Source organism: Anopheles stephensi, chromosome 2 (assembly GCF_013141755.1).
Source record: "Anopheles stephensi strain Indian chromosome 2, UCI_ANSTEP_V1.0, whole genome shotgun sequence".
NCBI lineage: Eukaryota > Metazoa > Arthropoda > Insecta > Diptera > Culicidae > Anopheles > Anopheles stephensi.
Window position 1 is genome coordinate 66,460,691 of NC_050202.1, and position 243,151 is coordinate 66,703,841.

The following is a 243,151-nucleotide window of genomic DNA, read 5'->3' on the forward strand; positions in this document are numbered from 1 at the left end:
ACAGTGCCGGCGTCATCGTCGGCAGTGTAGTCACCCGCAGAGCGCAAAACCACGCCAATCTCTGTAGGGAAATTGTGTTGCGCCGAATGGTGGTGGAGGTTTACAGAGGTGCACCAGCTCGAATGGAAGTCGGTCAGTTCGTTATGCTCTTTGGTGTGTGTGAATGTGTCTGTAGTTGCGTGTATGCGGTGTGAATTTAGTTGAGAAAGCGTTTTCCCCAACCGACACCATTAACGTGCGGTGCAAAACGAGGAGCGAATCACGATCACATCGTTCCGGGATTCGGTGCTTGAAGGTGGCAATGGTCCGGTCTGCTTTCCATGTTGCCCGGTCCCAGGGGTTTCGGACGTGAGAATTTCTTTGATCGCCATTGTGTAAACTACAGCATTCCGATGGCTAAAGGCAGCATAGAAACATGTGCAAATGACCGTCGGAAACTGGTGACCCTCGTTCGTGAAGAGAAGGACGATTTGTTGCCGGCTTCTTTTCGCAGTTTGTTTTGCAATTTCTTTTCTCTGGTTCATAGATATCATCCCGGAGGGTTTGTGGTGAGCCGGAAGTGGTGCTTGAGAAACCATACCTGATCGTAGGTATGATTCGGTGAGCAGTTTTGAATGGAGCTATGGTTTGATGGTTCACTGTCCTGGACGTCAATTGTGGTTAAAGTGGATGGGTAAAGCTTTAAGCGAGCGTAAAAATCCTCTCTCGCAATACATTATTTGAAGGTTGTAATAACATAATCACGTCGTAGGATCGATTTATATCGAACAACAAACAATCAATGAAACATAATTGTTTATTGTTAAATCATTTATACGTACAAAATCAGTGTGCGGTAGTAGATGCGACAGCGGCGCCGGTCTTGACACGGCAGGACCGGGGTTCATATGGAGCTGCTCCCCCAAAGTGAGGACATGACTATCCAACTATGCGGTATCAATAAGTCTAGTAAGCCAGAAATGGCAGGCATGACCTAAGAGGTCATTAGGCCAAGAAACAATGCATACAAAATGGCTCATGACAAACCAAAATAAAAAATTTCTTTCTACAATTTTTATTTTTTATTTATTTTTTTTTATTCATAAAGAACGGCCTGGCCGTATTGCTATCTACAATTTTTATAACTCTTAAACTTTTCTGTACCAAAGCATTGAAATAAAATTATGATAAAATGAGATGCTTTTTTTAAATATTTAATTCATTTTTTGTTGCCTCTCATGCATGCTGTTCTTCTTGGTTTCTCTATTTTGTTCGTTTTTGTTTCTGGACCTTAATATAACGCAATGAGAAGCTCAACCCTCATATGCAATTTAATGTAAACAGTGAATCAAATAAACCTATGAACCATTGTACACGAGCATACGTTTATTTAGCACACCTGCATTGTTGACATTTAACATGACTTTTTGATGTTACTCCAGCTACCCGAAAGTTTACCCTGGATCAAAACAAACATCACTCACAAATAATTATTATCCTCGGTTGGAGCTGCCTGTATTGGGTACGCTGGACACTGGATAAACACACACACACACACACTTACACTTTGCACACAAAATTATAATTGATTTTATTTCGAATGATGGAGAGTGAAGGTTTGCTAACCTTCCGGAAAACTGACTCTTATAATCGGAGGTGTATCCACAAGGGATACAATTTGCAGAAGTTAAATGAAACGAAATGCTCATAACTTGTGCTGTTTTGCTGTCCCGTTCCCAAAGCACCGATTTTAAATCACCTGCATTAGACAAGGGTCTATTGTTACGTTTTGATCACTGGATCAGACGTTCGGATGTGGGTTTCGAGCAGGTGGGGCGAAAATTTGCTTTCATTTTTGGGCCATTCACGGGCATTCATCGTATAAAGTTTTTTTATTTGGTAAAGCGTAAAGTGTTGAAAGCAAAGAAGCTTCTCAGTACTACTACATTTTTGGAAAAGCATCGATTCAAGGTACGGACTTTATAGCGATCAGGCAATCAAAATAATTCAATGGTTAACATAAAGTTACCATTCCGATAAAATTTCACCACTCATACCACTGTTCTACGACAGATCAGGGGAACGACAGAGTCAGGTTTAAGGAGTAAATATTCCGTGGTATTCTTCACAACAATTTTGATTGAAATTTTTATTCAAACCAAACTCTCGGTACGCTATTATTGTTGTTTCGATGGGCCAAAAACCTTGTATTCATTGCGCCTGACAAGTCATTTTCTTCTTGGAAAAAGCTTTACCCTGGTTGATGAAGGTGTGGTTTTATTCATTTGATCGGTTCCCATTTCGATTTAAAGTATCGAGCATACCTCGAAGTATCGAAGATCGATTGGGAGTGTTAAAATACGATGTAACGGATCGAACATTTGCATACGAAGAAAACTTTTATTTAACTGGTTCTGTTGATTATTTGTTTTTAACCCATTGAACAAATTGTGCTGCGTTTTTGATTAAAAATAAATTAATATTCCGTCTGACTTTCCTGAGTGGCTGATATGAATTTGGATACAGAAAATATATTTGTTATGAAAAGCTTAAAAGCTTTGAAAGTGAATAAATAAGAAGGAAATTGTTGATGTATGAAGTAATTTCATTTAGATTAATCAACTAAAATTGTCAGTCTTGAAACTGAAGTAAATGCATCTATTTAAAATTAGGAAAACACAGAGGACAAATCAAATTGTACTGTAAGAAATTGAGATTTGAAAATATTGTTTTCACACTTTTGGTAGCTATTCGAAATGATACACCAAGAGAATCAAAATGTGGTTTTAGCAACTACTTACATACGCCACAGGCAAGTCATATTATGCCCTATTCACGTAAATGCGATCGCTTCTTTTCTCCAACAATGCGACAATTGCGCTCCATTTCTTGTTTGCCCTTCTTACATTACCGTTAGTGAGGGGCGGTCCATGACAGTAGTGTGCTATTATGTGACGTGATTGAATTTGTACACGGTGCACTCTGACACGGTGCAGCGAAAATTGTAGTGTAAAGAGACACAATTAGGTGAAACATGCCTTCCAACAGAAGTCTCACAAATGTACGGTGAGGCGGACAGGAAGCGGTCAAAGGATATGTATCTTCGATTTCGTCCATACGCCGCTGTGATGGGCTTCCACGCGAAAACGCTACCGATAACCCTTCCAAACGGCTCACAGTCCGACCCGAGCACTGGTGGCACTCAGCATCGTGCCCTTGTGCCACCTTTGTTCCTGCCAATGGGAGTGTAAAATTGTTCAATATCGTCGAAAACGAAAACGACCATGGGTGAAAAATTGAGTAGCTGACAAAAATCGAGTTAGTGCGACACATACATACACATGCTTACGTACACACCTGATCCCAGTGCTTTAGCACCGCTCGCTAAAACTACAACAAAGGATGCCCTTTTTTGGGGGTTGGCTGCAGAAGACACTTTCGATTGTCGCATGGACACACGGTTTAACCCGAGCATGCTTTCGGTATCTTTCAACAAGCATACCTTCGCCCCGCTCTAGGCAGCCGGAGGTCCAGCTAGCCGCTTGCTAGCGAGCTTCACAAAGCAAACGATAACGAGGATTCCAGATCTCTGGTCAGTGTGCTCCCAACACGTATTCTGTGCATGCGACCGGTGTGAGCATTTGAGAAAACACCCAAGATCAGGTCAGGAGTCTTGAGCATTACTCGTGCAGTAGCCATCCTCCGTAACGAAAGGCATGAATCGAGTGCACCCGGAATCCGCCAGGCATCTGAACAGATCCGGCGCCAAAGCTGGGCGATCCCGGGACGGACACTTGAGATTTTCTTCGTACCGATTTCTATCATTGCCTTTGCCCACAGACCGGTCTGCAGGAGGTGTGCCGGACGTGCGAGCGAGCTGGTGAGAAAAGATTTCCAGATCCCTGTAGCGTTTCGCCGAAGGCAGCCTTTTTTCATCGGACGATTTTTTTTAAAGAAAATATCCATCGCATGCCGATAGTCACTTCGATTGAGGGTTTCACTCTATTAAAGAGCAGGGAGTTTGACAGAACACCGGGGAGGGTAAAGTGGAAGTGCAGGCAGCGCGAGAAAAAGCACAATTGAAGCATCTAGTGGAGCTAAGCTAACGGAAAGCTCACGCGAGACGAGAGGATAAATATTTATTCACCTCACGTAAAGTGGATATATATTGTTGCCAACTTTATATATGAGCCGAGTGCTGGCTTGAGTGAAAAGAAGTGGCCAACGTTCCCCTTGTCCCGCACTGATCTGACCCGTCTCAAGAAACAGTGATAGAAACCGATGACTGAGAGGCATCCGTGGAGAAACTACTGGGAACCGGCGTAACTACTAACTGAAAGTGGCGAATTGGGAAATCGGGTTCTTTCGGGATTGAACTACTAAGTATGGAAGGGAAATCTAGTCATTGGCCAAGCTTTTTGCTGGCGTTCGGAGTTGCACATTTCGCACACTGGCGTAACCGACGGGAAATGGCAATGTGTTGGGAATGGGTGAAAAGCAGCGCCACACGACGTAGTAAGTGCAAGTGCCTCCGGGACAATCGTCATCTATCGTGCGGCGAATGGTCAATGTGTTTGGGGTGTTCTGTGCTGCTTGTCAGAAAATTCTAATATGAGCAGTTCGCACGTGCCAGAGAGTATTACTATAGCCGGAAGCGAATTTCAATCCAGGATCGTGCATGAGGCGTGCACGGTGTAGCTATTTTCGTCAACATGTGACGATTAATCCCCTTTTACCGATGATCGGTGACGTTGGTGGTGGTTAAGTAAACGGTAACCGAGACTGCCCGTGGTGTTTAAGATTTTAAAATCATGTCTGAAAAGCTTTTAGCCATCGTCCTGGTAGAATGGAAAATTTTTTGTTCTTATTTTGTTTTTTTTTTTCTAGACGCAGAAGACTACTTTACTAAACGGTAAGTAAAGGAACATGTAGTAAAAAAAAATACTTGTTAATTGCCATTTTATGATGTGGCGGTCTGATGGACGAACGGTGACGGCACCTAACTTTCACAAGACCAAACCATGTTTTGAACGCCTCCCAGGCAGACTTTCCGCATGCAGGACTTACTCTTGGGCTTTTGATGAAATCTTGGAAATTGACACGGAACTTATTAATGAATGATTAGGTTTCCTTTTCACTTGGTCTACCTCTGTTTTTTATTTAAAAAAGCCCTTATTTTTTTTAATTTCTATTCCAAATACCGTTAACAGCCTGGAACAGAGGACAATTTTATGCTGCAGAATATCCATCTGGGAGTAAACTGTGCCACCTGATGATGCATAATACTTGCTAGTCTACATTAAAAGACTTCCTCATCACCTAGATGGCAACACATGAACATGTAACTACGTAATTGTAACTTAATGAAACAATTAAACAATTGATAATTAAAATGGATGAACTGATCGGAAACAACCGTAGAGCGCACAAGCAGCGAGAAACAGTTTTAAACAATATTTTCCAGGAATAAATATCAGACCCGTACTTGTTGCCATTTAGGAAATTATGTATCCACATAATATTTTAATAACATACCCTACCTTTGTTTGTTTCGCAAGCACAATGTTATGTAGCTTCGGTAATGAGAGCACTGAGCAATTCTTCGAATCACCAGCCAACGCGTAGCGTAAAACCTTCTTCCACCACACAAAACGAACGAAGCCGGAGCAAATTGATAATCTCTTTGAGCCAGTGAAACCACCAACCTCATACGAGGTTTCCCGAGGGAAAGTTGGAAAGGGAAGGTGGGTGGGTGGTGGTGAACGATCACACGAACCAAACACCAACTAACGGGACGGATGAGTAAATCCTTTCCACCACGCAGCAAAAGAAGTTACGCCAGTTTTCGGGGCAAAAGTTTCCACCGATTGCCGGATTCAATTGGAAAAGTTTTTCTCCCATAGACAAAGCTAAGGGGAGTTAGGGTGTAAGTATTTTTCGAGGGGCGCGTTTCTGTTCTGGAAGCAGTGCGGTAAAGCAATAGGGAACTGTGATCAATGCTAGTGTTCGGGTTGTTACAGATAACGATTGTTGTCGTGTCTTGGAGCGTCGGGCGTATCCCTGGCACCGGGCACTTAGCTCGCGGGTTTGCGGAATTGCAACACAGTAGCGAACAACGGATTTTACTATTTTTGATAGCGTTCGCCCTAACACCGATAAGAGCCGCCTTCTCAGCTAATGGCGATATGTAGCACCCATACACCGGTGCTGCCCGGTAATCGGTAGCTCCCTGATTTTCTTATCTCTTGCTCCCCGTACACAGTGCCGTGATCGTTCGCCAGTGGTTACCATAGGGTTGCCAACGGAATGTGTGAGTAGCTACGATTTTCCGAACATAACCATCGCTCGGATGCCGGAGCGTAAGTTTTGCGAGGGGGAAAGTTTTCCGCAGCACTTCGGAGTTCTCGTGTTAGCATGGCAATGGTTATGTGCTTTTGGCCGTGGTTCACGATGCTGTATGGTAGCGCAGGGCAATTGAATTCAACAATTCATATCGGAGCGTTACACGCTACATGGTTACATTTCATGCTGTGCATAACTGGTTGCGGTGGTGGAATATGTACGCTTGTTACCATTCCGGCGAAGACAAGCAGTACCAATCGCTCGTTCAACTTGACATTCGGTGAGATAAAAATACATTCGGCTGTTGAGTAGTGCAACGGTATACTTGCTAGCTGCGTCGCGCTGGAGTGTATCCGACTTAGCTGTAGGGTGGAGAATGTTCAGCGTAGCAGCGCCAGCATCGACACGAATTCGAAGCGAACATCGCTGCAATCATATATTCTGCCACGTATGCAAAATGGGGCAAAATCCGCCGCGTTCTGCCAATTTCCAGTAATTCACCATTGTTGATTTTAGCAATAAATGGAAATAAGTTACCCCCGGTCCCGATGGTGTGCTGCGAGCAAGGGGTGCTATCTCGTGGAAACTAGGAAAATCTGGCCTGTCGATTTCGTACCGTCGCGCGTAGAATATTACTAATTGAAATGGCAAATTTTTCGACATCATCGTTAGCGAATCTGTGCGGATCGTTTGGGGTGCGTTCTTCCTGCCGGTGGTACCAGCCTTGGCAACGGTGCCCTACTACGCGGTATGCGCTGCATGTACATGATGATAGAAGAGCGTGGAGGGACATGCATGCATTCTCCATGTACCGCATGTGAAGGTGGAAAAATGTACAATGTTTTAATAGATTTTCTTATGTGAATTAATTTAAATTATTAAGAGACCTGAAATAAACGTTTGTGTGTAGGATTTTTTTCAACTTAATTTTCTTATCGTAAGCTTCTGAAGAACTCTTAGGGTTGTTATAATTCTACCAATGGGAAAAACCATCAGTTTAACTGATGAGGTGATTCCATCAGCACAAATCCTATTATTTGTTTCTACAATCTTGTTCCTTTGTGTCCATCAGCCACATTAGCGGACAACTAGAGCTGGTTCCATAGTTCCAAACCGTACGAGAGCTCGAAGGACGTTTGCAAGGATGTTAGCGACAGAGCCCTGTGTTTTTTTCCTTCCTCCAAATTTCTCGCTAATTTTCCTACATTTTCCGCGGAGAGATTGTAACGATGCGAGTGTAAAATGGAGTTGTTTACTCGTGCCGCTCGACTGACGCAGATGAAATCCGTCAAAGATTCATTCCCACCCAGCGGAAAGCGCTGGAAAATGGTTAAGGGTTGAAGCGCTTCCAACGGACTCAACGGAGCTCGAATGAAGAAAAGCTCATTAACACGAATTTGTTGCCAATGGAAGAGGGTGGCACATGTAGGGTAGTGGGAGACGCATCTCGTGTGCAAAACAAATACATCACTAGTGCAATGTTGATCACGCAAAGCGAGTCAAGACGGGTGGAGTTTTAGAAGCAGAAACACGTATTTACACATGGTTCCGGTTCGTCTCCTTTCGAAACAATAAGGGACAAGGTATCGTTTGTTGGTACGCCGTCGAACGACACAAGCAGGTATGGAAAAAAGAAGCAATGTTGGGTGTTGAAGAAATTTAGAAAGAAGTGGGTGCAGAAAACGACATAAAGAAAGAAGTCATCCATAAACTCGTTTGTGCGGGTCTTTTTTAAAGGAGAAAATACCCGAGAAGTGATAATTTCCGTGTGTATTTATGTGTTTCGTGCATGGTTGAAAACCAGTAAGGCTGTATAAGGTAAAATTACTTTCACGCGTAGCTAAAGGTTGAAGTTTGAATCGAACAGCGGCGCCTTGTCTATTGCTGTTAATAGTATAAATTCCAAAAATTGAGTGCGAAGCCTGATTCGTCGTGTTCAAATATCATACGCATTTCTTGGTATCATTACGGACTGTTGTTTGTAGGTTTTGGAAAAAGGATATTTCGTTTTCAATCAACACATTTCGAAGAAAACCCATAATGTGGAGTGTAAACCGGAGTGAAAGTTCGGAGCGATCAAATTATGTTATTCTGAGGTATGCTGGTATTATCTAGAATCATTAGAGAGGTAAAAAGGGTATGGTTCATTTGATGAACGTTTGTAGAATGCTTAACACTTTGCCATTTATTTGCTGCCGTGTATTAATACTTCGTTTTAACGCTAGTCTGTTAGCCAAAATATGTCAAACATTGTGTATGCAATATTTCAACAATAATTCAATAGCTGGGGCGGTCCGTGATCGAGGCGACAGCGAAGCCGGTCTTCGCACGGCAGGACCGGGGTTCAAATCTCATCCAGACCGCCTCCCCGTACGTAAGGCTGACTACTTTACTACGGGTAAAATTAAGTCACAGAAAGCCAGAAATGGTTGGCCGAAACCTCTCTCGAGGTTGTAGTGCCAAGGAAGAAGAAGAAAATTCAATAGCTAATCGTTTGCTACAAAAATTTGTATGTTTGTTTGAAGTTAAATATATGCAACTAATCGCTTATGTTACAATGGTGAAACACACTGAAACGAAGCTTATGAATATTGCTATATAATATAAAACAAAAGGAAGATACACCCTTCTTACCATGGCACAGTGTGCGTTACCAGCAGCACGGAACAAAAGGCACGAATCATATTTAACCGTTTCCTGTTTCGCGTTCGGGCGGCCACGAAAACAGTGAAACTTCTAAACCATCAGCTACTAGCCAGCATCTGAATTTCAGGAAACATTCTGCTTTCCTTTATTTGGGAGTGAGTATTTCAACACCGGATTTTCGTTTGCCGTTTGCGGTTTCGCCCGGCACTCTCACTCGGGCTAGCAAAGGAAAATCTACCCCGACAAGGTTAACATCGAGCACCATCAGCGGGAAAGCGCAAAGGCAAGGTTAAGGAATAGCCAACTGATATGGTACGAGTACAAACGGAAGCTCACAGGACGTCCGAACCATGTGGACCATACAGGAAAAGAAGAGTGTGGAAGGGCGGGCAGTGCAGAAGTCCTAGAGGGCTTGGTTCGAGGAGGGGTACATGTCGACAGTATTGTATTCTCATTGTTTATTCATTATTGTTCAAATAATCAAATATGTTTTGCTCGAAATTGTTTTGTACGGGGCAAAAGTTATATCCCTTCACGCTCGTACGTCCTCCCGGTGTGCCAGACTCCGCGGATGCTTATGTTGACAAATTGTGAAGCGCAATGGGGGAAGGGGTGCTGAGGCTAGATGTGAAGGAGGAGGGGGGGGGGAGGGGCGGTGATAAAAAGAAAAACCTAAGCAGTGTACATACAACTCGACAAATTCTACCAGCTCGGACTGGAAAAGTATCCCAGGGAAGTGTGCAGTTTAGGTGGTAGGAGCCTTAGCCCTGAACGAATAGGATCGCCGATTCCGACAAGAATTGTAAACCGACACCGGAAACGGCATTTGCGAGGACTGGAAAAATTAAAATAAAAAATAATAAGATAACAACAATCCAACAACTCCCGGACGCAGTTGTTTATGGGCTGTAGTAAACGATTTGGAGTTTTCTTCATTTGGTGCCTTTTGTTCTTGTTTTTGTTTTCATCTTTAGCTCATTTCTACGGATGCTGAAGATGCTCAAAATCTAACTTTGAAGTTAGAAAGCATGCGAAACGACAAAACACAAATGAAAGCAAAACAGCAATCGAAATGAACCGAAAAATACGTCGGCTGCTCCGGGAAACTTCCTTTTTCCCGTACTCCCGTACTCCCATGCGTACCACTTGCACACGCTAGAAAGTCAAACAAATGTTGAGGACTGTATGCTTCTAAATTACTTTTCGGCTTGCTGATTTCGGTGCGTGTACAGTGCCGTGTGTCAAGTACGGCAACCACCGGGATGCTCACCAAACAGTCTGTATATGGTGCTCAAATGTTTAACGAAGCATTGCGTTGCATTGAATCAAGTGTTTGACAAATGTTTAAAGCTGGTGTTGTATGTGTCTGCTGTGTGTATTTGGCTACTGTTTTGTTCCGATTATTGTCATTAAGAGTAGAACATGAGATTTTTTTATAATGAATATTGTTCGGTCCAGTTATTCATTCTGAGATGAGACGATTCAGTGTGATGTTTTTTTTCATCTTAGTAAAAGGCAATGAGAAGTATGTGATGTCTATTTTTGTTGTGGTGTCACATCAAAGTGAGGATTTTACTCTTTAAACAGTATTTTTAAACATTTGTGATAAGGGACAGTTGAGATTTTTTTTATGGAAAAATATAAGTCATTCTGGAAAACAATTGAAAAGCTGGGAACCTGTTGAAAGCCTTTCACATAGGCAAAAGAAGGGAGTAGCCTCTATACAGGTTTTCACGCGGTCAATTCTTTGCTTAGAATTACGAGGTTGTAGCCCATGGTTATGGGCATCCTTAACCTCCGTTACAATCCTTTACCTCAATCCAAGTGATTTTAGTGATTTGTTTAAGGTTAACATGAAATTTTATTTCAAGTGTGGATCGGAATCTGACGATGAAAATTTGCTTTAAACCAATTAAAAAAAAAGTGGTGGGTCGATAAAAATTTATAACAAGATTGATTGATAAAAATGGTGGGTTGGTAAAAGTTAATCCTTTTATTTATAATTTAAATAAAACGGCTTGCACCGCATTGTGGAAAATTAAACCATAATGCTATTAAAAAATTTAATAATAATGCTATTAGTGTAAAAGTGTAATAAACCTACTCTTTTGAGGTTGTCGTTGAACAAATTTTGTCTATAAATGATGACTGGATCTTTCAGAACAAGACCGAAATATTGCGCTTAAATAGTTTTCAAAGCTGCTTATAAGTTATAAATAAAACTTCACATAAAACTTTGTAAATTTAGCAAAGTTTATATAAAGACTCGTACGATATCTCGGAGTTTTTCTTTCTGCCTGACACACTCATACAAAACCTCACTTCCAGTTTTTCGTAACGCTCCATTTAAGCAACACTACAAACACAAAAAAAGAAATTCCAATTCTGGATATACTTCATATAGATGTACCCCTTTTCTCACCCCCAGTTTAGCGAAATAGCAATGAAAATTCTTCATAGATCATCCAGGATGCAGCCGTATTGCCATTGGTTCTCCTTACAGCCTTCGCCTCCACTGTCTCAGTGCCCATTTTTCACTCATAATTTATGATTACACGCTTGAAATTGTAGTGCAGCGAGCAGTGTGTGTGTGTGTGCTTCACCATGCAGGAAATATGAGCGTCGGTGTTTATAAACACGTTTCTTCATTTTCTTTTGCAGCTTTTTTTTGTTCTTCTTCTCTGCAAATATTGCTTGTGTTATATGAGTGTTAGGTTTTTATTTTTTATCATTTTGAAAGCTACTTTTCGCAAGAAAACTTATTATCCGTGCTTAGACAGAGGAATGGCCAAACACATGAACGGAAGTGGAAGACAAAATACCAAAATCAAGATGAAACAAACCCAATTTCATGCGGGACAAAAAGCCGATTCCAACGCTTTCAAGCATAAAATAGTCTAAAGTGAGAAACGAGCTGTTCATATCTGCACGTATCGTTGCCATGGTGCCACACCGGTGCAATGTATGCGGATGGTGCATCAAAATAAAACCCACGTCTCGGCTTTGCTCCACCCCGGAAAGCGTTGCCACGAAGCGCCTGAATGTATGCAACCGACAGACAACTTATAGTTGTGTGGAGTTTCCGCCGCGCTTCTGAATTTAGTTTTTGTAACGCAAATCCTTTCAGCAGCCTCAGCATCACACGATCTTTGCAGGGTGCAATGTTTTATATACGGTGAATGCTGCATATACGGAAAAACCGGCCACAATTTTACATTACGATACCGTAGGCAATTCATTCGCCATTGCACTTCTCTCGCTGTGCACGAATAAACGATCATCGAGCTGTATTGATTGCGTTTCAGATCGTGCCCATGGCACACTGCTAAGCCTACGATAAATGGTTTCCCATTGCACCAACGGCCGGATAAAACCGCGTTTTTTTCCTCTCGATACACCAGCATAGAGCAGAAGTGCGACCGTTTACATTCGATTGAACGATTTATCAAGAATATGAAGGATTATGTTGCTTTGCAGGTTGGGTCGGTGTTCCGCGGCCCAGCACACAACTGCACACATACACAAATTGCATTATATTGAAGACATAATACAACATGCAAACGGACACGATGGCTCACGTAACACAGTGAGCAGTGTACGGAAACGACAGTGTTATTTAGTTTCTTGGGATTGTTTTTTATTTACTTTCATTCTTCCGGTACACGCTATTTCGCGTTACATCGTGACATTGAACTTGAAATTTTGTTTCGAAACAAAGCAAAACTTTAAATTCTTCCTTTGGCCGGCTGTTTCCGATGTCTCGCAGGTTTTCGTCATTGATTCGTGCTTGTGAGAATTGAAGCAGCTGACGTCAGCAGTGAAACAAACATTGAACATAATATTTTGTTTGCCCATACATAAGCTTATAAATATTAATGCTTATGTTGCGAACCGGACTTACTATCTCGGGCAACGTGGCGATCAAAGAATGTACATCAAACAGAAGAAATGCAATAGGATTTGAAAAGGAATAATAGCACTAAAATAATACTTCAACTATGGTTGTGTGTTCGTCGCATAAAAAAACATATTGATACTGGGAACTGGGAAAAAGAGTCCAGTACTGGAAAATGGTTGCCAATAGTATTTGTACTTCTAATTACGTTAACAATTATGGCGCTCAATAAACTAACTAAATTCAAACCCGCAAAAAAACCATGCAATAAACAAAATTCTAAAACCTTCCACCCAAATCCTTACCGAAAATTATTCCAACTATGATGCACCTTGTTATCTTTGTATTGTGCCCCGGAAAGGAGAAATACTTCTGCAAACTTTGTTGATGCTTGATTTGGAGCGAGGGATTGGACCGCTGGATTATTATTGTTATCATTATTATTATTATTGTAGCTCACCGCTTCTGGCACTGACTTTCACATTTCGATGAATAATTCATGCTCAACCAGACGAGACCACTGAGACTCCAGCACGGTGGTCATGACGCTCTTTAAGGAAGCAGTGGACAGTTGGTGGCAGTGTGGCATTATTAGGAAGGAAATGTGGTTATCGTTTGGGACTGTGACGTTGTCCTGTTGGGGAAAAAGAAGTGAACGGTAAGATAAGACAGTAGACTAGGAAAATTGGCGGTTGAAATAGATGCAAGTAGTAACAAGCATGAAACTTTCAACAGATGACCATTTTAGAATCTGTTTCCCGGAATGCTGCCTGTCCAGAATGATAAGTTTTAAGAATTGATTAGGAGTTTGTACAATTTCCAAGATTTTCAGCAAATGAATATTAATTGAAAAGAATTAAGAGGAATTAAAGAAAACCAACCCCGAGGTTGAAACAAACCCCTTTTCTCCGTGCTGTAATTGTTTTAATGAAAATCCGTAGGATCAGTGGTTTGAAAATTGATAAACAAAAAGTTCACAGCACAGGGCTTCACACTTTTGCCACGAGTGCCTTTATCGATTGTGAAAGAAACCGCCGGTTAAAAAGAAACCAGAAACCCCTCGAAGATGCGCACAAAGAAGCAACGCCGACGCTTCTCCGGCACTGTCAAATTAAACGTTATCTGCAGCAGCTCTGTAAACTTTTTACCGAGACCGTATCTTCCTGTGGCGCACATTTCGCTGCCACTTTTCGGTGCATGCCATGCCACGTTGCATTATGCATCGCGCCTTTGTTAAGCTATCGTTCGTAGCCATCGTTACTCCTTCTTCTCGCTGTAGAAAGAGCGAGAGAAGGGGCGAGCGTTTTGTGTCGCGTGTGCGTGTGTTCAGGGGTAGGGTTTGCGGGTAGATCCTTCAGATAAATAGTGGCAATCTTCGGTTAGTGTACGGTTTCGCTACCCTGCTGGCGAACCCTTGCTGTACATGTTTGTCTACGAAGCACGACGAGCTTTCCCCGAAGCGGATATGCAAATATGTGCGTTTTAGTTGTTTACCGACGAAATACTGTAGCGGGAACGATCGTCGGTTGCCACTACTGTCGCTGCCACCGTACTGTAATGTCCATCCTGTCTCCGCCAATACCATTTCACACAGGCATAGGGCACATACACAAATACAGGAAGCGAATGGGAAAGCTTTTCCCCGGGTAACGGTTCTCATCGGCGAGGGTGCATTTGTTTACAGCGACGTGACTCTGATGACAGTTAGTTAGGAAAATGCGGAAAAGGAAATGTATAAATTTGGGTGTTCCATTCTTTTCCTTACTCCGAAAGTGTGGTATGTGTGTGTGTGTGTGTGTGTGTGTGTGTGTGTGTGTGTATGTGTGCACGAAAAATTAAACATGTTAAAATATCTTCACACCATAACGTGGGTTGCACGGTTCAACACACGGAAGCGTCGTTTCGGGCGGTGCATTTTCTGGAACATTTTGTGATGCTATGCAAGGTGGCTGCATCGGCTTCATGCTAGTAGTTTCGTTTGGTTGCAAAAATCGTAACGCTCTATGGGGCTGGACCTTATCATTGTAATCATCGTACCGTACCAGGTAACGATGCAAGCGTTGTTGGGATCAAGACACGTACAGCGTGGCGTTAACCTTTGCATTTTCTTCCGTGCTTCGTTTGGGGAAATTTAGTAAAATGCACCCTTGTAGTTGTAAGCTGAAATTGTAACCTTTGAATACCTTACAGGGCCACGAAACCTTGAAGCAGGCGTTTCGGTGATATGTGCAACTGGTGTAGTTTACAGAAAGCTCTAATTCTTTAATTTGATTTTTTCTTCGATGCATCAAATCTTTGATCCATTCAGTCCATGAGTTGTAAAATACACTTGTGGTCTCTTCACACACTGAACAGAATTTAAAACATGTTGATACAAATTAGGAGACTGGTTGCTCGAGACCAATGTTAAGAATCTGGAACGAATAAAACCCTATATAAAGTTCGTGTTCTGTATTTTTGTCGATTGTCCTGATGAATTTTAATTATTTTTTAGGATCTCGCCAGTTTGATCTCACGGTTGATTTTTGAAGTACAAATTTCGAGCTTATTTGCAATCCATTCTTGCAATCAGTAATCGATCGATACTTTGTCTTTAATATGGTTTGGTTGTTTAGAATTTCTAAGATTAGGAGTATCCAAACTACAGCTACGAAATATCCAACAACGAAGCTGAAAGCAACTTCTTAAGTACAAAAGTACGGAACTTTAATTTTAGTACTTTGTAGTGTAAATATAAAGATGACAAACCAATTTAAAAAAAATCATAACTGCAGGATACTGCAACATTTCAGAACGGTTTACACCCAGCCCGAACGTGGTCGGCAAGGACGAGTCTTTATGCTTGATTTGGTTGAAATATTTGTGTCAATTATGAATCGCACCGGATTTGGTTTTTATCTGTCATATCTTGCATTCGTCAATAAATGTGCTACCAATAAAACCATCTAAAAATATCCATGAGTGTGATTTTTTCCTCACCTAGCGTAATGGTTCTGAAGCATAATTGCACTGCATTTTTAATATTGGATTGACCAGGAAAAAAGACTTTATTGCAACGCACTGCGCAGCGAAACGTAAAGGAATTTTTCCGAAGCGAAACGTAAAGGAAGCGTTTTTTTATTCGAGAACGTAAATGTTGAAAATAAAACCATAAAACAACTTGAAGAAGTGTAATTATATACAGCGGCAAAAATAAATTTTGATTGTATAGGAAACTGCACATCCTGGAATGTTGTCGCAGTTGTACGATAAAATGAGCCCTCGGTAAAAATATGCATTTATGAGCCTGTACGGACCATTTAAATTGCTTTCTCACACCGATTTTCACGTTCATTAGAATGCAACTCACATTAAACCGTGTGCGTGAGGTGAAATTGGGGAATGTGATGTGGAAGATTAATGTAGAAAAATAAAACAAAAAAGCCTCCTCACTATTAATGCACGTCGACCAGTCGAGCAAAACAAAACACACACAACGACGAGTGTGTACGAAAAGTGGAACGAAATTGCATTTGAATTGTGCCAATCATTAGAGCCACATAATCAGGATTCTTTTATGTGCATTGCGTGGCCCGTGCTTTGGATTAAAATGGGGTTGTTTTTACTTTTCTGTCCCTTGCTTTGCTTCGCGTTTATGTTCGTCCGATTTCGAATGGATGACCGTTTTTGCACTGTGTTGCATTTAAACAGAAGGTTTGGTTCCATTTTTTATTGCTGTTGCTTTTAACTGTTAGCACTAGCGAATCGTGGTGGTGATACGCATTTTCCGACGCATACACCGCAGCAGCCGAAGAGTACGAGATGCGAGCGCTAATCGGCGCTGGTGCTTGATTGATCAATGGGGTGCTTTTTTTCCTTGTTCCACTTTTCCCTGAAGGATCATTTGAATTCGTACTGATAATGAAATGGCGTGCGAACATTGCTGCACATTTTGCAGCTAGTGGCAAGTGGCTCATCATTACCCAGTACTTGAGGTGGTTTAATTGGTGCGCTACGATGCAGTGCTAAAATGCTGTAAACCATTATGAAATTATTCATTCCCCTTTGTTCCGTGCAGTGTGCAGAGATTGGCATGGTTTACTGTTGTAGTTCTGGAGAGGACGCTGGACATTGCTTCGTTTGAGTATGGGAAATATATGTTTTGTGTGTGCCATTCGTTCATCTAGCTTGATTGAATAAATTTGGCGTGTAGTGTTGCAGTGCTGTAAAACTTGGTCGTTAAATAGATACGTATCCGTTTTATTGCGTTGCAGTTATAGTGTTATACTAAATTCCCTAAAGATAAAGACGTATTATAAAGACGAGTGAATTTCTGGAACACTGGGAATGATTTAACTGAACTGCGTGTTTACTGCTGGTTTAGTTATTTGATTCCAGTATGAAGTAAAACATAATTTTTCTTCTTCTACTTTGACTCTGCAAGCTCAAGAAATTTAGATCTGCCATTGCTGATTTCTTCGACTTAGTGTGACTCCTAGCTGGTGGTCCAACAATCGGTACGGGGAGGTGGTCCGAACGGAATTCGATACCCGGTCCTACCGTTGTAGACTGGTGCTGCTATCATGATTATCACTATTTTAATCTTTACTGTCGCCCCTTGTCATGATTTTAAAATTTCTCGATTTAAAGTATACAATGGACAGCGAGCTTGATATTGCATACATTTAGGCGGATCGATCTCAAGTGGTAATCCAGTAACGTATCTTCCAAAAAAAAAAAAGACTGAAATGATTTGAAAATTTCACAATGTTTTAAAAATCAATATGACTACTACAAAAAAAAAACCAACAATCAACGGTTTACACAATAGGTTAAAAACGACCTACGAATCTTAAAAGACAATCGATCTTGCTTTGGCAAATCAGAGATGAATAAATTATCTGGCTTCCCATCTTGCATAATCCTTTGCCATCTTTCTGCCACCGAACATCCAATTAAATGTTGCATAATTTGTTTTGAGTGGTTTCCCCGTTTCCACGAGCTGAAAGTTAAATCAACCGAACCCATATGATGAAGTTGATTGATGAGCTAATGGATTCGTAAGCAATTGTGGGTACATCTAATAGAGATTTCAAAGCCGAACGATATGACAAATCAGGAAAGGCTTGGTTTCAAAGATGATGTCATCATTGAAGTACGATGGAGTCTACCCCTTTTTTGGGTGGACCAAAAGACACCAGTTATGCAAAACGCGTAACAATCCCTTAACGGCCAATAAGCATATTCATGATAACTTCCACCGGTACAGTAAAGCCTTTTCGGCACAGAAACTGCTGTACACCGGTAATCCCCGCGTCTCATAAATCCTTATTTTGTCGCTCAATAGTTTGTCGCTCTGACAAAATGTCACCGCAAAATGGCTGACTGTACACAGCGCTCCTGGCGTTGGATTGTTCCCCGAGGAGAGGCCATAGTTCGGTGTACTAATTAATCATTTTGCGAAAATGGTTGTTAAGTCAAGAATAAATGGTACGACGGCCTCGAGGTGCCGTGTCGATTTTTCGCATCTGTGGCGGGAAGGCATGGTAGGCAAATTTTGCGGCAAACATTCACGCTCCGTATGGTGTAAGTTAATCGAAACGACGAGGTGGTGGCGTTACGAGCTGGTCTCCCCGTAGGCGCTACATTCTTCCGCTGCATGTTTACAATTCTTTGAAACTAGTGGAATAAATTAAAATCTTTGTATGCCATCTGGTATCGTTGGAGCATTACTACGATTTGCCGTACCGTGCGGGTCTCACGGGCCGCCCGGGTGTTAGAATAGCTCACATCAAGCAAACTGCCGGTCGGAGCCCGGACCACATCATTGAATGTGGGTAGCTATTAGCGCGTGTTTGAATTGAGGGATTTGTCGATGGGTTGGGTGCATGATACCGTCATCACCTTCACGGCAAGTCTGCTGCTTATGATTCGAATCCTGATGTGCTTCTGCTGGCTTTGGTTGGGCTCATACATCAAGCCGCGTTGGGGGAAGGAGTGCGTTTCCTTATGTTACTGACTAGTTTTGGAAACCTTTTCGGGATCGGAAAAGTTTGCGGTTTTCTTCGGATCGCAGTATATGGTGTTCTTTAATGGTTTCGGTTGTGCTTACGTGAATTAATCGCTTACCATCGTAAGCGGATATAGTTTTGGCGAGTTAGTGGTGGAACCCATCGTAATCCTGATTCGAGCTTCCACACAATTCTTCTCTCATGCTATTGAAGGGAGCAACCGCATACCGTCTTGTTGGAGCGTTATAATAATTTTCTGAGTCAGGTTTTCATTCGGTTGAATTTCGTTGAGCTTTAAATTGCTGCTAGCACAGACAATAGTGGCCGTAACAGCACCGGGCTCTACACAGCAGAAAGATTCTTCGTCAAAGAATTAAAATGGGTGGGGATAGTAGAAAAGAACTATATGAGTCCTAATATTGTTATTGTAGAAGTATGTCATGTCTTTTGGTATTTTGGACTCTATTTCATCACAACTGTTTCTACGCATGCAAAAAAAAACTCACTAACCAGCTGTGGGTCACAGAGAAAACACAGATTCAAATAAATTCTCTTTCTGGGATTCTCTTTCAAAATAAGGTTATCTTTTTTCCAAGCATCAAGTATGGACTGATCAACATGTGACTCCATGATTTAGCCTCGTTCCGAGTTCAAATTTAGTTTCATAGGTTTCTTCTTCTTCTTCCTTGGCATTACAACCTCGAGAGGTCTCGGCCTACCATTTCTGGCTTTTTTGTGACTTAATTTTACCCGCAGCAAAGTAGTCAGGCCTGCGTAAGGGGGAGGCGGTATGGATGGGATTAGAACCCCGGTCCTGCCGTGTGAAGACCGGCGTCGTTATCGCCTAGGCCACTGGACCGCCCCATAGGTTTCTTAATATAAGAAAAAAGCAATCCTGTTAAACTCAGTAATAGAGAAAAATTGAATGGAAAATATATTTACAGCTGCTTTCAGCACGAGCATACTAGTTTTTCTGCGAAATTTTGTTTTCAATGCACTGTAATAACGAGCCCTGCAATTTTATAAACGTTTGAAAAATGTAAACAAAACAGCTTTCACTACGTTTCAAGTCAATCCAATTCACAGTGGCTTGACAATGCCCGTAAGGTACGGTCCAATCCGTTCATTCTTCGAGAACAACTCAGTTTCAAGTATTGCACATGGAAGTCTAAACAGATAGATACTCTGTTGAATTGTTCCATGAAGCAGTGGTTACACGACGATCAACAACTGTTGCTGTGCAAATGAAATAGAGTATAAAATTATATTTTATTGAAAAATGTGTTCAAAAACTGCAGTAAAAGTTTGATAAAAATTAAATGCTTATTATTTTGTTTAGCATTCACGGGATTTTTTCAATTTCTGAGTAATGCTTTGATGTTTTAAATTTATTTATTCCACATTCCCACTGAATGCATACGTCTAGCCTCTCCTTAGCATCGATGCCGGGTATTTTACGCAAAACGTCATCCTGCAACTTTGTAGGTTATCCACGGGAACTCCACTGCGCGTGCAATAGGAACCTGCATCGAGTGAAGAAAAGTCTGGCTGACGAAATCCGAGCACGGTGTGTTGGCAGCCGTAGTGCAATTGTGCAAGTGCAGCATATCTGAGCGGTAGTTGCAAGTTCATCGATTTCCAGCTACGCCCAAGCTCGCGAGCACGTTGTTTTTGTTGTACACACTTCAGGCGAGCACCATTTATTGCTCGACATTGCAACAATGAACAACATTACCACCGACGAGATGACGCGGCTGCCGGAGACGATAAATTTTCCGGCGGAAGAGGAAAAGGTGCTTGCGTACTGGCAGACTGAGAAGGTGTTTGAGAACTGTCTGAAGCAATCGAAGGGAAAACCCAGGTAAAGTTGTTGCTGTGCGGTGTGGTGTCGTGTTGTTAGCTAACATTGGTTTTCCATCTACCAGATACACGTTCTACGATGGGCCTCCGTTTGCGACGGGTCTACCGCACTACGGGCACATTCTGGCCGGTACGGTAAAGGACATAGTGACGCGCTATGCGCACCAGCAGGGTTACCACGTGGAACGTCGGTTCGGCTGGGATTGTCATGGACTGCCGGTGGAGTACGAGATTGACAAGACGCTGAACATCCGCGGACCGGACGACGTGGCAAAGATGGGCATCAAGGCGTACAACAACGAGTGCCGGAAGATTGTGATGCGGTACGCGAACGAGTGGGAGCAAATCGTGGGCCGGATGGGACGGTGGATCGATTTTAAGAACGACTACAAGACACTTTACCCGTGGTACATGGAGTCCATCTGGTGGGTATTTAAGCAGCTGTACGCGAAGGGCTTCGTCTACCAGGGTGTGAAAGTGATGCCATACTCGACCGCCTGTACGACGGCCCTGTCGAACTTTGAATCGGGCCAAAACTACAAGGAGGTAACGGATCCGGCCGTGTTTGTGTCGTTCCCGCTCGTCGATGATAAGGATGGAGCGGCACTGGTCGGATGGACGACCACACCGTGGACGTTGCCCTCTAATCTTGCTTGCTGCGTACATCCGGAGCTGGTGTATGCGAAGGTCCGCGAGACGAAGACAGGCAAGGTTTACGTCATGATGGAGTGCCGCATCGAGTCGCTGTTGAAGGGGCCGGAAAATTACACTATTCTCGAAAGTTTCCCTGGCTCAAAGCTGGCGGGTTTACGGTATGAGCCACTGTTTGATTACTTCCGGAAGTACGAGAGTGTTGGATTCCGTGTGCTTACGGACACGTACGTAACGGAGGAATCTGGTACGGGAGTGGTCCACCAGGCGCCATACTTCGGTGAGGACGATTACCGCGTGTGTCTGGCGAATGGAGTGATCAAGCGTGATCAGGAGATTGTCTGCCCGGTGGATGCAAGCGGCAAGTTTGTCGAGCCTGTTGCCGATTTTGCTGGACTGTATGTGAAGGATGCGGATAAGGCCATCATCAAGCTGCTGAAGGAGCGTGGCCGACTTGTGCTGGCATCGCAGGTTAAGCACAACTATCCGTTCTGCTGGCGATCGGATACACCGCTCATCTATAAGGCCGTCCCGTCATGGTTCGTACGAGTGGAACACATGAACAAACAGCTGTTAAACTGTAGCTCCCAGACCTATTGGGTGCCGGAGTACGTGAAGGAAAAGCGTTTCGGCAATTGGCTTCGGGATGCGCGTGATTGGGCCATCAGCCGTAACCGGTACTGGGGCACGCCGATCCCGCTGTGGATTTCGCCCGATGGAAAGGAGATCGTGTGCGTTGGCAGTATCGATGAGCTGGAACGGTACTCGGGAGTGCGTGTAACCGATCTGCATCGGGAGAGCATCGATCACATTGAAATCCCGTCGGCTGTTCCTGGAAACCCACCTTTGCGCCGAGTGCCGGAGGTGTTTGACTGCTGGTTTGAATCGGGCTCGATGCCCTTCGCCCAAAGCCACTATCCGTTCGAAAATCCGGCTGAATTTATGAACAACTTCCCGGCCGACTTTATTGCGGAAGGTATCGATCAGACTCGCGGTTGGTTCTACACGCTGCTCGTTATTTCGACCGCACTGTTTAACAAAGCGCCGTTTAAGAATCTGAACGTTACCGGGCTGGTGCTGGCGGCCGATGGGCAGAAAATGTCCAAGCGTAAGAAGAACTATCCGGATCCGATGGAGGTGGTCAACAAGTATGGTGCGGATGCGCTGCGTCTGTATCTGATCAACTCGCCGGTTGTGCGTGCGGAGAACCTCCGGTTCAAGGAGGAAGGAGTGCGGGACATCATTAAGGACGTGTTTCTACCGTGGTTCAATGCGTTCCGCTTCCTTTTCCAGAACGTGGATCGGTTCCAAAAGGAGGAAGGTATACGGTACCGGTACGATGCGGTGCGACACGCCGAAAAACGCTCCACCAACGTGATGGACGTGTGGATTATCTCGTTCAAGGAATCGCTGCTGAAGTTCGTCACGGAAGAGATGAAGGCGTACCGGTTGTACACCGTGGTACCGCGGCTGACCAAGTTCATCGATCAGCTCACGAACTGGTACGTGCGCATGAACCGGAAGCGTATTAAGGGCGAATACGGAGTGGAGGATTGTTACCACGCGCTGGACACGCTGTACGACGTCCTGTTGGCGATGGTTAAAATGATGGCTCCCTTCACGCCCTATCTGACCGAGTTTATGTACCAGCGGCTGCGATTGCTCTCGAGCGAACCGATGGATGGTAGCGTCCACTACCAGATGATGCCGTCCTCGAATGGACGGTACATTAATGTGCCAATCGAACGAGCTGTGGCCCGGATGCAGGCGGTCGTCGAGTTGGGTCGAGTGATGCGCGATCGACGCACGATGCCGATCAAGTACCCGCTGACGGAGGTGATCGTGGTGCACCAGAGTGAGCAGTATTTGGCCGACATCCGTTCCCTGGAAGCGTTCATTCTTGATGAACTGAACGTGCGCCGCATTACACTAAGCTCCGAGCGGCAACGGTATGGAGTTACGATGCGAGCTGAAGCCGACCACAAGACGCTCGGTGTGCGGCTAAAGAACGACTTTAAGCAGGTGCTCGGTGCGATCAAGCAGTTGTCCGATGCGGATATTACGCGTCAGCTGGCCCAAGGCCACTTCGAGATCGCTGGCCATCGGGTAGAGCTTGAGGAGATCCGGTTAATCTATCAGTTTAGCGGCGGTAACGACTCGTTCGAAGCGCACAGTGACAATGACGTGCTCGTCCTGCTCGATATGACCCCGAACGAGGAGCTGATGCGCGAGGGTACGGCGCGCGAGATCATCAACCGCATTCAGAAGCTAAAGAAGAAGGCTAAACTTATCCCGACCGATCCAGTGCTGATCTACTACACTGTGAGCGGTGGTGACAGTGAGGTACGCAGTGTTGCCGAAAGTCACCACAATTTCATCGTCGGTACGGTAAAGTCTCCATTCGTACCGTATGGTCCCGAAGCTGCCACGAAGCCGGTGCTGATCGAGGAGTCGCAGGAGCTCAAGGGTATCACGCTCACCATTACCATCTGCTCACCGCAGGATCGTGAAGTCCCGGCCGTACCTTGGGTGAATTTACAGCTTGATGAGACTCTTGTTCCCCGTTACCAGTCGTCCACTTCAACGCCGTCTCGCAAAGCTTCGCTGCTGCTAACGGGCCGCACAACCGGCAAGCCACTAACGTACGGTCAGCTGCGCCAGGAGGTGGAAACTCTTTTTGGGCTGAAGGATATGGCGTTCAATGTGCTCGTCGGATCCGATGGTCGGCGACTGGAGGCAGGCAATTGTGATCCGAAGTTACTTCATCAGCAGACACTGTACGTGACGCTGGGTGAAAGTTTACCAGCGACGGGCTGGACACCGTCTCGCATGCCCTACGTCCCCTTTCGAAACGTACAAACGGCGGACGGACGTAAAACGACCGTGTTCGAAGAGAATCCGGTTGGCGTGAGAGTACCGGTACCAGCACTTTAAGTGATGTCGATGCTAGTTTCATCGTTGCCTATTAGAACCAACTGGACTTGGATTGCAATGACATTTTGTTACGCGAAGAAAGTAAGAACTCGTTGTTTTTTTACCCTTTCTTTCCCATCTGCTCTGAATTGAAATGCTTAATATGAATTTAAGAATGAATTATATTAATAAAGAACTACCACCCGATCCTGATGCAATGCAAGTTGGTCGTGTTACTTTGTTTAGCATTTTTTGTATGGTTTAGCCACGCGAAAGAAATGGAAAAAAATAGTACGAAGGAAAAACAAAAAACGGAGGTGATGTGAATGTGCCACCTCTGATCTCTGCGACGATCTGGTCGGATTGAGAGATAGGATGCGCCCGATAAGGATTGGAGCAAGCGATTAGCTTAATCACCGCCCGGTACTAATGAGAATCAATCATCGCGTCATTAGCGTGAGATAGTCGCAAACGTGCTTCGCATGGTTGGAATTGATGCGGGCTTGCAGATTAATTGCATGTCAAGCAAGGTGGGGTGGCTGAGTGGCCGATCTGGGCGAGATAATGCAATTACTGGGTGGTACTGCGTGCAGGGGAATTCCTCCACCATGGCTCAAGGTATGAAGGGGCTGGAATGCGTGTGCTGTTTGAATACCATTCGATGCAGCTATTAAATTGTTCTAATTGACAACAAGTTTGAATTTAAAATTGGTTCAATCGAAGTGTAGGTAAGTGTTAACATTACAGCTTATTTCGGAAAGCTTCGGGGCAGGGCAACACAATTTACATTGATACACGGTTCGCATTTGAATGGTACATTGTATTTATGAGTGGTATGAATCATAAACTGGTTTTGTTAGAATCAATGAAATTCTATCCGAACTGAACTTGGACGCAGAGGACAGGGCAAACAAGTTTCAATTAACTATTGCTACTCCAGATGTGAATCGAATCGAATGAGAACTGACTTTTTTTTTCGTGGTTCTGAGGTGAACACTTGGTGATTACCACTGCAACTTTTCTAGTGCCGATTGGGTCAGACGACCCCTCTAACAACATTGTTGAGTTGAGACGCATGCAAATATGCTGCTTGCTGACCGATTATACTGCAACCTAACGAAACTGGAAAAAATATAGTCTCGATGCTCAGCTCACCTCTGAAACGATAGTCTCGCATATGCCAAGCCCGTGAGCAGTAAAACGTCCGTTTTAAAAACAGAAGCAGAAGTTGCACTGCATTATTGATAGTTAAATTTTATATTTTATATCTTAACATAAAAAAGTATCTATTCTTCTTTGGCACTAAAAGATTCTCATCAAGAGATCCTCCTTTCCAGCTTGCTTGATTTTACTGTACCCATATTTAGATAGTTCTTCTTCCTTGGCACTACAACAACATCGAAAGGTCTCGGCCTACCACCATTTCTGGCTTTCTGTGACTTGATTTTACCCGTAGTAAAGTATTCAGCCTTACGTACAAGGAGGCGGTCTGGATGGGATTTGAACCCCGGCCCTACCACCGTGTGAAGACCGGTTCCGCTGTCGCCTCGCCTATCGGATCACCACTAAAGGTGCGTATTTGGCGACGATACGAACCTGGGATGACAATGGATGATACGCAGTGGTGCGTGGGAAAACCAGCAACAAGGCTTATCCAGCAATGTGACGAAGTGCTAAGTAAGTCAATTTATTGTTCGTATCGTTTACAATAATAATTGAAGCAGAGAATGGAAGGCATACTGGTAGGATGAGACTTAATTAATTAAGAATGGTTGCAGAAACGTTAAGACCTATGTAGATCAGATTACAAACGTAAAATAAAACGCATCAGACTTTATATTTCACAGTTTTTGTACTGCCCAATTGCTTCTGCCATCGGTTACTGATGAGCGTTATTTAAATCTGTTTGCAAATATTTGTTTGCACTGCATAAAGTAATGATGGATATATCTGGTTCATTATCTCCTCTACCCAAAATGATATGACCCAATTTTAGACTTGTCAACTACTTTTCATCCCATGCCCTGGTGTTGGTATGAAATGAACAGCAGCTATTCGCTCGTACAGCCTTAATTAATCATCCGCGCTGACTGGACACTATTTCGTACGCAAACGGGTGACAGCGATCGCAACGTTTGCGGGTGCTGATGAAATAAATATGCCCGCCCGTTGCATTAAACGCACGCATTTACCAGCGTGTCGGTCGAGCCACAGAGTATAAGGCCAGTGTTGAGTTTCACTTCCTGTAGGTCATTTCCTTTTTCGCATCGGGAGTCACGTTTCCTTCTGGCGCGGTACGGAATGTTTCGATGAAAGTACGCTCTCGACAACATTTTATCCGATGACCTTGTCGAAACGCGATACAGCCTCCGCTAATAAGGCAAACGGGTTAACAAACAAGCAACATACACTGTACTGCCTCAGAATAAATATGTTGCACGCTACGCTGTCGTGTTACACGTGGGCACAAAACCTGCGGCTTCCGGTGAAAAGTCAAGCGGCTTAAGCGCATCCGGACGAGAAGGTAAGCGATGATAGGGTAGACGGCATAGAAGTTGAATTTAATTTCAACTCAATTTGTACCCACACATCACCCCGATCAGGACAAGCGTTTAGCGTGTGTGTGTGAGTTTGTGTAGGTCAACAGGAGTAATCTATCGCTGACCGAGTGACCGGCTGCGTATCAATAAAATAAACAGATCGTTCAATTAATCTCAACCGAACCGCGTCAATGTCGTACAAAGAGGGGCATTTTTCAACCTCAATCGCGTACAGCTTGCCCGTCGATGCGGTTAACGAGAGCGCATGAATAGGAATTGATGATGTTAGTAAGCCACTGGTAAACAGAATCGATCAACCCACCGCCCTTTCGGGAAACACGGGACAATGTATTTGAACAGCTGGATGGGCGGCGCCACGTCGGTGGTGGGTGGCAAAAACTAAACAAAGCGCACGCGAAATGCATTCCATTGTTGGGCAGTTGTGGTGCATTTGAGGTTTCAAAATTCCGTTAAACGTTAATGCATGCAAATGAGATTGCTTGTGTTTGTAATGGGTAACGCGGATTAGACACCCGTTTGTGGTGCCTTTGCACACGAAAAGGGGAGAAAGCGCGCACTGCTGTTTAGCAATGATTATTCTTCGTGGTAAACAGTTTTCCAAATGGGTTACAATTGTAAATATGCCTCTAAACGGTCATATAAAAGCAGGGTGCGTACCGGTAAGGATCAGCATTTTGCTGTAACAAAATGTATGTAATAGGTATTTTAGCTCTGTTACTGGCTGTAGGCCACACCAGCCAAGCAGTGGATCCGAGACCTCCGCCAAAAGGTCCTCCTCCCAAGGCGGCCAAGTTTGATTGGTGGGAACGTGGCAATTTCTATCAGATCTATCCACGATCGTTTAAGGACTCGGATGGTGATGGAATTGGTGATCTGAAGGGTAAGTTGGTGTTTGAATTTTCTCTACCATTGCACCTATCATCGTGTTGATCGTCCATTAGGTATTACGCAAATGATCGACTATCTGAAAGTGATCGGGATCGATGGCGTTTGGCTGTCACCCATCTTCAAGTCTCCGATGAACGATTTCGGGTACGACATCTCCGATTTTTACGCCATCCAGGAAGAGTACGGTACGATGGAGGACTTTGAGGAGCTGGCGGCCAAATGCGCTTCGATAGGACTGAAGCTAATTTTGGACTTTGTGCCGAATCATTCGAGTGACGAGCACGAACACTTCCGCCTGTCGGAGGAAAGCGTTGAACCGTACCGGGACTACTACATCTGGCATTCGGGTGTGCTGGATGCGAACGGTACACGGCATCCACCGTCCAACTGGATCAGTGTGTTCCGGGGCAGTGCCTGGCAGTGGAGCGACAAGCGCCAGCAGTACTATCTGCACCAGTTCCAGAAGAAGCAGCCGGACCTGAACTATCGCAATCCAGCGCTGGTGGAAGAGATGAAGAATGTGATGCGTTTCTGGCTGAACAAGGGTATCGCTGGGTTCCGTATCGATGCGTTACCGTATCTGTACGAAAGTGAGGAAGTGGATGGCCGTTACCGGGACGAACCGCTGTCGGGACTGGTTTCGGACGATCCGAACAATCCGGCCTATCTGACGCACACGGAAACGAAGGATCAGCCGGAAACGTACGATATGGTGCATCAGTGGCGTGCGGTGGTGGATGAGTATACGGCACGGGACAACGTTACGCGCATCATTCTGACTGAAGCATATACGGCACTGGAGAACACGACCCGTTTCTACGGAACACCGGCAGCGCCTGGTGCTCAGATACCGTTCAACTTCCAGCTCATTACGCAGCTGACAGTGAACAGTACGGGCAGCGATTTCGTTAATGCGGTCCAGAGTTGGGTCCGAGCAATGCCGCCCGGTGCCATCGCGAACTGGGTGCTGGGAAATCATGACAACAGTCGTATTGCGACCCGACTCGGTGTCGAACGGGCTGATCTGTACAATATCGCACTTCAGACTCTGCCGGGCATAGCGGTGACGTACTACGGTGAGGAGATAGCTATGAAGGATCGTTGGATCTCGTGGGAAGACACGATCGACCCGGCGGGTTGTAATGCGGATCCGGACACCTACACGCTGTACTCGCGCGATCCGGTTCGCACTCCGTTCCAGTGGAACAATAGTACGAACGCTGGTTTTTCCAATGCATCACGCACCTGGCTACCGGTGGCGGAAGGGTACGAAGAGTTGAATGTGGCCGCCCAGCTGGTGGCACCGCGCAGCCATCTCCGCACGTTCATGGAGCTGACCGACTACCGGAAGCGACGACTGCTGGCGGAGGGTGACTTTAATTTGCAGCTCGTTGGTACGAACTTGGTGCTGTACAAGCGGTCCGTACCGAGGGTGGGCTATGCGGTGGTGGCGTTGAACTTCGGAGCTGAGCCGGTGGAGCTTCCGCTGGATAAGGTGTTTCCGGGCACGGGAGAGCGTTGGCTGAAGGTGGTCGCTAGTTCGCTGCAGGTGAAGCCGACTTCCGGGACGTGGATCAATGTGCGGTTGTTTAAGCTGGCGCCCAACGCTGGAATTGTGCTGGAGCGACGTACGGGACGCAACGATGTTGTGGCTTAACGGGAATCCTCTGTATCATTTAAAGGTGATGGGTAGAACGGGTAGAATAGAACAGTAGCTAGACAAGCAAAAGTGTGTTGACGAGACGTTTTTGTTCGCGAAGTAATGTTGCTGCTACATGTGCTGTTAGCACGGTTTGTTGCAAACCATGAAGGAAAATGAGTGACCAGCGAACTTTAAGGCGTGAGTGCCGCTTCGATAACTCACTGGAAGCGTGAGCTGTGCATCGGGGCACAAGGATGCTGTGAGATCCATGGGGCTCACTTTTTCACTATTTTCATCATCATCTGTTCCGTTTTCTTCTCGGAGGACCTTCTGTATGGTAGAAAACATGTTTTTCATGAGCAATCCTAATTTTGTTTATTTTCCAAAATCAACAACCGAGTGAGAGATAGCCGTCACATCCGTTGTTCACTACTCACTCGCGACGCCACATCGCGTGAGAAGAGCTGCTCTGCTCGCAATCGCATCATTTGCTCAGCCTCCCATATTGAGATTGATAGCGCTTATTGTTCCCAACGGTTTCTGGTGCGATTGTCGCCATGCCGCTCGTACGAGCTCGGTTCCGTTCGGTTCGTCAGTGAGAGTTTGTCCGCAATACCGACAGGATCGTCGTTTTAGTTCGAATGAAAAAATCGCTACCAATCCGCGTGTACGGACAGTGCGACAGTGCGTACCAGTGTGTGTCCGGTTGCGGGGGGAACGTCCCATACCCGCCGCGGTCACGTTCAGCCGTTTGTCCGGGTTCGTGAAAACCGTCCTGCTCGTGGTGCGGGCTTTTGGTGACACGCGTTTCGCTACCAAACAATCAGGCTGGCCATGCACGAGCGGCGACCGATTGATTAGTAGCGACCGTTTTCTGTGACAGTTATTGGTCGGTAGTCTTGATTCGCTGCCGCCAAGCATGACATGTTACCGGCCAGTGGTCCTAGAGGCCTGGTGATCGAATATACCGGGTTAATCGTACCGGAGTGTGTGATGGAAGCCTACCGAAGGCAAGATTGATTGTAGAATTCGTTCTGAAGCGGATGTTGGTGCTGGTGTTGTGTCTGTTCTGGCCGGAATCAGTACGGCGCAGTTGCAATATGCGGTGTGCTTTAACGCGTTTGTGAGAGGCAAGATGAATTGAAACGAGGAAGTGAATATAAACGCACGTATCGACCGTACGTGACAGTTGAGTTGGATTTATTGATCGTGCGTGAAATTGCTCACACCGGTGATATCTGGCTACGGAGTCGTAGAGGAAAACAGAGAGAGAGAGAGAGAGAGAGAGAGAGAGAGAGGAAGAGAGAGTATATCTCCACCTAACAACCTCACCAATACCGAAACCACCCAACACACCCACCCGGATTGATCTTGCGTGGGATGTCTATCACGTGGCACCACGGACACCAGGCACAACATCAGGGAAGGGGATGCTGTCTCTGTGCGCGTTCACAACTGCTAATGGACGATTGTCCATTGTCCGGTGTCCATTAATCGCCTCAAGTAGTTCCATCGGGCACGAGTGGGTCGACGGTTGAGCGGCTGATGCTTATCTGTGTGGGGAGCAGTATGGTTTTCCAGTGAAGCCCAAGCGGACCCGTACCACCCTCCTGGCTGACTTTCGGAATACGTTGAATGATTTTCGATTTTCCGAGTCTTCTTTGATTGGATTTTCTACCATCGGCCTACCGTTCGTCGGTTAGCGGGAAAGACGGGCTCGGGCTCCGTGGCTGTGTAGGTGAGACGGTGTGGGTGATAAATTAATTAATTTCCACCAGCAACGGCCGCCCGACCCGGTTCGCTGGTTCGATCATTTCGATTCTCCTAGCAAGAACACCACCGTCAGGTTCCGAATCGTCTCAGGGAAGCCCTCGTCTTGGAAGTTGGTCGAATCATTACGTACACTGTCCGCTTCAAGGAAACGAAACCTTTTGGTGGTCCAGTTTCTACAAGTCGAAACAGGGGACAGAATAAAGGAAAATTCACCCTAGTCGCTCCCTTACTTTGGTAAATCCACCACGCTTAAGTCTGTAGCACGTGGTGCCACCCGGTAGTTAGTGTACGCGCGAGGGTAGAAAACTTTGTTGCCACCCACTTTGATCCGTCCATCGGCAGTTCCGAGCGCGCGCTAAATAGTAGTGAAACACGCGCGAAAGAAGTTAGCAAGTGGCAGGGCCCGAAACCTAAAATTCACCAGGTGTTATTTACACGTCAACGCACGTTTCCGTGTTCGGTTCATGGTGCGTGAAGGACGTTAACGCCATTGGTCCCGAAAATCCTGCTCCTGTATGTCTGTGTGTGTGTATGTGTAAGGGGAGGACCGTGAATTGAGCCTTTCGAGTTGCTCACTCGTGACCGAGTGACGTAAACCCCAGCCGTTCCGTATTTCGCGCCATGCTTTCGTGAGCATCTTCCGCGGACACACAAAAATGGTTGCTTTTCGAGTGTGTGCCGAAGTATGCGATGTGTGCCCAAAACGTGAAACAAGTGCTGCTGCTGTGAGTCGAGCATATGTGTGATGTGTTGCCCGTAGTGCTCTAGTGCAATCAGTGCGAGTTCTTTATCGTGTTTCAACCATTTTTTTTTCTTTAGCGTTACCTGCATCTCAACGATGTACCACGTTGGTGGTGGTGCTTTCCCTGAATGGTGCCCTTATGGCAGAGTAGCGAGCAGAAAAGTTCTTCAATCATCGCAACAAAATTGTGTTACAGGGTAGAGGTGTTCGGTGTGGGCGAAAGGCAAGCAGGGAGAAGAAAAATAAAAAAGAAAAGCAATTAGCCATTGGTGGAAAAGTGGATAAAGCGAAAGATAGTAATTATGTGCATTAAACTGTGCCCCGGTACGGTGGGCATCGGAAGGCCAGTGTGGAAGGTGGGAAGGCGGAAGCGTTCGTCGTTGGCGTTTCTGGTGCTGGTGGTCCTGTGCGGATTGTCAGCGTCCACGTTTGTTGGAGGCACGAGCAGCGCTAAGGATGGCGAATATGAAAACAGTAAGCGAGAGTTTCATGAAACTGTTTGATTTTCTTTCAAGTTTTTGTGTTGATTGTAATGGTTAAATTGGTATGTTATAAGGTGGCACCAGTTTTCTTCACTTGAACTGTGTAATGATAAAGGATCGTTTAATGGTGGATGTCGAACATTGTAGAATAATTGCCAGAAAAGTATAATTTGTTCTATTGGAGCTCCTAAAAGTATGCAATCAGAATTTTGTTCACATAACTCACCACGGGACTCTATGTGATTCTTTATTATACACCTCGAGGGATTTACATTCACAAAACAATACGTTTTCAGAGGCATTGAGACTTGAATAAAAATTCTTTATTAATTTTACAATAATTATAGAAGATTAATAAAAAATCAGGATGTATAAAAATGGAGACTTTGCTATACTTAAATCACATTTTAATGTTGACATCTTAATGGTTTGTGTAGGTTGACATGATGGGATTCATGTAGGTTTCTTTTAAATGGGATTTTAGGACAATTATTTTTGGCTAAGGGTAACCGGATAAAGATTATCGGATTAGTTACTAAATCGGGTCAGAAAGTATGAAATTACTAGAATTACACGAAAGTATAATATTAGTTGCACCTTACTCGTTGCACGCTCGACTAACGAGCTGTACAGTAATAAAGGTACAAAAATCCTGAGGGATCTGATCTGAGGTTTGGTTTTATGATTTAAAACTGATTGTCGTTAACCAGCTACATGCAATCTTTGGTGTACCGTATTTGGTAAAATTTACATTGAGATATGTGGAAAACGCCGAAAAGTATGAACAGCAATTTATTATTCACATCCGTGTGGTAAAGTTGATTTGCTGCATGAATTATTAAGGGATTTCTGAAACGATTCCCATCTATAATACCGTACTTAGGCAAATTATTATTCCTCAAGTTCTTGGCCATGCGTTAAGCGGTGCAAGAGTAGGACAGGAGAAAGGGTCGAAGGAATTTTTGGAGTAAAATTTATAATCTTGTTCAATGCACTATTTCACCCCACTTCGAGACGTGGTTTCCTCTGTTCCCGTTTCCCTACTTTCCACGGACAGCTTTGTCTCACTAACTGATACTTTGAAAGTCAAAAAAGAAGGTCCTCTGGCAGAAAAAAAAGAAAACAAAATAACTGACCTGAACGGGTCGTTTGCGTACGTAATGTAATAATGCAAAGTGGCTTGCTTCACAGCAGTCGAGTGCGCTCAACAATACGTGCCCTTTGCTGTGCCAAGCGAATCGTCCGAAATGGTTCGTAGGGATATTCCCTTATTTCATGCCACTACCGTCCAGTGAGCTTGCGTGTGTGTGTGTCTGTGAGGGAGCTGCTTTTTGAAGCTAACCACGTTGCTTCAACCACGTGGTGAACATCGAGCGACATAACTTTCAGTATCAGTGCCATGCGGAACATGCCCCCTTGAGAGTGTCTCTATTCTGCAGTGCAGTCCCACCACCACCACCCGGACCGGACTGGAACGGGAGTTAGTGTTGTGGGTTTATTTCAATTTTTACAACCCACTGGCAGACTCCACCCAACCGTCCCGCTTCATCCCTTTTCTGTCAAAGGTCAACTCTTTTTCGGCCACCAGCGTTTGGGTTATGGGTCTGGGTCTGTACGCGTTGCGTGCGTACGATTAAGTGGATTGTTGGTGCGGAGCTTGCTTGCTTGGGCAACGGTTTAGGAGAATGTAAATTTGTAGTCTATTTCATTTTGTCCCATCGAAACGGTTCTTCACACGCCCTGGGGCTAGGGCAAACATTGGCGCCTTCTGTGCTGTGCGGTGGAACCCGTAGACCCCAGCTGTACGGGGACGGAAGCAATCAACGGAAGAAGTTGGTGCGTAATACGGTATGCAAACATGGAGCAAAACATGGAAGTACGAAGCCATAAAATGGTGATTCTAGTTCTACGGATGCTGTACCCTTCGTTCGCCGCTTTTCCTACGGGCCTTACCAATTGAAATGAATCTCGTGAGCGTGATTCTGGGAGCTTCTGGTGGGCACGTAATGGGGTGTTCCTGGCCAACCTCTAGGTACCACCCCAAGGGTACGGTGAAGCTTTCGCTCCATACTCCCCTTGTTCGTCGAGCACTGAACAGCAAAATGGAAAATAGAGTTCTGGGAAAGAAAACTACCCGGACGAAAAATGAAAGCTCGGCCAGCCTCGAAACCGTAACAAGTCAGCGCAGCATGGAACACGCTTTACAGGATTAAAGTGGCACAGACAGTAGGCGCACGAACGCATGTAACAGGGTACGGAACTCAAAAAAAAAAAAAAAAAAAGCACATCACCCTCGGTATGCCATTATGCATGCACTACATTCATAGGAAGAGACTTCTTTTCGGATCTTCTTCCTATGTGTGTGCTGTCTTCACCCGCTACAATGGGGATAAGCGGTCGGCAAGATTTTGGGTAGCGCTAGTTGGCTTGTTGAAAGTATCGGGCCGGTGAGCATGCAAATACAGCAGTACCGGAAGGTGTAGGAAACAATGGAAAAAGTTAGCTGCCGGCCCTCTTGCCGGTCATCTTGCAGCACGGTCTGGCAAACGAGAACTCGATCGTAGGCTACTGATTAAAACAATTGGATTATTCGTTTTCGGGGGCAGGCAGCGATGGGAGTGTGCTTCGTGTAGACACAATGCGGAAGTTGTTAGGATTCACTTGTACAGTGTGTGCTCCCCGAGTATCTCCGAGACTCCGGTGCTGCAGACGGCAAGGGGCGAATTCATCCGGCGAATGCCCCTGTGGTGGCGTCTGTGTACGTAGGTGTCAAGCAGTGGGGAATATTTTTATTCACATCCCGCCGCCCTTGAGGGAAGCTCTGGATGATTCTCCCGCAGAGCAAGTTTATTGCCAACGGCTAACCGAGCTGGGTGGCCCCGTTCCAAACCTCGTACATGATGAACATTTGGAGTGGGGAGTATTTTTTTTCTTCCAGAGAACCAAATTTAATGCTTCATGTAGAAGAATGAATAGGCAATGCGCTACTGCGGTGCTGTGTCTGACCGAGTGGGAATGGGCATAGTCTGGAATACTTGTACCAGCAGACATTATGTCCCTTCCTTTTGCGTTCATGGTTTTTGCATGTGTGCAGGCATTAGAGTGCACTATTTTGGGTGATCGAAATTGTGCATGCATAGGCACCGCTCGCTGCTAGTGCTTTGAGGGCAGAGCATTTCCGAGTAGGCTTCGGTAATGAGTTGTAATAATGATGGTAACGAGCTTTCCCACTTCCTCCGGCTCATGTCTGGCGAATGCTGGCCGTGACCGCACGCCGAATCGACAAATCTCTGCTCACCCGGAAAGATATGGCGATTGCTTATCGGTCTGGCGTTTGCCCGCAGAAGGGCTAGCGTGGAAGGGAGCTCGCCGGCCTTACCTCTACCAAATCCGTATCGGTGAGACATTGTTGCTGGACCCGTTGTTGGCGAGGGGACGAATGGATGGAGCATGTACCAGTTTAGAGGTTGATTTAACTTTTGCATTCAAACCAGAACATGCTGTGGCGTACTGCTGCAAAAACGATTTTCCATAGCTCTTGTTGGAAAATTGCATGTCCGGGCCTGTATTTAGGTCAGTCGAATATCGAAAGTTTACCCAATGGTTTGCTTCGTACGGCTTCATCTGTGCAAATATTGACGGAAGCTTTATCAAAATAGACGTTATTGCAAAAAATTTGCTGAACCGATAAATAATTTTGCTTATCGTTTTAGAACGTACTTGAAAAGTTTTATACAGCGATTTACTTATTCTAGTCTTGCGCTTAAGCACAAGGGATAAGAGCGTTCCCATAAAAAATATTTTCCTGAGATGAGAAAGGCTCAAGCACCAAGTGAATCGTTGCGAAAAAGGTATCGATTTGCACGAGAAAATAGCGGTCCACTTGAAATGTTACGGCCCACTAGCGCTGTAAACGTGTTCACATTAAGTTTTACGTCTTACATCTTACGTCTTACGTCTTTTGCGGCTTACACAACACAACCCAGCCCGTAAGGATGGATGCGTTCTCGGAGTTCGTTCGCACGCTTAGAATGAAGCATCTCCGAGAGAAAGAGAGCGAAAGTGGAAAACCGTCCCCGGTTGTGGTCGATAAATACACCTTTAAAAATTCATAATACTTTGCGAGCTCGGCGAGCGTGTTGATTGATGGATTTTCTAGCCCTTGGAATCCATAGACTTGCGTGCGTGATGCAAAACGGTTAGGTGGATTCTCTTGCGCTGCTCGTGTTCCATTTTACCGGTCGGCAAATAGCAATCCCACCCGGAACTTCTAGGTTATGCTGAACGAATGTCTGGGCATCAATCAAAAAACAGGAAAATATTTCGCTTACCATACCATCATCAACATTTTTTGGTTGGTTGTTGCCGCCGATGAAAAATGTAAAAACGAGTAGCTTATCCAACTTTTCGGTTTCCCCGTAGGGGAGCGGGGGCCTAATTTTTGGGGCCAAATGCGTTGCAAAGGGCACGGGACAAGAACTTTCCGCTTGCTATGCTAAACGAGAAAAGTTTCATTGCTGTTTTGTTTCATTGCTTAGTCCAGCTTGATGGAACGGAATTGACGCTGGAAGCAGAGGGCAGACCAAGGTTTTGGATAAAATAATAATGATTACTTATTCCACTCGGCAGCTAGTTTGTGTCTTGTCGTTTTTTTCACTTTGTTGCCTGTATTGGGTCAGCAGTTTTTTCTTTCCATTTTGTTGTTTAATTCCGGCTCATACACTCGTCAAGCAATCCAAATTTGCCGCACTACGTAGCACTAGCTTGCCCTCAAATGTTTGGCCTGACCGGTTGTCCTAGATATTTTACCGGACGGTTGAACGTATTTTTTTGTGTGTGGTCATTCTAGTATCTTTGGTGCTGCACGTTAGGATGTATTTATGTCTACTTTTTTTTGCTGGCAGAGATTCTTGACGAGTGTTCTTCTCTATCCCCGACATAGCAAAGTAGCTCGTCCAACAAATGGCACGAACAAATTTGAATATTTTTTCCCTTCGTTCCTGGGCGAAAGCTTCGGGCGTACATTTGCTTGTTAATATTTTCGGCTTCCTCCGAATTCCCTTCCGCTTCGTGTCCACGTGTCCCGAGTGTTACGAAAGTTTAAAGAGTGAATAAAGCGTTAAGCTTATGGATGGCACGTGGATGGTGAAGGTCAAGCAGCTCTCGTCCTCGGTATTTCGTCGGGAGCAGCAAAAAAAAGGTGAAAAATCGAGCAGCAGCAATTCTATAGTCGCTTTTTCGGTTGCCTTACGGTCAATTGATGATAATTTCTGTTTTGAGCGAATTATTCTTGCTGTTGACTGTTGCGCAATATTTATCCGGTGCGCTATGGTGCGCTGTGTGTTCCAAAAGCAAAATACGGTGGAATCACGAATTTTTCTGCTCTGGTTCTGCCTGTAGACCGGGTCCGAATGGAATCATTTTTGATGACGGGCGGCCAGCATGTGTCTGCGTGTAGCAGCAGCTATTATAAAATCGAAGTCCTGCGAATGATGCTAGCAGGTTCGTTATGGTTAGAATGTAAAATTAATGAGATTTTTCTATGGAATATGTTAACAAAAGCAAAAGTACTATTATGGCCCACGAACGTTGCACGAACGGTTCTTCGCGGCCTGCGGGTAGTGTAATTTGCTTTGATATGCTAATAGGTTTCTGGAGGAGGCTGGTTGCAAAACTCTTTAAAATTGAAGCGAAAATAAATTTCTTTCCGATCAAACGAATATTTATTTTACATTTAAGGCTAGCAACAGCAGCGTATTTATCACTGCTACTGTAAAAGACGAGAGTATGCTTTCGATTTACAAATGCTTGTTGTAATGTGTAATTTATTGTTAGCTTATGCGTGAAGTACAAAAGTAGAATTTTTTGGATAAATGCAATTATTCCGGTAAAGTTTTGTGAAATTCAGAAAATGTATGGCAACCTGATCTGCACATGAATGGTTTCATAGTTTTTACTTCAAACTAATCCAATGCATGTTGTTATCTTCTTTCACGTGAAAATTCTGAGACTTTCATTGCGAAATACAATATGATTACATTTAATGTGGTTTTTCATACACAATTACAATTGTAAAAAAAGGTAAAAAAATTAATGGCAAATAATAAACATGTTGAAGGGTATTGCGAGGAAAAACAAAACAGACATATAAAGCTAATTGTATAACGGTTAATAAAAAATAATTGTATTGCTTGCCCGGGTAGATAAAAGGAAAAGTGAAGCCCTGATTTAGCATTACTACACAAAAATGGAATGTAAACATGGTGAACCTTGCGAAGCGGCATTGTAGAAAGACATAACAAGCATTTAGCAATTCATTAACTGGAAAATCTAAATGAGTGGTTTAGATCAAATAAAACATTGCTCTTGTTGGTTCGAAACACGTATGATAAACGCACATTATATATTGTTTCGCAGAGGGCTCAAATTATCAACACAAAGTGTAGTGCATATTGAACAAGTCTCTTATAACATGCGTCAATTTGTTTAGTATGATAATATTAAATTACTTATTACTCTGACAGGATACCTAAAAAAATACACTACTTTTAAACTATATTGGACAGTTTTACTTCAGCATAACCATAATTGAAAACTTAGTCACTAATTATGTCGAAATACGTTTAACGCATCGCGCTCCAACTTGGAAATAGCTACGATACCTAGAGGCATGTGTGGCTAATCAGTTATATGCAATGGCACTTCACGCTGGTGAGCTGGCTTGTTGGGTTGATGTTTAGCAGTTTTGCCAGGACTATTTATCATTCACTATCCCTTTTCCGCACATTCACCGTAAAAATGTGCAAAAAAAATTACGCAATAATGCAGGCATGATGAATCTTTCCGCACCGGGACGGGTGAACGACACGTTGATTTTTTTTGCCTGAGTTTTTGTTGAATGCACGGGCTGCGGTGAGCGTGAAATTTGTATCATGCTCCTCCCAACGCAAGCTGTACGTGGCAGCACTATGAGAAGTATATTAATTTAATTTTATCCTCAGAGGTTAAGAAGCGAAAGCTTAACAGAGCTCATTAGTGTTGCGTTGCGGGTAGTTGAGCGGTTTGAGGTGCGTGGGCTAAACTTTGTATTCATATCATAATTGGGAATGCTTATAGTTTTTACGTTGAAACAAAACGGAATGTAGAAAAATGTTCCACGAAGGAAGAAACTTTCTATTCCTTTTTACTCCTTTTTAACTAAAGGAATTATAATAAAAATATTATGGGAATGATTTAAAGGAAAATGAATAGATGACATTCAGTAAAATATTCCCATTCCATCATTTGTTTGTGTGAAAGGTTGTATTGAAGAATGAGTTTCGAGCCGTTCTTCGCAGAAGTATATTTAACATTTTATCTTATAGTAAATGATGTTTAATGAAGAAGCATCCGCACAACTTTTGTGATCTCGTACGCTGTTTTACCTTGAGACATTGGTGTTGCTTCTTTTACTGTTTTTAATTGCATACTCCCGTATTCTTAATCTTTGCCTGTTAACCTCTCCAATTACACCACAGGCTGGATAAAAGCGAAAGCCACCCATTAGAATAATTATCTGTCGTCTGTGATTGTAGAAGAAAAAGCGGCGGCTTGCTTCCAAACCGTTAGCTTTAATCAACGCCGGGTCTGACGCCATCTGAGTTACTGCTGTCGTCTATCGACCGGTTAGCCGTCTTCACTGTCATGCGTCGGGTGCGTTCGAGCTAGTATAATGATGCTGGCTCGCACATCCACCGCATGACGCAATGAAACGAGCCATAAAATATAACCTTTCTACATTCCCTTTTTTTTCGCGGTATCCGGGATTAACACAGCTCCGAATGGTGCTGCAGTATCATGCGGTAGTGAAAATGTCTATTGAGAGAAAAAAAAAAACACACACACAACAAAACGGAACTCCACAACATCAACACAACCGTCGAATTTTCCGCAGTCCATAACGAGCGCGTTCAAGTGCTTGACACTCGGAAACAGTGAGACAGAAAAGTTGACACTGTTGTTGCTGTTATTGTTGTTAGGGTTGTTTTACCGCAACCCGGCTGCTTGAGGAAATTGACCCAATCTAACGAGTTCAGTCCCATCGAACGGTGTTTTAGGGGCAACTTAACTAACCTTTAAACTTTTTGTACGGGCTTGTTACGTTAAGCTTGCCGTTCAAGAAGGGTGGATGCTGGGAGGGTGATGGGGGAGCAGAGGAAGGTTACCTATAGGAAAAGGTCATAAAAACCGCACACCGTACAGGGGAGGGTGTTTCAGATTCAGAGCGTCTGGTGGTTTTATGCGAAGAAGCAAGGAGATGATTGTGAGGGTTTGGGGCAAAGGATTAATGCGATGTGATGAAGGTACAGATATCGTCGGTATGGGACGCTCAACAGAAGCATATGTGAAGCAGCAGGCTTAAGTTGATGCTGTAAAAGCCGAAGAGATGCTAATGTACATAATAATTATGTCGCTCATTATTGCTCTTTGTTAGAGAGGGAGATACAGACAGAGAGAAGTCATTTCTAATAAGGTATTTATATATAAATGGTTAAATTACTTTATTATTTGTACCTGTATCATAATTTTAGATGTAGTTTTATCGCAAAATAATGTAAACTAATAAGAAAGATAGTCACATTTTACAACTAAAATTTCTTGTTCATGAACATGTCTCTTCGAAAAAACTAAAATGGTGAAGCCATTTTCAATCTGAATACAACAAGCAAGCTGAACTAATGCTTACTTCATTTGTCCGTGCTGGAAGAGTGTGTGTCTCGCTGCTTTTCAGTGTATTTCGAGTCCTTTTTTTTCCTGGCCTTCTTCGCCACCACCTTACTCATCCATTCTGTGGATGTCGGTGCCGGAGGTTATCTGACAAGTGAAATGATTATGACGATTGTAAAACTTTCCCCACCGGGTTAATGCCGCTCGGGGACCGAAGCGCCCGGAGAGCTGGGCCAGCAGCCCGAATGTTGAACCGTTGGGCCATTGAACCATTGACACGTTTCGCGCGTCACGGTGCCTAGCGGTCGTACTGGGTGCGATTTTCCGGTGACTGACAGAGCGAAGGCGAGAAACCGGGGTGATAGCCGTAGCCAGCGGTGTTAGGAATTTTCATTGGCCCAGCGTTGCCCACCCTGGCGGTGAGGTGAGTTAGGTGCGGTTGATTCTTTGCTTGGCTGAACGCATCGAAGGTTCGACAGGGTGTGATTGTTAATCCGGCAGGATTTGTCGTCCAAGAGAGCAGCAAACCGGCTGGCGTGCGCCATCTCGTTCGGTGTCGTGTATTTGACTTTTGCCGGTGGCTTTTGGACGGGCTTCGTGGTGTGATCTGTGACACGGTACAAGGGCTTAGGATTGATGGTTCAACTACACTACTGGAAACATTGGCACGGCTTTGTTTCGGAGGCCGTTGGGTGGAGTTTGGTTTGATTTGATGGCAGTTAAAGCAGTAATGAAGCTTTCTGTTGAACGCTTTTGAACGGTGCCTTACGCTGTGTGCGCTGGAATTGGTTGGTTGTCAATCATTTGCATTTTAAATGAAGCTCGATCATGCATAAAGTTTAGCGCGGTAGGGTGTTGAGCAAGCCAAAATTATGAACATTTTAAGCTTCCGACACAAACTAACGCGTCTCAAGCCGTTTCTAACACGCTTATACACACGGGTTCAATTCTGACCGAGAAGACGCCCGTTTTTTGTTGTAGAACGATTTCGCTATAGCTTTTGCATAATCATTTCGTTTCACATATACGTGCCATTTTAACGGCAGCAGTGTTCGTTTATGCAAATATTCCACTGCATTGGCGCACGGGTTTTCCTTTTTGGGTGCTTGCGGAGATCGTACGGGGAGTTTCCAGCAGCTGGCAGTCAAATCGTACGTTGCATTAAACGTGGTGAAAAATTTCGATTCACAAGAGAGCGCCAAGCGAACGGGTGCCAATTTCATGTGTCTTTGTTGGAACCGCAGAATAAATGAGCTGAGATGAACGTGCAGTGGTTGCGGTTTTTGGTACGTTTGCTGCTACGGTCGATGGCTCGTACGTTTGCTCGGCGTGAGGTTGTGTCGATATTTCGTGTGTCATTCAGTGTGCCGTACTATGCTTGTTCTTCGTCTCGAGAACTGGAGAAAGTCAATAACGAAAGCAATGATTCGTTAGTGCTCCGGAAAGGACCAGAAAGATCGATAGCTTCATTTGAATTTTCATCAATATTAGCAGGATGGAACGAAGGTCAACAAAGGCAGAGGTTTTACCTGTTTTGCGCAGCTAAAGGCTTTTTGTGGGAATTTTTAGATTACATAAAATAGCAGTTTTCTTGTTTGTTTTGCTTATGCTGATGGGTTGAAGTATTGGTTACCGTATTGTACCGTTGTACGAAATGAAAAGCAAACTTCTAACGAACGGTTTGCAAATATGATTGGCTAACCGACCAAGGTTTAATTAAGCTGAGTTTGCCAGAAATGATCATCTTACACCTCTAAAGGTCAAACTACCATGAAAAAAGGATATATATGTTCTTGGTACAATGTTGTTTCAATGAAATTCTTTGTTAAAATAAGCTTGTTTGAACATTAGCTATGCTTTTTAATGAAGGATTGGGTTTGTGCATATAAAGTTCATTTTGATTTGATTTAAGCTGATATTTGAATATAATGATGATGATGATCCTTATGATTTTGTGTAACTGAACAAATTGGAAACTATTTTGAACTCAATACAAATCAACCAAATTTCCCAAACTAAAGCACGCTTGCTCCGCAAGTGTGCACCCTGCACGTGCAGCTAGTTATCGCAATCTCTGATCAGGACTGTTGTTTCCTCTTTAGTACCACAACTGCGTGACACAATTTTAACCGAAAGTAGAAAAGTTGTTGCGCTTCCGTCGCGTACCGCACGAAATGCGGGGCAGTAAAGCCGAACTCCCTGGTACTCGTGATTCGTGATTGCACGTTTCCACCGGGGCAGCAGCTGCAACAGCAACGTGCTACATGATTATTGCATGCTGTGTTATTTCTGTCGCGTGGGGGAGTAAATTTGTGGCTTTAGGGACATAACTTCGAACTGACTTTCGCCATTCGTCTGGTTCCTTTTTTTGTATAGATGATCGTTTGGGAGGTAAGAATGTTTTATCCTGCTACGTGTGTATGGTTCAACAGGAGGAGTTTGATTACCGACGAAGTCATAATGTGCATGGATAGGTGCCCCCAAATTGACACTAAATATAATTCAAATCTTCTCGCTGATTGAGTTGTTATTAAATTATTTTCCCCATCTACTCATTCCCAATCATTGCTCTTATACACATATATATGTACACACAGCCTGATTCGCTGAATTGTAATATTTATACCGATACGATGTTTAGATATCTCCCATTTGCCCATCTCAAAACAATGAGGGGGGTTGGTGTGGGGGTAAGGGTCACATATTCCCACCGTTACCTGCACGTCAAATGATTGCTTAATTAATTAATAAATTAAATCATGCCAGCCAAAACAGTCGCCGTCCCAGTCCATTACCACAAAAGCTGTCAGTTTGTGCAAACGTTTTATTTTGCCGTCCTTTTTCGTTCTTACAAACAACACCGTAGAACTGGGTTCAGAATCAGGGGTTCAGTTTGGGGTTTGAGATGGGTTACCGACACGCTATACACGCCAGCAACATATGCGCTCGACAAAACGGAACGAACGGTACGCGCACGGTGCTGACTGACCCCATCGATGAGCAGTGCGGTTAGGTTTGCGGGAAACGAACCACAAATTGACTGCACCGGGCCACACGTCAGTAAATTATAAGCAAAACTTTGTGGAATGTGGAAAACTGTTTGACTGTTTTCGGTCCAAACAATTATCCCTGCAGATGAGTGTCCGGAATAGTTGAGCTAGGACTAGGTGGAAGGAATTTCTCGAACGGGAATGTTTAGAACGATGAGAGCTCCGTTTTGCTAATATGTGGTTTTGTACTTTTGAAATACGAATTTGAATAAACTGTTAGGCTGGTATTGCATTTGGGACAAGATTTTTGAATACGGTACAACTATATGAAGAAAATTTGGCTAAATGTAGTCTGATGGACAAAAGAATGCACACCAAAGAATGAAAAGAAAATAATTGAATTATAAAAACATACAGAAATAAAAGAAAATAGCAAAGTATGCAGCAACAAAAAAGCAACAATAAAAGAAAAGCATAAAAAATATTAATCCACAAAGTTTGGCAAGGAAAAACTGGCAAGGACGAGTGTCTTCTACCTTTCACCATGGCACACGATGGTATTGAGGGAGAAAAAAGCAAAGTGTATAATAAATGTGAAAAAAAAACACACACACATTACGCGCCAAGCTGCGGTACCATTGTCGGGTGCAATGAAGTTGACAGCTTCTTACTCGAGTTGCCTCTTGTGCCGGACTTAAAAGGCATCGACGTTGTGATATATACATTTTTTGCACCATCTCGGCTTGCAGTGTAGTTTCTTGTGCAGGGCCAAGAACTTCTTAAACTCAAAGTTTGTTGTTTCCGCCCAGGCGAACTGTTTTTTTTCTTCGGTTGTTGTTTCTGTCTCTTTTCGGGTTTTGGTTTTTTTTCGGTTGCACCGAGTTGTCAGTACCATCGAAACGGACGGAGCTGGGGTTGGGCGTCCGTTAGCAACTGGACGGGAATAATGACAGGAAGGTGAAAATACGTTTCCGACGCAAGAATGAAGAAGTACACGACGCAAGGAAAGCAAAAAAAAAGGAAAATCTCTGTCCAAAGTGCTGAAAGCAGGCAGCGTAACGGCGGATAAAGATTCGGTACGAGATTAAGCACAACACTGGGTACACTGGGTCCTTTGAAACCATGGACCGTGGGATATTGAATGAATGTATGTGTGCTGGAGTGAACGTTGGTCGGAGAATAAAATTGCATGCTTTAGGAGCGGTTTTTTTCTTTTGCTCTCGTCCCGCATCGGGTTTGGATTCGTTTGACAGTAAGATGAAGGTAGTGGGCCGTGTCCATTTCTTACCCATCGGTTCGCCTTGCGTGCGACCGTGTATCGATGGACGATCAAGTATGGTTACACTCGCATGGTCGGCTCAGCACACTCGAGCGCGGTACTTATAAAGGGACAACTTTATTCACCTTTTCAACTCCCAGCCCGGATAATTATAATGGGATCGGGTGGGCGTTTTGGGACTGAAGCTCGTGTGAGTGTGTTTGTTTTTTGTTGATGATTTTGTTATTTTTATCTTCTACTTGCTGTACTTCCGAACTTAAATATACTCATGCGGTTTGTGGCAAGGTACGGAACAGAACACCGAACGTGCTCGCCTAATGGCTCTAGCTGGTTGTAACCAATGTGTGCTGTGGAAGGAAAACTTTAGCGAGCTTTGGGAAAATTCTCGGGGGCCTCATTTGCTCGTCTGTGATTGTTCGTCTCGTATTTTGTTTAGGAATTGGAGGATTGATGAATGGAGCCAAGTGTATGTAGTGCTCGGTGCTTACGGCACAAGTAGTTTGTTCATTTTCTACAAAGTTTTAAGGGAAATTACAGAAGGAAAATTTGATTACAGGGGAGCTTGCGGGAAGTATTAATTCTAATTCGCTTTTAAATTATTTTGAAGTATTTTATTCAGGCTTGTCACAAGAAAAGATTGATGAAATGAAAAGAATCTCACACTACTCTCAATAGGTATCTTGCTGTCTTTTTGTCTCCCTCAACATTTATCTGCACTATCTCAAGCTCTTTATCTTTCTCAAGCGCATCTTATTTAGCTTGTTTTTTGTATGTTTACCTTTTGTTAGTGCTAACCTTGTTTTGGGGTATTTTTTTTTGCTATGCCTCACAGTCAGATTGAAAACTCCACTCGAAAAGTTGAAAACTTTCAACACTCCCAATGCTCGCTTTATGGTTTCGGGTGAAACGATGTTTTCATCCTCAGGGTTTGTCGTAAATAAATGGAAAGACTTTCGCACTGTACCTCTAACTTATGGGACGATCGTTTTTGTTTAGGGATGAAATAACACCCACTGTCCAGATGCGGTGGTAAGTGTTGCTCGATTTCGATTGGTAGCTACCGTTTTTTTCCGCATCGAAGAAAAAACAATCCGCCTCAAAAAGGTGGAGTTCAGACTTCAGGGAACTTTTAACCAGAAAAAAGCTTTGATACTAGAAACTTTGAGCGATAAATTTAGAATGCTGGTAGATTCTACCGTTTCGTTTGAGACACTGGGAAAACCCATTGCGGATTAATAGGACGATCGAGTAAATGTGTCAATACTTGTGAAAAACAGCATAAATCAACCCGTAGAAGAAAATGGTTTTGTTAAGTTGACTGTTTTGAGACATTTTCTTTCGATAAAACTACGAAAAACTGGTGAAAGTGGCTTTACAAAAAAAAAAAAAAAATTATCACAGCTAAAAAAATCACTGAGATAAATGAAAGTAAAAACATTACAGGGTAGTTTAATTCATCACCAGTATTAAATGCTGGAAGAAATTATATGGCAATTCTTCGAAACGAAAAACACGATCTTACAGGTGCCATGATGCCATTCTTTTCCAATGGTAGCTGGTTTTATCACAAGTTTATCACATTATTCAACAATAAAAAAATAAACAGCTTCTTCAAAACTAATTATGTTTAGTGGAAATTTACCGACGATTGACAACATCTTTAACATTCTTGTGTTTTTTCTCTGCAGCTTCCAGGAAAGCCTGTAAACTGTGCAGTATGCCCGCTGGAAGCATAACCTACGGGGCAAGCAGAAACAAACTGCTCAATTTTCATTATGCATTATTAACCTTGATTATGTCATAACTCTCTGCCGTTTGGAGCAAATGATGTAAACTTACTTGTCAACAATATTTAGCATCACTCTTCATCAGGGTCATAGATTGAGCCCACAGAAGCTTTAACTTTTACCACACGACGTACCACACGACGTTTAACTTTTACCACACGAAAATGGCAGCCAACAAGAAAGGAGCCAACGAGCAAAGTAAACCAAAAAAAAAAATCCCAAAAACACCGGCACTAACACAAAGTGAGGGCAGGGATAGGAGATGGTGATTTTAATTCGCTTCAGAGACCGGTCGACGTAAAAGCTTGTATCCGACAAATCCGCCCCGCAAGAACGTGGAACGGATCTTTAGCCGCAAACTTCGGATGAATCTCAAAACTGTCCAAAAAGTCGCTGCTAAGTAGTTCAATAAAAATAAACAAACTTTGTCAGCAAGTGTACGTTATCGTTACAAGGCTACTCCTAAGCAGAGGTACCAACACACCGACTTTTCGCGACTGTCATCGTCTTTTATTCTCGTCGCTTCCAGTGCTGCACGTATGGCCTGGCATGGTCGGATGTAAGCGAGTTTCGCTAGGAAATGAAAGAACAATAGAAAAAAAGATACCGAAAAGAAAGAAAGATTTGCTCCCCAGGAAGTACGGTAAAGAGATTCGGCAAACTTTCCGCCATATCAATGATCAGTTCGGTGTGTTGACCATGAAGTTTATACCGTGCGCCAAGCGCTCCCTTGTCTAAGACAATATTTTTCACTAGTGGTGGAAATTTCCAACGTTTACAGGAGTCGTGTCGACCTCCGCTAAGTGACCCTCTCCCTGAGGAATGATTTTTCTTCCTTCATTTTCCGAGATTGGCGGTGGAAATGCTTCTTGTTTACACGGTTTCATAATTCGCTGAAATGTATATGAGCTTTCGGTGCGGTAAAATTTTCATTGCTTCAGCAAGAGAGCTCAGCTAATGGGCTCTGGTAGTCGCTTATCCCAACCATCCGGCCGAGTAGTACGCTCCTCTGTAGGACCATTGCATCTTGAAGAACTTTGCCTATTCGGTTCCCCGGTTTGGGGTGAGCTTTAAGCGGAGTGTTTTGTGTATGTAAGGGGCCGGTTATATGACCCCGGGGGCTTTGATGCAACATGGAAAACGCGTAGCTTTTTGAATTTTCAAAAACTCAAGCTATATTTTGCGAGCAGCAACCATCGTTCCGTTGGTGACGCAAAATCCGGTGGATGGGTGTATCGGTTATTACGCTGCTTGTAAACATGGTACGGCTAACCTTGTTCATGGTTGGTGTCCAAGGTAAAGGGAAACGACCGAGCTTCACGATGCTCCACTCTGAGCGTTCTGTGTGAGGATTGTTTACAGCAAATATTTTCGCGCAGTCAACATTTTCGGGGCCAGTTCGCGTGTTCGCTGTTCGGCTAGGGGTGTACAACTTGCTGGCAGGGCTTCAGTTTGGCTGCCGAATCGTATGCTTAGCAAGAAAAAGAATCTACTGCAGATTCTAGGTTTTTGAACAAATTACGGCCAACAGTGGTGGTGGGTTGTTGGCGGGCAAAATAAACTCCTGTTTTGCGGGCATGTGTGGGTTGTTGGCGGGCAGGCGCGTTCGTATCTGTTTTGCTGTTGATCGACAAGAAGCCATGTTTTATGTTTATTTTCGTGCGTTACTTGGAGTCTGATGTCGGTCATTTTTTTAAGAGCACTTTCACAACTCTGGTGCGCAAAAAGCCCATCTTAAACGAAATTGATTTAATGTTGTAAATAACACTCATAGAAATATAGCCAATTAGCATAAATGAACTTTAAAATCGTAAGAAGAAATACGCTTCACAAAATAGGATATCTGATCATAAAATAGACCTATTTAGAGACATCGTTTGCAAAGTCCAACCAATCGACCGTTTTAGGGACTTCTTATTTGAATAATACTTGTAATAAATCTTGGCTTATAAAAGGCTTATAATCTAGGCTTGGGATTTAAAAGAGCAACTGTCAATGTACAAAAAAATATGATGTGAAAATAGCGGCAAAAGTGGATTCACAATTAAGTTTGGTTAGCAATCCATTGCACGTGTGCTATAATATTATTAAACTTTGCTTTACTCCCGGATAACTTAAATCCAAAGTTATCGAGCGTACTTTGGTGCAAAGTGCCCTCAGGTCATAGAAGTAAAAACGTAGAGCAGATTCAGCCCAGAGGAAAAGAAATGAAGATGTTGAAAAATAATATATTGCACATTAATAACGCCCAACGTTCTGCTCGGTGCACTAGTTTCAATTACCACTCTCTATCGTTACCGCTGACGATGAAAATATGTGACTTTAGTTCGAAAGTTGATGTAAATTACGTACTCCACCGTACCCTTCGAATGGATTTGAAGCAGCAGGATAAAGCAGGGCAGACAGGCAAGGAAAAACTTTTGCCCCGAAGAATAATTCATTTTCCCATACCCCTTTTTTGTGCTTGACTCGAGTGGCGGTGAGCATCGAAAAATAACTTCAAGGTTCTGCTTCCGTACGATTGGTACGAACCCGCGCGAACGTCATAGTTGTGAGCGTGGTTTTACGGTGTAAACCGAGGGATAGAATGTGACCGATTTTTTGTACCCCTATATTCCGCCCACACAAAGAAAGACGCTGACGGTGACAAATAATTTTTCTATTTTCTTCCCGTTAAATGTCTGCCCTTGCTTCTTCCCCCTTTTCTGCTTGACGCTCCAAGCAAACAGCGAGGAAGATGATGGTGGTTAATAAGTTCGTAATAATTATTTTTGCCTCAAAACACCCTCGTTGCATGCTGCATACCGGGTGCGGGATTTGGGCAGGAAGAGGGCTGACTAGCGGAGGGTGTAGTAAAATAAAAGCTTCTTTCCTCAGGATGAAGTCAATTTTAAGAAAGTATGAAAAGCTTGCGGGTGAATTTCATCTATTCATATAACTTTGTAACAAAGACAATGGGATCGGGGACCGTGATGGAAGCGGTTCCGTGAGACGGTGGGTGATTAAATCGTAATGCTCGTTATGGGTGGGCACTATGTGGATGATGCTTATGATCTTTCTCGTTCTGTTCACGACTCAAACATGTTCAATTTTATCATCGTCACGTTACGCTTGTGTCCTGAGAGAAATGGATGCTTGGTGCATGTTGTTCTCAGTAGCATCGAGTAAAAGTGCAAGGATCACGTGCAAACGGCAATACCTTGACTGACTGTTGAATTACGTGGTCGTTGCAAATATATTCTCTGTTGAAATGTTTAACTTTATGTGAGCGAGTGCTTTTTCCTGTTGAACCCATTCTCTTTATCAAACGTTGGCAAGTATAAAAATGCAGCGAGAAGTGCGCCACTTTAAGGTGCACACCGAGGAACCGTTTTGATTTATGTGTCACAAAGCTGACAATTTGTGCATGATGCGGTGCAAGTGCCCTAGCTGAGCGCGGAGTAGGGAATATATTTTATTTATTTCTGGCTCTTCTTCTATTCCATTTTCCAGTAGCACACACAAAAAACCCTCATCCGCACTCGGTTAGACTAACGTTCGTGCTTACCTCAACGATAAATCTGCCTCGCAAAGTTGCGTGAAGCAGGAAGAAAAATGCCACCGTCTCAGCAGTTGCATCGCTTGGTGAAGATAATAATGGCAAAAGTGCAAGATCGTTGTGAAGGTGACAATGGTGGCGCCCGTGTTGAGATATCGCTCCGGTGCGCTACACCACGGATGCACAAATGGGTTGGTGCTGGCAGGCAGGCCATAAAACTGTCACACACGTCTGTGCCATATTTTGACGCAATCATCGTGTTCCTGTGCGTGGTAGCATGTGAGTGGGTGTCTATGTACATCGTTAAGGAAGCGTTCAGGGTGTATGATTGGGTCACATCTTTGCTGCACGTTCATGCGACGTATTGGCCATTCGTTTTTTGGTGATGGCAGTTTTGCTATCCTAGATGAGAGGTTCATTTGAAGACAGATGAGTGAAACTATAACGAAAAAGTTCTAGGGAATAGGAACTAATCGTACAAAAAAAGTCTCGTGAGTACATTTTTCACATAAATGTGAGAAAATCTACCTTCATAATATTTGATGTTTGAATTTAACGGTTTACCTTAGTAAAAAGTAATATTCTTTTACCATAGCTCGGTAAACATTTTCTAATTTGTAAATTTCTAGCAAAACTTCGGTACCCTTTTGCCCTCCAATGTTGTGAATGGTTTATTTAAATAGAGGCAAAGATGGTTGCATGTCACGAAATATCGTGTACATTACTGAACGTTACTTTGGGGACCGGAAAGGCTCTCCTTTCTGTTAATTAAATTAAAAATGAATAAAAAAAACCCCGAACACTCACTTTATTTTTGCAACTTTCCTTTGACATGGAGAACGAAAAGCTCGTATGAAAAAAAGGAAGCAAGGAAAATCTTACCTCAAACATTATGCTAAAAGCATACGGCAAAGTGGAGTGGTCCCTGTTATTTTTTTTGCTACCATCTTTTTGGTTTTTGTGCGTAACTTTCGATTTCCTGCATTTTCTCGAGCCTGCAGGAATTAAAACCGACGATGAATGTGGCAGCTTTTCACCCCATTTGCGCAGCACGGTTTGGCTAGGTTCTTGAACCGCGGTATTCATAATTTCGACGGTTTTATGATGGAAAGAGTGCGGAAATATTTTCCCGATACAGATACAGGGTGTTCTCTCTTCTTCTCTTGGGTGTGTTTTTTTTCTGCTGCGATTGTTGTTGCTGTTGCGTTTACATAGCTTATTTTTTGTTCGTGCTCTTGGAGTTTTGAATAATTCTGGGGTCTGTCCTGAGGGGGGAAAATGTTTTTTGCGATGGTTTTGCACTTGGGTCTGGTAGGGGTTCCCGTGGGATGAAGGGTGTGATTCGTTGGTGATTCGAAATTTGGAACAGACCTTCATGAAAGTGCTTTTGCGCTGTTGTGCGTGTAAGCGCCCCATCGTTGGTGTGAAGTTATGATCACTTCAGAAAATTACTTCACTTGTGCTGCTTCCGCATCAATTTACCCATGAGATCAGTAATCCAAACTTTAACCAGCAATATGTTTGGATTTTGATCGCTCAAATACATTATATCGCAAAATTTGTAAAAAAAAACTAAATTTGTTTGAACTATACTTTATTAAAATTTGTGTATTTGCACTCATTAATTCAACTTTTAATGCAAAATAATATCGCACCATAGTCGAAATTGTTTTGAATAGCTTTTCAACTATAAATTATTTAAATGAAGAAATCACAGTACAATTTCATCATGTGATATGGTGAAGAGTTAACAGTACATTTTAAAAATTCAGTGTTCGATTTGTTAATAAATAGAAGGAAAGTCTTTTCAACCGGTTCAAACCTCAACGTCGAAGAGAAGTTTGTTAGTTTATATTGTCCGAAACTAACAAACAGGAAGCTGTGCATTCTTTAAGAGCTCCCGTAGATAATAATGATAAATTCTCAAAGATACAAATTATTTGACAGCAAAATTTCGCTTCGTGGTAAAAATTTTCACTTAATTTTTCATTACTTTATACAATCGCCATACTACCGGTTGCTGCAGGGGCCACTGCGTACAAAATGCCGCTGGGGCCACTGTGTTGGGTTAAGTGAATTTTTCCTTATGTCTCATTTCGAGAACCATATTGTAGCAACTCTTGCAGTGCACTCTGGCGTAAATAGAAGCAAGGAATGTTGGGTTTCTTTCCCTGAGGAGCGTGTCCCGCCCAAGGGAAAGATGAAGCGGTTATAAATATTTTATGATAAATCCAAAAGCTTTTTACGCCACGTAATGGAAGGGTTTGCACCAGCGGCATGCCTGTGTTTCCGTCCACGCGGGTGTGGAAACATCTTTGATGATCCCCGGTAAGGCGAGGATCGACTAGTTACATTGCGTTTCTTTACATTCATTTTAAGACGCTGCTTCGCTTTACGTCCTCTCGATGAGAATGACCTTGGAATGGAACAGTGTTGAAATTATGGGATGAAAAAATCGTACCCCCTGTTCTTACGCGCGATACGGTAGAAAGTGAAGAGATATTTCCTTATCTCTCTTCATGACGAGAAACTGATGATGATGATGATTTTACCCCTAGTGAGAAAAGGGGCAAAAAAAAGTCTTGTCCAGGAAGATCTTAACCCATTTACCGTGGTGTGCTGTTAGCGATTTTTTATTATACTATCTTAGTTTTGCTTGTCTTCGTTGAAAAAACCCACCCTTAAACCCTGACGCTAGTCGGAGTGAAACGGAGCTGGTCGGGTGGAAAATATGATGGATAAAAATAAGTGTAGAAATTCAAGATGGAAGCCGTCGGTATGGTGTGGGGTTGTGTGTGTGGTACCATCTCGAGTCCGAGTAATCGGACGGAAGATAGACGAAAGTATTTCCTTGTTTCTCCGGCAACCAATTTCGCGTAAAGTGAAATGGATGTGGTTTGGCTGTGGTTGCGCTAATGGAATGAAAAACCGGAAGAGAACCTGCGCTCCCCTAAACAGGAAGAACCAACGTCCCGTCCCTTCTATAACCTGCCGGCAGAATCCGATGGTTGAATGGTGACCGTTTTCAAACATTACCCAACAGTGGCGGGACCAGAGAGAATGTTTGTCCACGGAGATGCAAGATGTGGTTTTGTTTTGGTGCTTTTTTTGGTATTATTTTCCATTTTCTCCCGTGTGGGTAGGTGGATAAGGTAAGTGCTTATCCACCGTGCCTGGGAAAGTCATTTGCGCTAAGAGCTTTCAACCCTGAAGAGCTGAAGAAAATCAGTTACGCAAAGCAGGAAGAAGTCAACCGTGCACTTTTTCCCTTTCGATAGTGTTATAATAGCCGGCGAATGCTTCACTAGTTGAGAGTGGTGGTCTTGGTTGGTGAAGCGCAGTTTTTGCAACGATTTTTCATCGAGCGTGTCGTGAAGGTGTGTAGATGGTGTGCTTCGTTTCGGGTTTCGGGAGCAAACGAGATGAACTGATTTTAAAAAAGACAGTATTTTTTTCTTCCGCATTTGGTTTGGTTTGCGCTCGGTGCATCATGAATCATCAACTGGGTACGTACGACCATTGGTTTGGCTGAGTCGTTTTGGCAGGTTTCCAACTTTCTTGATGATGGGTGATTTTGCTCGGTTTCTCTTGTTCCATTCTTCGGAAGGTTGGCCAGATTTATAGCCAGCATACGGCATGTGGCGATGAAGGAGGTTGAAAAACATTCATCATAGGATGAATCCAGTTAGCGGTACGTGTCGTGTTCGAACAGATGAAGAATTGGTTACTGGTGCTATTGTGGAATGATTATGTGTTTGTACCCTTACGATAAGTTATCGATAATAAGTATCCATTTATCGTTTAGCTTCGATCTTTGATGAGCAAATGAATGTTTTGAGCGAGGAGTATTAGCATAATATTTTTAAATTTTTACGATTTTATGAAGGATGCTCGCCTTTAAGGGTTTAAGGGTTTAAGTATCATCAGTTTAACTGATTCATGGCATAGGATAATTTATTAATAGTATGGTGAGTAAGACTTAGAATAGGTTTGATTGTCAAAATAAGAACTGCTATGATACATTTTTTAAACAAAATTGCTTAGTACATGAATTTTGTTGTTGCTTTTTTCTGCATAACTTAATAAAAAAGCAGTTTTAGCCTCGAAATATAGCATCAAAAGATGATCGTTCTCTTCTTTCAGATGATCTTTTTTTTACATTCAAATAATCACTTCTTATCGTCATCATTATAAATATCAAATTTTCTTATTGATTGACTACAGTTAAAACTTTTCAAAGAGTTTGTAAAGTATAAAGATGTGATTATTAAATAGATTTCATAATGAAAGAATGAGCTCCTCGTTTTGTGTAGCTGTGACATAAATGGATAACCCTCTTTCAATCTCATTTCTTTCAGCTTTGAGTTGAGCTTAAGTTTTCCCTTCAGTTCGTTCCCTGGATGGATACAGCAACTAGGGGAAGTCGGCAGAAGCTGTGGTGCTGTGTCAAATGTTTGCTGATTGACGTCCTTCAAATATCACCGACTGGGGTCGACTAGGTCAAGGGTTTGGCAGCGACAATGTTGGCTTTTCTAATGGGAAAAATCGTTCCCATCGTCCCTGGTTGATGTGCTTCCCGGCCCTTATGTTCTGCCCAACTAACGAAAGGAAAACTTTGCGATTCGTGAATGCTTTGGGACATTTTGTAATTAACCTGGGGCGGTCCTTATAGTGGGTTTGTAGTGCTCCTGGGTTCGTTTGGAAGCTGGAGCATTCACAAATTGGAACGCTGTGTCCTTTTTCCTTTTTTTTTGTTGAACCCGTTGGACCGAAAACCCCATCTGGTTTCGATACGGTCAGAAAGGCAGCAAAGGCGCCGAAGGCAAAAGAAAAAACGATTGGCAACAAAATGGCCACCGAGTGGTCGGTGATGGGTGCGGTGTGATAAAGTGTCCATTTAGGGTAAGAAATAGTGCTAGACAGAAGACGGATGCCGGATCTTGGGTCTGGGTGGTGTGATTCGAGCAGCCGGAAAAAGAGGCCCATAAAACTTGGTTCCACCGCCCAGCGTCCAATTTTCACCACGGTTCGCTCATTAGGAACTGTTTGTGTGTGTGTGAGCGTTGAGTGTGTGTGCTTGTGAATGCCTGCATCCATCGTCCGTGCCGTTGTGTTTTAGGGTGCAAGTAATGATACTTAATGGAGACGCCTGGTGGCGCGTAATGGAGACGCATGGTACCGTTCCGTGCTGTACGGTGGGGGTAATTAAACGACTCTCATTCAACTGCTGGCAATGTCCCAGTAAAGTCAGTTTGTGGCACGACCAAAGGCAACAAAAACAACAACAAAAAAAACGAAGAAGGCAAGCTCCATTTGTCTAGGCCGTTAGTAGGAACTGGTGGCGTGCAAATTGTTCCATCACGTGACTGACAGGTGTCAACATGTGATCTGAATCAGAGGCATTCCTCGACTTCTGTTGCTTTCATGTTGCTTTCAACAGCTACGTAAGCGTGAGCCTGTGTTTTGAAAATGCCATGCAAAAGGGTAGCAACATGTTGAGCAGTGCTCGTGTTTGTGTTGTTTACATTGGCTTCATCAGAGGGTTTCTAACATCCGTCTCGAAACGGCACAGCATCCTTAAGTGAAGTTTCTTTCGGTTTGACTTTCTTCCACGCTTTTAGCACGCAATTCAACCAAACGCTTCAGTTTTGTACCTTGACCTGCCGTCATGGCGTTTAGTGGGCGCCTCCTTTGGACGAGGCACGAAGAAACGCTTGTCTACGTAAAGTAAACATAGTGTGGGAAGGTGTGCCAGCCTCCACGCTAAGTGACTCATCACCATAAACATCACGTTCTGTCTCACCGGAGACAGCTTCTCCCGCTCGAGACGAGGAGTCAGTGTTGGGCTATTTCGTGTAGAGCATGGAACTACGTTCAATGCTTTTCCACTCGGCTATGTACTACCGGTTCAATCGGTAGCAGCAGTTTGCTTTTCTTGATGGTGGTAGTGGTGGTGTTGTGATGAAAAAAGAAAATAAGAAGATTTACCTTTCTTCTCCTAAAGGAGCGTCTTGACAGGTAAAAGAGAGACGTTAGCTATCCGTGTGACCTTCAGCGTAAATTCGTCTCGTTGTGTTTATGTTTGTGGAGCATGCTTCATTGCATCATACCATATTTTGTAAACACACAGGAACACAAAGGTTGCTTTCTTTTCTCGGAGACCTTGCGGCTAACCGAAGGAGAGTATATCGGATTTGGAAGGATCCCTTGCTAGGAGGTAATTGTTAGTGTAGCATGACCTGTTCCTTCAGCTTGTTTTATTTCGTAAGAAGATGGTACGGTGTCAGCTTAAGATTGTTTGGATGATTTAGCACGATGATCTGGGATAAGCCACGGAAGCATAAGCGAACGATACTAGCAGGTGTATGTGATACATTGCATGAAGTGCGTATTATCCTTACCCGAACATTTGCTTGAATGGCTTAGGAAAACAATTAGATTTTTTAAAGAGAATCCGTTTCACATTACTGTATTCAGACAGTTTAAGAGCTTTGGTCCTTCAGGCAATAATTTTCATTTATTGTCGGAATATGCTGTCAAAAACATGTTTACTGACAAAGCTTGTATTATTCAATGGGATAGCGATGAGCAATAAACAATAAATCGTTAGATGTCCGTAAAACAGAATTTCCAAAAATCCTAGCAAAAGAAGTGTTTTTATTCATAAGCATTTCATAGGAAAATTGCTTCATGTTGCTGCCAGTATCTTGCCCTCGCAAATCGGCAGGGACATTCTGCACGGAATCGATAATTGTGTTTGATGTTTCATTGATTTTTTAGTCTTTGTGTGTAACTATAGCATCGTTACTAGGAATTGAATGCCCTTTTCAATCATCATAAACCATCAAAATGTACACTTTTTTTTGCTCCTTTTCATTGCAACCACATTGATCATTCATGCCGTTAATTTTTTCCTGTATCTGTTGCTAAGATCGAAAATGCAAACTGTTTTGCCATGAAATAGACGTGTTTCCGTTTTCTAAATCAGCTTCACAGAAATTTATTTCTGTCCTTGGGATTATTAAGTGGAAATGAATTGTTGTTGATATTTTCTCTAGTTTGTATGTACTACTGGTTTCCTTCAACAGTCGTATCCATCAAACGTTTTTATTATTGTGCTTCCTAACATTCGCACTTAGGTATTTATACTTGCTTGTGAAACTTTTCCATTTTCCAGTTCAGCTGGCGGTGTGTTTTGCATACCAAATCCCAACGTACATTCACCTACACACACACGTGCTCTTTATCTACATACACACAGCCAACTGGAAGATTCCTTAGCGGCACGAAAGGTCTTCCAGTGTCTGCTATACTTTTCGTTGTCGCCTTGCCGAGTCTGGTACGGAATTTTGCCCTAAATTTTCATTTCATTGCGCTGCAATCAATTCAACATTATGCGCGACGAGAATAACAGCCTCCTGCCACTGCTCCCGTTTTTCGTGTTGTCCTTCCCAGCGTCGAGTGGGGAGGGATGGCAATTTTTCTGCAGCGCCAACCACATCGGCACGATATCCGGGTTGTCCCCTGTGGGATGTACCAGGAACCAGGGAGTCAAAAGGTTCGCTCCGTAGCGCTGGAAGTCAAATAAACGTAGCTCATAAAAAATTAATTGCAACCACAGCATAATGATGTCACATTATATTTTTCATTTTATTTCCACCGAGTTTTTGCTGCCGTATTTTTTCGGGAGTTCAGTAGGTTACGGTGAGCTGAAGTACCAGTACCACAAGCGCCGTAAAATGTGCACGGAATGGTTATACTTTTTTATAAAATAAAATCGCTGCATCACATAAAAACATTCCCTCCTCTTCAAGGAGCGCAGTGCGTGTGAGGTTTTGTTTTGCATTGGCTCCAATTATGTGAACGCTCAGAGGATGCGCTGCTTATTGGGTGCTGTGATGAACGCGAACGGATTTCCTTCTTTGTGAAGAACAAAAGTGAGCAAATAATGTTTGCGATATGAGATCAATACAGTCTGAATAAGGATGAGGGCTTGTCGCCGGATGAGTCAGACTAAGAGGCAGGCGGATTGCCGTTTTTTTATGGTGCGCCGATTGTATCATTTGACCTCGTTTTATTTTCATGACGTTTGGAAGCATAAATCGATGGCTTATAAAAGCCGAGAATGATGAGTTGTTTTATTTGCGGCTGAACATTTGCTTGCAAGAGATGGTAGGGATACTGTAAGGAAAGTTTATGGAATCGATAAAAGTATCGAGTGAACGTAACGAATGAGATTAAATATTAATTTTAGTGCTTTGAGATCGGTTCAAATAATGAAAGATAAATAATGCCGTTGCATTAGCATTTTGACTTAATTTGTATACTTTGTAAAATACTGATGAAAAAGATAATAAAGTTACGTAGGTTTCTTCTTCTTAACATACAAGTCTTCAATGTATAAATTGCCTAATTTAAAGAATCTACAGCATCTATATCCGTTTTTATGTCTCTACTAGAATTATCCAAAGTATCGAACCATATAAGCTAAATCATACCGAGCACCGTAAACGTCGTAAGAACCGACACATGAGTTCAATCGAAGGGTTTGTTAGCCAATCGTGATTCCTTTGACGTCGTTTCCATTCGCTGTATGCGCCATCTCCATCTACGTTCCCGAACAAAGTTAAGACATAAATTGAAATTAAATTCAATTCTCCAAACGACATCGCAACCGTATTAGCCGTCCGTTGCCGACAGAGCACTCCACACGACGGCTGTCCCTTAACTTCGTGCGAGCGAGTGCAAGTGGATGGCGAAACTTGTTTCCTGTTTCTTACCTTACCTTACCCTACCATGCGCGACAAGGAGCACTACCGATAAGCTTCATCATCGACCAGTATTGATGCTGTCTTGTGATAATCTTAAGGAACGGACGGTGGAAGCAGCGTTACAGTTCGGCAAGCATTTCCTCTTTTGACGACCATTACACTCACGGCAGTGCTCGCGCTGGCTTACGTGTGCCTGCCGTGTAGACTTACATCGCAGCGTGTCATACGGGGGGTTTATTCACTGGAACCATTTGTCGTCAGGATTTCTTGCGATTTTATTTCTGTGCTTGGTTGAATTTCCCTTGGACCAAGGGTACGATAATTCAGCTCAGGCGGTTGTGTGTGGAAGAAGATGCTAGTGAATTTGCTTTTCCGACCTGATGGGAGTGGCGGTGGTTGCATCGAGCTGAAAATGCAGCTTTCCAGTCGTGTTGGTGGTGGCCGAAGTCGAAATAAAACTTCCAAGTCTCTGATCAGCTTATCGTCGAACATTGGCCACTTTGTTGTATGTTTCGGGGGCCATTTTCGTACTGGGAGTGCTGTTGAGCGAATGGGAAGCGAAACGGAACGAGCTCTTCGAGTAGAATCGATTTCCGTTGATTTTCGAATCGGCAGTTCCTGACCACCCGGGCATTTCCCCAGGTGGATGATAAAATGGACATGTGCTCGGGATTTACGGCGTTGGCAGGCTCTGTATATATATTTAGACTGGTAAGCTTTCATCCAGTGTGTTCGTTGCATGAAAGCGAATATCCTGCTGGTGTGCTTATGTTGTTTGAGAAAAAGTATCGAGCAGAACATATGGGCAGGAAGTAGCGAAGCAAAACGTTACTTTTGCTTGAAATATACTTTACGTTTTAATGATTTTATAAATGCATTATGCTCAGGAACTGCACAAATGTGTACAGAAATAAAGTCGTTTGTAAAATACGCTTATTTTTAATGAGAATGTGTCAGCCCGTTCGGCAAGCTTTTTCGTCCAAGGGCTATGGTCACTGATGGCAATTTATTTTCACAAATCCTACTTGACCGCACAATACTACTTGAGCGAATATTCTTTTCCCACTTGTTGATCATACAATAAACAATACATTCAATAACTGCTCGTGTAATGTTAACTGTACGATATACTTCTTTTGGGTAAAGTGTAGGAAAATATGTCGGTTCGTTCGAATTACATATACGGTAAGCCTTAGACAACAATACCGAGAAAAACGAATGCTCAATTCAATTACGTTCAAATGCCGAACGGTACCTAGAAGCACATTTTGTTTCGAAATTTTGCAACCTAAGTCGGAAACATTCCACAGAAAGCATTCCTCCTGCCTAAACGAGAGAGAGTTTTTTTTAATATCCATACAAGATGAAATCACATGGCCTTGAAGCCCTTCAAGTGCCAGTGTTCCGATGAGGATGAGCTAGTCATTGATTTCCATTCTCCCCCCTACTCTCATGTTTGAAACGTTCGCTTTATACTCGAACCCTCAATTCTCGGTGTTTTTCACTCCTTGGGAGGTAGGAGAGGAGTTTTGATGTGCGGATGTGAGGATAAATATTGGAAATTCAAATCCAAATACCGTGAAGCATAGATGCGGAAGAATAAATACACTGTTCGAGTTGTCGATACTGTGTGCGGCTGTGGGGAAGCGAAAAACTCCCGGCCGAACAAGGACGTACGAGCGAGAGTTGAAATTGAAAGCACTAGAGAAAAGAAGAGCCATAGAACATCAATTCTGTGCAGAGTGTAGAAGCATGATCATGATGGTATCGTTCAATAACAATGTCGCTTTATGACGGCATAAAATGATGCACCGTACGGGGGAAGGGGGACTCTAGCATGTGGCAGGAGAGGTAACGATAAAGAGACGTGAAAAAATGTGAATTCTGCTCCTGTTCGTTACCTCGTACCGCTGGGAGGATGAGTTGCTGGAAGAACGAGGCACAGAATGTTCGGGCGAGCTTAGAAACTCGTCCAGGAGTTGGCATTTTGAGAGCGAGAAAAGAAAAACTGTTCACATTGTGATAGGACAGGAAAGCTGTGCCGTGGAGCTGGATAAATTTGAACTTGTGGTATTGCGCTTGTGTCTTCGATGGGTAGAGAGAAAAAACGCCGCCATTTGGTTGGGACTGAGAAACAAAAAAGAAATCTAGCGGCTACAAAATGATGGAGTCTGTCGAATATAAAATTTCGGCATGCATATACTAAGTCAAGCACAAAACGAAGCAGAGGAACGAACGAGAGCAAGTCGACACGCTGCTGGATGGTGATGGCGCAGTCGTTCCATTACACACCAGCGACGCGTGCTGTCGAGACATCTTTGCATTCGAGCGGAAAACTGGCGGCATGATGTCGCGGCAACGGAATCAAATATCATAGATTCGTTTTTCACACACGCACACATGGGCGTATACAGCTCGTGTGCTGGAAAAGAACAAGACAGATAAAATAAAGGGAAACAAGGCTTCGGTTTTATTCAACATGCACATGTTGAACCGTGTGAGAAAAATCCCTTCAGAGCTTTCGATTACTGGTGAGTTTTGCATAATGGTATCTCAGGTTTTATTTTATTTGTAACGTTTCATATTTTTATGGTGTATTTTTCAGATTAAATCCTTAACTGTGTTCTCTGTATAAGCAATTCTTTAATTTACGAAACTAATTTAGCAGTAACAGCAACTTTGGTTGGTGTGCAACTGTTCCAAGTGAGCTATAAAGCCTTCTCTGCTTAAAAAAATGTGACGTAAATTAATTCTGAAATTCTAGATTGTTGTGGAAACGACCTAAACCATTTGATTTTCCGAGTGGCTGTCACAAAAACCATCCTATTTTACCATGCATCTATGCTCTGTGGCAAAGGCTGTACTGCCTTTCGGATTGAAATTACATTGGTATGTTTAGATTAATCGACTCCGCTAGCCGTTTCCATCCGAGTGCACGTCAAACTGTTCGATATTGATCGAATGGTTTTGACAGTGTGCTTTCAAACGTTGACCAACCACGGTGTGGTGTTTGTAACGATATTGTTGTAATGGTGTAGTGGTCGCTCTGCATTACCGGCATTGTTTTGAAGCCAAATAGGAAAAGTCACACAATATGGATCGATTGTGCAGTGCATTTATTTTGCAGAAAATTAAGACTAAGGGTGAGTTTTGTGCAGGACAAATGAAATTTGCACTGCTTTATTTGACTGAAGGGTTAGAAAATTATTCTTCGAGGATAGCAAGTGAATTTTACGTACCAGATATCAGCGCTTGATTAAGGTCTTATATCTTATAAGACTTTAAATTGATTTTGTACCCTGTCTCTTTTTCAATTCTTTTAAATTCATATCGTACAATCCTACACTAAAAAAACCGTGAAATTTGAATACCCTTTGTGTAGGCACGCAGAAATAGTTCACGTATGGTGCGCGAAGAAGCCCTTTTTTCTAGACTAATATCCAGTGCTTCGTAATGCTCAAAATCATATCACCGCCTGAATCTTTTGAGCCATTTAATTGGGAGGAAAATTGAAAATTTCAACGTGTTACCGTAATTTGTTCTCCATCAAACGTTCTTCGTTCGGGTGCCGATGTTGCCAAGCCAAATTCATGCCTGCGGAACGTATTGACAGGATATTCGTTTGAATTTGTTTTCTTTACATCCATCCGCGCTGGTAGCGATCTCGGTGGTGGATTTGAAAGGACGGAGGCCGGAAAGAAATAAATTTAAAGTATCAGCAGGAATCCCACCCGCTATGGGATGGAAAAAATTCCTATCCATATCGCGTAGCTTACAGGCCACAGAAGCTGAAACTGATCGATGGAGGGTGGGTTGCGTATTACTTTGTCATAGCTGGAGCATTTTCAATCAGTGTGCGCCCGCTAAATTGATAGGGTGTTCTGGGGAAGCGCCAAACAAGTGTGATATAAAAACAATGTGCCCGTTAGAAGATTTGATGCTGAAGCACGTCATGTATCACCTCGACGACAGTTGCCGGCGCCCGTTATGACATTTTAATTTGATTGTAGAAAAATGATAAGCGATACGTTACGTCCTATTTTGATGGTTCGCTGCGCATGATTAAGCTTTGGAAGGTGTCGGTATCGTGACAAAGGAAAGTAGATTGTTGCTGGAATTGATTGTGGTTGAACGATTTCGAATTGGTTACAAAAGGGTACACTTGCCAGTATTGTCGGTGGCAGATAGCTTCTTGGTCTGATAGGAGGTGGAAATGCAAGAAAAAGAGTTGATGAATGTGAATTTGGTATTTGAACAATGTGATGAATGCTTTCACAGGGCGTTACATGAGTCAAACGTGCATAACATATCTTCGATCAATGATAACAGATTTAAAAATAGCATTAAAGCGTTTTATTGGCAAGGCATTGTTTTATTGCAGACAATGGAGGCGCCCAGTGGTTTGTACAAAACTGCTGCCACATTTGAGCATTTGAATCATTTACAAGTAAGAAAACTCTTAACATACCTACGAAACTAACTTTTTTTAACGTGTTCTTTCAAGTGTATCCTTCTGAACCCACATGGATCAAAATCCTCAATGAAACATAAAACGTGGCAAAAGTGTTGCGTATGGAGCTCCTATGACAAAGGGATCCTGTTATCTTTCGACTTACGATGCCTGTTTCTTTTTTTGTTGTAAGAGATTAAAAAAAATTGTTCTATTCATGAAAGTTTTTTTGGTGGAGAAATTTTGTGTGTATTTTATCTTAAATTTTAACAAATACGTACTTACCATCTAAAACTAGTACTCCCACTAAATAATAGATAAAAGAAGTCTTTGTGCATATTACATTTACCAAGCTCCAAATAGCCACTTTAAAAACAAATTAAATGGCTTTCATTTAAAAAGGAATGTTTGTTGAGTAATGCTTACATACTCATCCGACATTATATAGCAAAAAATATAAATACTTATTCAACATTATTAACTCAGCATCCCAACAACTTCAACCAGTTTGAGTGAACTTATGTATCAGTGCACTCAATGTGCTTATCAACACCGCTTACTATTGATTATCTGCATTCACCTTTGGTGTTATGGGGCTGTTACCGATACGTTAATTAAATTTGCCATTTAGCCTGTCGTGTATTGAAGCATCAGGTCGGAGCTCGCTTAATCAGTTCAAGGCTTTCCCAAAGCTCTAACCAAATATGGATTTGGTGTGAAGAGCCACTTATTTTGATGTTTTGCTATTTATATATATGTTTATACATTGTACCAAATTGTCAATAGCTGATTGCTGACATCAGAATGGTTGGAGCACCTTGAATTTGGTGGCGTTCTATTCTGTTAAGCAGTTAATGAAGCGAGCGGAATAGCGGCACTCCTGCCACTTGAGCTTTCATAGCTGTCTACAATATTGCATCAATGTATGCATGAATAGAGATTTACGAAAGCGTTCGGACAAACTGCACTAATAAGGAAACAATGGCCATCGTAGTGATGTGGAAACAAATCGATTACTGTGCCGTTCATTGCACTTTAGCTTCTTGCTGCTCGACTTGTTAAATAAAGCATGTGAATCTTATGTTAAAACGTAAATTTGTAGGGATATAAGCGTGGTGCATGAACTTTCATGATATATTTAGATGTTCAACTAAAAGAAGTGTTTGTTGAGAGCTCCTAGCTGTTGAACCGTATCTTTATAATCTTCCAAAGGGTTGTACAATCCTCTTATATAGAGCTTGTTTGTTCCTATCTGGAAGAAATACGAATTCACGGGAATTTCATAATCATCCTCATGACAACGTTTTTGTTTACGCAATGTGTAGCATACAGCTAGTTCCACTGTTGCGCAACTCCATTACTCCCGCCATACAGTGGCAGCTGGCACAACATGCACCAGAATATGCCTACATTCGTGTAGGTCCATAAATGTAATTCGATCATTCGTATGCGATTTATGGAAGCCGTCAGTGGACCATGTGTGCCGAGATTGCCGGCAGCCATCCTACTACTACTACATGGCACCTGTCATCGAAGCAATGAATCATTACATAATTTCCTGCACTGACGGCAGTGTACCATACTTCGCTATTTGCCACCGGGACCGGGACACACACACATGGATGCCCTGGTTCACATCTTCGTTTGCTGTACATCAAGTGTGCAAGGACTCGAAGTCACTCCAGACGACACTTTGACACGTTCTCAAGGCCCGCTCAAGTGGACGATGTGTGGCAGTGCAGTGGATGCTGATCTAGCAGGAAAATTCGACACGTTCGCTTTGGTGTTTGCGCTTCTCGGTGATGGGTCGTACCGTCGGCAAACGAATCGGTGTGATGAGCAACAACGCGGGCTGTGCGATACGTGGCACACGCTGATGGGGGCAGTGTGCTGGGGGACCGTAGATATGCATCCGCCTTTATCTATGATCGCTACACTTGACGTCGAACAATCGACACAGTGGCTGTGTTGCACAGGAGGATTCGGTGTGACATTTTAATGAACATTTTTTAGCTTAGAGTAGCTTTTAACCCTTTATCGTTTGCTGTTTGTGCATAAACTGAATGAAACATGAAATGAAACACAGACAAAAAACAACAATTTTCCATTTTGTTTTTACACATGATGCTTATGGAGCCCGTGCTGAAACCTGTATTTATGCGCTATCAATCACGAGTGCATATGCTGGACAGACTAACTTGTCTACTATTCCAACTAGCACAGATCTGTCAAAAATAACTTCCAGTGCAAACACGTTGTACATCGTGGTAGAATTGTGTTTTTGCACTTCCTAGTATATCATGTTCATGCTGTTCATACAAAAGAAATTGTAACGTGGAAACGATTTTCCCATGACGACGATATTCAATCCTGTTTTCGGGTCGGTTGAGAACAAGCACCAATTTGTTTGGTAATCTATTGCTTGCGGAAGCTATGGAAAATATAACTCAAAGGTAGAACTACAGCACATCAAAGCGTTAGCTCACGTTCATAAATGATTCAAGATTCGTTGTCCCATTCGTTATTGGATGTGATTGTTGTTGGTGGAAGTTAGTATTATTGGATTGTATCAATAAATGACAACTGATGTTTTTTTTTATTGATTTTCATGATTTTTTGCACTGTACTTGTGCTAACTAAAAGCAAACAGTTGAGCTAAGTAATTAAGCAGCGTTTTAATATTGTTTTATGCTAAATTTTGAAAATATGTGTGCTTTGAAGTACTTTGCAGCTTGGTAATGAATGCATTCAATGTACGTATATAAGACATCTATTTAGCCTTAGATGGAATTTCACTGCGCTACACTATTAAAAACTGCTTAGGTTTTCTTGTAATGCATAATTTATAAAGCTGAGAAATTTAAAACAAAAAAGGGTCGGCTCGCACCACGATGTATGATGCCAGCGTACATGAATTGTTGCCTACGTTCTTCTTTTTTCCACTCACGCAAACATACAGAGTAACGGCTTGGGTAACCGGGGCCAGCAGGATAGCGCTTTGGGCTCACATTTTATTCCGCCGTATAGCACCCAAACCGGGCGTTCGAAAATCGGAGCAATTTCTATGAGCCATTTAACATAATGACGTCATCCTGAAATGGGATACGTAAATGTACATTTATACAAGCCGTGCCGCGTTCGTCCTCCTTCGGTAGGGGCAACTGTTTTGGCGTGGCCACAACAATTTTCTTGGGCAGCAGCACAACGGCCGCGTCCGTGAAGGGAAATAAAACAGAACCAGAAAAACAACAGAATTATCGATTTCTTTGGAGTTGGGAGTTCGGGTCGGTAGAATAGCGAAATATTTGTTCTACATATAGTTTCAGATTATAGTATGAGAAGGGAGAACATCGGTCAGGCGGGGGAAAAAAAGATTCAAGGAAACATAATATGCTAGCCCCATCCAGCTTCCGGCGTTGTGGCGAGCAACGGTGGCAAGCTGAAAATGGTACGGACAGTCAACTGGGGAGAAAATATAACGGGCTCAATAAATCGTTCGTAAACTTCCGCCCGGTCGGAGGCATGCCGGAGGCCTCGTATTCTTCTGCCGTTGCTCTGAATGTGTGCTTGCTACTGATCCTGTGGGTACCCGGTAGTTTTGCAGAATGCGGCACCAGTGGGTCGTTTCCTTTTGCCGCTGAAGCCAACCGGAACTTCAGAACTAGCTCTTTAAGGTAGGGTTAGGTAGCTTCCCCGTTTGTTCTACGCGCTTGCTTCTTCAACGAACCGAGATCGTTCGCTATCGGCTATCAATTTCGGGCCGTAACGATCGTCGCTTCGCTGGGTTTTCCAGAGGCCGCTGCCAAGCCGCACACTAGCCCCCGTTACCATTGTTCCTTGGTACCCGGTCGCTCGGTTTTCCCGTGTCATGTGGGACACGATGTATTTCTCGCTGTGTTCTTGCTACTGATACCGGCGCCGTATCGGTTTCCACTCATCTGGAAGGAAGGAACGGGCGGATCACTTCCGGAGCGGAAAGGTGTTCCTTGTAGTTTCGTTTTTGGGACCTGCGACCGATTTGCACCGGTGTTCGGATTCCGGGTTTTTGGAATGTCATTTCTGTATTCTTTCTTTTTCTTTGGCTGGCGCTCTTGTCTAGTGTGAAGTTTTCCTTGCCATTTTCGATTCTGCAGTCTGCAGTTTGCATTCGGTGCGATGCTTCTAACGGTGTGCAGCAAGTTCAAGGTAGTTTAATTTATTATTCTTCCCCAAGAAGATGTGCACCGCTCAGCAAACCGATAGCTAGACGGCTAGTTTTAGCTCAGCATCAGCGAAAGCGACTTCTTGTGTGCTTTCGGTTATGGTTGCGATTGTCAGATAACGAGAGCTGCGGTACTACCGGCACCAGCCGTTGGTAGATAGATTTCAGCTCCGAACAGAATCCGTCCGACATTGACAGACCACAGAGCAAGGAGGAGCGTTGTAGGGAAAAGGGGTAGGAAAAGACGCTTCATGTTCCTTGTTCGCATCTCATTGCTTCCGATCGGTCGCATCTGTGCCCGCCGGGAAGGTGGCGATCAAAAGCGGAGGAATAAATTCCACTCCACCAGGTGTTGCCAAGGGTTGCCAAAGAAGAGAAGATATTTGCCAAAGAAAGGAGGAGAAAGAGAGAGGAGAAGTCAAATTTCGATCGGGATCGGGAGCGGTGGTGAGGACAGAAGGAAACGTTCACGTGGCCTTTTTTCGGAGACATTTAAATCGGGAGAGACACGAAGCAATCGATAGCAGACAATCGAATGCGATAGGGATGCCAAAAAACACGACTCCAGTCCAGAAACATGCGCCGGATACAATCAATTTCGATTTACGCTCCACTGCTAAAACAGCCATATTGCATGATTTCGATTCGTCTTTATTGATATGCTTTCGCCTATGGCAAATATTTTGTTCGATTGCTTTAAGTGTATTTTAATGGTGGTTGTTACCATAATGTTGAAGTAATATCAGTAGTTAAAAAAAATTAAATTTTTGTAGATAAATTCTCTGTTCACTGTTGGGCTATAATACCACTGATTGAGGAAGTAATATGATAGATATGATCTGTTATCGTAATATGATCTCTAAAAAATGCAGAATGTAAGCAAAATATACAAAAATGGAAAATGTGTAAGTGAGAATGTGAATACCTTATAGATAGATATTTTAAAATTATAAGTACAACATAGCAAACCAAATAAAGTCATATAAAAAAAAATGTTTATCCGTGAAATTGAACTAACAAAACATCTTTTTTCTTTCAGGTATGTATCCAATGTTCTTAACAACTACCAAAGAAGGATGACCTAGCGACTCGAATAGGCATGAGTATATTCCATCGCATATTTAAACTTTTTTTGTCTGAAACATGATACACCGTTTGGCATTAAAAAAATAATTTAACTTTTGCAAAACCATTTTGCCATTAAGTTTATCGCCCACCAGTGTTACCATTTTAATAAGCTTTTCTTTACAACGGAACGAGCTACTTGATGCGAGCCAGCGATATGGCTTATTGATTTGCTTTGTTTTTCTTCAAAAAGCCATCTCATGGCTCAATTTTAAAAGCTTTCAGACGGTGAAATCTTATCCAGCTGACCGCAAACTTGTGTCGTTAAAAAGTCTGTGTACACGGTGACAGTTCATTGTTTTCTAAGCTGCTGCATCTGCTACATGAAACGCGAGAGTGTTTCGTCACTTGGTGTTTTGTTTTGGCATTAAAACTGTTCCAAACTGGTGATGCATTTTTATGCCATTTGTTTTTGGGCACTGGCTCCACACTGGGTACAAGATTTATTTTTAACGATCGAAAAAGTAAACTGCTAGAAACTTTGAAATGGCAATTAGAACACTCCACACACGGGGTGGTACTTGTCGCGGGTGGCAGCTAATAAAGTGACGACGACATTGGAATCGGTGTCGCAAGTACTACTGTTTTATGATCAGAATGGATGAAGCTTCACTTCATTGTGAGACGTGTAGGGTAGGGCGTATTTCGTCCGGTTACCCTGTGGCGCTGCTGATTTAAGCTATTACACACACACACTACTTAGGGCGTGTCGTAAAAGTGACCACAAGTATGTGTTCTGGAATCATTTTTTTCGCAACGGTCTGCATGTTCGTGGAGGATGGGTCGTAAAAAAAAGTTGCCTCGCGGTGACTTGAATTCGAAATATCTGCTGAGAGTGTTCAAGAGAGCAGTGTATCCGAGTGGAAACTTTCCATCTTGGTCAGGAAGATAGGCTGAGACATGGATTGTAATAGTAACGAACGAGGAATCCTTCTACCGTCTTATGTTATGCATCTGAAACCAATCGGAATTGTGGCTGTACTTATTGTTACACATGAATCACTTCGGACTTGGGTTAATCTGCCGGTTTTGTTTTGGGAGATAGAAACAAGTGTCCTTCAGTTTGGTTGAACAAAAATGGGGTGAAGCGAGCCGCATTTGTTCTGTCTTTAGGTTTTATTAGCGATTTCTTGTTGGCCTTCTTACCTAAGAATGTCACAAAAATCTTCTCCACGTCCAGATGGAACCCTTCTTCAAGAGCAACCGATTTCATTTGACAGCATCGGTACTCTTCGAACGACACCTACAGGCAAGCTGCGGTCATGACGAATGAAGGGTCATGTACGGCAAAAGAACGGGTAATTCCTTTTTACGAGCTCCACACACTCCAATCTAGCGCTAGACCCCGAAGGGCAATGTCGCCGATAGCTTGCCCTAGCCTGGGAATTCATTCCCATGGTTCTGGCACCAAAAATACACTCACCATGATGCTCATTGCTTATCGTGGCCCTTCGGGCTCGCGTTCTGCTGAGTGTGCAATAATGATACATCGGTGACCGTCTTCTCGAATGGATCTCACGCACATGGAAGCTTTTGGGGTTGCCGGGGTTGCGAAGGCTAAGAAGAATATATTCAAAAATTTGACCACATAAGAGCAGTGTGGCACGTGAGTCGCATTGGAAGTGGCATAATGTGGAAGAAAATGCGGGATGAAACGATGACAACTGCCAACCGCACGTACCACCAAAGAGGCCACCAAGGTGGACAGAATGGTAGATGCACGCGCTCGCTTAGTCCTCACGAGAGATGAACCCTGTGCTATCTGGTGGACACGGTTGAGGAAACAATTCCAAGGAGCAAAGGATCTGGTGTATGTACCGTTGGTGCCTGCTTTGGTGCTTTACACTAACCATCGGTCCGTTACTCCTAGCGGTTGTCATGCCGGGTAGACGTGCGTTATTATGGCCGCTCTCCTTGGCACGTATTCGTCGTTATGCTGAAGCGTGCAGGTTGCAGTACGAGTGCGTGGAAAATAGCGTTTCGTTGCGTATCGCGTGTTTTGACGATAGTTTCCTGGCGCTGGTAGTAAATATAATACGTTTGTTGCGCTTACCTGATGCTGAAGGAACTGGGTCTTGCTCGGTAGGTAGCAGGGTATTTTTATTTCTTCCTCTGGCCAGTGTCTTACCGGGGCGTGAGGGGTACGCTGCTTAACTGTGATGGGCCAAACGATGATGGTTATGATGGTCATGATTATCATTTTCAATTTACGCCATATGGTTATCATTTTTGGGTACGGTGCTCATCATCATCACACTGGGTATTGCCCGTCTTTCGTTGTGGCGCATTGGTGAGAGCTGTGGAGCTATATCAGGTGTACGTGTCCGTAAACAATGTCCACAGTAAGCTACTTGAAGCGTGTACGAATGATGGCTGGTGAAGAGTATAAGTAAAGGTTTTGTTTTGTCAGCATCATGTGGGTGGTTGTCTTTGTTTCCCGCGGGTGCTGATTAAATCAATCAACCATCGATAACATAAGTCTAGGCTAGGGTTTAGGAAAATTGAATAAGAGGGTATATGTGAGCATCGTCACATGGTAACGCTTTTAATTAGCTGATTAGATAGAAATGAAAAAAAAAAAGGTGTGGAATTTGTATTGTTAAAATAAAATAAACCAGCGGACTTTCTTTCCCAACAGCTCTAGATCTTTTATTATTGTAGGAACTATTGCTTGATATTCCTAGATATTCTAGAAACAAGAGTAATAATGAGAAGAGTACTTAATTGTTAATCCTAGTTATTTTTGGGGGCGATCCAGTGGCAATAGCGGCACCGGTCTTCACACGGCAGGACCGGGGATTAAATCCCTTCCAGACCACCTCTCCGTACGCAAGGCTGACTACTTCGCAATGGGTAAAATCACAGAAATCTAGAAAAGATATTGTTCTATCCTTCAAGTGTGTAGGAAGAAGAAGAAGTGATTTTTGAGATCAAGCTTTAAAAGAATAAATCAATTATTGACTTGCTTTTTTTATCTAGTACATTACCCATATGAACTTAAATTGCATTCAAGGATAAAAAAAATCGAAGTAATTTTGTTTGCTAAATGCTGTAAGGTTCATTGATATTTTTCAGCGACAATTAACATGTTTGACAATAATTTTATTCATGGACCAGTGTAGCATACTCGACGTAGGAATGATTCTTGGCAAACAGCTTCTCTTTTCATTAACCTAAATCTCTATTGGTATGAAATTTAAAATGAGGACTGAAGATTTTCTCAAAACTTTTTTGATTTGCTCTGCTCCGAAACCCTTTGTCTGGTCCTGATCACCCGTTCCCTGACATATGGCACATATTAAACACCTGGTTCTAAAATTCTCAGCATTCTACACCTCTCCATCGCTCAGTACATCATTTTGTTTGTCCTGTTTTTCTCACTGTACTCGGAATCCTATATCCGGTTCAACCTGTTATGAATGAACTAAGCTTAACGGGAAAATAAAGTTCAGAAAATCTGTTAAGCATCAACGTTAAATAATTGCATAACTTAATCACACATTTCCTACCTCAGCTCAGAATCATTCAGCTCGTGCTATAAAATTGAACCTTCGGTATCATAGCAGGACCGAAGTTCCGACATTCAATAGAAACATCCCATCGACACATCTGTCATTTTGCTCAAAAACTAACACACTGCCCGACACCCCGGCGAGAAAACATGAACCAGCATGGAGAGTGTGAGTTTTATTCGCGCTAGCATCGCACATTCAAATCAGCCACAATCTGCACAAACTGCATCATGATGAAGTGACCATCTGCACCAACGGGTGCATCCCCGGATGGTTCATATTTTCGTTTTCATTCACCTCGCGCGCATGTACGGGGCACGATGAAAGCGGCCATCGGGACGTTGATCAGTTTACCATTTCCCACTGGAATGCCGTGCGGAATGGTGCGGAAGGTTTAATATTCTTTCACATCGCATATGAAGCAGTGAGTCGTTTTGTTTCGTGTCTAGAAATTTTAGGAATTCATCCCGCCTGTTTGCTATCGACGCGTTTGCTGGCAATTGCTTTAACACTCAAACGCATGCAAACGTAGAAACGTAGTCTAACGGTTAGCTTTTCGAAACTGGCTTGGTTGAAATTGTTTGTGTGCCAGTGTGTGCTGTCATAAACATAAATTTTAATATGCTACACACGAATCAGTGCAATGCGAATATGATGATCGCGTACGGCGGCCGAACTTGCTGGGCTGGAGAATGCTGTTGATTGTTTGCCGTATCGAATCCGAACCCGTCGCTTGCGTACGTGAATGTTTTCGCGCACAGCTGTGTATACATTTTTAAGCTTAAAGACACACCGTCTGGTATGGTGTGCGCCGTACCACCTACCGGAAGGAAGGAGCGCCGTTGCGCTCGCGCCGGCAGAAGCTTGGGAAATAATGATATGGGCGATTGGCTTAGAGATGGAAGTGAAACTAAAATATTGAACGTGTGTGCCGCCCGCTCAGTTCCACATTTTTGCCGGAAGGTGCAAAAAGAACATTCCCGAACTGATAGAAAGGAGCAGAGGGACCGTGGGGGGTTGCTATGTGCCGGATAAGTATGTGAAACAATCTAACACATACGTTCAAACACACGCACCCGAGCGTGTGTAAAGTTGTGTGACGGGGCGAGCAAACGATTTTCGTTACGTTTGAATGTTTTTGAGCGGTGTGTGAATAAATCATTAGATTACTACGCAGTCTGGTACCGGGCACAGCTGCTTCCTGTCCCGGAACCGGAACCCGAAAACCTGCTTTGCTGAAAAGAGGTCGGAGCTGAAAGCTTCGGAAACATGGGAAGCAGAACGGGGAGCGGCGAATCGTCCTCGTTGGCCCATCTGCAAACGTAACGAAATGGTTCATCGGGGAAATCTGACGAGCAGCGATACCATTTCCTACGGCAGCACATAACCTGCAGTGAACCTGTTTCCTTTCTCCGGTTGGGAAGAATCGGGAAAATAAAAAGGAAACATCAGTCGAATCGAAACGCTTCAATAAGGACGAGTAAGCGTGTGTTCGTGTGTCCGGTACAAATCGATAGACTGTGTCAGGGACTTCAGGGAGGTTCAGATTCTGTGGCCAGACACTGTGGAGGGTGAAGCGTTAAAATGCCAATAAAAACACATGTTCTCCAATCGTCGCCTGTCCGTACCGATAGGGTGTGTATGTGATCCTGCTATCAACTAGAGTGTCGGCAGTATTCGATGGACAACATCCTTCGCCCGGCACCGGTCCGACAGTTGGTATATTTTTATTTTTATATAATTTTCACCACGTTTTCCCTCCTACAGCTCCTACACCCACTCAGCACAAGGGTGCTGGGGAGGACCAATCTAGATGCATGTTGGGCTGGGGCCGAACGGGGTGTTATCCCTTCGGTACGACGAGGGATGAATGTTAAATTTGACGAGCAAATTTCATCGACAACATCGATACATGCCGATCGGAAAAGCGGACGGTGGCAAGGGCGGCAGTTTATTAGGGGTTTATGTTTATGTGAAAAACGGCCCAATCATGCACCCAGCATCCTTGCTCCTGCACTGGTTCCCGCTGGATGTAAACTTGCTGTAACTGATAACAGGACACTCACACATTTCATCAGGCCACCCTCATGTTGCAGCTTTTCCCGTTTGTGATTTTTCACACCCAACTTTCCATCCCAACATCTTTCATCCACAAAGCTTGCGGTTGTGGCAGGTGGAGTGTGTGTATGTGTATGCCTTACATCAATACCGATGGTCTCTCGTCCGGAATTACATCGGTCTGAGGGTGTTTTGGGCATTTGATTGGTTCTGACTCACCGTTGGTGATAAGATTTTATTGCGCCCAGCGCCCAGGGTGGATCAGGTAGGGTATTCATTCCATCGACGTAAGTTTTTTTTTTACGCGCGCCCCGAGAAATGATGTGTGTTTGTGTCAGCGGATTTCCCTGACGGTGTCGTAAAATAGTAGTATCACACCGCAAATGTGTGCAGAATCTGGTGCAAATATCTGGTTTTGATTTCGGGCCTGGCTTTGATTCGATCCCGGGCAGTGCCGGCAGGTGTGGGTGAATGGATGTGTCCCCTATTGCACCATTCCAAAGCACATTTGCTTAATGGGCTCGATGGACACGATCGTCGGATAAGCATCTGTTGAGTGCAGCTTTTAAAGCACACACTGCACTGGTGCGCTATTTATTGGCTGCTCCCGGTTGGTAGGTGCTTTACGATGGCTTATCGTAAATGGTGCTATAGCGGTTTTGATAACAGCCGATTGATTGAATGGATTACGGCACCTAAAGCTTGCGATGATCCATTTTTATGCGCTAAAGTATGTGCTGTCATACTTTACATCATACGCGTTAGCTTAAAGTCGCCGCCGATAATGTGCTTATAAGCGATGTAAGTTTGTCTATTTTCCTGAGGAGAATTCGAGCTTAAAGGGAGCGTCTTTTCTCGAACAGGGAGAATTTTTTTGTTTGTTTTAGAAAGCAGTTTCTGACGCACGTTGTATTGATTAGCATAAAATAAACATTTTTTTTTTTTTTTTTTTATTCATAAGCCTGGCCGTATTGCTTAAAGCTAAATTACAAAAATAAGTACAATTCACGATGGTTTGGAAACATTTCCTTCTCCAAACCGTGAAAGGGCACCTTATCCCGGGTGAGCTCGGTTGATATATATCCGTCATCCAGTAGTCGTGGTAGTGTTGGTTGCGAGGGTCGGTATCGTAGGTGATCATCTCATCCCGTTTGTTTTTTGGGATATGCCATCGTCAGTTTTCTGCGTGTCGAGATCCAGCGTTCTTCCATCCCTCTGGCTTGTCTGCTTTCTTTGACCGTTGCAACACGCCATTGCAACGGTGTAGTTTTGGTCCTGGATCATCCTGGATATTCCGTCTATGCCATACCAAGCCCCTCTAATATCGCACTCATTCATACATTCATTCATTCAATCAGTCATTCATCATCATACACACAAGCGAGATACAACACGTATAACAGACAAACAGTAGGAGTGGAAGGAAAGAAGGTAAGGTACTAAACTACAATACCATTCGCTCGGCAGAACTCAAAAATAGCCCTCAGGTAGGCATCATCCCCGCCACCCAGCAGATCTCGAATTGGAACATTGGGCGTTCTGCCGATGTCCCGAACTGCGTCCAATAGGGAGGGTCGTGCTGCCTCGTACTCCAGACAAGACCATAGAATATGATCTATGTCATGGTATCCGAGGCCGCAGCCACATGTTTTGGAGTCGGCCCGTCCTATACGCTGGAGATGCGCACCCAATGCGAAATGGTTAGACCTAAGCCTAGACATCATTCGAATGAACGCACGATCTCCTGAGATGCCTTGGAACCAGGGCTTCAAGCTAACTTGGGGAGTGATCGAATATAAAAACCTCCCAAGCTCATCTGTGTCCCACATACTCTGCCACCGAGCCATGCAGAGAGATTGTGGGGCACGCATGTGCTCGTGAGGTAGGATAGGCCTATCAAAAAGAGACCCTTCCGAAGCGCCCTTTTTGGCCAATTGATCTGCCTTTTCATTGCCTAGAATACCGCAATGAGCGGGCAACCAAACAAGAGATATTCGGAAAGATTTTTCAAACAAGGAGCTTAAGACCTTTAAAATTTCTTTCACAAAATAGTCAGGGCTCTTAATTGCCTTCACAGACTTTAGTGCTTCGACAGCGCTTAAGCTGTCGGAGAAGATGAAATATTCGTCTGGAGGACAAGCACTTATGATCAATAAGGCGTAAAAGATTGCGGCGAGCTCCGCTATGTAGATTGAGCATGGTCGGCGTAGTTGAAAAAATGCTTCGGAATCGATGTTATATACGCCAAAACCGATGCCCTGCTCTGAGGAGGATCCGTCTGTGTAAAATTGGTTTCGGTTCAAATGGCCATACTTTTCCATAAAAATGCTGGGAATTGTCGTCCTGCGAAGACTATCGGAGATAGACTTTGTATCCTCTTTTAAAGAGGTATCTACTATAAAACGGGAACTGCAGGACCCTGGCAAGCTGGCACGATTTACATTTTCTGGACTGCTAGGGTGTACCTGTAAAGAGGCAAAATCATGATATGTGTTCATGATTTTGCATTTAGATCCTATCTCATGCAGTGTGTTGAAGTTCTCGATTATCAATGGGTTTGAGACAGTAGAGCGTACGAGAAGGCGAAGCGAGAGTAGCTCAAAACGGAGCGCTAGCGGCATCACTCCACACATCACTTCGAGCGACATCGTTTGGGTTGATTTCATACAGCCCAATGCGATTCTCAGACAACGATACTGGATGCGTTCTAGACGGATCAGATGCGTCTTGGCTGCCCAATGGAAGCATATGCTTCCATATTCCAAGACGGACAGTATCGTTGTCTTGTACAGCTTAAGGATGTCTGATGGGTGCGCACCCCACCAGAATCCGGTAATCGTTCTGAGAAAATTGATTCTTCTGGAGCATTTTTTGACAAGATAGTCAATATGTGACCTCCACACATTCTTGCTATCGAACCAAACGCCTAGGTATCGGAAAGTTCTGGCAATGGATATCTTTTTGTTATACAGGACTATATCAAATTTAGGGTTCACCAAATTTTTGCGTCTATTGCTCTCGGTGTCATAAAAAAACGAGAAAATGAGCATTTCCGTTTTCTCGGGTGAAAACTCGATTCCTAGGTTTCTGGCCCACACTTCTAGGTTGTTCAGCGTGGTTTGCAAAGGTCTTTGAAGATCGGCGATGTTGTTGCTGGCGACTGATACAACACCGTCGTCCGCCAATTGACGTAAGCTGCATCCTGGTGCCAGGCAGGTATCAATGTCGTTGACATAAAAATTGTACAACAAGGGGCTCAAGCACGACCCTTGTGGTAGTCCGTAGAAACTGACCCTCCGAATTTTCAGATGGCCGTTGTCGAAATTCATCGCCTTTTCAGAAAGGAGGTTAAAAACGATGTTATTTAATCTTGGGCTTAAGCCCGCGGTTTCTAACTTTTGACACAGCACATGTACTGATACTGAGTCAAAAGCCCCCTTGATGTCAAGAAATAGAGAGGCCATCATTTCCTTTCGAGAATGAGCCAGCTCTATTTCGGATACAAGCAGCGCCAAGCAATCGTTGGTACCCTTACCTTTGCGAAATCCAAATTGGGTACTAGACAAAAGGCCGTTGGATTCGAGCCAGTTGTCCAATCTAAAAAGAATCATTTTCTCAAATAGTTTTCGCAGACACGATAACATCGAGATCGGTCGATACGAGTCGTACTCTGATGCTGGTTTGCCAGGTTTCAACAGGGCGATAACCTTCACCTCCCTCCATTCCAACGGGACGGTGTTAAGCTCCAACATGATGTTGAAAAGCCTCAACAGCCGCTTCTTCGCCAGGTCCGGGAGGTTATGGAGCAACTTGTTCCTGATACGATCCATTCCTGGCGAGGAATTATTGCTGGAGTACAGTGCAAGCGAAAGCTCGACCATTGTGAAGGGTGAATCCATTGAGGAATCACAACCAGGTGCACTTTGTTTAAAAGGAGGTGCTTGAGCGAAGTCTGGGCAGACTTTCTGAGCAAATGGCTCTAGCCATGCCCCGGAAACTCTTTCGCTTTCGTTGGACGCTCTGCTATTTCGCATCCTTCTCGCCATGCTCTGAAGCGAACTGAGCGAAGTGGAAGGACAGAGGTTGGTTACATACCTCCTCCAGTAGCTTCTTTTCTTTGCTTTAAGCAAGTTTTTGCACTTGCGCTCCAGTCCTCTATATTGTTCATATAGATCTGTGGAGGCAGTAGCTCTATACTGGGCAAAGGCCTTCCTCTTCGCTGAGAATGCCGCTTGACAGTCCGCGTCCCACCAAGGAGTGGGGGGTCTCAAAAATTTCCTTGCTTGGGGGGGCGGTCTTGTTTGGGCACCAAGAGCGCACTCGTTTATTGCTTGAACGAGATTTTTATATTCCTCGTCAGGGAAGAAACTGGGTTCTACACGGCGCAGCCAAGCAAACATAAGGTCGCCGTATTTCGTCCAGTCGATGTTCTTCGTCAAGTCACATTCGACGAAGACTGGATCGGCTGTACGATTCCCATTGATAATAGAGATCTCTATTGGCAAGTGGTCACTGCCAAGGGGGTCTTGGATCACCTTCCACTTTGAATCCAGCCCTAAGGATGACGTACATAGAGATAGGTCTATTGCGCTATTACGTGCCATAGGAGATGACACCCTAGTTGCTTCACCAGAGTTTAAGATGGTCAATCTAAAGGTGTCGCAGAAATCCCTAATGATTGGTGCTCGACTATCATCGTGCAAGCAACCCCAATCTTGTCCATGAGCGTTAAAATCGCCTAGGATAAAAAACGGCTTTGGAAGAACCGTAGCTAACGTTTCAAGATCCTTTTTGATCTTCTCAGAGTCAAGATTGGCTCCCGGTGGGATATAAATAGACGCAATCGAAAGGTCAAGATTTCCTAGCTTTGCCTGGATGGCGACGTATTCAATGCCCTCGGGTGTAGGGAGGTGTATTCTGTTGAAGCTGTGACTACTTCGAATACCAATCAAAACTCCCCCACCACGCCTATCACTAGCTTGGTCAAATCGATCTTGACGAATAATATTATATCCCGGGAAGGTTATTTGCTTTTCGGGTGAGAGCCAAGTTTCGCTTAGGGCAAACACATTGCAATTGTGTTCCCTTAATAAAACTTTGAGGGAGTCTATTTTTCCTATAAAACTTCTGCAGTTCCATTGTAGTATGGTGGCCATTGGACTGATTATTCGTCCAAACGGACCATCATACTAAGGCAAGGCCATTGTTCCAGCCATTGTTTGACCATTCCTCTTAGGAAAGGAAACACCAAAGGGATCATTCCCGCAAGTGGTTGTGGGAGGTTAAGAGTCTCGATCAGAGATTGAAGGATCTCTGACAGAGTGGGGATCTGGGAGAAGGATCTGGGTTCACTTGGGAACGCCAGGTTTTTGGGACTCGGATTTTTACGGGGTTTGGTGGAGGAGCCAGCATCACGTGTGGGATTGTCCCGAGGAGGGACTGGTGTTGTTTCCACATGACACCGTGTTGCCTTTTTGGGAAGAGATGATCTCTTTCTAGGTGTCTTTTTGATTGGCAGCCTAGGGAATGACGATCGTTTTACTCCCGTGAGCGGAGCCAGATTGGGCAACGGTTCGTTTTCTGCAAATATCGAAAGCGAGTCGAACGGATTCACGCTTGGAGTCGTCTTCAAAACATCGGCGTACGAACCCCTGGCATTCTGGATGATGGTCCGCTTGTGCTCCGCCTGTCTCCTACGGTAGACAGGACAGGAGGTTACCTCATGCCATTCCTTCTTGCAATGGATGCATGTTTTGGGAGCGGTCTTGCACTCTGCGGTAGAGTGCGCTCCTTTACATTTACTGCACTTTGTAGCGTTTGTGCAGTATGGAGCAGAATGCCCAATCTGGCTACAATTATTACAATTCGCGACTTTTGTCACGAATGGTCGACGGATTGGCACACGAAGTCCCTCAAAAAGGAGAGAATTCGGCAGAACAGTGCCTTCGAAGGTGATCCGGAGCGAGGATGTCTCGCGAAACACCTTCTTTCCGTCAACCATGCTTGAAGCGAACAGTTTTTTCACCTCAAGGACCTTGGCACGAGGAGTTGACTGGTGCAGGAATGCCCCCTCTCCGTACTTTAGGATTTCCTCTAGCGGGTATTCGAAGTCATCGACAACACCAATGACTTCCACCAGTCCACCGGGTATGTATACCCGGTAATCCTCCGTATAGGCCGGATCGGCCGCAATAGCATTGGCTTGCAGCCGGTCTTTTGCGGAGACCCTCAGTTTATTCGGACGCAGCCGAAGAACATCCAGGACCCCCGGGTATTTTTTATAGATCGACGCGGTGATCGATCTAACATCCAGGGGTTTATTCCTGGGCATGAAATAAACATCATGCACTCCTTTGTAGGATGCATGATATGCCCTGCTCCTTTTGTTTAGATCCCCAGAAGGAGGCGAAGGTGAAACCCCCGGAACTATAATTGGTCTTTTTTTTGCTGATTCGCCTGGATCGGAACTTTTGCGCTTCACTGTAGTGAAGCCTGTGTCCGATCCATCGATCGGCTCTACCTCCATGGTAGAGCGGTGCGAATGGTTTAAACGCTTTACACTAGGGAGGGAAAGGGATGACACGACACGCAAGGACTTACCGGACAACACTTAGCGAGAGAGATAGTACACCGCGCGAGAGTACTTACACGTTGCACCGCTCTCTCACCGACACACGTAACACTGGACGAGACGACTACGCACTGAGAGCACAAAACAACTCTAATCGCACGGTTCGCTTCGCACACGTTCTAAAACTTTCACTTTAGCGATAAGCGATTTTGGGGTCAGTGGCTTTGGCACGTATCGTGTTTTTGCCGTTAGCATCAACGTGAAGCGCTCAAAAGAAACACGTCTTGATAGCTTCGTGGTTGGAGACGGAATGAATAAACATTTTTTATAGAGCGTAGAAATGTGTAAATTTGGCTCTGAGTAGAGTTTTACTGTTAAACAACACATGTGGTCTTGAACAACTTCTTACTTTCTCGTTCTTCAACGTATTTCATAATGTTTAAATTAAATTTAATTCAGGAAGGAGGAATGTTGGGATGGATAGTTGACTGTGAAAAATCACAAACGGCAATGGGGAAATGCCTTGTTAATTTTCTTTTATTGATTTTTGTGAATTTATGAATCGCAGTCGTCACATGTGGTGATGACAGTATGGTATCCGTCCGTTGCAATAAAATAAATTAAAAATAATTATTGTTTTGTATATGGCAGTGCGTTGTCAAGCCGTCATAATCAAACTTTAATAAATAAATAAATATTGTTTTGTATTTGATGTCAACGGTTATTTTATGTTAATCTTAGAACATCTGCTGCGTAATAAACTTTCATTTAGCGTTAGTGTTTATTAAAACATGTTTCTATTAAGGATTAAACTCACTGAAATTTTATTGTAGGCACATCCCGACGTATATTTTAAGCTGCACCCTTGAGTAATATGAGAAACGTTTCATAAAGTTGATCTTTTACACCCTCTAGGACCTCTAACTATAAAAAGTTACAATAAAAGTAAAATATCAATTTAGCCACAGAAACTCGCTGTGGTATTAACTGAACCATTCAAATGTTTTAAAGTGGAGCTTGGCATTAGGAAGATCAAGGTCCCACGGGTAGAATGATGTGATCAGCAGAAAAGAAAGAAAGAAGAACATAAATAAAATCCGATCCCCGCTGCATCAGTACATTGAGTAAAATGAAATTGCTTATCGTATACCACATTCGCATGGCTGTGTCGCTTCTTCAAAGATTCGATTTCCTAAACCCCTACAAAGGGAAAAGGAAAATCTCAAAGAAACTGCCATGAGCAGAAGCAGGAAGAAAAAAATAATCTCCCTTACGCAAACACAACGATTCCATTTTCCCATTTTTCGTCCACCATCTGGTGACCGGCAAATAGATATGTTTTGTGTCCATATGTGTCGGGCGTAATTTGACCGGAACGCCGGAACGTCGTTTTTCGTCGCCTTAATCGCATCCGACAGTGTGCGCGGTGCACGTTTCCTACAACGCAACCCAATAACGCATCGTGGCGCACCGTCTTCTGTGGTCCGGTGCTTCGTCCGCACGCCGGTAGCAGGCAAACAGGCGAGTGGTTTTCCCACCACTCACTGCGAATCCTTTTCCCTGCGTTTGTCGTTACGGTACGCGGCGGTAACGAGCGTACTGTGTCACGCAAGCTGGAAAAACATTCCTGTGGAAAGCAGATTGTTTGCGTGGTGAGCCGCTTAATTCTTTCAGACGGTGGCGTTGGACTGACAAAAAAGAAGTGGTTGGCAGTGTGTTCCGGTGTTTAGGTGGCGATTTAGATGCGGTAGGAAAAACGACGAACTACAGTGCAGTTGCAATGTTTGGTGACCGTTTAAGCAATCAAGTAGTAACGAATTGTTAATATTTTTTTGAATGTGTTTAGCGGCTCATTTTGTAAGTAAATCGATGCAACAACTAAATAAAAAATTTAAAAAAATATATCTGCAAATTCCAAGACTCATCATTACCTTCTCACGTCTTGTTCAGCTTTAAAGCGCACTTGGATTCATAATTCACACCGCACTGTACCACGGTCAATACGTCCTTCGGTACGTCGTGTTTTCTTAAGCTTAAGCGTTATTATTTTCATTATCATTATGTCGGTCTGACATACGCCGGTGAAGTGGAAGATGATGCAGTAGTACCGCATGTACTCTTCATCGCACCCCCAGCATCATCGGCAAACCTGCGAAAGGAAAGAAGGTAACCATCATCTTCCATTCGGCGCCAAGGCACTTGGTCGTCCCTTCTATGCGGTAAGAAATTATTAAATATCATCACTTGTCTGTCGCCAACCGAAAGCTGTGGCTGAGCTTAGCTTTCCTCCTCTTTTATCCGTGCTGCTTCATTTTTTCTTCACTACGAGGTAAGGGTTTTTACCCCGGACATGGCGCTGGTATTGCATTATACGAGATGGAATTGAACGTGGAAAGGCATAGGTTTCCCAGCCATAGCCGCTAGTGTATGGTGGACGAACAAAGACGGAAACGGTTTTGTCTTGCTTGAAATGCTCTTTGGACAGGCTCTTTGGATGGGCACGTTTCTGCTGTTTGTGGCTGCAGTATTAGGAAAAAGATACGCACGATTTTCTTTTTTTCCGGCTCTGTCAAAGGTTTTTGCCTAACGTTTTATTCATTACGGGGGTTTCTGTCGTGGTTGTTTTTTCCCTTTCTGTGTGTCCTGTCCAGCGGTTGTATTCATCCCAAAGCAGTTCCTATTCACACTCATACAATTGCTTTAATTGCCGGCCCATGTACTCAGCGGGTAGATGATGCAGGAAAATGTTAGGCGTTTGATCGAAGGAAAGTATACCGAGACAGAGTGGGGTTGGTGTGCGTTCGAGGGTTTGTAAACGTTTGTATGTATTTGTTATTCATTACGGAAATTAATTTTTATTGCCATACACAGCCACGCGTGTGAATATGATTTGAGAGGCGGCGCATATGTGTAAGTATGAGCTCGACTCTCGGAAGGAGGCTTCAGTTTTTCAGCTCTTCCTTTCCATTATCTGCAGCGATGGCTTTTCCTATTCATGGGAGACAGTAGAACGAGTGTGTGGTTTGAATTGCCATCTGGAAGCGTGTATTGTCGTCACTGCTGCTTTGTTTGTCAGCCCGCATGCTTCACATGCCCACTACTCAGGATGCAAGCGAAGAAAGACGAAGCGACACTCGCTCATTCACTTCAACAGAGGCGAGATCGCGTTTTTTTTACACATTGACTGACAGCACTGACAGGATGGCTATGGCTAAGTGTTTCGTTTGTTGTCATTTGTTTTTTCTCCATTGCCAGGCTCCGGGCGATGGGTGTGCCATTTCATAAATGCGCCCTTGAAAGAGATGACGGGCGAGCTTTGCATAGAAATGGGAGGTGGAAATCTCGATCTTGGGTAAGCCTTTTAACGAGCCGTTACCACTTGCTGTGAAACCCATTGTGTTGATTGTTGTCTATTCTGCTGCTTAGAAATGGTGGGTTCTTTAAAAATTGTAGCATCACCGTGAAGTGATTCGTTTTCTTTTTGTACTTAAGTGCAACAGAAGCGCCGAATTGCCATTTGAATGCCTTCGCTTTAATCGTTAAGTTCAGTACGTTTCGTTGATTTTAAATGCTTAAGAGTTGTTGAGCATTAAATACTTCTTGCAAATATATATAAAACATTGGGCATTATTTTTAGCTTTTTAAAATTTGTTGATAGCTACTTAGTAAAATTAAAGTAGGAAAATCGAAATTATTTTCATTCAAACATAAGTAGCTTAAAAGTTTGTTATAAAGGTTTCTAAATTCGTAATTTAGTAATGTAAAATTCCTTTCCTAAAATACGAAAAAAAAAAAATCCTTTTCTCGTACAACTTAATCCTGCCATTTGCAATCAAAACTCGGCGACCCAGTTTCTTGCAAGAGGTATAAAAAAAACTACCAAGCGGATTACTGTAAAACAATTTATCAACATGGCTTAGTATATCGTCGCGCCAGCTAAGAATGATGTATAAGTGTGCGTGTGTATGTGTGTGAATGTTTTGCTTCATTCCCGGCAGCACACTTTATTCCACAAAAGTCACGCATGTGTACGATGGTGACTTCCATTTCAACGATCCATCGTTGCCTTTTCTTTCCATTGAGCTTCGTTTTTGCATCATTTGTTTTCCGCTCCAGCATAAAAGCTTCATACCAAGCCCGCGTGGCAATTGAAGAGCTTTCAACAAAATGAACCCACTTTCAGCGAACAAAAAAAAAAAAACAACGACGACAACAGCAACAAAAACAATAACCAACTCCATTGGCCACATACATTTTTGCTTGCCTCGTCAGTTTTATTTCGCCCTTGCCCGTCGCAGATCCTTGCGCTAACAATGTCGCCGTCCCCGGGAGTGGGAAGAGTAATGATCTGACGCACGGATACGTGATGAAAAATCAAAATCACTTCATTTGATCACAGTATTAGCGTGTGGATTTTTGGAGCTTTTGGTTAAGAGAAAAAAAAACAAGTTCATAATATTCTTGCCATACGATGGGTATCCGTGTCGCACTTGTTAGGGTTATTCCATAATATTTTTTTCAATAATTATCGTAGACCATTCACATGGCAGAACAGGGTTTTAAATCTCATCCTGACCGTTTTCCTGCAGCAAATATAAAAAGGTTGCATGAAATAGCATATTTTGAAAATGTTTAAATTGTACTCAGAAACTTTTAATCCTTTTAGAGTTGTAAAGATTCAGCAAGGTTTCTTTTAGTATGATCATTCAAATAAAGTAATACGGACTGGCCGTTCTTCATGATTAATTTTTTTTAATTCAAATAACATTTCATTTGCTTCCCAAAATGATATAAAACTTGTTTAAAAATGGGAATCATACAACACGAGACATCAGGTATTTTAAACAGCATAATATTCCCTCAAAAATTTAAAAAGGGGCACCTGACGACATTTGCGTTCTATTTCCAACAGTCCCGTCCTCTCTCAATAAGGGTTTACTTGATCCTTGCTTATAATCCTAGATCACCGGATGTCTAGTCAAACAATCGACGATTCTGAAAAGCTTAATTAAACACATTAAAAAGGCCACACCTTCGAACCAGAATACTCCCTTCCAAGTCTAGACAATCAGTAAACAACTCTTCAAACAGATTTACACCATGTGGAAGCAGTTTCGGCAAATGTATACATTCAATTTCCAGTTGGTGTGTTATGCGTAAAAATCTGTTGCCAGTATAAAACACGCTTCCGATGGAACAAATGTAGCACAAGCGAGCCGTCCGTTGGAGGTGGAAGATACGTTAAGAAGAAAACGGTGTCACAAAATGAAAAAGATAGTAGCAGTGTTTTTTATTCTCGCCGGTCTGCTGACATTGGCACAACGGAGTGATGCCCAATCTGGTGTTATAACTACCGGGTGTGGCGTATTGCGTAAGTGTAGGTTGCTGTGGTACGATACTGGCAGCATATTAAGTTCTCAGTTTTTATTTACAGCAACGTGTGGAGCTAATATGGTGGCTGCCTGCTGTGAACCGTGCTACTCCGTGTATTGCTTCTACATCAATCGCAACTGTGGCAAAAATTGTGTGAAAGGTTGCTACTGCCAGCTGGGCTACGTGCAGATGAAGCCCAATGGGCCGTGCGTGAGCAAGTTGTTGTGCAGATCAGGGAAAAAGTGAGCTACAATTTAAAGCGGTGCAGTTGGTTTTTTTTGAAGCGGTAGGGGCGCTTGATTGATTTAAATTAAATTGAAAAGAGTTCTTGATGAGCATGCGTGTGTGTGTGTGTGTTTTTCTCCTGTGCTAAAATTATTTCGAGTGATTTCTGTGAAACAATAATAAAAAGCAACGCGTTTTTCGTTTTGGAAACAATTCACCGCTTCCTCCTGTTTAACTAGTAGAGCAAACAGCCCAATTTTCGTGACACATTCCACCCGGCACGGCTACTACGCTTCCAGCGCTTAGCAATAAAAAAATGAAGCCCTTACCAGGGGTTCAAGTAATGTTTTAATTTGCACACCAACCAGTCGACGCAACCGTACGACTGCTTGTTGAACCGAGCAAATATTAATCTAGCTTCCGTGCTAGCAGTAGTGGGTCGCGTTCGTCAGCACAAATTCATTGTTCGTCAAACAGTGAGCGTTAAGCTAAAGCATCTTCATGCATACGTACATACGCACATTGCTTGCGAGGCCGCAGCCCACACGGTCGAGTGCTATTAACAGCGAAACAAAACCAACAGCAAACAAAAAAAAAAGCAAACCGACTCCCGGTCCCGAAGAGTACGCGTTTTCCCGCTTGAGCACCTTGGGCTAGCTGATCCGATGATTAGTTTGTTTAGCTCGATCGTGTTTATTTGCTTAACAACCCGCACAACCAAACCCCCGTCCAAATGCTGCTCGTGAAAGTGCGTGAACGTTCCCGTCGCTGTTTGTGGGCTGGCATCGGGAGTGGGTACGTTTTTGTTTGCTTAACAATCCCGGTTCTCTAGCAGTTTTGATGGTTTCTAGTTATAGAGCAAAAGCTTTCGCAAGGATTGAAGTATATCGATCGAGTTCTAATCTGTTGTGTGTGCAATGCTTTACTAAAATTGAAGCATTTGAATTTTTGTGTTGCTGCTTTGCTGACCTAAAGATAAATAAAAGGTTTTTTTTTAATTTATAAAATAGTTGTGCCTAACGAAAAAAAGCCGTTGAATAAGCAGTATTGAAACAGGCAAATTGAATATACTTTGGGCCTTCTTAAACCGAGTTTTTTTTATTACGACAAAAAAGACTAGACATTTTTCTAATATTGCTTTAAAACGTTAAATGTAATGCACCTCATAGCATAATTCAAGTAAAACGTTTTTAAAATAGAATGTTCGATTGTGAACTTACAGATGAGAACTCTACCGTCATTGGTTTTCAAAACGCTAAAGTAATCAATGTCGAACAAGTAAGTTTGGCGCCGGTAATGCGAAATATTTTTCATCCGAAAAGGACAATTAATTGAAAAATTTCTTAATACATTGTGTTAACCGACTAGAAGAACTAACATAAGCTCTAACTTATAGAAAACAGTTTTTAAATAATTTTATATTTTATGTTAGGTACATTACGATTAGAATACGTAATAGGTGCGATCCGGTGGCCGAGACAGTATTGGCGCCAGTCATAATATGGCAGGACCAGGGTTCAAATCCCATCACATTCTGCCTCCCCATACGCAGGGCTGACTATGACTATAAAATGAAGGCCCAGAAAGCCAGAAATGGCAGGTGGAAATCCTTTCGAGGTTGTAGTGCCAAGGAAGAATAACAGAATAAGAATAAATAATACAATTTTCTACTTGCTGTTTTCTCCGTATCAGCTACTACAGTATTGGAAAAGAATCTATTCTCTTGAAGATTGGCCGTTTTGCATGTCTTAAAGGAGTCGAAAATTTGGCTCTTTGGTATCTGGTTTCACAAATGCAAAGGTGCAGAACCTTATCAATATGCTTTACGTATCAAATATTTAATGAAATTATATAAATTAAATTTTAAAGCGTTCAACCGTGCCCTGTATCGCTACCTAGCCACTTTAAGCAAAGTTTAAACTGTTTTATTATGAAAGTGCCTAACCGGCACTTTCCAATGTCTCCGGCATGCCGGGAGAGCTGCAAGCATTTCGAATGTATTATGCAAGCATACATTCTACGCCAGCATCACAAACCCGTCCCATTCCCTCTTCCGGCACGCACTATAACCATCGGTCCTTGCTGTGCTTTTCCGAAAGGTTTTCTGCATTAATTCATTCTATCAGTGCCCGAATCCACGGAACCGTACCACGGCAAGGTACCGAAATGCAGCAGATGAGAAATAATTCAGGTATTTGCTGGTCCCGCTTCTCGGTATTTGCCTGTCGGGCTTACCTTTTTGCATTTAATTTCGTGCGCTTTTCCGCACGGCACAAACAACACCGACAAAAACAAAACCTATGCACGCTGGTGGAAAATTCTGTGTCCAGTGACAGAGAGTTTTCTTTTTGCTTTGTTTTACGTAGTTCATTTTTCACTATTCTCCTTTTCCTTGCTCACTACCTTTGTTTGGTGTGCGCGGCAAGGGTTTGGTCAATGTCCTCTCGGTAATGGTGGCACTGTGCCCCGTGTTTGTGTGGTCTTAGGGCAAGATGTGGAAAATAGTGTTGCCGTTCCGTTTCACTGCCGTGACCACCGCACCGTAACAGGCCTAGCAGGTTTAGGTGAGGCCTCGGCAAAAACAAACATAAACTTTTGTTTATTTGCATTTCTAGTGTTATTCTTACCGCTTTGCCATGCGCATAGATCACGGCAGGGCCCACCAACACTGACAGGGCCGACAGTTTGCAGAACACCGGCAATACACCGGGTGGGTTGTAGAAGCGTTTTGGGACCTAACTTTTTCGGCGAACGCTCGGTTCGGGTGTGGAGGTATCGCCAAAATTGGAATCGTGTTTCGCTTACCGTGCCCACGGTCGAGACGAATTTTGCCGCTAGACACTTACTTTTGCTGGTGCTTGTGAAGCTGCTTTATCTTGCGTTTTAAGCTTCCGTGAGCTCCGTTGTTTTTAAAGCCCTTTTTTTTAGCAGTAGCAACTTATGAACGCCGGTAAGAAGGACCTGGCGGAGGAGTGGCATGCAAAAGGGGAGGAAAAGATGGATGGTGCATGCCAATGAAAATAACCGACGGCAAATTGGAAGGAAATGAAAGCAACCACGTAAACGGCTGTCACTGGCGCACATTCACCGACAGTCCGCAGGGCAGCCTGCATACGTGGTAAGGATTTCAAAATATTCATCCCGGGAAAAAAGTGTGCGGAAAACCAACATCGATGACGGTTTCGAGAAAGATGCACGAGTTCCAAAGGGGAAAACAAGAATGTAAGAGCTCAGTATCGATGAGCCACCACGGAGCTAAACTTTAAAACGGCGCTCGTTCCATCTCCCTTCCGTCGTGATGGTATTTTTCGTCGCACACGGTGGTGTTTTATACGCTGTGAGGCATTTTACCGACAGCAACTAGGTTGTGGTACCGGAAGCTTTTAAGGACCCATTGATCGGTTAGACAAAAGCGATTAAACAAGCAAAAATGGCAAAGAAATGCTTTCCATGCTAATGGAGGATCCGTTTCATCCGTGGAAATGATGTGTTTTTCCAACCTGAAAACGCTACTTTTTCACAACCAGTGCAACAAAAAGTAGTTGTGTTTCTTTAGAAAGTAAAACGATTTCGAGCAGTTCAATAGATAAATATCTTACCCTGCGTGCACGATTTCGACCGTTTGAATGGGACCTCTTAAATGGGAGCCGAGTATTTTGGCAAAACCAGGGCAGATGGCAATGGGAGGGTTTGAAGTGGTACTTCATTGAAATTTGCTCCACGGGTTTGCGCTTTTGAAGCGTCCAAGTGAAAAAGGGCCCGGCGATTTAAAAGTCGGCGTACGGTTGGGCGGACCGCAGGAAGTGAAAGAATGTTAATTTCCATCACTTTGAAGCGTGCCGGGATTGGCAAAGGCTTCCCCTAAGAGCCTTAATGACTAAACGACATAAAGCGATTTTGCGACGGTGAGCGCTGTCGGACCCATTCGATTGGTAAGTTTTAAATGCTTTCCCTATTTTCTCAAGAGCTTTCGGTTCGGTTAAGTCCTGTGATGTATTTCCGGGGCTTGGGTGTAAAGAATGGTTCTGCGTCTGGGCAAACACTTCAAGGCTGAAAAGGCAAGTTTTCCTCGGTTTGACTTAAGCCTGTGCAAAGAAACTGTCTTTATTTACGCTAAAGGTGCTTGAGATGAGCTTGGACTGTTGCTCGAGGGAAATAAAGCGAGAGCCTTTTGATAGAACGAACACTGAGCGGGGTTCTTAGAATAGCCCATTTTTGAATGGGTTTCGAGATAAACAACGTTATTGTATTGCGTTAGGATTGTGAAATAGCAAATGTAAATATTTTGTTGGCTTGTTTGGCAGTAAAACAGTGATTTCCATTTTTTGACGGTTGAGATTGCCCAGATTTGTTTTAACTATTTTAATGTTTTTGCTTTAATGCTAGATAAAGGTCCTCTGCGTATTAATTCATTCGGCTGCATTCACGATAAGATTTGTAGCTGATCTTTAGTTAAATCTTGTGTGCAATATTTATTTGTTTGCTCTTGCAAAGGTTCAACGGATTTTCTATAATTTCATCCTATGTTGGCACGCATTTATTCATTGCCATAATTAAAACATCTATTATGGAAACTTGTCTTCCGCTGCACAATTAATCCGAACACGTATCACTGACGCTCGAGCGACCGACTCAACACTCGAGTGGCTCTCTTTAATTCAATCTGTTCAGCAAATTAACTGTATAATCATGAACTAATCTTCTCCGCACACCGTTCCATCCGTTCAACCGGCAAACTGCAATTATAGCGAACCAACTCTTTGCATCCCGGATGGCAAGGATGGTTGCACGAAGGACAAAGAATATCGGTGCACATTCACCAACACATCCTCAACACACTGTTAATCCAGGGGCACGAGAACCACATCCTGCACTTGGCTTAGTGCAGCAGTTTTCAAGTGGCACTATGAAAATACATCGCTTCTCAATCTTGTCCTGTCAAGATGGCGCCTTCCCCCTGGAGGGACGTTCCCACGTGCATTTAACCACAGCCAGTTCTTGCCCATTTTCCCGAACCATCGATCAAAAGTCTGTAAGGCTCGACCGAACTGGAGGAAATTTCCACCCAGAGTTAATCTGCCCATGCTGCTGTACGGCTAGTACGGATACGTGGCCGATCATACGAACTGTTGGAGACTCACGCATGGCGCCTACGCTGACGGGGGCAATTGCTGTTACGGACCATTTTCTCAACAGCCGATCGGATGCCGCGTTGTTGACCTCATTCGTTTACCTTAGCATCCGGAATCGGATTTTCCAACTGCTTTTCTACTTGGAAGTGTTTTTGCAGCAAGCAAACCCCTCGCATTCCGGTGAAACGGTGACGACAAACGTTGGACAAGCGTAATCGGTCGGATCTGGGCATCGGTAAAACATACGCCCGGGGACTGTTAATCCTGGCCCGGTTCGAAAACAAACCACCGGTCGATGGTGCACTTCTGGTGATTGGACCTCTTCACCTGCAGACACACCGACACAAATCAGCACACACACAGACACACGCTGTTTTCGGAAGCAAATCGTGCACGAATAATTGGGATCGTACGTTTGGGATTGGCCATCTTTGCCGAGTACCGAGCGCACACCACATTTTTGTTCGAAAACCAACTCCAGTGTTGAGGAATGGATGCAAATCGTTTGGGGCTCGAGTGGCCAGTTGACAAGCTCAATTAAATGACAAATTTCAATAACTGATAAATGGTTCACCTGGCCCTGGTGAGGGTTGCTGGGTCGTTCGATTTCCGTTACGAAGTGCATCTCGTATCACTGAATTGCGAGGTGCCGACTAGTTACTTTGGGCAATTTCTAGGATTTTCATAGGTGAATTAAGTAATAAAGAAGTAAATATTTTAAAGCTTATTACGTGTTTTATGATCACTTTATTCACTTCACCCGGTTTAGTCCTGGACCTAGTAGCATGTGCTTCCTATTTTATGTGAGCACATTACTCTTTAATGCTTAAATTCTGTCCTCGATTGTTAAGGTGCTACAAGCTTAACGACATGAGGACAGATTTTATTCCTGCACGCATACAACGATGCGAAGGCTTCCAGCATCGATTTCTGGTGTTCGTAATCGTAATGCTAACACGTTGAGCATAATTCCCCTAGGAATGGTTGCTTACATTTGGACCAGCAAAGGGACCTGCTCAGATGCATACAGCTCTATCCGATATGTCGAATGAGCTTCGATTTGAATATGTATATCCTTTCCAACGGTGCAAGGATTAGTTTTGAAGCAAAAGTTATCTTGCTATTGATGGTACTTCCCACGTCCCAGTAATATTCAGATGACAGTTGGCAAGGGTGGCACTTGCACACTTCCAAACGCTACCCAGACTGTGGGCGACAATAAATAATGAACTTTGATAGTAACTTAATTTGCCAACAACCACTGGTACCTCCTGAATAGGTGACATTTTCTAGCCAAAAGCCTCATAATGGAAATGGAAAATAGGTGAGATAATAACCTAGGTGATAAGGTAAAAAAATGATCAGAAATCTGAACAACTATGGTAACAACACTTTCTCAATATGGTTTTCATAAAGAAAAAAAACAGCCCTTAAAAATGAGTTCGTTACCGCAACGCAGAACTTTAGAAATGAAAAATATAGTTTATTTAAAACTAGTTTTGGTAAAAAATATGAATGTTTTTGCCGTATAAAACTAGCGAAACTCCTGGCAACCATGTTTACGATAGCAAACCAATAAATCATGCATAGGAGTAAGGAAAAAAAACTTTTCGTTTGAAAGGATTCGGAAAGAAGTGAGAAATACATTGACCTAAAATTGGGGAAAAAGCTGACTATAAAAATGTGCAGATAGTAAGACAATGGGTGCAAGTGGCATTTAGATGGTGAGAAGAATCGCTGAGTCGTTCTAGTGCAAGGAAGCTGAGTCGCAACCGGTTAGTGGTCAAGTTTAATTGCAAACGACCGACTGCAGCCCCTAGAAAACCGGAAACTGGAAAATGACCGGTCAATTGTCTTCTTGGCAGGCATTGTTAAGGTGGAATGGTGAGAGCGGGTGGACATGGTAAAGAAAGAAAGAAAAAATACAAAGATGAGAAAAGTTTCAGATGAAGCTAGTCAAGCATTATGAAAGATTTTTTTTCCAATCTGAGCTATAGCTGGATTCAATTGTTTCGAGAACGTTCATCTCTACTGAGGACGGTGTGCAGTTGTGTATATAATTGAATTAAATATGTGCAATATTCTTAGCTTTAAAATAGCATCTGATATTAAGAATATAAAACTTAATTAACATATTAAAATGTTTTACTGATATTATGGGGTTGGGTACTAGTGTGGCACAATTTCTTCTTCTTCTGTGGCACTAAAACCTCGAGAGGTTTATTTCTGGCTTTCTGTGACCATTTCTGGCTTTCTGTGACTTAATTTTACCCGTAGAAAAGTAGTCAGCCTTTCGTACGGGGAGGCGGTCTGAATGGGATTTGAACCCCGGCCCTGCCGTGTGAAGACCGGCGCCGCTGTCGCCTCGGCCATCGGACCGCCCCAAGTGTGGCACAATCAGAAGCAGAAAAATAGCGATTTTTTAATTATATGCTAAGTAGTTTTGTATGGTAGAATGATGTCAAAATGAAATAAACTATAAAATAAAAAATATAATATAATTCTTATTTGCTTAAAAACTGCATAGCATAAGGACACTTTAAGGACACTTCACTTTTGCTTTTTTGTTTGCTAACGGGTACCGTCTCGTCTGAACGAGTTGAATTTATTTATAGTGTTTTGTTTCCTTCTTCTGCTGGCAGTGAAAGACCCCAAAAGCCAAATTAAAAAAAACGAACAGAATTTTCGGATGTGTCCTCGTTTCCGGTACTGCAAAACCGGGTGGCAAACGTAATACGGCAAACGAAAAGCGAGAAGAGTATGCGACTAAACTTCACATCAAGAAGCTTCATGCCGGCATACTCGTGCCGGGTGAATTGGTTGAATGGCATTTTTCAATAAGTGCTTGATGAAAAATCGCTCAGTTAACTTGAGTTGGCCGGTACCGTGGGAGCTGGGTAGCTGTGGGGTCAGGGATACCAGGACCATGATATGCACGAATGTTTTTGAATGGAATGTTGTTATTTCTGTGGCTTCGGGCTAGCGTTCGGGGAATGGGAAGTGAAGCAGTGCGTGGCTAGCAGTGGACCTTCGTTAGTTTGTGTCGTGCCCCCGCATTTTAAGGGCAAACGAACTGACGTAATGTATATTTCGTATAGGTTGAGCATGTAGCATGCCCTGGGGTACCATGATCCGATGAAACACGTTTTTTGTGGCACACATTGGCTTTGGCTGAAATTGGAGTTATGGAGGACTTTCTTTTTTTTTTGCTTGTCTACACTGAACTACACTATTCGATTGGCAATCAAATGCAATGTAGATGAGTTCATTCGGCTCTCAGGAGTGCTGAAGCTAGCTCTGCATTCTGCGTATCGAATGCACAGACAAATCTTAAAAGCAGGTTCAAGTGCTGGTCTTAAGAAGCGTGTTGCGTTCGTAACGAGATCAAACGAGATGTTTTTGCTCTCAGCCAAACTTGAGCACACCTTTTCGAAGAGTTTCTTCGGTTGGGGTAAAGAAGAGCAGGGGGCAACTCAAGTACGGGATGAACGGGTTGATGGTTATCAATTTATCATCTTCACGCGCGCACGTCGAACTTTGACTTTGACTTTGACTGAACAAGACCGACCCAGTTTGCTTTCCAAGTGCTACTCCTTGGATGTGGAAAGCTCACTGGGTTAAAGTTTGCTGCTGCTTGGGGTTGGGCAAGAAGGCGGTAGGCTTAAGAGCATGTCTTACCGAGATTTTCGTACGGATTGGGCGCTTCTGGACTTGAATTAGAGTGACTTGAGCAATGTTGCTGTTGGTTTTGTGCCTTCTTTTCATGGAAGTTCGTCAAGGAGACAAAATAATGGTGATAAGAGTTGAAAAAACTGTAGCAATAATTTATTACAAGTATTGGTTTGTCTGTTCGCAGTTGCGTATATTTTGTTTGAATCAGTATCCTATTCTGAACCCAAAACTTTTGTTATTTTTTATGCGTCACGACGACTCTTTGATTCTATTCCCTTCAAATGATTCGTTGAAGATTGCTAGCGTGATAAGCCATTGCGTGGAAATGTCTGCATCCGACTTCTTCTCTCAACGCGTCAAAATCAGGCAAGCGGCATAACGAAGCTTCACAATAGCACCGCGCTTAATGAATGGAGCGTGTGGCAAAAACTGAACAAGTGATTCAAGAAGCTAACAACACCAACACAAAACAGAGAACTGTCCGTCCAATCACCAGAATGTGACGAAAGCGGGAAGAACCAGAAAGTACATAAAAAAAAAGGGACACAAACAAAAAATCCACCGATGCCGCTAACGGAAAACCTCTAAATGAGTAATTGTCCACCGACTGGCAGGACAGCAAACGCACACACCTAAATATTCAAACACACATACAGATGCAATCCTGTTCATGAGGCAAGAACCTTACTAGGCCATTGGAGATCCGCTGGTTGTAGAAAGCTACCGGATACACACTAGTGGCTCTCTCCGTTCTGATGGAAAATGTTTGAAAAAATAAAAGGGAAAACTATGGTTGAATGAGCAACCGACGAATAGCTTGAAAAATGGCGCACTTCACCCGTTGATGGTTGAGTTTCACCAATAACAACAACAGCAGTTCATAGAAACCGCTGCCACTCAGGATAGAAATCGCGGCCGTTTGCATCCCGTAAGGCATGGACATAGCTTTTTGTGTGTGTGTACTGCTCTTTGTCCTCCCCGAAGCTTTAAGAGACTCAAAGGTCTTTTTCTTTTCACTGCACCCAAATGTGTTCGCTGTATGCGCGCGTTAGCTTTTACTATTTCACTGCACACAGCACGGTGGGTAAAAGTATAGGGGTGTAAAAAAGAAAACCCTTTTTCCTAGAGCAGCGATGGCTTCTCAGCACGGGAATCGGACCAAACGGAAACAGAAATAAAGGACTGGCACGTCAAGCAGTCGTAGGTCTTGCGAGTCTCGGTCGAAGTGGCACTGAAGAGCGGATAGCCTTAAGCCAAGCTGTCGCACAACGCGAACCGACCGGCTTGGCGTTTAAGGATGGATTTATAAGAAAAAGTACATACCGCTGCCACCGACCGAGACGCGGTACGGAACGGAACGAGCCGGTTGGCACAAGCGACGAAAAGTTCTGTTCGGTGGTTTTGGCTTGTAGGACGTGTTGAGGGTTTATGCTGATTGTAGCATCCAGTGTAGCGGTATGCTTTCGCTCGCTGCCACTCGTCGGTGACAGTGTATTTTTTATGCTGCCCATCACCGATCCTGTTGTATGCAACCGCCTTTTTTTGTTGTTGTTGTTGTTATATCCGTTTTATCTTATGGAGCAGAACATTCTGCACTGACACGAGAAGTTGACACGTTGTCCCGATTCTCATGCCGAGCGATAGCCGAAGCAAGCAAATGTGGTAGGCTTTCAACGAAATGAACATCGGACAATTTGCGTCATTGGCATAACTGTGCGTAGGAGAGAAATGGTGATCGTAATGGGTTTTATTCAGTCATTTAAGAATTAGTGGAATGAATGCATAAAGTTAAGAAAAATGGTGCATATGAGCCAATGTTTATCACAAGCAAGTTTTCCTCCGAATCAATTGAAGCATGGTTTTAACTGGTTGATCCTTTTCCAGAAAATGGTTGCTGTTTTTCGGTGAATGTCTGACAGTGGACCAGGGAAAAATCATAGTAAGTTCTGAGTATTTGGCGTATTCTGGAAATTCTGAACCTTTGTATAGAGAACTCGTCTTGTGGTAGGTCTTGTAATACCTAGAAGAGACGGATGTTGTGAATAACAACCATCATAAAGAGAATACTTGCCTCGTTAGACGGTCAAATATTTTTACTTGAGAATTTTTCAAAACGTTAATGGTGATATATGCAGACAGCTTGTGTAAGTTACGATAACCTTCCTCAAAGTTTCTTCTTTAAATCATTCTTCTTCAACTTAGTAGTTTCAAATTATACTACTGATGTTTTTTTTTGTATTTAACGGGTATGCACACCTTTGAACATTTAATGTACAATGCGCTTGAAACGAACCTTTAGGCTCACCTAAGGGTGTTTATTGTTTAACTTATCACCAACGGCCCACCAACTGATCAGACGAAAAGCGAACGGTTAACCGGCATCGTGTCGGAGTCACCAAACACGCTACAGGAAGCGCACGATAATATAAAGAACTAACTTCCTGACACGTGTTCGGGGACATCCTGAAAACGCCTAAAGGGTCTTTTTCTTGTCTACTCCAAACAAAATCTCTGGAACGTTTCGGGTTCCGGGAAGACTCTCGCCTCAGTCTCGCTCCATGCAGCAACGGTAGGTTTCAGGGTTCGGGAAGTTTTCACGCTTTACCTTCCGGGCCATGAAGCGTGTGCGGGTACGTGTGTGCGGTTCGTGTTTGCAAACGAGAAGGATATGCATTTGGTCTCTGGTGAAAGGTGACAGTGCAGAAGTATCTTCGTACCACAGCCAGCTCACGCCATTCTCTGCTACCTAAACATTGAACGTTGATGGCGTTGGTGCGTAAAATGCGACCGTCCCCGTCGGTGCGGTTGGAACTCGAGCACGGTAAGTCTTAGCGTGAAAGGCGTGAAGAATCAGCATGTTATCAGTGACGAACAACACGAGCATTCCAAAAGATTTGCCCTCTGCCGAAAAGCTCGCGGATGAGGCGAGAAGGCGACACAAAAGTTTGACGTAGGCTTTTGTTTGGGTGAAGGTTTCACCCCGACGTTTGGAAGCGCAAACACATAACTTTTCGTTACGCAAACATGTTTGTGAATGAGGTATTCAGGCGTGTGCACGTATCTGGGTAAGTGAGCCAGTGCTGCTAAACAGTGGTCGTGACAGAGAACTTCAATTCAAAGATTACAGACACTGTTTGGTAAAACTTCAATTGCAAGAAGTTTATCGCTTCGTTGGATGAGTAGTTATGTTTTGCAGGATGTAGCGTACAAAATGGATGTAGCTCCAAAATGTTTGCAATCAAGTTTACCTTCGTTTCGTGATGATTGAATTGCTTCAAAAACGATCACCGTGCTTGTGCAAAAATCTCAAACCTTTGCCACACGACTTCAACAATTCGCCCAGAGCACAGATCTTTCGATGTCATCAATAATACATATCTCATGCATTGGAAATATGGTCACGATCGATATGAGGTGATGTTCGCCATGTTTATATTGTATGAGCGACCGGCGTGAGAGAAACTCACATCATGAAATAGAATGCACACACACACAAGCAATCCAATCGAAAACTACTGCCGTACCCGAAATCGTCTGTATGCTTCGTTCTAGTAGGGTACCAACTTTATTATTGCTGAATTCGGTTGAATGCAGTCATTTCGTTAGGAAATGTGACACAAACATGTGGAACTCGAAGAAGAAACTTTTCTATCCAAGATTTTTTATTGATCAATTGCCAAAGTAACACAAACATGGATAAACTATTTTTAATCATGAACAAGGAAGGATTTCAAAAATCTCAAATATTTTAATGCTTTGCGAAAGTGTTTGCACGTAAAGATCTCAAACATATTCGAGGTTCGCAGGACTAATGATCGTGAAATAGATTAGAAGTGAGTCGACAAAGCCATAAATTGCAGGCCAACATCTCGCAAGTTTCTTATGTCAAATCAGAAGAGAAAGGTTGAACTCTTCGTTTTCCTGTCTAAGATGAGCAGTAAAGTACGCTAGAATAATTTCAACGACTACGTTACGGTATAAATTAAATTGGGTTGATAAGATATCTACAAGAGCGGTCCGATGATAGTAGCAGTTACGCCACGCGCTTCCACACAAGAGGCCTGGGTATCGAATCTCGTCGGGACTGCTCCCTCGCACGGGACCGTTTATCCAGTGAGGGGCTAATTTAAGTCAAACGCATCCGGAAAAGGCATGCCGAGACCGTAGTCTCAGGTTAGAATGCATATGAAAATTTACTAACTGTGTTGAAGTGCAGCGGTATACCGTAATATTCCTTTTTATACATACATTTGTATAAAATAAAATGTAATAAAAAGGTGTTCTTAGTTTTAACTTCATGTGAATAAAATTTATAACGCTTCCATAAAAATTTGAGCCACACTGCTTTAAAGCTCGAGGCGTCATGCAGCTCACACCTTTTGCTAAAGAGAAATAGATCGCTGATCAATTTCGCCAACGAACGGTGGCAGAAAACATTCAGCCTGATCATAAAATACGGGTACATACCAAAGCGGACGGCAAAAGTGTGTGGTGTTACAATTTTAGATTGTTTTTTACACCTTCTGCGATAGCAATCCTTTCATTCATGCTGCCGAAAGCAGCGCGATTGTGTGGGTCTGTGTGTTTCATTGAGGTTAAAAACACAGGACAACACTCTTATCCATTGTGAGCACGGTCACCGCACAGCGAGTTCGTTCGCTCTCTGGGTACTTTTTTTTTGGCTAGGCACTTTAATTTGCCCAATCAGAACCAGTCAATGGTAAATGGATGCCAATCTCGGTCATCCGTTCGGTAGTTCGTTGGTCACTTTTTAGAGCGTTTGGACCGTGTCTAGTGTTTTTGGTGCTGCATGTTTGACAAAATGTGTTCGCCCAGTGCCCGCACCAAATGGGAAGCTTTTATCTGGCAAAGATTGCTCTTAGTTTTATGAATTGCTAACATTTCCTGTTTTATCCTGCACCGGTTTTTTTTCTTTTGTAACCAATCAAAACGTTTTATCAAACAGAAGGTAACTGTTATAAGGGCACAAAGGAAGTGAGTAAGGGTAAAATGGTGGTGCTATTTGTGATTTGTATCAATTATTCAGCATAGCTGTATGAATAAAAGAGACACTATAATTGGTACGGTTGTTGAATAAATAGAGATTTTATTGTATAAAGTCAAATGGTTTGATATATTACATTGGCTATGGGGATAAATGATTTTTTTACCCATACGTTTACCCATTGCTTTTGTATGCAAAAACTTGATTTCGATGTAAATGATAATACCGGAAATTTGGTTGAAGGAAAAATATTATTATGGTTCGGGAAAAATAGAAAAGTTTGCAAAATTTCGACCTATTTTAAATTTTCGAATTAAACATGAACAGCGCTCACAATTGGCTCAAGCTTTAATAGTTCGTTAGAAAGTCTATGTAGTAGCGGTACAACACAAATAATTATGATTGTGATGAAGAATAAGATTGCAGTATTATCGTTTAAATTCTATGGAAAAGCTTTTTATAAGATAATCACTTGTTTACACGAACCATTATCTGGAAATTACTTTTCTCCAGCGACAAAAAGTCTTACAAAGTCAGCAAGCCTTCGATTTCTAGCAAATGCTTAACTAAGAAGGAAGTCACTTGTTAAACAAAAAATACCCAAAACTCTCCACTAAACCCTTTTCCAAAACCAATCCATGCATAAGAAATCCCATTAGCTCGAAATGGTCAAAGGTCGGTGAAGTTTTCGCGTATTTGGTCGATGACTGTTACATTTAGAGGGATTATTTCCATTTCCGTTCCATTCTGTTCGCATCGGTGACTCTCGGGACCCTCGATACTGTCGGCTTTTCTCGTTTAAGAGCATTACGAACGCATGAGGGCAAGGGATGCCGTTACTATAAATCCCAACTACCCACAACAACCGTTCCGACACAACACTCATGCCGATGGAAATCCGGATCCCCACCGGCAGGGGTGGCTGGTCGGAGGAAAAATTTGTTCTAGCAGGGCTTATACTAGGCCAAAGGAAGGGGCCGAAAGAAAAAGAACGTGGTGTTAGAGGCGGAAAAAAAGACCTTTGACCGCCAATGTCGGATCGAAGCTGTTGAAAGTCGTACCTTTCGGGGTTGGTTGATGTTTTTTTGTTTGCTGCGGCAAAAGTAGACGTGAACGGCAAGTGTCCAACCAAAGAACATACGCTTCAAACGAAACCTCCTTGGTCTTACGGTCGTACGTTTCCTAGCTCTAGCACCACTTTCTCTTTTATGGGTGTCAAATTGAATTTTATTGCTTTACATGACATTTAACATTTTCTACCACTTAGTCGCTCCGACATACGAACCACACGTCGGTGCTGAGCGGCTTAGGCCAGCCTCAGCCATAGACATTCCCCCGTAGTGTGTGACAGTAAACAAACGGCGTCTGAAGGAGGCTCAGCACGGCCGCAGGGGCTTCGGTTTCATTACGTAGGTTAAGTCAACGAGGAAACATTTGTGTGGCATGATAATAATGTAGGCTTTTTTCGTGTCTTGGTGGTTGGCCGATTTCGATAGCTAAACAGAGCAGAAGAATAACTGGGAATACGGTTGTTCAGGAGAATCGAACAACGATTTAATCCAATTTCTGTGCACGCAGAACGTAATAAGGGATTTCGTATTTCGCTTTGCTTGACATTTTGTTTTATTGGCCTTTAGGCGTAGGCTATTGTTATGCTTAACAGATGTTTGGAAGAGAATCTTTCACATGACTGAGATTATTTATTTATTCTTCATAAGGCCTTACCTTGCCTTATTGCTGTACGAGTGAATTTATGATGAAGCAAATGACGATCAAATAAGGAGCATTGTTTTCTTTATTGGATAATAAGTTTAATAATATGCTCAAAAAAGTAAAAACTTTCCTTTTACGTAAGCTTTCGATTTATATTCGTTTCATAAAGTCTCTGTCACTTCAACCTTTCTAAGTTACACAATTAAATAAGGAGTGAATATTTAATAATCAAATATCGCTACCCAATAACCCATGTACCGTGGTTACTTCAAAGGGAAAATGGCAACGTTAGCAAATTGATACCCCAAGGGCATCGTGGTGCTTGCCGTCAAAGGCAAACACCACACGCTCGCAAGCAACGTGCGATTGAAGCGTCAAACGATCGTCAACTGCGTCCATGTCCATGTTTGACCTTGTCGAAGAGAGCGGCCGTTTAAGTGGATGGATGGATATCCGGTTTAACATCAAATCTGTTTGACACCGTTATTGATCCGACACAAGCGATCAAAAGCGATGCCTAGGCCACCCACTATTTGCCTTTTGGTCGTTGTGTTCTCGTGAATAGCAGCCCGCCTCTATTCTTGGTCGGTTCATTCTTCTATGGCTAGAGGATGTAATTGTATCACCGAGCAAGAACAAACGAATTTGGCTCTGATCATCCATTCGTTGGTTCCTTCAAAGCTGCCGGTGCAATGGGCTGCTTGTCACCAGAGCACAGCACACCAACCGAGTGTACAGCACAATCAGGTATCAGCCCACCGACGACAGCATAAGGGAGGATACTAGTCGGTCAGGTCGATTGTTTGCCCACTACTTAGACGACAGTGATATTTAACCGGCGCACATGGACACACTGCTTCTGTTTTCGTGCGCGGATATTGTCGTGTGTGTGAAGATGCACCTGCACTCCACCGAAACAAGACGAACGCAACGGAAAGAAGTTCTGATTCTACTGCTGCCACTGCTGCTGCTGCTGCTGCTCACAGCAACACAGCATGACAATGTTTCCCGAAAACACGCTTTCTCTTATCGGTTGAGCAAGAACGCTTGGTCGAGGCCGCCTTCGCATACGTGCCCGGCTCGGTTGTTTCGGATGTCTTTATCGCATCCACCACCCTTGCACCGTGCAAACCCAGCAATCGTTGCATAATGTGGAATGCAACCGAGCAAAATTTGATCATTGTGGATGCGATTACGATGCTGCTAGCAACCGCATGGAACGGTGGTCGACTGCTGGGATGGGCTGAACGTTGCGATGCCTTGATGGTGCACGCTTGCGATTGGAAAGCGTTGCTCCTTTTACCACCAGGCTGAAGTGTGTGGCTATTGCCTGTGGGTATGGTATGCCCATGTAGCGTGTTTTCCTTCGAGGTCAATCTCTTCGAAACTGCCGTGCGAATTAGGGGGCGCAAGGAAGAGATGAGCCAGATCGTTTTAAAGGTAGGGATTAAGCAATGCAATGAATGCCACACATGTGGTAATGTGATCCTCATGAGCGTGATCGTGTTCTGTGGCCAACGATGAAAACCATTATAATTTGACGGCAATTCGAAAGCCCATTGAATTATTTCGCCTGAAAGGCTGTTGTGCTAGAAGGGGCTGTAACGGATCGTAGTGGAAAACAAGGACGGTACTTGTCGCGAGGCAGCGATGCTTCTCGTTACGCTTCACAATTGCATTCAAATGCGATAGAATTGCTTGAGCGAACCAGTTGGAAGTATTCCAGCTGTGGTTGCATGTGACATGTAGGAAATGTTTGCGAAGGAAGTCCTGTAATAAGCTAAGCTTGCATTGCTGTCTGACATGGATCTTTTACAGCATGTGTCATATTGTGGATAAGTATGGAATGGTTGGTTTGGCAAATTTCACTATAGCATTGACAACGAAGTGAAAATGTATTTCTTTTTTCAGTTGTTTATATTCAAAATACAAATTAATATGTTAGAATACGGCATCGGTCCGTTATAATTAGTAAATGAAAATTACATATTACTATTAATAACGGCCAAAGTGACCGTAAAATAAGTGATTAGGAAAGGGAAGAATGACAAAAAGTTATTGTTTATATTATTTCAATGTTAATTTTTTAGAATCAAATAAATACTCTGCATAACATTTTTCCATTACACGAGTAAATACAAATACAACAGATACAAAATGATTTCCAAATTAATTATTATAAGAATTGTTCATAGTTTGTTTTGCGTACTAGATCCATTAAACTACTTCGTGATGTTTTAGAGATATTTAATAACTTTGAAATAGTCCGAAGTATAATAAATTTTGAACCTTCTGTGAAAAGATACTTTTGAAAGTATAAACTGTTGATTTCTCATTTTTTTATTAAATTATCAGAACGTCGTTTTTTATACTCGTAAAGAAGAAAACATCACCGCATAAATCGATACCAAAGATTCGATCATTCGATTCAATATTCACATAAAAACCAAAATCATTTCAATCCACCTTAATGGAGAGGTTTAAACTGGCACAATCAAACTGGTTTCAATAAATAAATCTTTCCCTCTGATCTTGACTGTTTCACATTTAATCGTACTTTGACCAACAGAGGTAAGAACGTGTTTGCTGTTAAAAATTCCCCAGTGAATTCGTCACCAGGGGAATACGCCCCCTTGAAATGCGCATAAAATCGTTTTTAAATCGTCCGTTTCACAGTACTTCAGTTCGATTTCGTTTAAGCAGCAGCAAAACAAAAAAAAACACATCATTTCATTGGTCTATCCCCAAACACCGGGACCCTCGCCGTCCCATTCACACCTGAGTTGCTACCTGATGCTTACCGGGGACACAGACGTTTCCATTCCCAGTGGAAAAGCTTGAAGCGTAACGGGAAAAAATAAAAGCATTCAACGCTGCCCAAAGCTTGCGACGTGTTATTGAACGAAACGAGCCGTGGATCAACCACCTCTGGTTGGGAAATAAATTCTTTACGACCTAGCCGCCCCATCACCTTGCGCCCTTTTCCTCCATCACACCGAGGCTGGTTGTTGGCAGCCTGTTTAACACGGATACGTGCAAACGCTGTGTTTTTGTTGCTGTTGTTGTTGTTTAAGACTCAATTTTTTCCAATAAACTCAGCAATGGTACAATTTTTATGTACGATTTTCGTCCAAGCCTCTCACGCCGTCCTATACCGAGGCTTTCAAACTTTGCCAGTTTTATCACCGTGCGTCGGCCATTTTTATTGCCGGTCGAACCATTCGGAACCAGAGATCAAAACAACAAAATGACACGCTTAATGGGTGAGCTGGGTGTGATGGGAACGGCAGTGCCGTCATTTTTCCACCTTGTGTCCCGCACACCATAGACCCGTGGTGCCCCATTTTGATGGTTAAACGAGCGCCAACGCGAAGGACAAAAACGCAGTAACGCAGAAATAATATGTTCTGCCGAGCAAAGCCCATAATCTTCTCACCGGCCAGCAATCCATTGGCGTGACGTGCTTAGAAAAAGAAAAGGAACATGAAGATGCCTATAATTGTACGCCGGAGGATATCGAAAGGAGTGTGCTGGTGTGAAAATAGCGTTTCAATGAATGATCCGCAGGCGCCGATTACGAGTTGCGTGGGGTCTTTCGTTTGATCGTAAATAATGCGCTGAACTGGGTGGATTGTGGAAGAAAGTGTGCAGCATTTAGTGGTGGTGAGAAATAAAATCGGTTTGTTTTTATTTTTACTTTGAATGCCACGTTCAAACGAAAGAAAAAGTTTGACATTTATTTTCGTTCACGCATTCAAACCACAGCTCGATCAAGTGCTCGTAAACGTTCTCGCACCAAAAGGATACACCAAACGGTAACGATTTCTGTTTTTTTTGTGACTCTTCGAGTATTCGACATGGTCGAAAATATTTGCACAAACCATCAGCTACCGGCGTCACACATCGGGGTACCATTTCGCTTCAAAATTGTCCCCAGTTCGCTCTTCAACCGATTGGGAAAGAAAAGGACGTTTGCACATTTTTGTGACTGTGTTGCAAAGGCGTGAAGGAGCAGTGTACGAAGATGATAGAAATAAATAAATAAACGGAAGAATTTTCATACCCAGTTTGTGGTTGTTCACGTTGCTCGATCGATCATGTCGACACACTTCAGCGTGTAGGAATCTTCACCGAACTCGCTCACAGGACTGAAAGCTTGCCCGTTCGTCCCGATGTGCCGATGTGTATTTGATGGCAATCGAAAAAGTTATAAAATCGTTTGCAAGCGTACGTAAAGCAGTTGAAAAGCAGTGTTTGTGTTAGTATGTCAAAACAGTTTAGGACTTGCGGCGTTCGGTGCTCGGCTGAAACGCAATATATGTGACATCTGTCATTGAGATGTCTCCCTAGAGAGAAAGAGACACAGCCGGAATGTGGGATATGGCAGCGGTAGGACGTGGTCGTCCCAACTTTCCACGCTCCATTCTCGAACCATAACGAACAGAAGAAACTCGAAGGGTTTTGGTAAGGGTTCGGTGTTGTGTCCTGCGTGGTGAAACAGCCCACTAGAAACCCGAGCCACACGGAGGGTAGGTTTGGGTGTGTATCATAAATTTTCAATCAAACATAAGTGGAAATGATGAATGATGTTGCTTCCGTGGCATCCAGCTGTGCACAGGCTGAGGCGGGATGGAATCGGTCGTCCATCCCATTCAACTGTAGCAACGCATGATCAGATCACACGCGTACCTTTTCGCCTAGGTCACCCTTTACCCGGAACTAGTCAGCAAACGGTTAACACTTTACTTGTCAAACAGCATTTTCGGTCAAATATTTCAAATTCAGCAAGGCGCGTATCGGTGTGATATTTGCATCCATCGCCGTCGGCTGGTCCGTTGAGCAACATACCACCGGCAAATCGAGACACACACACACGCACCAACAACGACAGTCACGATCTCCGAGGACGACCTCGGCACGACTGGCGAGAGTAATAAATCGAAAGTCATCAGTATTTCACTATCAAAAATTCAACAACCGCCCTCTGGGGCAGTGATTTATAATTTGTCACCACCGCCGGTATATTAATGTGAACCCACCACGGTTCACGGGTAGACGGTCGATGGTAGATAGCGCCATGATGATGACGATGATGAGTCGTCTTTTCGGAGGTTTCGGGAACTAACCGGAAACTGCTACTGACATTGCTCACGTAACCAACTTCTTACTGGCAGGGGCAACCACTATTGATAGTGGCGTGAGAGTGTTGAAAGATTTTACCCCGTTTGCGATAATTAATCATCCAAAGATCTGCCACAGACGGTCTGCCGGTGATCTTGATGGAATTGCGTTAAATGATTCAAAGGCAAGGGAATGGGAATGTATGAAAGATACGTTGAGAAGGAAAGCATTTACAGAAGATGATAGAGGATTCGTTTTTTGTATACTTCTTTTTTATCCGTAGGAATTAACTAATTGTGTTTTAACCGTGAACAAAACAGTGCTGGGTAATGTAATCTGTAAAGTTTAGTTGCAGTGGCTGAAGGTTTTCTGTTTTCTATCTTATTTTCTCTCGGTGACAATAATTTGATTGTTTGCGGCAAAGCAACGGAAAGAAGAATGAAGGATTGAACGGGGCAACGCAGCACTTAAGCAGAGACTTTCTGATAAGTGTGTGCGAGCGGCGGATAAGCTATAAATGATGTAGAGACAGACTGTGTAGAAATGTCGTTTCAAATGTTGTGATACAATGTAGATGTGTAGTGCGGTAATATCGTTTTGTTGACAAAGAAAAAATTCACTGGTTTCCTTCACTTTCACGTTAAGATGATAAGTTTTTTTTCTCTCCCTGCGGTACCCATATCAGCTCCATTGGAGTGCGAAAAGGAAATGTGGAATGATGAGGAAAGGGCTGGCGTGTGGGAAGAGTTATAGAAGAGATGTGTAAGAGAGGCAAAGATTTAATCTAAATAAGCGCAAAAGGAAGCTCGAAATGTGTGAAGGTCGGTTTCGAAGCTACCCCTCGCGGGGGGAAGGAAGATCGGGTTGTAAAAGACACTTGTAACGAGCGCATATACGTGGGACGGAAAACTTGAATGCCAAAATGATGGAACTCATTTACTTTCTTTTGCGGTGCATTACACATTAGTACGTTGGTTAGTCTGTATCGATTCTGCAATATACGAGTGCAATATACCAAACCATGAAGAGCATAAGAAGGAAAGTGAACCGCGGAGAACGGTCGTTGCTCTGTCGACTAGTTGTGAGGTAACTGATAGATGAGGTACTTTTGTGTATTAACCTGCTCTACTGGTAGCGAGGACTTCTAGCAATCGATGTTGTCAGAGCGTAGCGGAGTGGCAAATCAAGCGTTTTATCAAAGCACACACATCGTTACTAATCCGTTTAGAACTGATTCCCGGATGATTGAAGCCCAAAGCATCAGCGTTACATATACTTTCGAGCGCAAACAGCCATGTCCCTTTTGAGTAAGGTGCACTTCCGTTTCAACCAAAACAAAAAACGACACACACACACTCAAACCAACCCATTAGATCTTCTATTAGATGCTGAGCAAATGTAACGAATGTATTCCTACTGTAATAGTCATTATCGCGTAAGGTTCCGACAGACACGTATATAATTTACCCTACCCTCTTAATAATCCATCACTAGGTTCAGTGCTGGCAGTAAAAAAAAAACACCCCGATACCCCGACACGGAACAATGTCAGAAACTCTTTTTCGCTCTCTCTCTCATTTTCACATATTAACAATCACGTAGTGATGGAAAAAAGGCTATTATAGACATTGATAAAATATATTATGAAAATATTTAAACATTTAAACGATCGGTGTGTTTCTGTCCAATTTGCTTGATAAGATATCCAAAATTATTCAATAAAAATACGATTTTTTCCCTTCAAACTTGCGGTATTCCACATTTTTAAAGATAATTTTGAAAAAAAAATTGAAATAAATTTTTCGATGGAGGCGCCTAATGCGACGGTTAATTTGAAAATAAACGATTCGATTCGAATCCAGGCTGCCACCAAAAACGGTCAAATTTTCAAATTTTGTTAACAGGAGAACATGAAATCCGGGAGGCAGCATTTATCGGCAGCTGGTACTGGTCGGCGATATAGCCTACCTTTTCTAACGTTAGTAGAATACGGCAGAAGATCCTTCTCGTTTGCGCTACTACCAAAGCCGACTGATACCATGCGATCATGCAACTCGCAGTGTGCTCTTTCTCTTGCATGTGGAATACGTCCAGGATGAATATACCACTCTCGCTATCAGTAAGGGGAAGTTAATTGATAGTGTGGCGTTTGGTTACTAAAGGAAGGAATGCATCAGTTTGCTCTTTCTTATTAGTAGTTTCAATACAGATTGCTTTCTTCCGCAAAGAGAATACTCCGTGGATGATCATCTGCTATTCAATATAAATGAGGAGAAGGTAATCGATAGTACATGTGAGTTGTGATGAGACCGACCAAATCCGATTTATCTTTTCTTTCAACTCTTTCGCTCGCAAATAAAATAAACGAATTAGTAATTTCTAGGGAGGGGAAATGCGATATTTTCAGGGGAATATGATCGATCGCCTGTGATTGGGTGTTCCTGATTGGTAAAAATATTCTTTCCGATTACGACTCCCACTAAATTGGCCAATTTTCAACTCTCGTTCAACAAGAGAACATGAAATTTGGGAGGTAGCATCTATCGGTAGCTGGTACTGGTCCGACATATATCTTTCCTTTTCCCACAAAAAAGAAATTCGGTAGGAGTACCTTCTAGTTTTCGCTCATGATCGCTGATCGCTGGCATGGTTAAGCTAGTGTACCCTTTCTCTCACATGTAGAATACGATGCAGTCAACGATGAACATCTCGCTCTCGCTATCAAAGAGGGGAAGTTTATGTGTGGTAACTCAACGAAAACATGCTTCGGTTGCCTCTTTCTTGTTAGTAGCTTGGGTATCGTTTGCTCTGTTTCCCACAAAGAGAATACTCGTAGGACGATCTTCTCCTGTGCGATATTTATCAGGGGAAGATTGTTGATAGTGTACGTGAGAGTGATAAGAAGGAGTAAATCCGGTTTCTCCTTTCTCACCACTCTATCGCTCTCCAGTAACTAATTGGTTTAGTATTTTCCCGTTCGTGAAGGGGAAAACGGTTGGGAGAGACAGCTGCTGCTTTCTCGTTCCGATTACAGCTCCCGATACCAGATTGTATCGTCCCATCCTCCTAATTTTACCGATTTCAACTCTAGAACAACAAGAGAACATTCAAAACAGGAGGTAGTATTGATCAAAGGTCCTACGCTGGCAGCTTTTCTCTCACTCATCATCGTTTGGACGAAACCGAGCGATATTGTATGTGTGGCTTTCTCTTTCGTCCTTATAGATTGAATGTCAGTAGCTCTTTCTTTCGTTTATACTTACCATCACTACCAATCATGATCAGGATGATCGACGCAAAATTCATTTTGGAAGGCGGATGAAATGGAAGGTTTCGGTTTTCTCTTTCTAACCATTCCCACATCACACAACTTGTACCTCACCGATACCAAGATACCATGCAAAACAGGAGGTAGTATTCATACTGGGAGGAATCTGGAATCGTAGCTAGTGGACCTTGTCTCCCTCTCGAGTAGAATAAGCGATTAAGAATCTTCTCCTCCACTCGATCGGATGATCTATTCTGTCTTGTTATCATTGCACTATGGGACGGCAATAAAAAATAGAATAAAATACGGCTAAAATATTATTTTAAATTTAAAATGTTAAAATATTTATATTCTCAAGGGTACGGGTAGGTTTTGTCAAGGGTATTACAGATAGTGATTAGACTAAATAATCTTACCATTTCAATGTCAGTAAAGTGCCTTAAACGCAAATCGAGGCATTTTAAATTCTATTTTCTCGGCTATTTTAACGAATTAATACGAATGGGCCAAAATTATAATTTTTTCTTCGCACATCCTATCTCCTATCAATTTTTAATCCAGGCTCGATGTTCCGGTGACCGAAATCAGGTCAAGTCAGGTGACGGCCCGAACATTAGTGGTTAAAATTGTATAACTTAAAAAAATGTTGTTATGCCCACAACCCTGTAATTTAAAACAATTTTACAGTGGCCGTACACATACAACAGCATATTGGGAAGCTGCAATTCATAAAACCTCCAACCAGTCGGACTCGGAGTCTGTTATCAGTTAATAGCTTGATTGTAAACAATGCCCACTATCAAGCTACCAGCCTCCCCATCGCTCCCAATCATAAGGCGTCTTACGAGAAACGGCTCAGTCACATCACAGAAACGACACCCAGTTCCAACTGGTCCGTCAACGCTATATTGCTAAGCAACCGTATTCGCTATCTTGCTAAGCAACCGTTCGTTCATACAAGCCCTAAATGTAAAGTGTAAAAGTTGAAGTTCGTTGGAACAATTACTTTAAACTCAATATAGTGATATCTCTTTTATCTGATTGTCTTTAGTTTGTAACTTCCTTATTGAATAATTTCATGAATAATCCGAATATTTTTCAATACTTTGAAAATGGTTGCAATTCTTCTGCCTTAGTACGTTCGAAATAATGAAGTTATTTCTTCCTGAGCTACCACTCTATACTGTTTGCATTTTATTTCGCTTATATTGGATGTTTTCTTCATGTTTTAAGTTGATTGAATTTCAAGAATCTCACGTAAATTTGCTTCTGCACTATCGACACTACAACCGCAAGCGGAATGTTTCGTTTCCTCTTTGCATTGGACCACCGAAAGCTGCTCCAAAATCCAAACACACTGTGCCAGGAGGTTTCCTGTAAAGTGCATGTCAAAACTGATACAAAGTCAGTGGGCGAAGAACGAACACCAAATTCAATTTATTTTCTTTCCATTTTCTACTTTCGATGCCATTCGCAGTTTTGCCTACGTGTTTGCGCTGCCCTCACTAACCATCTCCGTGTTCTTGCTAATCATTTCAGCACCGCTGCATTTGTCGGAGGCCGTGCAGGGTACGGTGGGCCAGCTGGAGTGCAACATCACGTCGCCAATTACCGGTGACCGGGCGATACTGGTGATCTGGTACAAGGGTGCCCAGACGATCCCTTTCTACACGTAAGTACAGTGTTTCCGTTTCACCAACGGCTCCGTGGTTGGCGTGCATTTTTGCGCCTCGAGGAACTCGTTCTGGTAGAGCCGAGAGCGATAAATTGTTTACAGCTTGCCGTTCCTAGTCACGTTAGTGTCTTAATTAAGGTGACAAAAGTACTTCTTATTAGCTGCGAAGAATTGTTTCTGGAAGCTGAGCGTGGTTTTTCTATCGTTATGTACATGGCTAAAAACTGTACGGCATGGTCTCTTGTGTCAGAATAATAAAACGTCCAAATGAAGCTATACTTCGAAACAGTTTACTGTAGCATTGAGATGAACTTTGAGGCAAGTTCTTTCTAATTGTTTCATTTGAATGTATGTTTATCTGTGAAATGCGTTGAAGTGCTTGCAGTGTAAAAGACTTACACATTCTTGAACAAAGCCGCTGTTCTATCGCTTTAATAAGAGTGCTTTTCATAGAATTTTGCTCGTTAGGTACATGGTACGATACAGCAACACTTGCCATGCGATGGTATTGAGAGCATAGCCGTCTTTATTCAATTTAAACTCCAAGCTACCGACAAAGCCAGCCTTTCCACCTTCATGTACCATGCGCCTCCATTTCATGCACGAGAAATGCTACGGGATTTGCAGGGTAAAGTGAATCTAGTAGTAAAGTTCTCATTTTTTCTGATGAATTGTCCTTTGCCACAGCAATATCCCGGTGCTGGAGGACTGTAGTTACTGGCAAATAGCACAACCGGTTCGCTATGATTACATTCTCGTTGCGTTTTTATTTTCCCCGTCGCTTGAACGTTTTCCCTGCCCTCTGAACCGAGCGTCCTGTTCCAGTTCGCGCAAGCTGTACTATCGTTCTCAAATCATGGCGCTTCATTGTTGTTCTCATTTCCGGTATTTTTCCACATCAAGTATCACATCTACACGTGTCGTGGATGAGGTGGGACAGCAGGACAGCAATCCGGATTGTTTTCCAGCAATTTTCTCGACGATCGGATAACAGGCGGCTCCAAACCATTGGTCTGAGGTTGGAAATGCCTTTCCTTTTTTTTCCTGCTGATCGAAGCCATTTCCGTCAACGTACGGCGCTGGACGGTATAACCGCAACATATTCTGAACCCCGTCCGTCCTGTAGGAAGTGGTCCTCGGTTACTCGCCATGGGAGTAAAATCTCTCTCTCGTGGGAAATCGCCACAGTATTTGCCGGTGATGAAGAGGCAAAAAAAAAGAGGTATATATTTTTGTACCGAATGCTCCGGCTTCTGCAGCGAAGCAAAAATAATAAATAAATAACGATAATTTTTTATTTGCTTCCTTCAGTTTATTCATGCTGCATCCGGTTTCCACTTGGGATGGCGCGTATTCACGCTATGTACCAAACGGCCTGTCGCCGACGGGTTAGTTGTGGATAAAGCCCGCATCCGATCCCAACCATTCGTTCTGCGTTGGTTTTATGTGCAGAGCGGCACGGATTTGGGTGAGAAACAAAAGGGCTGAGCAAATTCTGAAGGATGAAATTATATCGGTAGCCTTTGGGCTACTACACTCCAACATAATGGTGATCATGTATGAATGGTTTCGGCGAAGAGGACACTGTTGGGCAACAGTAGGAAATCCGGTGAGAGGTCTCTCGTGCGAGAAGCCGCCCCAAATCAGGCCCAACCCGCAGCTTAACCCCATGGGAAAAATATGAGCATTCCAGCGAATATTCAGAGAAACAGATAAGAGGCCATTCTTGACGTTGCCTCTTTTCTGCCTGGTTTCTATTTTTTTTTTTTGTCTAGGCATGTGTGTGAGCTTTGTCTTTTTTCTTATTGCTTTATTTTGCAGATGTTTTGCCTGATATATGTGTTGATATTTTCAATGTACTTATTTTATGGAGAATTTAATAGAACGTACTTTATTATGATACTTGTAGTTTAAACAAGCTGTTTAGTAAAAGCCTCACGGAAGAATAAATGATTTTGATGCCTTTTTCATGTGTTAAGAAATGAAATCAAATCCGCCAATAGTATGCTTGAACACCACCAAATGGATTCGATGTCATAAAAGCGAGCTTATCTGAGCATTGCTATCTTTTGAGCTGGTTTGCCTCCATTCGTACCATTCAGATTCACCTAGATGCGAAACCTACGTTTGTTGCGTTCACTGCTGAGAGGCGCAGTTGTCGTTGTGAAATTTTAGGATTTTTTTTTACTTCTATTCGTGGTTCAAATATCACGAACAATGCGGGCACCAGTAAGGAAAAGCTGCAAGAGGATTATTTAGAGGGTTACCAGTGATGGGTTTCTTTTCTTCTATTTCGTCCTCTTCATTATTGCTCTTCTTTGTGAAATCTTCCCAATCCATTACATCCCAACATGTAACATTCATCCATGTGGATAGGATTTAAAATCATTTTTATCCGATTTTCTACTCGTTTCAATGGCTTAGGCTTAGCCAGGGAGTAAATAAGAAACGGTGGAGTATGGTATTTTGTTTTTATTGCCATTTTTGGCTAGACATCCATTCTAGTATTGAATAATAGCATGTTGGTTTGCTGTTACATTATTTTTGGAACGTTATTACTTTGGATTGCAAATGGATCGCTATGTGACAGAGTTTTGGATTGAACTATTTATGCTCTGAGCGACTATGAAAAGAATTTAAAACAAAGCATTGAAGCCCAATATTCACGATACAAACGGTATTTACAATCAACAAAATATCGGTGTAACATAATACACTTGCTGATAAGTTCATACAACGGCGAAGGATAGATGAGAGGAGAAAAAACACCAACCTTGCAATCATTTTTTGAAACAAGGTCCTGGAATACCATTAACGTCCAAATTGAGCAAGACAAGACCCATTAAGTGTGCCAGCAAAAGAAAAGGCAAAAGATCAACTTTCCTTTCATTCGCTGTCGTTGCTTCACTGTCGAGTGTACCTTTACATGATAAATGAACGTATGTCGGAAACGTAATCATTGTCATAATTTCTCACCCAAAGCCATTCTTCACGTGGCGACCTGCTCCCGGGCTACTGCCAGCAAGTGTCAAGCAACGGCGAGGCCAAGTGGTTTCGGCTTACCGTCGTTCGGGTACGGAACGATTACCGCGTGCGTAGAAATTTCAGCGTTCCGAAAAAGGACGTCCTTAACGATAAAGCCACGTGATGCTGGATCGGATCGTCACTAGCACGGTGGTGGTGTGAGAGATTTTGGCAGACTTCCCAGAAATATGAGTACCATTACACTTACCCATCCATGGCTCATGCCGCCTGCACGGTACCGCCATGTCCGGGGTCGTCAACACCAGAAGCGTGGTTTTCATTATTTTCAATTTGTGTTTTTGATTAAGTTTTAATGAGAAAGTAATTCACCAAGAAGTGTGGGCTGTGTGAAAGCGGACCGGTCGTGTAGCATTATTAGGCTTTAGTTTTAGCTGTGTGTACACTTGGTGCATGTTTCCACTGATTTCGTTTCGTGCGTTCTAATCAGCGTGTCCCTGGAGCTAGGTGAAACAATTTCTATTTTTATTTTCGGTCTCATTTCTTGCGTTTTGATCATGTTTCCTTTTTCTGTGTTCGTTTTAAACTCCCAGTAAGTGATGGAACGTGTGGTTTCACGTTGATTGCTGTGCCGCTGCCGTACGGTTGCACGAATGCCTGACTTGCCAACAAACAAAAAAAACTTTTACGTAAGCCACACAGCTTCAAAGCAATCGGTTTTACAATTTTGGAGTTTTTGATGCCGGTGGGGCTGTAGTTCATCAGCAGCAGTAGCGGTAGTGATAAAGCTAGGTAGCCAGCTTTTTCCGATTTAAATTTAGCTCTAGCAAGTGCTGTACTCTTTTTTGTACATTCTTCATGTTCACTCCCACTTTCGTTCCCAGGTTTGACGCTCGTGATGTACGGGAAGGATCGCACCGTAGCTCTAATTCATCCTTCGATGGACGGACCAACTTCTACCCAAACCGAACGCCAGCCATGCTGGAGATCCTACAGACGAAACCGACCGACAGCGGGATCTACCGGTGTCGGGTCGATTTTCATAAAAGCCCTACGCGCAATACACGCGTTCAGCTGACTGTTATAGGTGAGTAGCGTTTATGGTCTCTGCTTCGGAAGAATAAATCACATGTGCAACTTTTAAGCTTCATACCTACAAATACACTCGGAAAAAACCCGAAAACTTTCCGAAATAATCCACCAATGACAGCCCCCGAACTAATGCTTGCCAGCCTGCGTTCGCCATTTAACGAAAGCTACCCAATTTGTCAAACTACGTAACGGTGATAATAGATGCTACTTCTGATCCTGAGCAAGAGTTTCCTACGGTTCTCAAAAACCATACCATGAAACAGTTTCACCATTCAAGCAAATACCCATAGAAAACCGTGATGCTTACTGTGCTCTTGTAGTAATTTTACCATCGCGCAGATGCTTTGAGTGCGCTTCATCTGGATTGGAAAAGGAATGACGTGTCTACTGCACCTTCATTGCAAATAAAGCGAGGAACAAAAAATATGGCACTTCGTAGGAGATATTTGCAACCGTTAAAGTATCCAGCCGAGGTAAGGTGACGGAACTGATGGTACTGCGTCACCCGTGCCTGAGCAATTCAAGATGCAACCTTTCAAAGTTCGACCAAAAAGAAGGAAAACGAACTCGCCTTCACAAAACCGGGAAGATGCAACAACATAAATCAAGCTTCCCGGGTTTGCAAAGCGTTCAGTACTCAAAAGAGCAGGAGAAAAAAAACCCAACGATGCTACACGGATGTCGAGCATATTTGGGGACAGCGATCGAGCTTTGTGAGATGCAAAAGTTCTGCAACGGTTTTTGTACTCACTTTCTCCCGAAGCCTTGACCCGGTTTTTGTTGCGTTTGCTGCCGAAAGAACTAACGAAAGGCTGCATCTCAAGTGTGCATCTGTCTGCATCCTTAAAAAGCACAACCATTGCCGTCGTCTGGCATCGTTTTCAACTGCAAGTCTTGAATTTTGTCGAAAAAGCATCAGTGTGCTCAGCGTTCCATCTTGGTGCATTCATTCATCTTACGCCGCTTATTGGTTCTTGTGACTTCTTATTCTCAAAACTAAGAAAAGCAAGCATTGCTCTCCTCAGCCTGGAAGATCCCTTCTGTCAGGACAGAAATATTGTCGATTCGGTACGTTCGTCAAATGGTAAATTCAATTAAGTCAAACGCTAGTGCATAGGGGAGCATCGGAGTGCTTGTGAGCTTCGGTTTTGGGAAAGCGTTGCGAACTTCTACGCCCAACTGGTTTGGTAAGTGATGAGAATGCTTAAAACTGCAACGGTTTCAGTTTTTGTGGTTTAAGTGAAGGGTGAACGTACAAAAGGACGCTATGTGAAGCTGAATTTTCTTACTGGTCGGCATTTTAAAGATGCCAATTGATGCACTTTTAGAACTCTACGCTGACAAAATAGATCGAAAACATTTGTGCTCTTCAGATATCTTTGTGTAGGTTTATTTGAACAAAAACATTGAAAAGAGCACCCTATTGTTTCAAAAGCTTATTAATCGCATATCAATAACTAGAATTTCTAATCGTTCTGTAAAAATCAAACCTGACGTCCAGAAAACCTTTCAGTTTTCAGTTCTTCTTGAGGATAGCTTATTCATCAGTTTCGATTGTAGCTATAATCCGATCGCATACGCATTACGCAACCAATGATGAAGTCGATCCGTGCACGAGGAAAGCTCACTCTGCATATTTCTGTTATTCAATTAGTTCATTGAATTTATCTTTTTACATACACGATAACGCTCACCGTTTGATGCTACTGTTCACGGCTTCGTTTTGTGAGAGTATGCATATGGGTGCATAAAGGTTTACCCGTACGGCAAGCTGATGTGCCAGCCTGCAATGGGGTATCCAAAAGTTTAACCTGCCTGCCTGATAGAATATTGATGGCATTTTCAGCACGACTGCTATGAAAGTTGTGCCATCCTGCTGGACGGTTTGTGACGAAGGTTGCCTTCAAGTGCATTCCTTAAGCTGCACTTTCTTGACGATGTTGAGAGAGAGAGAGAGAGATAGAGCGAAAGAGTTGAAGTTTGTGTAATAGCATCGTTAATATGCTGTCCAGATGATGCACAGCTGCATCGGATTGGATGTCACGAGTTTCGAAGAGACAAGCTCAGCATATAGAAATTCGAGATGAGTCTCATCCATGTATGTACACGTCGTTTATGTGTGCATGAGTGTATGAGTCGTGCACAAGTCAAGAGTGCTTTCAGTATGCGAAAGTTTCCAAAGAACAATAATTCAAACGTTGTTGGAACGTTGAGTAATCAAAAGTTAATAAAACTAAAATTAAAAAAATCAACTCTCCGATATTTTAACTGTAGGAACAATAAACAGCACGTTTTTAAATTGAAATTAGTATAAGCTTAAGTTGTTTTAAATGTAGCTGATGATCATAGAATTTAAATTTTAATTTTATTTTTTTCAAAAGTAACTAATCATATAAAATCTGCTCTTTTGAATAAGCTTACGAAAATTTCAGGGCAGGGCCAGGATTGAAATTCCACCTGGGTTGTACCCGAAAAGTGAGGATTGATTATCTAACTATGCGTTATGAATAAGTCTAGTAAGCCAGTAATGGCAGGTATGACCTATGAAGTCGTTAGGCCAAGAAAAGGAAGAGAACTTAAGGTGCTGCCTTACTTGTTATGGGATGAACCAGTTGAACAAAATTTATTAAAATAAATTTATTTATTTATTTATTTATTTTCGATTATGACGGCTTGACGCCGTATGGTCAGTACCGCATGTACTGACGAAGTACAAAATTCAATGACACTAAAAATTACCAAGGCATTTCCTCCCTGATATTTCGCCTTATCCCGGGCGTGCTCGGTTGTAGATGTGTGGAGGTTGTGGTGAGTTTGTCCAGTTCTATTGTTGGTCCGGGTCTATTGCTGTGTAGAGTGTGTTGGTGGTTGAGATGTGTACACACGGGACTCCATCCTTCCGTGTAACGGATCTGGACTGAAACAAAACAGAAGGAAAACAACAATTGTGACAGCACAAACATTTGCCTGTGAACAGTGGACCTCAATCTGCCCAGCAGTGATAGCCCGAGCTCGATCAAGCCAGCACCGAATTCAGAAGCTATCGGCGAGTTCCATCCCGTAACAGCAGGGTCTCTGCTAATTACGAGGTTGAACCCGCCGACCACCTCCGAACCCAACGCCAGCAAGGCCGCACTCGCTCCATCAAGGCTAGACAGAGATGAAGGACACTGTTACAGAAAAATTCTGCCTCTCTTCTTACGACAGTGACGTCTTTGACCCCGGATGCTGTTGCTTCGTCAGCGGATCACCCGTGGCACTACAACAAAAAAAAACTTAACACTTAAGACAAAGACAACACAACGAATAACAAAAAAGGAGTGGCGGATGTGGATTGGAAGGATAATATTATTAAAATAAATACTGCTGAACTTTGTACACTATCTTATTCATATATTTGATTACTGTGAAATTCAAACAACCCTTCTCTAACATGTACTCTTTATCCTATAGTGTAATGCATTTTCAAATGTGAAATTTTAAACAACAATTTGGTTGCCTACAAATAGTTGAGCATCCAGATGCAAGCAATATTTATTGCTGCAGTACAACATTCTGAAGTGACACCCACCCTAAGGTGCAACAGACTTTTTGAACATTCTGCAGCTAGATGTTAGATTTTTTACGATATTTCCAACCACATCCGCTTGGTTCGCTACAAAAATGTCTAACCAGACTGATCATGCTACGTTTACTCTGCGAATTCTAACCTTCAACTGCTTTGCAGAGGTTTAGAGTTACGGTTTACGTTCCTTTCGAAGAAGTTGACAAACGACCCTTCCTTCTGTTTACCCAAAAGACGCCTCATTTATTTAATTATCCCCATGGTTACTTCCAAAACCGTATCCGGTTTGTTTACTGTGTGACATTATCAAAGTCTTGTCCTGAATTTCAGGCAAGTAAGCAATGTATCTCATCATCGTAAGCTACTGTACATTAAATTACTTCTTCATTTCTGCAAAGCACAAACTGTTGTGGTTGACACTTTGCTGTTCCGGGAGCACACTGGGTGGAGGTGAGCGTGCAGCGGGTTTGCTCAGTGTGGCCTGCAGTGACAGTGGGGTGTAAATTTATTGCAACCAAACGTCACCGAAATGTTCCGCCCAGTAGTATCCCGGTAATAGCTGCGGTCAATACACCCCGCATCTGAAATGCAGGGAAAAATGTGCAACAAACAGCACGGCAAACGGTTGGCCACAGTGTCGTGTGATTCGGATGCGATCTGCTGGTGAATTGCAGAGTTCTTAAAGTTCCAACGATACAATTATTTGGACGGTTCAAGAGCTTGGTTGGTCGTACGACACCGGATTCTTAGAACGAGGATAGACACAAAAAATGGAGCGAAAAGTTTTTCTCATCTTTAAAGCAATACTTCTAGTCGGTGTGTGAATGAAATTTATGGTGAGATGGGTGGTGAATTTAATGGACTTTCACACTATTTAGAAGCCACGCCATAACATAAATGCACTATGGGGTGGCATGTTGTTCCTAATTTTTATTTCCTTTTGTCTAAATTGCATCTAGTCTTGATTTCGTCATCTGAAGTTGAAATGGATTATTTTAATAAAACAGTCTTTTGGAGCTTTTACTTTACCAGTCAAATAAGAACCTTATATTTCATTTTCATTTACTTCGTTGACAGGATATATGCACAATTTAGATAGCCAAACAAATTTTGTTTGAATAGAGTATTAGGCGCCTCCTTAAAATGTATTCCGCACCATCCTGCTCGAATAAAGTACTAGGCGTCTCCATAAATATATTTGTAAAATTAATTATTTACATATTATTAAAGCTTATAATATAAAACATGTAATGGTATTGCCTCCAGAAAATTCAATTATTTCCATTTAAAATAAGGGCTTATCTATATTGTTTTAATAGCTGTTCGAGACAAACCTCGTTAAAATTCTGAGTTGTGTGTTTTCTGTCCTTCACAGACCAATAGTGCGGAGAACTTCTACCATGTTCTTTAGATGAACTTTCTTAGAACAAACATCACAACCACAACCAATTCAATTTTCTAGAGTGTATTTTTGCCCACCTCTAAACACATCGGAAACGTAATTTTGTCACCATTAGCGTCTAACAAACTTTTCATCTGTTTGTGTGCCTTTCAACAGTGCCTCCGGAGAAGCTGCTGATAGTGGACGAGAAAGGATCGCACATTCGGCACTACATTCTGGGCCCGTACAATGAGGGAGCGACGATCAACATTACCTGCATCTCGACGGGTGGTAAGTGGATGGAATCGCAATGTATAGTTGAAATGTAAAATAACTATTAGTTTCCGTTTGAATGGTGCCGATTTGCCTGTAATTGATTGATGCCCAATCAATGTAACATGCGTGAAGCTGTGTTAACATGTGTTTAAGGCACAATCTAATCCAGTTTAATGATTAGCGTTGCATGAATGATTTGAAGCCACTTAAATAGGGTAAGCGTGTGGGTTGTTTAAAACTATCCGTGTCGTGTGGAAATGAACAAGTATTGACTTTCGTTTTGGATTTATTATTTAAAATTTAGAAGTTGTTAGTTCAGTAAAGAGATTTTTACAGCTTAATTTTTGATTCTTTTAAATATAATAAATAATATAACATATTATTGTACTCTACTTCAAATGTTTTAAATACTTGCTATTTCTTAACAGGTCGTCCTCTACCGAAGGTGCAATGGTGGTACGAGAACAAGATCATCAACAATACCTCCGTCGTACTGTCGGACAAGCGAGTCAAAAACACGCTCGTCCTGCATCGACTTGAGCGGAAACATCTGAAATCGGTCTTCACGTGCCAGGCTGCCAACAACAACGTGACGAATCCGATATCGGCCTCGATAACGCTTGACATGAATTGTAAGTAAGGCTTATCTATCCGTTCAGAGTTAGCTCGCACAAACCATTACAAACCTTGTATCGACGAATTAAACACACTATTATTCACATTACACCTTCACACAACGGTTCTAAACGGAAAAGTCAACGGTGCATGTGGTTTCGTTTCGGTGTCTGTTTCGGGTTTACATTTCTGTTCTGCTGCCGTTCCGTTAATCTGGCCCGTGTCCCACTCACCGGCCAAAGCAAACTAACCAAACTGACACCCAGTACAAGAGCACCAGGTGAACCAAAGGTGATTTATCACCGGTCTAACAATCGACCCAAAAGGAAAACCCACCGTCACCACCGTACAAAGCCAAATCGGAGGACAGTTCCATCTCGTTTCCAACGTCGTTCGCTTGGTGCATTCTCACTTTTCTTGCAGCCATTGGAGAGGAAACGAAAAGATTAGAGCAAAAAAATCTTCTCCGCTCCACGACGGCCTGGGTATAGCAGACCGGAAAGAAAAACATGCCATACGAAAAGAAACCACCGTTCCCTGCATTACGAGGAACGGTAAAATGTGGTTCCCTGTCCGATATTCGATGTTTTATGCTCATTCCCGGCAGTACTGGTTGCTACCGCTGCCCGTTGATGCGTTGTCCCAGGGACAATGGAACCGTATCGGTGACTGCCACAGCACAACAGCAACCGTATTGACCAGCCCCAACTGCACAATGGAAGGTTGGGTCGGGGTTGCGCAACAGGAAATGGGATGTGAGTTTTTTGTTTGTTTGTGTGCAGATCTTTGCAGCAACCCGCAGACGAGAAGAGGGAACCGATCGATCCGGGGCTTGTGATTGCTTGCCCAATGAATCACCGTTCGGTGCGCCGTGTCGCTTGCTCCGGCCATTTATCATTGGTTTATTTTACAAAACTTCTCGCTTGACTTGGTCTTAACCTGAACGTTACACGTTGGCACCGGGTCAGCTTCGGTAAGGTGCTTAACGGACGCTTTCTGTACATTCAAAACGGGGACAAATTGGATAGTGAAATTGAAAATGTGAATTTTCATGCATCGTTTTCATGCAATTTGTTTCAGGAACAAGTTTTAGATCGTTAAAATCATATTTAAACGTTCAATTGTCTCTTAGAATTTTTAAAATTTTAATTGACAAAAATCTTTTACTGTTATGATAAACTTTTAACAACAAAAAACATTCACTGGTACGATCATTTTGATTGAGTTTTATAATATTTTAGGAGTTTTCTTCTATAATCAATTAAATTCATTCACGAGTTTGTATCCAAGCAATTTTCTTTTAATTCCTTTAACAAATTGGTTACATGTAATTTCTTTCAAAATTTACATTACTAAACATTTATATTTAGTTCGAAATTTGTCAACCTCAAATAGAGGAAATGATTCGAAGAAAAAAACATGCGAGTATAATCTAATATGTTACTGTTGCGCTATGCAAGTAAAACTGCTACTCTTTTCCAAAGGAAAGAAACAAAATCTGCCCAAGGAAAGCCAAATTCAATCTTGCTCTTCTATCTTACTTCCACTGAAAATCCGATTACCCAGTCGGTTTCCCATTTTTATCCGAACAGGAAAGTGAAGACTAATGGACTATCACTTAAAAATTCATCTCCAATTCGATTGCGCTGCGACTTTTGCAAGTGCCTTGCTATCGGCTGTTCGAGATCTGCATGATTCCCATATCCACAGCAGAAACCAACTCATCCTTCTTCGATGGTCATACGAGTACTCGTTGCACTTGTACCCAGTTCGACCCAAACGGGAGAAAACGGAATCTACGACACATACACAAAAAAATGCACCAGCATTGAATGGCTGCACGAAATGATCCAGGGTATAAGCTTGGCCTAACCACAAACATCCTAAGGAATGCTTAATATATTAAGTATGATTTTTTTTACTACATTTGCTGCATTTTTCTGTTTTCGAGTATGTTTTTTGGAGTTTTGGTTTACTTTTTGATATGCTCTGAAGTTGATGGTTTGACCTGTGTGAGAGTTAAAAACCGGTCGCTTGACCAGCCACCACTCCCACCGCGTTCGAGTGAACAGTCCCTCACACAAACACACTCACATACAAACAAGCAAAGTGCATCGATCGTTGACGACGGTGGCATTCCAGTGGCCCGGGCCACATGCTGTCGAGCGGGTTGAAATTCAATTACAGTTCACTGGGTTGTTTTGCCTCCTGCTGGGAGGAAAATTTGTCATTTCTTCGCCGACAACAAGAAAAATGTACACCCTGCAAACGACAACAGAAGCGGGAGCATTCGGGCGGGACACTGTGGGACACTGAAGGATGCTGTTGTTTTGCTGAAAGCACACAGCTGGTTTTTAGTTTGCATGTTTTGCTGCCGTGCAAACTGTAAAATCTAATCATGTGGGGCTGCGGTACATGTAACTGCTTCGCGAGCAGTGGGAAAAATGCATCAGTAAGCCACAGCCAGTGGTTTTTCATCACCGTGCAGGGTTATCTGTCTGTGGGCTGGCATCATTTTTGCCGTAAGAGAAATTGGAGCTATCTTTTTATTTGATTACTATACTTCTAGTCCGAGCGAATCGGTGTGGAGCAAAAGAGTATTTTAATACTATCATGCAGTGTAAATATGCTGATTCAAAACGTAGGGGAAAAAATTGATTGGAGTTCGGAGAATGTTATTGTGCTGAAAGAAAATATGTTATAGAAAACAGCAACAATCATCTTCACACAGATGGTGTAGAAACAAACGAGCTTGGTGATTCGCTACACTATGCTATGTAGGTTTGATAATATTTTTATTGGTAACTCATGTATCACACTCAATTTGCCAATCCAGACTATACCGACATTCAACAAACAACTTGTTTATGTATTTGGTTATCTCGGTTGATAAAATGGATTGTCTTTTGAGCGCTATTTGTTTGGCCAAAAATATAAGTTAAAGCTGGAGATTAAAATTGTACATGATTAATTTTTGAATGTTTAATCTATTGACATTCATTATAAAATCAGCTATGATAATATGCTCTTCACTGTACCCCTCAAGGCTAGTTTGCAGTCGATTGTTCAAGATACATTCGTGTAACATACAGACATAATTGAATTTCCAGCCTACTCATCAATCCAATTGCTGTAGTTTGATGAAAATCCTGATTTATTGATCCATTCCGAATGAGTTACTCTAAAATTCATTCGAATTTTACTACGCAAGACAAGAACAAATCCAACCTACTACTACCACGACACATTCCATGATATTTCTTTGCAATGGACAAGATGGCTTGAAGAATGATAAACAACAGGGTATCGTCTACTCTTTTGATTCAGCATATATATTCATTTATGTTTCGATAAGGCGTTCAGTAAAAACTGATACTTATAATAAAACTTGTGTAAATAAATTTGCCACAGCATAAAGCACAGCATTCCATCAATAAAAAGCATATTTTGTAGTCGTCATTTTTTCAAACTTCCAATAAACATCATTCACCGACGCTATGTAGCGTGACCGATGCCTACCCGAAAGAAACGCTCCGGCCCACCCTTAATTCCTTTTGGCTACATTAACACCAACATTTCCATTACGACACCATTGTGCCTGCTGGGAGTCGGGGCTGTTCTTCGTAAAGTCGGTGATTAATTGACTGTGAATGACCTGGAGGCAGGCAAGAGGCAGTGAACAGTTGATAAAACAAACTGTACAAAAGAACACGCAGAACATAACCAAAATTCTCCAAACCACTTGGTTTTCAATGTTGTCCTGGAACTCCCCACCGCCGCTTCTCCCAAGTTTCGCCGCAATCATCCCATCTTGAAAGCAAACGAATTTCCGCTCAATTGATAGTGGTGGATGGGCTGAAACAAATGGCGATAAAGCCACCTTCTTCTGTATCGGTCGATAGGTAAGGCTGGGTGTTAATTAATAAGTTGCTGTACACGGACGCTACAGGTAGCCGCAAGTCGATGTTTTTCCCGCTATGCCCAAGCATTACGGTAATGGCGGCAACCGAACGTTGCTTAGGCCAATTTAACTCGCCCAGGTATCGGTAGCAAACTTTCTGCTCCGTTAATCTGCCGCCATGAGCGGATATGGTTGAGAATGTTGGGGCGAAATTTAAATTGAATTAATAAGCCCCTTCTAAAAGCGTCGTCGGATGTGGCTTTCGTTTTAAAAATGCTCTGATTGCATTACCGCAAAATCGATCCTCACTTTCAATCATGGGATGATGACACTAATAAGCGCAGACGCTAACAGTGAATCCGATGAGATGGAAGTAAAACAAAAAATGAAAAAAAATCCTCACACCCCCTTTTCCCTTTCTATACGTGTCTCCTTTTGACTCCTACTTACCGCCCACCGTTCGCCGGAGGTTTCAATCCGTTTGTGCGGAGGCTAATAGCATTAAAAGCGATATCGCGATTCTCCCCGTGACGAGCTTCCACTATCCATTCCAGGCGCCATTGAGCCGCCCCGAAACCAGTTCCCGTTCGGCAGTGCTTTTTATGTCCCATCATCATTTGGCGCCGTCTAGGACGATTTGCCGTGGGATCGGGGAAGGAGAATGTGGAGAGAGGCAAAACGATTGGGGTGGAAAGTTGCCAAACATGGATTAGGCCGGGGTGCAAAGGGTGGCGGTGGTGGTGGTGGTTTTGCAGCTGGTCGATTTCTATCGGCACCCGGTGACCCTCACCCGGGCAGTGTTCGATTCAGCGACATCAGCGCATTTTCCGGCCTCATATTTTCCATCCCTCAAGCGAACACATGGTGGAGTGGGACGGTTGGAAAATTGATAATTTAATTGACTCTGAAAGCGAACTTCCCGCTGAGATTTTACGCTTTTATTAAATAAAATTTTCAGAAGCATCAAAGTTTTCTTTCATCATCATCATCATCATCATCATCCATGTAGTTGCGTCCTGTTGCGATGTGATGGCGCACAGTTTGGACGAACGCAACCCGGGACAGCCCCGAAGGTGCCGGTGGTTCGTGTCGCTTCGATGAGTTGCTTTTTCTCGTCGGATTTCAAGAGGCCGCTTTCGAGCTCGCTGGGCGAAACGCGGGAGGTGGCAAACACAATGTCACCCAAGGGACAATGGCAGGCGGCACACGGCACCACACAATAAAGCACACCATATCCCATTCTGGGTGGACGGTGCTCATGACACAGGAAAAGTTTTGTTTTCGATCAAAGAAAAACCGGACGTCCCATCGTATTTGATGGACGATTGCAGCTTCTATGCGATCCATTTTGGAACTTGTTGTGTGGTTTCGTTTTTTTTCCTCTGCACTTCTTTTTCCTTTGCTCCATTCATCCCCTCATATCGAACAGTTCATAAAGGGCACTAAGTTGGATAACACTTCGCATCAGGCATCCTTTTGTGTGTTAGATTGTCCGTTGGCCGGGACTCGTTTGAAGCACGGCTGGAGATGGGCGATAAATTTTCCATTTTCCACTCCAAATGGACTCTGGCGGTTGCTATGGATTCTTCCAGGGGGTATTTTTATTATTCTTCCTCTATTTTTATTAAGTTTAACATACAATTCCGTTGGCAACGGGTCGCTTGTTGAAGTGCTGCGTAGTGTTTACTGCGCTGTTCCCTCTCTTTTCATTATTTGGACACGCATGAATCTGCTGCTCCATTATATATTCACGTGCCGGCGGAGTACAGTCCAATTTGGCAAAATGGTGGCAAAAGTGTGAAACGATAAATGTCAGCATATTTCGACACGCACACAGTGAATTAATTAAACGCGTGCTAGGCTTTTTTCTCGCTCATTCGTTCTGTTGCACGCAACACTCGACTGAAGAAATTTCACGCTTGCCCATTTCCGTGATGGTCGGCTGGTTAATGTTTAATTGGAGCAATATTGTTTTTATCCTCGAGTAAACGGTGCGCGCGCGCTTGTGTGGGAGAATGATTGTTTTATAAAAATGAAGGATTTTAACGCTTTATTGAAACCGTTTATTTATTTAAAAATGACCCTTTCTCTCCTGAGGTTTGCAAGCAGTGCAATAAAACCACTTTCCGACTTTGAAGCGATTCAGCTTGATTGCCAAATTGATACTCTAGTCATTCAATCGGGTAATCTTCCACCGGACTGCCGTGTCGCATACCGATAATCTCTAAATGCTCACCGCAAACCGTCAGCTATCGTTGCTGAATTAGAACGAACACGAGACCTTCGATATGCCACAGATATTTTGATAACAGTCAAGCCAAGGAAAGCCATACCGGGTCCGGTAATACAATAATACCCTCTAAATTCCCCATGCTCATCTGCGCTAATATTCATATCAATAAACATCGGCACACCCCGTTAGTCCGTTTGGGGAATTCTACCTCCGTATCACAATCAGGTACAGGACAGGGAAGCTTCTTCCCTGGGAACATTCGCCCCCTTCTTCATTGCAAGAGTCCCAATCTTCCCGAGCATTATCTTTTGAGGAATCTCGATTTTCGCACAAACTAGCCTTCTGAATGAAGTTTTCCGCCAATCCGTGTGACCGGCTCATATCCGTAAGATGATCTTTGATCTGCACTGGAATGTTGAGCGCATTGCAGTAGCTTTCGTCTTCAATTCACGGGAAATGGCAGACGGCAGATTAATCGAAATCTTCTGAGGAATCGGGTTCCACCAAGAGCGTTTGAAGTACTTAGGCTTTAACCGCAGCTACCATCGCAGCAGTAGCGTAGCACAATCACATTATATCGGTGCACATTAGGGGTAAAACCATTGTATCTCTTTAAACGGAAATATAAGTCCTCTGTTTTCACATACAATCTCTTTTCTTCTCATTCATTCGGCAGTGCGACCACTTTCGGTACGGTTACAGGGTAAGAACCGACCACTATCGGCTAACCACACGTACGATCTGCAGTGTGAAGTGCTCGGATCACGGCCAGCTCCTACTATCACCTGGTGGAAAGGCAGCACACAGATGCGCGGTCATCATGAAACGGTAAGTGCGGCATCTGAATGAGTTGTTAGTGAGAAACAAGTTGATATACAAAACAATCATTAGTGCCATTAAAACGTTTTCCTGAACTATGCCATGTTTCGTGGTTTCATTTATTGGAAAATCCTATACAAAGCTTCAACTTTAGAATTTTGCTTTACCTTCTGAATGACATAAACAACGAGTCGTTGTATTAAGGTATCATTAAGTACAGAAAACCAGAAATGGCAGGCATGGCATTAAGGGTCTTTAGGCCAAAAAGATAGAGTGAGAGAGAGAGAGAGAGAGAGAGAGAGAGAGAGAGTCTTTGAAATGTTTTTTATTCCTCATTATAAAAAAAGCCTGATCATATTTATGTTATTCATGTTCTTAGTTGCTATGGGAAGCATCCGAGCAAAAACAAGTGATTTTATTTTTATTTTTTGTTGTAATTACGAGCTGTATTTATTAGTTAACATTCTCTGATATGAAGAAATAACAGCATTTTCGTATAAACTCACAGCATAAAAATGGTGTAAATGCGGAAAATTTAATATAATCTTAAATCGGCCATTACGGGCCGAACTGTAAACTCATCCTTTGATGTGGTACTCGGACTGCTCGGACTGCACGCCAAAATGCTATTCGAACCGAGATAAATAAAAAACAGCAGATAACCACCGGTCAACAGTTGCTTGGTCCAATCCAGCCACATCGTTAATCGTGCTTTGCTTTATTACGATTACATTGCACCATGATGAGTTTGTCCCTATTAGTTGCAAACCGATGTCAACTAACTTTACGCTCTTTTGCGCTCTACTGCCCCCTCTCCTGGTTTCCCTTTTCCCATTCGTTTGGTTAACAAATTTGCGGTAGGCAATCCTGCAAACCCACGACAACATCATTAAACATTCGGACGGTAGAGCAAGAGTTGCAACAATACAACGCACTTTATTGTCACACTGTGCATCGGGTTGCCGGGTGTTACAATATGGTCATAGTTTGAGGTTTATGTTTTGTTTTGTTTTGTATCAAACCTTTTCCACCCCACTGTGGTGTCACTGTTAGAGCGTACCGCACCAGGCGGTAATATGCAAACCACATACCACAGACTTTTTTATATGCGTACCTAAAAAATGATAGCGAATAAATAGAAGAACACATTACTCTGACTTCTAATGGGTTTTTTTTCTGCAAAATGATAATAATAATAATGATAACGGTCGCATAAGGTGTGGGATTTATGCCATCAGATAATGGATTTGCATGGTTAAAAAATGATGATTTCATTGCGTCGTCCAAAACAAGCTTTAAAATTTAATAAATCACTTCAATCACTCTTTTTATCTCCATCGTTAAATCGCTGTGACGTTGTCAGTTTGTTAAAGACATTGTTTTTTCCATAAGCTTAAGGTTATTTAAATTAAATAAAGCTAATAATCTAAAGCGAAATTAAGCTAATGATTTCCACAATGCTAAATGTAATATAAGTTTGCACAATGATACAATTTATATTTAACCACTTTTTCTCTGGAATGTCCGAAAATTGGATTGGTCCAGAATGGAAAACAGATTACAGAACGTCGATTAGTCGTAAAAAATAATTAATTTTGGCGAGAAGAAAGCAAATCTTCCAAGCACAACAAAAATTCGACGATTAAGGTTATGCACATGTTGAATGTATCTTTTTTTATAACCTGGTACATTTTGTATTCTCAATGTTATTTTATACAATAAGAACGGCCCGGCCGTATTAAAAAAAATAGCAAATATGAAACATTGTTAAAAACAAGTTTGAGGCGTTGACAATATAGCGTCAAGCCGTCACAATTAAACATAAATAATAAGATTGTAGCGTTGCTGCGATACCATGCTTTTCTTCTTTTCCAACAAGTAATGGTGCAACATTCATCTGGTTAACCAGAAAAAAAGGTGGTGAGAGTTTTTTACCGCTCCTCTTTCACCATACACTTCAAACGTCTATGTTCGTTTGAACCTTTCTGGTCCTTTTCGCGGACGTGAAAAAGGGCCTGGTTGGACATTCGAACCCGGTAAAACCTTTCTAACACCTGGCCGGCTTTTTGTTTAAATTTCATTTTATCTCCTCTCACCGCTCAACGGGAAGTGCAAATGTTCACACCGACCCATCGGTACACTTCGTTGGTTCGCTATGCCGCGGTTGTGGTGAAAATAATGATCAATTTTCAATTTACTTTTGCTACCGTCGGTTTCAACCACAGGTACGATGAAACCGACCAGGTCTATCACGGATGACATAGCGTGGTTTAAAAAATTTGTTTTATTGTTATTTATACACTGGAACCACCGGCCGGGTATATGAACGCTATTGTGTCGGATGTGTGGCGTGCAGAAATCGCTTTGTGAGACTGCTACAATTACCAGCAAGAATCAAGCGGATGATAGCGGATATCAGCATCATGGGGCGTTCGATTTTTCCAGCCGTGAGGACGTATAGTGATGCGTTTGCAGGATGATTTGTTTTTCATTTTCCCGTGAAAAATAAACTTAATGGCCAATGGGTTTCAGAAGAGGAATCCGGCTAGAACAGGGTCCTTTTACAATGGATGTCAACAGTGATTATCTAGCGCTAAGGTTGAAAGTAAACACAATACCCACCAATGTTGAATTGTCTTTAATGGACCGAAACGTATGTTTTTCTTTATATTTCCTCTCTTTTATAGCACTGTGTGCTTCTTCGTGTTTCAAGTTGATTTCTCTATCTATTACCTAAGTTGTTTGTATTCAAGCAAAAAAGCTAATTAAAGAAGTTCAGTAACATCTTTTTTAGGTTTAAAAAATACATAGCTTTAAATACGAGTTTAAGCTAATACTTAAACTATAAACCATTCATACGAAGATTTACTTTATTATCGATTTCAAAATACGTGATTTAAATATAATACTATTACAATACATGAATACAAACAGTTTGATTGGTTCAATACAAGAATGGAGTGCAATTAATTTTTGTTATCAAAATTTAACAAGTGAGTGTCTTAGGCACCCATGACGAGAATTATTCACAAATACAATAATTTTAATAATTTTAGCATAATGGATAGCCTTAACGATGCATACGAAAACATAGAGCTAGTAATGATATTGCTTCATTTTATTTCTACCAAAGCTACATTCCTGTCTTCTCATATGGTAGCTTCCTCAGATTTTCCCATCCCATGTCACATTAATGCTGTATTCTGTTCTTTGCTACTTTTGTGCCGCTGAAACGCTAAGCTCATCAATTTCTTCGCACTCTGCATATTTGCCCTCTCTCTCACACACACACACACGCACCCATGTGTAGGGTAGCTTTTCCATGGGTCACACTTTTTCCGTCCAAACTGTGTCATGTGCTGGAACGCTGAAGCGTTCGGTTGCATCCTAGAGGAAGCGCACATAGTCACCTACGGATCGGTCGGTGAGAAATGAGCATGCATAGCTGGCAGCTCTGCCCAGACAATTCAACCCATTTACACGTCGTTTGCTGGTAGGCAACAGCGCAGGGACGAAGTTTCTTGAGTAGATTTGTCTTGCATGCAGTAGCCAACTGGCTCGCACCGGTAGGGGAAAAAAGCCGGACGAATACCAAAGTCGATGGTAAGATGCGGTATAAAAATCACTGCGGTTTGTGAAATTGTATGCCTCGGTGTGAAACGAACCGAGAAAGCACACGCGAACGGTACGGTTAAACGAAACGTCGGGCGATGGAAAAACATCCTGCCCTTCCCTCTGTGCAGAAGGTTCCATCTTTCCCGAGCAAAGGGACACAGACAAGCAGGGACACCTACCGCGCTCGGTGGGTGTTGATAGAAAATTGCAATTTGTATGCAAATTTCGTCCCCAATAATAACAATAATAATACGAAATTTATTACAATGTGACAGTTTCGCGCGGGAATGCAGGAAAAAGAAACAAAAGTTGAAGGGGTTCTGGGCAGATGGTTGAACGTTGGGTAGGAAAAGCTAGCGCACCGAATCAGGACGCGCGCGTTCGCTCTGCACGGGATGGGATGGCCCTTGTCCGTGCTTCGAGCCACCAACCTACGTTGGAATGTGAAATAATTTGCTGGGCAATGGTGAGAAAAAATAATACTATCACCAAAACTACTAACAGCCCTTCAGCTCGGAGTCAGCTTCCGTGATCGGGAATGTTTTCGTGAATAGCCGCACAATGAGTGTGTGTGCATGACAGGGAAAGGAACAGTCAGCAAGTCAGCAGTCAGCCACCACGAAACATGCAATGTGGTTGTTTACAGCTACTGGTTAAAGGAAGGAGTGAAAGTAACTCGTGTTGAGCATTTAGCGAGATGAGTCCTGCTTTAACTGAGCATGAAAAAAAATCTTCAAACCTGCCTGGAATACCTATAAAATGTTTTATTGATTTGGCATAACGAAAAATTTTGAAAAAATTTCTAACATGTTTGAAACCGGTTTAGCAACAAAACTGTATTCTTAAAGCTTTTTTAATGAGTGAAAAAGTTAAAATGTTCACTCAGCTCTGGCACGGTTCGGATTCTCTCTGATCTGTTATCACTCACATCACATCACTTGACACACTAATTATAAAATGCATATGTAATACTAATCCTTTGCTCCCCTGTATCTCATCTTCTTCAGACGGACCCGGACGGTAACATCACCGTATCGATACTGAGCTTTCGACCCACCATCGATGATAAGGGCAAATATTTGTCCTGCAGGGCAGAGATGGCTGTCATACCGGATGCTGGGAAGGAGGACGGCTGGAAGCTTGACATCTACCGTAAGTATCGCAGTATAGGTCCTGTTGGAATTCTTCTCCATTCCCCTTTCCTCCTCACCCACCTGTTTCAAATACTGTGCCCGCTCGAAGACATTGATGAAAACCGCGTCAATTTACCGCAACTCGCCTCGATCAGCTTGATGGTGGGCGCTCTCATGACAACCTGTCAGAAGATACCCCTTGCGGCTGTCGAAACTGCACGTTCCTTTGTCACTTCCGGCTCCCGTTGACAGTGCGAAGTCATCAACTCCGAGCAGCGAACTTCGAGAGCTTTCCCGCAGCTAGCAGGACAGCCCAACCGGGCCGAAGTTTCTTCCTCTTTGATGCGTTAATATTGCACCCTCGACGATGTCCCTCGACGAATGAAGATGAAGATAATTAAAAATTCATTACAACCGCGTGATGAGGCAAACTCTCCGGGGTGCCTGTGCCTCCGCTATCAGTCCCGCGCTGGCTCCTGGGTGGGAAAATGTCCATCCCATGGGGATCATTTGCGGAACGTTTGAATCTCATCACAGCGCACCATGGACCTGGGAACCGTTGTGCCATCCTGTGTTGGGAAAGCTTGCTTTGCTTGCAAAGGCACCACGGATTATAACGCGCCACACCCTTTTCAGCCAGGCTTGAACAACTCGGCCGACCAACGTCCGGGATACATCTGTTTTCCAATCTCTTGACCTTCGCAGTGCGCTGGAACAAAGAGCCGTCTTAACGCGCCTTTCCGGTGAAGTGTAGCGTACCGGAACCTTAATCAAATTTGCTACCATTTGTAGGTCGATTGTTACCATTTTTTTCGAACCCATCGTTTCAACAGTCCCAACGGCACACGCGGGGGACCGGCAGGGGTAGGGGGATGCGAGCAAAATTTCCCACGGGCTGCTCAACCCTTCGGGACAGATTGGACACTCTCGCAGCAACCGATCTCGCTGTCACTCAGTGCCGATTGCCGCGCGGCGTGGTGTTAGAGGCACGGAGTAGCGGGGGCGATTGTGCCGGTTGGGATACGGGTGTAACTGTCATGTCTGTCATCGCAGTACGCCTCGGTGTCATTAGAGAACGCTTCCACTGGTATGCTGTGGAACGGCGGCGAGAGCCAGAGAGGGAGAAAGCGGATGTATTTTCCGGAGGATTTCATCGTGAGAATTCGGTTTCCTTTTTTCTGTTGTTCAATCGTACCTTAAACATAGAAAATGATTTAAGTTTAATACAAAAATGTTAAAATATTTCTCAAGTGAAAAAATTCACTCACATTAACGATAATAAATTTCGGAATATTGCAATGTTTGCTTCCTAAAGCATATTTGTAACGCTCCGTTATCGTTAAACGACACTTTACACTCCTTTCAAAACGATAATGTAGCTCTAATCCTAGCAACAAACATGCTGTCTGGTGGAAAATGGTTAAACATCGCCCCACATTTTAACACTGTCGCTTTCTCTGTCGCTTCCATCCCTTTTGTACACGCTTTGAATATGTAATGCTGTCTGTCCCAGACGCGCTGGGCGCTAATTATAAAAAGGATGCACACTTTAGCATTTAGAAAGGATAGCTACACCGGGTGAACAAAAACCTCCCCAGAGCATCTTTTTGCCCCCACTCGAAACCCAAGCCTATTTTCTTCCTTTTGCCTAGTTCAAGGATAATACCTAAATCATACACACATTCCACTGTTACGGCAGCTTGTGCAGAGATGGTTGAGCGGCTCAGCACATGCCGTTCCCGCCGAGACCAAATCACCGTCATCGGGGAGTTTGCTATTCGCTATGGCTAACAAACTCCGAATCGCCACCTGGAATGCTTGTTCTGTGAGACCGAAGAAAATCCCGCTTGTTGATTTTCTTCGAAGACAAGCCATCGACATCATGCTTATCACAGAGACCCACTTAAAACCGGATGTAAGTTTTGCGCTTCCGGGCTACAACTTGGTACGGATGGATCGTCGCGGGTCCAATACGCGAGGAGGAGGGGTAGCTATCGCCGTTAGAAGTGGCATACTCTTCACCCCGTTATCGTGCTACAAAACCACAATGTTAGAAGCTGTCGGAACTGAAGTACAGTCAGTCACTGGGGCAATACGGTTCGCAGCTGTTTACTGCTCGCTCCAAGGTCGGCATGACCTTGGTCACGATGCTGCCTTCAAGCGCGACCTCTCCATCATCACCAGAACGAATGCCAAACTTGTTGTGGCAGGTGACCTTAATGCTCGACACCGCATGTGGAACAATATGCGCTCCAACACCAACGGTAGACTTCTCTTCGACCACGCCCAGCAAGGTCACTACACTGTTGAGTACCCAGACTCTCCGACCTACGTAACATCGAGAGGTTCATCCAGCACCTTAGATATTTTCTTAACCAACGTTGGGATAGAGAAGCCAGTGACGCTGGATGAGTTAAATTCCGATCATTTTCCGGTATTAACTGAGGTGACCTTCACAGCTAGCCGTAGTCCAAAACTACAAAGAAAGGACTTCCTCAGTGTTGACTGGGCGCGTTTTGGCCGGTTAGTGGACGGCGAATTACATGAAACTGAATGCAATACGGTTGAGGAAATTGACCTTGCGATTGGTATGCTAGAAAGGGCAATTAAGAAAACAGAACAGGTATGTGTTAGGACCAAGCCCGTTACGAGTGAGTTTGTGAACATAGACCCCTATACATTGGAACTGATACGGATGCGAAACCGATACAGGAGACTCTTTCAAAATACTGGAAATAGACTTTATAAAGGTCAAGCAGCAACTTTGGCGAGGGTGATCTCTTCAAAAATTGCTGATATAAGGAATGCGAATTTTGAACGGGTTGTTTCCCGGATGGATGTTCGATCTCCACCCTTTTGGAAAGTAGCCAAGATCCTTAAGCAGAGATCCAAACCTGTCCCTCCTTTGACAGTCAGTGGAAACATTTTGGTCACTCCCTACGAAAAGTGCAATGCCATTGCTGCGCAATTTGCTAGTGCACACTTGCTAGGTTCTAATTTTGTTAGTCCTTTTGAAAGGAACGTTACTGAAAGCTTAAGATCAGCTCATCAAGCTAGCTTCTCTAGACCAGAACATGACCGTGTGACCGTGGGAAACGTCCGATTTGCACTGAAGCGGATGAAAAACATGAAGGCTCCCGGTATAGATGGATTATTCAACATCCTACTCAAAAACCTACAAGTGAAAGCACTTACCTTGTTGGCTACCATTTTTGATAAGTGTCTTGTGCTGGGATACTTCCCTAGCGCTTGGAAGAGTGCTAAGGTGGTTCCCATTCTCAAGCCCGGTAAGGATCCTACTCGTGCAGAGAGCTACCGACCAATAAGTTTACTCTGTGCTTTGGGTAAACTATTTGAAAGAATAATCCTCGATCGTCTTCAAAACCGGGTGTCTGAGCTGGAACTCATCCCTGCAGAGCAGTTTGGTTTTAGATCAGGTCATTCAACTACACAGCAATTGCTTAGGCTCAAAAATATCATTCAGGCAAATAAAACAGCATCTAGATCCACTGCTGTTGCCTTTTTGGATGTTGAAAAGGCTTTCGACAACGTTTGGCATAGTGGACTAATTCATAAGCTATTAGTGTACGGTCTTCCAATGTTCTTGGTGAAGATCGTCAGCAGCTACTTGGAGGATAGGACATTTCGGGTGGCCTTAAGCTCTGCGATGTCTGATGCCTTACCAATTCCCGCCGGAGTACCACAGGGTAGTTTACTTGGACCTTTATTGTACATTTTGTACACAGCGGATGTACCTGATCTACCCTGTGATGGCAAGTTATTCCTGTTTGCAGACGACACTGCCATTGCCGTAAAGGGCAGAAACGTGGTAGAATTGAGGAGCAGGGCTCAGCGCTGCCTAGATATTTTCCTCAAATATGCTACAAATTGGAAAATCAAAATAAATTCAACAAAAACCCAAGCGGTGCTGTTTCCCCATCGGTATAAGGCCAAACTTTTAACTCCTCCAAATTGTAGCCGTATTCGAGTAGAAGGTAACTTTGTAGAGTGGTCCACGGTCATTAAATACTTAGGACTTATGATTGATCGCAAGATGCTCTTTCGAGAACATATTCAGGGCATTTTGAACAAGGGTCACATGCTCATTAGAAGCCTGTATCCCTTGATTAATCGTAGATCCAAGCTATCACTACAGAATAGGCTCGCATTGTACAAGCAAATATTTTCACCAATGGTTACTTACGCAATTTCGGTGTGGGGGTCCTGTTCACAAACTAACTTAAACAAAGTGCAAATAATGTTAAATAAGGTATTGCGCATGATTTTAAATGCCTCAAGATACACAAGACGAGTGGATCTGTATGAAAGTGCAGGAATTAAACCACTTCATGAATTAGCTATACAAATGAATGCAATGCTCTTCGAGAGATGCATGCATTCAGAATATGAATTAATTCGCAACATAGGAGCCTCACTCCGATTGTAAATCAAACTAGGTAAGATAGGTTAAAGTAAAAATAAGCTAGGGTAAGTTTGTTATTATTTTTATATTTTTAAGGTTTTTAAGTAATTTTTCATTAGTTTAAATTAGGTTATCGTAGGCTACTAGGTAAAAAAAAAAAAAAAAAAAAAAAAATCACTTAATTCAATCAATTCAGTGCATGCCATCGCATTAACACAAAACAAAATCTTAACACAAAACATACAGAATTTAGGTTAGAAAAGCGCATTTGAACGCTGTATATAATCCAATATTATCCTCAACAATGTAATTGTATCAAAACATCAAGAATAAATGTATGTATGTATGTATGTATGGCAGCTTGTGCAAAATCTCATTTGGAGTAAATGCCGCAAGAAAACCGACCGCTCTAGCTCCCTGCCCGTCGTCATTACATCTCGGGTCCCTTGCTACCCGGCTGTCGTTATTTTACATCCACCCGCCGGGCATGTCTTCTGTTGCGTTGCTTAACACACCACCCACTCACTTCCAGTAAGATATTATACGTTAACAAACTTGTTACAGGAACGACCAGAAGGCCGTGGAAAATTGTGGTGGTGATGGTGGTGGGAATGAAAAAGATCAAGTCCGTGGTAAGCTTATTATTCAAGTTTATGGTTTTTGGTAACGGAATCAAACATCCCGAGGAGCTGGTATGCATATCCGACTGCAGAGGCTGCCGCACCAGTTTGGCGACCAGCGGACTAGCCCATTAGCGGAATTTTCTCATGATTTATTCATAGCTAGCTGGCTGCTAGATTTTCGCTCTCGCTAGTGCTAATGCGTGTGACCGCTGTCGATCCTCGGTGGACTGGCAGGAGACGTTCCACTGCTGGGACGGTTTGTCAAACCGGTGGCAAATGTCGTAACGAGTTTATATCAATACATTACGAAACAAAGTCATTGGATGGGTGTCGAAACAAAGCATGGATTAGTTGAACAAAAACTAAAAATTTTTAACACGTGCGCTTGTTTATGTTAATCATGCACTTTGCTGAATATGGCTTTTGATTATTAATTAAAAACTTCGCAATAAACCCCTTTCTATGTGGTGCAGCTTAATGCACGATGAATCTGCTTGTGACTGGCATACATCCAACACCCAACTACTCCCTGTTCATGGCAAACACTGATAACACTCCGTCATCGAACTTTGCGTTATGAAAACTCATAAACTTACACAGCACGACACGTTTAACGGTCTGCCTAAAAGTTGCTCCCATCAGAATGGTTGGAAAGGGACACATCTCGGATCAAATTGTCCACTTTATCTTCGGCCTCATGTGAAGGTTAAGGCTGCAACCGGACGCAGATGTGCAAGGTACAACTTTTCACCGTGCAATAACCATGCGTAGGTACCGGCAACATCGAACGAATATGAGTTTAGGGTTTGGACAAGCAATTTTGGAAAACTTGCTACCTAGCGTCCAACGTTTCTTTGATCTCGATGTCGGGTGGCTAGCATCATGCCAAGGGTCAGTTTGCGATGGTCAAACAGCACCAAACGCATCACAAACCTTCGAAACGTACCGAGGTCTAAATATTGAAGACACTTCCAGCGATGTCACCCCATCTGAAGCTCAATGCAGGAAATAATGAATTTTGAGATTGGTTATACGAAGGACCAATGGAGAAGCATGTAGCATGATAACTTTTCATCTGGCCCGGGCGTGACTTGGAAGAGTGTGGTAATGAATGCAGGGTGAAACAAGCAGCCAGAACCGTTGAAGCGCCAAAAATTATACAACCTTTCTGCTTGTAGCTATATCTCACGCTTTGGCACGTTATATCTGCAAGTCAGCAGATGGTGCTTTACTCAGGGCTAAATTTTTACACGCTGTCTATAAGATGCATTAGTTTTCGGAGTTGCGATCATTCCAAGAATATTTCGTACTGTATGCTCAACTCTGGTTCCGAATCCAGCGCTCACTCTGAATGAAGCCACGGTTAAGAGTCTTATAGATCTACCACTTGTTTTAAGATAGGATTTAAGAGGCTCCATGAATAAAAAATATAGTTACTTAAATGATCAATAAATATCACAATTAATATTATCAAATGAGATATTCAACTTTCGTTACTGAAAACAAACAGCCAGGCCGTTCTTTATGAATAAAAAAAACTTTATCGCAGGCTTACGCCTTCAAGAAAAAAAGCATTACATACTTAAAATATTAGACTCAATCTCTCCTTCTGGGAGCTATTCTGTAGTTTCACAAAACAAAAACAGAACTGAAAAGAACCCAAAACGATCTTCTCTAGATTACGCTAAACAGTACATTGCACATCCTTATGAGCCAATTATCTCTAGAGGCAACCCTTTTTTCATTCAACTCACCTTAAAAAATGTTTCCCCTAAACTCTGTTTACCGTGCAAGCCATCTTCCTTCTTGCAAATGGAGAAGTATTTAAGCAACAGCTCACGGCAGCTTTTAATGCGCCATATAAACATTCTTTTCATCCCTAGAACTCCTCCTAAGCAATCCTTAATTCGGTGCACCTTTTACCGTTTCCTTTTCGTTCGTTCTCAGCCACAGAATTCTTGCGACCTTTTTGTTGAAACTGGAAGACCCTCATCCAAAAAAACAAACCCCAATCTTGAATGGTCACCACGTATTCGTTTGTTAATTAATTTTACAACTATCACGCCCTTGTCCTAAATGTGCAACCCTGGTTGCTTTGTTACTGCTACGCTTCTGCTCATGGTTCTACTATTGTAAAAAAAATGTTTTCATTACAGACGTTCCCGTGGTAACGCTCGAGTACGGCACGAACTACAACTACACCTCCTCCATCCCGGAAGGAGTCGACGTGTACTTCGAGTGCAACATCAAATCCAACCCGTGGGTGTACAAAGTGATCTGGCGTCATTACGTAAGTGTTTCCTGGTGACACATACAAAACATATACACGTACACAAACACACGGCGGTAGTAGTGTCGTTATTTTGTGACCATTTCTCCGTGGATTAGCAACCATAGCAACTTGACCGGCTGGCCGCACTGATTAGAAGAAAAAAAGGCGAAAAAATAATGGAACACAATCCATAAGGCAGACACACCACTATTCAGCATGTGTTTTGTCGCACAGGATGTGAGAGAAAAATTAAATGCTACCTCCCCCGTGGGGCACACATAAAAACAAATTAATCCTTACGTTTTATGATGAAGCAACTATTCGCTCATCCATGCGGCACTTCGGTGCCGGTTTGTCAGACACCGTTTGCCGCACAAAGAACCCTTCCATCGACGTACATGGACCATCGCTGGCTGCCGGCAGGAACGTAACGTGTGTCATCCTAATGTTTTGCATCGGTCGCAAAACGATCCATCGAGCGACGGCGCTCGGACACGGCATTATCTGATGTCGTTTGTTTTATTACGAATTTCCCTTCCAGCAACAGTGCGGTCGCACAACGCATTTGTAACTGGGTGAATTGTGATTCCCAGCAACGGAGACGCAAATGCCTACTCCACGGGGCAAAATAATGGCACCGTGCTTCCTTGGTAATGACCCACCGCTCAATACTAATGCTCTATGAAGGGTGTGTGTGTTTTTTTTTTACTTCGAGTACTAATGGAGGACATTTCAAGTGCGATATCGTTTCATTACGGAGGGGCGATCGAGGGTTTTCCGTACACCATCCATCCCGACATACAACGGCAACAACCCAAAGCTATGAAACAAAGTAAAAAAAACGTGAAGAAGATACAGAAGGAAAGCCCGAATGGTGTAGAGAATGGCGAGGAACGAAAGGGGACCCAAGGCCAAAGTGATGCGTAACACTAATTATCTTCTTTTATTGCCACACTGGTTGTTATTAATTTAGAGAAAGAGAGCTATCTTGGTGTGCTTCGTGGAACGGTCACATTGTCCGTGGGTTGACAAGCTGACAAGCGTCTAGAATTCACCCTGGCCAAACCTTCTATTGGACAGCGAGAGCCAACGCTCCGCTTCTGGATGAGTTATCCCGCACCGGAGTCGAAAGAGCTAATTTATCCGCAGCTTAGATCTTGGGCAAACCTTCACGACCAAACCGTTGGGCGTCTGATAAAACTGCTGTGAAATATAACCCAGCTAAAGAAAATGCGCTTAAACGCCCAACTTTGCAAAAGCGAACGAATAGCGATCGGTCCGAATAAAGCATCCAAGATGTAGATTAAGTGCGTACCAAATTAAACGGCTTCCCAGGAAAAGGTCGTCATAATTATTTCGCTATCCGACCGCTTCTGTGTGTGTGTGTGTGTGTGTGTGTGTGTGTGTGTGTGTGTGTGTATTTGTGAGTGTTTCCATTTTCGCTAAAATTCGTGTTTCGACTTTCTTCTGCGAGCGTTCTATTGAAACACTTCATTTTTTCCACTCTTTGACCTCCGACCGGAATTGCTCCGTGACCGGAAAGAGACAATGGTTTTTTTTTTTTATTCGATGGGTCCATTTTTGTCCGTGTTCCATCTTTAGCAAGGCCGTGTCGGTCATTTGTTCATCCTTTTGGGGGGGCTTCACGTTTCGAAACGTTGCCAAGAAGTAACGGAAAGAAATGGTCACTTGCTCTCTTACAAATCGATTTTACTCCTGTGCTGTGTCTTACGATGTTGCGTTTGTTCGTACACTTAAAGCTAGGGGACCATTTCACCATACATTTATTTTCATTGCACTGTTTGTGTGTGTACGATTTTTTTTTTGCATTCTCTTTCACTCATCTGGTTCTTCTTGCGATGTTTCCCGCAGGGCAAGGAGCTGGTCAACAATCCTTCCGAAGGAGTTACCGTATCGAACCAGAGCCTGGTGCTGCAGAACGTTAGCCGCAGCCGGGCCGGACTGTACACGTGCGTCGGCAGCAACCGGGAGGGGGACGGTGAGAGTAACCCTGTCCATCTGGACATAAAGTGTAAGTATGATGATCGTGTGCCATTTTGGTGCTGGCCCGCTTCCGCTGCTGTGCTGATTATGCTGATTATGCGTATGTCGTTTCTGTGGTGCCGCAGTGATGAAAAATACTGCAGGGTCGTAACATTCCAGAGGCGGACTGGAGGGCATCAAGATTTGTTCGTTTTTTCACACATGCCTGCGGGATCGATATTATTTATTTGCGTGTTTGGAATGACTGCTACTGGCAGAAAACTTCAAAGAGATAAAATATTGAACTTTAATGGCATAGCACAAAAGAGTTAATTGGATGAGAAATAATTGTAATTATTCATATCCTTTGTTAAATGTGGCCTTCAAAATGTCATTGAGCGTAAAAATACTGACGAACAAAGGCAAATGATTTGAATGGCGAATGCTGAGTGGGTATTCAACAAACTTTTGTTTGAAGCTAAGTGTTTAAAAGCTTAGTTAATTCATGCATTTAATGATCGACGATAAAATTAATCGTTTAAGCAGTAAATTTAAGCTGCCTCTTAATTTGTGGCAATTTTTCTTCTTTCTTTTTATATTTAATTTCCCACGAACGGTCGTTTATTATTACCATAAAACCATATATTGAGCTACATATACATTTACTCTCGCTTTTCACTCAGTTCTCAAAAAAACCTTCCAATTCAGAATTTTTATGAAAAGACCGTTTATATTTAACTTTTCATCAATTTATTTATTAAAAAATCCTTAGGATAGATTTTATTCTATGGAACTATCGTAAGGCGCCTCCATTTTTGTTTTATGTTCCTCGTTTTAAGATCACTACACCTAGAACTAGATAAATATAAAAAGAAAAAAAGAACACCATTTTTTACTTTACTGAGTTTCTTTAAACCTGTTTATTATAATGAGAAACACTTTAGATTGAATAAAAACTCAAAGTAAAAATGCCAAATTCCTCAAAACTTATTTTCAAACTTTATTTTTTATAATAATTTGTTATTGATGCTTAAAGGCAAAACGAAATGCGTGATAAGAAAATACTTTACCTAAAGTTACAACATACTAAATGCAAAAAGAAAAGGTCGAATGTCTTTTAAACGAATAAACGAACGCATTCAAGCAACGGTTCGTTCACATTGTTTGAGTAGATTACTGAAATGATGCCTGTGCTCGCTGGAACCTGATCTTCCAGTGAAATGCTGAAGGGTTTCTTTGTTTATTACATTTCATGATTTTTCATCTCTTAAACCATTCGCACGCCGACTGTTCATTTTGGAGAGTTTCGTTTCCTTGCTAATGTCCTTTCTGTCGCATTTCTTCCAAGACGCAGTGCTGCTTGTGCTTGCCGAAACACTGTGACACTTCGTTCAAGATACAATTTTCCCTTTTTGCACACATACTACTTCGAAGCATCGGTCGGTACACGCGCCTGGTGCTGCTGAAGGATAACATTTCTTTCCATTCCGAACACCGGAGCAAAAAACCGAGGGATTGAACAAAAAACGCGCGTTGAAAGCTTCAGTGAGTTTCTTAATTAGATTTGTGGTGTTAAAAAGGATCGTCTATTTGATGCTTACGGCCCTTTTGCTGTGACACAATCTATCTCACTGCTCCACCGCCCCTGTGCTTCTCGCTCTCATTCTTTCTTCCACTGGCTATTTGCTCACTACCACTCTGCCATTTGGTCGGTGCCACTGTCACAACCACCTGGCCATGTTTTCCAAGAGGAAAAGGCTTTGGCGCCCACCGCACGACGACATCACATCAAAACGACCATCGACTTTCGGTCGACCACGAGCGCTGTAAGTGAGGTGGAGCGCAGGAAGGACACACCGAGGGGACGCGTCTTCCGGCCCTGGTGTGAGTTTAACGTGGAATTTTAATTTTGATAGCATCTCGCTTCCGTTCACCGTTCGGTTTTTCGGACCCGGGATGATGGACGACCGGGCGACTCTTGAGATGAATTTATGTTTGCGAGGAGCAGCAACATTCGAGCTTGGTTTTGTCGCCGATCCGGAGGGCAAAAAAGTCATTTCCTGCGTAACGAAGCCACAAAAACCTAGTCCCGGCATTCTGGTGTTGGCTTCCGTTGCCAGTTTTGCCCGTGGACCCGCTGGAGTAAGGTGCCGTCTTACTTTTTTCGCTTCTGGAGGGTTTTTTGTCACTCTCAGTTTTGTCACTATGCCCGGTGTCGCCTGCTTGGTGGAAATGTGTGTAAAGTATCAAGCTTGCCCGCATCATTTGCGTTGTGTGCGAGGTGGGTGTGTGTCGCTTGCTAGTGCGTGCTATGAAACGAAATTATTCTTCCGTTCTCTCACGCTTTTTGTAAACGGTGTGACAAGGTCTGGTGAAGGCAAAGAAAGGTTTCGTTGAGAATGGCAAAAAACGCTCAACGCCACGCAGAAATTAAGACATCTGGAGGTAAATTAACGATTCAAACTCAACCACTAGCTAACACGACGATATTTTGTTGTGCAATGTCCTGTAAAATGGGGGTTTCCGTAGTGATATGAATGCATTAAAGATAAAAATAAAACAGTTTGATTTGTCTTCAACCTTGAGAGAATCATTCGCTTCTGCATTGCATCATTGAAATGGCTTCCTGTCATAATATTATGAGACTTGAACAACTCCGTTGTTTCATCATTCAGTACCCTTTGCTATCATTTTTAAGGCTATCCGGATCGCCTTCCCTTAGGCAGGGCTGACTACCATGCTACGGGTAAAATCATGTCACAGAGAGCCAGAAATAGCAGGCCGAGAGTATGACCGAGGTTGTAGTACCACCGAAGAAGAAGAGGAAGAAGTTCTATCATTTGTGTATATTTTTATCATTTTCAAACATAGATTCCAAAAGAATCAAATTTGCTTTACTTTTCATTTTCCTTTCGCTCGATTATTCCCATCACTTATCATCATGCTTTACTCTCAACGAGCGCTCGTAACATTTTAAAGTTTATTTGAAAGCTAATGTGAAGACGTTTTTTCCATTTAACTTCAATTTGAAATTTGTTATTTCAAGTGGAAAATAAAAATCATAAAATAATGCTTGCGGAGTGAGCGAAGTGAGCGGAGTTTTCCTTTTCTTGCTGCTCCTGCAGAGTTGTCGTTGTGTTTGTGAAAAGAGAGCTATCCCATTTTATCCCAGTTTGGGTTTTGGGTTGCTCTCTATGCTGTTTTGTAGGTTTCCTTTCCTTCCTGAAAATTTGACTTCAGTGTCGATGCTCCACTTGATAACGAACAGCACCATTTCAACAAATTTGTCACACCTCATCATTGAGAGCAAGAGTGAAGGGAAAATTTTTGCACCATATGGTTCATCCCACGCTTCGATCCATCAAATAGTAACACCCGAAGACCACAGCGCTACTGTTACTTTTGATAGTCTGCCTCACTATTGTCCTAGCGGCAACCTTTAGCCAAACTCCGAAGAAAAGGGACCATCTTGCCTCTTATCAACGGCGGGCAAGTGAAATTCCTTTGTGCCACACGTATCCCACGAATGCTCCACCGTCCACGAACCTTGTTAGGGGCGTGAAAAATTTAGCACACGTTCGCTCCTTTTTTCCACCCTATCTCGTGTTTGACGAACTGTGCAACGTGACGACACGCTCGGCGCACAACTGAATCGTCGCACGGGGAGTGGCAACAACCGTGGCAAACCCGACCAGTAGGGTACCACGATGAAAATAATGATTACTAGGGATGCGAAGGAAAACAATCAATTTTATCGCCCAACGGCAGCAGCAGCAGCAGCAACACCACCACTTGCTTGCACAGTAATGCCACAGCGACAATGGATCGATTTCGAAGCAGATTCTATTTGTTCCGGCACGGAGCAAAGAAGGGCTAGTAAAACTGCTCCAGCAGGAAGTCAGCGCAATATCCTCCTGGAAGCCTTTTCCTCCCTTTCTCAACCATTCCACGCACATCTCAACCACCCGTAGCCGTGTATCGTCTTTCAACGCACAAAACCACGCTGCTGGGCGTTTGCTTCGAGACGACGCACCAGGAAGCGCACCCATATCGGGGCACAGTTTGCACCATTCTAGCTTCCGGAATTTGATTGAATTAACGCGGAGCAGTGCTGCCGACCGAGCACTGGGGTACGACTGAGCGTAGGAAATTCTGCACCGAGTGCCACTTGGTGCCACTGTTTTTATGATGTTCGTTCGTAAAGAAGCCGAAAAAACCCTCGCCGCTACATTAAACTAACAGATATGGATTGGATTTCTACTACTTTTGTTCTTCTCATCCCAGCGAATGAACTAGACAATAGCGTACGGTAACAGATGGAGCGACAGAGAGCTTATGGGAGGTCCAGAAGGGATGGTCAAGAGAGTGAAAAACGTTTCCCGTGCAGCTGAAGACAATGCAGAAGGCGTTGTTTTATTAATATAGAGGGAAAGATAGAGAGATATAGATAACAAGATACAGAAAAAACACAATCACGCCCATATACGATAATATAAAAATGAAATGTTAACGAAATGTTTGCTAATTTTTATACTAAAGCTGTTCTTTGATTAATTAACATATGTTCTTTTGTTCAACATTTGGAGGTGCTGTTTTGGTGATAACCTGAATACCGTGCATAATAACAACAACAAAATTAACAAATAACAAAATTAAACATGGCACTCCTTAGGACCTGTCTCCTTGAGATTGTCCTGTCTCCAATGATGTGATATTAGTTTGATAAAATTGTACGGAACGTTTTCTGGCATATGACAATAACTATGCTGTTCTATCGTAAGCCACAAATACTACACAAATGCCTCAAATAATGTCAAAGCAGCAAATCGCCAAGTTCGATGAATAAGTCTCAATCTATAACGGACTATTTCTTGCACAGTCTACGTGTGGATTTAAACAAAGTTATAATATTTTCCAAAATATATTTAAATTAATTAAACTCCCCTTTGCTCTAATCACTCGCCTCTAGCTAATGAAATCAAAACAATGTTACCACTACCATTGTCAATTTAAACTCCCTCGATGAGATAGAGAGAAAAAACATGCCCCTGCTTCGGTTGTTACTACAAACGAGCAGTTCGCCTAACCTTACCCTTTGCAGCTCGAATAAAATCCCATAATCTGAATCTAAACTTTATTAAATTTTCGCTAATACTCATTATAACACGATAAAGCTCGAATAGTGAGTAGCAACGTGTCCCACGTGACGTCGGAAAACTGGCGAAACCATCTAATTGGATCATTAAGATCGACATCATTTCTACATTAAACCCAAATCATTTTCGATTAGAAAAGTCGCTTGAGTGGACGTGGGAGCAGAGAAAGTTTCCTGCGCCATCCTTTTAATGTTCCGGGGAAGTGTTTTTTTTTGTTTTGTTTTCGAGGATACTTTTGAACAGGTTTTTTTCCACGCTGGTTTAATCCGTTTTGCTTATAATCCCCTCCCCCCCCCCCCCCCTACTAGTGCCTAATTGAACTGAAAAGCAAACAATCTCGCTTGCTGGTTGAAAATTTTAGCTACCCAGTAACGAGCGTAGAGTATTACTTTTCAATTAAAACGCCCAATCGCTGGGTGGGGTTTGTGGGTGTGTGCAGGAGGAGCAGACGAAGGCAACGCTTCGATGGCCATTTGGTGGATAAAAATCTCCATCTCCTATCCGGGTTATCGACGACGTGCCAGCACGAATTTGGTCGGTAATTGAAAATCCCACCAAAACGGCCCACCGTTTCCGTTCCACGTTCTTTATCTTCACGTGTATGTTGTCCGTGTACCACGCGGTACTCGGACTGGCACTCGCTAGCCTCACTCCGGAATACGCTCCCAAAAACTTGCCGAGGGGAAAAAATGCCCAAACCCACCGCATCAGTTTCCCATCTCGAAACATCGGAGTAATTGAATAATATCGATGCCTAAGCTGCCAGGCTGCCGTCTTCGGTTCGGATCGTACAGTTTCTAAATTTAATCTCTACTCCTGCCCCAAGCGCCGGCCATTAGTGAGCATCGGGAATAGTGGGCAAAAGCAGCAAAAAGACTGGTACCTCTCGGGCAAAGAATTGGATGGTGTGCGATAAGCTTCCTAACCACTTGCTACTTATCGAGGTCTGCTCGGGCAACTTGCACGTTCAGGTGATTCTGCTACTTCCATCGCTACAAGGGGCATTTGGGAAGCACGGAAACCGTTTACTTTTCGTACCTTCACTTTCTTTCGATTCGATTGAAGCGATAGCGATGTTCCTTCCAACTTGCTGTGCACTTGTCCCACCCTCAAGGTTACGGTAACTGAGAATAAGAAAATCGGTGATATCCGGAAGATCTTCACAGGCGTTGCGCATTTGCTTTACCCTATTTTCCTATGCAAAGTGGCGCTTCCGCACTCGACCGGAGGAATCTAAATACCCAATCACGCAAATGGTGCAAACGTTTCACTTTATCGCACGATTCGTCCCCGTGAGGAGTGTGCAAATGTTTTCCTTTTCTTCTATTACGCTGCTTCTTCATCCCTTCTGTGAGGTCAGCTGGGCTGATCGCATCCGATAATAATTCTAATTTTGTACTTCTGCCCCGGAACCAACCTACTTTAGAATGCACAATTTATGCACTGAGAATTTACTGCGGATTGTGGCGCCTTTTTACCATGTTTTCACTTTCATTTTCTTGCATACATTTCAGTTGCGCCCGTTTGTCGACCGGGGCTGGTGACGACGTACAATGTGGGCCGGAACGAGCTGGCCAAGATTGTGTGTGAGCTGGAGGCAAACCCGAGCAACGTTACGTTCACCTGGAAGTACAACACATCCGTGTCGGAGAGTTTGGATATTCCTGCGTCGGAGGTGTTGAGCGATCGGACCAAGAGTGTGGCTCACTTCAAACCTGTTACGGAAAAGGTAAGCAAATGTATATTTTTTAGAGCTTTAAGAAACAGTGATAGATTTTAATGCACTGATCGCAGGTTGATTATACTAACAAATTTAACTATCACGATAAACGATATAATGTGTTGCAGTTTATGACAATACAGTGTAGCAAACCATTAGCAACGCCCAACAATTTTATTTCAATTTAGTTTGGACCTAAATTTTTCACTTCTCATTGATCATGTTTCACATGGGAACAATACGACCAGGCCGTGACAATTGAATAAGAAAAAAAATCAACTGAAAATATTGTTTATTTTATTTTTTATGTTTGGAAGTTATGCCTTAAGTATTGTTTAAATTCAATTTTTTAATAATGTGATAGATGGGTGATGTGTCAATTTTTAGTAATAAAATGTTTGAAATATCATTATCAATTATATTATATATTATGTACACGCGCGCTAGTCCAATGTGAATGTCCATGTTTGTTTCTATTTGATATTATCAAACAATTAAGGGTGTAGGCTTTTCATCGTTTAGTAATGTTCTTATGTGATACTTACTGTTTAATATTCAATTTTTAAAAGTTCCCATGAACATTTACGTTTCTTCTTTCTCCTTGGCACTACAACCTCGAGAGATCTCGACCTACCATTTCTGGCTTTCTGTGACTTAATTTTACCCGTAGAAAAGTAGACAGCCCTACGTTCGGGGAGGTGGTCTAGATGAGAATTGAACCCCGGTCTTTCCGTGTGAAGACCGGCACCGTTATCGCCCCTTCCATCGAACCACCCCAACATTTACGTTTAGTTAGGGATTATTGAACTGTTTGGAGAAACGCCCATATTTAAATTGATCGTTTGATCCATCGTGCAAAATACTTAAAAGATGCTGTAAAGTGTTCTATTAAGTCGCCTCTTATGAGAAAAAATAAGCTTTGATAATAAATAAATAAATAAATAAATAATTCAATTGAATTTAATTGTTTTACAACTTAAAAACTCTTCCATTAGAACACTTTCACACTTATGTGTTTTAAGAAAAATATCTAATAATAATCTGTTAAAATGATTAGCTAAACGAGTTTTTCCGTCTGAATGACTCTTTTAAGATTTTTTGACGTCGAATTCAGTTATCCTGCCACGAAGACAACCTCTACATTAGACACCACTAACTTATGCCCATCAAGCACTCAATGCTCCCTGTTCTCGCGGAAGCAACAAAACAAACTCTCTCCATTCTACTTCGTTTAAAACTGTTAGCCCGTGCTTCACCGTACCCATTCACCGCATTCAAAAGTATAGACTTATTTTTATTTTCATCGTACTCCCGTGCAAGACGTTAGGCTGAAGAAGAAACAGCACCAGCAAAAAAACGCACCTTGTAAAACACGACATTCTACTTCACGCCAGGTCGTGTCGGGTCGCGCTCTTAAGGGATGGATAAAACAACCCACGACGTTTTCCCGCGTTCAACCCAACAAGCCTACTAGGGAAACATTTCGCTAGATCTCGCACACCCGTTAACCATACCATTTGCTGGTATGGCGCGAGTAAAAAGAAAATCATTATACTCTCTCTCTCACACACACAAATCCCTTTTCGTTGGGGAAGAAAACTGCTTTTTCCTCTTGCTCTTCAAGCAACGGGCCCGCATGGCCTTTTTGAGCACAGTGCGGAAAATAATCATCAACCCATGCTACTACCATCGAGAAAACAACACCAACACCTATTATGTTTTCAATTATCATAATTTCTTGTTTACACCTCGGGTAACCCTTCAAGAAAACTTTCATCCTCGTTCGACGTGGGTGGGTTGTGTTGTGACCGGTTGAGAAAGAAAAGCTGCCCATCCTTCCCAGCACTGCTCAAGCATCGTTAGTAGCCTCGTTCACGCCTTCAGGGATGGTCATGTTTTCCTCTCTTTTTTCACTGTTTTGTTTCTTCCTTTTTTTGTTAACCTACCACAGGACGGTTTCCGGACCCGATTGTCCGGCTATTGCTGATAACCGAAATCCTGTGGAATGTTTAAGCCGTTTTGTTTTGAATCCAGTTTTGGGTGATTTTTTGTTCTTGTTGTTTGCTCTAGCTGGATTAGATCTCGTATACCGTATAATACCGTACGAACAGTCGTCGGTGTAACTCGGCCGAAAAAGGAGATTGAAAACGATTACCAGCGGAATGGAAGATTGACGGCGGCTTTACGGTTTCATCGCCCATCGGTCCCAGTTTGCTTGATAAAGATCCTTCCGGGAAAACAAAACAAAAAAAAACAGTGTTTGCGCCGTCCGTCACGAACGTGTCCAGAGTGTCGCCCATCCCCATAAACTAAATAAGCCGGTGCTGGTAACGGGCGCAAGATTTACACCACACTGGTTGAGCTATTTCTCCTAGCGGAGGTTTAAATTCTTTATCTTCTCGTCGTTCGACCCCACCCAAAACAAAAACGCGGGAAAACGCGGGATTTGTGTGCCTGTTTGTCCCGGGCAAGAAAAATCCCCACCATCATCGGCACCCGAAAAATGAAGTCCTTTGTAATTATGAGGGTGTTCACAAACAGCGGTCCTAGGGCACCTCATTTCCTTACCATTCTTACCCGTCGAATCAACCGCATTTTTTTTCTCCTCGTTTGAAGCGACCCACCACATTCTTCATCCGTTATCACACTGATTACGCTATCTGGAAACTGTCTTTTCTTGTTGATTTTCATTTCCCACTGAAAACGGCTGAACAGACACAAACAGAAACAGCTTCTTCTATCTTTTTCTACCACGATCATGGTTTCGCAAGGAAATGTAGCGAACGATTTTCTCTCTCCGTTGTTAGTGTGTGTATTTTTTTTTGTCTGGAAGTAAAAATACAGATATTTGATAAATTTTAAACCAAGAAAATATCGTCCCTCCATTTATAGCCACACTTTCCCGGACAACGAAGGACACGAAAATTGTACCCAAAATAGATCGGACAAGTGGCACCCAAGGTTTACGCGCTGCTCGTTGAGTGATCATAATTTATTCATTAACTTTTGTTTCTATTTCGTTGGTTGATGAGTTGGGATCGCGCTTGATATCGAACAGAACAGCCCTGCCCTGTGTTATTTGAGGAGCGAGAGGCTGTTTTGCGGTCATGGTTTGGTTTTTTGAAGTTTTAAGCGTAATTTGATGCTGTGTGATTATTTGATAAGGCCTTTTACAATGCTGAAAATTGTAGCATTCACTTTTTTAGTTGGTTGTTATATGTGCTTGTTTAAAGAACACATAGTTATTTTGAGCGTACCCACAGAGAATTTTTCAATCTATTTTTAATTTATTTTGTAACATATTTCTAATTAATAAAAGCTTCTTTTATTCATGACGAAAAGGCCAAGCCACATAGCTTATCGAGATAACGTTCTAAAAAAAGTAAATCAATTATTCAACAAGGAACATCATTTGAATGATGCTGATTATTGTCCCTCCAAATAATCAGCATCATTCAAAATCTGGGATTGATTCATGGACAAACCTACCCAAAGCATTAACCTTTTGAAATAACTCTTTCCTGCACGAACTTTGAGATAAAGCAGTCATTTTATACTCCTTCATGATATTTTTTTTAAATTGAGAGATTTTCTTTGAAAGGCTGTCTATTCATGACTATATTTCAATCCATCCCTGAAGTTCGGGACAAGTGAGATAAGCCTGGCCACATGCATTGGAAACTAATGGAGCGTTTAACATTGACCACAGAACCTTATTTCTTGAACATATTAGCTTCCAGCTATAGTTTACGATGCTGAGGTATAAAAACAATACACTGATGGTGAAGAAATTTGATAAACATTAAGGTTTGAGAGAGTTCAACTTCAACGGCACCTTACTTTAAAAAATATTACAGAATCAAATTTCTATTGAGCGATCATGGGTGACTACGAGTTTCATTATTTACTTAAATACTAATTTATGATAAAATTATATTGAGCCAAGTAAAAGAAGAATAAAAATTGAAAACAATTTGTTGGGTCCATCTTTCGAAGATATCTCTTTTTTTTCTTTTTAATTTCAACTATTTTAATAATTTATATTATCCATTGAGCGTTGATCCTCCCTCTGACGACTTCAAGTGATAAACTTACGTTCCCTTTTTTGATCCTATCGAACTAACCGTACCCGAAGTGTGCCATCGCTTGAGCTGGGTTGATTTCAATCAAATATCAGTGCGCCGCCATCGAATCCATTTTTCATCACAACGCTAAACCCCGAACTTTCAATCACAACAGTCAATAAAACAAATTCCGCCTGTGGCCAGAACACTGCACATCCTTCTCCAGCCTGATCCTATCCTCCTGCTCACCGCCACCACCTTCACATCATACCCCTTTGAAACAGAACGCCGGAAGATAATTTATCAGCCCGCCGAATGACAATTTCGGTCATACGTCTTCATCAGCTCCGAGCAAATTGCAAATGATGCTTTGTCCTATTTTCCTTCGCAAACCCCCTGGCCGTTCCATCATCGCCGAGCACTGCTAACACATATATTTTCCTATCGATGGTACCGCTGCAGTCCCGTGCCCTAGTCGTCAGCTCGATCGGCCCAGCTCTGCCTTCTGTCAATCACGTCAAAGCCCTTCATTTTTCATCATCTTTCGTTGATCTCCAATTTCCATGCCGCACCATGCTTCGGTTTCCCGGGAAAAACGGCTTGCACGGGATGGTTCCAATTTTCACCGTCTGCCCATTATTTCGTTCATCATTTTTACCCAGAGCGCACCAGGGCTTGATATTCGATTTCGGGTTGATGTTGCTGCTGTTTCGAAGAATCATGGGAGTAGTAGCAGCAGCAGCAGCAGCAGAAAGCATAAGGTGAAAGGAGCAAAAACTTTTGATCCTACCCAAGGATAAGGCCGTGGCGTGGGGCGGTCATATTATTTTGCTTCTTTCGGTCTAGTCAGTCCACGATTCATGTTAAGATAGAAATTTTGCACAAAATCGATGCGGACTCGAATTGAATGGATGGATTCGTCAGTGACTCGTCAGTCCGTTTTAACTGGAACGTATATATTTTTTCCCTTCTTCTCTCATTTCCATACTCACAGGACTACGGGACGCTGCTGTGCTGGGGCCGGAACGAAATTGGCGCCCAAACGGAGCCTTGTTTATTCAATCTCATACCAGCAGGTAAGTTTTAAGCCGTGTACGCCTCATGACCCAACCGATGGGACGACTGAGTTGAGTTTTGGGCATATGTTTGGTTTGCGAGCTACAGTTTTATTTATTTTGTGACTTTTGTGGTGAACAGTTTTTGGTTTTAATTTATTTTATTCATGTCTGAAATTAATTAAACTGAACTTGTTTTCGCTAACGTTCATCCCGGTCATAGAAAATCAACATAAATAACTCAACATGCTTCATACCTACTACTGTGGGTTTCTCCATCCCGAGAAAACATACAAACACAGATTGTTAGCACTACGGAGCTTGCAATAAAAAGCCACTTATCCGATGCCAATTTGCCCCGGTTGGCCCTGTTTTTTTATTTTGCATCGTTTCTCTTTCACTCTCTCTCTCTCTCTCTCTCTCTCGTTAGCATTCCTGCACGCAAACACCATTATTAATTTCAATTTGCTTACCACTGCTTCACCTTCCACATTCCACAGGAAAACCGGATCCACTATCGAACTGTACGATCCTGAATCAGACGTTTGACATGCTGCAGATTGAATGTCTGGAGGGCTACGACGGTGGGCTGCCACAGGTCTTCCAGATCGAGCTGTACGTGATCGGAAGCCGGCAGCAAATGACTTCGATTAAATCAACGTGAGTAATGCGAACGAACGGGGGGAGTGGGATGGAGCGAAAAAGGTTTCGAAGCTTACCGGGGTACTTAAAGTAACAATAAGGGCACGTTTCACCAGACATCAAAACATTCTCGAGCCCGGGGCTGGGCAAGCTTAACTACCAGTACGGCATTGCATCGCCATTTAAATGGCACACTTTGAGGCAGTTTTGCATTCAATTGCCACCGACCTTTTCTGCTGGCACTTCTTCACGGAACCGGGTCATCATTAGGCTCCAAATGATGAAAGATGCCTAACCACGGCGGCACCACTAGCTTCGATTGGTCGATATTTTCGATGGTATTTGAGAAGCATTGTGCCGGCGGAGACATCACGGTTTAGCGCCGTGCCACGGTACCGGTGGCACGGACTATTGTGATTTGTAGGGTTGCAGAGTGAACCAATTAAAATTAATTGATGCCACTGGAAAAGTGGCAATGCGCGGAAATGCGGAAAATCATGAACGAAACACAATCCAGAAATGGCACCGCTGGCAAAGGCTTGCCGGCTACAATGAGGCAATTAAAATTTATTAGCATCGATTTGAGATTAGCGTTACTTTGTACTGACTGGAAATAGAGAACCGAGCGAGAGAACATGTTCCTTACCCGTGGCTGAGTTTTGCAGCTTATTAGGGGGATTGTGTAAAATTTATGAATCACTCAGGCTGGGTCTTTATGAAAGTTACAGCAATGTATAGAGATCGTTCAAAGTGCCTGGATGTTTTTTTAGAAAGAGATCAGTTAGTGGCTTGTTACAGATTTTGTAGCAAAGTTAAATACTAAAAAGAAAGCTTCCGCTTTTCCTTGAATAAACTGAAATTATCATTAATTGTATGTTCATTATATTTTGCTGGAAGCTGATCAACTGTACAAATAAGGTGAAGAACAAAATCGAACAGTTGAGAGCCTTTTCCGGCGATGCTGGCCAGTAGCAATGCTTCATAATGATATCGTACAATTGAACTTTCAAATGTTTGCTGCTTTGGCCGTTGCCCGAAGTTCTCCGTACATCCTTGGAAATTCATAAACAAATTGCCTAAAGTGCATTTCCGCGCAACTTTTCTTCTCACACGCTCGCCAGACCAGCAACCTGCATTAAACATTAAACGCCACTCGACCAAATTGAATGCTTACTGTTTTAATCGTTTCCCATCCGGGAAGTGTCGGGAATGTCTGAATTGCGCGAACGTTTGCCCCGCAGCGTCCAGGTCGCAGGGAAGCCAACGCTCGGTATCGCCAACAACTCAACCCAATTGGAGCGTGAATTTTTCATTTCAAATTTGGAAGAATTTTAAAACTTAACCATCCCACGCTTAAATACCCTTCGGCCGAACGGCTCGCGCAAGGAGTTAATTAAAAAGTTCAACATTTGCTACGATGATGAAAATGTGAAGTGCAAATGTACCGCTCTTGCTTGTGTGCAATACTAAAAAAAAAAAACAAAACAAAAACTGGTACCAGTAGCGCGCTCGTGTTGCTTAACTTTTCGCTTCTTCCGCTTGGCACACGGAGACTGACGCACGAGCGTAAATAAGCTTAGAAGGGAGAAAGATGTAAATAATTCTTACACAACATCCTCCCGACCGGCCGGCGTTGGAAGCGGAACGCCTAGCACCGAGCTAAGAAAATGCAGGGCAGCTAATTAACATAGAACTTGGCCATTTCCGGTCCGTTTTCGCGGACCGAGTCGCGTCCGCTGCAGACGCTAATGGATGCACGCATTTTCACTCACTCGAACTAATTAGGGTCGTGCGAACAGACGGGGGTCACCGGACGGACGAAACGACACGCTGGCCGGGTGCAAAAAGACGGAAGTCAATAAAAAGTACACAAAGCGTGGCAGAGATCGTTTTGGAAGGTGAAAAGTGTAAGGAGGAAAAGTGGGAGAAAAATTAACTCCGTCCGATGGGCAGATAAATCGCCAACCGGTCGATACGATAAAGCGGTCCCGCGACGAATCTTCACCTTCCACTAGAAGTGACCGTTCATGTTGAAGTCTGTTAGTTGTCTCTTTCGGTTAAACTTTTGCATCCACGTCTTGAAACGTTTGCTGCCCGTTCGCGTTCGCGCTGGCCAACCGTAAACTGGTCCCCGGCGTGGAAATTGACACGACCCATGAAATCGGTTTCCGGTGCAATTACCCGGAACAATGGCAGCGGTTCGTTCGGTCATGCCAGTTCGCATCGAATGGCGGTAATTATCGGCAGCTGCAGCTAAAGCTGCGCATTTCATTAAGTGAATTCTGCATCCCCGGTAGTGAATGGTTTCGTTTTTATTTTTCCGCGGTAAGAGTTGGGTTGATGGACGACGGGACTTTGTGATGAATGGAATAAGAAGTATTTTTTGTTGAAGTTTTTTATTGAACGGCTAATAGAAACGTTGGCGGATATCAATTTGCCGATTGAATTCAAAAGCATGGAATCAATATTGATACAGTGGAATGTTTGACCTATGGAGGACAATATAAACAAGTATATTCTAGTAAAAGTTTATACCGAAATTTGGTTAACAAGGCTCAGTTTTGATATACAGATTACTTATGAAGATTAATATATCTAGAGTCCACAAATATCCTCAATTTAAGTATCATATCAATTTCTAAAGACTGTTGATAACCTTTAAGCTATAATATATTCAAATGCATTTCTATACTGTTAAACTGTAGAGCTTTTTTCTATAAGGTTAAATTGAACACTGCTGCCGAATGTTACAATCAATCGCATCCAAGTGTTGTTCTCACCAACCATGTACTACTTTATCCCCTAGATTTCAACGGGTTTTTTTTATCTTTCCTTTCTTGTACACTGTAGTTCACCTTCGTTCGACCTGAAAGGACTCGAGCCCGGTGTAGGATATGATATTATACTCACTGCCAAAAACTCCAAAGGTTCCAGCGATCCCACCTATCTGCAAGCGTTCACGTTGAAAAATCCTGAGAAACAAACGGGTAAGTGTGCGCGTGTGTGTTCGCTCACGTTCCTGGCAATTCAAAAAGCGCATTCCACCATTAACTTTCCTGCCGTGCAGATTTGTCTCTCGTTTATTCGCCGGCACTGCTGCAGATTAAGCCGTTCATCGGTACGCTGCTCGGGGTGGTGGCCGCCCTCATATCGATCGCCTCCATCATCGTGTGCGTGACGCGCCTTCGAGGGTCAGCCGGCCGGGATCGCGATTGTGGGAGCAACATGTCAACGAACGATGCTTCCGGCATCAGTCAGTCCATTCCGGATGCGGATCTGGCCAGGGAACAGTGCAACGGAAGCATCGACAGCATCGAGAAAAACCCGGACATCATTCCACAAGGTTCGTTTGCTTGAACGTCCCTTTAAAATGTTTTAAAAAAAGTAGATGGAGCCCTCTCTTTCTACCCACCTGCTTTCCCAACCGCGGCCTCGCACGGGAAATTCCCATTTTTTCGCCATAAGTTTCAGTCTATCTAATTCCACAGCGATTCTAACGCACCGGCTGGAAGAAGACGAGAAAGCGTTCGAGTGGCTCAACAATGCGGCCCATCCCCGGCTTTACGCAACGGCCGCGATGGCGGAACAGCAGTCCGGTGGCTTGCTGCCTCCGAGTGCGGCCGCCGCGACGTACGACACGCGTGCATTCTACGCTCTAGCCAGAGACGTCCAGCAGCAGCAGCAGCAACAGCAGCAGCATCCACAGCAAAACTGTATGCAACAGAACGTGTACCCGGTGGCGTCGTCCGATAGTCAGAGTTACATCCCGATGCACGGTACGATCATTTCGACCCCCATCATCGGTGGATATGGAAGCGATGGTCACAAGGTATGCATTCCGCCTCGTTTCGGCAGTACTGGTTGGCAGAGATTTGGTACCGACTTTGTGTACGATTATTTATCCCTCTTTTTATTATTGATGGCACACTCATTTCAGCACGACTTGACCTACGCCGACCTAACGATGAGCGGCGTGGGTGGAGGTGGACCGGGCAGTGGAGGAGGCGGTATAGGAGGAATGCCAAAGCTCAATCCCGGTCAACCGCAGATGTACGTCAGTGCAACGCTGGGCCGACCACGGCAATCCGACATCAAGCGGTCCGAGCCAACGATCTATGCCCAGGTGAGTCTCCCTCGGGGCGCCGGGAATGGCCAATTTGGCATTACAACCGAGCCATTCGCATGCCTCCTCTGTGGAAAACGATAAAGAGCAAAGTGCTGTGGTTAAAGTACGATTTCGAGCGACGGAGGAACCGAGAACGGAAAAATTACTGGCACAATCAGTATTGTGTAAAGTTAAGTGAAAGTTGGGCGATTCAATCGATTTGCTGATTGGAATTGGTTGTGGGATAGTTGATGAGCAGGGATGAAATCCATTTCACGATATCCGGTTGTCCCATGGAATCTAGTATACCGTTGGCTTGATTTCTTACATCTCTCTTTGGAAATGTGTAACTCTTAATCATTGAAAAGAATGATTTTTTATCCATCTGGATAGTGAGCAATAACCTATAATCTTTATATAGAAATATTCTTGTAAATTTATTGTTTCAGCTTGGAATTGTTAAATTCACATCATAAGAATTGATTACATATTTTCTGTAAATTGCACCTTGAGAAAAAATATGTAATTGCCAGTGAAAGTAAGTTAAAGAGGAAGAGAAATAGGGCAGTCTAGTGGTCGAGACGATAGCGGCGCCGGTCTTCACACCGCAGGACCGACCAAGACAGCCTTCCCGTGTGCAGGACTAATAATCCAGCTATGGTAAAATCATGTCACTGAGAGCCAGAAATGGCAGACCGAGACCTTTTGAGATTGTAGTACCTAGAAAGAAGAATAATAGTTTAAGGGTATTTGTTGCATTGGTACTTCAGTACAGCGAGGAGGCATCTGCATGCCAAACTAATGAAATGATCGGTGGCGACGGTATAAGGCGTCAAGCTCAAAAATACCAACATATCAGTACCAAACAAAAATTATTAGCACTTCAAATGATATTGAACAACCGACAGATTTTCTTAGTAATTCTTAGCTCGAAAACTACTGTCAAACGCACTCGAACCTGTTGTGCATTTACAAGAATTAAATGTTTATTTTTTATGTTTAAAAATATTTTCTGGGTAATTGCAGTCTTCTTCAAAGTCAGAAGGCTTAAATTTAACTTTAACACTGTTACTCTTGATGTTCCTTCAATGGTTTTCCTTCGAAAAGATTTTTTTCTCCTATCTGTTTCCACATAAAGACACGGTCATTAGCATAACTTCGCCTGCCAATATTTAGTCCAGCCAAAACCCTGGGGCGGTCCGGTGGCCGAGGCGACAGCGGCGCCGGTCTTCACACGGCAGGGCCGGGGTTCAAATCCCATCCAGACCGCCTCCCCGTACGAAAGGCTGACTACTTTTCTACGGGTAAAATTAAGTCACAGAAAGCCAGAAATGGCAGGCCGAGACCTCTCGAGGTTGTAGTGCCACAGAAGAAGAAGAAGAAAACCCTGACATTCTGCCATCGACCATCGAATCATTTCACATCTGATTGGACAAATTTCTCATTAGCGAGTAAACAATGACCGTGCCCACGGAAGTAGCACCGTAGTTCGTTGAACATGGCACAACGATCTTGCCGGCTCCCAGCTATCCATTGAACGGGACAGTCCCCAGTCAGCGTCGGGCTGTGAGCGTTCCTTCTCCCCTGGGAAGCGAGAAGCGTAAAGCGAGGGCAAACTGTTGGCCGGAAGAATAGCTCGCAAATTCAAATCATGACTTTCTATCACCGTCCTGTTTCACTTTCCTGAATGGTCCCGCCCAAACGCCTACCCGGCCACATGATGTCCGAGTCGGAAACGAAAGGGAGCCAGTGTAGTAGCTCCCTCGGGAACCTTTGACGATCAGCTTGGACCACCGTGGCCCGCATGACCGTACGCAATCCCGAAACCCTGACGGCCCCCCCGTGGGACCGTGGGGCCGAAAATGTTTCTCATACTTTGCATAGCTTACCTTCGCTGCTTTGGGTTTTCGCGATTCAAGGTATTCGAGGTGCGTTCCGGTCCGTGTGCCGGTCGGGTGGAACCGGATGCGGCCCGAGCATAAATTCAATGCACCTAGCACATTATTATTTTGTCCCACCAGTGTCGACCACGGTTTTCGGTACTTTGTTATACCATTCCGTGGGAACGTTTCGGGCTCCGCTAGGGCTTTCTCCTGAAATTTCTCTTTCGCCGGACCGCACTCACCAGACCCACCTTTGACTTCGTGTTGACCCCTCGGTTGAAATTCAGCTATCGGCTCACATTTTCCACTGGGACCCCGGGTGACCGGGTGACATTCCGGGTGCTTCCGGCCACCGACTACGTTAATGTTGATTATGTACCGGTCGTCGCCGGAAAACTGCGTGTTTGCGCCACTCGAGAATGCTGTCAACTAGCGGCCCAACTGTACGGGTACGTAAGCGAAAAGTTTTTAATGAAATATTTAAAATTTCATCATCAATCCTGTGCAGACCACCCGCGGCAAGCCGTGCTCTTCCCAGCCGTCTCCATTCGGTGGGTAAGTTTGTAACCCGCCTGTCCTGTTAAGGTTGCGGTAGGTATGAACGTTGCGGAGTAATCGGTTAGTATTACTGCAAAAGTAAGGAATATTCATATAAAGCAAACTCACCCCGCCACACTCGAAACTACAAACGTTCCTTAATTGCACATACGATCATAATTTGCAACGAGATGCAAAGTTGTTTCGCACTGCAAAGTCTGCACAGTTGATGCCATGGTGTCGCTAATCGAATCGATCACCGGAAGCACAGAAACTGGTCGCGTGTGAAACTGATGTCCTTTGCTTCCGTTATTAGTTTAACAAAACCTCATGCAGCAACAGCAGTCTGGTGAGCGCAAACGTCGATACATTTTAAATTAATTAGCAACCAGAGTTAGTGTAGAAGGGCAATTTATCAGTCAATATTTAATTTAATTAACAGTTTATATCGAAAGTTTTAAACAAAAGTTAGTGTTCCATTATAAATGTTCATAGCAACTATGCAGTTCATTGCAACTGCATTGCACCTTTAATTGATCAATATATCAAAATACTTCCCAATAATTCACTTCAGGTTTAACTTGTGCAATACTGAGAATGTGAAACCTGTATACAGTGTAGAACAGTTTTTATTCAAGCTCCTCACATTTTCTAAAACTCCTGATAACATTGAATTTGTCGGAGTTATCTGGATTTTATTGACTGCTGGAAAAAAATATTATTCGCTCGAGTAATTATTAAAATTAATTTTTAGCGAAACGTTCTTAACCACATTTATTGCAACATGTATGAGTGGAGTAATTCATCCAAGCTATATGAAACAAGAGCGAGTAAAACACGCAGCTGGTAAACTGAACAAAAGCTCTTTTATTATGTTCATATTTTTAAGTATCTTCAAGAGGCCTTGGGAGTCCCCAATATTTGCATCAAGATGCTGAATAATATCACTACTGTTTTTCGTAATATATCCTGTCTAAGATAGAGTTTCTAATTCAAGATTGTCTTGTTTTCGGTTTGGCCAACCTACCGTCTTCCAGAAGAAAGCCAATTAGTTGAAGAATTCCCTTTCTATAATGGTAGCTTTGTCATGGAAAACCCACTCAATAACATATTTATGATCCATTAGTTTACCATAATTTGGTACTTACCAGTCAAAACATATTATGTTTATAAATCCCCCAATTGGTACACTGCCCCGTCCAGTGCTTGCAAACCACCGGTACAACATCAAACCAAATGCGAACTACATTAAATCCTTCTTTGTTCCGCTCTTCGTTCACTGCACCTTTCCCACGCATTCCTCACCCGAAGCTGGGGGTGTAAATGTTCATTTGCAAATCATTTACAACTGAACGAGCGATAAATCTAATCCTGCTGCAAAATGTTCCACCCGGGGTTTGGTGGCGTTGGTGCGTTGATTCATTCGCATATTTTATGAAATAGGAAATTTGGGTTATTTGGAAAGCAAACCGTGGATAAGTGCCCGTTCCGCCCGTCTCCTGTCGCAGCCGTTGCCTTGGTTTGCTTCTGCATTTCGGCACAAAAACTGCGGACATAGTTAATCTTTGCAAAATGTATTTACGCGCTGCGAAAAACCAGTTACCAGGGGCAAACGAATGCAAATTATGCAACCTTAGTGCAGGTGCAGCAAGGGAAGGGGGAGGATTATGCATTACCGAATGCAGCGATACAATATTTATGGCTTGTGCGTTTTGCTCTGCTCTTAAACTGCAAAAGAGCAATACAATTTTGAGTGCAAAATACGAATAAATTTACTGCTGGTGAAACCATTCACAACTTTTGCTACTTTTGCTTCAATGCAGCTTCAAATTGAATTGTTTAAAATTCTAAATAAGAACTATTTCTCTCGTATGAGCTTTGTGGAGCAATGTGCGTGGTTTTTTATCCTCCATTCTATCAATTCTTTTTACTTCTGTCCACATTCATCGTTCGCAGATCGATTTAGCTCATCATCCCGCCGTACATACGAGCAACCTAGTCTACACGAATGCACCACGTCAATCGATACCGATTTCCCATGCTACCGGACTTCCGGTAAGCGGTGGTCACCTGCTCCAGCAGCATACGGTGTCAGTGCAGTCACCACTTCAAAGGGCACCCGATTCCAGCCAATCGTCGCTGACCGAACGCTATCCACCACCGCCCCTTTTCGGGGGTTCGCTTCCGGTTGGCAATCAGCAGCACTGCTCCAACGAACCGGTAAGTTGATTCGCTTTGTCACACAACGGGGCGCACTATCCGTCGGGGTATAGCGGTGGTGAGAATTTGAATCAGAAGCTGAAGTTGCGTGCTATCGGTGCAGCTAAAGTAGTGGATGCAATAAATGATTTAAAATGGGAAATTGATATCACGCCTTCCAGCGGCAGCTTACGTTTGAACAGGTTTCGTGCATTCATGGCAATGCTTTTTAGTTGATTTAATTTAGTTGATAGATTTGTTGAAGTTAAAGTATAATTTATTAATTACGTATATTGGGGAAATATTTCGTATTTAAAATAATTGGTGTCTCCCAATATGTCTCCATAAACTCAAATATCTCTAATGTTTAATTAACGTTGTTATAAATTTCGTTACTGTTCGTTCATTTGAAAATGAAAAAATAGACAAGAAACATACATTGGTTCATGCATCTTAATACTTCGACCGTACCATTCGATCCACGATAAATGAATGCCAATGCTAAATGGCAAGACGGATGGAAAGGAAAATAAATGACTTTCCAAAGAGGTTTTCGATGCAGTAATGTTTGTGCAATAAGAGATACTGGACAGAAAAAGGCGAAAGTTGCGTTTCTTTGGACTCACGCACATCCTAAGAGAAAAACAACCCTTAATTACATGTATCTGGTCAAAACTTAGAAAGAAGCATTGATTAGCCCGCTAAAAATCGTTGATGATAAAAACAGCAACTCACCCACTTAGCTCAATCTTAAGAGCAATGATAAGTCCGATTTTGTATGATTTATTTTAAAACTCGACCCGCTTTCTTGTAAATGAGATAATCACTAACGTCCGCATTGGCTCGATGATAAGTTACATTTGAGGTCGATTTTTTAATCGCAACGCTTGCCGATCCATCATTCATTTGCTAACGAATTTAGCAAATCATGGAAACACAGAACATCCAATCAAACCAACCAAAAGCCATTAGAGAGTGATAAATCTGACCGCAACTTATCTTGCACAGGTCAGCCATCGAAAAGCTGTGCCTTTCCCGGCAACAGTAACGAAACAGATTCGCTCTCGTGCTTTGCTTTAAAGTAATGGAAGAGAGATTAAAATCTGTATCTGGACAAAGAAGCTAGGGAGAATGCGAGTAATGGATGGATTTCTATAAATTTGCACAATGCAATCCGATTCGAAAGTCGTTCGGTGCATGCCAATAATCAGCGATCAGCGTGTCTGGGCTTTCAGTCACTCTAATCGAGTTCTCCAAAACCAGAAACGGTACGGATGGGATGAGATGAAACATTTTCCACATTTTCCGCACACATACCGATCGACCTTCGGGGTGACCGATAAAAATGAGCTCATTGTCCCGATAATGAACGCTGTCCTTTTTCCACTGTGCTCCTGCCGACACCGACCGAACGCCGGTTAACGAACCTTCCACAGCTTTGCCATGGTGAACGCCATAGATCTACGGATCTCCGTGACGATGAGCCGACTGTTGCTTTAAATTGATTGATCTACGGACTTTGGCTTTCCGTTTCACCTTCGACCTGTTTCGCCAGCGAACGCACAGGCACACGAGTAAAGCAGTAACCCGACCGGAACGATTCAAAGTATGCCAGAAGCGGAAGAGTGTGCGGAGTTCGCTCCAGCCAACCGCCCAGCTCGCAAAGAATGTGCCGCCCAAAACCGCCGCACACTATTATCGCAAATGGATATCTCCGGCGTCGATATTTGGGATTGTGTAACAAAATAGAAGTAAGACCAAGCGAAAAGAAAAAAAACAGACAAATACATCCAACCACACCAAACAAGGCCACATTTAAGTGTTACCGCAGAAAGCAGAAAGTAAATTGACAATCAGCCCCAAAACCCCGACCGGATCGATTGCGACCGGCGTGGCGAATGATTTATGTATGTGTGCGCATGTGAATCCGTTTGTTTGCTTTTTATTTAAGCTGTCTTTCGATGATGGAAGAGCCCTTGGGCTAATGGGATTTCCCCGGAGCATATTACACGTTCACGTGATACGTCTCGCTTCTCGATCGACCAGAGCTGGCGACACCGGATGAACTTGAACCGTCTGTGAATGAACGGCAAACGGCCGGGCACCATGGGACAAGTCGCGCAACAATTTTCCAACCACTCACCTCGGACAGATTTGTGCTTTCTGCTGCTCCTTCCATCATTCGTTCGGAGACATTTTTCGGTTCTTAATTGAACCGTTTTTGTTTTTGCCCAGTCTTTCGCTTGCTTTTCCTTTCTTCTTACTTAAAGAAAGCACATCATTTACTGCTGACCAGTCGAGGCTATTAGTTGCTTTTACGTTGCCTTTTTGATAAGAAGCTTTTGAGTGCCGCTGTAATTGGGAGCGAGTGGGACATTTTGATCTCATTACGTGGCCATTCGTCCACCGGAACACATAAATAAAGCGAGAAAGGGAAGAAAATCCCATTATCAGTGTCATCGCGTCATCGCTTAAGGTTATTTTCGGATGGTTGTTTCATTATCAAAGCATACAAAAATGAAGACTGTCAGAATGAAAGAATATTTTTAAACGAAACATCGTGTTGCAATTAGAAAGATTTTTTTCTTTCAAATAATTTTCTTCATTTCACCTGATTTTAGCTTTTAATATTACTTGCAAGAAGTATTTTATTTATGTTTAATATGATTTCTATTTCGTTGTTTCTTCTCAGCTTTTTAACATTCCTCCTCCACCTCCTTCCCCACCGCCGCCGCCACCACCCATACCACCACCAAAGCCTACCATACGGACTGACTCATACAAAGCTTCGCTCGATAGGATGTGCGATCAGCAATGTACTTTACAATCCTTCTTCGATTCAAATCCCACCATCACGATTGAACGATCTTCTCTTACCACACCTCAATAAACCATTGCTTTGCTTCTACCCTACCACTAACACACTAACCTGCCGGAAACCTTCCCACAGCCAAGCTTACTTCAAACGGTTCCTGAACTACCCCACAACCCGTCGGTTGGAGCGTCCAATGGTGGCGGTTCCATTGCCTCACAAGATCTTTCCACCGGTGGACTGCCGACGATCGGCGAGGGTCGATTGCTGAACCATGCGACCCGTTTCTGATAGGAAGTGAAACAGCTCCACCAAACGACTGCCCTCTAGAGTGGTTGATTGATGTCCGGCTTACTACTACTACTGCAACTTCTTCTACCACTACTACTATTGACCATCAAGGAAATTTTTTCACCGATTTAGCCCTTCGTTCTCACAAATAAAATGCTCTGTTTAGTAATTCGGTTCATATTACTAAGGAAGTTTTATTAAAACTTGCTAAATTTGTAATGTTGCAAGACGGCAGTAGGGTTAATAATCATAAAATGTTAAAACATTTTATCATTTGTTATTTTCTTCTAACGGTTTTCTAATTGGACCTAATGGAAAACTATGTAACAAACAATAAACTAAAAACCGATCCATCCGACACTGTAACGGACAAGGCAGAGCTGAAAACTAACAGAAGAATGTTTAATACTATTTGAACTCTCAACACTCATACAGAAAACACACAGTGAAAACTTACCTGTACATAGGAAACGGTATCCAGCGCATCGGAACGCAGAACGAACCGACGATTTTTACTACTCTCAAAACAAACCGGAACTCTTTCTATGCTGTAAAAAAAAACTAACCTTAAATTATGAAGGTATCCTACAATGAAAAATAAAAACGGTGGCAACAAACGGAACAAAAACTGAGAAACTATGGGATAGTTTGTGTTACGTACCAGTGTAATAAAAATCGAAAATAACTGCATCTTGTTTCTAGATTTATGTTTGTCCTATAACCAATGAAACTAAAATCACACGTAAATCCCACAACACTACTATCTAACTCGATATTTAAATCAAACCCAAGGGATTAAAGGGAAACCGTAAGCTAAATCGTAATCGTAACCTTGCACTATGCGCCACAAACTAAACACAAATCATCTCTTTACTATTACTACTAAAACTGATAAACAAATGGGCGGTGTAGAGTGTTTGTGTAAGGATATGCGTGAACGAAGGTGGAAGTGAGTGTGTATAAAATAGACAAGGTGTACGTATGGAGCCGCACGAGAGTGAGCAAAAGTAGTTAACGATACAGAAAAAATCAAATTAGCTGAACACTTGCCACATCCAGTTCGATGGTGACACGGTGATTTATCGCGAACGGTTGACTTTTTTTAGTAAAATGGAAAATGTTGACAAAAAAGCATTTGCTAACAAAACAAACACATACAAACAGCACACTGGTGTACGATGTGGTGCGATCGATGGAGATTGGTGTAAAATATTGTAATTACAGAGATCTGCAGGTACGTTATCCCACTATCCAGTCAAAAGATGCAGTGGCGTAAAACTCAAGCATAACAATAAACATAGAATCAAGAATAGAAAAATGATAAAAGAAATAGGTAAACACGAGATAATGAAAACGAAAGTATGGAAACGAGTGAAAATGGAAAAGAAACGAAAACCAACTGGTTAAGATTTTAGCTAATTTCAGCACGAACGATTGTTCCGCCCGCTGTGAGCAAGGACAAAGTAAAGTAAGTTTTGCCTAGAATGATGTAGTTTAGCATGAATTGGATTGTTCGTGGTTTGATCGAGTGGTTGACAGTGTATAATAGTGTGCAGTCTCTCGTACAGCGGGAAGTTTTCATAAGTCGGTTTTGTTTGTACATTAGATTTGATTCATTCGCAACTATTAGCATACAACATACAAAACAAACAGCCAAACAACTGACGGAACGACGTTTCTAACAAACTGGAAGAAAACGGAAAGTCCGGTGGTATATTAACAAGCCACTAACCAGAAGAAGGATGTGACAACATGTGTACGTAAAAACAAAGGAAACTGTGTGAAACTGTGGAACAGATTCATAAAGCTAATTGTTACTAACAGATAAACAGATAAGCGTTGTGGAGGGGACACACTGGAAGGGAAACGAGCGTATAGATTGCGGTGTGTTCCACAGTGTTCCTCTTCCGGATGCATCAAGGTGGATGAATCGTTTTGAAATAAATGAAAAAAGCAGGGATTATTTAACTTACCATGTTGGTGGTTTACAATCCTCTATTGTGTACACATCCGAAAATACACGAAAGAAGATTTTATGAGATATCGGAATTGGGACAAAGTAAGTAAGTTTGATAGCTTTTTCATCACATATCACAAGATAAATTTAAAAACGACTTTTAAACTGTGAATTGTCACTTGTCATAGATCCGAATGAAATATCGGTTTTAATCGATCGATCGATCGATCGGATCGGTTTTAAGTTTGATTTCAAACACGGAATCCTCTTCGCTATCTTACTATCATCAACGCTTGAATACTATCGTTTAATTTGATTGTAAAAATTAATTATTTAGTTAAAAAATCCTTCCTGAAGTCAAAACATACGTTGGTTATTTTGTAACACTATTTACATTTTTCTTCTTAAGAGCGTAAAACTAATTAAGCATTCCGTTGGTAAAACTCATCCTAAACTATCCTAACACTGTATCAAATTAAGCCTTAGGATAAGTTGCAATTTATCTTCCGTTTCTTCAAAGTAGCTCTCAAATTAATTCACCATTCTGTAACGACAAGAACCAATTAGCGGTTTTCGGTGGTTGAAGGTACAGTTGTTTCAATGTATTTAACCCGTTTATACATTTTCATTGCATTTAAATCCGACTCGTGATGGGAAGCAACTGTAGAGAACAAATTATTCTATTTCACTCACATTACATGCTTTCAAAAGCTCCGAATGCAAAGTGTCGAACGGAATTGGGTTAGCAAAAAGAAGCCACGAAAAAAAGGGGGGAGGGGGGATTCCATTTTGAAAACCATGGAAGCTGTACTTGGGCAGCGTGAATCAGCCACGAAATGGCGAACAGCAACAGAAACGAGATGAAAGAAACATTTTTCATTTTGCTCATCCCCGATGCAACTACTGATGCCAGAACCAACCCTTCCAGCCTGCCTGCCTGTCTGCCTGGCTGAACGCTTGATGGTCTGTCTGTAAAATAAAGGCACATGTAACTCTCTGAATGTCTCGTTGCACCGGTACGAATAAAATGTCTGAATGCTGCCGACAGAGACAAAAACGAAATACTCAAACGAATTCCGGTCTTTCCATCTGATCCCCGCTCCAACGCTACGGAATAAGCCGGGAAAAAGGGTGGAAAAATGAAGCTCATCTAGACAACTGACAACTCGGCGAAGCATTAAGCCTTCGTCCTCGTGCCCCAAACGGATCGGGAAAATGAAATGCAAAAATGCATCCCTACACACACACACACACCACATTGTCACTTCCCACACACCACCATCATGGCCTGCATCGTCCCACTTCATTTGGCCTTTCGACAGTTATTGCAAATTGGACTGAATGCAGAATTAATGGGACGCTTCATTGGCGCGGACAAATCCAGGCACCGGTTCCCTTTTGAATCCCCCGTTGCAATCCTATTCTGGCACAAACGTCAAATGTACAGGAAAATTAACGATCCCCAACTCAAGGAAGCATTTCAGTCTTGCAGTGTGTCGCGGTGCAGTTGGACCAAGGATTTGGTTTACTTTTTCTTTTTTTTTTCGTTACAAAATGGTCAGCTTAGTAGCATTGACGTATCTAGACGACGCAATCGATGACTCACGAGCGCGGCACCTGTCGGATTGTGACAGACCGACCATCGCCGCCCAAGCTGTAGTTGCAGGATGACAAATTTACATCGATCAGATTAATCCAACCAAAATGGCAGCGGGGTCGTTTTTTTCCTGCTTTCGTTTTATTCCATCACGTTTCGCGACATTTGCTCATTTATAATGGTCGTTCATTATTTGCTAACGAACTCGATTGAGTAAAGTGATTTTTATTTCAATTTCGTCGCGACGCCTTACACTGGGAATGACTCAAACGGATGGGTGAGCATAGCATATCTTGAAATTCGTTTTGAATACGAGCTGTATAGTTGTTAAATGTCATCACAATTTTAGCTCTTAACAGAAAGTTTCAAAAATGTATATTAACATATCATCACAAGTTTAACTTTTAACAGAAAGTTTCAAAAATGTATATTAACATATCATAATGCAGATCTTTTTTTATTGTTAATGGTTGATTCTGAATTTTCCTCTCAATGATCATGTAAATAAGGATCGTTTAGGTTTACAGCCGTCTACTAGACTTTCTTGAAAGAGGTAGTCATAAGTAGAATTCTTTTGAATATGACTACCCTGTAAGGTCCACTATGACAACATGCTGCATTTAATGGATGGAAGACGTAATGCGTAATGCCAGTTTCTGGAAACCTCATTTATTGGTTAAGCCTTACTCAAAATTTCAACCTGCTTGACTTTGAAATATTTAAGCAATTGTTTCTCTTAGACTGATCGTCTATATGAAGTAATAATATCTTAACTATATCATAAAACGCTTCTTTTAAAACAAATGTTTTTGTCTTAGACCATGTGGCTACCCACAGAGCAACGTTCTCTATCTCCATTATGCCCCTGTATATAGCCCTTGTGACATAAACTCTTCTATCAAGCAACTATAAGGGTACAAGCTCCCATTAACAGCCTTTCCACCGACTGCAACATGTATCAAAGTTTAATTCTTCTAGCACGTAAATTACTACACGCTTTTCCATTGAGCCTGCCTTCCCATGCAAGTGTTGCGTATCCTCGTTTCCTTTCTCTTTACGCTATTACACGCATAAACCATTTCTTATCACATCGACACGTGGACGCACATCGTGAACGCATAAATTGTACCATAAATCGAAGTTTCGTCCTAGGAACCCCTCACGTCCGGATAATTGGGTATACGCTTCTCTTACCTTTCTTTACCTCCCTGTTCTTTGATAACGGTCAGCCGGTAGCATTAGAGTGACCAGCTGGCCTAACGGCGAAGTGTGGGCTGTGTGAGGTTGTAAATCTTATACCCTTCGTTAAAGTCGCCCCTGTCCGTGTGAGGATTGTTGAAGGATTTTCCGAACTGATTTTTATGGTACTACGATGGCGTTGAGCTCATACTTTGCGGCTTACGGGGTGAGTTGCTCATCTAGGCTAACGCAAGAAGGTGGGAACTATTCTTTTATTACGCGTGTTTTTGATTCCTTTTGCCGTTTCAAGAAAGGGCTGGAGACAGTAGTATAATACCAATGTGGGCGAATTGTTTGTTGAAGGCCACAGTAGTTATTTAATTTTATTTAAGGAGGAAGTTTAATATTAAGGAAGTTGGTTATTTTGGGACGAACTTTATTTTCACATGTCTATACCCCAGACTCTGTCAAAACCACCTAGGGTTGTTTTGATAATAAATCCAAAATATATACACTTACATTGAACTTTTTTCTCCTATCAAACTAACTACGGTTATAAGCTCGATGCGTTGTCGTCTTGGCTTTATATCCTGAACGATACAGTGCTATCTACAAAATTCATTAATTCATAAAACTATAACAACACGCTTTTCTTCCCGGTTATCAGCAAAAAGCATACATATACCCCAACAAAAATTCTTTTATAAGGACCCATCAACCGGTCAGACAGTGCCGCAACAGAGCTGAAGACTGCGTTGAATTTTTGTTCCCCCTTTTTTCCGGGTGGCAGCACTCCCGAAGGGTGTTAAAAGAGTGAAAAAGCGATTTCTGACACCCTCTTTAAATGTGCTAAAGCAACACCACCCAGATTCAGATTCCCAGTGCCAAAAATCGTGCCGGTCATTCGGCACAACTCTCACAGGCGTGTTAATAAATTTTCACAGTCGATAAATTATTCAGTACGGTTGTGAATTAAAATCTGCCTTCTGCCCCTGTCCTCTTCTTTCACTTCCTATTCTTTTCCTTATCCCCATCGGTGGAAATTCATCCCATCTGTACGCACCACCTTCTGCTTCTTTGGCGTTCCCCATTTTCCTGGCATGCTATGCTTCTCATTCAATGCGTGTATGCTTTCTATCTTGCACCGCTTAAGTTGTGCCCGCCCCGTTTTAAGTTCGGCCCGCACTAAACCAAACACAAAACAAACAAAAAACGTGTGTTCGAGCCAGCAACCGAACGGTAAGTGTGTCCTGGGACGCCGAAAATACACATCAAACAAGCAAACAAAACCTCAGGTACCTCGGCATACTGGCCGATCGCCATGCAGCCAGCCAGTCCATAGGCTGACTGCGTACCGAGCGGTGGTTTCAAACCCACCCGCAAAGGTGATGAAAAAAGATTGCTTTTGTTTTCTTTGTCGGGATAGGGAACAAGGCAGCAAAGGAGAGGCAGGAAGGGGGATGATTGTTTTGCTTTGTAAGAATTTGATTTACAACGGGATGGAACAAATCCCTTTTTTTGGGGGGGGGTGGTAAAAAAGTACCCCTACACACACACAGCCACACAAAGCATGCACCACAACAATTCACATTCGGCTGAAAACAACCAACCTGTAAAAATGGTGTAATGGAAAAACTCGGCCGTGACTTTTTCTTTTCCTTCCTTAGCATCGGCAAAGGGTGGCAAAAGCACGGCATAAACCATTTCCCGATCAACAGGGTAAGGGCTGTGTGGCCTGTACGGAGGTTTTCATTATATCCTTGAAGCATTCCACCGTCCTATTGTTTACCGAAAAAGGTGGGCGCATTTTGTTCCGAAGCGTTAGGCAACGGCAACCGGCCGAGACAAACAAAAATCGTAAATTATCCGCTCTTCGGACCCCGAAACATGCGCCAGGGCCACCAAGAACTGACCGTTTGGGTGCTTTTTTATTTCGCTGCTACCGTGTCGTACCGCATAAAGAATGCAGCCAAAGAAAACCACCCTGGCAGCCGGGCCTGACTTTTGTTGTTCCCTATCCAATTTAAAACGGTGCTTGTGTGTGTGTGTGTGATGTTTTTTTTCTTTTTGTCCCAACTGGGTGCCAAAGATGCAAGGAATTGTTTTTTTTTATGTTTTTTTAGGTTCTTTATTTTAGTTTAACAATCTAGTTTCTGGTCGTAATTAAGTTGTAATTGACTGTGCTTCCTTTAATCAGTGCTTTGTGCCGTGTGTTTATGTTTAAATATTTTATTTATCACCTGTTTTCGATGCACACAAAAGAGAACATGCTAGTGAACTTGTTTTTTTTTTGTAAGTTATGCTGGGAGACAGTTCACCGATTTGTGTTTTATGTCATTTCGAATGAGTGGTAGTTTAAGCCAAACGGAATGTAAGAAAGTCTTTTATTTCAGCTTTATTTATGTTTTGCTAAAGAAGTAACCCATGCAATACTTCTTCTTGAAATTTATTTGAAAGGCTTTTCGCGCTGAAAATTTATCAAGATTCCATCATCTTATGTAGTTAAATATTCATTTATTTTCGAAAGTTTATTTAATTATTCCAAATTGGATTTTATAAATAATTTTATTGATCTACTACTTTGTTAATGACCTATAATTAATAAACAATCAATCAGGATATTTTTCTCAAACACTTAAAAGAATTCATTACATTCTTGTTAAGAAGAATTCTATTTCGCTAAAAAAATACTTAACTTATTAGGAACGTCCTGATGGCATGGCTTTAAATAAAAATCTAGTATTTTTTTACATATAGTCAAATATATAGAGTCAAAATATTAGAAAGCATATAAGAAAGAGAATTGAGGACATTTTCTAAGTGAGAGATTTACTCTTCGATGGTCGATATGTTCGATTAAATATGTGCATTATTAGCAATATTAATGAAAAGTCCATTGATCTTCCGAAATATTTGCTAAGTAATAATCATCAAGAGCTGAAAGTAATCTTTCCATCTATTCAAAACAGATTTGTTTTAGGCAAATTGCCAAACACAAGTACGAACTTGAATTTGCTATTAAAATCCTCATCCGAAATTAGAGTTTCCCGTCCTTCCGTGGATTTATTTCTACTCGCACACATCATTGGCAAACGTTCATACCTCGGAAAAACGGATCAACATTGCACAAGCATAAAATCCCCATTTACAGAAAAGTCTTCCTCTGGCCTTTCATTTGCCCACAAACAAATAGTCCAAAAGCATGGGGAAAGCTTTCCCGTGCCGGCTTGACGTTCCAGAAGGTTCTACACCGCACAGACAGGGAAGGAAGTGGTCGATCGTTTTTATGCTCGGGAAATTGTGTGTTTGCCTTCATAACCATGTGTAATCAGCAGTTGTGCTCGGTGCCCCCGGGCGTCGCCTTGCTTTAGAAAGAGTCACGAGTTTTGGCCCATAGCTGGAAGGAGTAATTTTCCTAACGGGGTCACTTTATGCTGGGCGTACCCACACACCCGCTGTGCAGTTTGTGCAAATACCGTAGCCAAAGACCGATGCACGGGAGCAGTTTTGGTCATTCGGGGAGAGACGAAACAGAGAATCGTGGGAATCAGGGAAGCGAAGGATGAAAAATGGGATGACCAACCAAACCAACCAACGCATCGCGGAAGAAAACGGCCAGACTAACGGAATGACGGGAAGTCGGTTCACAAAATTCGATTGTTTGCCGGAAGTGAAAAGGATGGACGAGTTCGGGAACAAGACTCAAACAAAAAATCACGGCTGGTAGCACACGACTGGTATGTATGTGTATATCTGGACGTGTTTGTGCAGTCGAGAGTTTTTGCTAGCAGCTTTCGGCCAGTGCAATCGGATGACCACTAGACACACCAAACTTTTTGTTCTTCAAAGAGCGTACCCGTGGACACGCTTTCGCTTACCGCATCTTTCCCGGCTGATAACAACTTTGGTGACAAACACATTAAAAGTGCAAATTTACGATCGTATTTTTCCAGCCAGAGCATCCTAGACCCTCTTCTGGAACTGCCTCTTTCTTTCTCACCCTCTGTTCACCCCACACGACACCCACATTTCGCACGGGTAAAATTTCGACGTGTGAACCACACAACCTTTGGTGTTCCGGCGTAGGATTAAGACTTGTTTTCCATCGGCAGCGGCAAAGCGGTGCAAAAACAAAAAACCCCAACTTACGACTAACGGCGCTGAAAGGCGGCGAGATGCGCCAAAGTGATGTATAGCGTTGGTGTGAATAACTTGATTGTGGGGAACAAACATGTTTGCACAAGTGGAAGAAAAAGGGGCGATGAAAATGTCTTTGGCGAAGGGATATCGTATCTTTCATTCATCAATCAACGCTACCGAAACCAGAGTCCAATTTCGTTGATTAGACGAAACGTTACGTTTTTGACGAGAATCCACGAGAATATGTAAACCATTGTGTGTAACGTAAACAAAACTTTGACGGTTAGTAATAAGTATTGTGATGCGTTCTACTCAAAAAATAATTTATTTATTCTGCGCAGCAATAAATAAATCATATTTTGGTTCCTTGAAAACAAGTACATTTTGAAAAAACAAATAGCATCATAAATAGTAACTACGCGGGGCGACCCGGTGATGAGACAACAACGGCACCGGTCTTCATACGTCATGACTGGGGTTCAAATCCCATCCGAACCGTTCCCCCTTAGTGAGAACTGACTATCCAACTACGTGGTATCATTAAGTCCAGTAAACCAGATGTGACAGACATGACCCAAGAGGTCGTTAGGCCAAAGAAGAAGAAGAAGAAATAGTATATAATAGCACCTTTTGTAAGACTAACAGATACCAAACCATATATTTCATAAAAATTACTCACAGATAAGGTGCAATCCTTCCAATTTTCATCGCTTCAAGTCGTTAAAGCATCATTTCCCAACAACTAAGCCGAGTCAACCCATTGGACGAACGACCGGTGAACATGCAATCAGCAAAACCGGCAAATTGATCGCAGTTAAATGCTTTAGGGCAAAGATTGAACATCAATTATTCTTTTAATTGTTCCGAGAAAATCATAACTCTGATGCGTGTTTCCCACGTCAGCTGGACAGAATCGTTTCTGCTGGACTACTGTTAACCAACTAGTTTGAATGGAAGCGGAATTAATTCCCACTAACTGTCCTAAGCCAACTCTTTTGTAGTTAATAAGCTGACTTGAACAAGAACACAACATGAATTCTTGAAAGTAGTCAAACCCATTCATCAAACACCAAAGAAAAACACAAATTTTGCGAAAAGATTTTTTAGTTTATATGAAAAATTGCAAGTAGTTTATTTAAAAGTTATGCTTTTAAAATGCTCTTATTCGTCTAATATTAAATTAACATTTTCTGTGCTCATCATATGCACCTTACTATAGGACGAACGACACCACTTAGCGACAGCTAATTTTACTGTCCTTTTCTAATCGCATTCTTCAGCATAATCATTGCTCTATCCAACCGTGCCCACAATTTTCCAAACCATCGTCAAATTCCTTACATCAGCCCACTCCGGGTTTCATTCCATTACTGTGCCCAACCTTCGTTCGTTCATCATCAAAGGAATCCACCTTCGGGTCCCCTGACGCATCGAGGCACCCTTGGGTGTGATCCTCGCAACATTATCGTAATTCTTCATACACGCGCTCGGCACCGAAAGGGATCTTTGCCGCGGCCCTTTTAAAATATCTCTTAGTGAAACCCTTTCTCACCCCCCCCCCCCCCCCCTCTCATACCACCAACGCTCGAAGGTTTAGCGAATTATGCGCCAGCATAAACGGCTGACACAATCTCACCCACCTGGCGTACCGATTCCAAAGTCAAACGCATCGCGAAATACTTGCACAGTGGGCCCGGTAGTCACAGCGAAACCCCCCCATGTTTGAAAGTTCGCGATTCGCATGAATTACAACGGGTACGTGCTCAAGCCGGTAAGATTATTCGCCAACCCCGTACGGTATCGGGCCAGTCGTTGTAACATTTTAGCTTGAGCCTTCCGTTGGGAGCCCGCCGTGCTCGCAGTCCTCCACGTTGGGTTGGCGTAAATTACTGCGGGGACCACTCGTGACGGCTACCGATGCGGTACGTCTTGACTGCTACGTCCTCGAACTTTGGGAGGGAGGGCTCACGCTTATACGACTTTTGGGAGTGGTCCCGCTTGCGTCTTTGTCCGTAAGGGTTCCTGGTAAAAGCCAAGGGATATGGATAAGCAACTCGAAAGCCCCCGGTAAGGAGAAGTACCACACTGACACAGGAAGGGTTCGGTGCCAGAAAGTTCTAATTTGAAAAGGTGTTTGCCGATGACATAGCGCCAGGGGACTGTCGCATTTGTGAGAAAATTGTAAGAAAATGGGATAAAATTTCAACAACGCACACAGGAATGGTTTCGCCAAACCTGCCGGCAGAATGTGGTCCTTTTGTTGGACGATTGGGATTGGCGAGCGGTGACTTAAGTTTCGTTACTAATTTTCCTTCTGTCCTCGTCGAACAAAGAAAATTTCGTCATCGAGGTAAATGATGACAGGGCTTTAAATTAAACATCGGATAATGGCACACAAACCGTTTACGATTTGTCAGAATATTAAAGATCTCAGATTTATCTAATAAATTAAAGCCTAATGTGACTTAACTGAAATGTCTTCTTAGCTTTATTTAGCATAATAAATACAATCAGATATAAATCAGCTATAAAATTTTATGTCATACTTTAGTTTGACCTAGCTAAACAAATCAGCCAAGATTTTAATTCTAGTAGAATGATCGTACTACCATAATACTCATAAAAACGTAGGGAGATTTAAAAACATCGTGCATGAATCCTATTGGTCTTAAAAACATTGGTAAAACTATAATTTTTTAATGAATTAATTTCCTCATTTTTTATTTAATCGAATTTTGTATTACCACATACCGAACAAGATGAATGATGACGTCTGCTTTCACACACATATCCATATTTAACGAGTCTCAAATCGTACTTACGCATACACTTCCATGATGCAATCCTTTTTCACTTTGTTGCCTTTGATCACAGCAACCCTACATCAAACACTATTGCAATCACGTGTCCGATGGTGGTTCACACGGGAGTCCCTTGTTTTTTTTACCAACAGCATTCCCCAAATCTCCAAATACTGATTGATCCGGGTTCGAGCGCGCATAATCAATTGTCCGCGTTCCTAACGAGCTTTCGGCCAAAGTACAGCAATCAACTTCGTCGATGAAATGTAAATTTCTAATCACCCATTTACCCTTTCGTAGCTACATCCTCAGCAGCGGTACTCCCAACGGAAAAGTCAAATGTGCCGCCGGTGGTCAACATCAAAGAGATGTGAAGAGCGGCATGCGTAGAGCTTTTTTAGTAGGCTTGTGATGGGAAGTGAAGGTTCGCGTGATTACAACCAAACCCATTAGTGATTTTGACTGCCACAGAATAGATTGTCTGTACTGAAACACGGTTAACCGTTGACCATTGGCACCGAGTTGACGGTGCCATTGTATGTTTAATTGCCTAAAAATTACTTTAAAGCACAAACTATCATGCAGCTATTTTTTGTTCATTACAGCCATAACTTTTAATTATGTGCACAACTTCACGTGATATTTAACAACTCCTGAATCTAGTGCAGCTGGCTCATTGAGATAAGTGATCCATATTTAAATTAAATTCATAATAATTTAATTTAACAATCTGCACCTTTTCATTCGTTTCCCAAATGATGTCAATTTATTTAATTTCGCTTCATAATTATCACCCAATACAGTGTCCATCAGGTCACGCATTCAACAAACCACAAACAGCATTGCAATTTATTGATGTGTTTAGAAACAAAACGCTTGCTCACTAACCAAACTGTATACAAGCACTGCCAATCGGCACTCTTACATTCGATAGTCTATCCGCGTTAAATCCAACGCAAACTGTTTCAAATTGGAAGAAACGAGCTATTTGATTATAATTTCCAGAGGCATTTGGATAAAATTTCTCTCCATATGTATTGAACAGTGATGGAATAAATGCTGCATGGTCACCAGTTTATGCTGCAACAAGCTCCCCCAACTGTTTGTGGGTTTGTTTGAATACAAAGGTTCCTCATGTATTTGGGGGTGCCATATGATCGAAAATGGGAAGGCATCAAACGGCTGTCTGGATGTGAGCCAAATTCGATGGAAAAGGAGATATGCAGGAAGCCTATTTCATGTTGTGTGCCATGCAAAGCTTCTATGATGGAAATAACAAATTAAATTTATCAAACCACATTATCAACCAGTTACAATGATTTTGGTTCCTCAGAAATAATACACACCAACACAAACAACTTCAGGAGTAGCTGGCAATATTGGTAATAATTACAATGTTCGGAATACCCACCAATCCAAGAAAGCTTTTGAAATCCAGCTTACGGTACGTAGTATTGCACTTTAATGGAATTCCCAGTTTCCGAGCATTCATTTACTCACTGGAAACCCGACCAGGTGAAGTATTCGTTGAAACTGTTACTGCCATTCTTTGAAAGCGTTCAAGGATCATTATCGCACGACTTCTTACAATTAAATCAAGTGCGCAAATTAGCAAAAATTAAAAGCTTTTTGAGCTTATTGTCAACTGCATTTATTTATTAAATCTCATCTGCAAGAACGATAATTGAACGTTAAGGACGCATTTGTAGCTATGTAAAACAATGATGTTTATTAGCTTTCTCCTGAAAATTATTCGCAACCCTACAAATGAGGAAAAAACCTAGCTATAGAAAAACACAACAATTCGGAGCGAGTCTCACGCAAGTTTGAAGTTTTTGAAACATCGTCAAGGTGCAGGATTAAAGATTTCATGTCCACCATAATATACACACACTCATACTCCCGCCGGCATATCAACACCTCGAGAAGCAGTGGAATCTACCTTACCGTAGCCACCATTTCCCATTTTCTCTTGAACGCATTCGCGTTCACGGAGTAGAACACTGTCGAAACAAAACGGAAATCCCTAACCACCCGTGAGGCACAACCCGAACGCGAATGGGTTAATTGACCATCCGGGCGCGTGTCTACGCGGGTTAACCCGCACCACCCTCTGAATGGTACGACTCATCGAGACCCATTTCCGTTCGTTTGTATGCGCCTTCCAGCCTTGATTATGGCCACGGAAATGGTGCAATAAATCAGCACCTTCCGATCTATCCCGCTGTCATTTCCGTCTACGATGCAGAACAGGATGCGCCACTACTGATGGCAAATTTCAAACCCGTTCACCGTCGCGTCAGTGTCCGGTGCTGTTTGTGTACGGCACGCGAAACGAACCATTCGGGACGGTTAACCCAAAGCTGATGGCTGATGCGCATCGGACCAGGTGAAGCGATGGGGATGAAATAATCATCAAACGAACACCGTTCGGATGCGTATAACAATTTCCTGACGATTTTCTTCCCTCCCGTGGGAGAACTCTCTAGGGGCATGTGGACATCCTTCAGACGTAGCTGAATTGATTTCTTCCGCAGCGTCACTAGACGTATGGAGAAGTTCGCGGGACGCTGGAACGAGAGCAAACACACCTGAAACGCAATTTGGGTTAATGAAGCACCTTCGGTAGAGTGTCGCTTGACAGTTACCCATGATCGATTTATAGAGTTTGTTGAAAGAAGCTCTACAAAATTATAGCGAAAGTCATTCAAATTTATTTGTCCTGAATTTTAACATTCGTATAAATAAAACGATTACGCAGTAATTGGTGCAAATTTTATGTTATTTACATATGCTTAACTCTACCAAATGTGCTTCGAAAACAAGAAATTTATCACATGTAGAGTCTTATTATTCTGTTTTTGTATCAGTAGTAGTAGAAAATGTATTGCAAGTTAACCCTTCTCAGAATATCGAATAAATTTTCGCACTATTTCAAACACATTCAATACATAGGTTTATATTAGTCAGACTATTATCTTACACACACTTTATTCCATTATCTGCAGCATATCATAGCCCGTTCTAAATTTTAAAGACTACTCTTGATTTGTTGCCATTGATTGTAATTTGCCGCGCTGCGTTCCGCGCATAACCGCAAATGCAAACATCATTCCGCTGAAACAACCCACACAACCTCTTTGCAGAACAACGCCTCACGAGCTTGCGAGCCGGGCCCAGACAAGTAGAGAAATAAACACAGATTACATATCATAATTAAATTACACAAGCCACCCAGTGATGACGTGACTGGATCGTAGCACTGCCAGCAACCCGCCCGTCAAGACATCCATCTCATGCGTCCACCGACATTTACACCCGAGTGTCTGACTCGTCCGAAGATAAACAAAATGGAAAACCCGGCGTCAATTTGCCAGCGACAGTTCCCACACGGTCTCGGGCCGAGTCGGGCCAACCCAGGACCTAGTGCTGCTGCTGTTTCTGTCGTCTGGGTCAAGCAATGTTCGCCACGTTTGACATTTTGCCATGACTGCCGGCGCGTCTACATTACAGCCGTGCCCTGCATGGACACACACACACGGACGTGCTGCAGCAAGAAATGATTCAGCGAAACGGTTGCCCCCGGTGCCTGACGCTACGGTATGACACGATCGCTGACGGAGACGTGTTTACACTGGCTCTAAATTATTGCTACTGCTGCAGCCGATGGCTTTGATTACAGCAGCACCGCTCCACCGTATCATGCTCGTTCCGCTGTATTTCTGCGTCTTTGTACGATCGGTAGAAATTATAGTAGAAATTACAGAACACTATGCGAGAACGCAATTCATCCAAGCGCTCCCAAGAACAAGGAACGTGCCCGAATGCGTGTACTGCTACCGTCTCTCAGCAAGGCAAGACTGCAGCGTACATTGTTATATGGCGCTTTCATGTGGTTTTGCCACAAGGCATAGAGGAACTTCTTATTGATGGTTTAAGTGTTGCAAACGATTGATGTGCTGTTACGCCATGCGAAAGCGATCATATCACCTGTCGTCGTCGTTTGCTTGCGGAAGGTAAATTAAGGCTTAAGCTTTTCATAATGGACTGTTAACAAATTTATTTCCAACGCTTCGAGCATCTGGGACAATCAGAAGGGCCCTAATTGTTTATCGGGTATTGTACACATGTTGGCAACAGATAAGAGCTCCATTCGGTGCCATGGTCGGTATGGAACGATCAAGCGTTTACGTAAGATTTTTACAATTGCTCTTACAGCCGTGAAATAAATCATTAAATCTTTTTTACAATTGAAGTACTTAAAATACATCTAAGCAAATGTAAATTGAAAAATGTTTCTAAATAAGAAATAAAATTTGCTCATAAAGCTTTCTATGATGGGAAACAATCAATTGTAAGACAGTTTTTTTGTCGTTGTATAATCTAGAATAAAAAATTTCATCAAGCTTAAGTTATGCCCACATAACTATTTCAGTTTTCAGAAGCCTTGTAATCGGTTGCATAACTCATATTAAAGCAACATAAAATCTTCCAAAGATTTGTCATTCGATCCTTATCATCTTCACGTTGTATTGCGTGACCACACTGTTCTTATGTAAGTAATTGCATGAACTTTACGAGACCTACGTGATTCACAGTAAGTTAAGCCAGGTTATATGTTCGTATAGGTTTCTTCTTCTTTCTTGGCACTAAAACCTCGAAAGGTCTTTACCTGCCATTTTTGGCTTCCTGTGACTTGATTATAATCGTAGAATGATATGGGCAGTTGATATGGATGGTGATTTTACTCGATCCCAGGTCCTGTCGTGTGAAGACCGTTTTCACCTCGGCCACCAGACCTTTCGCGAACGAATCTGTTCCTCAACTTTCCATAATATGGTCGCTTCCCTTTTGTGAACTTATGATTCTGACAATTATAATTTAAAATAATTTCACATGTTATGTTATTGCTAACGAATCCCCAATATTTTGCGGGCATCTTATATGCTAAAACTACTATTTTTGACAAATCTTCATATTGTACACTAACCAAACTGTACAAACAGTGATATAATTCTACTCCAAACGCTCTGGACAATATGTGATTCGCCTTTGAAAAAAGTTTGGTCGTGCGAAACTCCTTCCGAACCCCATCCAAACCCCTATTGTGCCTACCCATTGTGTCCCCTTATGCCTAATCCGTCCGGTCTGCTGGTCATTTTTCATCCGAAAACTGTTTAAATATTTATCCTCCGTGAGGGACAATCGCTGCAGGCCAGTGGCACGAACAGTTGATGATGACCTAGCACCCGTCCACTTTCGTTCTGCCCAGCTCCCTCGGGGACCTGGCACAATCGCAATCCGATGTACCGTCACGGTGTGCCCGAAGGACACAAAAGGCAAGTCCGAAAGCAAAACTGCGCGCCTCCGAAAGGAAACGGCGAGGAAAACAACAAAACTAGAAGTTTTATGTCAATTCGGTGAAAATTTGCTTCCCATTTAAGGACCATCGCCGGTCCGGTAGGGGGGGCACCGTTGGTGAGGAGAGTCGTTTACCTTTCGGGTGCAAAGCTGTTATTTCTTTTATTTCCGTACGGATCGGATTTCGCCAAGGTAAACAGGTCATGTTTTCATTCCATCCATCATGCCCGGGCTTATGACCGGAAGGATTGTTTCCCATCCTTTACCCATTTTGCTTTTTCCATTCCTCAGGTGTTTCTTTGTGTTGGGTTAAGAAAATTCACATTAAATTCGGTGCTGTGGTAGGGTGGATTGAATTGCGGGAGTCAAATAAAACAAAACAACCCCGTACGAAAGGACGGCCAGATGCGTAGGTCGTACTTGGTAAGGTGAGCATAAAATGAGCTGACAGCAGGGTGTATCACACTGCTTTGGGAGAAGGTGTCGTCCCCGAATGGGTTGCGGTTTTTTTTTGCGTACTGTGGCCGTAATCATCTGTTACCGTTCCGGAACCCAACTCAAAGCAAGGTAGCAGCGTGTGTAAGCAAGCGATAAAGAGTTTAAAAATCTTTTCTTAATTTTCACCCTTTGATACGTTACGAGTAGTCCACAGAAGGAGCCAACTTGTCCCACAGTGAAAAACTGTCACAATTATGCTGTTCCTTTTTGTGTGTGTGTGTGTCTGTGTGTTTGAGAAAACGTGCTTTGGAAAGGTCGGAGAAGCTGTAGCTTTGCCTGCCCTCGTGTCATGGCACTTCGCATTGTCAGGCCAGTACAGTGCTCGTGTACGTGGTGGGGAAATTAACAACAAAAACTTTCAGTATTTTATTTCTCTTATCGTTGAGATCCAAGAGAAATTTACGATGCAAAACCGGAATCCTACAACGCGATGAAGGTGGTGAGCAGGAAAGTTGACCCTGCACTCCTTCCCCGCTCTTCATTTGCTTCCATTTTCTGTTTACCCAAAGTCTAGCAGGGGAGATGTCCGACAAGACGAATCACAATTTAGCAGTGTACTGGCACGGTCCATTGGCTAAGGTGATGTAGCCTGCGTACAACCGTTGGAAGAAAGAAAGAAAAGATCAGCACCAGCATACGCTCACAAAACATAGGGCACCCGAAGAAAAAAGGCGTCGCCCTGAATCTTACAAGCAACGGTGCAAAGGATGAACTTCTAATCCGAAATGAATACAAAAGTAAAATCGCAACCCCCGGCACTAAGGCACGCCGAACCGGGCGTAGGATGGGCCGAAAGGGCACGAATTTTAATTAACCCTTCCACAAATTGTTGGCCCTTTCATTTGTCCTGTCGGTGACAGTTTATCAGCTATCCTTCATCGCGTCCGGCAACCGATTTTGGCCAATCAAATTCACACCAGTGAGAGTGTGTTTCTGTATGTACGCAAGGAAAAGAATGGTAGTGATTAGGGACGATAAAATGAAAGGATGTGTAGGTTTGAGCGGGCTACGTGCTCAAAGATTAAGAAAATAGAGGATATTCAACTCAATTGCGACCGTCAGTGGAAAGTGCTTTGGTGAAGAAGTCCTTGATTTAGATTTATGTTTAATAAAGTAAATAGTTTCATATATAAAGTCTTTCGATTACAACAAAAGATATTATTTGTAACGACATGAAAAAGATCTGTGTTTTGAATTACTATAATTAATTGAATTAAGTTCATACGATCGCAGATTCACATACAACATCCGTAAACCATACAATAAACTCTTCGCAAACTGCAGCACACTTTCGGTAGTATCCTATATTGCTTTTATGGGACTGAATAACTTTTCGTCATCACCGCAACGATGGTACTTCCCATATCCGGCCGACATTAGATGCGGAAAATTAAGTTAATGTAGAATCCTGTTTGCGATGTATGATGTGAGCCATTTGAAAAGGGTGCACAGTTTCCGGAACTATTGAAAACATTGTGACTCTCAGGCTGATTTGTGGTGACGCACTTCGTAGCCGTAGATGAAACCAGACTTAAAACAATCCTGTGTACGGGTGTGTGTGTGTGTGTGTGTGTGTGTGTGTGTGTTTGGGGCTTCTGAGCTACGACGGTGCTTGTATTAGACAGAAATTGTAACAAAACGACTGCTGGTGAACATGACGTCGATCATTCAGCATCGTTCGGGCAGGATAATTTTCCACTCTAAATGTATCTTTCACTTCGGGTTGGGTGCTTTCTTTTATCGTGGCCCCGTGTGCCTCCCACGCCGTCCCGTGTGTGCACCCGAGCGGGATGCATCGTTTTGCACTTTCCCAGGACACCGGCGGTGGAACGGGACGAAGATTCCACCGGCGACATGTAAAGCATTTCAGAGTGAAAGATAATAAATGAAACAAGTTCCATACCGGAGGCGGATTCCAACGTTGGCTTCTATTACTGCAGATGTCGTTGCTTGCGAGAGGCAACTGTAACAGGCTGTTGCTGTTTCTCCGTCCGATGCGTCTTCATTTCCTGCTGCTGCTCCGTCGGAATGTAGCGCGGTAAAAGTAGAATAGTGTGTAATAATGAGGAAAAGGATCTAAGGGCCGGAGTCGCTGGACGAGTGTCATTGGGGATTGGTTGAGAAGGAGACACGGTGCGGTACAGATAAGTGTTAAAAGGAGCACAATGCGAATGCGTACGCTCTTCACAAAAGAGCCGGCTAAGGCAGCATGCCGATGGGAAATGTTGAAGCCGTTTGTACGGGCTGGAAAGACAATGCTGGCTTGGGTAGAGGTGCCACCGGTAGTGCGGAGAGAATTTGAGTTTCCGTGTAACTACAAAGTTGAATTACTCCACTGGCTGGAATCGGATCCATCGCATCCGTACGTGTATGTCCTTGGCCATTGTTGCACATTTCCCACCAAGGTGCGTGGAGTGGGACCAGATTGTCACTTGATTTGTGCAAAGAAAGTAGAGCCTGGACGGGGCACAGCGGCCACATCGACAACAGTCGTACGTCAGGCAAAGCCAAACAAAAACAAATGACAAATATTTAGCAGAAAATAGCATGTAAATACACTCCGTATCCGGAGGTTTGCGCTAACGGTGAAAGCGTTGTACAGTCGAACAAAGACATCCGGCTGGCTCCCGGGAGCATTGTGGAGCGCCTAGGGTAGCGCAGTACGGAAGACATCCGGAAATGACTACGACGAACTTTGAGCGTACATGGTAGATTGTGTGTGCGAGCGTGTGATCCCGGAAGGGATCGAAAAGCCAAACGACTGACCCGCGCAGTAGCAGGCAATGGGGGAACGCTCAAAACGCTGGTCAGCGACCGTAACGCATCATCAAAGGACGACCCGGCCCGGTGGTCGCAAAGAGAATTCTTGAGCATGAGGCAAGTAGCCCAGTTTAACGGGAGGCTTGTGCGCTGGCGAACCAGCATAATAGCACCGAAGATGATGATAATGATAGCCTGGCTATTTTGGAGGTCCTCGTACGCCGTTCGCTTGTTGCTTGCCAACGATTGTCATGGCTGGCAAATTTCGGGACTGGTCCAACGAAACGACACTGATTGCAGGGACAGCTGAGGCCATGTCAAGCTCACCGATACAGCTACAGCCCGTCCAGTATCATGGCGAGCATGTGGCTTGGGCAGATAAAGCTTGTCTTCGACTACGTGTCAGACGCTAAGCTGGAGCCATTTAATCTGCCTAAATCGGGTCTTGTTTTGCTGCTGGTCCCGGGTTCTCCTCTTACACTGGCGAACCTTGTTCAATTGTGTAAAATCCCATTTCCCATTGTGTTGCCTTTGCCGTTTTTTTTTTGCGGTACTATAGAGTGAGTGTTTCTGTTACACTCTTGTTTGACTTATTATGCTAGAAGAAAATTTACAGCAAAAATCGTCCATGCAAGCTTGCTAGCGACTGGGAGAGATAATTTAAAAAAGTTTCAGCTGACATGAACGACAGTGACAGTGAACATTCTGTCAAAAAGACGCCTAAGGGAATGTGACATTTGTATTTGTGGTGTGATCAAAACACGAATGTCGCATTTGAAAATCCTAACATTTTTTGCATTGTTTTCAGGGCCACCCGCTCGAGTAGTTATGATTGTGCCCTCCTCGATCCCTGATTTTAAACCAGACAGATTCGATGTGAATAATTCGTAACATTGATCGAAAGAGGAAAGGAACTTGAATCTCTACCTTGCTGTTGTCAAAGGCTGATCGTCACAAGTAAAAAGGTTAATTAATTACTCGATATAATACATACTTTGTTAGAAAATTATCAATTTACTTTTGAAACCTACTCTGCACGAATATTCCCAAATGGATCTAATTTTACGATAAGTAACTTTCCGTAAATTACACGTTGAACCAAACAAACCATAAGCGAAACAACCATTTGCATGTTTTAAAAAAAATCATAAGTGTAATTAGATGGTGAAAGCATTGCTGGAATGGTTCTCTAGATGTCCCAATTACCCGTAGCCTTTGCTTGCAATGAGAGACCCGGCCATTCGATGGCTTTAATTTCTGACCCACTGGTATTCAATCTGCATCAAACGAGTAGAGCTTTTTCGGTCGCTGATGGCAAAGATTAATCCCGAGACAGTACTCTTCTCGGTCTCGGTACCATTTGCAGCCGGCACGTCCTTGTAAATCGAGCCGTTCCAGTTTTTCCACCTCCTTGCAAAGACATTGTGGTAGTTAATTTTAACGTGCTACATAATCCGTCCGTAATTATCTAAATAAATGCTGATGTGCAAGCCTCATTTCGTCCGGCATTAGTCCATGAATCCACGAGCTACTGAAGGCCTGCCTCAAAATCGGCAGCTGTCCTTACCTTTACACTCCATTTGCTTAACGACTATGGGCTACAGTCAGTGGCAGACAGTCGCACCGGCAGCCTGATGAAATTCATATCCTGAGTTTATGCTCTCATTTGCACTCACAGCACTTCATAATCTCGCATCATCTTTACCATTATTTCAGTGCTCACGCAAAAGGAAGCTTTGTCCCTGTTCGGTAGGGGCTACTGGTAGCAGCAAAGCCTGGCACTAGCTCTTTTGAACCTTCATGCGAAGGGCGAGCAGGGTTCAGCGTTAGATCAAGAACATATTGATGTTTATTGGCAAGCTACACGTTGTTTTACTCGTTACGATAGGCTTAATTCATAGTACATGCTTTAAAAGCAACAAAGACCATCACTCCAACAGTGTTGTGACTAGTTGTAGCATTCACTGCGATACCAAATAAAATTGAGGGGCTTTTGTTTTTGGCAGTATTTTTTTAATTCTAAACAACCCCCTCAATACATATTCCAAGACGTAAGCCAAGCACTTCATCCAAGGCAAAGGGCACGGCTTTTCGATGCGGATTTTCACGCACACTTCAATCCCGAAACACTGGCACACTTCACTCACTGAATGGTGAAGAAATGTTAACCGTAAGACAGCAGTCATAAATTCTCCTTGATTGCACCCGTAAGTATCGTCAATGGCAAAAAGCGCAAAACGTTCGTACAGGGACAAATGAAGCGTTGAGGAACAGCAGTTATGTGGCAAGGGTTTAAGGAGGCCTTTAGAATATAATAAATGGGTGGAAAGTAAAGCTGTGAAGCTACTAAGCAAAAGGATTGTGTAGATAAGCAACAAAAAGGCATCCTGCGAAATCGTGGAAAACTTGGAAAATCATTAATTCGCGTTAGGTGTTCAACTGATAATAAACAAGGCTAACGAGCCGGTTAGGAGTTTAAAGTTTATAAACTTGCTTAAATTTCTAAAAGGCTTATAAAGTTGATCACTTGATGAGCAGCTTTGACAGGAGAATAAATGGTATCAATCATGCATTAACATTTTTCAACAAAATAAAACTAAAAAACAAAATAAAGAAATTATTTTCAGCATTAGTCAGGTCTACTTTATTACAAAATAATACCTCCTCCGTTTATGCACCATGAGCTAACGATCATGAAAATGCTAAATGAAACGTTACCCTTAACACTATTGACCTGATTACATTCTGCTTCCGTTTCCTGTTTCATGCTTCAGACCACTAAAACTGCCACCCTAACCAGCAACCTACTCCAAAAGTAATCTTCAAACTATCGTGGAAAAACAATCTTCCGCACCCGAACCGACGACTATTTGCCGGTGGACAGTGAATTATTTGAAGCTTTTCCCCTCCTAACGGTCACTATTAATCACCGTGCGGCAAAAGTTAGCAAGTAACGAACGCTAGGTGGACTGAAACAGGCAGAACCCGTTGCTCTGAGCTAAATGATGCGAGCTGGGATGCGATTGAACTGAACTGGACCATCTCTGTAGCTGACAGCAAAGCCATGGAGTGTGTGTAGCTTTTACTCTCACTTCACGTACTGCTGTGTTATCCTCAGTTTTATCTTAAGAGAAAGTTGGTACATTTTTTTCCGGTCAATTACGACACTGAAAAAGTGCTCCAATAGTTGTCAGGATTTTACTGCTGACCGCTTCATTGCATAATTTTAGGAGCACACTTTTTTTGGGGCGGTTTAACGAGATAAGTAAGTAAGATATTTGTAGGGAGAGAGAGAGGGAGAGAAAGAGAGAGAGAGGAAAAACAGCTTTAAAACTCATTCATCCATTGGAGTAGCAAAAAAGGGTTAACGATTAGTTTAGAGCCCTTGTCTGAGAGCAATTAATCGTGGTTTAAACCTTCGTTTGGATACCATAAACCAGCCAATCGAACCTCTTGAAATTATGTAGAGTTGTTTTGCTTTCCTGTTATTAAGGAAATTATTTGTACCTAAATACTTGTTCTAGCACTTCGTGTTACGTTGTGAGCGCGGTCCGTTGGTCGAAATGTTAGCTGCACCGGTTTACACGATAGGTCTGAGCATTGAATCCAATTCAGATCATTCCTTGGTAGCAGTAACTGATTTTATGGATTCTTGGTATCGATGGGTCAAGTAGCAGAGAGCATTGTAACAGGATAAGTATTCGCATTCTTCAAACAAGCAGTAATTAACAAACACTGCTGATGTAGCGGTTTCGTTTGACTGTTGGTGATATGATACTGTTTTCTTTAATTGTGGTTTTAGTGGGAATGAAAAAGCCTGAAGCCTTTCGGTTAATTATTGCACCCTCTCTGCTTGATAGTGTATTTCTGAAAAATAAATAACATTAAGTAGCTCAATTCAAATGATTCATTACACAAAACATAAAATGAGCTAAAAAAGGATAAGTGTTTGCACTAGCTTTTGAAGCGATAAAAATCGTCATAGTTAAGTGATTAAGAAATCTATAAAACGTTTTGTATGACAAAACTTTTTTGAAAGGCTAACAACAAAACCAATATAAAGTTTAAAAAAAACATTAAAAAAGTTTCCGGACCGTTTGTTCATTTTAAATTCCTACTTTATCCTTTCACATACCGTATTTAACATCACTGCTAAAATCGCTCTATTCAGCTAATGTGCTCTTTCCACTGCATAAACAGAAGATTCAATAGAAAAGAAATCAATAGATTACAGTTTTATACTGAGAGTAAAGGAAATTGGTGGAAAACTACTTGTTTCAACAGCTAGCGGCGCTCAATGAATAACGTACTAGGCAGCACACTCATAACCGGTTTACTTTTGATCATTGAATAACAGTTTTTAACCATTCACGTAGAAAATAGCTGTGGTGTGTACTCTCCTATACATGCTTTCGCATTATTGCACGATCGAATACAAAGCTGTTTTTCATGCAAAAACACACCTGAAATGAACCGTTCGGAACATACTTAAACTGCATCGATGAAAGATGAAGTTCAAAATTGAAAAAAACCCCAACTAGAGCAAAGAAAGATTCATTGATGCATATAAATCAATTGGAGCTTTGGAAGTCGTAAACAATATTTCAATTACACGAGCTACTTCATCCTCAAGCGCGTCGCTGCTGATAGGGATAAAACAAAGCATAAGAAATGCAGGTCAAGCCGTGCTTCGGACAGGAATTTTCCGGATATAATTAAATAATGTCAACTGCCTCTTCGCCCCCAAAATAAAATGAACCCATTTAAATACAATTCATTGCAATACTACAACATAACTCAAAGCCCATATAACAAATGATAAATAAACATTGATTAAACAACAAAATCTCAACACTGTTCAAGGTATTCAACATTGTAATCTTTGCATACCAACTTACAACAAATTGCTTCAGTAGTGTAACATTTCTTTAGAATCAATGCATTTCTTTAAAACAAAAAACCATCCAAAAACTACAAATAACATATTAACTTTTCATGTACCGCCCAACAAATGTACACGGCAACACATCAAACAAACGTTTGATCACCAATTTCATAGAAAAATAAACCTGCCAAAATGACTCTATTTCCACCATGGTAACCAGCCAAATCGTAACACATCTCGTTTTTGCGATATTTTCTTCCGCTGCTGGTGCTTGTTGATCGAGGCAAAAATTTACCTTCAATTCACTTCTGCAAAACTCGAGAAATCGTTCGTAACCGGATCCGTTCTCCATTTCGAACGCTGCTGCTATGCTTGAAACGCTTTTGAAGAGACAGCGAAATGAGAATCACGAGAAATCGTACTTCAGAATTGTTCCAGCCAGTATCAAATCGTGGCCATCACTTGTAACTCGGTCCCGCTTGGGATTTTCATCCGAGTTGATCCTGATCCGAAGCGTTGCTGTGCACCGCCATTCTCTACACTACCCTTCGGACATAACAAGAGCCCAACGGAAGCCGATGCCGGCCAGTGAAATAGTCGCATGCCGGGCTAGCAACTACAACAAAAAATCAACGAGCTAAACACGAGCCAACAAACTATCAAAGAGATTCGGAAATCTATCCCGGTAAGGATTCACTTGGCTTCAGAGGCACGATTGCGGCCATGTCAGAGCTGCTGGCAGTTTTTCCGTGTAAGGTGAAGGTGAAACATGACTCCTGCATACGAAACAAGCCAAAACAAGGTTCAGGAATTAAACGAAAAAAAGGAAAACCCCGGCAAAAATAAAACTGCTCGTCCAGACACTCGCATTTCAACGCTCGTGTGCCGGTTTCGTGAACGATTGCTTCGACTTCGGTGTAACTTTCTTACAGCCATCCGCTTTGATGATGTTTTATTTATTTATTTATTTTTCTAAAACATTGCACCATTCCAATGCCAGTTCCGGTTACAAACGGTTGCTTTTTGTCTTTTCATCGTTCCGGAAACTCCAAAGAACGTCAAATTTCCTTGGACTACCAAACTAGCGGTACGGATCGAGTTACAACAAAATCAAAGTAAGTGTACATGTCGTCAAATACTAAGACGAATGCTGACTATTTTCCCATTCCGGAAAATGGTCGGAAAATGTCAAGATGAGTACTAACTGCGGGTAAAACTGCAAAATTGAAATGGACAGTATCTGCTTCAATGTGTGTCTTGTCCGTAAGATTAAAATACATGTTTAGTTACGTTCATCAAAAATTGTGTAGCAATTTTCATATAATACCAAACCTGCCATGTCCTTAACTGTAAATCCCCTCATCGATTTGGATTACTGTCAAAATGATGCACTCCATCCTTTCAACTGTGCGATTTATCACCGATAATGGACAGCAAAAAACTAGATTATTGAAATGCTAACCTAAACCTATTTCCAAATAATCTTGAATTTTTCTGGAAATATCAATAACCATTTTACGAGCCACACACTAAAAGGAATCACAGAAAAACAAAAACTGAAACTGTTCTACACCTTTTCACTTTCATTTTGTTTCGTCCATTTTGTTCCTTTTTTTCCTGGCTTTACAAAGCAACTACTCCACAACCGGCTTATGAAAAGAATGAAGCTCCTCGTTGAAATCGGATTATCATCATTCACCTCATCACTCATCCGGTCTCAACGTGTCATCGTGTGACAATTTCGTGCGACGCACACACTTTCGACCGTACACCCGAAATCGCATACAATCGTCAATCTTTTTCCACTTTATAGCACAATATCACATGGCTCGTTGATCGCTACTTGCTAACGCCACGCCATTAAAGTCATTGGACTGACAGCGAAAATCCTCCGGTGGGTAAATAAATCTGAACCACTTTTTTGTGGACCCCTCCAGCCTCGGTCCCACGTTTCTCGCTTTACGATGTCATCTAAAGTACCATCTTTCGGGAAGGAAGGCTTATGATGAAATTTCTTCGTGCGTCACCATCTTCCAACACCATCTCATCATAGCTCCAACCATTGCACCATTGACGTATGGGTTGTTCCATAAAAAAACCCGAAAACCGTCCCTTGCTTTGAGCTTTATCCCAAAGCTGGTGGGAAGATATTTTCCCAATTCATATAGGAAAGGAAATGGAAGGAAGAAAAAAACATTTTGTCCCGGGTTCAAATCAATTCCTTCCACCGATGAGCCCACGTGGGCAAATGAGTGTAACCAAACGACCACAACTGACAATTGACAGTTTCCGTTTTCGGGTTCGGGTCTATTCTTTTTTCGGGTAACGGATGTGCAAAAGTGAATATTGTTTTCCCATCCCTCAATAAGAAAATTCATGTTGATGCAGGGGTGATGATATGAAACAGGGAAAGGCCTTTTTAGGGGTCTTGGAAGACAATAAAACCCGCACACCGTCACCGCACCATTAGTCGATCACGAGCTGAGTACATCTTTCAACCGAAACCATAAACTGTCCGCCAGTAAATGAGTGACAACTTTGGTTACGAACAGACAATTTTGCTTTTATTTCAAACACCTTTACCTGATCCGCTCTGATTGACAAATAAAAAACAGGTACAAATGTTATCGCAAGTACATCGAACGGTGATGCCATTTTACGACAGTGTGTGGTATTGCTTCTGACCGCGGTTGATGACCCCTAACATGGAAGTTGATCGAAAGCATGCAATTTTTATAAGGCAATCTGGGACAAACTACAGTCGTCTACGCCTTCAAAAGTATGAGAATAACGAACGCAGGGTGCTCCTTTTAAACTCTTAGTTGAAATGTGAAATGAACCACGTCTAATTTACAAATATTTTCAGCGTTTTCTCACTACAGTTGCTACATTGGGTATTGATTTTAAGGTGTTGTAACATAAAAAATATATAAACAACAGCCCATTAAGTTTTACAACCGTTCAATAAAACTCGGTTCGTACAATATTCTATTTTCAAATAATATAAATGTATTATTTGTTCATACTGCTACAGGACGGTTTATGATTGGTTGATGTCATCGATAAGTTTTGCAACCAGCCCGTGCTAAACAAGAGCAATTTGATGCCAACGATTCAACGCAGTTGGTACATTTCACAACAGAGCCAAATCATTTCAAAGGCTAAGGAAGGAGATAGCTCAGCTGAAAAAAAAATCCAGAGCGGGAAAGCAAAATAACAAAATCAAAATAGGGCTTAACGACAGCGCACGTTCGGGCTGGAAGCAGTGTGGTTGATAAGAGTAACCCACGGTCAATTGAGCTCAACCACCGTAGCAATGGATGGGCCAGAACCGGGAATGGAAATCATTTTCCGATTTTAACGAAGTATGCGCCCGCAATTCGCAAGCGCACGTTACCATCGTAATATCATGCGCTACCAGGCGTCTCCATGGAGATTACGCTTCGGTTTTGGCCGTGCAAAGACCCAATGGTGCGTGTAACTTTTATGTGAAGCAATTGTACGAGCAGTTCTTTGCAAATTTGGTGAATTACATTGATTTGGTTCGGACAGTACTAGGCTCGTGGCCTGGGTGATACACTAAACCCCATTGTGTGGTGTCACTTTGCTCGGAAAACTTGAGCTCGTACATTACGTTGCTAAAGTACTCGAGCTGCCTGCAAAAAGCAAGCAACTCAATAGTCTTTTTGTGTTTATGTTTTATAAGTCAAGGTATCTTCTATTGTTACCTTAAAAAAATATTCCAGTAATGATAATAGAAACCAGCTAAATGTGAAAAAATAACTTCATTATGAATGTGCCTTTCATATAAACTATCACATTCTATTAAAGAAAACCACAAGTGTGTCAGATGAAGATCTTACCTCGAACACTCAATTCAAATATACGTGTAAATTTACGACTGGCACACACCGCAAGAAGATAAAATGTTTCCATCACTGCAATCGTCTATTGGACTATATTTACATGCCAACATGTGCAGCTTGTCAGTCTTTCTCTGTCTGTTGCTGAAGTGAGAAAAACCACAATTCATTGGACTATCCGTTATCCGGCACACACGTCACTTGCTCAACCGTTCTCGTCTGCATCGCTTTTCGTTTAAATTGCACCGGCAGAAAAAACGCCTCGCCCCCGTAAGATACGGATACACACTTATCCATCACGGAAACATCATCAAATATTAACACTCGCTTCGCAAAGATGCAACGAGTGCAAGTGCAAACTGGTTCTGCACACTGGTAGTAGTAGCAGCCGGCTAGAAAGTTGCAGAACCGCGCACTAGCTAGCCTGTTTGTCTGGAGCATCTGCTGACGCAGACGATACCATGCTCATAAACCAGTCAAACCGAAGTCAGAAGCGTGTTGAGTTACGTTTCAGCTACGAGCTACAAGGCACTTTACGCTCTAGGATGAAGCACTGTGCACCGGCCTAACCTTCATACTTCATCAATTGTCAAAAGAAGCTCCAAATATGCACGAGAGAACCATTTTGTAGATAGTATACCGCTTTTTTGAGAAACAATAGCCGCAATTCTAAAACAAATTCCGAAAATGGGTATGAATATTCATAGAGGTTGGTATCTAGCAAGAGCTAAGGAAAATTTGAATATATTTTGTGGTGAGTTAAATTTGCAATTTTCATTCTTATTTTTATCCCATCAATTGTACTGCTTTTCTTCCTAACAATGGCTCAACATTCCTGTTCGTGGGGTCCCCAGTAAAACCTCACATGCACAGGTGAATCTGGTAAAAAATCCCGATAGATTTTCATAGAAAGTATTTTTTCTAGACTATACAAAGAATAAGGAAATCCAATTATGAGGAAATATTCATTTTGGGAATACAGCAATCATCCTAGCTCCATAACAAAAGTTAATAAAAAAGCGCTATTCTATGAACAAAACGGACGAACCAAATTGCAAAATGGTGCAATTTTTAACGACAATTATTCTTACTTTCTTCTTGAATACCGGCGCCGATATCACCTCGGCCACCAAACCGTCCCACTCATATGAGACCGGTTATTTAACTCCCCAATCCAGACTTAACGATAACTAGCAGGTGAAATATTAACTGAAAGTGAATGGTTCAAAATGTCGTCTAAACCGCCATTTTAATCAAATTTACCCCTGCACCAAATCAGTAGCTGAAATGTACTATCAATCTCAGCATTTTGCCTTCCATCATTTCACATTCCAATGCAGAAACTTTAATCAAAGCGATACACTGGCTACTTAAGAGATAGCGATTCATTACGATACTGCCAAAGACTGGAAGACGCACAGCCAATCTTTTCCTCGCTCAGTCCTGCGTGTAATTGAAGAACGTTAGCGGCAGCGTGGATATTTGGCATCAAATTCCGTTCTCCGTCATGATTAGCATAATTATCGTCAGCGCACAACAACTGATCCAGCGCGCCCAACCTATCGAACTCCCTGAACAAACACCGGGATCGAAGGTGGAATGTGGTTGAGCGCTTACCCACGACTAAGCCGTATCACACCAGCGCCCTGCCAGTAAATGGCATATTTAGACGCATTCCATACGTTTCGAACGAAGAAACCGGGCGGGAACGATGTTCAAACGAAAATGATAAACACAAACGCTCGGTGGTCTTGCAGTACGGGGTGCTTATCCTGCATCGTGCACTACGCTGTCAGCTTTACCACTTATGCTTTACATCAGCTGTCTGCGAATCCGTAGCAGGGAGTTTATCATGCAGCCCCGTCACACATTGCAAAATAGCTTCAATCGCGTACAAAGCACGTTTTTTCACCCCCAATGTGGAAGGGTTTGGGAGATAAATACACATTCACACATACACACACACACCGTTTCTCATTGCGGATTCCCCATTTTGGTAGCGGTGAAATGGGACACCAGCAGCTGTATCACGCTGTGGGACGATAACCGCAAGAAACTTATGCCACACGTTTGCGGTCGTGTAAGTTTCACCCGAAAGCAAGACACGCTGCGGTATCGAACAGGACAAGGCTGCGCTCTGAGATTGTGAGTAATCTTTGGCAAGGTTCATTGCCACTAGTACCGTACCCGGGATGAGGTGAATTTACCGCAAAAACTTTCTTCCACAACCCGCGTTGCGTGTGGATCAGATTTTCCGATTTGTGTAAAACCTCCACAGTGATCGGCTGATGTGAACGGTCGCGCGCTTTATTGAACGTGATAAAGACGTCAAAACAGCTACCGGCTGTAAGGGGCTAGGAGTGATGTTGTAATTAATGCTTTGCTGTTTGCTTGTGACGTATCGGGTAACAGTATTTAACTCAGTACTTAATGGACTCGATGGATTTAAAGTGTTCGTAGCTCCAAGTTCTCAACAATGAAAAAAGGTAGAATAAATAGGTTATAAATATTACGATTAACAAAATCACGATACAAAATCTTTAAATGATACAACAAGAAATTAATTCTTATTGTATTCAGGAACATAATTGTATTGTATATTTTGTAAATATTTGTTTCAGTGTACAAAGTTTTCAAAGTTATATTCAAAATGATAATTACTTCCAAGATTTATTCCAAACTATAAAATAAATAAACAAACACAGTTTTTTTATAATCAAGAAACAGGATGCATTTATAATATCCGGTACACAAATTCATGATTTTTGCATTAGAAATCGCTCTTCACAACAACTTTCATGAACCTTACTTTTAAGCGACACCAGGCGCCTCCATAATTCCTTATGTAAGTGCCCTCGACCCGACTTACTTGGGAATCATTAAATATTCTTTGCTTATTATCACTAATATTTCTAATGCACGTTTCAATAACCTAAATACTGATGATAGCTATTTTCTTAAATATGCATATTAGATCCGTCCACAAATGACTAGAGGATATGAATACGTCCGTCAGAACAATTGACAGACGACCGCATTTAACGTAGTCGGTAAGCAACTCAAATAAGAAGTATGTTTTTGAGCCCTGTCAATATTTTGACATGGAGTGTTTCACTTAATATAAGCTCATCACCGTCTGACATGCATCACTAGATAAGCGAACCGATAATGTGTCTTCTCTCTCGACCCATGTAAGACGGCTCAAAACTGACTAGTCGGCGAGATAATGCAATCTTATTAGCACCCTCAGCCTACCTTACAACCAGACCCGTATTTCGATGAACTTGCCAAAACAAGCGCATCGTCCGCACGAAATGTCTTAGCCGGTTTTTCGAATCAATCCAGCGCTGGCAATTGCTTCCTCCACACTTCAGTGCATTAATTTATGATAATTGCTCTCGTTCACGTTCACAGCAAACGAAGAGCCCATCGTGTCCAATGTACGCAAAAGTACGTCAACTGTATCGGAACCGTCTCTAGCGAGGAGTTTCTTGTTTTTTTGTTTCTATATTTTATTCAGTTAGCCTGTCCTAATACCGTTCGCCCGATAAGTGATGATTGACATAATTTGCCAGGACATGTTTATCTTCGCTCGTTATCTGAGCCTATTGAAATTGACAGGACACCGCCGCCAGGACAACGTATCGCCGCCAGCGTCGCCCAGACATAACGACGAAAATGAACAACAGCACCATCGAAGCCGTGGCGTGGAACGGCAGCAAGCATGGACACACCGTTGAACGTACCGGCCCGGCGCTGAAACTGTAACGCAGGGAAATCAAATGTTTGCGTCCTGAATTTTCGATCAGCTTTCACCGAAACCGTGAGTGAGATGGAAGGGGGGATTTTTTTTTCTTTACTTGAAGTAGCGTATGAAGTGAATCTTTGTTTCTAAAATGCCCCTCGGATAGTACGGTGTCTTGTGAACAACGAAGCTGATTAACTTGTGACAGAACCGTTTCTTAAAAATAGCAATACGCAGAAAACGGTGGAGCTAGATAAGAGTTGCTCGCCTGATACGCGGCATGTTGCACCAGAAAATTCGTCACGCCAGAGGGCTTTGAAATAATAGATTGTAAGTGAATGTTGAGTTCTTGGTTTTGAAAAAGAAAACCAAACATTCCTGCTAAAAAGGGCTTGAAATTTGGCTTAATATATCAATACAACTTTTTTGTGTTTCTGAGTCTTCATTTAAGTGTTCTAAGGTTTCGATTTGTGACTATTGTACAAGTATTAGAGCATATTAGGTTACCTATTTCAGATTGCGTTTGGAAATATGTTCAGCAGTTGTAATTTGCTCGTATGATTACCATATTGCTATTCAAATTGCATTCATGCTGTTACCTGGCATTTTCCACAACAAACAAATACTAGCTCCGACCAAGATTATTTATCGAATTTAACCCTTCTCACAACGGATCACATTTTATTACTCTTTCAAATTCATATCTCAACAACAGTGTCTCAGTTTCAACCACCCCGAGTGAACTGTTTTGCATGCATTAATTAGCGTCGATGAACTAATTTTCTCCTAACTCATCAGCATCATTTCGAACGCCGAACACAACGTATCGCACCCGTATTAAAGCAAGCAACAGAAAAAAGGCTGCCTGAAAACACTTTATTGAACCATCTCATCCGCCGTGGAAACACAAATTTATCATCCCGCAAGTGGAACGCCAAAATTAATCGAAATAAACACAACCGAGCAGCTCGGATGGGATACTGCCACGGCAAGATAGTAGTGTGCAGCGCATTCTACCATAAGAGGATCTAATCTTCTAAATTTACCCCTCAAATTTGCTCCTTACCCCAATGCTGAGCAGCATCACGGTGGAAATGTTATCGAATCTTAAGCGTCCCTCGGTACCGTTCTTCCTCTATCCCACAAGCGCTCCGTACGCTTCAAGTAGGAATACTAATTAGCCGCAAGGCGTGTGCTTTTCATTTCACTGCCCGAGCGCTCGGTTACATCGTTCGCACATGTATATATTAGCTGATTCTCAAAAATCGAAAGCATTTTGCTGTGAAGCCAGCGAAAGCTTGCAGACTGCTTGGAGGATACGGGGATCAAAATAAATATTATTCTTTAGCACACGTCTTGCCACCTCACCGGGAGACCGTGAGAACCGAGAAATAACGGATCAACCGTCTCTACCGTGACGGGCGGTTCCACTTTCTCAACCGAACAGGCGTCGAAATCTAAAATCGAAAATTCTGCTCACGTTGTTTGCGTCTCGTTTTCTCGCCCGGTGACGTCTCTCGGTCGCTCAAGAAACAAGACTAACTAAGAACGATCCATTCCATGCTTTGGACGACGCTGTACAAAAAAAAAAGGAAAGATACACCGATGTTTGGGGTTTGCCGGTTAATCATGCGGGGATGTGAACGCTGCTAGAATGCTTTACTAATTTTTGTCCTATTTTGTCCCACCGCCTGATGGAACCGAACGTACGATAACGTGTCAAATGTGAACGATCAGTACTGTCGTTGGTTAGGAACGAAATTTCACTTTTGAGGTAAATATTAAAGCTTTGCTCATAAAATATTTTGTCATATATAAACAAATGAGATATAGTGTATTTTTCTAAAAGCTCTAATACCAAGACAGCAATATGGATGACATATTATTTGTTAACTAAATATCTAGTGGCATAGCAATACAAGCACTCTAACAAACCTATCTCAATACGATATCCAATTCTAAAGTTCAAACCTCATCTGTTTGCCTAACTTAGAAATGTTTTCCGAAATTTTGAAGAGAACTTAACATACCAGTCAACTCGTTCTTACTGGAGCATTTAAACATCAGCGCTTGATTAAATGGCATCGGGTAACTCGGCCTGACGTATATTAAAACTAGTGCTTTTATTAAAATTTAACTGCGCTATTGAATAACGCAATTGGTTATCCCTATTTTCCTAACTAAATTCACTTGTTTAGCTCGTTGTGCATATCGAAATAATTAAACCATGAGTGTTACAGCAAAGCATAAAATTTATTACTTTAAATAATGATCGTCACACGAGTACACTTTAACAATATTAATTATTACGGCGAGGGTTTCAACGAAATTTTGCCTACTTTTCCGGGAGTCACTGCGAAGTAAACCCCGAACGCTTAAATACATTAAACATCCTGTTTTTCGAATTATTTAACATTAACGTAGCACCACCAATTCTTTGGAACTAGACACCTAGACTGCCTGGCGTGCCCGCAAATCATTAAAACTAAACCTTCCTGGAACGTCTTTTGCACCTAGCTGTTAGGCACTTTCACTCGTCCATCATACATTTTCGGTTCGCCTAACCAAAAACCAACGCGGTGAAAACGGTTTTTGGAAACACCAACACCGATTGGTGCATGGAGTAGCACCTCGCGATCAGACAAGCATCTAATGGAATTAATTTGCATTCTCGTCGAAGCTCAGAGAGTCGACCCGACACAATCTCGACCGGATTTGTGGTGCACCCACACCAACGAGACGAAACGCAGCGCGGCGCATGAGCCAGATTTGTGTCAAAAACGGTGCCAAAAGTTGCACACAGCAACCATCCACCATTAAGCACCTGGTGAATTCAGAAGAACCGTAGTTCTAGCTTCGCCCCAGCCGGTCACACTACACTACCGTAAGCTTGCCGGCGCGATGCACCGGCGGCTGTCGGATTAGAGTCAAAATCAATGCATGTTTGTTTGTTCCGAGCTTCTTGGCACAAGCATTAGATGTTTATGTGTGTCTTTTATAGCTTTCACGTGCTTTTAAACGTCTCAACTGTATGTACTTGCCGTGAGCTCAATCGAAAAGGCGCGAGGCATCACGCAGGAAATCTCGGCAAATGGTACTTTTCATTCAATCTACGATCTACAACACCCATTCGTGAAAATAAAAATCAGAAAGAATAAAATCTAACCAGACACAGGCGGAGGAACACGGTTTTCCCGTAACGCTGCACTGTCAGACACAACCAGACGCCAAGCCAACTCTCAGCGTTCGGTTCCGCTCCGACCGATAACGCGTATGAATTATGGAAACGATTTATGACTTTGATGTTTTCCTTGACTGCTCCTCTCGTACCAGGTACGGAATGGTGTTGGGTAAACTCGGGTCTGCCTACGAGTGGCAATTCGAAACGTCACACGAAACGGTAACTACAGTGCCTGCAATGCAAGTGCAATTTGCATTTCCGAGGAAACATCGCATCCTGCTGCACATCCCTCCGTTTGAATCCAGCCCTACTGACGGTCAGGAATTTCTTGGCCTAAATTGATGGTATCCGACGTTCACTTCTGCTAGGACATTTTCCCGAAAAGCTCCCTCACTATGCAAGGTGTACCGGCCTTCCTGGCCAAACCCACTGTCATCCATAATTGAGCGCTAATTGAATCGAATCCGGTTGAGTGGAAATTTATACCGGATGCTGAGCTTGATAGCTACCGAGCTGCCACCGGCCCATCTCCCACCACCAAATGACACTACGTCGTCGGCATCCGAAAATTCCGATCCGATCGAAGCCTTTCCCCCGATTTTCGACGGAATAATTTTTGAAATTTGATTGAATTTTCCCGCACACTCGGCATGGTGCTTCTTCGGGTGATAGGAGCTTCTTTTCAGACGTTCAACACCTTCTTGCGATGCGTATCATGCGGCCATCGCCAGCAGCCACCTCACCATTGATGCAACTAGCACAAAGGCGACGGTCCGGTATGTTCCACTTGCATCCTGTTCACATCCCGAACCGTTTGATCAGGCCATTTTCATGCGCTGAGCAGCTAATTGAGTTTGAAATCGATACCGTTCATTAATGACCTCTGTGCGAATTAGTGTCCCCGTGGGGCAACATTTGGACATGCTTCATGTACCCGTGTGCTCTAGCGTGAGCACGATCAGTTCCGTTTAAGAGCTATTCTGTAGCTACTGTGATTCTCACACAAATGAAATGAAAAAATATATCAATTAGATTATTCGAAAAACTAACATCACAATCAGTTTGATTTAAATGTTTCCAATTTCAACCATAAAAGATAATGGCTTTTTAGTGTAAGGTATCGAAACTCACTCTATGATGCTCTTTTGCTTGTAAATATATTCTAGTGTAAATCGGAGGACAATCTAAACAACAAACTTAACCATTCACACTATAGCGCTTTGAAAAATTAAAGCGGACGACAGGAACTTATAATATGAAAAATACACTTGTTCTAGTGATTTACTTTAATCTGATGGACTTTCAAGCTAGCGGACTTAGGCATTACCTCAACCAATACGCTAATACTCCACCGTCTGCAGCATGGCATCTCTCTCCCGTACATCGCAATAACAGAGGACTCAACAACACGCTGAGCAACTTCATCACAACAGCTGTTACGAGCCAAGCTTTGCCAGCTGCAGTCAAACTTTCCCAAAACTACCGCTTGCTACGGTTTGTCTTTTTCCTCTTGCAGACTTAATGCCCAACCCAAGCGTACCGATTAGTGTGCCGCTATATACTACTACAAAGTCTCGCGCTTGAAGTAAACTTCACCGAAAACCAAGCGTCCTAACTCCGCACAAACTCGATTGAATATGTTCTATTTGGCTCTGCAGTATGCGCATATTCAACCTCCAGCAAACCCCCGCAATCCGTACCGTCATGTTTTGCTACTAAACATACATACGCCCCGATGGCTCTCGCATTGCTCAATAAAGTTGACAAACGATGGCGCATTGTTTTGGCTGAGGGAAATGGGTGGATCTCATGCCTGGCATACATGACGTTAAACCGGGGACGGCACTAGGTCGGAAAGTGTATCAAAAGCAAAAACAAAAAGTATTCTAACTTTTTCTAGCTTTACGGATAGTTCTGAGCACAGCTTTTACCCGACGAGGGGCACAATAAAGAATATGAGCACATGCAGATATATTGGTTCATGCTCCCTTTTTTCCGCTCTAGCTTCCCATATCGCCCATTGTCTTTCTATCCGTGCCGGAATGCTCCCTTCCAGCGTGTCATCGTACGTGATTTTCCTTCAATTTGCTCGATTGTGATGACGTACTGACCAGGCGGTTGATTATGTGGAAGGATGGCACACAGTCTCGGAGTACTTAGCGAAATTAAATCCTTTCCGCGTTGTATGCATCCTTCCCAGCTGTTTGCCTTGTCCCGGTTAAGTGTAGAAGTTATGAAGTATGTACGTTTGCAGGATATGGCTAAATCATAGCAAAAAGGAGACAGGACGAGATTATCAGTGCGCAAATTGATGAAGGGCAAAAAAAAACGACTCAGGACGATCCTGATGTGTGTCTCATGAGACATATAAATATGAAATATTAAAAGTACAAGTACTGATATTCCAAACATAACATTTAGTAAATAAACTTTTTAAGTAGCTAAAATAAAATTTATGAAGAACTGTCAATTGCCGCTAGCCATTGTAGATGAACGTCTCGTTCTTTTAAAAATATTTTTGAACATGTTGGACAAGCGTTACGCTACTTTAACATTAAACACTAGTGCATAGTTTTTAGAACCATCACCAATACAAAAATCATCTTACCTGTTGGCGTTTTGTTGTCATCCAAAATATTCAACAATGCATTTGCAATCTACAAGAAACATTGATTTATTTTACTACGGTAGGATGAACATATAATATTAAAAAAAACATTGTTCTGCCTTTCACTAACGAATCGTTTATAAATGTGTTACTTGATAAATACGAGTAACATAACATTCTCATAATTCAAATAAACACCTTCTTAGAAGGTATTAAAACAAACTGTCAGTAATCAGAATTGAGCTGAGCGCATCCCTAGCTCATCAATCTATCTCATCAATACCTATGGCATCGTATCATGTTTCAGAGTCTTATGCATGAAAATCGCACTCCAAATTCATGTGCCTTCCATAGAACTACATCCAAAATAACCTGCTTCTTTCAATAGAAATTCTACTGTTTCACTGTTTGAAACGATGGAAACTCGAAATCCTTGGTTTCATTGGATTCCATGAAATATTGTTCGCTGTAACCTTCGATTGTAAAAGGGTCGACTTTTGGAGTTATCCCTTTCAAAGATCATTCCACGCTTAACGATACGTTTTCGTTTGATCCTAGCGTGTTTTAGTAATGTATTTTTGTATTGAAAAAAGCATAGAGTTTTTTTTATTATTTTCAATAAAAATTACAATACTTTCCTAAACTCAATTCTCAGGCACTAATATAACGTATTAAACCCAAATGTATCTTGTATAACTGGCAGCAAGCGCAGGAACTGCGGATCATAAAGTAAATACTAATTAAGTACTGAAGCACAGCCAGCATGAACGCGATCATAACCATAAGTGGATTGTTCCGGAACCTCCAAATTCACCGCCATCCATCGTCAAAATCCCAACTATTCTTTTCGTGTAACTCTGTAGCAAATAATGTCGATTTACTGACGCTGGCCGTGCATTGCCGCAACGGTCCCGTAAGACCGAAACCGATCCGGGCCGGGGAACAACTTTATCGACAAACAGAAAGCTCTCAACCGTCGGCCCGAGTGCTGGACTAACATTTTAGTCTTCCTTTGCCTGATCCCTGGGATTAAGTGTTCAATGTTCATATCGCATCGCATAACGCCTTACCACACACTGGTGCACACGGTGCACGGCGTAGGTAGCGAAAGCTGCTGCTTGTCGTTAATTGAAATTTACCATCCACCCGGATGTAATGTACTTCCGGTCGGTCAGCAACCTAAGTGGAATAATGCAAGAAGAGGTTTGCATTAAAATCTTGTCAATACTAGGAAAATGCAGAGAGTGAGAAGTAGGGCATTCGATGGAATAAGCCACTTACGCTCACGTTTCAACAAGCGACCGGGCTCTGGATCGACCGTGCACTGGTAAGTCGGCCGTTGCTGGTAAGTGTGTCGCTAGCGGATAATATTTCCAAAAATTACACAAACTCTGCTTCAAAACCCTGAAGTGTGAGAATCCATTAGCAAACGAGTTAATTTAAGCCAACCAATAACGACAACAGCAAAATGGCAGCAGTGGCATTTGTAAGGCTTCAAATAAATCTTTGTTAGAATTTAGAAACACATTTTGGTTTACTAACGTTAAGTTGGATATTTGTTTAATAAATAGAAAAAATGGGTGTTTTCAAATCTTTCTTCAGTCAGAAGAAAAATGCGTTCTTCGGTATACAATATTCCATCGTGAAATGTTTGAAGTGTTTTCTGAAATGTTTTAAACGTAGTATTTTGTAAGTTATCCCTCTGCTCAACAACTAAGGTGCAGCTTCTTACAGTACGTTCTTATCATACAAACAAACAAGTGCTCAAAAAGTTTTCCCCTTTTTGCTTACAGAAGATAGAAGACAATGCTCCTCAAACTCGCACACATACACACAAACAGAACCGACCTCAACCAGTATGAAACTCGCGCCAAACCACATGCCAGGCGTTGGGTCTCGGTCGGGCGTTTACCATCCTTCTTTGCATCCAGCAGCCATCCCATTCTGCCGTAGACCGAGCATCCCCAAGATATCGTGCATATTTTAGCCATAAATTTTTAATGTTTTTCCACATGTCAGCCGGTAACAGACAGTGGCCACGTTTTTACACGCTCACGGTTTGGGGTTTGGCCCTTCCCGCATTGTTACCACACAATACGCAGCCACTTGGAGTTTTGCATGTTCTACCGGTTTTTTTTTTTTGTTTTTGTTTGGATATTTGCAGCAATCGAAACGATCGAAAAGAACGATCACTGTGAACGCGAACCGATTGACGATGACGTTGGATTGTGTGGGCAAGGTTTCTTTTTACAATTCATAATTTTAGCACGACGTCGAGACTTGCAGACCACAATGCTCCAGCGGGTATTCTGTTTTTTCCCCCACCATGCTACTACAGAACTTACAATCAAAAACAAGTATTGCTTCGTTGAAACTTTTCTTGAAACAGCTTTTTTACACCCGTTTCAAATCGTTGGCTTGACACCGTGAAACAGCAGCCAAACAAATAACGCAACCAAACATAATGCTACCACCCGTTGCATGTTTTCACCCTGTAGCGTATTCGATTCGAATGCGAATTTTTTTGCATTTGTTCAACTACGAGTGGCGAATCCCTTTTCGGTGCTTATTTCACGTCACACTCGGTATCGGTTTCCTGTCTTCAGGGCACTCGTGGCAAACGCGAATGATTTCCCGGGCCCAATATTTTTCCCATTCATCTGCCATTGTTACGCCTGCGAAGGAAGAAAATATAAGTTTTGATCAATTTTCTTTACTCACATTTTTTACCCTGTTGCTTGTTTTACTACAGCTAAAAAGTAGTCGATTTAATGGATGTTTTTATCATTATAATTTCTTTTCACTCAAAAACTAGTTTTGTATGCTTTTGTTAACCAATTTAAACAAGCTGAAGATACATAATTTCACAAGACACTTTTCCATTTATTTCTTCAGAATGGTGAAGAAATGAGTATTAAAAATCATCTTATTAAAAAAAAACAGATTCAACATGGTTGTTCTTTTGTAGTTAATGTTGATGCTCGAGATGTTCTTTATCTGAATGCTGTTCTTGAGGTGACCGGATTGATGTGATGGCTGGTGCTCGGGTTCAGTTGTGCGTGGATAGGAATTGGACTTCTCCCTTTCGTTTATCTTAGGAATTTTGCTGGATTTTTTTTTAGTTCAAGAAGAACCCGTTAAATAGAAAACTTAAGAGGTAAGTACTCATTTTCGAGGTTATAGATCATTTTATGTTGATACCAAAATCAAATCATTCAAAAATTAATATTATAACAAAACAAATACCACATTCCTTCGTTTCGTCAATCAATCAAAATGCTCATACACAATTGATGTTTACACTACATGGAGCGATAAAATATGGCAACGTATAGCAGCGGAATGGCGATTGAACCATTTCTTTTCCCACCAAATTAAAGCTTCAAACTCATTCTGGTGAATGGCACATTCAGTACGGTAATCAAGAAATGCTTAGAAAAGCTTCCCTTTTAACCAAATGGTAAAACGAGACTTTCCCAACGCTCTAACGACCGGCAACGGAAACGTGAACACAAACGCACCGGACGTGTCCGGTTAGTTCGATTCTATAAAATAAATTCAACCACCTACTTCTGGGCAAAGTGCACGGAATTGGATTACTTGGCACGGTACGGTGGAACTAAGAGACCATAAAATAATTAGTTAGTACTGTAAAAAGACCAAATTCCACCATACTTCGGTATGAAGTCGTTACGAGAAAACAAAAGAGCCATGGTACATGGGAAAGGCAACACGGCGAAAAAGCAACTGCAGCAGTCGGTCCTGAAGGAAGGTAAAACCGAAAACTTCCCATTGTGATGTGAACGTAACATCGGTACATACGCCCGCAGTGGACGTTTCCGCTTTGTAAGGGCCGACTTACATCTGCCTCCGAGCGAACCGGCCGTAAACCGTAATAGCCAACTAATGTCGTCTTAATGCAAATCATAGCTAACGCCACGGTGCATTGGTTGTTTGTTTTCATGGAATCTTGCGAGCGCAACTCTACGAAAAAGTAATTATCTGCTGCTCCTCGTACTGCTCTTCTACGGCTTTCGGCTATGAGCGAGAAAAGCATTTTTTTTCGCTTTTGCCCGCTATTAAAACAAAGCAAACAGCCAACGGTGGGGAAATCGGTCAGAGATCAGCACTGATTACGTGTCGGATATTCCAACCGACGAGTTTTCCCTGGCGTGGGATCGCAGATAAGTGGGCTGATAAATTGGCACTGCCCCAAAAGGGAAGGAGGAAAAGGACAAGTGCGGTTGTTTTTCCACAGTTTTCTCTAGTCACCCTTCAATAGCAGTTACTCGGGATTTTCTTCCATCTTCTTCGCCCAAGCTCACGGGCCACGGCAGGCGCTAAGAAAATAGTTTTTGTATTTTTTTTCTCAATTTTCATTTTATGCTCTTTGCACTATCAACTTTTGCCGTTTTTCCCTGCACTTTGTGTCATCTTTGTGGTTTGGAGAGATCTTGCAACTAAATGTGATATTTCTGCCCGTGGTAAGAAAACGTGTCCTCCTACTACAAACCCTGACAGGCAGGATAAGTTTGACCATCGGAGGGCCAAACCATCGTCACCATCGTGACGCATATCGTGATGCCTTTGGTCTTTGCAGTGGACAGGCTGTTTATGCGATATCGCATCCTTCGTCGTGCAGACTATGAGCAAGAAGCAAGAAGCGTCATGCAATATCCTTGTTCCTTGGAAACTAAATTAAAACTCAAAAATTGAAAAAGTTACCACCACCAGAATGCTCGGTGCGGGTATGCGTGCGCTAGCAGCATCTTTCTGACTTCATTCGTCTCTCGGTGTGAGTTGTTTCCCGCTTAAGAGCTAAGTAACTCATCGTACAACCTACCGTTGGCACTAACCCGGGGCGTGTGCAGTAGACGACAATCGCACGGTAGAACGTCGGGAAGCGAATATGCACTCCGTTTGATGAAGAGCCTTAACCAATAATGAAGACGCATTACGGTGAACATTTTTTCCCCATGCAGAACTTTCTAATTCTGATGAAGATTCCACAATGAAATGATAGTCATACAATCGGGAAATTCAAAAACGTAGAAAAGAGACGTTCAAAAGACGATGAAAGATGTACTCTGTTCTTCCAGTCATCCGATTAAATATTTCATCAGCTTTTAGCTTTCCACCTTGCTCGTGTTAATTTGAAATCTTTCACTCCGTTCGGCGATACCGAGCTGCTGTTAAACAGTCGTTTAATTAACCATTGTATCATCCTTATCGAGCTACCGGTAGTAAATTTAAATGCCGTACCGTGCATCATGATATGCTGCCCCGAATGAAACAAAATGGGTGAGTTGATTTTTAAAACAAAATGCATTCAATTACCGGTTCATTATGTATCGGTTTTCAGTGCAATTTACAAAACAAAAATTGTGCATTGCACCGAGCATCGCACCGAACAGCGAACGTCATTTGCACGAAAGTTTGAACGATTAACGAACATATCGTTTTACCGGGCGGTTAAATCCTCGAAAAGCGTACGGGAAGGAAAAACCCACCATACAAACAGAAAACCCACAAGGGCGCATATCTCATTAATGCACTCGTGGCTTTGCGCTATCAATCATCATAAATCATTTAGATCGCCGTGGCTCGTGCGTATCGAATGACAGATCGATTGGTTTGCCCACGGGTTGGTTGGGTCGGTACAACGCCGAAACCGTACCGTCCGGCGATAGAGTATCCATTACACACTCACCGACTGGACGCGACTGCAGATCCTCTGAGGAAAGCTTAAAACGCAAGCTAATTGTAGACTAATTAGATTTATTATTCCACCAATGCAAGCGAAAATGACCCCGGTCGCTTGGGATGAGCCACCGGTGTCGATGCGTGGAAGCTTCGCGTGCCCAACACAGGCTTTCGTCAACAGGGTCACCCTCGCGAACGTCCGTAAACAGGCGCAGGAGCTTTCGGTTCGTGCATGCAGGCACGGGCGAATACAATGTTTATTCTTGCTAATTTATTTGCCACTGCTCTTAATTATGCCTAAACAAACATAGCACAATTTTCTGCCCTCGCACGATGCGTTGCTGCACTGCCCACTGGCCGTAAGTGGCGTTGCACCTAAATCCACGGATGTGCAGATTGCTGTGCCGCAGATACACACGACGATCGAAGTGAACTCGATTTTGTTTAGCTTCGCAGAAAACGTACTAAATGCACACGGTTCGACCGGAATTGGTTTGTTTGGGAAGTAAAACAACGGCATCTGGCACTGCTTCCTTGCAACTGACGTCGTACGGAGCAAAAATAAAGGACCGCTGAAACAATCATTATGGTTTGAATGCGTGAATGATAAATCCGAACCGATTCGGGTAGGCTGTTCCTGCTGATTCATAAAATAAAGATGGTTGTTTTTTATGAATAATTTTCATTCAAGCAGTCGGACATTCAAAGCACTCCCCATGGCACTTCAGAACAAAAGAAACATCGGATAGCAATAGAAAAGATCATTATTTCTCAATAAAGTGCCTATACACCTTTTTATTTTTACTTAGACCATTTAAAAGTTCCCAAAAGCTTTAAGTAATATTTTTCTTAAAATTGCATTGGTTGTCAACAACCAAAGTCCTCGAAAACCCTTGAGGACTCAAACGCAATCATGATTTAAAAACTTAATAATTACATGAAGGTTAAAAATGTTAATGCATAAGAGCAATCCGGCAGATGGGGAGTCTATTTTGTCATAATTTATTGAACACATATTCAAAACCGGTATATAACCAGCACCGAATAAATTAAACACCTTTTCTTCAATGCCATATCTACTGGTAGTTAAGACTAACTGAAATGTGTTTCCCTTTGCAAAAATATATTTCATTCAATAAAATAACATCTCAATGATCGTCTATTGATAATTTACTTCTTGCGCGTGGTAAAAGTAAAATTCAAATTAACTTGTATAAGAAGTTAGTCGGGAACAAAAGCACCTTATGAAATCAATAAAATATCCTCAGCTCTTCTAAAACGCCAACAAAATCGACGTCCTCACCACCTTGCATTGTGCCACCAACGAAACCCAGCACACTACTTGAATCGTAACGGTCGAATAGAATGGCTCAACTTTGCTATCTGCACAACAAATCACACACGTTTCAATTAATTAGCCACCAATCTTCACTCCACGCAAACATTGACAGCAACACGTGCACACAGCGCACCGCCCCATGGCGGCATCTGTTCGCCATGATAAAAGGACTCACTTTATCAACACTCGCACCACTCGTCATAATCACGGCACTGGATGGTTCGACCGATCACTGCTGGAAAAAGCTTTTCGCTTTTTTCTGTTTTGCTGCTCTGTATTGCTTTCTATATTCCCCGTTCGATTCAATCGGCTGCCATTTGAAGCGCTTCACATTGGCTGGGTTGGTGTGTGTTTTTGTTCTCAACTAAATAAAACCGATTTTTTCTTCTGTTTCTCGCTCCACTACTTCCATGCACAATTGTGCCTGTTCGCCAGTGCTTCTAAAGTATTTCTGAACACCCTGATTGTTAATTAAGTTTCTTACCAGTCAACTGTTGGGCGCTTGGCGTACTTGGTCGATTCCGTTTTACTTCTTCGTAAATCCGATTTCTTAACATCCTCTTCACGAGAAAGGACTCTTTCGGAGACACAATGATCGTCTTCAAAGATCGATTTTTTTTTGTCTGTGCTTTCATCCACCACAGTTTCCATGGTGACAAGCGTTTGATTTCTTTTGCGCGAATCATTTCCACTATCGACCGAACGATCGATGGACCGTTCCATGTCTTCTCATTTACCCCCGAAACGTATCACTGATTTACTTTCCATTCATTTAGCACACCATTGACGTGCACCGACTTATTGCACCGCGTCTTTGTTCACAGTGAATGAAATAATCCAGCGTCAAGAAGGCAAGCCGGAACGAACAATGGAAAAATGGGAATTTAAATTAAAAATATCACTATCTCCACACATTCGCTTGCTAGCGTGTGATGCAATAGTTGTGCTCCGGGTTGCTTCCGATGGCTTCTACCATCGCTGAAAGCATTCTTCTTACTATCCGCCCTGAGCCTGATTCAGATTTAATGCAATCAATAATCTTTTCTCGAGACAGTCAGCATGAGGTAAGGGGCTCAATTTCTCGGCTGCTGGTAGACGAACCGATCGAATGGTTGCTTTCTACAATGTGCAACGGGCTGGTACGGTGCCGCTGCATCCGAGTGATTCGTTAGGGAAGAATTATTTTCATTAGAATAAAGCCAACATCAAAGAAAGCTGTTCCAGGGCAATGTTCAATATGATACTGGCTAATACAGCAATTGGGATAAAATTGAATGAACGATGACAATGGAAGCTTTCTTGTGAGGCTTTTCTGTAAGGCGCTTCTAATAGCTCTCAGTTTTACATCCGCTGTAAGAACGTACGTGCTTTTGCAGTTTAAGTGCGCTCATCATTTGCATTCATCAATCCATTTGACGTAACTTTAAGCTCTTGCCCGTCCGTGAGACGTATCCTAATTGAGTGAATTTCTGTCACAAAATCTACTTTGTCACAGAGGATTTAACCGTCGAGGATTGCATGTTGTAACAAAACTAATGCCAGTGCAGTTGCTTTCGATTTAACATTGAAATGCATTACACCATTTCTACGAAATAAAGCTGAACTCTTATGTCACGTTAAGCAGTGAAAAAATCTTTCTTGGCGTTGTTTTATCGTACAGCTTAGTAACATCCAATCAAGGATTTTAACTCCAATCTAAAAATGATTCAATCATCGTCACATGTTGTATACCACGTTTGCGTGTAACTCGAAACAATCAAAAACCAAATGCACGGTATATTTTTCAAAAAACCACAGTGAGCGGATTAAAACGTTACAATTTGTATCCTATTACAGTTGTCTACCTGGACCAAACTTAATCACAGTGGATTGTGGTCCGTACTCCAACCGTATCGTTCCGAGTTGTAACTGGCATTCCAATGTCTCCAAATCTTTTTTTTAACATCCCGTAATACACCATTCACACCGATGCAGACACCATCATTCTGTAAAATCCTCTCACCGAGGGCTTTTCTATCTTCTTTTTTTGGGGATAGAAAAATGATTGATAAATTGCTGTACGTACAAAACACTAGCCGGTCACACACCCTTGTAACATCCAAACAATTGTTCGTCGGCCAGACATTTTCAAAAGCACAAAGAAGAAACATGTTCCAATAAACATTTGGTCCTCTCGCTTGCCACAGACATCCAAAAAATGGTCACCGGTGCAAAAAGAAGGCCAAACTGTCTGCTTTTCCGCGCGTGGCTTAATACTAACGCTGATGATAGGACAACAAAAAACCAATTCAACAACCGAACCATTGTTTCTCGTGTACACGTAAAAACTAAATGAACATCAGCGAAAGAAAAGGCCGGTTGAAGCGCGTACGTGAGAAGAATTTAATTTCGTGCCGTTAATATCCGTCGGCGATGCTTGAGCGCTACTACAAAGCACTGTCTGTTTGTTTGGGTTTGGTTTTTTTCTATATTTTTGTTAGTTTTCAGATTTTTACGCATGACAAAGATTCATAAAGAAATTAGTGTAAATTCTGTTACACGACTTATACAGTAGTTATAAAATTTTAAGCAAATTCCGTGATTTTAAGTACGTTCTTATACACAGCTTCACATGTTCTTCACAGCTCAATATAGCTTGATATGATGATGAAATGACAAAAAAATCTTGAAAACAAGACAATTTTAGCTTCTCATCAATAATGTTGAAAACTGATAACCAAGCTCAACACGTAATAATGGAAATGTTTTAATTGAAACCCCCACCAGTTGGTTGGATAAAAGTCAAAGTTTTGGTAAAAAATTGCGTTGCTTGTCTTATAGAAATTCTGAAAACCATCTCTGAAGAAATAATCTAAAGCAATAGAAAACTTGCACAGCTTTGTGCCCTTGACACACGAACAGCACTGGCTTTTGCGAACCATAGAGAAAATCCTCCCAAACACAACTCCATGACAACGAACGCTAACCTAATGAAGTCACCTACCCCCAGAACGCACGAGTATGTGTGCCCGGCTGTAGTGGATAATGCTGTTATAAATATGAACGAGCCTGCCCGAGTCCATTACTTTTCCGGAATTTATGCATTCACCTCGCATCCAGATACGGTCGATTCGTGCACCTGCAGCACCTCACGGCCGGTGGGCACAACTTCCTACAGCCAGTGGCTACATTTTGGTGGCAGTCACGCTACAAAAAAACGAACTGTCTCTTCACCAACCCACTATGCAACGATGTGTTTCACCTGTTCAGTTGTGCTGTTCATGTGTTGCCACCACCGAATTCGAGTAGAAATCAAATAATATGGCCAACGAAAAATGTGATGGAATGAGTTGTGAATTCAAGATGAACGAGAAGATAAATATTCATCACGAAGCAGTCAACGCATCACCACCAACGTCATTGGTGTATGCTCTTTTTTGTACGGTATGGTTTTTGTCGGGCTTTACGGCTTCTTAATCAACGGTTCAACAGTCGATTTTTCGTCTGAAGTAATAAGCAACTGGTAGGCAACACGAAGATTTCGCAGAAGCTTTAGACTAACTATTTTTCTCTATTTTTTTGCTTCTATTTCGAGTACCGAGCAAAGCCCTCTTTAATCCATCGTTTAAACATTACTCTTATGCCTTTTGTAGTATTTTTCAAAAATCATGCAAATATTTTTTCCAACCTAACCCTACGATTTACCATTACTCATCTATGGAGAGCTGCACGCAGGAGCACGCCTGGTGGTACAGTCGTGCTGCATGTTTACTGAGGTGTCCGGTAATCTGATGACCCTTTTCTCGCTATGATAATCGAAACAGTTCATCGTAATCAACCTGGCACGGAATTGGAATACGAAACATTTCTACCGTATTTGGTTTCCATTTTACAGCAACATTGATTATTCATGGAAAACGACAATACCGGTCGGCACAGAAGGTAATCTATAGCCGGTAAAACGGTAAAGGGCCGCAGAACACATTTGCATACTCGCAAAGGCAGAAAAAAATCATTAGTTAAATGATTTTTGGATGTTGCATCAAAATGAAACATGCAAAGTACGTATAGACGTTAAAAGAAGTACATATAATCATAATAGAAGCAAAATCATCAGAATAGGAAATAAATGAGGAAAGAACTAATTGGTCCTAGTTTCCATTTAAATACAAATAAATCTCTAGAATACTGCTGCTCAACACACAAATTACACATGAAAATATTTAAACCGATTCAAGCTAATTTATAGTCGAGATGTGAAAAATACAATACCACCCAAAAACCGACCACACTGGAAGCAAAAATAAAAATAACTCGTCTCAAGCAGTAAACATTTACTGAAATGCTCATTTTTGGCAATGCAAACAAAGTGCAACAAAAAGCAAACGCTATACGCCACCGTCTTTGAACTGCTGGATTAGATTAGCTCAAAGTAGTAAGCGCCATGAGGAGTGAAAAACGATCAGAAAACAGGACGGAAAGAGAAAAAGAAAATAACCATCTTCACACGAACGAGATGAAATTTCTTCGGAATGCGATATTATTCCGCATTATCTGAATATATATTATGTTATTTGTACGGATTTCTTGTGTTTTTTTTTTCTTAGACCTTTTTTACTACAGCAGGCCAAGTGCGCTCCCGGTACGTTCTTCAAACGGAGAAAACGTTTCCCTATAAATATTTATAATGCTCAGCAGATTTTCTTCAAACAAAAAAAAAACACGCCGTACCCATATCGGCATCCACACATGCTTTTGATACAGTCGCTTGACATTCTGCCTCTCAGGGTACGAACCGTAAGAGTACGCTTACGTGTCTGGAAGCAGCAATAGGTCTACCACAATCCGACATTCACCGCCTTAACCATTTCCGATCTTCTAAGATCTAGAGGAAAGCAGGAAGCGTGAAAAAGAGAGGAAACATGCTTCTAGGTTAGATAAAAAGAGATGCAAAATAACAAAATAAACTATGAAGGAAGAACTCAGGAAGTACTTCAAATGATTCCGCGGCACGAGCCATCATCATCGCACGGAGTGGGCATGAATTTATATATGAACCAAGGGCAATGGCACAGGGGAAAACATTGCCCCCGTTTGAACAAACAAGCAGTCGGAATGTGCAACGACCATTTGACTTCATCCCTACCGATTGTCTTTTACACCCATCCGAAAGTAGTTCCTGACTTATGCAAGCCATACTTATGGATTACTAGAATCCATATAGGCATTCCTGATTTGACTCTAAACAAACGACGGACCATTTCTTTCGCTTTTGGATCAGTGCAGTATACTGTGTAAAAGCAGATCCGAAGCTGTGACGTTTTGGTTGATTCGACAATCGATTGTAATATATAAATGCAATGTATTCTAGCAGCTTTTTCGTCTTGGAGTAAGAATTCACCAATATGTCATGGAATCAGATCAAGCAATCGATTTTAAATCGAATGCCCTGCATGATTAAAACATGAAAAATCAAATCTCATTCTTGATGTTTAATAATTCTGTACACTAACTTAGCCGTACTAGAGTAGCATTGATGTTTTAAAAAAAAAATTTGATCATACTCTAGATTTTTTTCTAACAATGTATAACTATAAATTTTTACCAAATTAAGAAAAAAACACTATGAAATGCAAAAACTTCAGGATACGAATTTCAACGAAAAATTTAATTTGATACGAAATGGAGACGCCTGGTACTTTACAAGTTACTTAGAAGTTTACGTACGCAACATGTTTCAGTTTATTTACAGACTTATTGATTTCTTGAAATTTTTTTACCATTAGTAATCATGTATCAAACATCGAATTTTGTTTAAAAATGTACAACCTAATGGTTTTCATAAATTTTTGAAAAAAAAAAACATTAGGCAATGCAATAATTTCAAGATTAGATACGAAATGGAGACGCCTGGTACTTCACGAGTTATTGAGAAGTTTGCGGACGCAACTCACTATATTATTTTTTATTTACTACGTTCGACAACCTCACTCGAACAACTCCAGAAAATAACACAGTCCATTTTTTAAAAGTTCCATGAAGCACAATTAACAAGCCACACACAAATCACCCAAATCATAATCACAAATCACAAAGACTAAGAAAAAGCCTTAGCAACTAGGCGCCTCCATCGTTCTCTCAATCCATTCAACTGATGAGTCGACAAAACATGTGCGAAGCGATAAAATAGTCTTTACTAAGCGAAAACCCTATAAAAACGCACTCAAATAGGATAAGAACAGCTTAACAGACCATTGTAATACATTTATCCTACTTCCTCCAGCCCTCTCTTTAACGTATGTGTCAAATCATCGTTGGAAATAATTGGAAACGAAGCCAAGGAACGGCTAGAAGTATCACACACAAAAACGAACAACGTACAATTTTCGAACAAAACAATACTTCTCCAGCTTTATTGCCGAGGAGATAACAAAATTGGTATCGAGCGACCATAAGGTAGACGTAATGCCAGCGTCCGTCAGCTCAGACTGACTGCGGTGACTGCAAACTGTACTCGCTAAATGATATAAATTGCCCATTTATAATAAATACCCCATACCGTGTCTCTACACGCTCCCAGATTCACATGCTGCTCACAACCCATGAACGGTAACATCGTCAAACAAAAGCATCTCCAGAACAATGTTCTTCGCTCATATTTGCAACGTAACGTGCGCACAGCTTGAAGTCAAGACGAAGACGAATCGACTTTCGTCCAGTTTTCTTCTTTCCCAACAAACAACGGAAAAGTCAGGAAGAACGAAAGATAAAAACGACAACAACAACCAACAAAATAACACCACTAAAACACCGTCAAAGGAAAATCCTGCTACCCCCTTCTGGCACGTTGGGTCATCAGCATAAGGTCGCACGGATAGGACGCACCGGGAAGTGGCTATCATTTGTTCTCAGTCACGAGTCATGAGCGCTTACCAAACGGTCAAGTGAGGAAGATGTGCCTTCTTTCACCATGCTCATTTTGGCTACGAGCTTTGATGCTGAGCAGGGGGTGATGCTCTGTACCAACCATCAGCGGGAAAGAATGAGATAAATTAGAAAGCAGATAGACGGTGAAAAAGGAACAGGCACAGCGGGCGATAGTCGGGCAGGCACTGAATTAGAGCAAAACTGACTGTTGACCTCGGAATGGTTAACAGCGATTTGTTTCCTGAGCACATTTGATGCTACGTTGTCAACAGTGATGGCCGCTAATGAACAGCTTGACCTAAGTAGACAATAATAATGTTGTCCATTCGGCCATTCGGAAAATATGGTATTGAATACCGACCAATAAGTGTAGGTAAATTTGGAAGTGTAAGTAAAACAATTTTTTTATAACTTTTCATACTATTTTATTAAATTATTTACACAAACATTTAGTACAATACTGTATGTCCTAGATGTATGTATGTATGAAATATAAAACGTTTCTCTTTCCAACACATTTCATCATTGGACATGGTGATGGCACACAACAGCTTCGTTCGTAATTATTCGCCTTGCCAAATCGAATGAGCATTCTACAAGCGCTAAACCTCAATCCAGAGCCTTCTTGCCACTCACTTACCTCCCTATCCACTCAGCTACCATTACAACGCCACTTCACCATCGTACCAGAACACACTAAGCGACGAACGTTTCAGTTCGGATAATTTCCACTCCGTTGCCTGCTCATCATGTGGTTGGCATGGTATACATCTCGAAAACCCAAGGATAAGACAGTAACCGAGGATTAAACTGCCCCTGAAAGTGGGCCGAAGCAGTCCGGGTGTGAGGGGAGCGTGTATGTGTGTGTGGAAGTGTAAGCGGTTAGTCGAAAATAAATGTTGGACATCATAAATGAACGCCACAGCTGGATAGACTGCCGCCACACAACGAATGGGCTGGCACGGGTGGTGCAGGGGAAGTGAAGATTCATTTCCTACGGAAACCGGAACTTCCGTTTCGCACCGACGGTGATTAATTGTTTGCGTCTGCCTCCAGTCTGCATTCCTCACCCATTACACTCTTTTGCATCTTTTTTCGGTTTTGCCCTCCCCTTTCTACGCTCTCCCACTGCGTACAGTAAGAGTAAAAATGAAACAATAAAAAGTTAATATGAGAAACTGTGTTACCGAAAATGGAAACACATTGGAATAAAAGGAAGAAACCGGACACTGACTTTATGACAAATCTCAGTCAGCATGCTAGCTGTTTTTGCTTTTTTTTTTTCGAGCTTTTCCGTTACAAAAAGCAATAAATGGGCGAAATGGGTAGGATGGGAGAGACGATAATGGTCATAGTTTCTACATTCGTCTAACGAGTTCCTGTCGCTATACAGATTCTACCGTGCACAGCTACGGGTGGTAGTCATAGAAACTACATTCAGTCATAATTCCACAACACAAGGGTTTCAAGCAGCCGAAAACAACAGAATACAATGAAGTGCGTGCACATGAAAGTTTATATGTCTATAATTAATGAAACTTTTTAATTGTTCGAATGTTTGCTCTTTGCAAGCACATGGATTATAATAATGATTTAAAATAGTTACATAGAAACCTAACATAACATTTTTAAACTAATCGCATAACCATCAACTAAAACATTATCAAAGAGCTGTAAAAGACTATTGAGGAACATTCGCACACACTTTGGGACGAAGTCGCTAAAAGTAGGTAGTAAATATATTCAAAACAAGATCACTAATTCATATATTACATATTCAAAGACTTCAGAAATAAGTTCGATTAAACTTATTAACCATTTAAATAAAGCTTTTTTGTTTAAGAAGAATGGAATGGCTTAAACTATTATACGATGGTTTTGGGACGGTCGAATGACAATGGTGATAGAAACGAACCCAGGCCTTACTATTCAGACTCCATAAATATGGAGTAACGTTGCAATTTATGTGTGAGCAATCACACGCGCTCAATACGCTTTGCGATCGCAATAATGCTGAAACCCAGCACATTGAAATTACCTCAAGCTGTTGTGCCAAAATCTTCAAAAAATTCTCTTTTATGCAACTTGTAACAAATGACACTCATAATCATAACCATTTGTTTAAAACCTAAACTGATAACATGCATTTACCTATAAACATAAAACCAATAGAAAGCTAAACTTAATAAATATAAAAGTATGAATTAAATTCGATAAAGACTAGAAGACACCAATATCATCCCAAAGAAAGATTTCAGCTGTACGGTACGGTCGGTGCTGCATAAAATTTGATTTTATTTTGCGATTTTTAATTATGGCTTATTATTGTACCACGTTTACATGGCTAACCGAAGTGCCCTTAGGGTCGTGCTAGGTAAAGAAGTTTCATGTACATAACTTTTCCTTCCCCACACATGCTCGCAGAATCACGAACATCACGAATATCTAAATGGAAATCAATATCGCGATTGCTTAATCTCCACGGTACGGTTCTTCCCATTCCGTTGCGTAGTTATGGAATCGATCGACAGAACATCGTAGCACCCTGCATTGAAACACACTGTTCAATTACGACACACTTCCGTTGATCACCATCGGCGATAAAAGTGGTACGATGATTCGCGTGGCGCGCTAATCACTGATTGAAGTCTAATTCACCCCACTGGCAGTGCTGCTGCGATGATTGGAGCTTCCGCCTAGCCGAATACTGAACGCAGCGTGCTTCCGCCCAAACGCGTTTGCCGTCGTATTTTAATCGATACACAATCTCAACAGCGCACTGGCACACACACGTCTACACATTCTGCACATCACACGCATAGGAAGGATACATGTTCATTAACGATGTACGAGCGAGCTTTAATCGGTTTTTGGTCGATCGATTTGCTGCTGAGTTTCATCCATCCAGCGATCCGTACGTTACGTCACCCAATCGTTCTCAACTCCACTTCCCCCGCTTATACTTTTGTTTGACGAGCGAGGAAACTACACAAAGAGGATTGCATTCTGGATCGGTTGAAACCGTCCGCCCGAGGGAGATCCCATCCATACACACAAAACTTTGGAAAACCGAATCCTCCTGAACGGATTAGGCGTAGTTTTCGGTTAGTGGTAGGCAGGCCACTCCCATCAATGAATCTTTTTGAGCGTCCCTTCGTAGCCTTTTTTTGCGGAAGAGGACAAATCTCCGCATTATGCCCCTAACCCGCAACAATCAAACCACGGACATTGTCCGGTTTCGGTCGAGATCCTTGTTGATTTGAAACTGTATCCTCATTGACAGGCACTTGAGCACGATGATTAGTGCGGACCCACCGGAAAAAAATTGCTGAAAGCAATGTCGAAAAAAACAATCGTTTTACAAAACTGACTTGCTGAAAATTTTTACACTCTCATAAATAAATTCTCCAACACGCAAACACACTTGCTGTCCAAGGGTGTTTGTTCCATTTTCATCAAAAATTTTGGACGAATAAGATTAAAGAAACTGACCGAAACAGATGGTTAGTAACGAACACAAACTCACACAACGCAAATAAAAAAAAGTCAATAATTCATAAGCCATTTACATTTTGTCCTGATTTGTACGCAAATCCGCAACATCATTATCATTCTTCATTTTTGGCGTTTTCCATTAGCTTCTGCTGGTATGATTTTTTGGAACGCCATCTCTAGTTTGGAACGCCATCTCTAGCAAATGGTCTCCATTTTTGGAATGATGTCTAGTTTGTTTGTCTAGACCAAGCACTCGCAGTTTTCCCATTTCATTCACACTCATCATCCACGGTGACTTTATCCAGTCACATTTTTGTCACATTGAAGCATTATGTATTTTTTATTTCAGTTATCTACTTCGCCTCAGGGTTAAAACAAGCATATTTTATTTTAATTTTCATATACCAAAATTCAAAAGTAAACATCATCCCATACACGCACAATCCAGTTTTCCCGTACGAGTTTGAGTACTCTCATCCTGCTCATATCCACTAACGAGTAATATTGCGTTCCTCTCTCCACCATCGGAAGCACTAATGAAGACAACGCCCGTAGCTGTGATTTGTGGTAAATCAAGCAGGATGGTGAAAAAAGAAGCTCTCGTTGCCCCGAATGTTTTCCGATTCATGCTACTAGCTTCATTAGCTTTGCCGCACGCCATACCATACGAAACCCGAATGATGACGCAGCGCAAAACATTGTTCCGTGGTAGAGCAACGAACAATCTGTATCGCCACCGATTGACTCGTCGAGTGCGTACTCGAAGTAAAGCTTTACCGTGGGATCTCTTGTGAATTTGGCGTTTATCCTTGTTAACAAATGAGATGGCAAAAACGGGGTAGGTAGTTAATAGAACGTTCAAAAGACCATTGAACTGGGGGTGTAAAACGTGGTTAAATTGAATTATCAAATACGAATAGGATTGTTTGAAACCTTTTTTTTTTATTTTATTATGGAAAGTTCTTACTTTCTTCTTGAAAAATTACTGTGAATTTTTAAACTGTTTAAAGCATTTGTTTTTACTACCCTCCACTACGTCCGCTTTTATCTCTAATATAGTGCGCAAGAGACCGGTACATCACAGAAAGTCAAGTCTCAAATTAAAAACGCACTGGCAAAGACAAGCAGCCACCACTACCCATAACGCGACGACGTTATAAAGCCTTTGAAATGCTAATGTTCATTAGCAATTCGGAAAATTTTACCAAACCCCTAGAGGAACTCGCTCTACTTGTGAAAGCATCTGCAAGAATTCACTGTCGGTCGTGGTCACGCAAAAAACAGTAACTGCTCTCCGATGACCACAACATTAAGCGATCCGTGCGTCGGTTCATCGGCTTTCTACTCGGCAGTGAGAAAAACACACTACTGCCAAACCGCAACGGCAAAATGCGTTCGTTTTGATGTCTTGTCTTTACCCACTCGTTTGTTCGAGCGTTTTGTTGACTTGCCTCTGCATACACACGCAGGCACGCTCGACCAGGGCAGTATGCCAATAGTGGTTCACCATGCACCAGCGTTCAAGCCCGGACTCTTTCGATTCGGTGATGATTTAAAAGGAGCTTTTCCGGTCCGGTGGAGACAAGCCTAAAAGCTAAAAGACCAGACCTAGTCCAGTTCGCGTTCTTGCTGCCCCGAATCGGGTACCTCCGATTATCATCGATAGCGTCAATGTCTCTGCGGCATATACCGAACGCCATTACGGCAGGAATTGAACGGATTCGCCGGATTCGGCAAACCACGACCGAACACAAACGAACGGTGAAAGCGACCAACCATTCCGCAAGGAAATATTTTTCCGAGGCCATTTCTAACACACTAATGTTTCCTTCCGGTCAACGACCAGAAAGGGTTTTTTTTGTCTATGTGCACAACACACATGAAAGAATATTTCATCAACGACGGTTTTTGGCACGCAAAACGAGAAAAGCACCCGTGCTTAGTCGCCTGACGTAAGCAAGCATATCACCACCATCTCGGGTGAATAAATAACGCATTCGCATAAGTACAACGTACGCTTTTTGTGAGCCCATTGGACGGGTACTGCTTGCCTCGTTTGTCTTTCGGTTAGTGGTCATGGTTTAAGGAAGAGAATAAGCGCCAGGAATTAGTCCACCACTGTAATCCCGCTGAAAGGCATTAACGGTAAAACGGGCGCCAATCGATGGGAGAGGTTCAGCAACGGTTACAGCAGCTTGCCAGATTATTTTAACAAACATTAAACGAGTGGCCGGAAGCGTTGGGCATCATTTCGCATTCGACTACCGTACTAACCTGGTATGGTACGTTTTACAGGAGCTTTTGACAATTTGATTAGCTCTCCCAGTCCCAGTGTACAGGACAGCGCTTCAACGTTCGCTTTATAATGTAATGCCGGTTAAGTAGAGTGCTTTTCTCAGTCTCCCTTCGCAGGCGTTTATCCACAGTTTAAAGCTTTTCATCAGTACACAAGCACACGTGTCCTGATTTGAATAGTGCCATGCATTTCTTCATTTTTTTTAATTAGACCACTTAAGCTATTTGTGGAGCATGTTGTCATCGCTACATTTTTGAAAATGTCTGCCTGAGAAACGTTTCAAATAAATGTAATGAGTAGATTGCACTGAGTCATGTTAAGATTTTTTATCTGCTAGTGTGTTAGGCGTGTATACTTAACGCTAATAGATTGAATTTTATCCGTTCCATGTTTTCTAAATGTTACTTTCAATGTTCATAATGAAAACATTGGTAGCAATACGGTCAAGCCATTCTATAAGAATGAAAACAAAATAAGGTAATGATTCTTCTAACATATTTTAAGATGTTTCAAGATTTTAGTACAAAAGGAGTAGAAAAAGCTACTTATCATTTTCAACGAGAAACACGCTTACCAACCGAATGAGCATTATTTAGTTTAAGTTGATCACGGCAAATTAGCCTCAACGTTGTTGGATCACTTTACATTCCAAAGATCTTACAGAACTGGGAAGAAATCTCTGTACCTGGAACTATCAAAGCGACACAAAAGTTTCCCAGGTCCCTTAAATCTTTCCCGAAGCTCCAAACGAACAGCAAAGTCAAATTTACCTTCCCCAGCTTTCAGGTGCTTCCAAACCATCCCATCCGGACCCGCCGTTCTTGTGTTTGCACAAATGCACCCTTGCGCCACCAAATTCTCGGACGATGATGCATTTATGATGCATAAATTATCAACCATCCGCCAACGATCCACCAACCCCAACCGAACAGCACGCGGATGACACAAACCAAGTGCTCTTCTATTATTTTATTGCCATCGTACCGTAGCAAATGGTGGCGGTGGCGAAGGAAAAGAAAACAAGGGGTCCACAAGTCCACTTTCCACCTGCACCCGCACATCGTATTATCTGTTGAAAAATTGCCAGGACTTTGGTGTAACTTTGCCTTACGCGAAGTTGCGCCAGTATCGTTCTTGAGCCATTTTTCGCGTCCACTCGCGAACCGGGTAGAACCCGGTTCCCATTCAAGCGACCGGAAAATGGTCCGTCCGGTGCAACATTACACCAAGTTCACACTTGGAACTCACGGAGCAACATAATTAATTTCTGTCATAATATTTTCAACAAAAGATAAACACACTAAATTGTCGCAGCCAGCGTACTCGGTAAACATAAACTTGCTCCACCGTTGGCCGTTTGGGATGGTACGGGAATGTACACTTACCGCTTCCAGGTCGCGAGGTGATCATCACTACTTTAACGGTCCCGGACACTGGAAACAAATTTGCATCTCACTTGTCCCACTGTTTTCGTTCAATTGGTATATCAGTATTGACAAAATTTGGGCACATTATCGACACGAGGAAGCCTACTTAATTCATCGCACTTTATTGATGTGCTGGTTGGCTCGTGTATAATCTTAAGTGACGCTTTCATCATCATACGCCCTCCCGAACTTACCGCACCGAACTTCCGCAAATTATTGTTTGATCCCAAAGGAAAAGCCAAAAAAATAGACTACCATTTTTCGTTTCGCAGCAGCAAGATATCGTCCCCCTCATCCCAGCCATCCAACAACAGCTTAGTTTATTAGCGTCCTGCAAAAGCTTTTAAGCTAAAAGCTCCACGAGCTACGAGCTAGACGAATTTTCATGAAGTTATCATACATTTTTTTAAGGCCAGCAGGCCACCAGTCCTTTGCTCAATGTTTCAATCCCAACTCAGTCAGTCGGTGCTGGTGCGTAACCATCCTTTTATTGATGGGATCCATTCACCACGCGGTTCGAAAAAGGGATCCGGTTCCGCGTGACATGATGTACAACGTTGCTGAGCGTCATATTTTGTTTGTGGTTAATTGAAACAATTGATTTTTAATGGGATTTTAAGCGATTTTACAACGTACATATATTTCGTACTTTCCCAACACTTCTGTCGAACCTTTCGGTGGATGAATATTTTAACAAACAATTAGCGTTTCGGTTACCAGCAGTCAATGATTTATTTAACTAACTTTGGTACACAAAACCGATAGTATAAAATAAAAAAACACAGTTGCCCTAACAGTAACACAACAACGATAACTTTGTTTGCTAATTTTTGGTGACTCGAACGAAGTAATGGATGGCCAGAATCACGAAAATAGACGCTACCGCAGTACCGCAGGATTAATTGATTTCGTTGATATATTTTACAAGTGACCGCGTCGCCATTAGTTGAAGCCGGTTTCACACTACAATTAAGAGTGCTTAATTGAATTATTTTATCGATCAATCGCAAGCTCACCGCACGCTCACATATTCAATTCCTATCATCATGCGCACATTATTTGCGCTTGACAATTATTGCACGGCCGTACTGCATTTGGGGCTAATTAAGAAGCAAAAAAAACGAATCCATCACTCTATATATTCATTTTTATTCCGGTCCATTTTCACCCGATTGCTTGCTTACCGCAGCAATAATTGGATGGGTAGGGCAATGCTTTACGAGGCATAGTTCCATTGGCAATACTGGTGCGGATGTATTAAACGTTATATCAAGCAGTGGAATATAAATAGGTAAAGATGTTTAATAGGTGATTTTCAAGCTGGTGTGTCTCTAAAAATGATCAAAACTTTTGAGAAATCTCAAAGATTCAGGAGTATAGGAGCGACTATAAAAGAGCATCATTGCAAAACGAATGAGACGTTTTAGAACTCAGATAGTCTCAGCGACTACAACAGTTCATTTAGTCTAGCTAGTCAAGGCATCACTAGTTAAATGATCGGAGGATCGCTCCCTTGTTCCATACAAAATGCCACATGCTCAATACATTGTATTTGAATAAAATAAATAGATGCTGAATTGCGCATGACTTTTTAGTATATAATTAAATACACGTTTTACAAAAGTTTTAGTTCCAAAGCCCAACAAAATATATCTACCTTATTTTGTAAAAAGTCCTTTGTTTCTTGCTATCATAATTTACCTTTTTTCCCTCTTCTCTAGCTATTCATGTTCATTCCAAGTTTTAATCATGTTGGTAGAAACTCAATTGTTTAGTAAAACGCCACCATCGCTCAACTTTCCCACCGCAGAGTCAGTCAGTCCCTTGCCTAGCCCTTTTCCACGAACGCGACGGTACTTTGCAGGTGCTTTCTTGTGTCCCAATTGCTTCTGTTGATCTTACGCTCTTGATGCGCTCATTCACCGTGGTATGCCCGGGTGGTAAAGTTTCCATCCGTGTCGATTGTGCGGTTCTGCTCATCTCCTGTGTCCGGGAAGGGAACGATCCTCTGCCCTCGCGTCATTTTCTTCAGCACAATGTTAAGTTAACGAAACGACTCATAGCGACCAAAGCCAACAGCTAACATAAGAAAAAAAAAGACAACAAACCGGCACAAAAAACGAAACACGGAAACATGAGCAGATGACATAAAAAATGAGAACATTGGCAAACATAAAAAAAGCTAAAAACACTCCTCCAACTGAACGGGTTCGGCACTGCGTCACTGTCAAAAACTTTTCATCAAAACTTTCCACCAGCAACGGTACAGTCATTCATCAAACTTGCTTCCTCTCGCAAAGGTGGTCCAATTTCCTTTTCCCTCAGAAAAACCCCCCACCCACCCTGACCCTTGCAGCTAAGAAACCCAACCAGAGCATACGTGCGTTTACCTTGCCGCATGCGTTTTGGCCGCGGTCGTCCCACATTTCACACGAAGCTACATTTCACGGAGTCAGGATCTTTTCTCTTGTGGAGCGAAAAATCTTGTTGGAAAAGTAATTTATGTTGCTGCACTAGTTTTGGCTTCCCCCGTGCTCGTTCGGTACACACATCCAGGGTCATTCTACAACAGCAACCCGCAGCCACCTTTTACCGGCACATCAAACAGCAGCATCTTTGACGCATGGCGGCTAAGATGCCACCCGAAAAGAATCACGAATTACGTGCACTGCGAAACATTTTGCTTGCTCCGTGCAGGTGTACCGTTGTACATTCTTATCACTTGCCGGTTTGGTGGATGGCGATAGCTGGTTGGTGGAGTAGAGTGAAAATACTGTCGTTACACCAAGCATGCACAACTTCAACGGTTTGCAATTTACGCTTCCTTTCATTTGGCGTGAATGTGTTAAACTTTTGCCCATTTTTGTGCTGAGCGCAATTTGCTCAACACACGGGAAGGATTCACGCAATGTAAGATACACTTTATGGTAGTTTGCTGTGAACTAACAAACAAAAAATTCTTTTTTTTTGCTTTAACTTGCCTGATGCTCTAAGGGCGTTAAGCAGAAGAGGGAAACTATTGTCAACAGTAGTTTCAGTGTTACAACATTTGTTTGTTAGCAAACGTAATTCATTCTAACAAACAAGCAAGCAAGACAAAACGAATTTTATATTCTCGTTCTATTCAGGATTACTTCATAAGCATACCGTAGTAATTTCAACTGAGTTGCATAAAACCTATCCTTAAAATGCCTGTAACATTTTGTATCTTAAATTTCTTCTCCAATAAATGATCGGTCCCAGCAATAAGACCAGGCCGTTCCTTATGAATAAAAAAAAATTACATCGGTCGTTCCTAAGAGTGACTGGATTAAGTCTCTTTCCCTAACTGGAATGGAAGTTGGAGTTCCTTACCACATTCAATCTTCTACCTGGAGTGAGGTTCTTTGTACGTGCGGTTCCTCTTGCGAACTTACAGCTCAGATTTCAGCAACTTACATTATCAGCAGAAAATAGCAGCAAGTGTGCAAAACTTGATTTATATTTTCCTTTGACACTACAACCTCAAGAAGTCTTGGTCTGCCACATCTGGCATCCTTGACTTGATTTTACCCTTAGATGTATAATTAGTCCCGCGTACAGGGAAATAATTCTCATACAAGATATGTAAACTGCATTAAGTAGATCTCTAAGCAGAAGATTTTAAGAAATTCTCTAGTGACTAGTAAGTTAAAATTATATATATACAATATTAATTCATTTCTTAATTTCTTAGAACAAAATAAATATTTAGAAAGAAAGGTAAACTTTCAAAGATTATTTCTCTTCTGGCTTGAACAACATGATAAACAATACCCAAAGGCAAGAATAACCATGATAAGGGTGACAGAATAATTAATCCATAGCTATGAAGCTTATTCATGCTACGTACACAAGTTATGTGACGCTTAAAAATCAATGGATTCACATTACAAATGGAAGAAGAACAACTGGTTCGGTTGATTAACCATCTAAAAGTCTTATGTGTTCACCCGCTCGATTAAAACAAAACAAACGATCATCCTGTTTCGTTTACTCAAAATGCATTATGCCCTTGCAACCGTTGCACAGATAGATGATTTTCAATTTACATAGTCCCAGCTAGCTACTGGCTGGCAAAATAAACTCAAAAAAAACTTGAGTAATGAAACACATCAATAAATTGACTTTTATTTTATTAGCTCCCACATTTTCCGTTGCACATTCTGCTACTAACGAACACACTCGTTCCATCTACGGCCAATTCCTGTTCAAAGTGTTCTACCGATTGCTTGGTGACCCTGCTTGAAACTTAATCTTTCAGCTCATCCCTCGTTTTGTTTTTAGAAACAGAAAAAAACCACACCCAAAGTGGACAAACGGTCACCACCCATCCCTTAAATGGGATACATTCGCCTTCAAAGGCAAAGCATCCCTTTCGGGCTGCCACTTCAGTCGCAATCAAATTAATGACATGCATTATTTATATTTTCTCGAATAACTGATATAACTCTTTTCCGTCGTCCCCTTGAGCCGGAATGGCAGCGAGGTTTTCGCTCCATTTTATCCATGTGAAGCAAGTAGCCAGTTTTTGCACCCACAGAAAAACGGATATGACTTTATTCTTTCCCCCATTGGAGACGGGGCGAAAAACTGGCGCGAAGAACCGTCCGAAACCCGTGATTGTTTGGTTGGGTAGTTTTTCACCTCTTACTTCCATGGGAAGATAAATTCGTCTCGCCATTTCCGCTTGTTTCGCTCATCCATGCTGAGCAAGAACCAATTGTTTATTCCCTCTTAGCATAGACAAACTCATCCATTGCCATCGGAAAACTCTGCACATTGCACCGTATCCACTAGCGGCCGGATTAAGGGTACAGCCAACCGTCACCAAACAGTCAGTCGAAGGAACGGTGCAGCTACAGTGGCAACACTCGAACACAATCGTCCCATGCCCCGAAAGACACTCGAGCTAACTTTCCGAGCACGCTGTTTGATTGTGCCACTTCCGCATGCAACCGGGAGTCACCACTCGATAGTTGCCAGTATTAGTTTTCCGTTAAAACTCGTACGATTTTCCCGATGTCGTACGCCGTTCGGCAAAAAGGGTAAATACCAAAACGCGAAGAACGAGCTAAAAAATGAATCGAGCTCGGGGTAGTTTTTCTTCCCGTGCGCGCTTTGTTTATTATTTTATTTATCATTCTTCAGTCCCAGTCTCCCGGACCATCCGTTCAACGATCGATCGCTCTCACTGTTGAGGAAAGCTCACATCCTTCTATCGTACGACACCTTCCGCTACATATCTTTACAGGGAGCAACAAGGCAGTAGAAAGTGGAGCCAACAACAACAAACGATCCCGAACAAAAACGCTTAACTACGCGCCGAGACTTGCTGGCTTCTCGGAGGAAATGACAATGTCAGCCATACTGCATCACATTTTTTACGCCTCAAACGCACACACTGGTCGCCGCCACTAGCACGCAACGCTATTTTATTGCAGCACAGATTAGAATGGAGATGAGCAATAAATTTGAAATTGTTTTCCGCCGTTAGCTCGCATTGTGGCCGCATGGAAACATCGCGAACGTGGCCCCATCATTCCGCGTCACCAACAGTTGTTGCATCTGTATATCATGTGAACGATGTCACACGACTGAAACTCGTCACAGTGCGGAACGAAAAACGATTGCAGCGGAGGATAATCGCTATTGGGAAGCTGAACTTTGGAAAGTACTTTCGGTTCGCTTTGCTTTTTTTGCTTTTGTTATCATTGGTGCATTTTTGCATCAATTTCGATTCGCACCACCGTTGGTGTTCCGTGTTTTGCTAAACGAATACCGGTGAACAATCGTGCTTATCTGCTTCCGATGCAATGCCGCAACAGTGTTTGGAATGATTTATCTATTTGAATGCTTTTATTTGTGTAAGCCACAAAGGGATGTGTACATCGCAGAGAAATTTTAAAAATTACCATTTTACAGGCAAGTTACCGGCCACATTGAAGAATACCTAATAGACTAAAGAGGTGATATTATGGCTGACATTACTCATACATAGAATTATTTAACCAACTACATTATTCAGTTATCCTTGAAAATGACGATCTTGGCACACAATTTCTTAAATGTTATTGTTGTTTATATGATTAAAGCAATTTTTACCTCTTGGGCTTTTTTCATCTCTTAACATGAAATAAAAACTACAAAAAGAGCACTTACAATAATACTTTTGTACCTAACACATACAGACATGGAAGGAAATAAAAAAATATAAATATTGAATGTCTGCTAAGAAAACGTCATATATTTTTAAATTTTCTACAACTTTCTTCAATGTTTGCTATTCCATAACATCTTAATGTGAATGGCCCAAAATAATCCATAATTATCTCTCAATATCAATATCGCTCCATTAAACTGAAAGCATTTTGTTCACTTTTCATAATTACATCGTTGCGACCGGCACCTCCATTACTTCTTCTTTGCTCCCTCATTACAATGGGTACTGTATGCTTGCTCCCACTAAAGATTTAATTCCCGTAACTACAAGCCAAAAATAAAGTAATTAATCATTCCATCAAATGTACGCCACTGTCTCATTCAGGCCACGCTTACCGCTCAGTACACGGTTCTGCAGCAAAGACAACCATCTACCACGCGTTCATGTACAACCCGTACAGCCTGCCTCGGTGCGTTTCCATCAATGTACCATAAGTTTGGTCGGTCCAACAACAGCGATAAATTTCGATCTACTTTGTGACTTTGTTGCTCGACCGGAACTGATCTCATTTTTCGGTCAAAATTCACCACCCCCGTGCCAGTAAATCATTTCACTCATCAGCACAACGTTTGATGACGCATTAACGTAATTAGCGTAGCCTGTTCCGAAGCATCCGTCTGCCTTGCGATTGGCTATCGAATGCCTTTTCGCCAGTCTACCCATCCGACAACTGCCAACGACCGGATGGACAAACTTCTCTTCAAAACCATCACGGAAATTGGCCATCTGTGTACTAGCGAGTGCCCGAGGTCTTGCTCGATGGGGGTTCGGTCAGGAATCAATAAATTTTGAACAGTCACCGAAAACGGGAACGTTCTGGGCTCCCTGAGGGCTCTGCACTCCAGTTCTGTTCCATGTGATGTAGATGCACGGTGGCTTATTAGGGCGAATGTATTCTGAGCGTTGGGACCTGGTAGCGGATCTGTAAGGCGAACGGTCGATCGAAGCCAACATGCGTACTCACTGCCGGTGACAGATTTATGTTTTATCAAACTGGGATGTTGTTTACCGGGAAAAATTATTTTCACTTTGTGTAAAAAGCTTTTCAGCTTCCAGTTACGGGAACTTTACTACCAAAGAGCACTTCATTCGCATAAAATGTGTAGTAATTGTTCGCTTTAGATACCCTGGCAGAACATCACCAATTTTAAATAAATTATGGCTCTATCTAATAGCGTATCAATTACACATACAAGTATTCTATTCCATATTTAACTACAAGCTAAAGAAATTAAGGATGATTAAAGTTCCTCATGTACACAACTATTATTTCAAATCATTGTTCCCAGATGATTGTTTGCACTTCGGTACTTGATGTGACGCTTAATAGTGATACATGTAAATATCATCTTCATTCTTAACTTTCAATTCCAACCAACACTACCGATACGTTTCATACGTGGAAGATCTCATTTGCACTAACATAGCACCATTAAGCACATTCTACAACCGATTGGAATCAACGGCTAGAAACTGAATCGCAAGCCAAAGTCAGCCAATTGTCACACCTGCCGGAGTTTATGTTTATTTCCAAATGCTTTTTAAACAATAAATCACCCGATGTAGGGTTAGCCGGGGGGCACAAGGGGCAGAGAAAAGAAAACCAAACAACAGCCCAATAAAACTCAACCTTCTCCAGCCGCCCCATTCCTTCCCGTACCCTCGTATCAGGTGGACAGGTGAGTGAGAAAAATGGCAACAGAAGATTTCATTTCCCCCACAGCTACCCGTCAGTCGAACAATTCTCCTTCAAACTGCGAGGAAAGAAAATGTCTCACCGAGCGAAGGTGTGAGCAGATGTATTATTAGAAAAGTATGCAAGCCGCACATAAATTAACCCCAACTTATTGGAACCTAAAATGTGCCAGACACAGGAGCCTTTGTTACGTCTCACCGAATTGACCAGTGCACACCGTGGCCCCAGATGGAATAGACGGGTCGTCCGGCCTTCGTTAATGGCCGGCCAAGAAACGGTTGTACTTCAGGGAGCAAAACTTCCGGTTCGGAGAGTCGAAAGAAACCACATGTACATCATGTACTCTGGACCTTCCGGTAAAGAAATGGGTGGGCTTTCCGGTACATTCGACCATTCGAGCGAAGACAAAGAAACAGAACGGCAAACGAATTTTAGCTTCACATGTTGGCCAACACTTGTCTCCTTGAAACCCAAAAAGATTAGTCCCAAATTCGTCTACACGCTTGAAGTACATCCAACATGTCCGTGGGTACATGCTTGTCTGGTATCCGGTCGCCTTTTGCCGGATGGTAACGGAGGATCCTTTCCAGCACACCAGTAGATGCACATAATGAGTGGCGCTGATGATGCCTCCGTTGCAAAACTGTTCACACAAAGCATGGATGCCTAGGGCAGCAAGGTACAGACTCCTGCCCAGAAGTTACCCATTAAGTCCGATGGCTGTCGGACATCGGCCGGACCGAGCATTTCCAGTCGGGCGGGGATTCGTTCGATTTTCTCCCATCCTTTCAGTTCACACGACACCGATGTTGTGGTTGTGTAAACACTGCCCAAAATTTCTCGTAATGGTAATGTCGACCCGATCGCAGCTCGTCTGATTAGATCCCGGGTTTTTAGATCGGACTTTCCGGCTCGGGTGTACGGGCTTCCAGATGACATTGTGGTTGCGGTCAGCAAGGACAGGAGGGAAACAATTTTTCGAACTCCCTGGACTGATGGCCGGCACATTAATCGTTCGGAAAATAGCATCACCCCATTGCAATGCTGAATTGCAATCTGATGCGGAAAAGATGTTTGCAATATAAATCGCACAGCAACGAGTTTGAAACAGCTTTATGGAATTAAACAGTTTAAGCCTCGTGGGGATTTTTTTTTGACGGTTAGAATGTTTAAGGTTAACGTCATACTTTGAAACAAAGGTATTCATACTATGTACATTTAAAAAGTCTGTGTTTTTTATCAATTTATGATAATTTTTTTTTTATAAAATAGTAACATTAGGTCCTTTATTTCTAATCGCTTAAACATATACTTTTTTTTACAGTTTAAATTAGTTTTTGTTGATTTCTGTTATAAATTTTGCACCAATGCCTCCTTGTTTATTATAACGTCTATATTACTGGAAAGTTCTGAAATGTAGTTGATAAAGCATTTTAAATGGTTGTAGGATTTTGTGCTAGTTACGGGAAACACGAAATTTTCCCAATCTGTCTTTCTGATTCCAGTTATTTCTTTTGTTAGCTTTATGAATGTTTTCCATTTTGACGATATGTTAGCACATTTAGAAAATTTGTGCTCTAATGTTTCTACCTCGTTGCAATGGGAGCATTTTTCCGTGTTGGCTAAATTCATTTTATGGAGAATTTCATTGTGAGGTATTTTTCCGTGTATTAGGTAGTAATATAAATTTCTTTGATTGCTTGTTAATTTGGGGTTATGCACATTTTTCCATATTTTGTCCCACTTTTTCACAGGATGCGTTTCGCATATACTAGGTCTAGTTAGCTTATTTAGTAGATATATGTAAATTGTTTTGCTGGTGGGTGTCGTTCTCAGATTGATTGGTATATATGCCGCTTCTAGGATTACTGCTTTAATGCAGGGTATATTCGAAATGGTTATGTTGGGAGGATTATTTAGATTTTCTAGAGCCATTTTTGAGAATGTAGTGCTGTCCTTGTCGCGAATATACCTATTTATCAATAAAGCTTTGCTTTTTAATTCTGGCATGTGCAGGCCAAGTCCGCCTTGGTTTAGGGGCAGAAATAGAGTTTGCGCTGGAATTCTAAGCTTTCCTCTGTCCCAAACAAATCTGGTTATTTCTGCCTTAATTTTGCTTATGTGAGAGTTGAGTGGTTGAAATATCGACGCGATGTACCAGAGCTTGGGAAGAATGTAAGTGTTGGCTATTTTAACCTTCTGGATCGAATTTAGATGACGGCTTTTGTTATTCCAAGCATGGTATTTTAGTTTTTGTATTGCTTCTTCCCAGTTTATTTTCCCCATTAGCCTAATGTCGTTGAGAAACTTAACTCCTAGGATTCTCACGTTTTTGGTGGTATTTATCCAAGAAATTTTGATATTGTTACGATTGGCTGTATAACCAACGTCTATTCCTTTGCATTTTGCCAAATTTAGCTTTGCTCCTGCTTCTTCTCCAAATTTAAGTATCGCTTCTTTTACCCTGTGAAGTTTATCTGGAGCGGACGATATTACTGAAATATCGTCGGCATATACCGTAAGGCAATCGTTTTCACCAGCACATATTTTTTCAAGTTTCTGTATTAGGGGATTTAGGTATATTACGAACAAAAGCATGGATATTGGATCGCCTTGACGTACGGATTTTTGAATTGGTATAGGTTGGGATAATTTTCCATTGATAAGTATTTGGGATGTGGCTTTGTCTCCTATTGATTTTAGTATTGAGATTATCTGTTTGTTAATTCCAATTTGTTTCATTGTTTTGTAAAGATAGGTACGGTTAACTCTATCAAATGCTTGGTTTAGGTCGAAAGATATGAGTTTTCCTGCGATCTTCCTATGTTTTAAATCAGATATTTTTTCTTTTAGCGATATTATGGATTGAAATATGTTGTTTGTTTTATTGTGGCATTTTTGAATCGGTGATAGAACATTGTGGATGCTAATAACATTTTCTAGCCGAATTCGCATTATTCTGCTAAATATCTTGTAATCCACATTTAGCAACGTTATTGGTCTGAAGGATTTTATTCCAGACGACGTGCTATTTCTTTTTTTTACAAGTACAATAATTCCCTCGAGCAAGGGCGAGGGTACCTTGCAATGCATAATGTCATTTATTACCAGATTGAATTCTCGATGGATGATGTTGAAACAAGAGTGGTAAAATTCTATAGGAATTCCATCGGATCCTGGAGTACGGCCTTTTGCGGATAACTTAATTGCTGACATAATTTCTGCAGTCGTTATTTCTTCATGCATTACAATGTTTGCTTTGCAGTTATCGGGAATGGATTTTTTTGAAGGGAAATTATTTGGAATATTCAATGGGTCATGATCTTCGTTAAAAAGTTTTTTAAAATGTTCAGTTATGTAATCTTGAATTTGTTTGTCGTTATTTAGAGTTTCTCCATTTTCTGTATCTATTTTTTTAATTAATTTTCCGTTATTTTGGTTTCGTGCTCTCAAATGGTAGGTAGATATTTCTTCATCATTCTCTCTCCGCTCATTTATTTTGAAGTTATTTTCGAGAAAAGTTCTTTGGAGCGTTAACATTTTAGCTTTTATTTGATTGATTTTAACCGTTTCAGATGGATTACCAAAATAATTTTCATATGCTCGCTTCAGCTCGGAATAAAGACGGTTTTGTTGATGTCGAAATTCCTTAATTTGTTCATTGCTTTTCCATTTGAAAAAAGCTATGATTTTGGGTTTTGCAAAATAAACCCACCAATCAATCCAGCTTGAGAAATTTTTCTTATGCTTCGTGATGTTGATCCAACGGAATTCAAATTCTTTTATGTTTTTTTCGTTTAGTACATGTTTTCTTATGGTCCAATACGCTTTTCTTGTTCGTGACATTTGTACTGATATCGGTAAACATATACGTAGGCTATGAGCTTTGTGATCTGAAAATGCATTAACGTGATATGCAGAAGTTCTTACACCTTCTTTTATGTTTTCTGATACGTATATTCTATCTAAACGGGATGCAGAATTGGAAGTTATATACGAAAATTCTATCTCTTTTTTATGAATTAACTCCCAAGCATCCCTGAGATTTAGAGCTTGTGTTAGATTTTTTAAAGAATGACAAATTTTACTATTTCCTGTTGAATCAAGAGGTCTAACAATCGAATTGAAATCTCCAGCAACAATAAGTTTTTGTTTGCAATTTCTTAAATAATACGGTATTGTGTTGTTGAAAAAATAAGTCCGATTTTTCAGATTCTGTGTACCCGAATGTGCGTAAATGTTACACAACGTGATGTCGTTATTTATGTCACATTTTATAAGTCTTGAATCAAGGCTGCGTTCTATGTTAGTTACTGTGAGATGTGGTTTTATATCTAACGCGGTTCCTCTTTTTGTGTAGTCTACGTTAGTTATGACCTCGTATCCTTTTAACGCGATGTTACTATTAGCGACTTCTTGCATGAAGATTATGTCAGCTTCTAAGTCACGCATGAGAGTTTCAAAACAATCTAGTTTTGTCTGATTTTGTATGGTGTTCAGATTCACAGTTACCAAATTAAACGACGCCATTTTAATAGGATGACTTTCTTACTCGCTTCGGCGTTTCTGATTTTCTTGAACGGCCACGGCCACGACCAGCTGATGGTTTGTTTTGATCCATATCACCGTTTTTTTCTTCACTCCGTACTCGGTTATCCCTATGGGGTTTTTTATTTGGCAGGACAGTAGTCCATTCCGTCTCTTTCGTTGTATCCCCTTGTCTTTTGAGAGACGCAGAGCGGGAATTGTGGGACTCAGTGGGATCGGGAACATGTGTATGGGACTTAGCGCATGTGGAAGGGGGAGAGGGAATCGTATCAGAAACTTGATTTGTACTGGGAGTACTTGCCTGACGGGTCTCTTTAAGCGCATTTGTTGGTGCGTGGGCTGCTTTTGGCACTGCTCTCTCAAACGATGATGATGCTCCTCTACCGTCCACTACTGCTGCGTATGAGGTTATCCTCTCTTTCACGTTTGCTTTCTGCACTACGAGTTTACGATTTTGCGTGCAGGTCATACCAAAGTGTGCGGATAGCTCGCAATAACGGCATGTGGGCTTTTGACCTCTGTGTGTGACAAGTGTCTCTTGTCGTCCGATAGTGATGTGTGATGGTATAGGTTTTGTTATCACCATCGACACGTATCGGTAACCATCTGGTAGGCCTTCGGTAGGGTACTGATTGCCCCAAATTCCTTCACGGATTGAAATTACTTCTCCAAATGTAGAAAGATAGTTTCTTATTTCACTATCGGTTACATTCTCCGACAGGTCGTGAAGTTTTACGACGACGGAATTGTCGTTCATCTTAACGGATATCGGGATTTCTTTCCCGTTGGCGGTTATGGCATGCTTTCCATCGTTGTCCTCGACGATTCGGCGGGCCAAGGTTTCGTCCTTCAATTGCAGGAACGCGATGTGTGACGATTTCAGGTGTAAACGCACTACATCGGATTTCTCCACACCGAGTTTCTCCATAATAAAAGTCACTGCTTCCAAATGAGGGACTTTTCTTGGCACTTTTGAGAAGTCCACTTTTAGCGTACTTCTCGACGCAGCCATTGCGTTGGATACTTGATTGCTCTCTTATCACCGGAATCGAAATGCGACTGCTCTGCTCGAGCTTTCAAATCGAACTGGTCACTCTTAGAATCTAATTCACTGTTTCAAATGCATATCAAATTACTCAGAACGTAGTGTGCAAGAGCACTCTAATGTAATATAAACACGGCACACGGAATCACATGACGCCAGATCAAACCATGTCCAAACAGAGCTTTAATAAGTATGTGTACAGCCAACTTCCTACACATTTGATCTCACGGGATATCATCCACAAGATGAGCTACTTAATCGCTTGTCTAATTATACCAAGTAACATAAATACAAACAACTGCTCTACTTCACTCCACTTGGACGCTGTACGCCGGCAGGTCAGACCAAACTATTACAGTTCTGACGCAAACACTTTCAGCCGGCCAAAGTAAGTGTCATGAAAGCCAAAAACAAATCAAATTGATGCTACACCGATGGACGTACGCGCAGCAAGACAGGACTCGTACAAAACAGGCTCATAAACTAATTTTCCGCGTCGGTTGTCTCATTGCTCAAGCGTTTCGCTTCGTCTATAATGTACATTTTGATTAGATTATCCGCCACTCCACGTTTCTATGCCAGCGGCAACCGGTCGCTGAAAGTGGCCCAGGATCACAATTTTATTCCTGCTACGATTATTTTTAAAACCTATCGGTAACGCAAAAAAGAAACACGGGAGAAAATATTGAAGAATCGAATCAAATCCATTCCGACAGCGAATGATTTGTCCCGAACGCGTACACCATAAGCCAGACTGCCGGTGTTTGAAATTGTGTTAACGTTTACTTGAAAGGATCTTTTCATCGCCGATGATGCTGATGATGTCGATGATGGTGTTGGCGAGATCCTTCCCACCGTAAGCCTACACGATGATGATGCCAACGAAGCGAGAAAATCGGAAAAGATCAAAGCACGATCCATCCGGGACAGGTACGAGCAACGTTTCTAATCCAGCTCAAGCGCCTACCGGTGACCACAGAAACTGATTCACCAGTCAAACAGCATCACATCTCCATAAGCCCGCTAAACAAAAATGTCAGCATCGTGGTGAAGATGACCCCCTTACCAAAGGTTTAACGCAGGTTTAGTAACGGGCGCACACAAATTTGTGTGATTTTTCCTCTAAGCTAAGAATTTTTCATGTATCACAAACTTGGATAAAAAATAGCCCCCAACTATACTGCTTCCACTTCAATTAAACAACTTTAAATTGAGCCTTATTTCAGTCAGACCAGCATGGCGCACCCCGTAATGTACAGTATGCGGTATCGAACCTAATCGTTCGTGCTATAATTCTACACCGAAATCAACCGTAAGCGTACCAGGAATCAGAGGTAGGTCATAGTTCTTCACATAGTTTGCGTAGCAGATCAGTATATTATCTGCCTAGAAGCATAAGACACTCATTCTTTCTCTTGCTCTCGTGCTCGGCTTCTGCCACCGAGGTTCGGTATCAATTTATCAATTACTCGACGCAAATTGTTTGCCGCAAACGATACGACTTATATTAAACCTAATCTCCGTACGGGATCCAAATTTGGACCTGTTATGTTAGGAGGGGTTGTTTTCACCGGTTTTATACGTCTTGAGCTTACTTTGCTGTTTCCGTATAGTATTACGAGCAGGCCCTCACCTGTCATGATCTGTGGCAACACAACAGACCACAAGATCTTCTATCTTTGCAAAACACAGCACCAAACACACACACACGTAGCAGAACACCTCCCGCCGTAAGTTTACCGTGATGAGTTTCAGCACAACATCTGCAACGGATACGCTCCCCAGCACGGTGGCTCCCGCACGTACGAAGGAAAGCCGACATCACCCTCCAAAACTTAAACCACACGGTTCGGCCGACCCTTGCCGGCCTGGAAAAGTGAGTGGAAAAATTATTACTTAAAGCAGATTTTAAGTGCTCTCCTGATACCGTTAGCCGAGCCGTTGCCTTCGCATGAACCAGGGATTCA

The 243,151-nt window shown here is 42.4% G+C and overlaps 4 protein-coding genes across 10 annotated transcripts; 3 read left to right on the forward strand and 1 right to left on the reverse strand.

Annotated features, from left to right (window-relative positions):
* The first annotated feature begins 20,320 nt into the window (after positions 1–20,320).
* Positions 20,321–24,499, forward strand: LOC118504342 (isoleucine--tRNA ligase, cytoplasmic). Its single transcript, XM_036038703.1, has 2 exons — positions 20,321–20,713; positions 20,778–24,499. The coding sequence occupies exons 1-2, from the start codon at positions 20,574–20,576 to the stop codon at positions 24,295–24,297; spliced, it is 3,660 nt and encodes a 1,219-aa protein (XP_035894596.1). The 5' UTR covers positions 20,321–20,573; the 3' UTR covers positions 24,298–24,499.
* A 2,997-nt stretch (positions 24,500–27,496) lies between these two features.
* On the forward strand, positions 27,497–29,454 carry LOC118504346 (probable maltase). Its single transcript, XM_036038713.1, has 2 exons — positions 27,497–27,717; positions 27,779–29,454. The coding sequence occupies exons 1-2, from the start codon at positions 27,525–27,527 to the stop codon at positions 29,380–29,382; spliced, it is 1,797 nt and encodes a 598-aa protein (XP_035894606.1). The 5' UTR covers positions 27,497–27,524; the 3' UTR covers positions 29,383–29,454.
* A 139-nt stretch (positions 29,455–29,593) lies between these two features.
* Positions 29,594–169,886, forward strand: LOC118504344 (nephrin-like). Of its 7 annotated transcripts, none has more exons than XM_036038706.1 (19): positions 29,594–30,151; positions 31,960–32,356; positions 112,401–112,533; positions 116,403–116,605; positions 121,734–121,847; positions 122,261–122,464; positions 129,258–129,409; positions 134,023–134,167; positions 141,351–141,484; positions 143,339–143,498; positions 150,120–150,334; positions 155,384–155,465; positions 155,945–156,104; positions 158,937–159,073; positions 159,154–159,429; positions 159,575–159,915; positions 160,024–160,209; positions 164,568–164,831; positions 167,503–169,885. In XM_036038706.1, the coding sequence occupies exons 2-19, from the start codon at positions 32,185–32,187 to the stop codon at positions 167,698–167,700; spliced, it is 3,276 nt and encodes a 1,091-aa protein (XP_035894599.1). In that variant the 5' UTR covers positions 29,594–30,151; positions 31,960–32,184; the 3' UTR covers positions 167,701–169,885. The 7 variants fall into 7 exon arrangements, with proteins under 7 accessions (XP_035894599.1, XP_035894598.1, XP_035894602.1 ...); XM_036038705.1 differs by having other exon boundaries at positions 29,594–30,126; XM_036038709.1 differs by having other exon boundaries at positions 29,594–30,126; positions 167,761–169,885.
* LOC118504343 lies at positions 75,936–77,419 on the reverse strand. The gene is made up of 2 exons (XM_036038704.1): positions 76,235–77,419; positions 75,936–76,099 (listed from the first exon to the last, which is right to left on the reverse strand). The coding sequence occupies exons 1-2, from the start codon at positions 77,412–77,414 to the stop codon at positions 76,080–76,082; spliced, it is 1,200 nt and encodes a 399-aa protein (XP_035894597.1). The 5' UTR covers positions 77,415–77,419; the 3' UTR covers positions 75,936–76,079.
* Positions 169,887–243,151: the final 73,265 nt, after the last annotated feature.

Coding starts and splice junctions, on each gene's coding strand:
- LOC118504342 (XM_036038703.1), top strand. CDS start 20,574: ATGAACAACATTACCACCGACGAGATGACGCGGCTGCCGGAGACGATA. Junction 20,714..20,777: donor CAATCGAAGGGAAAACCCAG/GTAAAGTTGTTG, acceptor TCCATCTACCAG/ATACACGTTCTACGATGGGC.
- LOC118504343 (XM_036038704.1), bottom strand. CDS start 77,414: ATGTGTGGAGTGATGCCGCTAGCGCTCCGTTTTGAGCTACTCTCGCTT. Junction 76,100..76,234: donor TGAGTTCTGCCGAGCGAATG/GTATTGTAGTTT, acceptor GTGCGATATTAG/AGGGGCTTGGTATGGCATAG.
- LOC118504346 (XM_036038713.1), top strand. CDS start 27,525: ATGTATGTAATAGGTATTTTAGCTCTGTTACTGGCTGTAGGCCACACC. Junction 27,718..27,778: donor TGGAATTGGTGATCTGAAGG/GTAAGTTGGTGT, acceptor ATCGTCCATTAG/GTATTACGCAAATGATCGAC.
- LOC118504344 (XM_036038706.1), top strand. CDS start 32,185: ATGTGCATTAAACTGTGCCCCGGTACGGTGGGCATCGGAAGGCCAGTG. Junction 116,606..121,733: donor CGTTCAGCTGACTGTTATAG/GTGAGTAGCGTT, acceptor GCCTTTCAACAG/TGCCTCCGGAGAAGCTGCTG. Junction 150,335..155,383: donor TCAAACCTGTTACGGAAAAG/GTAAGCAAATGT, acceptor CCATACTCACAG/GACTACGGGACGCTGCTGTG.